General features: G+C 36.1%; 8 protein-coding genes across 17 annotated transcripts; 3 read left to right on the top strand and 5 right to left on the bottom strand.

The window, feature by feature from the left end:
- The first annotated feature begins 6,733 nt into the window (after positions 1–6,733).
- LOC129244450 (uncharacterized) lies at positions 6,734–38,049 on the top strand. Of its 4 annotated transcripts, none has more exons than XR_008582368.1 (14): positions 6,734–7,364; positions 7,854–7,936; positions 8,018–8,164; positions 8,223–8,315; positions 8,385–8,593; positions 8,647–8,812; positions 8,881–9,043; positions 9,345–9,402; positions 9,465–9,548; positions 9,641–9,773; positions 29,083–29,182; positions 33,758–34,502; positions 36,704–37,627; positions 37,748–38,049. XR_008582368.1 is itself a non-coding variant. In XM_054882084.1 (14 exons), the coding sequence occupies exons 2-14, from the start codon at positions 7,173–7,175 to the stop codon at positions 37,498–37,500; spliced, it is 2,970 nt and encodes a 989-aa protein (XP_054738059.1). In that variant the 5' UTR covers positions 6,734–6,964; positions 7,039–7,172; the 3' UTR covers positions 37,501–37,763. The 4 variants fall into 4 exon arrangements, 3 of the variants coding, with proteins under 3 accessions (XP_054738059.1, XP_054738061.1, XP_054738058.1); XM_054882084.1 differs by having other exon boundaries at positions 6,734–6,964; positions 7,039–7,364; positions 36,704–37,763; XM_054882086.1 differs by having other exon boundaries at positions 6,734–6,964; positions 7,016–7,364; positions 36,704–37,763.
- A 60,006-nt stretch (positions 38,050–98,055) lies between these two features.
- Positions 98,056–163,304, bottom strand: LOC129246213 (uncharacterized). 6 transcript variants are annotated; one of them, XM_054884822.1, is made up of 16 exons: positions 163,158–163,304; positions 162,903–162,971; positions 124,987–125,504; positions 112,126–112,329; positions 111,897–112,022; positions 111,601–111,743; positions 111,434–111,529; positions 110,634–110,700; positions 108,948–110,084; positions 105,218–105,268; positions 104,796–105,133; positions 104,523–104,722; positions 103,502–104,458; positions 103,234–103,428; positions 102,708–102,869; positions 98,056–102,637 (listed from the first exon to the last, which is right to left on the bottom strand). In XM_054884822.1, the coding sequence occupies exons 3-16, from the start codon at positions 125,221–125,223 to the stop codon at positions 102,516–102,518; spliced, it is 4,035 nt and encodes a 1,344-aa protein (XP_054740797.1). In that variant the 5' UTR covers positions 125,224–125,504; positions 162,903–162,971; positions 163,158–163,304; the 3' UTR covers positions 98,056–102,515. The 6 variants fall into 6 exon arrangements, with proteins under 6 accessions (XP_054740797.1, XP_054740796.1, XP_054740798.1 ...); XM_054884821.1 differs by having other exon boundaries at positions 162,903–162,953; XM_054884823.1 differs by having other exon boundaries at positions 162,937–163,304.
- A 1,158-nt stretch (positions 163,305–164,462) lies between these two features.
- On the top strand, positions 164,463–164,938 carry LOC129244889 (39S ribosomal protein L34, mitochondrial). The gene is made up of 2 exons (XM_054882785.1): positions 164,463–164,601; positions 164,658–164,938. Exons 1-2 carry the CDS (start codon positions 164,576–164,578, stop codon positions 164,878–164,880), a joined length of 249 nt encoding a protein of 82 aa, XP_054738760.1. The 5' UTR covers positions 164,463–164,575; the 3' UTR covers positions 164,881–164,938.
- Positions 164,934–168,657, bottom strand: LOC129244888 (polynucleotide 5'-hydroxyl-kinase NOL9). Of its 2 annotated transcripts, XM_054882784.1 has the most exons (5): positions 168,225–168,657; positions 167,871–168,173; positions 165,756–167,793; positions 165,547–165,692; positions 164,934–165,247 (listed from the first exon to the last, which is right to left on the bottom strand). In XM_054882784.1, the coding sequence occupies exons 1-5, from the start codon at positions 168,586–168,588 to the stop codon at positions 164,985–164,987; spliced, it is 3,114 nt and encodes a 1,037-aa protein (XP_054738759.1). In that variant the 5' UTR covers positions 168,589–168,657; the 3' UTR covers positions 164,934–164,984. The 2 variants fall into 2 exon arrangements, with proteins under 2 accessions (XP_054738759.1, XP_054738758.1); XM_054882783.1 differs by having other exon boundaries at positions 167,871–168,657.
- Positions 168,658–172,592: 3,935 nt separating this feature from the next.
- Positions 172,593–175,481, bottom strand: LOC129245381 (GTP-binding protein Rit2). The gene is made up of 6 exons (XM_054883499.1): positions 175,232–175,481; positions 174,603–174,786; positions 174,482–174,538; positions 174,152–174,417; positions 173,955–174,083; positions 172,593–173,888 (listed from the first exon to the last, which is right to left on the bottom strand). The coding sequence occupies exons 2-6, from the start codon at positions 174,682–174,684 to the stop codon at positions 173,775–173,777; spliced, it is 648 nt and encodes a 215-aa protein (XP_054739474.1). The 5' UTR covers positions 174,685–174,786; positions 175,232–175,481; the 3' UTR covers positions 172,593–173,774.
- Positions 175,482–177,041: 1,560 nt separating this feature from the next.
- LOC129245092 (ras-like GTP-binding protein Rho1) lies at positions 177,042–180,972 on the top strand. The gene is made up of 5 exons (XM_054883073.1): positions 177,042–177,394; positions 178,075–178,235; positions 179,497–179,646; positions 179,702–179,782; positions 179,840–180,972. The coding sequence occupies exons 2-5, from the start codon at positions 178,080–178,082 to the stop codon at positions 180,029–180,031; spliced, it is 579 nt and encodes a 192-aa protein (XP_054739048.1). The 5' UTR covers positions 177,042–177,394; positions 178,075–178,079; the 3' UTR covers positions 180,032–180,972.
- A 1,630-nt stretch (positions 180,973–182,602) lies between these two features.
- Positions 182,603–183,828, bottom strand: LOC129245973 (aldo-keto reductase family 1 member B1). Its single transcript, XM_054884435.1, has one exon. It carries the CDS (start codon positions 183,626–183,628, stop codon positions 182,693–182,695), a length of 936 nt encoding a protein of 311 aa, XP_054740410.1. The 5' UTR covers positions 183,629–183,828; the 3' UTR covers positions 182,603–182,692.
- A 1,510-nt stretch (positions 183,829–185,338) lies between these two features.
- On the bottom strand, positions 185,339–282,931 carry LOC129244441 (rap guanine nucleotide exchange factor 4). Its single transcript, XM_054882068.1, has 21 exons — positions 282,570–282,931; positions 271,832–273,031; positions 256,145–256,287; positions 254,598–254,689; positions 209,661–209,807; positions 204,909–204,960; positions 203,266–203,357; positions 201,324–201,410; positions 200,961–201,102; positions 200,654–200,840; positions 196,676–196,821; positions 195,255–195,399; positions 193,769–193,945; positions 193,310–193,471; positions 192,528–192,681; positions 192,250–192,457; positions 191,935–192,188; positions 191,691–191,861; positions 188,620–188,753; positions 188,198–188,547; positions 185,339–188,136 (listed from the first exon to the last, which is right to left on the bottom strand). The coding sequence occupies exons 2-21, from the start codon at positions 271,864–271,866 to the stop codon at positions 188,009–188,011; spliced, it is 3,006 nt and encodes a 1,001-aa protein (XP_054738043.1). The 5' UTR covers positions 271,867–273,031; positions 282,570–282,931; the 3' UTR covers positions 185,339–188,008.
- Positions 282,932–288,358: the final 5,427 nt, after the last annotated feature.

Here is a 288,358-nt window from a genome sequence, read left to right as displayed (position 1 = left end):
ATATAAGTTTGAATAAATGGAAAGCGGGAGGGGGTGCCTGGCTCGATCCCCAATATGGACGACATTGCATGAGTTAGCCCAGCACATTTAATTTTCTAATTAAATCATTGCCACCTTTCACTGCATTTTTTTATAAGTACTTGGTAAGCTAATATGAAAATGCGTTTGTAATTCTGTATTTGAAATTAAAATTCTGAGGCAGTGGTCGCAACATAAAGTCATCTTATGCCAAAATTACAAAATTGGAAAATCCAAAATTGGCAGTTTGACCACTAAAAACTCAAAAGCCTTCATAATTGTAAAGGTTTGATTATGCATACTTCGCACAACTTCGCATAACATACAACTTAAAGCTGATTATGCTTCGCATATGTACAATCATATCTAGCACTTTCTGTCAGTATTTCTTAAAAACAAAAATCATACTTACATTTTAATGTATTAATTAGTTCGGCAGGCAATGGCAAACCTCCGAGTGTATTTCTGCCATGAAAAAGCTCCTCATAAAAATATCTGCCGTTCGGAGTCGGCTTGAAACTGTAGGTCCCTCCATTTGTGGAACAACATCAAGACGCACACTACAAATAGGAGGATGAGCTCGGCCAAACACCTAAAAAGGGGCGCGTACACCCTTATATATATACAATTATAGGTATATATAAGGTTGTCAAAAAAGTCTTGCGGTATTTCCGCAAGCTTGTCTTTGCAAGCGCGTAGTTCCAATTATATATAATTAGTTCATTTATTTGAAATGTCACTTAACAAGACTTTGAGCAAAATCTAAATTCAACAGGCTGCTAATTGTATGTAAGTTGTGCAAATGTTCGAGTAATCAGACATTTGCAAAATGCCTTCAACAGATTTGTATCTGCCAATTAAAAACTTGTGCGAAGTAGTATGAGGTATGTTTCATCCGAGCTTAGGTCCGACATATATTCAATGCAAATATTATCTGCTTCCAAACAGAAATAACTATTACGATTGTGATTATTATGCCTCGATACGATCGGTATGTCTATGAACGTATGTATGGACAAGTGTACTAGGATGTAATAAAATACTAGCTTATTGCTTTCTTGTTAACAAGGTTTGATACTATTAAAGCCCCTTTTGATTTCCGACTCCACTTACATTCATGCATAGGTATGCGTGTATGTATGAAAGAGCTCTAGTACATTTTGTCTATATGCTGATTTATTTTTTAATTAGGACACAACTAAAAAGCTTTACTGTCCACATGACTACATAATTGATTTATAAATTATCACAATAAAATTTAACAAAACGCAAACAAAATGTGCAAAACAATCTAGTAGCAAAAAATGCGTATTTATTGATTGTATGTACTATATACACCGAAGTAAGCAATTAAATAAATGCAGAGACATAAATGAATTGATGCCTATATTTAGTTTAAATATAAATTCTAGAAAGTAATTAAATTTACACACATACATTCGCATGAATGTATACACATCCTAATCCATCGGAGAAGAATTCCATGTATGGTAATGCAATTTCAAATACATACATATGTATGTATGAAGAAATATGCATGTGCATAACTACTGTTCTGTTCATGTTCTTTTCTAATAAAAATTAACCAGTAATTCTTATTCTGCGAATTTAGCAGCATTCACTCTAAATATTCAAAAAAGTACAAAAACGCAAAACTTCAAATAAATTTAAATTATAAATTATACTTTCAGCTAACTACTCCCTTAAGAGGTTCACATTTAACTAGATTATTTACTTTTCGAGCTTAATTCCCAATCCGTAATTAAAAAGCGTGATTACCCATACAAAATTTATCTCCCGAAATCCGATATTATAAAATAATCTCAGATTATAATTATAGTTTTTGCGGTACAACTCTGTGTTTTCTGTGCTATCGATAAATAATTATTGAAAATGTCAGGAGAAACGTAAAAGTGAAAACTAAATAAAATGGTTGGTGGCAAAGAAAACAAGTTCAATTGTAATAAAAATTGTGTTAGATATTATTTATTAAGCACATACGCTTTGGCCTGTTATTGCTTTTCATAAAATGTTATATCGAATTTGGCATGCGTATTCCTGTCTATTACTAGCAGCAAATAGTGTAATTAAATTAACTTTTGCTTTTCTTTGCTTTGCCTTTATATCATTAATAATAATTAAACAAACAAAAAACACTAAAATATTCCACCAAACCAATTTCTATGAAGAAAAACCTTTCAATCTGCCATATGCGAACGAGTAGATTAATGTTTGTGCTAATACGTACCTATGTGAACGTACTTTCACACTCTTTTCCTATATACTTCTTAACTACTTAACTTCTATAGATTAAAATTGTTATTTATTTATTTAAAGTATGGGCGTTGTTGTCAGCATTCTTAATAGAAAACTTTTGCAAGCAAACATTGCAACTTCCGTTCGAAATGAAATGCCATTTTGCGCCCTCAATTTCTTCTTCATTGTCTGTTTTTTGGGTGTGAAAAGAGTAAAATGTGAACAGAACTTGAGTTATGTGTTAAAACATGTGTATAAAAATCAATTATTAAGAACGTTACAAATTAAAAGACATTGAAAAATATAAAGGAAACGCAAGCGCATCCACCAAAAGTCCAATTCGACCGAATAAGCTTCGAAACTAACGAATAAGGAGAAATTAGAAGAATTAGCTAATCTGTGCTCTCTGAGTAACTTTAAAATAAAATGAATTCCAACTTTAGAAATAAAGTAAAGAAATATGTAAGGCAGGAGCTGATACAGATCTACTACATACACACACACACGATTATATACAACAAAATGTTTGAAATCAAGATGAATGTATAATTTCATATACTAATTTGCTAAACTGAGAAACGAAGATAAACATTTTTAAATAAAACGCAAAACAAAACTGACCAATGTCTTTTCATATATATTTGTATTGGTAGTTGAATCCATAAAATTAGGAAACCAATAAGTTTATTAAGCCTTCGAGTTCTGTGAAATTTCTAAGCTATTGTACATAATCGAACGTTGGATTCCACAGAAGTTAAATTTTTGGTAAATTAGGCATTGATATGTTGTTCTTGTTTTTGAAGTGGTTGAGTATTTCTATTGGAATAATCCTAATTAGCGGCTAGCGCCGTTCTACTACCACTGTTCTCGTGTGATTCCTTTTTTTTGTTTTGGTGAGTCACATCCATTTCGTGAGATCCAAGTATAGCAGCAAACTTTTTATCTCTATGCGTAAGATCACATTAACTAGGTAGACCTGAGCATTTGCATAAATAGTGGAAAATACTCTTTTCACCCTCTCTCTTCTGCAGTTGCGATTGAAAGGAAGTATAAGTCTGGCTGCATGATCCCCTACCTTCCAGTGACCTGTAGAGAGCATCCTAACCGGTAGTTCGTCCACCGGATGTTGTATGGCGGTCATGTTTTTTTTTGTTGATGTGCATGTAGTTAATTGTTTCCGTCCGTTTTTTAATGTGTTGAATGGGGTAGAAACTGTTATGTCTCGTGCCGAACCTTTTCTTGGTAGTTCATCCGCTATCTCATTACTCTTTATATTCCTATGACCGGTAACTCGTATCAGAGTAATTTGAAGCCAATAACCAAGTAATTCTAGTTCCTTTTTACACTGTAAAACTAGTTTGGATGAAATGAAATTGGAATCTAAGGCCTTGATAGGGGCTTGACTGTGTGAAAAGTTAACTACTCTTGCACCAATTTCTTTGTAGTGTTTTAGTGATTTGCATGCTTCTTTGATTGCTAATAGTTCAGCCCGGAACATGCCGGCATAGTCAGGAAGTCGAACTGATTTGGATAATTTGAGCGGCTCCGAATAGAGGCCAGCTCCCACACCATAGTTCATCTTAGAACTGTCAGTGAACCGTCAGTGTAGATTTCAATGTTTAGTGATATGTTAGTGTCCAATTGCAATTTTTGTACCTTTTAGGTTAGTGTAGCTCGTGTAAGTTTTGTTTGGAATAGAGTTCATAACCCTAGATAATACATAACTCATTACTAATCGTCATGGGCTCTTCTTCTAAGCCCCTGCAACACTGCAGAGGAGCTCATATTTATCCAAGAACCCAAGTTATCCCGGAGCTTGGCGGCTCAACGTTGATGCCTACCAGGTGGTGGAAACATCGGCCGCTGGTAGGACCAGAACTCGTATTCTTATTAAAAAGAACTTTTCTAATTTTCTACTCTATCAATGCAATGATAAGGATAGTACCATATATGGCATATGATAGTGAAGACTTTCCCACCGTTAAACTGCAAGGTATGCTAGAGCAGGCTGATCGCAGGAATATGAAAAGTGGAGCTCGAAAAACAGCAACAATCGAGGTGAGCCACTTCTTGTTTTTATATGAACATTTATTCTAGTTATATGCAACCGTGGTAATAGGCTTCCTTGGGTCCTATCTAACAGAGAGAAAGTCCTGGATATAACGCTGGTATCTAGTGCTCTCCAAGAAAGTATCAACGACTGGGATGTTTCCAGGGAACCCTCCTTGTCTGATAATCTCTATATTTATTTTGAACTCTCTTTAAGAGCTTCCACTTTGCTCCAGAAATAGGAGGAGCACGTATTGGACGAAATACAAAGCATCACTGTCAACCTAGTTCCACAAATATGCATATCTCGCGCGCAGCCTACCGTTAAGAACTGTTGAAGCAAACTCTTCTAAGATAAAGTTTGTCTCTCTCTAAAATTGACGAAGCGATAAACTTTGTTCCCAAAATATGTAAAGCATCATATCTTAAAGTCCGTCCTAAAGGAAAGAGGACACCACCCTTGCGGAATCCGAAGATTACCGCCTTGAGGAGGGAAACCAGGAATATGTTTAATCTAGCAAAAAGAACGGCATCTTGGCAAGTCAATAAGGATATCCTCAAGATCTTCAAAAATTCCTGGAAACTTTTAAAACATATCGAAGGGATGCACCTTGGCAATGCCTCTCATATGAAACCAAAGGAATTTAGACCAATAAGCCTCACTCAAAATCTTGGAGAGATTGTGGGACATTCACATTCGACAAAAAATCTACCCAAATTTCATCTCCCCGTGCCACCACGCATACTCTAAACCCATGTCCGTGGACACAGCTTTACACGAAATTGTAGCCAATTGTCTTCAAGAATTATGCAAGGTATCTTTCTCGACACAGAATGGACTTTCCGCAAAATCTACTCGGCAACTCTTATCGGTTCTGGTGGAACTTTTTCGGCTACTTCTTGAGAAAGCGACGGGTCCCTCTTCCCTACCTGGGAACTCACTGTAAATATTTTACTCTTAAATTTTTAATTACTGGCTGTAATGCCATCGCTTATGCGAAAGATATTGTACTAAGGCCATCAAAAAGCATCTCCATGTTCTGAGTGAGCAGTTACAAATCGTTTCCTACTTTGTTGACTGCTGGGCCAGGGAGAGTGGACTAAATGTAAACTCCACAAACCTAAATGGCAGAAATACACTCGGAGGTTTGCCATTGCCTGCCGAGGGGTGACCGCTATTAGAAATATATTTTTCTTAATTTTGGTGTTTCACCGATACTCGAACCTACGTTCTCTCTGTGAATTCCGAATGATAGTCACGCACCAACCCATTCGGCTACGGCGGCCGCCGGTGTTATTCATAAACAAATGTAAAATACCTGCTTTCGAGAAACCCTCACTAAATGGGATGAGATGGCATTATTCTAGACCGTAAACTAAACTCGATCCGAAACATCGAAGTCAAGGAAAAGCAATCACTGCTCGAAAACCGGCTATAAGTCAATGATGGATAAGGTCGTCTTCTACCCCTTCCAAGGTTCTTGAGGGAGAACTTGAGTCCAAACTAGTGATATAACAATGGGCGTCCGGCTCTAAGTGGACCTCCTCTATGCCATTGTGGAGATTGGTAACCATCGCAACATAACTCAATCTATTGCTCACATTAAATCTCCTAACTGACCAAGAACTGATTGTCATGAACGTTTACCAGCTACGTTTTCACTTGATCGGAAAGCTCTTCGTGGCGATATTGCGTAAATAAATGAAAATTGTTGCCATTAACGGTACTATCGAAGCTGTATGTTTTACTTTCAATTTTTAAAATTCAATAAGGATATCAGACTTTTTCACGCCATTTTACAAATATTTCTTTGAACCACAATATAATAAATTATTTCACCATGGTCAAGATATTTGACGTGTTTCCTTGGGTTATCCAGCTCAGTATCGGATTGTTCTTATTGGCGTTGGCAGTACTGATATAAAATATCTGTTTTGATAGTACAAAGAAGAAGAAACATAATCCATATGTTATACTTTTCCACGAGAATTGAATTCGAAAAAGCATTTGGAATACTTAAACTAGATTCAGACGATTACTTCATTTCAAGGAAAATACAGACTTGGACACAGCCGTTAAAATAATTTTTATCTGGAACCCGATCATTGATCACACATTAGAGCACGGCTAGTGATTGCTAACAGACCAAAATTAATTGTAAATTAACATGAAAAAATCTACCAATTAAAATTCCAGTTAATTGGGGATGAATTCTGTTAAGATTTCTATGTAATTAATCAAATGACTAAAAACGCTGGATGAACATATCCTACACGAAACACTTTTAGAATTTTAGAATTAGTCTAAAAACTGTTGAATGCATTTCTGACTTTAGGTTTATGTAAATTAGTTTGCACAGACTAAAAATTTATTTGGGTTCATCTCCTTATTGTGAATGATTCAAAACGAGAAGAAGCGAATACTAAGTAAAAATTTGTGCTTGATTTATTATTGCCTAACTGCAAAATTTATTAAAAATAGCAAAATCTATAAAGTTTTGCCGGTTTATTGTAAAATGTCACCAATGCTAAAGTGGCGGATATGTATTGACATTTGTTTTAATTGCTTGTTCCAAGTGTAGACTCATCAGCTGTGTGAATACCACATCATCACTGATAGTAGCAGTTTCAGTCGATTATAGTACACTTCAAATCCAAAATCTACCTATTTACCAATATAAATATTATAAAGGTTTTGAACATCACCTTTTATAGGACTATCAGTAGCCGCAAAGGTGTTTCGCCGTCGCAAAAGGTCCTGAGGGGAACGTTTACAAAGTTTCTGATATCAATACCCACAATTTGCCTAATAGGCAGTGCCAGTGCCAGTGGGAGTTGGGCTTATTACGATGGCAGACACTGGAAATAATGAAGGGGAAACACCTGCCCAACCGCCGTCACCACCCCAACAGCAGCAACCACAGCCGGCCGTAAATAATCCCAATGCAAACGTGAATGTGCCGAATATTGCAAATGTTTGGAATGTTGATTTAACTGCGAATCCATTTAATTTTAATAATAATCGAAATCGTGGTGGGCAAGTAAGTGAGATATTGTAAATAATTAATTATTGGGTGAACATGCTTGCCATAAATGTAACATTTCATAGCTATTACCAAAATTTCTTGAAATAATAACAGTACTTTTAATATTTTAATAATAACAAATACTAAAACGCATACATCTACGATATGTGCCTTAATGTTAGCTTACTAATGGGGTTTAGAGCCACCTCTGAATGAAACGGTTTCTATGTGAAATTCTTGGCCGGTCATAGTTTGTTGAGGGCCCATAGTAGACACAGTTGTAATAATATACATAGATAATTTTCAATTATTGCCAAAATGTATTGCGAACATGTATAAAAATCTAAGTTTTTAACAAAATGATGTGTTTTTCTAAAGCAAACAAACTGAATAGGTTGAGAAAGTGTTCTTACTGAATTGAAAGAGTCCTAAAATACAATTTTGGTATTGCTGTTAAATCAGTAGGAAAAATGTGTCTAATTACAACCCTATTGATACTTTCAGAATAATTTAATGAATGTGCGCGACCGGCTCTTTCATGCAATTTACTTCAAGGTTGCTCTTATGTATGCTCAAGTATTTCCCAAGTAAGTGATTATATCATCTGATGTTTAGTTGTTTAACTTTTACTCTAAAATACATAATGATATTATTATTTTCATAATAAGGCCTCTTCAACGAGCTCTGGAGTACTTAATTTTGCTCAAAGCATTGCTGTTCTTTTTTGCTCTGGTGTATATTCACTTAACGTTCATTAAAAACCCAGCTACATGTCTACAGAACGTCAAAGATTGGCCGCGGGAAGGAGTCTTAAGGTAAAGATGTTAATTAAATTTGGCAATACTAGTGGGATTACTTGAATATTTTCATTAGAGTTGAAGTCATTCCAAATTTGGAGAAGCACCGTGATTTGTTGTCAAAAACCAAAGCCAACGAGCAGTTAGTACGTTACCTACAAAATTACTAGTAAGACTAGTTTTTTCTCTTGATTTGCTACTGACAATAACTAAATTTGTTTATTTCTTTTGAAATTAGCCATTATGGTATCGGCCCTCAAACTAAAGTGAATCATTATCGCTTAAAAGAGTATGAACGCAAACTAACTCGCGCTGGCTACCAATTGCGACCTACTTTTACTTATGCAAACGAAACATTAATTTACTATTTTAAAACAGAGGCGATATCTGAACAAGCTTTGGCGAATAGTGCCGAAGAGAAGATAGAAAAACATGAAAATGACGATGGTAAATGATTTTATTGTGAAATATATTAGAAAATTCAATAATTAATTTTACAGATGAGCAGTATATTGTAGAATATTCGTTAGAATATGGGCACTTACGTCTTTCATCATCAACGCGCAAGCGGTTGAAAATCCCGGTACGTGTTGTTCAATTGGACCCGATGACTGACAAGTGTTTTGGTGATAAATTTAGTAAATTTTTGCTTAAACAGCTTTTAGGGTAAGAATAATGGTGAACCTATGAATAATATCTGTACATTTCTTGTAAATAAATTCATGCATTTACAGATATGATGACTTATTGATGGCGTCAGTGCGTGTTATCGCAGAGAAAGAGGATAATAAAGGATATCTACGAAATGTTATAACTGGCGAGCACTACCGGTTTGTTTCCATGTGGTGGGCTGCTTGGAGTTCATATCTGACTGCATTTTTTGTAATGGTGCTTTTTGTAAGTGTTACCGTTAAGTATTCAGATATGTGGCAGCTCTGAATAATCAAAATTAGAACAAAAATGTTTTCAATTTATGAACTTTTACTAGTATAATACGTTTTAAATTCCATATATACCTTTCCACTTATTCATTAGGGTATCGTAAGTTATTATTTTGTATAATATAATGAAAAGTACTGAATTTCGTATGGAAATCTTTCACCTAATCCTTCTTTTAGTATTAAATTACAGTGATTATCAATCGTAAAAAATTCTATTCGTTTGATTTCATGTAATATACGTATGCTTTTATTTCTAGACGTTTTCCATTTCGATGCTTTTGCGATTTTCTCATCACCAAATTTTCGTATTTATTGGTAAGTCCATCATACTCCTAATTATGTTTTGATAATTTAGTAAACGTTTTAATTTTTTGCAGTTGATCTTTTGCAAATGTTGGAATTCAATGTAACTGCGCGTTTTCCTATCGCTCCATTGCTCACTGTCATTTTAGCACTAGTTGGTAAGTAGTTGACCAGCTGAACAGTCTTAATATGAAGATAGTCTATAGGATTGTGTTGTTTTAACAATTCCGCTCGTATACTTTATTTTTAGGCATGGAGTCGATAATGTCTGAATTCTTTAACGACACAACAACAGCGTTTTATATTATATTGATCGTTTGGGTGGCTGATCAGTACGATGCGATTTGTTGTCATACAAGTATTACGAAACGGCATTGGTTAAGGTAAGCTTGAAGTTTGATGTAAAATTTAAAATATTTTTTTTTTTTTTACAACGAACATAAATTATTGCTTTTTTCGAAGAGAGTTGTATAAGTTCGAAGTGTAATAGCGGATGAATAAAGAACCAAAAGGAGGGGGAATTACTTGTTTGTGAAGAAGAAGAGTAGTCGAAAGCATTGGAAACAACTAAACACAAGAAACTACACACACACACACATATTTTTCTGCCATGGCGTTTTCCGCATAAAAACGCAAACAAACTGCATTTGGAGGCTTATATTAATTTGTGCTTTTACAATTTAACACGCGGAGCTTCGTTTTCATTAGTTTGATTAGTTTAAATCTCACAAATCACAAAACTACCAAGCCGTTCATTGAATTTTCACAAACATACAATTTATCTACTTTTATTTGTTTTGTTCGTTTCTTTTGTATTGCGAAATGAGCTGACGTCAGACTTGTCAAAATCGTGAAAAATAAGAGCACTGGTTTTTAATGGCGCAACCATAGTACTCAGTTTGCCTTGGATGGTATCGGTATATCAGCTGATTTCCTTGTTTTTTCTTTCGCCGTGTCCACGTGGCTGTCAGACCAGAACGAAACAAGGCGAATTCATTCTTTGTTTTCTACGTTGTTAATACTTTGCCGTGACAATAAAACGTACAAAACATTGTTGTTGGGCTAGCTTCACCACCTTTAACGGGGACAATGGCCCTCTACTGAGTTTTTGACAAAAATAATTGTCACTTTCAGTAAATTCCATATCAGATTTATTACAATATATTGACACATCGTCCCCATTATGCAAGAGTTATGAGTAAAAAATGGTAATCATGAATTCTTATCACAAAATAATAGCAACTAATATTGCGGAATTTACTATTTTAAAGCCACATAACTAGGTTGTTCAATAGGTTTTGCGGTTCGAAAAGAAAAACACAATTTTATGGTTTGAAATATACTTTATTATTCAGCATAGGCTCCCTGAGCATCAATACACTTGTTCCAACGGGATTCCAATCTATGAATTCTATCCCTGAAGTGAGAATCTGGAAGAGCTGCAAAATTAGCTTTCACAAATGTTATGACCTCATCGTTTGATGCAAAGCGCTTTCCACGCATGCATCTTCTTAGGTCTGGAAAAATATGAAAGTCGCTAGGAGCCAAATCTGGTGAATACGGTGGATGCTCCAACAATTCAAACTTTAATTCTTGGATTTTTGACATTGTCAAAATGCTCTTGTGACACGGTGCATTGACCTGTTGAAAAATATTTGTTTTTTTGCAACTCAACAATATTCAGAATTTATTGTTTTACAGCGGAATAACATCAAGACGCACACCAAAAATTGGAAGAGGAGCTCGGCCAAATACCCAAACAAAGTGTAATCCACAAAGAAAACTCCTTTCACATCTCAAACAACTGATTCTAACACCTTTTTGACCGAATTCTTGATAGAAAATCATTTTTTTACAGCGGAATAACATCAAGACGCACACCAAAAATTGGAAGAGGAGCTCGGCCAAACACCCAAACAAAGTGTAATCCACAAAGAAAACTCCTTTCACATCTCAAAAAACTGATTCTAACACCTTTTTGACCGAATTCTTGATACAAAATCATTTCGAAGCCGAAGAGCGGTTCACCCTACTCTTTCGCCTCCTGTTTTGATTTAGGATCGTGGTGATAGGCTCACAAAATCCATTTTATTCACTCGAAAATGCTCTAAATACTGCTGAGAAAGTCGCATTTGAATCTGTTTCTGTTCCACTGTTAGCGAATGTGGCTCCTATTGAGCACACAGCTTTTCGAAACCCAATACTTCAGTCAAAATCTTGCTTATACTGCCCAATGAGATGCCTAGGGCTTTTACTAAATCTCTTTTAGTCACTCGACGATTTGCCAGGTATTTTTTCTACGATTTCTGGTGTTGTTGCTGTTGTTGTTGTTGTAGCAGCATAAACATTCCCCATACTTACATACGAGGAATGCTGCTGGAGTGACAGTCCTTGGCCGGATATAAATCCGGGTCGTTTCGGTAACGTAGAACCGACGATCGTGGAAACGGTGTTGTTGCTGTCTTGGCCGTCCTTGACGTGGATCGTCTTCAAGGCTTGAACGACCACGTTTAAATTTAGCATCCGATCTTTCTACTGTGCTAATTAATAGCGAAAAGTCTCTAAACACTTTCAACATTAATAAATTTCCGTTGCTTTTAAACCTTCCAAAAATAAAAATTCAATTCGTGCACAATACTTGATTTTTTTCCATTGTCGAAAATACTGTGACACTTCGGTACTAAATGACAAATTGACGGACTAAAATGAAACTTCAAATACGTTCATATGAAGAGTGTCCCAACATAACAAAAACACAAAAAAAAAAAAAAATTAGGCTAGTAGCAACTCTCTTATCGAACCTCAAAACTTATTGAACAGCCTAGTATGCATAAAAAATAAAAGCATACAAAATATGTATGTATATAAAACAGTTTTTTTATTTTGATTGTTTCATTCGTGGGAGCAGAAAACATTAGTATCCTGTGGCTGTGTGTCCTGTACGAAGAGCAAGTGCTTCTCGGCAGTTTTTTTTTCATTCATTTAATTTTGAGTTTAGGAATGCAGCGGGATGATAAAAAATCGCGCAAGTGTCCCGCATTGTCACTACCCTAAGATAACTATCAGTAATCAGTGATTTCTGTTTGAATCTGAATCTGATACTTTATATATTAAAGATTTTGCACGTTTTAAAAATATTTAGCAATATTTTTCACAAATAAATATTTGCGGTGGTAATTGACTGTTATTAGAAATTCGGCATTGGCGGGGTTTGTGTTGAATGTACTTGTATAAATTTATATAAATACATATGTACAGTGTGCTCCCTCCTAACGGACACCTCTCTCACGTGGGCACTTGTTTTCAGTACATACCAGAAATCCTTCAGAATTAAAAAAAAATATTTTTCTGTTGAGCTGACAACCCTCCCATAACATATTATTAACTTTTTTTTATCTTTTTCTCATAATCGGACAAATTTTTCATCCCGTTAGGTGTCCGCTTAAGAGAGAGTACACTGTATATGCTGCATATTATAGAACCCTTTTCATGCAATCGACAGCTGTATGACAATTCAGCCCTTGTGCTGTCATTGCATACCTATTTACCCCCTCTTTCTTTGTCTTATGAAATTTTTCGGCTTTTTTGCAAAATGCGAGAATGTTAAATATTTTTAGGGGGAAACAGTGATTCTGATAAATATTTCGCCCACATTCTATCTTACGGTTTAGTTCTATGCCGTGAACCAAATAATTTTTAAAGAGTGAGAAATTTTTCTAAACCACTAAAATTTGCCTAAAAATAACCATCTTAATAAACCACCCATAGCTCCGAAAGGTAAATTGTTTTGTTGTAAATAACAGGAGTCAATCAAATTTTATTGAATCAATCTTTCTTTTATACATACTTTTTGTTCGGTATCGAACCAGTATTACACAGGTTTTATTTACCATTTGATCTCTACCAAATCTAAAGAAGTTAGTGCCGAAGTGCTAAAATTTATGTAATTTGTATGAAAAAAAAAGAAAATGCTAAGCTTATTCGTATATATTTCCGTAGAAAATTGCCATTTTCTTCAAGATTGAAGTTTTGTGCTGTTAATTTCGATGCATTATTTTGTTTTATTTCGATAAAGAATGTAATACCTACTTTGAAACTTCTCCACCAAGCCGAGTAAAAAAAATTCATTCCACGGTAAGCAATTTTAGGACTCCCACTAGTGTGGAAAATGGAGAAAGTCAAAGTCTTAAGAGGACAATAATTATAAACAAAATATTTTTTATGCTACCCCAGAATAATTAAAACCAAACAGAACTGCTTCCAAACGGTGTCTATGTATATACAAACAGCTAACGATAGACTAAAAAATCATACATTAAAAACTTTGTCATTGAGTACTTAACTTGCTAAAATATCAAAGAGAACATTACACACAGATTCTGCGTACTGTACTTGTTGTTCTTGTAACAGTTCATCAAGCAATACCAGTACGTTGTAGTCACTGGTCGTCATTGTCTATCTCATCTAAAGGTATGCCTAAGAAACGTGGTGTTTCGTCGGGTTGGATTCAAAGGGAAAGAGATGTTAAGTGCGTGGGTTTAAGGGGTATGTGAGTAGATGGTTAGCATCGTGCGGGTACCTTCAAACGGCGAACATATGTTTAGTATGTTAAGATCGATTCTGGATAGGTGGGAGTTTAACTTAATACAATATCCTCACGAAGGAACCTGCATTAACACCGATTACAATATCAGCCTTGAAATCCAACGGAGAATCTCTCTTGCCATGACTGCTACTTTGGATTAAGTAGGCAATTGAGTAGTAAAGTTCTCTGTCGACGAACGAAACTAACACTCTATAAGGCTCACTTCATGGCGGTCCGATAAGGCTTCCCTTGGAGTGTTTGAAACAAATATTTTGCGTAAGATTTTTGGACTTTTGCACGTTGGTGGCGGTGAGTATCGCAGGCGATGGAACAATTACGACGACACAGACATAGCGCAGCGAATAAAAGTTCAACGGCTACATTGGCTGAGTCATGTCGTCCGAATGGAATCAAACGCACCGGCTCTGAAAGTATTCGATGCAGTACCAGCTGGTGGTAGGCGAGGAAGAGGAAGGCGTCCTCTGCGTTGGAAAGATCAAGTGAGGAAGGACTTAGCTTCATTTGGTGTTTCCAACTGGCGCCGGTTAGCACGATAAAGAAACTACTGACGCGCTTTGTTAGACTTGCTAAAAATTGCGTAAGCGGTTATCGTGCTAATCAAGAAGAAGAAGAATTGTGCTAAAGTAAAGATGCAGCTAAAGCTTGTTGTGCAGTGCAGTGTAAATCAGCGGTCGTCTTCGTCTAACTGGTAGGCCGAGGAAACTATCTGTTTCGATAGGCTGGGTCCAGAGGGGTGTTAGATGAGTGGGTTTAGTGGGGCATTTGGAAAGGTGGTTGGTGTCGTGCGGGATGCCTTCACATGCAGGACATATGTTTGGTATGTCGGGGTCAGTTCTGGATAAATAGGAGTTTAACCCGCTACAATATCCAGAACGTAATTGTGCCAAGGTTACGTGGGTTTCACGGGGAAGCGGGAGCTTAAGAAGGTGGTAAGAGTCTCCCGATGAATGCCGTTTATTATCTATCTAAACACTGTCCGGTCCAGTAGTTGTCTATTCGTGGTGTCCTGGATCTCATCGGCGTAATTGAGGAAGTGTTTCCTGGCGGCTCTGGCTCGAGCAGGTGTGTACATGGGTGAATCCTGCAGTAGCACCCAAGCAGAAACTGTTTGCTGAGCAGTTTGTTGTGCTCCTTTGCAGGTAGCATCTATGCCACGTTGTGAAGGTGTTGAAGAGGGGACATCAGGAGGCAACCCATCGCTGTCCGAATTGCTGTGTTTTAGAAAGTGTGGAGCTTTATCCTCACTCAGGTAGTTAGCGGACCACCTCTTCAGCCCTGGCGGCAGTGTCGACTGTGAAATGTCATGCAGTAGTGGAACGGCTGACAGAATCGAAAGCCTTCTTCAATTCCAACGCTACTAGGACAGTCCTCTCGCTGGGGCGGTTTTGGTTAAGTCCGCGGTTTATCTGGGTATTTATGACGGTGAGTGCTGTGGTGGTACTGTGCACTCGTCGGAAGCCATGCTGATGTGGGGCTGGGGCCAGCTGTTTCGTGTAGAGTGGGCTGAGTAGGAGGGCTTAAAGTGTCTTCACTACTGGGGAAAGAAGAGTTATCGGCCGATAAGATTCCCCCAGGTTTCAGTAAGGGGATCACTCTCCCTGCTTCCTCTTGTCTAGAATAATGAGAGTGGCGAAGGACATATTGAAAATCCTTGTGAGATACCTACTCCCAATGGACCCAGGTGTTTCAACATCAGCATGTTTAGTCCGTCAGGACCAATGGCTTTAGATGATTTGGTTTTGTTGATGGCCCTCTGAACCCCATCACAAGAGAAAGTAAGTAGCGCACTAGTGTTAGTTTGTGCAGCCGTCTGGTGGCACGACGTTTGGATCTGTCGGCCGGCAGACGCAGTATGAATTGCCGGCTAAAATAGCTCGCGCATCTCTTCGAGTCCGACGAAATGCAGCCGTTAAAGGTGATGGCCACCTTATCGTTGTACTTCGTCGGGTTCAACAGGGACCTTACGGTGAACCAGAGCTTACTCACACCAGTGGTAAAGTTGCAGGTCTTCAGGTGATTCGCGGAATCAAAGTCGGCAGGTCTCTCAATCGAGACGATAATGGGAAAGTGGTCTGATGCAAGCAATAGCATACGTCGCCAGGTTATGCTATTTATCAGACCAACACTAGCTGTTGTTATGTCAGGCGAGCTGCTGCAATTACCCACTACCCTGGGGGGGGGGCGTCGTTCATCATAGTGTTGAATGTCGAATCGTCTATTTGCTCTGTCAAGTGATGTCTCCTACAATCGTTTGGCAGGCTTGAATGGCAAAGATTGTGATGCGAATTAAAGTCACCTACAACCAATCGGGTTTCACCTCTGATGAGCGCACCAATATCAGGGTGATCTGCAGCCGGGCAGCAGGTGACAGGAGGGATGTATATATTAAACATTTCGAGCTCGGTATCGCCTGACCGGACAGCTATACCTTGACATTCTAAAGTGGTGTCCCTGCGGTCGATGCCTTCGTTGATCAGACGATCCTGCACTGTGGGGTGTACTATGAACACTAAACCACCACCGCTGTCTCGCTCGCGATCTTGTCTGTGCACGTTATAGCCATCCCTGGAAGAGCTAGCGTGCAGCTTGGTTTCTAGGAGCGCAGCTATTGGGATTCCATGTAGGCTCATAAAGTCGACGCATCACGGGTGATGCGCAAGCCTGAGCATCTCCGAAAGTGGCACCAGCCATTGCCAAAATTGCATTCCATTTTTCTGGGCTGACACACAGAAGAGACTGTACGGGGGACCAAAAGCTGCTGGTTTGTCCCCGCACTACTGTTGGAGCAGGAGGGATGGGGATGGGCTATGTTGGAGGAGTTCTGTTGCGCCGATAAGCTCCTTACCGTAGAGGTATGGTTTGTGGTGGCGGTTGGTAGTACCAGCCTCTCAGGGGTGGCCGTTGAGGCATGAGACGCCTTCCGGCGGGAGCAACATGAGGTCGCATACCGTGGGACCACTCCCTATGTGATTTAAAGCCTGAACAGGTCTTAAGGTGGCTCCACCATTTGTTGCACCTAACCGAGGTGGACTTCGAGTAGAGCCGTTTATGGCAATCGCAGCAATAGAATACCTCTGATCCAGGGTTGGATTCAATAGCAGCCCTGAGGAGAAATATTTAGGGCAAGATTGCTGCAGGGAATTGCTCCTGTGACGATAGAGGGGGGATGATATACGGTCCACTAGATAGGGCTAGTTTACTGGGGCGGCAGCCCTTGGACGGGGAAAACCCTAGTCATTCCGGTAACGTAGACCCGGCTGCTATGTAGCTAAAGCTCTTCGTCTGCGATGGGTGGTGGGTAGACTCCGTGGACAACGTTCGAGGGTCGGGGCTCGTGAGTTTACGAAGGTGATAAGAGACTCCCCGTGAATATCTTTTAATGCCTGTCTATTAACCGTGGACCAAATTGAGTGGTATTCGATCCTGGATTTCGTTAGTGTAGTTGAAGAGATGCCACCCGACTCGCCTGGGAGGTGGATCAGCCTACGGGATGGTTCCTACGGTAGCAACCCAGAAGGAATTCCTTGCCAAGCATCTTACTTATTATTTGCTAAGCTGTCCGTAGAACATTTTTATTCATTATATTATTATTCAAAGCTCTGCAATCAGTGAATGATGAGTTAATAAGTTACCTCCTATGCAGACTGTATTCAGCCGAAATAAAGTATTCTACTCAATTTCAAAGAAGGCTGATGTCCCGTAGAGTTAAAAATAGTAATCGGAAAGAAAGGGTATCAATACACTGCCTCTTTATCAACTTTAAGTCGCTTTGCCCATTAAGGTCGTAATGTGTTTTGCATGGTTTGAGTCTAAGGCTTCTCGATACTCAAGAAGGACAGTTAATGTTGTCTTCCGCCAAACAAAAATGGAATTGACCCTGTTCTTGTTCTTCTTAATTGGCGCAATAACCCCTTACGCGATTTTGGCCGAGTTTAACAAAGCGCACCAGTTGTTTCTTTCTCGTGCTAACCGGCGCCAGTTGGGCACACCAAGTGAAGCTAAGTCCTTCTCCACCTGATCTTTGACATAATTTACTCGACCCTCCAAAGAACAGTAGATTTCCAAAGAAACAATAGTATCAGCGCGATGTCGATTAATCAGTTTACTTGCCGCCATGAATGGCTATGAACCGTTCAAGTATTATTTTTTTAACTTTAATTTCTATAAGTGTATTTGATTTCCACGTGAAACATTTATCACTTATTATGTGTTTTATTTTTTATTTTTTCATGAAAAAATTGATTTGGAAATGTAAAACTGGATTTAGGTGATTATTAAAGAAATGTGAGTTCAAGTGAGTGCGGTGGGGCACAAAGATATAGGGAGCTGGACCACCAGAACGTACGTCCGCAGCATAATCCTTCTGCAAGATCCTTCATCACCACACCACCATTTTATTAAATATTTCCCTTTGGTATTAAAAAATTCTGATGCGACGTCGGGAAAGGTTTCTACTCTGAATCCCTACAACTATCTAAGTCAATGCACCTCACAAGCAAAGCCATCTATTAAAGGAAAAGCTAAATTTTCGGTTAATTTTGACTTTTTTCCACCGTGTGCCGTGAGAATGGATGCAAATCCTACCACCTGAAAGTAATTGGCAGCTTTTATTACATTTCAAGTGCACACATTATTTAAGAATATTTTTTGTTTTGAAGTTTATAATGTTGAATATTTTTACATTACATTTTTTATGCAACCTTATCAATTTCCTACTTCTTTGTGAATAATGCTAATTAATCATATCGATACCGTTATTTGTTTCTGAATTTGCCGATGTGCCGCACGCTCAACGATTTTAGGCTTTACTCGACATATTTACCTTTTATTCAAACATAGATTTAATTTTGTATGCAGCCCGCGTAAAAATTTGGCAACTCAACATTTTAACAAGATTTGCCTATTTATTTATTTTTTAATTTAAATTATTTGTTTATAAAAATATAGTTTTAATTCTATAATAAAGCTTATTTCTGCTCAAATATGAACGAGACGTTATCAATAAAACGGTCCGCGGATGACATATGGCAAAAATAATTTTTTTGTTTTTTGGTAGGACTGTTATAAGCTTACATGGCAAATTTCAGCGTGATATGTCACATAGTTTGTTTTCTGTGCTACTGTAAACAAGTCAAGCTCGAGTGTGTTCTTCGAATTCTCTTTTATGACTTCAATTGTCTCAAAATGATTTCCACGGAGCGGCAACTTGAGCTTGGGAAACAGGAAAAAGTGACATGGAGCCATATCAGGCGAATACGGTGCTTGCGGAACGATATTGACATTATTTTTGTTCAAATAATCGCGAACAAGACGTGATGTGTGAGCTGGTGCATTATCATGATGCAAGAACTTGTGACTTGTTGTCCCACAATTCCTTCCTTTTAAGACGAATGTTCTCGCGCAAACGATTTAAAACGTCTAAATAATATTCAGCGTTAACCGATCGGCCTTGCGGAAGGAACTCCGAGTGCACCACACCTTCGTAATCGAAAAAAACATGCAGCATAACCTTAATTTTTGAGCGACTTTGGCGTGGTTTTTTGGGTTGATGTACGGCCCTCTTTGAACGATTTGTACCACTGGAAAACACGTGCACGCGATAGAGCAGAGTCCCCATAGGTTGTCTGCAACATTTTTAAGGCGTCTGAAGCCGAAATTTTGTTGGAATAACAAAATTTCAAACAAATTCTTTGTTCAACTTGAATTTCCATCGTTAAATTCGAAGAACACAGTCGAGCTTGACTTGTTTACAGTATCACAGAAAACAAACTATGTGACATATCACGCTGAAACTTGCCATGTAAGCTTATAACAGTCCTACCAAAAAACAAAAAATTTATTTTTGCCATATGTCATCCGCGGACCGTTTTATTGACAACGTCTCGTTCATATTTGAGTAGAAGCTATATTATATTTAAACTTTAGCTTTTATAAGTAATCTATTTGATTTGTACTTTAATTGATGAAAGAATAAATAAATAAATAAAATACTTTGCCAGTCCATAAAATAACCAAAGTCAAATTTATCTTAATTATTTTTCTGATCACAGTAACAAGCCTAGCAATAATTGAAATGATCCTTTAGAAAAATCTTTACCTAAAATAATTGAAATTATCCTTTACAAAAATCTTTACCTAAAATCTCTTTCATTCACCTAATCAGATTGCATTTAAGTTCAGCATTGCTCCTTTGGGATTTTGTTCTCACTTATTCGTTCTCAACTTTTTCCATTTTTTTGATGACATGATAACACTTTTTAGGGGCCAGGTAAATTGGCATCTTTGAGGCGCAGACTTACTACGTAGATAATTATTTAGCAAAGAGAATTTCATCGTGGCATTAGAGCTCCAATAAAATGCTTTACACTCATTAGAGTACAATAGCAGAAAGTACTTGAAAATAAAAGAATAATAATAAAACTAACATGACTTTCTAAAATGAAAATAAAGTCATTTGGTTTTCCGCGCTGTTCATTGCTGTTACTTATAAGCTGGCGTTGCCATGCTGTGATATTACTAGGAATTCATTAAGCGCACGGAGAACTGTGTACTCCTTGAAGCCAAAGCATTTGTGGCAAAGTTTGCAGGAGGTGGTGGCGAGTGGTGTAGTTGTATCTGTGGTACAATAAAAATCTTACAAACCAGGCCCATCTCTGTAAGCTGAGATTTTGCTACAAATGTGCGACGAGAAACTGCTTCTGACTGCCTACAGCTTCCTGCTTTGTCGAGTGCCATCCGCCAACGAGCATGGTAATGATGGAGATTGTACGAGGAAGGGGCGTTTGCGGCGGCATAGCGATGAATTGAGTATTTGTTGAATTCCCATACACTTGTTATAATTCCAGCTCGTTTATATGAACACACGTTCTTATGCACGTGTTTACGGGTGCGCTTATGGGTAAGTGTGTCTGATTGTATTGCACACACATATGTGTAGACTTGTATATATATGCACATATATACATACATGAATGTGTAGATATGTTTATGAGTACATACGTTCGTTCATAAGCAGCAAAAACCTTCACGCCGGCAGCAACAGATTGTTGGTAGGGATGGTGATGGAAGCGCAGATGCCGTCGATGGGGTACCGTTGTGCGGGTGCCGTTGGTAGTTAAATCTGTAATAAGCGTGGAGTAGACGGCGTTGAGGTCATGATATTCTTCCTGCGTGCTTCCACTTGATTTTGTACGTTAAACCAACTTACTTGCCCACATTATGCAGGTGTGTGTGTATGGATGAGTGTAAGGCTTGTTTTCATATCTCTGGTTCTCGCTTTTATGGCTTTTGTTGATGTTTGTTATTTTTGTTGCTGTTATAACTGTTTCCTTTGGTGTTTTTGTTGATTGAGATCACGTTACGTAAAGCGAAATTGCGTTAAGTTGTGTCGTGTGAACTGCCAAGTGCTTAGAAATGGCCGTAGCTTGGATTGGGGGAAGGTGAGATGAAGAATATGGCTGCGAAGATGGAAGAGGAAGTGTTTTGTGTTTCTAAATGTTGAAACGAGGTTGAGTCCTCTTTATTTTTTATTGTACTTGTTTTTCTTGTAATGTTAGCTGCGTTAACTTTCACTGTTGCTGTTTGCTTTCATTCTAAGGTGCAGCTGATGGGTGTACATAACTGGAAAATCGCTTTATTATCGTCAATGTATACCTGAAGAATTGTTGTTTGCTACCTATTATTCAGTATGTTTTTCTATTTTAGTTTTTTGTATTTGTATGTGCCTATGTGTGCGTGTTTACGAGTATATTTGTTTATTAGATACGTATCTATAGTCCTGAACCCGTGCACTCGTAAGGATCTATTTGAGTGCCACAATGCCAGGGTTTGCTAGTATTTCTATCTGTATTGATGCAATTTTCATGGTTAATATTGCGGAATTTCTAGTTCTCTAAGTGTTATTTTTTTATGACATGTTTTATACTTTTTGCAACTTCTGTACGTATCGACAAGTAAGTTTTTGTGTAAATTAAGTAAGCCGACGGCGATAGGACTACGTCGCCTGGTAAAATAGTATTATATTACACACGGGGATATTATATATTGTTTGGGGGAAAAGAAGTGCATAATTTTCTCGATCAGACATTAAATTTATTTAGTCAGATCCATTTTTCAGTTTAGATCCATTAAAAATGAAAGTTTTCAGTAGTAATTTTTCTCTTATAGTGCTTGTTGCCTGAGGTGAGTAATGGTGAGTCTCCCAGGCCTCGCTCTTTGGAACTCCCTTGTACACAGTCTTTGCCCTCCGTCTACGTTCTCTCACTTAACGTATCGTTTTAAAATAAATTAAAAGGTCTTGCCTAATAACAAGCAGGTTGACCTAGGAAAAAATAACTGGAACGCGTAAGGTATTAAATTTTGTATATTTACATTTTTGAGACACTGTGCATATGAAAGTCGGTAATGAAATTTTATTAATTATCATATTTTTTATATTTTATGTATACATTTTGTTTTGTTAATTTTGTTTTTTTTTTTCTTTATTCTTACGCGCATCCATTTACAGCTCTTTTCTTTGCCAACTGCAATCCAAATAGTTCAGTGCTGTCAAATACATATAAGTCCATATGTATCTAGGGGTACTAGGGAAATATCCTTGAATCAGTTCTACGAAATCAAACTTCTTAAAATTATTAAGTTATGGAAACTATGCATTGAAGACCTTTCAGCAAACAATAATTCAGCAATACTTAGAACATAATGAAATAAAAAAATTAATCGAGATAAATTAATTTTTAGGCTCAGGCAATCAGTATTGGTCAAGAAATTCTGGGATTTAAAAGTAATTGGCTTCATCGCTTTTACAAGAGAGAAATCAGTAAAAAAAAAACGCTTCAAATTCGATGGTTGACTGCATTTTGTGTTGTTCTAGGATCTTATAATTGTCATTCATCTTCTTCGCAAGCCCAATTATACTACCTCTATATGTTATTTTTTTAACGAGAACTGCCTTATTTTGAAGTCTTGCTATATATGTATATTGGAGCATAGAAAATATATTGCCATATAATCCAAATATTACCAAATAAGCGGCCGCTGCTTTGTGGTTGGACGACGTTGCGCTCCTTCATTTTTTATGTGAAAATAATGGAACTATGTTTCGATTCCCCATGTTCGGGATAATGGCCTAACTTTTTATCCAACTTACAGTATGTGTCTTCATGTTTACTTAGAAATGTACGATTGCATCGAAAGATTCACCTAATCAGAGTGGTTGTGTAGGAAAAGAAAAGGCTCCCCAAATGTCTCATGGTTTTTGTAATTTTTACGAAAGAAATCTTATTTTACTCATCTCATCCATTTTAAGTGTACAGTATTGAATTAAAATAATTTTAATTTTATGCATTTTTAGTTTTAATAAATATCCAGACAAAAAATACATTAACATTTTAAAACTTCTCTCAAATATGTGGATAACCAACGATTGCCCTCCAGCGGAGAGAGGCAATAATAACTTTTCGGAACTGTGTATACTTTATTTAATTCCGAAGGCAAGCTTCAAATCGGGTAAAAAAAGGTTTTACTAAAATTTTTTCTAGACTTCTTTAGCTATAATAAGGGCTTTTTACTTACGACATTGTATCAATCAAACTTTACAGTATTCCTTCTTCAGAGGGGATCATATAGTTTTTTTTTGTAATATAATAATATAGTATTTTACTTTGACAATGACAGCTCTTTCCCGCCGGAGATCTTGACAAAAAGTCAGCATCATAATCGCTTTATACTTGAGCAACGTTTGAAAATATTACCAACTTAATGGACAACAATTTTGTTCGAAAAATCATCTTTTGTAACCAAGTGTATTTTCATCCTGGCCACATGAATAAAATCGAGATCCATAAATAATGAGAATTTTTGCTCTTTCGAATACATTAAGGGGTTACGCCACTGTAAAAACTCAAAAAAATAGATTTTTTTTTTCATAAATTGTTAGTATAACTACTCAAGAAAATGTGGGAAAAATTTTAAAGCGAAAATGTGCACTTAAGGGAGCGCCCGTCGGTTCGGCCCCGTAGCGCTTACGATACGATGCTTTATTTCAAACGCGTTTTTCTCGAAACGACTTTTTGATACGGTGGCAACGATTTCTCGAAGACTAATGCACCGATTTTAATTTTCTTTTTTTCAAAATTTTCGTTGTACGTAAATTTTGAAAATAACTATTTTTTTGGGCCTGTTGAAAATCAAAAAAATGGTGAAAAACACAAATCGAATTTCATATCACTATAATTTTGTCAAAAAAAATAAAAAAAAAAAAAAAAAAAAACGGCTACGTACATTGATAGCCACTATTGTGTAGATTAATAAAACTTTTGGTTTTTTGATTTCAGATGATTATTATTTGCTGTATCGCTGCACCAGATGACGTCATTTTTTTTTAACTCGCTACGTTTAGTTACATAGTTTATGGTCGACTATTTTTTGACCGCCCACAGTGGCGTAACCCCTTAATAATATACTGAAAAAATTTATTTTTTATTAATTAAATTAAATAAATTTTTTATGGACCCCCTGTGCAATCAATTTTTAGAAAAATTGATTCATGTATCCAATTCAACTCAGGTAAAGTCATGGGTTCCGTCTTTTTTACTTGCATCTTGAAACTGTGCCAAATGTGAGGACTATACTGGGCCAGTCTATTCTCATTAAACTTATTTTTTAACTTAACCCACAGTTATTCGCATGTGGGGTAAATTTCGCCCCATTACTTAAAAATACTGGGTAAACAAAGATACAATTTTAGCTGGTGCGCTATTAAGATCGGGTTAAGAAGAAAAACAGCTGCTGATTGATGACATTTCACAACGCAGAATCTTCTTGAAGCGTATTTTTCAGTAGATGAACTAAAATTTTCCACAATTAGTCGCCGGGACTTATGTAATATAATATGTATGTATATATATTATATTTTGGCCGAGTTCAAAAAAAAGTGACGCCAATTAGAAACACTTAGACTTTAGAATTATGACTGTCAACTGTGACGAGAGTGCTGATAAGCGAGTATGCGTACTGTTTGTTTGATGACCGGTGCAGCACTGATGAACTGCATATAATATATAGGAAGTAATCTTCCTGACTGTTCGGCTACCAGCGTTCATCAGTTCGTTTCCTTATGTTCTGTATATGTATATACATATATTCTTCTCTCATCAATTTCAGATCTATTTTGGCGTTGTTTGACCCAATGGAGAGGTGTTTGACACTTTTTTGGCCTAGATTCTTCAGCCGATTTGAAGCTAATTTTCAAAATCGGGAATACCAGACAGTGATCCTCCCTCAGCCTAGACTTTCTGTTGTGTCCTTAGGCCAAACCTTTCTATAATATTTTATTTATTTTTCTTTAACATTCAATGGAACTGCGCAACTATTTCTCACAAGGCATATTGCATACATTTATAGATGAAAAGTAGCCTTCCTGATAAATCTTAAACCGTAAAGATTATAAAACCCTTTAAACGAAAGCTTATTACTTGTCTGGACTTTTATGTCCACAGCTGTCTATTTTCATACAATGCACCAACACTTGCCTAAGTTTCAATATGAAATTACAAGGCAAATGAAAAGTATGTCGTCCACGAGCTAAGAAAAATTATTTAACAAATAAAAAGGCAAATACATCGTAGTGGTAATCGTCAAATCCATCAGCTCTGGGCTTTTTCAAATTTGTACCGCGCACATCCCTTTATTCTTGACTTTCCTATAGATACGTCTCTGAAGCCTAGTTGTATTGGATGCAAAGTCTAAAACACAACAGTCTACCTCTGAAAGGGAACCAAGGTGCAAAGCAAAGTAGTTATGCGTGTAGCAAGTAAATGTAAGAGCGATTGATATGCATTTCTTTATGTTTCTATCCATTGAACTTAGTTAATAGGCATTTGTTGGTGTAGTGGAGTTTCCTTATTGAAATTCAAATCAACATTGAACGGCTGACGTCTTTTCGCTACATTAACAAAGCGAATGAATTGGAAAAGAAACTACATGAAAAGTAAGATTGCGAAATACCGTGGAGAACGTGTTCGTAATGACGTTGAGTACTTGTCCTGCAGTCCTTACGTCCTAAGACTACTGCACTCATAAGTGAGAAAACAACATCGTGAAGGTTGGCTGGCAGCCACTAACGTAATCGTACAATTTCCAGTGGCGCAGCTAAAACTAGCGTCAGCAACAAAAAAACTAGCAACGTGTATTGTGTTGTAAAACATGAAGAAGCTATGAAAACAAGTTCATGCTTGGACGGTGAGGTGGGGTGGTCACGATACGGAGGATACTGTGGTCACAAACAACTGAACTTCAATTCAATAACATAATTCACTCGACCACCACTTAGACCTGTCCATTGTGCGTTCCCATCTCATCACTAGCGTCCGAAGCCGATAATGAACGGAAGCCGATGGCTTCAGAATACACGAGCCACAAAACTGCAGCAAATACAAATACAAGTACACCACCCTCTATGGTGTGCTGCGACTAAATTAAAGTAGAATTCGCCATTTGTCGTAATGTCTCCGATGGCTATTATTTATATTATTAAGCCCGAAGTGTTAGCCAAGTGTTTGCTTTGCGAAGGTGGAGCTTTTGTTGTTGTGCCATAGAAATTGTGCAAAACTTATGAAAACTATTGAACACTTAAGTGCATGTGTGTGTGTAAATAAATAAAGTATAATGAATCACTTTTTGTAACATTTGATATGGGGGAGAGATAACTGGCGTTCCAATTGTTTTCTCTATTGATTTCGTTTGCGATATGTAGATTGTGTGTGTACACATTCACACGACACATTTTGCGGCTTCTATAACCTGTTGAATGACCCACTTTTTTCGTTGAATGTTATTGGAAAATAATCATACTTTTTTTGTTCATGGTTTGTAGACCGTGAAGAGGTTTTATGAAATCATTCTAACAATGTGAATCGTGTCCACGCACACCCACGTTCATGCGGGCAAGCTCAAGTACACAATGCACACATTCATACAAAGATAAAACCTAGTTAAAAGAAAATGGTAGACAAACAAGGTGTCCCATATTGACATTTAAGAATGCGTCAAAGGTGATCCTCCATAATTCGTTTAATTTGAGTGCGTTTGGGAGGGGTGGTCGAGATGGGGTGTCGGATGTCCAACCCTTACCCTTGGGGTCTAATTTTGTACAAATCGAATGGGTGTGTACTCGCGTGTAAACTAATCTGCTCGTGTATGTAAAGGAAGTTTCCGCAATTGCGTATACTCCACTCAATCAAATATAATATTCAACAAACATACGGCTAAGGAAAACAACAGCTCCGTAGAATACATTTTAATACATAATTGTGGAATTAGGCCTGACCTAAGTGTTTTATCGTATTCAGAAATGTAAACCATATTTGCTTGCCTATGGAAGATGTTTCATACTCTTTAATTTTTGGTTTGGTAACATTGGCGGCCGCCGTAGCCGAATGGGTTGGTGCGTGACTACCATTCGGAATTCACAGAGAGAACGTAGGTTCAAATCTCGGTGAAACACCAAAATAAAAGAAAATTATTTTTCAAATAGCGGTCGCCCCTCGGCAAGCAATGGCAAACCTCCGAGTGTATTTCTGCCATGAAAAAGCTCCTCATAAAAATATCTGCCGTTCGGAGTCGGCTTAAAACTGTAGGTGCCTCCATTTGTGGAACATCATCAAGACGCACACCACAAATTGTAGGAGGAGCTCGGCCAAACACCCAAGAAGGCTGTACGTGCCAATTATATATAATATAATTAGTTCATTTATTTGAAATGTCACTTAACAAGACTTTGAGCAAAATCTAAATTCAACAGACTGCTAATTGTATGTAAGTTGTGCAAATTTTCGAGTAATCAGACATTTGCAAAATGCCTTCAACAGATTTTTATCTGCCAATTTAAATTCTTTTACCTGCAACAAATAAGGAATAAATCATTGGTTTTTTGATTCGACATTTAAACGGGAGATTTAACAAAAATCATAACTTACTTTGTGAGATCGGTGGCATGGCGCAGAATCATCCTGAAATATAACGTCCGTTCTTAGAGAATACTGCTCCTCAATGACAGGTATTAAATGCCTATTTAAAATGTAAATAAAATGTAAGCATCTCCGTTCACCCGGCCATCAATAAGAGTCAGTGCTTTCGTTCCGTCATAGCTGAAGCAGCCCCATACCATTCTACCAACTAACTGTCTTACAGTAGGCAGTATGCATCCAGTTTTATATCTTTCGCCAGATCTGCGCCTCACATGGTGGATACCATCCATACCGATCCAAAGAGGTTAAACTTGGATTCATCCGAAAAAACTACATTCGTCCAGTGTTCGACAGTCCAGTTTTCATGAGTTTTGGCCCATCGGTATCGTTTTTGACGCATTTTTTCGTTCAAAAACGGCTTTTTTGCGGGATGTCTTCCTACAAAACCGGCATTTATCATTCTCCTACGCACAGTAGATGAATCTATTTCGACGCTAGTTGCATGCAAGAACTCCTTCCTGATGTCTGCCAAAGATTTGAAACGGTCCTGGATACACATCCGCTTAATCATCCGGTCTTCAGCAGGCGACGTCTTTTTTCGTCGTCCAGATCCTTTCTTTCGCTCCGTTGAAGCCGTTTCTGCAAATTTCTTTAAAAAATCGGCAACAGATGATTTGCTGAACCCTACTTTAGCAGCAATTTGACGTACGGACAATTTTTGCTGTGATAGTGCAATAATTTGTCCCTTAACGACAGCTCCCATTTGCTTCGATCTTGGCATATTTTTGATATTAACACTTGCCACGTGTCAACTATTTCACTTATTGGTTAAATTATGATACAAATTAATTCAAAACTGTTCTATTTATACACAAAAAAAGCTACTTACCGCCAAGAAGCTTTGTACTCAAGCTATAGAAATTTAAATAGGGTAAATTAGCTGTCCGGTTTTTTTTGCACAGGACTGTATGTATATATAATATTTTTATTAGCAAAAAGCCACACCGTAGTTTTTGAATAATTTGTTATTGTAATTATACAACTGCCTATGTGTGTACATGTGAAATGCAGTAAGGCGAAGAATTGAAAATTTAAAAATTTATTTTTGATTTTTTACAGATTCTTTTATTTGTACCATTTTGCTTTCTACGCTTATCACTACCGCTTTAGTGGACAAAACCGCAGCTTGGCATTGTTATCCTCTTGGTTATTTATACAGGTAAGTAAGCTATTTATCAAAATTTGATATTGTACTACAATTTTATATGATGTTCTATTTTCACGAAAAAATTATAATACTAACTAAATTTATTTTATTTTTATTATCAGTTTAAGGCTAACAATTTATGTTATTAATATACTTTTAAAATATCCAGAAACTTAATTTAATTATTAAGAAAAGTAAAATTTGTAGAGCGAAAAAATAAGACCAATATTATTATATTTAAAATAAACAAATAGAATTCTTGGGGTTAGTTTATAATTTGGAGTTTAGTAATTTGAGTTGGATCCTCTTTTGATTATAACTTCGAAATTATCATCAAAAAAGAAGTTCTATAACCTGACACTATTCACTTTTGTGGATATTAAACATATAGGCGTGTTGTCTTTGATACTAATGGCTGCCAAAACTATGACAGAACCCCCTTCGAAATTACGAGCCATTTTTTCTTAATTTTTTCCCGTTTATCCCGCCAATAAATTTGGGAGCCATCTGGTGCGTTCAGATTGAATGTTTTTCTTCATTGGAAAAAATTACTCTTTCCCATTTATCTTCGTAAAATTGGTACTTTTCTGTAAATGGCTAGTTTGTTTAGTGATGCTAACTTAGGTTCAGGTACTCGTTTTACATATTCTAGACCAAAAATGAAAAGATAAATCGATCAAAAGCACTCTTATAAGTTTAATAGTTTTAACGTAATAGCTTACATTATACACTTGCACACATTAAAAGCAAACGGTTTTAGTTCTATAATTATTTCATTTTCACAGAACAAACGCGAAATAAAGGGTGTAAACGCCAATTATATAACATATATAAATATAAGCACTTATTGGAGAAATCTCTATAAAATTCAAAAATAAGTCGGTGACCACCTACTGAATTATCGTCTCGAACACTAGCATATGATTATTCGATCAGCCGTTTAATATTTGTTTCCTATACAAAGTGTAAAATGAATTGAATATTGTTAAAAATAACAGTTAACCTTAAAAGAATACTGCTAAATATAGAAACTCGGAGTCATAAACTTAAATAGTACAGGTAGGAGAAAATGCACATGCCTTATTTAATATAAATCGTTATTCAACAAGACGTGCAGTTGCCAGATTTTGTAAAATGCTACCACTTATTGCATGTATTCGATTTACGGTCTTCTCAGAGAGGCCTGAATGTAACACCATCTCACCAAGGAAACACTAAATGAGTAGTCCAATCCCAAGCCCGAAGGCTTGGCAAAATTTAGATTTGTGTAGGAACAAGTGTGCAAATATGCCATATTAAAGGGTCCCGGTAGTCCAGAGCTCGAAAATTTAGGGAATTTTCAAGATTGTTTTTTTACAATAAAAAAAAAATGAAAAACGATATTTAAATTTTTTAGACTTTTTATTTAACTCCTTTTACATACAAAAATTAAAAAACATCTTTTTAATTTTAATAATTTTAAAAATGACTTTGAAGTTGAGCCTCCCGAAAAATTTGACCTGGACGATGTTGTCTATTTTGACTCTTCTATTTATCTGAGACACAAAAACCAAACAATTATTTGGCGCTCTAAAAATCGTTTTTTTTTTCAAATTTTTAATCAAAAAAATACGAAATAATTGAAATAATAATATGATTCTAGTACGGGCGATAGCCATTGATGTTGTGAACAACATATTAAAATTTTTGACGATTCGGTTGTAAATTTCGTGTTTTGGACAACACCAGGCCGAAAAAATCGTTTCGAGATATATGAGTTTAAAGTTTTGAGGTACAGGAGCGCGTGAACTGCTCTCTACCTAGTTAATGGGCTGCAGAAGCTATAATATTGGGAATTTCTGCATGAAAATTTCACAGTACATATATTCTTAAGATACTATACTTTCGAAATATCGAAAAAACAAAAAATCGATTTTTTGAAATTTCTGGACCACCGGGTCTCCTTAAAAAGATTCTATTGTTTGATGGAATATTACCCCTGAATATTCTTGTCTATGGCGGCCGTCTATAGTAAAATTTATCGCAAACAATTAGTGTTTTCTATGTTATGAAACTTAGCGCAAAACTAAAGCTTCCACATTCCGCATCCACCATATTCTCCGGATATTGCACCTTGTGATTATCACCTTTTCCGTGGAGATCAATCCCATATGAGTAACAAGAACTACTTCTCAAAAGAAGCTATAAAAAGGGATATCGAAGCGTATGGGCAGGGCATTAAAAATTTGCCTAAACGTTGGGAAGACCTTGTAAATAATGAAAGAAAATATATTATTGATTAATAAATACTTTAAACATCTTTTTTATTAATTTTAAAACCACCTTTAAAAACGCTCGAACTTATGGACTGACCTGATAGTTGCTTCATAAACCACATCTTGCATTTTTGGATTTCTGACCATATAAGACGTGATTTTATCCCACAGTTGGCATTGCACAGTTATCATTGTCAATGTTATGATAAAGTTAATTTGACATCAGCAGCCAGTAGATGCTACTGCCAATATGTCAATGTAGTTGTGTCTGTATCACGTGCCTTCTACGTATGTGTAGTGCGAGTATGCAAATTGGTTCATTGGTTGAACTCATGCAATTTAGGAAGTCGATGCAGAGCGTTGGCTCACGTGGCGAGTATCGATTTTGTTTGGAGATTTCACGTGGTTGAAGACCCACAGCAATATTATTTGCGGCTGCAAATGTCAACTCTCCTCAAGCCTATTTTATTATGGCCAGAGTTGTTGCATGATTCGAACGTTGAAGGATGACCTGAAAAAGTTGTTTAAAAAAGCCAACCAAAAATTTGTTGAGGGTTCAAATCCGCAAATCACAAAAACGTAAAAAAAAGTTATATTTAAACCCTAAATAATTATGAATGACTAAGGCTAAATCATTAGACCACCTGATATTATTATATTAAATTGTAATTATTAATTAAATTACGCCGTAGTACTGGTAAAAAAAAAAGAAATTGAATATAAGTTTATAAAGCCCAAATCGGAAAAGTGCCGGCGTTTTAAAAAAATCAGTGTGCTTTACTTCTTGTATTAATGCGATCTTTACACAAATTTCCCGATGTGACTGAGATAGTCCGAATTCTTGTGAGCAGTGTTGAATCGACTGCTAAATTTATGAGCACGAGCTTATCCATTATAGCACAGCTTGTTTAGTGTTGTATGGCCGACTCAAAAGCTTAAAGTTTCCAAACGTTGCTCGTTCGTGGACGTTCATGATGATTTAACATTCACAGATAATAATAAAATTTATCGGTGCGCTGGTATTTAAATACAAATTTGTTATGCTACTACTTAAATTAAGAATTAAAAGCTCTTAAGGCTGTCTTAATGTAGAGTATTTTTTCACCTATTGATTCGGATGCCTATAGCCATAGTAAGAGAGGGTGGTGGTGTTGGTGGAGGTGGTGTCTGCGTGGCACAGCCCATACCCAATTAGCACAAAATATGCCACAAATATACCACACCACTTTTAGAACCACTACTCTTTATTAGTCGAACCATCTTGATTCGACTATGAATCTGCCTATGTCGTCTATTTTCTTTTCTGCAATTTCTTTCAAGTTGACCATCGAGAATTTCCCCAGCGTTCTATGCCGTAGAGCACCCAGACTTGGGCACTCACACTGTTTCCTTAGATTCTTCTTGATTGCTGTTTCTATTTACACCTATCGTTGTAAAAGAGGGACTCGCAGACATTCGGCTATTAACTTTTTTATCGATTCGACGTACACTCGTCGCTATGTCGTTGACTATTTTTTCTCCTTACATAAAATATGAAGAGTTTTCCAATAGGGGCGTTCGTCGTCGTCCATATAAAAAATGAACTTCGCTGCTTTTATTCCACTTCAACATCGACGCGCTCTTTTATTCGTTTTTAGTTATTTTACAAAACACGTATTCAAACATAGAAATTGATTAAAATTTGCACATCCTTTTTATGTGGTCATTCCAGTTAATGCATTTTTCTGAAATATTCAATTCTCTTTTACTTTGTAGCTTGTAAAATGTTCGTAAATCAAACTAAATGTTATGATTAAAAATAAATTAAACACTCGAAGCTAGAGAAAGGTACTTTGCTAGCTTTGCCAATAAGGAAAGTTGGATAGAATAGACAAGAAACTTTAGTACTTATGGGGAAAAATTAATATTTAATATCCTAGTCCTAGCCATTTTTTAAGGATTTTTAGATTCAACTTTATCCGATCATTACCAAAATAACTAGAGATTAAAATGAAATGCAAAGTGTATAAATAAAAGCTGATTAACTCGTTTTATTTGAAAAATATCAGACTTTCACAAAAGATGGTAATTGTTGGTTCATTGAAACTAATTCATAAAAATAGTTGTAAGTAATAATAATAGCAAATATAATTCGCCTTTGGATACCCATGAAGTGGAATGCACACTTTTTGTTCACAGAAACAATAACGACGAATTATAAGAAGGCAAACAGTGGAGTTACAGTTGTTGCCATCACGTGGAAACCTAATTTGTTCTTATGTTCTTTCATATTACCACATCCCGCAATCTGATTATTCTTTCTCTCTCTCTCTTGTATTCAAAAAATATGCAGCACTCCATGTTTTATTTTTTCCATCGTTACGAGTTGCCTGTCATTATTCAACAAGCGCAAATACTTATCATAACAAACAATCAGAATGTGGCAGGGAACGGCCCCCAACAGCAGCAACAATTGCAGGGCCAGGGACGACCTGCTGCTATTCTTATGGGTCGACTATTTCGGCGCCCGGCTCAGCAGCAACAGCAGCACCAACAGCTTATTGATGCTCTTCGAAATCAGCGACAGATACCATTTGTTGGTGGCTTGCTACAGCGGCGTGTCGGAGCTGTGGACACCCTGCGCCGCACGCTGCTCCAACGTGGCTGGATTGGAGCGCCACGTGTCCGCGTGCAAATCGCTAATTTGCAACGCATCAATTTGCGTTCTATTCAAATAAATCCCGCAAATCTGGGCGCAGCCACCGCCGCCGCTGATTCAACAGGCGAAGCCGCGACAGGTGGTGCTGGGAATGGCAGCGATGGGACTGATGGTAATGTTACCATAACACAGGTATCAAACACAGATAGTTCAACAAGTGGTGCAACAGAAAGTAGTGCAAATGGTGGCAGCGGTCAAACCATTGGCATAACAATCTCTTTTAATGCACCAACCGCAGGTGACGTAGATGCAGGGTCTACAACTGGAATGAGCAATGACGAGCCTACTCCACTAGCAACTACTTCATTGGACGCGATGTCAGCAGACGCTACGGCAAATGCTGCAACTGAAACACAGTCAGCATCAACAACAATAACAGGTGAATACTTTACGATTTATTTCAACATTCTTTTGACATTATTGCAAATGTTATGTTGCAAATCCCATGAAACATTAAATACTCATGCCTAACATCCCAGAAGACAGCAAATCACTTTCGTAGCAAAAGATGCTATGCACTTTTTAAAAGGCTTAGAGTAGGCCATTAATGTAGTCTGATAAGAATTACTGCATACTTGCTTGCATACCAGCAGGAAGGACGATAGCTTCGCTTCGCATTCGTGGAGTGAGTGTTGGTTTTTCTATGAGAAGCAATTTTATGGTTTGAGGTGCACTTTATTATTCAGTATAGTCTCCCTGAGCATCAATGAGGATGAATTGACAGATTGAAATGAAGCTTCAAATACGTTGATATAAAGAGTCTACCAGCATAAAAAAAAATTAGGCTAGTAGCAATGCCGTTTCTTATCGAACCGCAAAAGCATAAAATAATCGAGATAGATATAGACACACGTATACATACATTTATTCCAAAATGCTTAGAATGATGAGAAAAGTCGATTTAGCCATGACTTTACGTCTGAAACTTGGTACACTAACTACTTCACTACTCTTTGTTCAAGGTAGATTGGTACAGGCGAAATCAGGCAATAACAACGCCCGCCTCCCTCCCATCATCGAAAAATCAGAAAACGTGATATGTATCTCCGTTATAACTAAAGTAAAATTTCTCAAATTTGGTGCAAATCATGGACATAAAAACCAAAGAACGACGGAATTAAAATTTTAGAAAATGGGCTCTGCCATATCTACTTTTGCGTGTTTCTCGATAACGACTAAATAAAACTCTCCCAAACTTGGTACACCTCATTTATATCCCCTATAAATGTTATTGAGATCGAACGAAACCACTGCTCACTTTTTATAAGTTAACCCTGGATCACTAAACATTCGTCTAATAGACTACGCACGCCTGCAGTTTTGCGAATTTGACATATTTCCGTCACACCACCTCACTAGCAGAACTTTCTTGGTTAAGTAGAAATACTTCTCTTAATTTACACCCATTTGGTGACAGTAACGAGTGATTGGTGAAATAGTAACAAGGACTTAAATTTAGTGATCTAGGGTTAATACCAAATTTCCCTCCCTCCATCTGATATTATAAGCTATAATTCTCATTTTCGATGAGTTTGTTTGATTACAAAAGTTAACAATCAGATCAAATTAAATGTACGAGGGTTTATAAGTATAAAGTCGATCCGGACCGAATTTAGCCATCCATATTTGTTATTTCCTCATAATTTGTCTTGCTGGTTACTCAGCTTTTAGTCTTGGTGATTTTGTGTTTTTAATTTATGCAGGGTAGCTCATGTAGCGTTTGAAATTTGATCTATCGATTTTGAACACTTTCAGACTCATGGCTGACGTATTTACTTGTGAAAATTTTACAATTTTTAGCCAATAACATTTTTTGATGAGTCGAAAACATAATTAAGCTCAAATAAACCATAAGAAACGTATAATAAGTAGTAATAATAGTCGCACTGTCTGACCTTACATATACACAAATATATAGGAATTCAAACAACTCGAACAATTAATGCATCGGAGTGTGAAAGGCTTAAAATAACATCCGTGATTGTAAATTAGCTTAGGCATATACAAAATGGTTCTCTTTTCCCATGAATAATCTTGGGATATATTAAAATCAAGTAATCAGCCGAAACGGTTATGCTAATTAGCTAAAGCCACGCTTTGACTCAATTAGACCAAAGAGTGGAAACATGAAACGTCTCTTTATAGCCCAATTAAAAGAAATTCCATACGTTCGACGGACCACCCTGTGCACAGACTATGGGCTTAGCGCATATGTTCTCTCAAAGTATGATATTTCGGCCAAGTTTCTCCTCTAATTTATGTTCCCGATATTGCCGCACTATTGAACATGCATACTATTTTTTACGAGAACCCTTTTCATAGCCTAAATCCACTGGTATATTTGTTTTTGCCTACCGAATGGTGATCGCGGTTGTAAAAAATGTCTACATCCGTTATAGGAATGAAACGCACTATATATATCTGTTTACTGCCGATATGTCGCTCTCAAAAACATTTGGCAATGACGTTGGGACTGCTATTTTAACATTTTTTGGTTTTTGTTTCTATTTTAATTTTTTTAATATTTGTGTCCCTTCCACATGTGCATTTATTTTATTTGTATTCCATATTTGTTTCAAGGTGCGGGATGTGTGGATTCAAATGAGGGTCAAGTGGACCAAAATGATGAAAACTTCAATGCCCCAGTGGCATTACCGGAAAACTACAAAAACATTAGGAAAGAGTCTCTTCCAAGTTCAATAGAAAGCCAATCAAAACTAGACACCAATAAAGAGTCAATACTTAACGAAGAAAACAAAAATACAGACGATTCCCTGTCATCTGGTAGTTTTGCAATTGCTAATGGCTGTGCAACGACAGAAAACTTAGTGGACGAACCATCGCCAGTGCGTGCCACGAGTGTAAGCACGGATACGCAGAATAGTGAAATTTCGAAAGAACTGGTGGCAACGAATGAATTACTTGAAGAGTCACCTCAAACTGTCCAGAGTGCCCAAGAGGTGGTGGCAATATTAAACACGGCAATACCGCAACCTTCGCTTTTGCCAAGAGCAGCTATTAATCAGCAGCCTTCAGAATCGATATCGTCTACGACCATATTGACAACAGCAACATCACCAATCAGCCTTGCCGCCCCCCAAAACACACAGCCAGCATCAATGCACGCAAGTCCAAGTGTGGCGAGTGTTGTTCCAATTTCATCCTCATCACCGATGGCATCTGCACTAAATGACAATTTTGAAGTTAATGATGGTAAGGACAGAAGCGGTTCAGCAAAAATAAAATTAGTTAATCAACTAAATGCGACTAACAATTCGACAACCGAAACGCAAGCGATAGTGGCATCAAGTGATCCCGATGGCGATTATAATCCTCAGGAAGCACCAGCAGCAATGTGCGATGTGTCTTTAAAATAAATGCAATTTACTTACGGCTAATGACTGAAAAGTGAGTGGTGGAGTTGTGCTCACGAGAGTATTAGCCAAGCGACAGATACGAACCGAGAAACCTAAAATTTTAGTTCATTTATGTATGTATATGTAGGTGTGTATGAATTATAAAATACTTGTTGTATTAGGCTTTTTTATTAGCGGTTAATTTGTAAAATATTTTAAACAATTAAGAGAAGAAAAATTTGCTTAAAATAATATTTTTTCAATTCAGCACACTTTTATCACAACGGCCTTTTATTCATTCAAGTTTTACACGACATCATAATCCGATGAAAATACTGGAAAAAGACGGGCGAAAAAAACAACTTAAATGCATAAATGAAACACGATTAACTACAAAGTAAATATACGATATGTGTAAAGTTAAAATAAGTAGAAGCCATATATAGTACTTGTGTGTATATGAGATCATATGGAAAAATATTTCTAAGGAAAATAATTAAAAATTTATTTTAATGAGCTAAACTCTTAAATAGTTATACAAGTATTTTAAAAAAGTAAACTCTTTTCTGAAAAGTGAATAAAATCCATAAGTTATGTCTTATCTAACAAAATGTGTTCCTGTAATTGCACACACAAAATTCACTTCAATCAAAGTCAAGTTAAATCGTTTAGGGCCGAAAAGAGGGACGAAAAGCTGTCACTAAAACTGCTACTAAAGTTCTAAACGTCGAGGGCAATTTTCTCAATGTCTGACTAAGCGCTTAATCAGAACACAATCGGGTAGGTGTCTGAAAAAGTTATTTCTTAATGCCTGATTAGTGAACAGCTGTCACTTAGTCGAGGTTATACGGTTGCCCGAACAAGGGTCCTTTTGGACGAGAAACATAAAACACCGAAAAATGACTACATATGATGTACTATCCGCTTAATAGAAAGGAAAGCGAGAATCAGGTTGTCTGAATCTTACCTCAGTGAGAGCGGGACAACTGGACTCGAAGCTATACCAAGTCGCACCTCGTGAATACCGGAATGTGCGGAAATGAGCCACGGCTTTATTAGACTTAGAAGTTCCCTCGAGCGCCTTCGATCTACACGTGGCCAAAAAGATCGCACGACTTTGCACGTTTGAGTACTTACACAACGCTCGCTGAGTTGAACCAAACCCCCATTTCCAGGTTTTTAATGGTACTCCAACCCTATCATTAGACATGGAAACCACCTCGAGGGCCCCCTGTCTATATAGTACAGTTGCCCGCAAGGATCCTGTAACCTGGAACACAAGTACAGGGTGGCTGATGAATTTTGCTACATTAAGAAACTCAAATAACTTTTTTTTAGTGTATGGAATTCATTTATTTTTTTTTTCAAGTTGAAGGTCATTAAATTTTATTAAATGTAGCTTAACTAGTTTTAAAAATAATTGAATTTAAATGCCCCCCATGCTCGCTGACACAAGTGCGGCATCTTAGTAAAAAGTTGTTCATTGCTGCTTTGAGAGTTGCGACAGGAATAGCCGCAATTGTTGCCCGAATGGATTGTTTTAGTTCATCCAAATTTGTTGGCTTTGTTTTATAAACTTCTTGTTTACATAAACCCCACAAGAAAAAGTCAGGTGCAGTAAGGTCAGGCGACCTGGGGGGCCAACGAAATTCGGAGTTTCTTGAAATCAGTTTATTGGGAAATTTTCGTCGCAACTCTGTCATAACAGTCTGGGCTATGTGAGACGTTGCCCCATCTTGTTGAAACCACACAGAGTTGAAAGGAATTCTCTTTCGGCGTAGTTCTGGATAGAAAAATTCTTTCAGCATTTTCAAATAACGGTCTCCAGGAACCGTAACGGTGTGACCATTTTCTTCAAAAAAATAAGGCCCGACAATACAGCGTGAAGAGACCGCACACCACACTGTCACGCGAAGAGGATGCAATTCCGTCTCGTGGAGTATCTGTGGGTTAGAAGTACTCCATATTCGACAATTTTGTTTGTTCACATTGCCGTTTAAATCGAAATGGGCCTCATCAGACATGAAAAGGCAGTTTAACATGTTTTGGTCTTCTTCCACCATTTGCAGGATCTTCTGGCAAAATTCCAAGCGAATCGGCAAGTCTGATGCATTCAGTTTGTTAACCATTTGAATTTTGTGGGGAAATAAGTCTAAATCTTTGTGCATTATTGTTTGCAAAGACTGTCGGCTGACACCAAGTTGAGCAGATACGCTTCTTGCTGAAACCCTTGCATTGCTTTGTATAGCTGCAGCTACAGCAGCGATCGTTTCCTCCGTCCGAACTGGTGGGTTTCGATGATAAGGCCTTCTTGCGACTGTTCCTTGCTCAGCAAAATTATTCACCAGTCTCATTATGGTAAATCTGCTCGGGGGATCGTCGCCAAACATCCGCCTGTACTCTCTCTGTACCAAAACTACGGACTCCAGTGCGTGATAGCGACGGACTATCCAAATTCTTGTTTGCGTGTCCCAGTTATCCATTTCAATAAATTTTAAAGATCAATCTGCAAATTAAAACAAAAATGGAACAGATAACTTAAAAAGAAAAAAAGTTATTCAATTTTTTTTTGGTAGCGGCTTTCATCAGCCACCCTGTATTAAGACACAGTCGGTACAGTAGTTACACAAGTAAGTAACCAATCAACTGTTTGTTGGATTGTCTCAAGTAACCCTCCCGTCCAACTTCGAGCCATCTGCGGAGATGTTTATCATGCCCTGCCTTCCAGTGCTTTGCCCCGCTCACTTTTCCCTTGAGGGAAATGTATCGAAAAGTCCCGCTCGGACCGAGGGAAGTCCGACCCCGCAGGGAGGGTCTTTTAATCACCATAGAAAAATTGCATAAACTAATAAAATGTCGTCTTATTGCAAGACTTTCTAAAGATTTTAGTCGACTCGCCACTGCTATCAACCACGTTTTAGTCGGCGCTTGTTTTATCTGCTATTACTTTTAAATTGGCACATAAAGCCAAGCAAAACTTCGGCATGAATTCACGGCGCTTAAGCTGTCAATCTGGATGTTTGTTTGGGCTATTTTCATCATGAGTTTTATTTGGTGCATACATCGTAAACAATTTTTGGAAATCATAATGGACCCCATAAACAGAATAAGATAATGGGTTTTAAATCTAAAAGTCCGCACGTTTTCATACATTTGTATGTTTTATTTATTAAGGTTGTTTCTAAATGAGATTCAGTGGCCCAAGGTCTTTTTAAAACACGGTTATCTGAGAAAACGGAGCACGCCATTGAAATTAGAAGGCCGCAATTAAGTGAGATCAACTAGTTGTCAAAATGTTTGCCCAAAAAAGTGTTTAAAATGCGAGTATAGTGTAATTGATGAATAAAAAAAAAATAATAATAACGCACCGAATAAGATTTGCTCATGTTGCATTATTTTTTTTTTTTTTTTTTTCATTTTTCTATTTAGAAAGAATTTATAACTATTTTTCAACTTTGTCTGAGCCTTTAATTCCTAACGTCTAAGCTTGATACAATAATTTTTAGAAAGTACGAGGTGTGTTCAAAAAGTATCGCGAATTTTGAATTTTCGCAGGTTACGTATATTCGAATTTCGATTTTTTTGTGGCGATATGTTGGTACTCATGTCTCTCACTCATGCCGACGAGTTCGGCCATTTTGAATGTTCAGTTAATTGTTGACAGCTATTCAAAAGTATGGATCAAAGAACCTGTATCAAATTTTGTGTGAAAAACGAAATTAAGTGCGCGTCATACAGAGGAGCTACTTTCGACCAAAGCGACGTTTATCGGTGGTACAAAATGTTCTCAGAAGGCCGAAAAGATGTAAACGACGAAAAGCGTGCCGGACGGCGGAGCACTTCAACAACAGACAAAAAAATTGATGAAGTGAAAAAATGGTATTGGCCAATCGTCGAATCACGATAGAGAAGTTGCTGAGGACCTAGACATATCGATTGGCTCGTGCCAGCATCGCATGAACATTGCTAATGAGATGTTGGACTCTGTCCGCGAAAACCCAAATTCGTTCCAGAGGGTCATAACTGGTGACGAATCGTGGGTATATGGTTATGATGTGGATACCCAAGCTTAATCATTTCAATGGAAGCTGCCGCACGAACCAAGACCGAAAAAAGCGCGTCAAGTTCGGTCGAATGTAAAAGTTTTGCTTACAGTTTTCTTCGATTGTAGGGGCGTTGTGCATCTTGAGTTCCTGCCACAGGGTAAAACGGTTATAAGGAATATTATGCGCAATTTACGCGAAGCAATCCGCCAGAACCGCCCGGATTTGTGGAAGAACAAAAATTGGCTCTTGCATCACGATAACGTCCCTGCTCACACATCGTTGCTTGTGCACGACTTTTTGGCCAAAAACAACACACTAATAATGCCACAGCCACCGTATTCCCCAGATCTGACCCCCTGTAACTTTTTCTTGTTCCCGAAACTGAAGAGGCCTATGAAAGGATTACGCTACGCTACGTTTGACGAGACAAAGACGGCATCGAAGGAGGAGCTGAACAAGATAAAAAAATGATTTCTTGAAGTGCTTCGAAGATTGGAAAAAACGTTGACACAAGTGCATAATATCTCATGGGGATTACTTTGAAGGGGACAAAATAGATATTAAGGGGTAACACCACTGTACACGCGTAAAATGAACACGATTTTTAAAGAATTTTTTTGTATAGAAGGAAAGGGGAAACAATCACTCTGATTTGGGAAGTTATTACTTATATACTAAAATACAAAACTACAAAGTTTGATCGAAAAATTTTACAAAATGGCGGCATTGGAGACATTTTTGTTATGTGGTTTCTCTTGAAGGAGCTCCGCGGCACGCAGCACAGAGGGTGCAAATTTTAATCTGGAACAAAGAAACATTTTTTTTTCTTAATCTAGATAAGAATAGCTAGAGAAACACGTAGGGGATTTAAAAAATATTTATTTTTGTGGAATTAGCAAGCATTTGAAGGAAAAAACTCTATTTTGGACTAAAAAAACGGCACTTAAATAATTATAACAATCGTTTAAATTAATCTATCGAAAATCCCCTACGCTCTTCTCTTAAGAAGGTTATTATACAGACGTAGTGAAAAACCTGATTAAAAATATTTAAAATTGTTTGAGTTATGCTGCGTGCCAATTTCAGAAAACGTGTTTTGAGAAAAACACGATTAAAGATTGGAAATTTGGAGAAGTCGTTAGGTAGCAGTCACTAACGCTTGGTTAAAAGCTTAAAATATTTATGAAATAGACTTCGGTAACGTATAAAACTTTTTGTTCTGTATTTTAAAAGGTTCAAAGAATTTTTTAAGCTTATAAAAAAAAATCAATTTTTTGAAATTTCTACAGTGGTGTTACCCCTTAATGAATTAATAAATAATTTTTTGAAAAAAACACAAAATTTGCGATACTTTTTGAACACACTTCGTATATTCACTGTCACATCAATAAAAATCATATCAACGAAATATTGCAATATTTAATATTTCCTGTTTTGTAGAATTTTTCTCTTAATATATTATATAAACATCCACATTATTATGAAAAATAGTCATTCCTGATAATTAAATAATAATTTCTAATAATTTCCAAATGTTGCTCGTTCGTATTTACGTAATTAAAAAATTGTTGTTCCCATTGAAAATTTCTGTACTAAACTTTTATTACTTACATTTAACTGAATTCGGTGACTCAATAGCTGCTTGAATGAGTGGAAACGTAATGCGAACAAGTAAATATCCCCTCCATCATAAAAATTATAATAACGTCACTGAATCTGCCCTTATCCGAACCCTTAGCAATAAACACACCATGACAATTGACGACTCAAAAATAACAATTTGCATCTCATTAATACATTTTTGTGCTGCGACGTTTTTCATAGGTGCAGAAGCAATACCAACATACCACATGCACATTTATACTACATATGTACTTGTGTAAGTACATACATATGCACTTAAGTTTGGTTTGGAATATATTGATACATAAATACTGAATCGACAGGGTGTCTAATTTTTCAGTCTGAATAAAACGGTAAGTAAAAACCAAACCCTTCGGTAGCATTATTAACTCGATAATACCTCTTGGGTATTTAAAAATTCATAAATGGTGGACGCCTATATCATAATTTTGGATATTAAAATACTCATTTAGAGAAACACAAGCACCCTTTCAAAAAATTATATAAAATGAACAAAACTCAATTTCTTTGGTATACACATTATTTATGGAACACGACCTCACTCATGGAGATTCCTTAAGGGGTTTGATCGTTTTTAGATTATCCTCATAATATCGATCTTTAAAGAAAGATAGTATGCTAAATACCGTTTGCTTCATAGTACTTTTTTATATAGTGCGTCATTCTTGAGAAACCAAAGAGCTCTCTTTTAAATTTTAGCCCAAAATCACCATCCCAAAAACTACACCAAACTGTCGCTATCTGCGGCAACCTACTCGTATGCTGAGTTTCCGACTCCCAGGTGATCCAATCTTTCTCGTTAACTTGGCTAACGAGGGGAAAAAGTACCCCATCCACAACATCTTTCCAATAAACGCATATTTTGAGGAACACAGCACTCCCTTTTTAGATTACATAGGCGTCAAGGTTCATAGTTATGGGTCAAGGTTCACCAGAAGCGGACTACTCCGATACAATTGGATTTTTCCGCACGGTTATAGCTTCATTGATATTTGTTTGATAAAGTTAGTTTTTTCTTTAATTTCTCTTGATGCTTTACATGCAAATTATATATTATATATGGCAATCATCTGACATTTCCATTTAGTGCAATAAAGTTGGGGCATCCCCTTCACGGTTCCAAGTGAGCAAAACAGATTCACAAGGACAGTAGAAGTTGAGTCAGAAAATTAGCATAAACTATTTATGTGAATATGCACACATTATACAGTGTAGCCTATCTGGCCTTTGGAATTTTGCGCTTTCGAGTTTTTTTAACATTGACAGCATTAAAAAATGGGTCGATGACATTTGGTTTCAACGTTAAATTCGATGTATTTACGCACTGCCATCGAAATTTAAATAATCCGACAAAAGGTGATGTTACTTGTTCGCCAGAAAGCTGCCTTTTGACTCTATTGAATGTTACGCTAACCATCCATACACCCTTCAACGAAACTTGCGAAAATGTACTGAAAAGTTTGGCTGAGAGAATGGCGAGTGCAAAGCCAGTTGCGGGAGTCATTCGAATGAAATTTTTTCCACGCTTACTGGGAAAGTCTACTTCTCCCAAAATATCATTCTCTTCTTCTTAATTGCGCGATAACCGCTTACGCGATTTTGGCCGAGTTCAACAAAGCGCGCCAGTCGTTTCTTTCTCGTGCTAATCGGTGAGGAGGTCTTCCCTTTCCTCTGCTACAACCAGCTGGTACCGCATCGAATACTTTCAGAGCCGGACCGTTTGTATCCATTCGGACGACATGAGCCAACCAGCGTAGGTGCTGGATCTTTATTCGCTGCGCTATTGTCATCGTTCACCCTTTTACGCCATACGTTAAGACGGACATGATGACAGCCTTGTAGAGTGTTAGTTTTGTTGGTCGAGAGAGGTCTTTACTACTCAATTGCCTACTTAGTCCAAAGTAGCACATATTGGCAAGAGAGATTCTACGTAGGTTTTCAAGGCTGACATTGTTATCGGTGTTAATGCTGGTTCCTAAATATTCGAAGCCTTTTACAACCTAGAATTCATAACTGTCAACAGTGACGAGGGAGCCGATACGCGGGTGGGCCGAATGTTTGTTTCATGAAAGGAAGTACATTGTTTTTCCTCGTTCACCACCAAACCCATTCACTTTGCCTATTTACCCAGTTTGGAAAAGGCAGAACTAACAGCGCGGTTGTTAAGGCCGACGATGTCAATATCATCGATGATGTCAAAATATCATTCATTGAATAATATTCAGACATATTTTATTTTATTTTTTTTCCTTGTTCACTCCTCTCGGGAGCATAGAGCCTCAACAAGAATCTTTCATTGTACACGGTTATGTGCTGTTGTTTTTGCACCGTCCCATGAGATGTCGGCATCTGCTAGTTCGCGCAGCACCGACCTTCTCCAAGGGTTTTTTGGTCGACCGCGACATCTGCTCCCTTGCGGGTTTAAGCAAAGTGCCTCGTGATGCTATCTGGTAGTTTTCTCAGTATGTGACCTATCAATCGCCACTTTCTGCATTTGATTTGCCTAAGAATGGGTTTCTCGTTCGTTAATCTCCACAGTGCGTCGTTACTGATGGTGTTTGGATGCAGATGACGCGGAGGCATTTGTGGATGAAGGATTGTAGCCTCTGTGTGATCGTGTTAGATACCAGCCATGTTTCGCTTCGGTACAACAATACTGCCTTTACACATGAACGAATATTTGTAGTTTAGTGCGTCTGGAGATTTGCGAACTCCCCCATACTGTTGACATCTTCATCTGCTCCATCATCTGCCGTGATGACCAGCCGAGGTAGCAGAAGTTTTCAACGAATTCTACCGGGCATCCGTCAACCAATATCTGCCTGGCGTTATTGTGGTGAACTCTCATGGCCTTAGGCTTAGCGATGTTGACCTCCAGTCCGATAGTGCGTGCCAACGCGTCTAGTTTGTCCGCCTTCGCTTGCATGTCGGAGAGTTTGTGAGAGAAGAGGCAGATGTCATCGGCGAACTACATTCATTGAATAATATTCAGACATATTTTATTTTCACCCGGCTTAAATTTCAGACGCTAAATAGACCACTCTGTAGTTGGAAGGGTAATTTATTTTTAATTGGATCGAAGGTGCGGATTTCGTTATTATATCAAGTGGACTTAATGATTTGTACGAGAATGTATAGGTGTACTGTTTCAGTATAAGGTTTTTATTGTGTTTGTATAAACAGAGGAAGAACTAAACTTAATCTACAGGTAGCAAAAGTACATAGTGCAAAAAAATTGGCAAATTGGTAGTCCCTAAGTTATCATAGTACTATTTTGTCCATAGAAATGGCACCATTTTTACAGTTCTACTTATAAAACAAAAACTATCAGGCGGTTTTTGAAGTTATATTGCTCAAATGAAATGCGTCTACTCAGTTTCCAAATCTATCATAAAAATACTACGAGACCCGAGGGAGAAAAACAATTTTTTTCTTGCATATACGTTCGTACCTATGCTTTGCCCCGTCTCTGCAGGTCAGTTACACTAAGTATCCCAGTTGAAAGTTGAAAGCTTGTAGGTATGTAATAAACCAATTTAAGAAAGGGGAGAAAACGATGAACAAGTCCAGAATTTGATAGATTAACCACTAAACACAACAACTGAGGTAGGTATAAAATTTTAATTAATAATTTAGGATTATAAAAACAGTATTTGCATAGAGAATATTATAATAAAGGGTGATTAATTTAGAGGTATCGGATTTTAAATTGAAACAAAACAGCAAAAACTCAAAGTGATTGTGCAATCTTTATTATTTTTGTGTGGAACCATTCATGACATTTATCTTTTAACCAGTTAACTGTGATTGACGAGTATACTCGTCATGGGGAAGTGGCAAAATTTTATGTATTGACGAGTATACTCGTCATGCGTATAAATTAGTGACCATTGGCTATTTAAATTACAATTTTTGAGAAGAACAACACATATTCTCAAATTTCAAGATGTTTAGAATATTTTGATGCTATGCCGGAATTAAACAAACAAATAGAAAATATAAACAGTTTGAGATGATGTCAAGCTTCCCCGTATGCACTGGTTGAAAAAGTTCACCAGTTCGCATAATGAATTTATTTATGTGCGAAGATAACTTTTTTTAGATGGCAAAGGCAAAAGTCGAAAAGTGGATTTATAAACTAGAAAGCTAACTCGTGTGTATCAGTGCATATCTTACCAAGTGTCTGCGGTTCTTATCAAATAAGTACAGTGCAGCGTAAGAATTTCAAGTGCGTAAATATTATAAAGTGTGGAAGCAATGGTCTGCACAAGACTGTAATGCTAATGATGATGATGATGATGAAATATTATAAAGTTGTCCAGAAGTTCTGTAAATTACTATTTTTTTATTTTTAGTTCATTTGTCCCCAATTTTATAAAATTAACCCATCTTTTTCATCCAATATCTTACCAGCGCAACTTACTCTGTGATTGACGAATATACTCGTCATAGCTCAATTCTGGCGACACAAAACTGTGCGCACTTTTAAATGGGAGCGCCACAGTTAACTGGTTAATACTAATATTGGCCGTAACTGCGTCGTAATTCGGCCATCCGTAAGCACCAATTTTGAATGATTCGCTGAACGACTTCGGTCGGTATCTCGTGAATAACTTTAGTAATTTTGGCCTCCAATGCCAACCGAAGTTGATTTATCCACAAAGCATTTATACTTTACATACCTCCACAAAGTCCAGAGTTGAGATATCAAACGATCTTGGTGGCTAGTCCACTGGTACGAGACGAAAGATAAATTGCTCACCGAAACGTCGACGCAGTAAATCCATTGTTTCACGGGCTGGATGGCAAGTAACGCCGTCTTGCTGGCAGCAAATGTTGTGGAGATCACGGGCTGTGTTTTCCGGAATCAAAAAGTCGTATATCGTGGCGCGATAGGGTTCGCCATTCATTGTTACATGGGCGCCAGCCTCGTCTATGAAGAAATATGAGCCGATGATTTCTCCTGCCGATAAGCCGCACCAAGCCGTCGTTTTTAATGGATGTAATGACTGTTCTTGAATGGCTTCGGGTAGCCCTTCAACCCAAGTACTACAATTTTGCTTATTGACGTAACCATTAAGCGAGAAATGAGCTTCATCGTTGAACACAATTCGGGCCCAAAAATGCGGATCTTAGGAGACTTTTTCAAGAGTGCAATTAAGAGTGCGACTGAAATTATGACACTTTGGAAGATCGGCCGGCTTCAAATCTTGGACTAGCTGTATTTTATAGGCTTTCAAACCAAGGTCTTTGCGTAAAATCGTCCAAGTAATGCCATAAGATGAGATCCGCGTCGAAGCGATTTTTCTGGGTTTTCGGCAAAACTCTCATTTACAGCCTTAATATTCTCTTCACTTCGGGCTGTACGTGGTCTAATTGGTCGAATATCATCCAGTAATACAAAATTATTCTCAATTTCGGCGATGGTTTACGAAAAGAGGGTTCTGTAGGACAATTATGCACACTATAAGTTAGCCTGAGCGCGCGATGAACACTTCCCACAAAGCGTCGATTTTCGTAAAAATTGACCGATTTGTAAACGTAGTTGAGGCGTAATTCTTTCCATGATGAAATATCAATGAATATTGAAAAAAATTATGTATGTAGTTTGACAGTAGTCTTGCGTGGTCTTTTACTACAATACAAAAATCACCTTTAAATCAAAGCAAGATTTTAAAAATCTGTATTATTCATTTACGAACTGAAGTGAGAAAACCATCGTTAACTTGTGCGAAAAATTATTAATACCTCGGAGTTTTCTAAGCCATGCTCAAAAAATGCTACAAAATTTCCGTTGTGTGTTGTTTTTTTTTTGTTTTTTTTTTTTTTTGTTATTCAAACGGCAATCGCTGTCCGCCGTTCGGAATTAGCCATACTATGACTATTTACTTTAATGTCCTTTGCAGGATCCGATCACGGAGTCCAATCTTAATTTCGAAAAATTCTGCATATCCGAATTTACTTTGTGAGTATCCAAAACCAGATTTGATAGATTTAACCACACTTTGGAAATAAATGTTTTTTTTTTACTTGCATAGTACGACTTTTGCTGCAATTAATTTCCGAAATTCTTTTGTTTTCTGCTTATCACGTCTGATGGCGCCATGCTACTGCACTGCAAAGAACAGCAAAACTTTAATATTACGCGGATCTATCTTCTGAATTTTTTAGAACAACACATTTTTATGAAAACGAAGTACTTTGCACTGAGACTCTGTCAAAAGGTGGTGTGGAGGAAGACTTGTTAACTACGTGTATTCTCAAGCAATAACAACATAAATAGCGTGCTAGTAACCCAAGAATACGCGTGGCCGTTCAAGTTTCTTAACTTTTGATGAACAGAGGCTTCCACAATACATTCAGCATTTCAACACTTCTTTCACAAAATCCGTTTAAAGATTTTTCACAGTTATGCTTTTCAACTTCTACCCAACATAATAGGTTAATAAACACTTAAATTACACAATCAGTTACTTTAAACTAATATTAGCTCACTCAATATCCCGTTGTAGCTAGCCCTTCCATTCCTTTTATTTATTTATTTGTATTAAATATATCTGAATAAGGCCTCGTCATCTCTTGACAAATTAAAATAATATTATAAATTGTGGACGACTAACAATCGTTAAGGTTCTGCTTCGAAACTCACTGCAGAGAGGAAAAGGCTTTTTTTCATAGCGTTTGCCCCTCGGCAGGATGTAACAAACCTCCAAGTGTAAGTGTATCTGTCATTCGGAGGAGGCACAAGACTGTAGCTCCTTCCATTTGCGAATCAATCTCAAGATTTACACCACGACTTGGAGGAAGAGCTCGGCCAAACATCTAAAAAACGATGTACGCGCTAATTATATAGATACTCACCAAATGGCACGGTAAGGCTTTTCCAAGATATCTTTCCAACGACGAGGAGGTCTTCCTCTTCCTCTGTTGCTATTGGCAGGTACAATATTGAATATCTTCAAAATTAGAGCGTTTGCATCCGTTCGCATACATATTCACAGCTTATTGTTCCATACTCCGATACGGGGATACTCACCGCCGCCAACATTCAAAGATCCAAAAATTTACCTCAGATTTTTTTCACGAACACTGCAAGCACCGCCCAGAAGGATGTCCTTATATACAATTTCATACACAAATTCGTATGGTTTTAAAAGTGACAAGGAGATGATGTGTGTGTCTTTTCCATGACCAATGGTTGGTTTTCCAAGCCTAAAGTCAAGCTGATAAGGTCCCATCAGTTGGTTGAAGGAAGGCTTCAACCCTGGCAAAACAATACGCTCTATTAGAATCTTGTGTGCAATATTCATAAGACTAATTCCGCGGTAGTTGCCGCATATAGCAGGATTATTCGATCACATTTTGCATAGGAAATGATGCATGCCCTTTAACAGTTCCTCATCGTCATATTTGAATAGCTCAGTCGGCTCCTGCGACTGTAGCTGTTGCTATTGTTTCCTCCATAATTCGAAAATTCTCATGACGTCAGTCATCACGTCGCTGCCTTTGTTTCTATAGAAAATCGTAGGGTCTTGAAAAAACCGGAGTATTTTCGGGTGTTTTTCCTACTGACTAGTAGGTAGGTGAAATGGTTGAAGTGCCAGTCTGCCATTTCTCAAGTAGCACTAGTACGTCTTTCTTCTTTTCCCAACCCGCGGTAATAATCCCACACAGCTCACGTTGCCTCCGATTGCAGCGTGGTTGTATAGGCAGCCACGTGGCAGCATGACTTCCCTCATCGTGCCACTCATTTTTCCCCACTCACCAAAATCCGTGTATTTCTTCGGCTTCGAAGGCAGAGAGTGAGAAATCGAACCATATTGTTCGCGCATACCTTTGCTTCCATTGCAGTTCTTTGATATCGAATTTTCTTTGTGGAATTAGATTCTCATGTTTTGCTGGAAATAAGTGATTGTGGATCTTCCCTGCAACAAGATAATGGTCCAAGTCGCTGTTGGGTGCTCCGATCGAACATACGTTTAAAACACTGAAAGCGTGCCTTGCGTCCATCGCAATATGATGGACTTGGTTCCACTTCATCCGATCAGAAGATGACAATGTAGCCTTATAAATTATTTTTTCTTGGAAACTGGTGCTGCAGACTGCCAGTGATGTCGATCTGCCTCAGTTCATTAGCGGATTTTTTGTGGTTGAATTTTCCGACTATGATACCTTGACCACTCTGGCATTGAAATCGTTCCTAAGTGTGTTCCAAGCACTCATAAAAATGGTATTTGGTCGCATCATCCGTTTTGCATTTGTTGAAGAGACCCACTTTTATGCAGATTTTAAGGAGAAATTCTTCCTCCGGGGGAACGAAAGTATTTGGCAAGAAATTCTCAGCTAAAAGTAGACGTCGCTATGCTCCGCCTATCGCATCTTTCCTAGACTTTACCAAATAACAAATCAACTTCAAAGTTGTTTTACGTCACGGGCCCTAAACTCAGCGCACAGCACCACTCTGTGGGGTTTAAACTTCATGAACAAATGTATCTAATGCGCCGCTTGCTCCAAGACAAACGTTGCCTACTTTAGTCGCCATTAAACCGAATACATCCAAGTGCCACACTAAAGCCGTCCCTCTTTCTGCCGTGACGTATAGCTCCACACGAGTTGGTTACAGCATCTCGCGCATAAGTTGCTAACGATGCCAAGAATGCACGAACGTGGACGCAACATTCGGGGTTGAGGATAGTCGCGCGATGGTAACTGCAAACGACTGCAGCAGCAAAGGTGTCGCTTACGGAGAGGTCGGCTGAAAAAGTAAAATAAAAAGGTCGTAATAAGGATACAAAATTTTAAGTTAAACACAACTATACATAAATATATACATAGAAATACAATATACACATAGATCATATACTCGTCGTCGGCAAAATGTGCATTTTTAATAATTTATTAAAATGCAAATATGCGTACTTGTTAAGGAATTTTTGTAAATTTTCTTATTAAACTCGCAAATCTTATCAAATTTTTATATGCATCTTATTTTAAAGCGCTTTTTACATTTTCTCAACTGTATTTTTATGAGAAAAGTGGCGTCCTTCGTATCTACTTAAGCATTTGTATGTTCACCGAGGAAATGTTTTGTTGCCAAAATAAACACGAGATCAGTCCCTTGTCCCAGCAGAAAAGCATAGAATTTCATATCGTAACAACAAAAGGCGGCCGCCGTAGCCGAATGGGTTGGTGCGTGACTACCATTGGAATTCACAGAGAGAACGTAGGTGAAACACCAAAATTAAGAAAAACATTTTTCTAATAGCGGTCGCCCCTCGGCAGACAATGGCAAACCTCCGAGTGTATTTCTGCCATGAAAAAACTCCTCATAAAAAATATCTGCCGTTTAGAGTCGGCTTGAAACTGTAGGTCCATCCATTTGTGGAACAACATCAAGACGCAATAAACAAAAAAAAAAAAAAAAATAGTACGTAATCGCGCGGTATCGTAAGAGTGCGAGCACGTGTAAGCATGAGGGACCGAATGGTATTCGGCATCATAGACTCGGGTGATTAGTAATCAGCGTAACCAATAACAATAATATATTTAAATTAAATAGGCGTACTTATGATATTTATTACTCGATTTCTAGAATTTTTCACCGTATGACATTCACGCTTGATACACTGTTAGCGGTGATGATACACAGCCAAGAAACTCTGTAACCGCAGGGTAGGCCGAGTCTTGCAAATGTTTAAAAATGCTCCTCTATTCATTTTTTCCGTTGTGGTATCTACTGATGGTTGTCTTCAAAAAATGTTAGATTGTTGAATTTAGGGATGCACGGCGTACATATGTATGTATATGTGCCAAAAGCCGAAAACATTGTGGCAGTCGTGGCATATATGTGTGTGAATGAATGTGCATGTGCTGATGTAGTTCGGTTCGTTAAGTTTACTATTGGGAATTAAGATGTCGGCAAGCAGCAATATCCACGCTATCGTTTGGGTTAATTAATTAATTAATTAGTTGAAGGTAATCGTGTTAAATATTTGTAGGAAGCTTTTGCAATTCAGTTTCTGCTTGTCTATTATATCCTGCTTATTATTACTTTAGTGGATCGCATTGATACGCTTAGGAAGTGACGGAAAGTTATAATGCCATGTGTATAGATATCTGTGCATATAAATCTACATATATGTATGTGCTTGCTTGAATGTCCCTTCTCTTTAAATATCGTTATATTAAATGTTGATAAAAATTTAATATCCAGGCAGTGGGAAATAAGAAAAAAGGGGATTCCATGTGCGCACTATTTTTTTGTATTGTCGATTTAATATTTGCTTACTCAAAATGCGCAGCAATGCATCAAGACGAGCGCTGCTGGTGCGGCAACAGAATGGACAATAAATAGTTGGAATCATTGAAATGGGCACGCGCTGCAAAAAAGTATCGCTGAAAAAACAAAAATGACAAGAAAACAGGGTTAAATTAAAATAAATTAAAATTGAAAGCAAATACGCTAGAAAAATAACAACAGCTAAAATAGAGAACCAAGCGAGAATGATGCTAGGCAATCAAAAGTAAATGATAAAATATATACATACATACATACATACATACATACATACATACATATGTACATAGCAATTGTACAAGGAGAGCCTGTGGAGGGTGTTGACTGACCGCACTAGTCTTTAGAGGTTGTGGCGTCATTGTGGTGTAGGCGAATAGAGGTTGCATTTGTTTTCACAATTAATTCGCGGCAACATGGCGAGCATACAAAAAAGGGAACAAAATTCAATTATGTGCTTACGCATATTATTAATTTCGTCTAAAAATTATTTTCAAGCAGCTTTTGAGGTCCGGGAAATTTTTAATTCGAAAGTAATATTAAATTTTAATAGTGGGCTTGCATGATCATTTTAAACTGCAAATTGTTTTCTTCGCTGGTGGGTCACATGCATACAAACATATGTATTATATGTATTCAGTGATAGGTCTGAGTCAGGAAGCTTTCATTGTTTTACTTCCTTTTTTTGTTAAAAATGGCTCAATGTTAATGACGAGTTTGTTTCTCAATTAGCCGCCTACAAAGTTTCGGTCATACTATGAGATATATACAAATGAAACATTTCAACCCATAATAAAAGAAAATTCTTCTGCATTTGTGTATGTATGTATATAAATAGACACGTAAACACCCAGAAACGTCACAGAAATCGCACATAATTCCGAGTCTCGCAACAACAGCACGAAGTATTTATTCTTCGTGACAAACCGCTTGTGACCATTTGAACGAACATTCACATTTATCATAGATGCATCATCGTATATGAATATGAATGTATGTATGAATGTATGAAAACGAATACCACATTTATATACTTCTGAATATTATTATTATGAAGATGAAGTCGCAATCTCCCAAATACATATGTATATGTACATATGTGTGTGTAATAAAATCATGAAAATTTTGTTTAATTTTCTCCATTATTTATCAATTTGTTTAAATATCGCTCCTTTCTATGATTATTGTTATTATTGTTAAATATAGTAAGCTGTTTTTTATTGCTTCGAATCACTGCAAATTTAAATCGTTTTTAAGAAAACGTAGTCATAATCAGTGGCGTAATGCGTTGGGAAGTGAGTAGAAAATGCAGCTGTTTAGAAGTGAAGCTGTAATAAATGGAACGCATTTGAAACAAAATTACCATTGGCAAAGTAATACTCTCTTTTGCTAAATATTTCTATGTAAACAAAGATTTGTTTATTGGCCTCAATCACTATTATTATACGCAATTGAAAAGATAAGAATCACCATATGTCATAAAAATTTAATAAAATTATTTTCAGAAAACTGCAAGCAACGATAACTGCACCTCCTATGTTCTTGCCTGTATTAGCTAGAACCCGCATGAAATGCCTAGGAGTCCTAAAATATGAGAAGTTAGAATGTTTTTCGGGGATTGAGCTTCAGGGCTTACTTGGACCCGCAAAGGGCGCAGGCTTATCCCAAGAAGTTTACTACAAAGAAACGTAAAGGTCAAGCTCCATCTGGTACCACTAAGGTCTATGTCTATGTGGTGGCCAAACATACTTTAAAAAGCAAGAAAGTATAGCAAGGTGGTAAGTAAATTATCCATTTTTAATAAATCCATGAATTCAAATAAATGTGTTACATTGTAAGCAATTTAAATAAGCAAAATAATTACGAAATTTGAAGTAATAAATTTAAATTAATATTTACATTCGTACACGTAATTATTTCAACTAGATTTTTGTTAATTTTTAAGCTGTTCTATTACGAGACTCCACGCTGATTTAACTACGCCTTTATTTATTTTTGAAAAGTCAAAAACCCCTTCTTAATTAGATGTAATGAGAAAAGTGAATTACATTACTGAATGGGCTAGTATTCCTTTGAAGAATATATAATGAAATCGTGTGTGAAAGGGAAATTCGGCCTACGCTTAAGGCAAACTAAAAATTATTAAAATATAAAATAGCGTACGACGGGGCGTATGAGTGACTTTGCTATTGCCTCAGGTATAAAGGGCAGAGTAGTGCTGTATAATTTTGTTCACATAACGGTTGTATGTAATGGAATAAACCAAATTTATCAGAATGATGAGGGGAGTTGTTTTACCCTTGTCTATCAATAAACTTGGTGCACATATGACATTTTGTCCAAGGCAGGCTGTATTGAAAATGGGCGAAAACGGCCAATAACCACACCCACCTCTCATATAACAGTAATTTTCAAAAAAGAAAAACAAATATTTTTATTATAAGTGATGAACTTAAAAAACTAGATACGAAGCAAGTAAAATTTTGAAAAATGTGCGATTCTATGAGGACGTACACGTATTTTGTGAAATTGTTCCACAAATGGAGGGAGCTTCTATATTATTTGTGATGTTGTTCCACAAATGGAGGGACCTACAGTTTTAAGCCGATTCCGAACGGCAGATATTTTTTATGAGGAGTTTTTTCTTGGCAGAGATACACTCGGAGGTCTGCCATTGCTTGCCGAGGGGCGACCGCTATTAGAAAAAAAACTTTTTCTTCATTTTGGAGTTTTATCGAGATTCGAACCGACGTTCTCACTGCATTCCGAATAGTACACCCATTCGGCTACGGCGGCCGCCTACATTATATTGGACGTACGAATACTCGTATGCATAATAATGTGCATGTATGTATATGCAAGCATATAATTGCGATGCATGCATCTACGTATACGTTCGATGGACGCCCTTCAGAACACACCCAGCTATAACACACCGCCCAATTGGCTCGGTTTTACGTATGAACAACTTTAATTGGAGCCTTTTGCACTTTTGACGCCTCTGTAATGTTGGTGATGTTACTTTTGTTGTTGCTGCCTCTGACACTGTAAATTTAGTTGTGAATACACTTATACGTATGTATGCATATACCTCGTATGTTTGTATGTGCGCACGTATGTATGTATATATCATATAAGTAAAACTGTTGACATTCGTTACTGTAGCTGGAATCGCAATTGCATACGGCAACTCTTTTGTTCTCGTTGTTGCTGTTGCTGTCGCTGTCGCTGTGTTTGTGGCTTCTCCTGTGGCTGCGGTTCCAGCTGAGTACGATGTTTGTTCGCTTGCATTTTAATTATGCATGTGTGCGTTAAATAATTGCCGCAAAATTACGGTTAACCTCTCGACCACCGTATCAACTGAAGTAACATACGAACGTTGATTTATACCCGGGGGTAAAAATTTAGTCAATAATTTTAAATGACTACTTCTGTGTTACTCACTTCCGAGTTGGATTCAATGGGTTGGCTATGCAAGCGTGGGTAATTTAATGTAAACTGGCCGGGAAAGGCACTAGTTTCGCCTTAGTCTCAAATTTATCTGATTTTCTACATACATACATACATATCTATGCTCACGTTCACACACATAAAATCGCTCGGGTAGCCAGATAATAGATGCGGTTATGATTGCGGACAAATGTGGTTGCCAGTCGATTTTAGACATTTTCTATTTCAGGATTGATAATAGTAAAGGTAAAAATGTCGCTTTGACTGCTCGGCTGGAGAAATTCCTCGGTAACCAAATTTGGCGTAATTGTTTTTGCATGCTTCCACATCAATGTGTGTAATTATAATACTGCACTATAAATTTTAAATTTAAGTTGTGAAAATATGTATCATGTCTCTAAACTCCTTTTATGATCAAGTCTCTCGCACAAGCATCTAACCGAAAAGAGCGGCACTTTCTTTTTTGGCGTAAAATTATTATAAAGAGAACTGAGCTGAGATGATTTGTGCGGGCTTAAAGTTTTTGCTCAATAAAAAAGTTAATATTATAAATAAAAACCTTTATTGTCTATACATGTCAAGGGTGGCCAAGCTTCTTTATAGTCCGAGTTATTTTTCAAAAATTTAAATGTGTCGCGAGTCTCAATTAAATACGTGGTTAAAAGGCATGCCGAACAGGTATTAAAAATGTTGTTTACAGAAATTATATTTATTAAAAACGTACCAATAAAAGTATAAATATTGTATTGAATTTCAATATTCAAAATTAAACCCATTTATTTTACTTCTTTTGATAATTCTTTAACTTTGGTGAATAGTTGGTGACAGCACTACTCAGTTATTTGACAAGCAGCCTTTTGTAATTCGGGATACTTCGATTCTGATACATATTTATGAAATTAAGTAATCAACGTTAACTTATATTTTAATTGGAGAACTTGAACTCTTTTCTCATCCCTATTAATTATAGTTCTCCAGATGTTTTTTGGTTCATATTTATATAGAAAAACTCACCTTGAATTATGTTAATTTCAAACGGATTCAGGAAAAAATCAAGATTATTATGAGACATTTTATTAGGATAAAAACGTAACAAATTCGTAGCAATATAATTGCACAAAAATGAAAAGTGAACCCGGGTATATTTACTGTCGAAAATATAAGCTAAAGAATGTTTAACGTATGTTTGTATGTAGGAAAATATTTAATAAACCATTAAATTCTTCAAAAACCAAAAAATAGTCTTCTGCTTGCATTGAGGAATTGGAATGGTTCAATAGTCTATGGTTGAGTGTCTTCATACATACATACATGCACACATAAATACTTTTGTACCCAAACCCAAGTCTTGTAGCGACCAGCAAAGTGCACGTCGATTGATGCCGTAGACTTATTGAAGGGCTATTGTTTCAATATACATATCCTTCGAGTGTATGTGTATTTATTGATAGAAACATGTGTATGTAGATGCCCGTTCGATTGTTTCGCATCCCAACGGCTTCCTTATCAGGGCATTACAGCCAGACACTTTAACTCATCCCGATCCAATTGCATCTTATTATAATGCACAAACTATTAACCGTTTACATATGCTTGTACATATGTGTGTGTATGTGAAAGATTGGTGGGCATGTGTATTAGTGAAAAACCATATCTTTGCCACATGAATAGAGTTTTCCTATTGTTGCTTTCATATGAGCAAAACAAGTAGCAGCAGCAGCAATAATGTCAGACAGACCCCGACGGCAGTAACAAAAGTGTTCGTGCATGTATGTGTTCGTATTTCATGTGTGTGTACAGGATGTGGGGAAAGTAGCTCGGCATGCCATAAAACAATATAATTAACACAACACAATAAATGTTATTATCGCCAGCATATCTAATTAATATCACTAATTAGGATGGCAAAGGACATATGCATCATAAATTGAATAAACAGCAGCCACCAAATGGGCAGAAACAACAAAAAGTTTTTTAAATATACATATACCCTCAAATATTATATTATGTGTGTATATTAGGATACAAATAGAGCCAAAAAGAACAGGGCTGGAATAATGAATAAAGGAATGCATCTACACATAAGAATTTGATGGTCATTGTCTGCCCGTTCTTGACTTTCGACCCCCGATGCACCGCTGACCTCATGTACCTAATACCGAATCAGCCATACATTTGGTAAATGATATACTCGTATGTGGTTTCTCAATCGGAATTATAAAATTTATTATATTTTAAGGCTTCCGCCAAACTAATTCGGAGAAATATGAAGGCTTTAGTGAACTGGATTGATTTGGCATAATTATACAATATAATTTCAGAACTAGATATAAATTCAACATATAATATATGGGTACATAAAGATGTTTTCAATTAAATAAAGGAACTGTAATATTGGTTTCGCACATAAACAAAGCAGGTACAAAAAAGTCTCTGGCAGTGCAATTTTGCTTAAAGCACAGCTGCCGAGTGTAAAGGCAGAAGAAAAAAGTATTATGTTCGTTGTGGTGGTGGTGGAGGTGCTGTCTGAGTGAGACAGCCCAGACCCAAAACATAATTTATTTCAATGAAACTTGGTGTGTTTATTAGTCGTTGTCACAGGTACATTGGTATTGAAAATGGGCGAAATCGATCAATAACCACACCCACTTGCTATGCAATGGTAATTTAAAAAAAAAAAACCTGTTATCTCTGTTATAAACAAAAACAATTCAAATTTGGTGCAAATGAGGAACCTAAAAAACAAACGACGCAAGTAAAATTTGAGAAAATGGGCTGTGCCACATCTATCTTTGAGTAAATGCGTGTTTCTCGTTAATGACTTAATAAAACTTCCCCAAACTTGGTACACCTGCTGATCCCAAAAATTTATTTAGATCCGACATATGGTATATAATATTGAGATCGAATAAAACCACCGCCCACTTTTTATATATTAAGGTAGTAGTCTGGTAACTTATTTTGAAAATTTCGAATTTCGGTTTTTTACATATTTTGAAAGTGCGATATATTGGTAATATACCGTACAAATTTTAGACCGAAATTCGAAATATTGACAAAATTATAGCACATAAATGAGAGCGGCTCGTACTTGCGCGCGCTAAGCCACTAAAACTTGAAACGCGTTTTTCTCAAAACAACTTTTTCCGGATGGCCGTCGTGAAAACAAATTTTCTATCTAACGGATTGAGCTGAAATTTAGACATGTTTTTCTACACATCAATAGTTTTGGCGGGTAGTAGATTTAATTTATTTCGTCCCTAACTTTCCATTTTTTAGTCCGATTTCCACTTTAAAAAAAGGCAATTTTCTTACGAAGTCCGCCATTTTGTTATTTTTTGTCAAAATCATTTGATCTTACTACCTGCCAGAACGACAAGCACACTGATTAATAAACAATTTGTTTTTTCTGTTTCAGATGACTACAAGTGACGAAATCACGCCGGCCAGCCACTGTACCTCTTTTTTTTGCCGCTTGCTGCAGTGTACAAAAATAATATCAAAACATTAAAAAAAAAATTTTTTTGTACACCTTCTGATACCTTTAATAACATATCAGACCGATTGAATTTTATTTTCCCTTCCAAAAAATGTCCCAAACATGGCCTCAAAAAACGTGTAAGTTACCAGACTACTACCTTAAGGGTAACTCCCTTCCGTTCGTCTAATGCTGCTAGCTATAAATCTCATTGCCTATAAATGTTATTAATTCAAAATTTAACAGCCAGCCCAAAATAATTTTTATTAAAATGTGCGCAGGCATTTAAAGTGCGCCCCGGACCGAATTTAGCTCTTCTCACCTTTTTTAAATAAACAACGGATTTTAGGCATGTAACCAAATTTAAGCATATGGCATAGAGCTGCCAAATCGATGTTTTGTGGTACGGGATTTTATGTCATATAAGTGGGATTGTGTACAAAAGTTGCCTTTTGGAATTGAAAATGTTTAAATGTTAAGATTTATTATACGGCAGGATGCTTATACAGAATCATCATTTATATTCTTAAAAGCCGTATGATACTTATCAAATTTATTTCTCATTTCATATATATGAGGGTAGTTCAGAAAGTAAGTTGACTTTTTATATTTATTTCCACGTTCAGGGCACGTGTACCAACAAAGCAAAACATCAAATCTATCATCAAAATACCGAAAGTCGAATGTACGTTAGCCGCGAAATTTGTCAATTTGAAAGTCACTCTACTTGTTGAACATACCTTATATTATATACGACCATATGAAAGTCACCGTAGCCGAATGTGTTGGTAAGTGAAATGATAGAAAAGCTTCTCATGAGAAACCATCTGCTTCTCGGAAGCGGCGGGAAACTATAGATCCCTCCATTTGTGGAAAAACATCAAGACGCACAATACAAATAAAGGCGTAAGCGCCAATTATATACACATATATATATATATATATTTATATATATGGTAACTGAAAACTTACAATTGAACTATATGAACTAAGTATAATGGCTGGACCTTTGAAATATACTTTAAAAAAGTTATTAATTTCGATCAAATCTGACATAATAAATATAGGTGTTTTCGACAAAGAATTTGTGACATGTGACATGTGGCTCCGTCCTCTTGGAACCAAATATCACTGGCATATCACCATCCATGTGCCATAATATACTAAAACTCAATTGCTAATATCTCTCGATAGCGAATTCCATTGACGTTAACCGCATTTCTGGCCGAATTTAAAAAAAAAAATGGCCCAATGACGCCTGCAGGCCATAACGCGTACCAAACAAAGAACGTTAAGCATGAAAAGCCTTCTAAATAACACTGTTTTCGTAGAGGATACTTGTTATTTTAATGTGATTTTCTGGCGCAATTGAGTTCATTGCAACAATTGCCAACGTTTCTCTGTGTACATCTCAAAAACTCAAATGTCAAAAGCCTCAATATTAGACTTGGACTCTGTTGAGAAAAAGTTCTTGCTGAAGACCCCTTTAGTACTTTTGGGTTATTTCTATTGTGTTTCTTTAAGAAAAATGATTTTTTTTAACCTCTACTGTATAAATTTATTGTGTGATGTTTCGTGTGCTAGCAGTTTAGTTTGTTCTGTATTCCACATGCAAGCTTCAAAATTGCGTACGATTTGGTCCGTACCAACTAAGGAATGATCCATATATCTACATACATATGTACTTATATGTATGCATAGTCAATTGACGCACGCGATCGGGGCGTATAAGCAACATTATTTATGGATATAAACAGATAAACCTTTGAAAGCTGATATAAAGCTGAAATAAATATTTTCCCTCAGAAAATATTGGGTTGCATTTGAGGTGCTTGTTTTGTTTAATGATAGGTGGGTTTTTCTGCACCTCTTTACAGGTATCTACAATGAAGGCCAATACAAAATTTCACGACGTTATTCTTTTAACGCCATGCAAATTGAAAATGTATTGCGACCACAAGGGCTTGGCAGCTGCTGCTGCTCTTGTTAAATGCACTATTATTTATCTACAAATATAAATGAATAAATGTCTTGAATGCTATTCACAATGTAAAATGTTTGACTCCATGAACTTTTTTGGTATTGTAACTTAGTTCTAATTCAAAGTTTAACTGAGTATTGCACTACTTTCTAGTAAACATATGTTTGCAGAAGCATTTTTTCTTCCTATCTCATTGATGTTCATGTGAGTATAAATTTGTATGTATGCATGCATTTTCACTGTGCGTATAGATAAACCATCTAAAACATGGAGTGTAAGGATTATTATGAGCAAATGTACATACTTACATACTTCTCATCAGTGGATGTGTGTTCACATCTAGGCATGCATATATGTATGTGTGTGTAAAATGTAAGTACGACCAGCGCTGATAGGTACTGTTCATAGAATTACGTTTAACGATGCTCCAAATGAAATTGCAGCAGCTGCAAAAACCAGTGGGAAAATATATTGAATTTCCTTAAAAAATAACTCTGTAATACGCCACTTTTCTAACAGAGATCGTTGATGTGAACTCTTGTAGGAATCAATACTGAAATCGACGAAAACTTTCTATTTAGAAATGATTACAAAGTATTTCTATTTAAAAATTAACTGCATTTTCTAAAAATTTTACTTAAGTTTTGATAGATGAAAGATAAAAAGATTCAACCTTATTAAGTCAAAATAGGATCTTTTTTACAAATCCACATCCACGATAATGTCTTTTTAATCTAACATATGGAAACATTACACGCACAGTCTAATACACATACACACGGAACTATGCATGGATGGCGTTTCATATTTTTATTGGCAGTCTGCAAAACCCCATCACCATATTTTTCCTGGAAAATGAATGAATTTTCAAATCCAAGTCTCTCTTATTGTAAGCAGAAAACCAAAGCGAATAATTTATTTTCAATGTAAGGTCTTGTGCTGTACAGTACGTACACACCTTTATTGGAACTTATCAAATACTTTTTCCCGATAGCTCGACTTGAACCGAAGTGACTATGAGTACAAGCCCTGCCAATACTTTGTCTGTATGTGCTGATAAAAAAGCATACGAATACAAAACGCACCCACATGCGTCCTAATAATAGCTTGAAAATGAATGTTATGAACTTTGCTAAGGGCAATATTCTTGTAATATATGAAATTGTGTGAAATTGACAGCACTCGGTTATATATAATATGATGTAGGTCTTTTCGTTGTTGTTGTTGTTATCGGGTCTTTCGATCTTTCTTGCAAATGCCAAAACAAACAAACGACATGCACCCTATAGGTGCTGAAAGTGTTAATAGAACGTCGATATAGTTTCATATGGTATACTTAGATGTATGTATTCACAGGTGTGTGGTTGTGCACAGGTGATGTTTACTTTGCTGCATATGTCTGGCAATTGAGAATGTAATTAAGTGTACTTACCATACCATATGGTAGATTCGGGCTATGCTTTTCGCCATCTCTGCAACTCACATATACACACATGCATGCTTATACGAGTGCCTATTCGCATGACCGCCCGAAAGTATGCCTTTAAATGCCGTCCGCCATTTAGCCTTAGCTGTTCAGTGAAACCGTTTAAAGTCACAGACCTAAGCTCAGTTTTTACGTCTTTACATTCTTTCGCAGACCGAATGATAAAAATAAGCACAAAGATATTGTATTTATATAGTCAAATAAAATAGGGTGTATATACAGCCTATTTGTAATCAATTTATTTGTAAATGCTTTTCTGTTCGCCAATATGTCGCTCTTTAATGTCCTATCCTGTTGAGATACTTTATCTGACTGACATACAATTTGATAATTTATCGAATTGAACGTCTCGGAGGCTACGGACACCAACAGTAAAACCAATCCTATACCAATACTAATACACTTGCTTATTGCTAGAGTCAACTGTCATATCACACCGACTTCTTAGATACGCTCCGAGCGCATTCAACTGAAAACGAGATGAGATTGCTCGAACAGCTCATTGCAAATTCAGGTGAAAATTGCACTCAACTCAAAACGTCTCTTTCTATATGCAGCCTTTTTTAATTTGCGTTTGATGAAAAGCTCTGAAATTCAGCAGTTAATCAGTTACAACTTGGGCGCTGAAAGTTAATAATACTTCTAACGTATATTAACTTATTTGTTTACTATCCCCCATCGCCGAATAACTTCCACTCTTATTTATGTAGATAAGGAAGTTGTTTTATGTATAAAGGTATACATATCTGTACACATATATGAGTGTATCTTCATTTGTTTAGAGTAAGTTGATAGTAGTCGCCATGCACACGTCACCATTGTAGAACTTCTCAATTGAATCTGATTGCCCCCACCAATCCTCCGCCGCACCGACTCTTATCTGAGTCTTCAAATATGAACAATCTGTCTCTCTTTCGGTTGGCAAACCTCCCTCATTGAGTGCGCTTCGGTCTACAGGACCTCATATTGTAACGTTGGCAACTTGGGCGCGGTATACCGGAATTGCAGACGTGTACTCATCAAAAAACATATGTATGTACGTATGCATTTATTTACGCACTGGTGCGTGCGCTTGTGCCCGAGTAGATACCAAAAGTAAACCAGAAGGCAGTTGGCAGGGACTGAGTGAACATTCAAATGTATATGTATGTGTATATTTATGTATCAGGCGCATGCACACATTTTTTAAGCATTGGCATGATGTGCTTGTGCTTGTAGCACGCCTTTAATATGTTCTATTCACACGTTCTCGGTTGCGGAGCGACGATAAGCCCTGAAAATAGTTGATAACAACCTCTTCTATTTGTACGTAGATGCAGAGGTATATGCAATAGACACTCACACTCAAACACTAGATCTACTACTTAGTTATGTGTGTAGATACGTACAGACCCAGGATGGCGGTGGTGTGGAAATGTGTGCCTAAGGGTATTTTTGCAAACACTCTTCATAATGAAGTCAAACTAGTCAAGAAGTACCAAAATGCGGGTGCAACTGAATTCGCCGCTTATTTTTGCGAATCTAACCGAATCCAATAAGTTTTCTGATGAAGTTTGTGCTTCTTAGCTTACATTTGGTACCTATTTTATGCAGTTTGCCTTAACAGGTCAATAAAAATAACGTTTTTGAATATTTTGAAGAGAACTGAACAGCAAGAATTATATGTGTGACAAATTTCGTTAAGATATCTCAATTTACATATATTGGAGTTATTCATTTTGGGGAGTTCGATAAAGTGGTTTTATAGATGCCCATATTTACGTAAAGCTGAACAAGTTTTGAATATTACTGAAATATTGTAGTTTTGCTCTTTTTTCTTAGTATTGCCTATTTTCAATGCCAATCGTTACTTTCTGTATGATTGTGATGTGCACCGAATTTCGTTAAGTACGTAAACTTTTTCTGGGGTTATCCGATATGGGCATACGTTCTTCTGTGTCGCAATGATGTGTCTCATGAAGTTTATTTGAAGAAAAGTCTTACTTAACTCCAGATAATGAAGTGTTTATTTCTTTGATCCTTTTAACATTTCACGCTTCCCGTTTTAGCAAATACAACCCAATCCTAAACGGTTATGATAGTTGTTAGCGAAAAAAATCTGTAGACGGTCGTTTAGTTAGAATGATTGCTGCATTTCACTCAAAAATAACTCCAATTAATTTGTCGCGCATGCGTTCATATGAGAGAGAAAGTTTGCTCAATTTTGAGGAATTGGTACAAAGTACTTTGTACAAGTATGTGTGAGCGGCGTCATGCTTTTGTTAGAAGCAAGTGTGTGGTTCTTATTTCACGACTACAATTTACATACACACATGTGTACCCATGAACGTATTTACAAATTTGTGGATGTGCTCAAAAAACTGTATATATTTTTCTATCTTGAATCGAGAGTTGGGGGCGTCTGTGAAAGGAACCACATGTGGGTATATACATGCCCATATGCATATATACATATACAGATATTTACATACATGTGCATGGAGCTTGCATAGCGGCAACAGGCTGCTGCTAGCAACAGGCAAAAGGCAATTCGTGTCGCAACTGAGGCGCACATAGAGAGTAAATTTTACACTTTCCAAGAGTGGTAGAAGCGTGAAATGAGCAAAACACAAGCAAATGGGAAGGAATAGGATAAAAATTTAAATAAAGGAAAATTGCAGAGATATACATACATACTTAATATAAGTAAGGTGAGAGTGTGGAACCCCAAGTGGGTGGATAGCAGAACTACATAGTTGTTAGTGATGTTGCTGATGCTGTTGGAGCTGTATAACGATGCCACAAAGAAGCTCAGAAGTCAAATGTTGCACGAACACACGATCTTAGTGATGAGACCGAAGCCGAGTGAGAGGGTGAGAACTAGCATCACGAAAATGGAGTTGGGGCCGGAAAGAGAGATGGAGACGCATAATATGGTGTCGCCCAAGCAGTAAAAAGGGCATGACAAAAGAGTCTTGGAATTAAGGGGTACAAAATTGTTTTGAAAAATGGAAAGCTTGAATGGCTTGATGACTTGACTTTGGGAGTGTTGTTCGGGTACATTTCACCCGTAAGGCACACATACTTGCATGTAAGGGTGGAACTATGTAGCTCAATGTAGGGATGTTTTGTAGCCTGATAGAATTTACTTTGCTGTACTAGAGCGAACATATGTTACTTGTTGCATTGATTCGATGTGGTGGCAGACAATAGCGCAAGTAGGACAATTTGACTTGACTTTGAACCGAACGAAAGTAGTGAGGGTGAAAACATAGGCAACGACGACATCAAGTGGGAGATGCAGAGCTCTGATAATGGGTGCAGACACAGACATTTGGCCCACTTTTACGACTATGTCTACATTGTGTGGTTTGCATGTATCGCGACTGCAGCAACAAGTTGGCATATCCACCTGAATGATATAAATATACTTATGCGTATGCACACTTATAATGCCGTACTTAATTTCGAGTGAGCGGTTGCATTTAGATGCAGCTATTTGCAGTTGGGTTGTAAAGTGAAAACTTTGTTCGATTTCTGCATATTACAACATTTGCGGGGAAAAGGTATCCATGTATATGTTGTAGTGATTGTATATCCGTACAAATGTGATCAGGGTCGACAACAGTACATAGTGAAAATATCCAAGTACCAAATGATTTTTACAATATGTTCCCATCCCATTTTATACATTTAAATATACATATATACGCATATGCTCAGGAACGACTTCTTTTTCCTTCTTGCTTGGTTCTATAACGCTAAAGTTACTTGAATTCGCCACTTCATTTTCACAGAAATTATGGTTGTGCAGGTCAAAATTTCTGGATGATCATTACAATGGGCTATGAGCCTGAGTGTGTCCCACAGGACAACCGTTTCAACTTAGGTTAGCTATTGGTTCAGAAAAGCTCCCATTGGAATTTATTACTTTGATTGGAGGGCGTACTTCTCCTCGAATAATTACATAATTTTTTAGTTGTTGATGCAACAGTCGCAAAATCTAAGCTCAACCATTAAATTTCCACTAGGAAGACAGAAGTCTGCTCGTAGAAATGTGAATTAGGCCGATATATGTGCCCATAAGTATGAAAGTGGTCTGAGACAAAATTTCAAAAAAATAAGTTTATCACTTATTTCACATCCACATTATCGTAAGCTGTATGTATTAATTGTAATTTTCACGATATCGTCAAAAATGAACCTTAAGAAGGTGGATGTAATTTCAACGTTATACGGAATTCATTTAGTGTTAATTATGAAAGTGGTCTAAGTGAAAAACTTGAAGAAATTAGATATAAACATAACTTGAAAATAGCGCGTGACCCTTTTTAATGAGTTTCTGAACCACATGTTAGACTGGTAAAATAAATGATAACGAAAACGCCAACAGATGAAATTAAGATAAAAAATGTTCTCGTAATTTTTTAAGTTTTCCAGCCGCGAACCAGAGCTCGTCACACTCCTGGTCGATAATATGTGAGTCCTTACCTAGACATTCGTAAAATGTATAGCCTTTATGTAAAGAAATGTGAAGAGAAGAACCAATCCTTTGCTAAGGAATGGATCTACAGAAAAATATAATATTTAATACTGAATTTAACTTAAATGTCCATGCTCCTCGAAAAGCCACATGCAAAAATGCGATTTTCTGAATGGAAAAATCCAAGCATGCAATAAAGAGGAAGAGAAATTACATCTTAGAGAAAATCATGGTGTAAATTTAAAAAATGCCGAAAGAGCTAGAAACTGTCTTGCAGAGGACTATGGATTCTCCTTTGATTTACAAGAAGCATTTCCGTACCCTAAAATGTCTGTTTCGTTAGCCCATTATAAGCGAAATATGTACATTTATAACTTGGGCTTCCATAATTTCCATAATGACAATGTCAAGACGCATATATAGGATGAAACTACAGCATCAAGAGGCGCACAGAATGTAGCATCATGCATTTTAGCGCATATGGAGGATATTATAACTACTCAAAAACACGTAATAGCTTACAGTGATGCGTGTTCAGAACAAAATCGTAACATTAAAGTAGGATTAACACGAATGAAAATGGCGCAGTCAAATAATATTAATATTCAAACGGCAACCACACATTTTTGGTATCAGGTCATTCCTTTCTACCGAATGACCGTGATTTCGGTGTCTAGAAGAATCAATAACAAAAATTGTAAAACATACCGCGGCGAATCTGTTTCTTGGCTGAAAATTAAATGGATGCGTTTCTTGAAAAATTAACCTTATAAAATGTTCTATAAAACTTCTTTAGATGATTCTAAATTCCACGTTTTGCATCTTTCAGCGAAAAGAGGAAGACCTTGACGCGTACACCCTTTTTGGGTCCACCTATTTGTGGTTTGCGTCTTGATTTTGTTACACAAATGGATGGACCTACAGTTTTAAGCCGACTCCGAACGACAGATGTTTTTATGAGGAGCCTTTTCATGGCAGAAATACACTCGGAGGTTTACCATTGTCTGCCGAGGAGCGACCGCTATTAGAAAAATGTTTTTCTTAATTTTGGAGTTTCACCGTGATTCGAACCTTCATACAAAATTTCATATTGATTATAAATTTTCATTAAAGAAGTCAGGTTAAAGAAGCACTGCGACTTCTTTAATCTGATGTTGGAGAGGATCGTACGAGCCGCAGAACTTAAGCGCTCAGGCACAATATTTTAAAAGAGCGTACAATTGTTGGCGTATGCCGATTATATAATATTAACATCATCGGCCTTAACAACCGTGCTGTTAATTCTGCCTTCTCCAAACTGGATAAAGAGACAAAGCGAATGGGTCTGGTGATGAGCGAGGACAAAACGAAGTACCTTCTTTCATCAAACAAACAGTCGACGCACTCGCGTATCGCCACCCACATCACTGTTGACAGTTTGATTTCGAGGTTTTACGAGACCTCGTTTATTTAGGAACCAGCATTAACACCGATAACAATGTCAGCCTTGAAATCCTACGTAGGATCTCCCTTGCCAACAAGTACTACTTTGGACTAAGTAGGCAACTGAGCAGTAAAGACCTCTCTCGACGAACAAAACTAACACTCTACAAGGCTCTCATCGTGCCCGTCCTAACGTATGGCGTAGAAGCGTGGACGATGACAACATCCGATGAAACGACGCTTGGAGTGTTTGAGAGAAAGATTCTGGGGACGATTTTTGAACCTTTGCATGTTGGGAACAGCGAGTATTGTAGGTGATACTCATACTCGTAGACATTGCGCAGCGAATAGCGGCTTGGCTAGGCTATGTTGTCCGAACGGATACAAATACTCCGGTTCTGAAAGTATTCGGTGCGGTACCAGCTGGAGAGGAAGGGGAAGGCCTCCTCTACGTTGGAAAGATCAGGTGGAGCAGAACTTAGCTTCACTTGCTGTGTCCAACAGGCGCCGGTTAACACGAGAAAGAAACGACTGGCGCGCTTTGTTAAACTCGGCCAAAATCGAGTAAGCGATTATCACGCCAATTAAGAAGAAGAATAAATTTCCATTAATCAAGACTAAGAAAATTATTAATTATGATAAAATGTTGCACAATATAAAAATATTTTTTATCTCGTTCAAGCACAATTCATTAAAAATCTCTAACTAAGAAATATATGGCTTAGACCACTTTCATAATTATGGGCACATATCACAAACACGCACAACAAAAATGATCCATTAACCACAAACAGACAAAATCTATACCTAATACTGCCTCAGAATTAAGGTGCACAAAAGTGTTATTATTTTACTATAACAAAACCTGGAACAGAACTTTCCCTCTTTTGGATTCAATTTGATTAAATACGAATACGAGTCCTGATAGGTATTAATTAGTTGGTCAAAACGCATATGCGTAGTATACAAAAATACACAAATAAGCACTCCGTGCTTTGATAAATCGGTCCATTAAATCTATCCTACATACTTGTATGTTCTGAATACGAACAGAAACGGATATGAATAAAATCAGATCATAAATACGATTCCTCTAAATATACCAAACACCTGGTTGGGGGTGATAATAGTCCAATTACCACCAAGCTCGAAACTAGCAAACTATTTACCTAAAACACGAATCGTTATGACGCTCTATGCTCCAACTAGGAGTTAGAGGATATCATATACATTCAAATATATCGGGCGCATCACCATTCTTCTCATGTAGGTTAGATTAGACTTGGTTGATCCTGTAGATCGCAAATATACCAGAAATTGATTCATAGTGGCACCAAGTGTTTGTATGGAGAGAGTAAGAACTTTATATTTTGTCTTTAATATACAGTATAGATATTTAAGTAGGCTGCTAATTTGTTGATCTGCCACACTTTCTAAGGTTGAAAATGATGCAGAACCTTAGCAGTTTATTTGTGTTTTGCCCTTCAGTGTCCCCTTTACAAGTTTACACTCTTTCCTGGGAAGGGATAAAATATAGTTTGTAGACCTGACATTGTGCCTGTGTAGCACGGTTTTCACGCTCCCGCACGTACTGGTTCTTTCCCATCATGAGTTCGCTTCTTGGATAAATTCGGCATCTATATCCAGTTGTTGTTTGCAGAGAGGTGGTTGTATATCGGCCGTGCCAGCTACAGGAAGATTTGCGCTAGCTTCGGCTGGTATATCTAATTTCTCGTTTCTTTCTCCTCCCTTGTGTCCTGCAACCCGGTAGATAGTGGCTTGCTTTCAGTTTCTAGTTCATCCATCCTGTTCCGGCTCTGTCGTACGCAGTGCGAATTTGTCATTACATCTGCTATTCCTTTAATAGCTGCTTGGCTGTCAACGAAATCGGTTCAATCGCTTATGAAGGAAATAATTACAATCGGTGAATATCTTCATATTTGACCTATATTTCGACCATATATTGTCAAAGTACTTCGATTCTATTGCGAAACAATTACCACTTGTAAGATTAGGTGCATCTGTAGTATCAGGTATTAATAATATTTATGTAAATGTTCAGTAATTTTTTATTTTGATTTCATTTTCTAGGAATACTTATCGAAACTAGCAAAATCCTATCGACCTTTTATGCTTGAGCTCAAGTTCGGATTTTATTGTATAGTTTTAATAAAACTTGATTTATGTGCCGGACGGTGTAATGCAAATTATATTTAGTAAATATTATATTCCATCCAAGATCGACACCTCGCGCAGCATTGAAATTTGTATTGATTTCATTCGGATCGAAAATTTACATACATCAACTCTTATATAAGTACATATATACTCACGTATATAGCGAGTCTTTATATACACACCAACAAAAACACTATTGACTAATACACCGATAATAACTATTTCGATGGCCCTCTGCAATAACAACACAACCCAAATTATAACAATTTTCAGTAGAACCAATTGCAGTTTTCGCGTGTCATAATTGAACAATAAAATGGCTTAGAACAATTCCTTCGGATTGGTAAAAAATACTACTATGTGAATATTCCACAAAAATATGGTTATTTATGAACCTAATCGGCTATATAAATTAAAAGCATGCAATTTTAAGCTGTGTCGTTTTTGCAGAGGGCCATCCCTGTGCCGTAAATACATGCAGGGTGCCACATCCCGAGCTATTTATTTAGTTTAATTTAATAGATTATTTGCTTATTTTGGAAACAAAAAATAAGTTTTGCTGGCACACTACGAGTGTTATTCTGACCAGCCAGCTACTTGATTCAGATGATTTAATTATCGTTTAAATTATTAATTAAATATTTTTGTAAATTTGCTCTTTGTATCGGTCGTCGTAGCCGAATGGGTTGGTGCGAAACTACCATTCAAAATTCAGAGAGAACGTAGGTTCGAATCTCGGTGACAGACCAAAAATGAAGAAAAAGATTTTCCTAATAGTGGTCGCTCCGCGGCAGTGTTTTTCCGAGTGTATTCCCCTCTTAGTGTATTTCTGCTATAAAAAAACTCCTCATAAAAAAATATCTGCCGTTCGGAGTCGGCTTGAAACTGTAGGTGCCTTCATTTGTAAAACAACATAAAGACGCACGCCACAAATAGAAGAAGGAGCTCAGCCAAACACCCAAAAAGGGTGTAAGCGCCAATTATATATGTATATATATTTATATGAAGTTAAAAACTTGTATAGGTCTAGCAATTTCTTTTTTTATTCGACGCTACTTGAAGTGAAATTTTCCTTGCTACCGCTTTGTTAGTTCAACGGTGCGTAGGCTGCGATTTAACTGCAAATATAGCAGATGAACCTAAGACAAAGAGGTGAGTGCCATTTGTGGTTGACAGCTTCACAAGTGATATGCAGAATTGGCATACTGGCGAGCTAATGGCTTAGTAATTGTTGAATAATTGCCTTCAACCACTTTGCTGCATTCTGCTGGTCTTAGTTGGTTTACTTTCGGAGCACTTCATTTCCACTTTCGATTTCCTTTTTGAGATGGAAAATGTGGTTACTGACAATCATAATCATTTCAACTTGGATTCACCGCATCAATAAGTACATACATACATATGTACTTGTTATTGTATGCATTCCATGCTCTTGAGCTTTTATTAAGTATATACATATGTCCTTACATATTAGAGAAGCATTTCCTGAGATCTTGGGATTAATAGGAATAGTGCGATAATTTATTATATTTTTGAAGTTAAGGCATAGGAAAGAAAATGAAATTTTGTTGATAGAAAATTGTTTGCCTTGCAAACCCATTTTGACTGTAACAGAATATTATTTATTATTATTTTAGTGTTTTTAGCCCAAAGAAACATATATGTAGCAAAAGGCTTTATGACAAGTAAATTTGTTTTTTTGGTCAAATGTGATTTCTTCTTTTTGTTTTGTAGAGTGAAGTGTATACTCATCTGCCAATCAGAGGCGGCATATGTTATGTTTCCTTGGTATGGCGGACAACCAATAGCCAATATAAAAATAGTGTACTAAAAAGAGTGCAGAGAACGACGAAGTTAGCTGCAATGAGTACTTTCTGATATGTGGATTCTTTGAAACACATATTTTTCTTATTCTTATCCCCATAGAGATGGAAATGAATAGGGGTAGTTGAGCACCTTAAATCTAGAAGTTCAGTTTTATTGAAGAAGAAGAGAGTTTGGGATGAAACTTTCTGGAACCACAGCATTCCTTATTTTATCAACTGTCCGGCCTGGTCTCAACACAGTTATTTAGAGGCAATGCAACCACAACGACACTTATGTGCTTACATATACTCGTATTAACCTAGCCTAAACTGGCTACAGTGCCCATTGTTCCACTATTTCTTTAATAAAAACGTATGAAATTATTTTGAACATAATTTTGCTTTCTACTTAGTTGCAAATATTTATATATAAGTGGAGTTCATTTAAATAAATAAACTGACGAATGACGTAATAAAGTGCGTAAATGTATGTGTGTATGTACATGCAGACTGGTACTTCGATTCCTTGGGCTTTTTCATTCTGCTGCTTTCCGTTTGATGTTGAAACGAACGGAATAGCAACAAACTCGCACACATGAGCCAACCCGCACACATATACATATGCGTATTTCTGAATACATTTACATATTCATTTCCTTTTTTATTCGTTTACTTCAAATAAACTGGTACAACTACAAAAATGGCTATGCTCATACACATCTACTGATGTATGTATACACACACAGGCTTACAACTACCAAAGTGTTAGGAAGTGAATATCTCTGGCAATTTTTACCACTTCCCCACTATCTGTCGCACGCTTGTCATTTACTTTTCGCCTTAGCGCACAGCTCGTCACATCCACGCACAGCTCCAATATAAAATCTATTTGCTTGCCGGCAGGACATGTTGAGTGGTTGCTAGCTCAAAGCCCTCGGCATCATACTCGCCGGCAATAATAATAACATAATAATGTTTATAATCTTTGAACTCCGTCTCTGGCACTCGAGTTAATTTATATTCATAAACCAAATTGGTGTACAATTACCGTCCGATTATAAGTACTTGCGGGGTGCTGCCATCCTCGCCATCCTCGCCATGCTCGTCACTTCTTGCTTCCCTACTTTGTATTTTCAATTCTACACTTCATCATTATCATTTGGGAGTGAAGTTTTTCCTTTGCCTCCTGCAATATGGATGTGAATGGGATAAGTAGGACAGATCCTTCCTGGAGCTGTTGTCACTGTGGTGGTAATAATGTTGGTGTTGTTTTTTATTTGGTTTTTATTGTTGCTTTCATGTTTGTTGCATTCGCTGTTGAGGAAAGTTTTGTTCATTTTTCTGCTTTGCCATTACGTGTCTTAGCTGTTGAAGTTGTTGGTCTTGCTCCTGCTTGTACTGAGGCTTAATTATTGTTGTGTGGCATGGGAGGAGGTTTTTTCGTGTGGTTGGAGACGATGGCTCATTTGAGGCTGAAAAGAGTTGACTTGGCGCCTTAGTCATTTGGCGTCAGCCATGTCACGAAATGTCACCTATTTTCAGAAAATTCCATTCATGGAAATGGGGGTAGTTGTGCTTGTTGCCTACTTGTTGTTGCCGGACTCCTGCTGCCACCGAGCTGGCAGAGCTTTTAGCTGTCACTAAACTCACTCTGCCTGTTTGTGTCGCTCCTGTTGTTTTCACAGTCGACAAATTTCCACACAGTGTCGTATGTATTTGCCCTGCCACAGCCTTTTCACTGAAATATGTTTAGTCAGCCATACTTTGGCGCCAGACGGCTTTCCAACCAGCGGTGCATAGAATGAAAGCAAAGAAAGGGAAGAGGTAGATACACATATGCGTAGTCGGTCCAGTAGTTCACATATGTATGCAGATATATTGTGCATATATACATACATATGTTTAATATGTAAACAAATTATTGGTAAAGGAATCGAAGTATTGAATATTAGCATCAGTTGTCATCAGCAATTTTCATTTAATTCGAAGTTGCATACCCTCATACCTTCGTAAATATAGGGAATACATGCAATAATTAATCATACTATATATACATTTGTGGAACAACATCAAGACGCACACCACAAATAGGAGGAGGAGCTCGGCCAAACACCTAACAGAAGTGTACGCGCCAATTATTTATTTATTTTATATATACATTTGCATATATATATATATATATTTATAGGCTTACCAATACACAAATGCAATACACGCGTAACGGTAGTGGTGCAGAATTTTAAATCAAACACCAAACATATCTGATCGCACTTTTTCAACACTTACTTCGATTCTCAGTTTTTTTCCTATTATCGTAGACTAGATGTGCAAACACCTAACCCAGGCCGCCCACCGATGCTTCGGCGAGCCTCCCACTTTACGAGTTGTGGTACACTACTTTAGTTGCACACAGCCGCAGTACGCTTACCCTTCTCATTAACAATATTTTCATGCAAAATCCTTTGAGAATTTCCGCTGGCTGACTTTCGATTTAAAATGAGGTCATACGAAACTAGAAACATCAAATTCCTTAAGGAGTTCTTCTTACTCCAGATGGGTCTGAATATATGAGTAAACTGAGATTTTCCATATTTGTATAACAACCGTTTGTCTGAATGTGCGTGCGTGTAAGGATAAAATTGATTAAATAATTCATACTTTGTACAATTTCACGACTTTTTATATTAAATGCATATATTTTTTACCTCTTTATACAAAGTATAATGTGGGAAGAGACTCAGCCTTAAAGAGAATTTAATACGCGAAGGAGTCTATCAATCTGTAGATGAATAAAAGCGTAACTTCCGTTTGCCCGAAACTTTCGAGGATGATCATGGGTGTTACAGATGAAATATATGTACGTACTTGAAAGAGAGGAATGCCAATAGATTTAAAACAATTGACTTCGACGCAATGCTGAGGCAATGCCCGTACAGAACCACTCACAAATTAAAATGACTTCCCCACTTTTGGGGATTGAAGCAAAAAATTCAGTGTTGCTTGAACACAACTAGTAGGGGGTGAAAGAGTAAAAGTAATGGCATTAGGTTAAGTACAAGCTGGGCTAGTATTGATGTAGAGTCTACACTTGATTTATCAAAAAGGATGTCTTCTTCACTCAAAAATGCCTTGTATTTTTTGTGTTATTTTGGTGAGGCCATGCATGCATACATACATACATACAAACATACACAATTATCTTAAACGAGTCGACCTCATTGTTATTTCACAACTGTTTTCTACTGATATGACAACTTAGGACTGTGGGAAATGGCTTTATAGACGGAAATACTGAAGGGTTATTAAGTATAAGTACGACCTTTAAACAATTTTGCCAATTTTTTTTTATTCAGCTTTAAATTGGCGAGAAAAAGCGGAATGACGGAAGCGGAAAGTATTTTCATCTGCTCAACTTCAATGATTTCTTCTGTAAAAGTTTCAACAATTTTATAAGCATTAGCAATATTATAAAACATCCTCATTCCGTACATTGAAGATGCCAACTTGATATCAAATCATTGCTACGGACTAATTTTTCGACGCATTTGTTGCTCTTAACTTTAAGATAAACACTTAAGTTTTCATCATCCTTAACGGACCAAAACGATGATACTGAAATATTAAAAAAATATGTACTACCTTTATACTCACGATTAAATATTACCTAGCAAGTAGCAGTAGTCTGGCAGTACGGGAATCTTGAAATCACAAGTTATGAAAGAGTGGGTCAAGTGGGTCGTACGGTTTTCAAAATTTTATGCGTGACCACCCGTGCTAAAACAGGCAGGCTAAAAGAAAACACGCACGGTCATGCATCAGTTTTACGATCTGTTTTATAATTTCATTATGATTGTAAGACGCATCGAAAACAGGCTGTCTGGTTGCCAAGATAGATCTGTACAAAGACTAAAAATACAAATACCCGACAGGAAGGATTGGCAGACCAGAGTCATATCAGGTGATAGTGGTTACCATATTTATACTGACAGCTCAAAAATGGACAATACCACTGTATCGGGAGGGTACCCGGAACATTTATCTTTAAATTGCTCCTTTAGACTGGTGTAGCGTCTTCCACACCACAAAACAACACTTTGTTGGGTCCTCGACCACTCTGTAGTGCAAGGAATTGAAAGAGCGGATGAGTGTGCAAGGAAAGCACTGGCTTGACCTTCAGCGAGTAGTAGAGGTTATAAGCATTCCTCTAAACCAGAGTTCCCCAAACTTTTTTGTGTCGTAGACCCCTTGCCATGTTTTTCCGTGTTGGGTAGACCCCCTACTTACCTGATATTGATTTCCTGTAAATTTCTAACTGTAGTGAAGTTTAGTGCTAAAAACTTAAAGTAAAAACACATGTTAATTTATACATTTATTAATTGAATATTAATTGAATTTAAATTAAAACTACTAAAAAATTTTGTATCTGTTATGTAAAATATACGTAACAGAAAATAAACTATAAATAAAATAACATAAGCAATAAGTCAATATTTTTAGTGAGAAGGGTTAATCTTAGGGTAAGGGTTTCTTTTTTTCGTTAGGAGATTGGTAACAGCGCTGAACCCCCTTTCCAGTAGGTATGACGATGGAAAGGAAATTAAAAATTTCTTCGCTATATTCCATAACACGGGATAAGTAACGGGTGTGTTGTTTTGCAGCCAGAATTGCTGATATCCGTTCTTACACTTGACGTTTCCATTAATTGACGTTGGCAATATTTTAATGGTTAAAATGTCATTTATTGCATTCTATAATATATTATATAATAAATATTTTACTTCATAGGTGCTTTTATAAATAATGGATATATAGATATTTTGATATTATAAGATAGTATGATGTAAGTAAATAGGTACTATCAGTGTATGTGTTGGGATCCACTATCGCGGACCCCCATTTTCATTTCATTGACCCCCAAATTTTTTTTTCGCTGACGCAGACCCCTTGCAGGTTGTCATAGACCCCCAGGGGTCGATATAGACCACTTTGGGAATCACTGCTCTAAACGAACTATACACTGCGATTGACTTAAGCGTATTCGCGAAAACCAATAGAAGGTGGTGTCTGATGGTTTCGTTGCTTGTGTGGCACGTAGCGCCGTCTTGTTGAAAATAAACGTTGTCCAGATCAATATCACTCAATTCCGGCCATAAAAAATCGTTAATCATCTCTCGATAGCGCAATTCATTCACCGTAACTGTTGCTCCAGCTTCATTTTCGAAAAAGTAAGGTCCAATGATTCCGCCGGACCATAAATCGCACCAAACAGTCACAACAATAACCCTTGGATTTTCTGAGCCGCAGATACGACAATTTTGCTTGTTGACGAAGCCACCGAGGTGGAAATGGGCCTCATCACTCAAGATGATTTTTCGATGAGTTCTTATTTTAATTGGACTTTATAAGCCGTAAGACCCAAATCTTTATGCAAAATACAACAACAGCTCGAATTTTTTCATCAATTTCTGTATTGCGGTCCGACAAGGTGCTTCACGTTCGATCAATGTTCGAGTTTCGTCTCTGTCTCTGTTCGTTTCCGCCAAATTTTCACCATTTTTATAGTGAATTTTAATAATTTCAATTCCTTTTTTAAGCGTGTATCGTTCCATTTTTATTAATGGCGCAGTTTCTACTTGTCAAATATCAAAAAATGACAGCTTCAAAAGTGACATTTACCGAAATAGCGAGCTATTCAATATAACACCTGTCATTGGAAAACCCTTTAGAACAACTTTGAGACGTGCAGACAAGTTGAAGGAAAAACTCGACCAAATACATACCTAACAGAACACGTACGCTCGATATAAATATAATGTATGTACGTATCTGCATATGTAAATAAGTACGTTTCTACTGTATGTATGCATATTTACTTTCAAATATGCCATCTACAATGGTCCAGAGGTATTTATTGTATGCAGTTCCTTATATAACTCAAGTTCATTTTACAGGTTTTAAGGTTTCAATATGTACAACATAACTGTAATGAGTACATAATAATTCAAAATGCCGTATAAATGTGTATTCAGTATACATTTACATATTTCAAAGTTTATTTACATAATATATACATTTGTATATCAATTCCAACGATGAAATGAAATGCTTTCATTAAAAGATTTAACGCTACAACAGTTATTTCACATTAAAATCTTGTGTTTATCATTTCAAACCAAAAGAACACAGTTTTAAACTTACACACGCACACGTGAATTAAAGAGGTTGCTAAAATAGCAACAATAAAAAACGAAGCAAGGAATGAAAACAATGCGAATTAATGAAATACGAAAGAAAAATGACGGAAGGCAAATCTGTAGCCACGATACAGTCGAATAGACTAATGGCTCGCTGAGCTGATCTGATAGACGTGTGTGTGTAACGTCGGGGTGTGGGGGATGTCGGAGGCCAAATGCTGCAGCATTCCAGGTGGATTGGCAACAAGCAGCTTTGTCGCATTTACACTTCATGAGTGGCCATGCTGAGCCTTTGCGCTGTCTTGCTGTCACCCCCGTCGTGCCAACAGTCACCATGGACACTCGGTCCATGTCCACGTCTGGTCATACACATCTACAAATTCTTTTTACTTTACACATACATATGTATAATGGTCATGTCTGTAGGTATCACAGAATTTATTTACATACATACATATGTACATACCCTGCAGGAATATTTAATAGCACATAAAATATGAGGTGCTTGTGAATGTGAAAGGTAACAGAGCTGACGGTATTAGGAAGGCCCAAATTTCACTATATCTGGATATTTTCAGTATTCGTACACTTGGGTTTAGTTATGGAAATATTTCAAGTTAAGCTGTTCATGAAGTCCTACGGGGTGCGGCATTCATACGTACACATGCGTGCATACACATTTCAGTGTGCTTGTATGGATTTTTAAATGAAGAAAACAAATATTGCTACGTATGTGTATGTGTGTTCAAATGTGTGTGAACTAGGTGGTAGGAGTTCTCTGTTACGTCGCCCATCGAAATCCATACCTGAATGTGCCACATGAATGCTTGCAAAAACCCGCCATTACGATGATAGCCAAGAGAACGTAAATTAATCTTAATTATTTGCATTTAATTTATTTATATTTGCTCAGGGAAAATCCTAAGCTTAATTTGTACACAACATTTTGCGTCTATTCCAATTTCACTTAAGCGATGTTGTTCGCAAATACTTTGCATGTGGAGATCGAGCATTTTTGAATACACTTGCAAATCGCGTCTAATTAAAATACGTACTTAAGTATGTAGTTTGTGATAGATAGGTAGATGAAGAATAAAAAAATGTATTGGTCGTCAGTCCTACGTATATTTTGTATGTACTAGTACATACTTCTACTAAAACGTGCAGGGAATTGATCAATAAAATGCTAAATATTTGATATTTAACTGAATTTATTTTATCAAAACACTTGTTAAATGCTCTTCCGCAATCGACTTCAGTTCTCGCCCTGAAACGACGCTTGGAGTGATTGAGAGAAAGATACTGCGAAAGACTTTTGACCTTTGCACGTTGACAACGGCGAATATCGCAGGCGATGGAACGATGAACTGTATGAGCTTTACGACGTCATAGACATAGCGCAGCGAATAAAGACTCAGCGGCTACGCTGGCTGTGTCATGTCGTCCGAACGGTCCTGCTTTGAAAGTATTCGATGCGGTACCAGCTGGTGGTAGGAGAGGAAGAGGAAGGTCTCCTCTGCGTTGCAAAGATCAGGTGGAGAAGAACTTAGCTTCACTTGGTGTGTCGAACAGGCGCGGGTTAGCACGAGAAAGAAACGACCGGCGCGGTTTGTTAAATTCGGCCGAAATCGCGTAAGCGGTTATCGCCCCAATTAAGAAGAAGAAGATCGACTGAAAAAGGGGGACTTGTAGTGGTCAGCCGGAGCCATGTTTCAATAGCAATGCATAATAATAATGCACAATACTAGACCAAATAAATTCTCGTTTCATTTGTTTAGTTCAGAACTTTAAACACTGGTCAATTCCAACGATTTATTCGCTATGGTATGGCACCTCTACTTTGAGCTTAAGACACAAGAAGACTACATTACCTGTAGGTGGAGCTATTCAAATACGATGCCGAAGAACAGATAGAGTCGGACCAGAATAAGTCGGAACAATGTATGTATGTGGGATTCCGTGGAAGACCGTCGGGCATAACAGACGTGGCACAGACGTAGAGATCGAGGATTCGCTGTGGATCAGAACATTTATTTTAATTTTAATAAAATCTATGCCTGCAGATTGGAGCTTATTTTTATGGTTGATGTGACAGATTTAGACGAAGTTGTGGCTCCATATAATTTTGTTTGTTCGAAATCAATTAGCAACCTTATTGAATGGCGTACTCGTACTTGTGTACACACACATATACACTCTTATAAAGAACTTGCACAGATTTACGTCTGCACGTTGTTTCCTTATTCATATTAAAACGCTTTTGGCAAGAAGTCTTGTGGCCCACTTGGATGCATATATAAGTTCATACATATGCGCATACTCCGACGTACTTAGCTACATATATGTATACTTAGGTTGTAGGTTTACGGATGCTACAGGCGGCGCAATTTCAAAGTGCACTCGAAATAATTGCACGCACCTACTTAAAATTAAAAAGATAAGCAAAATACTTCAATTAGCGAATAAAAGGCTCTTAATGAAGCTTTGAAACGGGGGCGTGAAGCGAACTTTTTCGCGTAAATATGTATGTAAAATTAAGTCTGAAAATTGACGAGCTTAAGAGTACTTGAAAATTTCTAAGGAGAACTTGGAGGATCACCTCGACGCCAATCTACCTTTGGCAAATAATTATATATGTATGATTATATGTGCATACTCGTACTACGTATTCATAATACACAGTTTGTTGAAGTCTCAAAGCATTGGAAGTGGCGTGAATGCTCGTGAGTGCTTGGAGATAATCCGGCTTATTGTTTCAGCGTTGTTTTTGTTTTATTCCCTGCACAATACTTCATGAAGTGAGCGAAAGAAGTGTTGCACTGCAACGTAATTTTAGTTTGTTACATAATAATCACGCTCATATTTACAAGTAAACATACATACATACAATCGCTCCCACCTCATTTGATACAAATACGATTTTTTGTAAAGTGTTCTATATTTCATAATATTTTGCGAAAATAAAAAAAAACTGAGAATGCAGGCGTCTTATTTATTTTGCTTTATTTCATTTCCCAATATAAAATACGAAAAAGTGTCCACTCATTTCATTGTAATGCAAAAAAAACCTTACAGAGAATGACACAGTTAAAAAAGGACAAATATTTATTTCTACTTTTTAAAATTTTAAGTTATTTCGTTTTTGAAATTCTCCAAAACTAACTCACGCGCTTCTATTGAAGTACACGGTCCCATGGTTACAAAAAAAGAAACAAGCGTACAAAAAATTTAATATTGCTTTTGCCAAACTCACTCTCTCATACTAAAAATACAATTTTGTTTGTTGAAACTTGCGCCGGGAATAGAATCCTCTTTAGGTTTTTTTTGTTTTTTTTTTTTGCATTACAATGAAATGAGTGCACACTTTTTTGTATTTTATGTTGAGAAATGAAAGGAGACAAAATAAATAAGACATCTGCATACTATGTTTTTTTTATATTTTCGCAAAATATTGTGAAATATAAAACACTATACAAAACAATAATATCTGTAACAAATAAGGTGTGAGTGACTGTATGTACATATAGTATAAAGTATAGCATATTTTCCCATAATTTAAAAGTGTGTTTTAATTTTGTCTGCCATTTAGACAGGACTTAAGACTGCAGAGCCTTCCATTTATAGAAACCCACTAAGCACCAAACAAATTGCAGGAGTAGCTACCACCTACCTCCATATACACATAGATACACATACATATATAGTGAACTTTCTTATAAGCGGACGCGCACCGTTGCAATATAATTATGTTTAAATTGATCATAAATTGTCGTTTATTTAATATTCATTTTCTGACTAAAATGACTCTCGACTATCAGTGGATTGTTATCTTCAGCTTCAAGTACATTAATATGTTTTGACAGCTCTGAGAATAAGCCTGCAGGATCAGTTTTCAATAGCAAGGGTTTTAAAAGTAAGCTTCTATAAAAATTTTTAAAATGTTCGGTTATTCCTTGGACAAGGGTTGGCTTACTGCCTGTTCCAATGCGAATACAGAACTGATCATCTTAGTTAAGTTTAATTCCGTTGGATGAGATGCTTCGTTTTCCAATATTCTGAATTCCAATTTCTATGTACATAGATGACATACATATGTATTTGAAAATGTTCATGAAAAATGCAAATCGTAGACAATAAAATTGAACCCAATACGCTAAGCCTTTGAAAGTGTGTGAAAGCTTTCTCCCATTTATATTAGTATTTTGCACACGTCCACATGTCTAACAGTTGCAGATATGCAAGTGGAAAAGTGCAGGAATAAACACATGCATACACATTTGCGTATTTATACTATACATATGTATAAGTACATATCTACATGCATCACTACATATCGCAACCTACACCTTTAAATAGTCGCATAGTTTACGCAAGTTTATTGAATTTATAGGCGTATGTCATATAGCAAAATACATAGAAGACATTATGTAAAATGTTTAACGAGGTTCATAGTCGGGTTCGATAACACAAAAATTTGTAAGAGTTCCTAATTTTTGCAAGTGGGCGTTCGTTAACGCCTCAACACTATCCATCACTCAAAAATTGAGAGAACCAAGTAACAGTTCGAATCAAGAGAAACGTTCATTTTATGCCGGAAAAATTTTAGAGAGCAAAAATTATCCAACACGAAATTATATGTTCTGAAAGCATATGACTGAACTTTTTGGGAGCAAACAAATTTATTTTTTGTGGAATTTGGCCTTGTGTGCACTTATGCCTTCGGCTGGCTTGAAATTTGCGGTTCATATAGTCAGGAATGATAAAATGGAAAATTTAACAACAAAAAAAATACCAGTCTAACGATAGAAGTGAAACCTTCCGTTAAACAAACTGAGAGAGAATGAGACGAAAGCAGCATTAGGAGCGGGAAAATTATAGGTTCATTATAATATGATACGAGTGGCTTATGATAGCTAAAATATGATACAAATGCTTTGGTTTCGATGTTGTCAACATATCTTTGAAATACCACGTCAATTGTTGTTTTTGATCGTGTTGTCGATTCAGTGCGATTGTTACACATTTTTAAATTGAATGTTGTATTGATAAAGTCAATTAAAGAGCCGCTGTGTCCAATGCAAAATTTACGTTAAAATAGCCACTTAAAATCATTGGAATTTTATCGTAATCTTTTTTAAGTATCCGCGATACTTCTGGTGTATATGTACTTTATTAAATTTTCGTGAATGAATTCCGTGATGCTATTTATTGATTGATTCGGTGAAATATAAATTGCCACAATTAAACGGGTTTTTCCATTGCTCAATCTGGTTTTTAGTTTTATTTTCTTTTTGTTTTTTTTCTGTCGATATTCACGACACTTTTCTGCAATATTTTTCGGCATAATTGCGGTAAATATTTAAAAGTGAAAATATTTACGAATATAAAAATACGGACGCAATACAGCACACGCGGTTGCTATTATGAGCGTCGTAACGCGTATATTACACAGACGTACTAACATACACACAAACATTCGTAGGACGCTTGGTAGTGTAGTATAGGTATACATAATGCCTTCTCACTCACCGTGGCTCCGTAATACGCAGGCGCGCACACATACGTACTAGCATACATACAAACATACATACGTATGACGCTTGAACTAAACACCAAAGCAAGTAATAGGCAGTGTAGTATACATACTATAATACTCACTATACTAGCGTGGCTCAGCAGTACGCAGCCAAACACATATACATACGTATATCAACATATAACGCTCGTAGCCAAAAGTGTCGCTTGTTCGTTTCATCGAGTCTCAAATCATTCCCAACGATTCTAAAGAAGTTTTCACTTCAAAAAGTGAGTACAGAGCATGATTGAATTATTAAAGGTTTGCTCACTTGTGACATTAGAATTCTCACACTCCCTTACAAAATGTTGCATTTAAGAAGGGCGAAGAAAGTGGAAAAATAAAATACTTTTTTGGTAAAAATGGTAGCAAGAAATGTTTTGTTTTTTCTTAAATTATAAATGGCACAAATAGAAATTGCCAGGAATGATATTAAAAAATAAGGTTATTAAGTTAAACCCAGGTTGATAGTTTGTGAATTAATTTTTAAATTGAAAACAGCACGCCAATATGACGCTATTATATTACTTAAGTGTTATGGTCCTAATGAAAGCCTTTCAGAGGAGAAGCGAACTCATCATAAATTTAGTTGACTAACAACAAGCTGTGAACATACTCACGCTCTCTTTACTATGCTATGCCCATGTAAGTTAGGAGTTTGACCCCCAAGTCACGATTATTCTTACATTCCTAACTACTTGACAAACTACCCCGGGTATGAAACACAAAATGAGAGAAAATGTTGTTTGTAATAGCGGAGGCTTCTCGACAGGCAATGATACACCTCCAAGTGTATTTCTGCCATGAAAAAAATCCTCATAAAAACTATCTGCCATCAGGAGGCTGTGATTAGTTACATATTGCTAAATGAGCTCTTGTTGGTAACTTATGTATCTTTAAGGTAAACTAGTAAGTACTCCGCCAACCTGTATTTGAAAGCCTTCGGATTCAAATTGTCACAACGTCCATCTTTTACATTCATTGCCCCAAAAATATGTTCTATAATATCCTGATTTAAGCTGTATGTCAGGATGTTTCCCATATCGTTTTGGTTATGGACATACCGAACAAGTCCTATACACCCTTTTGAAAACGAAATGTTTTCCCTAGAGATTTTACTTTTCTTCCACTTTTACTAAAAAATTCTAGAGTCAGAAACCCAGTGTCTTGCTAAGAGAGCCGCTTTGTCAAGAAGGAATGAGAAAGCTGCTTACTGAGCAATCCTTTTATTATTGAATCATGAGTACAGAGGATATAATTCAAATATTTATGATAATTTTTTTGGACAACAAACAAATTTGTAAGGAAGCGCAGCTGATATGGGTTCTTCTATCGTTGAAGGATAATTTTGCAAGTTATTGATAATTTCCCGTTCCTCACCTTTTAAGATTTTTTTCTCTTTGGGAGAATTTTCGCTTGAGACTATTCAAACACAACTAATAATATGGACCAGTAGGCACGACATCTTTGCTGAAGTATGGTATAGGTAAGTAGGTGAAATGGTTGAAGCACCACTCGGGCACTCCCTAAATAACACTAAAGTGCCGTTTTGATACCATTACGAGACCACCATTAGGCAGTAATTTTGGTGGGATTTAGGTTCGCGCACTGGCCCAGACTGTCGAAGAAAATAGCACCCAGTGACCTTACTCGTCTAGCTTCCAAGCCCGGTCATTTATAGCGAAAGTGCTCAATACTCTCCTTCTTTGAAAGGTTCCCATAGCTCCTGCAATCTGGGTTAAATGGTAAACATAGTTGTTGCGCATGTGTGCCGATCGTCCAATGACCTGTAAACACAGCTATGAGTTTGGAAATTGATTGCGTGGAGTCCCCAGGATTTTCAGAGTTCTTCCTCTATTGTACTGGGGCCAAAGAGTTTTCGAAAGATCACATGAAGAAATGGTCCACCTTATCTGCGCTTTCCTGAGAAACAAGTTGTGCAATTGTCCTTTAGCAACAGTAAGGGGAATGCCGATGACCGGACAGGAGGTCTCTGAGACCAATTCAGTTCTCTTCCTGGCAAGCTCATCAGCAATTTCATTTCCCTCTATGTTCTTATGTTCTGGGACCCAGATCAGAGAAATGTTACCTGCATGCCCACGAGATTTGATCTCCTCCCTCCCGCCCAGTGACTTGGATTTTTTTCTATTTTTAATTATCTGTACTATAATTTCACTATCACACAATCTTTGATGAATTCTTCCAAATATGCGATGTGGAGGAATTAGGTCCATACCATTACCTCCTTAAATATTTTAGACCCTGTATAAATAAAATGGAAGTGTTTCCCTGTAATTTTGAATATCTATACTTTTTTTACTTTTGAAAAAATTCGCCCTCCAGGTGGCCCGTTCCGAATAGAAACTTTTGTACTGCCAACATTATACGAAACTGCATGGTTTGGCGAATGTGCTCAAGCCTTAAATAAAAATATGAAACGATTTAACACTATAAGTACTGAAATCAAAAAAATGCGACTGCATTGTTGGTTATTGAGATTCTTCATTTAACAAAGTTTTATTAAGGACTTAAATTGAATACACAAATTATTAAAATAAGAAACTAGTCCCGGTAAGAATGCTTACGGTTGCAATACAAAGGAGGTAAGCAAATTATTAGGCCAGTTAGGGGACGTAAAGGTCACTTTTGGACCCCATAATCTTGTTCAGCGCGCAGAAATACATCCCGTATCCAAAGAAAAATCGTATAGACGTGTGTTATAAGCAGTAATGATTTCAAAACTGAAGTAAAGCATTTAATCTCAACACGTATTTAGATGTAATAAGTTTTTATCTGGAAATTAATTAAATAATATGAACTCAGAATCTTAATCTTTTATTTTTAGCTTTAACCCGCGGCCCCGCTCGCGTAGAAGTAGTTTTGAGGGATTTAGGATATGTATAATATATAAAAGAATTACAAACAATAATTTCATAGAAAATATTTTTTTATTAATAACCGTAATATTACAATACCCGGCATCCGTTGCTATGCCTCGTTAAATAAAATCAAGACAACCAATCAGAAAAATATCAAGCAAAATTATTTTTATTAATTTTCTATCTCAAACCGTTTTTGAACTTTGCATTTGGGTCATAGTTGAACAATTTTTGCGGATTATGAAGTCTAGAGTGTGCTATAAATAGTGGGAAATAGGAAAAACTAAGATTTTTTAGATTAAATTTAAGCAAATATTCGATTATTAGTGACGAATGAGAGTGGTGGTGCGGCCTGGGGGCTGTGGGAAGGGAGTTCCATCATAAAAACATGTCTATAACCTTCATTGGGTGAAAATATAAATGTATAAACATTTTTACGTCACTTGGTGTTGTCGTTTCGTAGTGATGCGCGGACAACGTACAGACATTCACCTTTATGGTATAGATGTTTGCCTTATTTTGATATTATTATTATATTTATATGTTTTATTAATCAACTTCGTACATTCTCTCCTTAAGCTACCGATCCTGGAGCTCTGATGATACCCGGATATCGAGCAATGCGATTCATTTCCAATTTCTCAAATATTTGTTCGAAATTTTCAAGCTCTTGAACAATCTGGACAGAAAAACAGAATTTGTCAATTTTCTTTGCCAGCATTTCTTTAATTTTCAGCCACGTTGGCAGTGTGCATGAAGCAATAATTAAAGGTGATGTAAGTAGCCTAATTTTCACCCTGTGTTAGCCATCTTGAAGCTACTTAATAAATCCGTGTTGTCCTCTTGGAAAAGCTACTTTTTATTTCAGAGCAAATTCTAAAGAAAAAGTACTCAAAAGCGTAGAAATTAAAATTTTTGCTGAAAAAGTTAGCAGGCAATATTGTTTTGCCTATTCCATTTTGCTTAGACTTTCGCATCTTTCAATTCTATTGAAAGTTCTGTGAAAATTACATTGATTAATAGCTGCTACATAGCCACATTTAGGTAAGTCTTTTGTTGCAGATTATCAATCTGATTTTTTGTTAATAACTGCTTAAAATTTATATACACAGGTGTGGAAAAATTTGTACACAACGCAAAATTAATACTTCGTTGCTCCACCTTTTTGCTTTTCAACAGCTTGTAGCCGGCTTGGCATCGATTCGAATAACTTTTTGCAAACATCAGGGCTTATTTTATTCCATTCTTCCTACAGAGCAATTTTCAAGAGTTGAATTGATGTACACTGCCTTTCCTGCATCCGGCGACCTAATTCATCCCACAAATGCTCAATGGCATTTAGGTCGGGACTTTGTGCAGGGGACAGTTATATAACAACCAGCTCTTGACGTCATATAATATGAGGAATGTTTGTGATCGGTGTCCTGGTAGAATTGAAAACTACTTTCGATGCCTAGTTTTCTCACGCTTTCTTTAAAATTTTGTTTCAAAATTGTTAAATAAACGTGTTTATTCATTATTCCATCAATGAAATGCAATTTTCCAACTCCTGACGCCGCCATGCATCCCCAAACCATTACAGATCCACCACCGTGTTTAACCGTTTTTTCTTAAATTCTTGCCTTCCAGCTCCTTGTTCGGTTTGCGCCACACTTTACCCCTTCCATCACATCCAAATAAATAAAATTTACTTTCGTCAGTAAATAATACTTAAAGAATGAATATTAAAATCATGAAATTGTTATTTTTTCCCCCACTTACAGTGCTCCAAAAATCGAAATCCTTAGCCATATATTGGCGAGTAAAAACAAGCCGGTCATTTTGGTTTTTCTTGCTTATTAGGGGCTTCTTCCGCGCAACTCGGCCGTGAAAATCCCGAAACAATAAGAAGTCTTCTTATTGTTTCGGGATTTACCTCCACCCCAGAAGCTTCTTTAACCAGCGCAGTTAATTTTGGAGCAGAAATGAATGGATTTTTCTTCACTTCCCTTAGCACCATGCTCTCATCTTTGGAGGAAAGCTTCTTTGGACGGGTTCCACGATGCTTATTTGCAATGAAACCATTTTCATTGTATCTAGCAATAATATCTTGCACTGTTGACTTGCTTTTTTTTATCAATTTCGATATTGCTCGCTCAGATTTTCCGTCTAAGTGCAGTTGAATTACTATTTTGCGTTCCTCCAATGTAGACTATTTACCATTACGCGGCATTTTGCAAAATACTTTTATAAACTCACCCAATGATTGACAAGGCAACAATGAACAATAACTTTTAATACAAGTATAGAAAATTTAGAAATAACGGTATGCACATTTGCAAAACATGGTTTGCCCGACTTTAAATGTGAGACAGAGAAGTGGCCTTTTTCAGTTTTTTATACATTAACATTTTATAAAGCAACTTGGAATATATTTTTTTTGTTGTTTTTAAATAAAACAATTTTTGTGAAAAAACAGAAAAAGGTAGAACGTGTTTTCTTTCATCAAAACATAGATATTATGTCTAGAAGTTTTTGTATGCATCTGCCTGACTTTGAATGTGAGTGACTGTATATAAATTTATCTTTTTTTAACACAGATTTTATACTTCTAACTTTGCAGGTAATCTCGTTAAAAAATCAAATGTATGATTAGCGGACGTGACGAAATAAAAGTGGTTTTTCCTTGTTAAGAGTTTCCACTATTCTCAAGTTCTTTTATTTATTACTTCAGTGTAGGTTTACGAATGGCACATATAGATTCCAATCCGATGCATGGTCAAAATACATACATATATGACACAAATCCATGGGAATAGTTAAGTTAATAATATAAATAATTAGGTACCACTTATAAAATAACATAAAATTATTCTATGGCTTACAACGACCTTTTTTAACTTTTTACTACATTTTCAGAAAGGGGATAAACTTATGCCCTTTTTTCCCTTGCTTCCAAATTGCATCAATGGATTAAGTAGCATCCGAAATCAGTTGTCAAACTTTACTTAACCTTGTATAATTGAATCATGGGCAGTGTGTATAAATAATTTATAAAACTCAAAAGAAGTGCGGAGAAAAATGTCAAAATAATCTCAATAACCAACAAAAGTTTTGCTCGAACTACTGGAAAAAGCCCGATATACTCGAGCTCATACTCAAAAACCTTCGAGTAATGAGAGAGCTCCACTACCTACATATGTATGTAGTTTTGTGAAACAGGAGGGAATTACCTAAGTCAGGAAATTGGAAAACCATCGGAACGTGAGAAATAAGAGTGAAGGTGTGATGTACTCGTTTCTTATGTTATGTAAGCTGATTATTGTAATTTTGTTGCAAAGAATACGAGAAAAGTCGCAGATCCTAGAGAACGCAACAATACAAACACAATTATAGCACATTGCAAGTGTCTAGATATACAAGTATATGTGCATGTACATGCATTTATAGAATCATCATCATCATCATAGCAAACAGCTCGAGGTGAGCCAGTGCTTCTTCAGAATAGCGCGCCATACGACTCGGTTCATATGACAGCAAGGGCGCATTGGTTTTCCACAATGATAGCAACGTCGTCAGCACAGCCGCATATTTGGGCGCTTTTCGTGAAAATTGTAGCTCCAGTGTTGATATCGCTGATTACAAAACTTAAAACTAGGTTAAATATGACGGTAGAGAGTGAACCTCCTTGTTTCACACCTCTGACAACATCAAATGAGTCTGAAGTTGTTCTTTGCATCACAACCTTTGATCTCGTCCCTGCCAGGGCATTGATACGACAGACCCCAGTCATTTATAGAAGCGTGTATGTAAACTTATCAATAAAGAAAAGTGGCAATACTTGAAATGGCAATTATGATATCTATAAAAAATATGTAGATATTTATACACGAATTTTATACGAAATGATATAAGTATTTATATAATAAGCAAGATCCATCTACTAGTATCCAATTTAATCATCATCATTTCCTTTACCTCCAGTTGGAGCGTAGACCTCAATGAAGCATTTCCACCTGGTCATATTTTTGAATATGAGTTTTAGTGCAATCCACGATTTCGCACATTCATCGACCTCTTTTCTTAGCGGTCTTCTCCATGTAGTCTTAGGTCGGTCCCTCTTTCGGCTTCTTTGATGGTTCCAATCAACAGCTTATAGACAGACTTCCGTTGCATCTCTTCGCAGTGTGTGGCCTATCCATCTCCACATTCGTAATTTTACATGATTGGCCATTGGTTGAAAGTTGCACTTCTTATATAACTCATCGTTGCTGATGACGTTTGACTACCACACCTCGAAAATGCGCCGGAGACATCTGTTTATAAAACTTTGAATTTTACAGGTTTGATGGTCGGTTCCAAGCCAGGTCACGCATCCATAGAGCAGTACTGAGATAGTATTTGATTTAAATGATCCAATTTTTGTTTAGAAGGATATTTGTGATGAGTTCCAGATTGGGCGCAGCTGAGAATATGCCCAGTTGCTTTATTTATTCTGGCCAGGATATCCTTTGTCGCTCAATTTCTTTGCCATTAAGCATAAAATATCGTTTTTGGGCCGCATTTTTATTGATTTCGTTTTGTCGATGTTGACTTTAAGGCCAAATTTACCCGACTAGGCACACAGAGCGTCGAGTTTTGCTTGCATCTCAGAGTGCTTTACTGATAATAAGCAAATGTCATCCGCATAAGCGGTTCGGTGCAGAATTGTGTAGGATGTCATCAATAACAATAAGAAAGAGAATCGCGGAAGTAAACATCCTTGTCAAGCACCAGCGCTGGTTGTGATGATGTCTGAGAGCTCGCCGTTGTGCAGTATTCTGCACTTGAAATTCGCATATCGTGCTCTGATTAACGCTGTCAGCTTCTCAGGAACACCTCTAGATCTGAGCGCCTCCCAAATACTTCCGCGTACTATAATCAGCAAAAACAAGTTGAAGGGTCGACTGCCATGCGTTTATTAGCTTAACTACGATGCGTGGGGTTTTAATCTGATCAATAAACAAACGGTTTGGACGAAAACCAGCTTGCTGCTTTCTCAACGTTTGGTCATGCTTTAGTTTAATCGGCTTAAAAGACTACTTAGTAGACAGTACTTTGGAAGTGATGGATAGAAGCATGATTCCGCCATAGTTTTTGCACTGAGAAAAGTCGCCTTTCTTTGCGATAACAACCAAAATATCCTGCAACCCATCCTCGGGGATCTTCCACCAAATAGAGCTGAATATTGGAAGTAGGAGTTTCACACTTTCAAATTTCAACCAGAGTATATAAACAAAGCAACCTGTTGCATAGAAACGAATATCTCAAACTCCATTTATAGCACATAATTTTGGTTGTACGATACTTGCGCGATAGGCCGGATCGTGAATGCCACCATATTGTAATAAAAACAATATGAATTGACGTCTATTAGAACGTATCATAAAAATGAAAAAAAAAAAAAAATACAACGGTACCATTGACCATTTCTAACAATAGAGGGATTCTCTATGCGTTGCAGAATAACAAGAATAGCAAGAAATGCAAAACTCCTATACTAAAATATGCGTATAAGAACACCCCAATTGCAGAATTGTAAAAATTTGTATGGGTATTACAAATAGTTTCTTGCTTGCAATTTGTTGTTGTACCATTGAAAGAAACGGAAAATTTTGTAATTTATGCAAGGGCTTGCAAAGCATAAGGTGCTTATGTATTTTCTGCTGGTTCATACTCTAATATTTATACAGATGCGGATCTTACTTTCTGCCTCTTTTAATAATATAAAACAATACAGTAATTAAATATAAGAATCCCCCTATCTTTTTACTAACCGATGGGGTTATTTTGTCCTATAAATATAAAATTCGCAACAATTTTATCGACGCGCAAAGAATGAAAAATTCAAGATTATTTAGGTGCAAAACAGGATAGACTTGATCTGTTAGGACAGTGTGAATTTTCTGATTAATTTTTTGATGAAATTCTATATCGAAAGTTCGTTGTCTATAAATATACAAATAAATTTGAGTACAATTTTTAATAATAATTTAATATAAAATAAATGTGAAAATTTCTACATAAACTTATAACAACTTCGGTTTTCTCATGGCAGTTTAGTTTTACTTCGTGCATCCTCCAATTGGTACTAAATATTCTTTCTGAGGGTATGTGAAATCACAGAAAAACGCTTGGCTCTCAAGCAGTTTGGCTTCGCTGCCAGTAACAAAACATACCCCCTTCTTTGGCCCGATTGAAAACCTAGTATTAGCTACCCTTCAGACAAAAATTTTCATATAAGAAAACAAATTACGACATTGTTATTTTTTACTATCGATTCCCTCATCGCGCACTCCCTGCATGCATACATATGCACATGTGTACATGCGTATAAGTATATTTATGTGTAGGCTTTGGGTATTTGACGAGCAGCTGCCATTAGTAACCAACATCAGTAATAATACCAAAAAATAATGACCACAATAAGAGACCCAACAATAACAATACGTTGGCTATAACGACAGCAACAATTGTAATCAGTATATATGGAAATATTTTCGCTAGTAATCATCTACAATTACAAATGTATCCACAGCAAAATATTCTCGTATATATGTATATGTGCATATGTATGTAATAAAATGTAAATCAATTCATACCTTGCAATAAATCGAGCTTCGCAAAATTTAACCCAGGACATTTTGGAACTGCATCATTTCGAGGCTTTGCCGCATATTTACATGGTAATGGCTTCGACTATCTGTGGCTTTTGTTCCTGTATCCGAGATCAGCACTTCACCCACAGCAACTGTTATGCTATCCAAACGTTTTTTTTTTCAGTTGCAAATTAGTTACGAAAAGAGGAAACTGGTACACTTATAAAAGTAGTCCTATGAAGCGACTACCGCGATTTATACTACGGGGTATCTACATGTACGGTATGTATTTGTATGTATAATTATATATGTATGTAAACACAATTGTGAAGCCAAATCAATTCAAAATAATGAACAGAAATTGGGCAATGATTGACGCTGCTTAGAAGACCAAATCTCTGATTCTGAGCTCTAGTGACTCGAATGGCTGTCAAGCGCAAGACAGCACATGGCTTCATTCCCAATGTGACATTAATAAGGTCCACCTGATACGCACACAGCTTGTAATTATGCAAAATGGTTCATACATAAATGTACATGCATAGGCTCAATATGTGCATGTGTACATATATATAAATATATATATATATATATGTAATTGGCGCGTACACCCGTTTTGGGTGTTTGGCCGAGCTCCTCCTCCTATTTGTGGTGTGCGTCTTGATGTTGTTCCACAAATGGAGGGACCTATAGTTTCAAGCCGATTCCGAACGGCAGATATTTTTATGAGGAGCTCTTTCATGCAGAAGGAAGTGTGCCATTACTCGACGGGAGATGACCACTATTAGAAAAAAAAACGAGTTTTATCATTTTGTTGTCTTGTATTCACAACGAGTTTCCAACCCGGCCACTACCGAACGTTATAGCTATACTTAATTACGTCACTTCTGTCGAGATCTTACCTCTGAACGTTACGTTTATGTCTTTGTAACTCTCATCCTACGAGGCTAAGATTAGCGCGAAGCGCACTGCGATTCAAAAAACCAATTGCCTTTATAAAATGAATTGAATTGAAACCCGCCTTTTCTCTAACGTGTGTTTGTCATTATTTGTATTTATCACTTTTTTATACTTCTCATTATTATTATTTATTTTATTACTTTATATACCTATGTACTCGTGTTATACTTATATGCAGATTTTTGCCGAGCTTCTCTTTTATTTTTTTATGTGCGTTTTGAGGTTTCGTACAAACGGAGACACCTGCAATTTTATACTGCCCCTGGAAGGTTTTTAAGATAAGCCTTTCGATGGTAGAAATGCACTCGCTGGCTTTCCATTGCCTTCAAGTTTTAAAAGTATTTTAATATTGTCAATTGTCCACGGTGGGCAATGTAGCGGTACCAACCGAACGGTAATGTATTTGATGGCAGTACATATTATATATTGTATATAAGTATAATAGGTTAGGTTAGGTTAGACTTGGTTCATCCTGTAAATCGCACATATACCAGAAGTTGATCCATAGTGATATCACGTTTAAGAACTTTATATTTTGCCTTTAATATACAGTATAGATAATTTAAGTAGGCTGCTAATTTGTTGATCTGCCACACTTTCTAAGGTTGAAAATGATGCAGAACCTAAGCAGTTTATTTTTGTTTTGCTAAGTGCAGGGCAGTGGCGTAGTTCCAGTAGTTCCACAGTTCTTCTCGCGTTGACATCGTTACATATTGTGCATGTATCGTTCTGCACTAGATTCAGTTTGCCCTTCAGTATTCTCTTTACAAGTTTGCACTCTTTCCTGAGAAGGGATAAAATATAGTTTGTAGACCTGGCATTGTGCCTGTGTAGCACGATTTTCGCGATTCCGCATGAACTGGTTCTTTCCCATCTTGAGTTCGCTTCTTGGATAAATTCGGCATCTATATCCAGTCGTTGTTTGCAGAGAGGTGGTTGTATATCGGCCGTGCCAGCTACAGGAAGATGTGCGTCAGCTTCGGCTAGTATATCTAATTTCTCGTTTCTTTCTCCTCCCTTGTGTCCTGCAACCCGGTAGATAGTGGCTTGCTTCTTAGTCTCTAGTTCATCCATCCTGTTCCGGCATTGTCGTACGCAGTGTGAGTTTGTCATTACAGCTGCTATTTCTTTAATGGATGCTTGGCTGTCAATGTAAAAGCTTATTTGAGAGTTCGAAGGAGGGTTATCTATGGCTAAGTCTGCTGCCTTCGCTGCTGCGGAGATCTCAACTTGGAACACACTACACTATTCATAGCCTAATTCCGAAAGGAATACTGCGACTCCAACACACTCTTTCATTTTGGAACCATCTGTGTATATGTTAAAGGTGTGGCGCGTTGAATGTTGTTCCTTCCGCCATCCGTCCTTTAGTTATACTACCTTTGGTTCCCTGTTGAAATTATCGTGAGTCCGAGTTAGAGTTTAAACCTCTACCTATCCGGCTGTGGCCACATGGTCTTTTAACTAGTTGTACTGTTGTCAAAAGCTTAACTACATACTTCTTTGCAGAACTTTTTGTTAATAAGTCTATTGGGTGAAGCTCAAGTATCTTGTTCTCTGTAGGAGTAGTGCGTACGTCTTCTTATTCAAACTTGTCCACCAAACTAGAATGCCATAGAGCATTATTGGTCGTACTACCTCCGTGTGAATCCAACGTGAATATCGTGGAGATAAGCTCCATGCCTTACCAACCATTTTTCAGCAGGCGTATAAGGCATACAGTACTTTCTTCGTTCGTTCTTCCACATCAAGCTTCCACGTTAGTTTGCTATCCAACACTACTCCTAGGTACTTAGTATACATATGTCTTAACCTGTAGTGTGATGCTATCCAGCCTAGGTAAGGTCAAGTTCGGAACCTTATACTTCCTAGTGAACTGCACTATGTCCGTTTACTTTTGTCCGGATTTACTTTTAGACCCGCTTCAACTGCCCACTTGCTGATTTCCTTAAGTGACCCTTCAAGAACTTGATTCATAGTGTTAGTAATTAAATATACAGCAGTATTATATGTATACAGTGGGTGTAGCGTAGGGCCAATTTGGCAGTATACCGGAGTATAATTTCCATTGAAAAGAAAACCTTTATCAATATTTAAAAAAGATGTTATTTTACGCAATTTTTTATTTGTTTAAATTTATCAAAATATAAATATTTAGTATTGACTTCATTCGAAACTCAAAGCAATTACTTTCCTCACTTTTGAAAATTTTGTAATGCTATAGTTTTGAGTTACCAATCCTTAGCTCTTATTACACTCAGTACAATTTTATTCATAAAAAATTTACTTGTATACAACATACACAAACTTACATAATACATTCATACTCTAAAGTACAATAGTATGATACAATATGATATTATATTCCATTTTTACTTGCATTTACTTCTTTACTATTTTCATAAGTTTCCTGTTGTTTATGGACAATCCCACTATTTCTTATAGTCATTTTGTTGTGTATTTCTCTAATAATATTCATATGGTGTGCATGTATGTATGTATGTATGTAATTATATTGCAATCAGCATATTATACACATCTTCGTATTCGAATTAAAAAAATTTGACATTTCTAGTCAACGATTCCTTCAAAGTTATGTTAGTTATTATTGGCTTACTGATTATTATTATCCAACATGTATGTGTGCACCTATACACGTCCCTTTATGCAATATTCAATTTACATTTTCATTCGGGCTGCATGCTGAGGTGTTTCAATTTGTTCGTCTACTTACGTACTTACATATAATTATTGTATTTGTTTACTTTACTTTTGTTTGTTCAAGTATTCGCGATGAATTCGGATGAGTTGGCTGGGTTGATAACTCCGACGGTGGTACATATAAAGAGCGTGGAAAATGGGTGGACAATGTAGAGAAGATATTTAAAATTCCGAAAAGGTTAAGTAAAGTTAGTTAGTTCTAGTTTTAGGTGTTGGCTGTTGCTTATAATTTCTTTGTCTTTTACCACATACTTTAATTGGGGAGGTGGGTGGAGGCTGATCCAATTTTCTATTTTTTTATTTTACTTGTAAATTATTCTACAAAATCAAAGGTCATGTTTTTTCATCATTTGTGAAAGAGTAATGATATTCCATTGATGTGCATACGGTTTTCTATGTATAGGAGTAGATGTCAATAGATGCATGAGTGGAAATATTTTTAAGTTCAAATTATGTCATAGCTTTTTCTCTTACTTTATGTTTTCAATTCACATCATTTTTTTCACAAAATTGTAAATTTATTATTATATTTCGTTTTTTTTCTTAAATATTTCTACTAGATTAATTTTAACTGATTGGATGGAAGCTTTTGTGGTGTCTACAAATTTTCGCAATACTGTAAAATATTAAATACGCATAGAAATTATAAGAATTTTTTTAATCTTTACCAAAAATACATTTCGGTATTATGGTACTAATTCCTCCGGAATTTAAAAGGCGTAAGCAAAAAAAAATGTTAAAGTAGTCACAAGCATTATAACGCATACTTCCACACACATAAACCTCTCTTTCCTCCCGATACATAGTAAAAATACTTGTAAAAATATACTCGTTCAACAAAATGTGAGTTCAGTGCTGTTATAAAAGTTCTTCTTACACTTGAAATAATACAGCTCCTTTTCCGTGAATACGAAGAATGTCCAATCCGCTAACGCTTAGGAATGTGGGTGGGTTCTAAGCTAACCGCGAAATCTTTCGCTTTTTGAGTATATATATTTTTTCTCCCAAGTGAAATTTGTGTTAAAACTACGAAATTCAAGATTTTTTCATGAGATTAGCATTCATGCGCAGTTCGTGATAAAGTTGAATAAGAACCCGAACGAAAAATTTATCTATGAGAACCGTTTCAAAATAAACAAATAAATAGTTGCCGAGTACACTTATGTTAGGTGTTTGGCCGAGCCTCTCTTTCTATTGGGATGTAATCTTGATGTTGTTCCAAAAATAGAGGGAACTACAGTTTTAAGCCGACTCCGACCGAAGAATGGTTTTTATGAGGAGCTTTTTCATGGCAGAAATGCAATCGGAGATTTGCCCTTGCCTGCCGAGGGGTAACCGAAAAATCGATTTCTATTATTTGATGTTCATGCACACACTCCCGAATGGTAGTCACGCACCAACCCATTCGACCACGTTTCCACGACAGTCGGTTCTACGTTACCGAAACGACCCGGATTTATATCCGGCCAAGGACTGTCACTCCAGCAGCATTCACCGTATGTAAGTATGGGGAATGTTTATGCTGCCACAACAACAACAACCACGGCGGCCGTTTCTACTTCCCCTTTCACTAAACAAAGGAGCAACAGTATTTGTGCTATTTAAAGAAATTTTCAAGCGAGTGATGGCATTACAGCAAAAGCTAAAGGCCGCGTAGAGACATAACTGACATATGTAAGCATAAATTATTTAGATAAGAAAGTTAGATATAAATTCGCCGAATTACCGATTTGGTTGAAAGAGATTTTTGTGTGTGTATTTAAAACATATTTTTTAGTATCAAATGAACAGAGTTAATGTTTTAATTAAATTTTTATTATTTACATTCTTATTTGAAACAGCACCTTACCCTATGAATTGCGGCAACCAGTAGGCCACCCGCATAACTTGTCATTAAGAGGTCCTGTGAATAGTTTTGCGAAATAAAAGTACAACTTCTGTCATCTTTGGTATTTATTATTTATACTTTTACTTCATGCGACCCTTTGACGGACTATTTTCGAGATGTTATTTTAAAACTAGGCATAAACACCAAAAATCAATCGTTTCGTGTTCAACTTAAAGTTATAGACATTTTGATTACTAATAATTTATGTGTACAAATGTAAAAATTATTATTATGTGATAATATAAATAAAATAATTGCGTACATAATAATTAAATTTCAAATTTTAACAGCAGACTACGAACTTAGGTTGTGTGTATAAATCATTTGGGCAGTACATTATTCAAATTTCATGGAGTTTGTACAAATATTCAATTAGATATGCGAAAAATGTGTATGTCTTCTAAAAGAACAAAGTAACACTTGTGACAGCAAATTCTATAAAATAAATATATTTTCAAGTGTGTTTTGAGTAAATGAATGGAAATTGAAACAATATACATATAATACGTCTAGCTACATACAGACATCAATGCCTATGGGGTTGTAAAGTTCGTAATAAAAGTAATACATGTGTATAAAAAACTATATATGTAAACAAATAAAATGACACTACTTTAAGTAGCTGAATATGGTGCATCCATGCTTTTTTCTACGCTTGCAAATAATTGTTTATTGCTTCATTAATTACAAATGTGCAGAATCTATCGATATATAACTCACAAAATGGCATAAGAGTTTTTAAATTTACAAAAATATAGAAAACGAGTTACAAGTTTAGCTTCTGTGTTGTTGAGTCCATCTGATGGGCGTATTTATGTGCAACCGCCCGCGGGACAAACTCTGTTTGCATGAATATATACACGGAAATACCTTCAGCCATATGTATTACATGATTTACATTGCTTTTTAATGTGTAGGATTGATTATCCTACAAGATTTCCTTCCGTTTGTAACATTTCTGTTGTACAATTAAAAGCTTAGGTGATTATGATTGTGACACGTTCTCATTTTGATTACAATACAATATCGTTTCTCAACGATCATTTTCATATTCCGATATCTAAATTTGAACCCTAGGTTGTTGGTTTCAGCTTATCTCACTAAAACGAAAGCGCTTTAAGCAAAAATTCAAACAAAGGAGGAGGAAGATTATTATGGAAAATAAATGGTATTGAGCACAATTTAATGATTTTCTGTCAGTCGAAAGCAATTTTTGCGAGTTTTGTGCATTCGCCTAAGGCCATGCGAATGGTTTACACTTAATGCGATTGTTATTCATTAAGCAAAACAACCTTCGACATCTTAATTTTCTCATTAGCTTATCAATTATATAAAAAGTAATAATAAATAAGCAGAATTTCTAACATTAAGCAACTAAATCTTAGTATTTTCCTCACTCTGTTTTCAGGCAAGCGCAAACGTCGAATAGTTACTTTTTAGTCATTTTAAAGCCAAATTGAAAATATCGAACAGCAGTGAGTTTTTTCATGCTTCAAATATAATTTAAGTTTTTATCTTTTGTTTGTATATTCCGATAAATATTTGAAAATATTTCGCATTTTCTTGGCTCTTTTTTGTTCAAAAATAATCTTTCAAGTTGACAGCAAATAATTACAATGATTTTGTTCATAAGTTTCAACAGCGTGAGATGATTATTCGTTCTGTATGTTCGATATCTTGCACGATGTGCATACAAATTTTCTTTCAGCAATATTTGCTTGCTCCTATTACTTATTTTTCGTCGATTCGCTTTATCTCTTATGCTATTTAAGTATTAAATGTTATTCACGTACGTTTGATCATACGCAACATTATGTAACTTAAAAATGTATAAGTAGTGAATTAAGTAGTAAAGTTTCCAAGTATTCAAGTTTAGCTGCAGCAGTAAAATTAAACTTCTCAGGCATTGACTTATGCTTTTCCTCTCCGTTAAGGTTTGACACTTATTTAACATTTTTATGGCGAAACATATGGTGGCGGTTTCCGGTAGGATGGCGTAGCTGGTGATTTCCCTCGCGCTTCGCGACCTCCGACTACAACAGCTGGCGGTGGCACATATTCATCTACATCGTTATCGCCTGAAATCAATGCAAGGATAAGAAAAACAAGATAATACGCAGGGATGGATACAAAGAAATGCATGCATACCATTCATATTGGAGGTGTTGTAGGATGGTGGCAACAATGGTGGCTTCTCGTCCTTAAGTATGATTGGGCTCTTGTTGCCAATTTCGGGTTTTTCGTCCAATTCATCTTGGAAAATAACAGGAATATTTTTCTTACGGAAGGATCTGCGCTCCTCCTCATCCCCTAGGAACAAAAATATTGCACGTTTATACATTCATTTCATATGTCTCGATATGCTGCAGAATTATATTATATTATGCTCTTGGTGGACCTTTAAATGATTTAGTTTTTGACACATAATTACAATATTAAGAGCCGTATTTTAAATAAAAGTAACGCAACTGAAAAATCTAAATTTTTTATTATTTAATTTTTTCTATTTTATTTGAAAACAGTATCTAGGCGCGACTTTAAAAAAACCCTTTATAATAAAAGAGCACCCGACAGTAAATTTAATAAAAAAAATTCGTAAAAAGTTCTTTAAAATTGCGGAGCAAAACTATTACAGCCTCAAACTACTAAGATTTCAATACAAGAATATACTTACCCAGCTCCATTTTGCCGCTCTTACGACGGCGGCGATGCAGACAACACGCAATAAGCAAAGCGATTATAATCATACTAATTATAATCACAGCCGGAAGTATGATCGTGTACATATACTCTTCACTGAAGCTGGATTTCAGAGTTGGCTGATCGGGCTTCATAGGTACATGGCCGCGATGTATATCGTCAGTTTGAGCTAAAGGTAACAATGTAAAATAATTTTAAAATAATTTCATAAGCATTTATTATTTATTTATTTAAGAACTCACGGTGACACAAGCCTAATGGTAACGCTTGCATATTGGTGAGATTTAATTCGGGTCCAAGAACCTTCTTCACATGATCACGAACCATGTGATCCTTGACCAAATATACACTGCGAACTGCTTCAATTTCCTCCTCAGGGCAACGATTGTGGGATTTGTACAAACTCGTATTGTAGAAGCTAACAATGGTGCTGTCTGAGTCAAGGTGTGGTGTCACCGACCGTATTTGGACATATTGTGTAGTTGAATCACCAAACAACTGAGAAATGCGCTCCACAAATTTCCGCTGAAGATCAGCATTGAACTGCTCATGCCGGATGGCCAGGTACGCTTTGAAGTAGATGCTGAATTCTCTTTTGGGTGCATGGTTTACTACCACGACTAGCGCATCCGTTGCGCTTAGCCCACCAGCATCTTGGGCGACCAACAAGTATTCCTCTGAACCAGCATCACCACTTCTTGGTATGCCATAGAACTCTTGATTCTTCGAATCGAACTGCAACCAATGTCGCGGATTTAGTTCCTTGTGATCCTTTGTTTTCAGTGTCAACGTCAGATGCTCATTATCGTTCGGGTCGTAGAATGTATCGCTCGGAACTTTGAAAACAAGTAAATGACCAACAGTAGCATTTACTCGATCCACTTGATTTCGGGGCAGTGGCGGTACATTTGTCGCTATATGAGTCGTGGGTTTCGGCTTAATAATATGAGACTTTTGGCAAGCACCAATCAGCTGTCCAGTTATGGACTTGACACTCAGTGTGGGATAAACCAAATCACTTAGACGACTAGCATCTAAGCGCTTCACCAGCTTATTGAGTTCTGCTTCTGGGCACTCGCTGGTCGGGAAAGTTTCGTTAAAATACACAAAAGTGGCCGTATTCGGATCCTGCGGCATTGGACGAATCTCCCGCACAACAATCCAGTTAGTGTTTTCGTCGCCCAATGTTGAGGCCACGTCTAAAACCAAATAGTAAATTGAACATATTTTCCCAAATAAATCAAAATTTTCCACATTACTAACCGCGCATTAATTTTAGCTGCCAATCAATGTTGTGCATATTTTTCTCATTCATCTTCACAGTAATGCTTATCTCGTGGTTGACAGTGCGCACACCGCGATGCTGCTGCACAGAGATCTCAAGTGTCTCCGTCACCGAATCGTTGCCAGAATCCGTTGCGGATAGCCTATATTGCCATTTGGATACAGAGTCGTCCAATGGTCTACAAGCCAGTAAGTAATTTTGTTATAATCTAGCGAAAAATCCGTATTTTTACTACACAAATCAACACTTACAGTCCATAAAGCACATGCGTTTCGGGATTAAACTGTAGCCACGACGACGCCTTCAATTCTCGTCCATCCTTGTCCGTCAAATCTAAGCGTAGATTTGTTAAATCCTCTGTATCGTAGAAGGTGTCCTGTGGCACTGAATATGAAAACGCTTTGCCTGATGTCACAGCGAACTTCTGCAAGCGGGTGCGAATCATCGGCGGCGTATTTTCCATTTTGGGTTCTGCATAATCGGTGGAGCTGACTGCGGGAGAAACGGTGTCACTGCTTACTGTTACAGGTGAGATTGTTGGCGAAGTTAGCAAAGTGGTGGGAGAGGAAGCAGCAGGTGTAGTGGACGCCTAAAAATTATTTAGGTAAAGAAATAAAGAAATTATGTAGTTCTATGTTTATATAGTTGAAGAGTTGTGATATAACGGGCTTACCGTCTGACTGGAGTCTTGCCCAGGAGTCATCGTGCTCGTCTCATTATCATCCTGAATTCAATGCGTTGATTGGTTGATGGTTGCAAAACAAATAAATAAAATCAACTCACAAAACTCATTCAAAAACTCATTTTTTCTAAAATTAACATGCTTGATATACATAAGAGAACAAATATTTGCACTACGATATTTCCAATAAACATGCTTATGTAGAGTGTACAGTAATGGGAAAAATAATAGCCGTTTAAGAGAGCCTTTGTTTAACTCAGTTTTGAAGCGCCAAGCTTAGAATAACTAAATCATTTGCTTTAATATTTCATAAATCTTGTTAATAAAACTTTATACCCTATTCCTGTATTGCTCATTAAGGCATCAACCTATTCGATGCTATTATTTTAACCTCAATTCCACTTTCCATACTACCATAACAATAGCAAAAGTAACGGTACTAAAATTAAATGTATTCATGGATAATATGCGAAATTGTTAGTATTCAATATTCCAGTATTTTTAGATGGCTAAAGTACAAAGAAGACAGTTAGACATACATACATCGACAACATAAAATAATGTGCGTTGCCAGCTACACAACAGCAACGCAATTAACGACTATGAGGTGTAAATGTGCAACAGTAATATGTATGTAATTAGTGGTTCAATGTTGTGATACATCTTAAAAAAGCAATCGTCAGGAAAGTTTGTTGTAGCTCATTGGAATTCGCTTGGATGCCAATTAACGCGATTTTAACGCCTCCAGCGCTACTCAAGTTTTCGCTAAATAGTGGGCGCTGTACTGCTATGTTTTTGTATGGACATGCATGAGCAATTAGTGGTTGGGTGTTCGGACTGGGCAGGACTGCAAGGTAGCCGGGATATGAGGTACTAATCACAAACTATGCAAAAAGTATGCGCACATGCATTCAACAATTTCGGATTTGCATTTCCAACATAAAATGTGCATTTATCACGACTTTGGCTTTTAATTTATTGCACTATTTGGTGCCTGGAACCTCTTCAAGGTTTGTAATTTTGTGTACAGTTTTACAGCCTTCATCTAAAGCTTTAGCTGAGTTTTCACCTTTTTAACATCTTTGTTCACTGACGAAGTCATGAAAGTTGATGTTGACGATGGCTCAGAGGGTGTGACATCTTTTTCACTCTGTACGCTATGAGTGGTTGTTGTATCTGAAGTTGGCAGCCTCTGTGTGGTGAACATAGATAAATCATTTGGTGCAGCCTCGGAAACACTTTTAGTGCTACCTTCCGAGTTTTCCACACTTATAGGCGTCAACGAGGGCAACTCGAAATTTTCAAACGATTTCGTCGATTGATAAAGTGTTTGCTGGCGATGTTCTTCTTGTAGCATTTGATCTTGCTGCATTGGCATCCACACAAATGTATAATAGACAACCAATAATATGTTTTTATAGATTATAAATACAATATGTTCACATTTAGAATAAATTATTTAGAAAACACAGAAATAATCGTTTCAGCGTAACATATTTTCCAATTCATAGCTCCTGGAAGCACCGTCATTAATCCGACCGTCGTAGAAGCAAAAGTATATTTGTAATATATGTTCTGTGGTTCCCATTTCTTTTACTCGCTACGAGGGTTGCTAAATATATTTCTGGCCTTGGGTACTTCTAGTATTGTAAGGCGCCATCTGAAGATTCTAACATTCCAATGTTAGACACATTTTACCATAAACACAGAACGATTTGATGTCTAAGCCACGTTCCCACGACAGTCAGTTCTACGTAACCGGAACAACCCGGATTTATATCTGGCCAAGGACTGTCACTTCAGCAGCATTCCTCGTATATGCACAGGAAATAATTATGCGGCTACAACAACAACACATTTTACCATAAAGGCAGAACGATTTGATGTCTAAGCCATGAAAATATTCTGTGCAGTGCCTTTAAAAATTCATTTCGGCAAAAATATGTAATTAAACCGTGAGCATTTTCGTGCGATTTTTGTTTTCACAATTCTCGACAAGGATTAACAAGACAAGAATGCATCAATGAGCTAAAATCATTATACGGCTAGCAAGCACCGTAAAAAACTGGTACAATCAGTTTTCTCATGGTGCAATTCGCTCGCTGACGAATTCCGGGAGGGTCGTCCAAAATCAGTTGTTGTGCCAGAAAACAGCGATGTTCTGCGCCAAATGATTGAGCAAGTTCATCATGTCACCTACCGTGAGATTGAAGCATCCTTGGGTATTAGTATGACTGGTATCAATAGGAATTTACTTGATCTCTCTTCATGGTAAAAAAGGTGTGTTTGCGTTGTATTCCACAATAAAAAAAAGCGTACAGAAAATGCGAGTGGGCAAATTGCTTTGAATATTATCATGAAGAATATTTTGAAAAACAATAAAACCGTTATCAACCACCAATGTTCTTTTTTCCATTGTTTGGCCGGAAATATAAATAACAGCCCTCGTAGTTTGCTCAACAAAATAGAAAAATTATGAGTCCAAAGTTGAAAAACTCATCCAATATAAATTTCAAAACTTGTACCGCTAACATATTTTTTTCCTATTATTATTTAATACCCACTTTATAATAGATCAACTAACTACCAGAGCTGTAAAATATTGCAGTCAATTGAGATAATCATTTTAATTTACTGATTTTGAAAATATTATAGAAAACGTTTTGCTACAGCTTTTATAAAAAAAATAAAAGGCTGCTCAGGATTCTCTTCTTTTCTACAGCAAAACTTAAAATCTAACGAAAATTTTCAGTCCTGTGCAAATTTCAATAACTATTCCCGATTTTTTATTTTAATATGCAAAATATCACTTCTCAAATTATACTGTTACTTACGGGCTGTTCGTTGCTTTTGTTGCCAATGTTCTTTTTTCCATTGTTTGGCCGGAAATATAAATAACAGCCCTCGTAGTTTGCTCAACAAAATAGAAAAATTATGAGTCCAAAGTTGAAAAACTCATCCAATATAAATTTCAAAACTTGTACCGCTAACATATTTTTTTCCTATTATTATTTAATACCCACTTTATAATAGATCAACTAACTACCAGAGCTGTAAAATATTGCAGTCAATTGAGATAATCATTTTAATTTACTGATTTTGAAAATATTATAGAAAACGTTTTGCTACAGCTTTTATAAAAAAAATAAAAGGCTGCTCAGGATTCTCTTCTTTTCTACAGCAAAACTTAAAATCTAACGAAAATTTTCAGTCCTGTGCAAATTTCAATAACTATTCCCGATTTTTTATTTTAATATGCAAAATATCACTTCTCAAATTATACTGTTACTTACGGGCTGTTCGTTGCTTAACTCATTTATTTTCAAAAACTTTTAAAATCGAATTTTTAGACATATTTAAAAGGAAAAACAAATTGTAGACATATTCAAGTGTCTAAATTGGAACCAAAAAATGTTGGTCCTGATTATAACTTCAATGAAATTCATCCCCAATGACATTGAATTTAACAGCTCTGCCGAGAGTATTATTCAGATTAATAATAAAAAATAAACTACACATCTTGGGAAACGAGTTACATACGAGCGTACAATACAGCGATATAGAAAACACACGACGATAGCGGATAGAATATTTTTACATACAAAAACAATTTAGAACTTTTAGTAGTTTTGCGATTTTTGAGAATATATGCATATGTATGAGTACGAGAACGAGAACGAGGTTGTGAAGAAGCCACAAGTAGCAGTTATTGATTATTTACCTTCGTAAACTGTGGTGAGGTGATGGATGGTGTCGTTGTCGTTAATGAAGCTGAGGTTGTTGATGATATGGAGGGAGGCGCGAATGACGAAGAGAACGATGGCGTAGTTGACACGGTAGAGGAGGATACCGAGAATGATGATGAAGGCGAGGAAGGATAAGAAACGGATGATGACGGTAATGCGGATAATGAAGTCGCAACAGCATTGGCTGATTGGACGGGTGCAAGTGTTGTTGAAGCTGTGTTGCCAACATTTATTGAAAGCGTGTGTAAAGCTGGTGGCAGCAAAGAAGTCGTCTCGGCTTTTGCCATTTCAAGAACAATAGGATTCATTATGGTGGTAGTGCTGGGTGCAAACGATTCTAAAGTAATAGCTACCGATGACAAGGTGCCCACATCTACACCAGATGGTGAAATTGATTCAATTACTTCCAGCTCGTTTAGAACCGATGCGTTAGTGGGATCCAGTGCCGATTTATTTGAATTGCCATCATCCAAGCGTATATCCTCAATTTCATTGAAGTTTTTTTTAATGGAGGCACCCAACGGTGAACCTACTTTAGCATCGGCTTCAGCGGCTTCAGCAGAAACGTTAGCAGCGGCTCCAAATGTAAAATTTTCATTGTCAATTTTATTTTCATTGCGAAGATGTAATGGCATTTGTGCTATGCTGCTTGTTACAAATTCATGATTAGCACTTGAGGTTCCTGGCTGTGCCTCTTTTAAATTCATATTAATATCTAAATTATTAGATTGGCCGAGCTCTTCAAGTGCATTCGAAACATCCAATTCCTTTGCAATTTCCACAGCGACAGGAACATCTTCGCCAACTTCCTTCTTTATAACAGGGAGTTCTTTGATATTCTTCGTATTTTCAATGGTTTTAGTTATAACTGATTCCAGCTGTGAGACACTCTCAACTATTTCTTCGTCTATATTACTTCCTTTATTCGGTAGCAAGAAGTTCGAGTCGCTGTTTGAAGTAAAGTGCTTGGCATTGGACGACGCAGCTGCCACAGCAGCAACTCCTTCCTCGCCATCGACTTCGGCATCGATCTCCGGATCGGCGACTTGGCTACTTGATATCGATGATTCTGACACCGATGCCATGTCCAACTTATTATCCTCGAGATTTGACTACCGATACAAATGTGCAAAAGATAGCGTTCGGGCGTGCGAAAAGTGTATGCGTTTGGGTATGTGGGTGTGATGAAGTTTGTTTGTTTGACCAATAATGTGCGTATGTAATGGATGGTGTAATATATGTTAACAGTTAGTTAATATATAAATAGAAAAGTTGCCATGTGATATTGTATTTGTCAGTATATTTGATTCGTTTAATTCATTTACGTTTGAATTCACAGAAAACGATTAGAGGTTAGCACAGAAAAAGACATAAAGAAGAAAAAGAGACCAGAGGAGAAACATCATTTGATTAATATTAAATTCTCAACGTATGTAAAATGAGTTAAATACTGATTACCATGTTTATGCTTATAGGGATAAGTGTGATGATGTCAACGACTGAATTATTAATTACAAAGTGCAATATTGAAATAAGTGAAACCCTGAACAATGACCACAATAAGTACGCCACTTCGCGAGAAACATTTAACTCTAAATTCTTTTTTGATATTTCGTAAAATAATAAATTTGGGTTGCTAAATCTGCTAAGAGGACACTCACCTGTCCCACGCCATGATGGTGACGATGCGCATGTGTGGTGACAGCTGGTACTTCCGTTACGTTTTCCCTGCAAAAGTATAAATACAATTTTTAATTTAGTTGCAATAATACAAAATATGAAAATGAGTAGAGAGTATTTCAAGTTCGAGTTTCATTCTGGCAGTGTCTTCCTTTGATAGCCGTCACAGTTCAATGGCGTTCGTTTTGACAAGTGTTAAGAAAGATATGCTTTTGTGAAATGAATAATGAGTCATCATAAGTTCACCAACTAAGTTTCATTCAAACTATGTGTTTGATATAAATTAAAAAGATCTCGAATCTGAAGATCCGAGATTTGTATAAATATGAACATGTAAGTGCGGGTTTACCTACACATGGGTATGAAAAAATTGTATGAGGGGGTATGGCTGGAAAAAAATTAGTTTATTTTAATAAAGTTCTTGATATTTATTTAGAGAGAAATTGTAATGCCTAAGATGTTTCCAGCTACAAAATCTGTATTTAAATATAAATTTTGGTCAGCATGTTTTAGAGCGAAATATAACAATTTCGGAGGTTGTCTGCCAAGAGGCAATTTCTGTAGCACAAAAACACCCCACAGTGCTAGTGTAACTAGAAATAAGGATGTTACTCAAGGGGTTTAATCCTTTAACCCGGCTGTATATGCGCTTCTGCCTATCCGTCATTGATATCGGAGCACTTTTAAGAGCTTAAGTTCAAGTCAATAAACGGATGTTCTGTTTAGTCGCTTACATTTCACTTTATCATTAACATAAATTACTGTTAGATTTTATACATACACGACGTCCTCGTCGTCATCATCGTAGCCATAGTCATAATCATCATCGACCTCATCTGCACCCGAACCCTCGGTTTGGCGCCGATTGCGTTGCACTCTATGCGATAAAAACATATAAAGTTTGCATGAAATCGAAAATACAATTTATTATATCAATTTAATATTTACCTCGTTTTGTAGTGCTTGCGCCAAATAACCCACCAGCCGAACTTTTCACCAGTTATATTATCAATAGAACCATCTTTCATTTGAGCACCTATTTGTTTGTTTATAGGTTCACTCATTGTGAAATATGTAGACCCACAGCCAAGCTAAATACAAAATTCAAAATATTCGAATACCTATAACATTTGCTGGATGCGGCTCATACTTTAAGGGCATTAACCCTGTATAATTATGTCAATTACTATGATTGTCAAAGTAACTTCTTCTTTTTTAGCGATATTTGAATATGAGCAACTTACCACAAAGCTAACTCTTCCCAAAGGACGATTATAATTATTATGGCACTTATTATGACCCCTTCGTATTGATTCATTCTGCATTTCACTGAGTTCACGTTTTGTTACAGATTCCATAACGATAAATTCCTGTGGGATGGAAAATATCAAATCAGCATATTTTTAATTATTAATTGCATTTTATGTACTTGAAGGTGTATGTGCACAAATATGTGTGTATGTTCATAGATACCTTCGGTATGGCAAAGAACTTGGATAATTTTTCAAGTACTTTATCCTTTTTATTGTCACTCAAATCAGTCCAATCGTAATTTTTCAGCACTAAAGAGAGCACAACTTCGCTGTTTGCCGAGCGGCAGCTCGACACTTCCACCGAATATGGGTCATAGCTGTAATGAGTGTGAGCAGGGTCATCTCGCGGTTCAAGCAGCGGAACCTAAATTAGAATTGTACAAATAATTGAGCATTATTGGTTATAGATTATTGACTACAGATTATTAAAGTTGAATATACTCGTATAGTGCGTACATCTACATACGAAAAAAATTCCAAAAGTACACCACGGTATTAGAGGATTTCGGCACCATACAAAATTTTTTGTCCTTCTACAAACAGCCGAACTGGTTTTTTATTGGTTACTTGTTACATGATTTTCAAAAACAATATGTCATTACTCATTTTTACATATTTGGGCCAGTTACCCAGACTTGTACCCCCCTAAGATGTCATTTTTGTTTCATCAATCTCAAGTACTTTAAAAATCATAAAAAGTTTGCTTGTAAACTGTTTTGCTGAATTCATAAACAAAAAAGTTATAACACTTCAATCATTTACCATCTCATGCGGAACAATTAACCCTTAATTGCGCAATTTTTCTATATTTTATTTAAGGACCCATTTAGTACACTACACTTCGAAATTATCAGTGCATTTTTAAATTACAAGGAGTTTATAATAAAATAAGTATTTGTTGACTACATAGCTTACCGACAAAAAATTTGTTTTATCACCACTTGCGAAAAATTGGGGTTAACACTTACTCACTTTTTATTGTTGATATCATTAACAACAGAAGAAAGAATAGCGCTGTCAACTGTTAAAATATGCGTTACAAACTTACATATATGTAATCTATACTAAACAGAAGCCAACTGTACCAAGTGGTAAGCAAGGACGCGTATTTGTGAGTTAAGCGTGGCGAAATTACTAAACTAAATAGTGACGCAAGTCAGGGTAACTAAAATGTTCGCGGCTTTCCAACTGTGCCAAAAATGAGAAATGGGCACTTCTTATCGACGAAAGCACGTGCAGACTCGCTCACAACTATAAATCGGTTAGTGTTTTGGGAATAGCAAAGAAATTCTTCAAAATTTACGTAACGGCATTATAAGCAAACAATATAATAATAACAAAACCAGAAATACTTATAAATTCGTTTTTGAAAACTGTTACTCCACGAGTTTACTCTCGGCAAACAAGAAGGTCCGTTATTTTAAATTTACTCCAATACGTCAGGCTTTTGAAAATCACATAACAAATAATCAAGTAGAGAGAGTAAGAGAACCCATTTTGGCGGTTTTTACAATAAAAAAATAGTTTAAGGTGCCGAAATCCTCTCAACATATGCTTTTTTGCAACTTTTTTCAACCGTGTCTAATATTCATACATGTGTGTGTGTTATACATATATGCAGGGCCGTAGAGAGCATATCCGGGCCCCGGGGGAAAGATGCAAATGCGGGCCCTTTCCAATAATGTCTAATTCATATAAATACGTATAATCTCGAGTCCGGGCCGCTCTGAGAACTCCGGGCCCGGGGGAAAAAGTACCCGATCCCCCCTCCCTCTAGTCGGGCCTGCATATATGTATACAGTACTGTGCGAAACTCATTCAACTGGATTGCATATTGAAAGAATACACCCTGTCTAACAGAAGCGTGAACGCCAAAATGAGTTCCGCTTATAAAAAATGATCTGCAGCAAAATATTAAGAGAAGTCGAAGATGTTCATAAATAAATGAGTGAAACGGATGCAACTTCCCCGGACGAGGCCCAAAACAATCACTTCGTTGTGTGAAGCTAAAGCAGTTTTAAGGAAAAAGTGATGTTAATGTACCCAAAGACACAATTCGAGGATGTTAATGTGGAGAAGACCTCAAGTTCCGGACCACATCGAAAATACCGCTACTCTCATTATTACACATTGAAAAAAATACTTGCATGGGCTAGAGCGAATTCAGAACGGAATTGGACTACCGTAATATTCACGGATGAATCTTCCTTTTGGATGAATAGTTGCATACGTCGGTCTTGGTGTTCTGCTGATAATCAACGAACTGATAAACATCCAGTCAAGGCTCGTGGTTGGGGCTGCTTCCCCGAAAAAGGGATTTGGCCGTTTATTTAGTGATTACCGCCAATTTGTTGTTGAATAGAAGAAGCATTATTACCGACAGCTGCGAAGATGTTTAGAAGAACTAGCCAACCTTGGATTTTACAGGAGTACACCGATCCCACATATTGAAACCGAAGGTGTATAGAGTGGAAACAAGGAAGTGGGGCCGAAATATTGGATTGGCCTTCACAGTCACCTGATGCCAACCCTATTGTAAAGTACAGTAGTTCTGTGTGATTTTTTTAACAATAAAAATTAAAAGAGAATCATTCTTAGCATTGCAAAAGGAAATAAATTTCTGGGAAATTAAAATACATAACTTTACATTACCCACGTGGCAAACGAAAATACCGATAAGCGATATATAAATCCATTTATTTCTTCACCGGTCTTAGCAAACGATCTAAAGTTACCAATTAATGTAAGTAGCCAGAAGTAAATTTGAAGAATACAGTGTTTCAAAAGTATCTATTTTCTTCGAAATATCGTAAAAATGTGTAAGCGAACTATACTTTGTACACTCCATTTTAAGCCTCCATTCTGGTTTTAAGATTAAAAAGTACAATGCCCGTAAATATGAATATGGGTCTGTTGTTGAGATGAAAAGTAGTGAGGAGCGTATTTGATAATTTTGAGATCGGTTGGAATAACTCATTTCCGCTGCAGGCCTGGCTTTCAGCGGCATAGGCGACGTGTCATGGCCGTTTTAAAGCAGGGTGAGGATTCTATATGTATTTTTATTAAATCAAGAGGATTGTAGAACATTTCAAATACAATAACATTTTGGAGACAATAATGCTGCCATATTCCGAAGAAGGTCCTTCAATAGGAAAATAAACCGAAACACATTTTCAGAGACAGAGTCAATTTTATTCAGTTAGTTCACTTTTCTAAGCTTGGAAACTTTAAAGGGGAAATATTCCAAGGACAATAATTAAAAACTTGATAAGCTCTATGAATAACAAGTGTGGAAAAGTAATTCGTGAGACAAAATATTAAAGCAACATCCGTCTGAGGAATATCTGTTGTTCATTGCTTATGTTTTGCACACATTAATGCAAACATTACTTCAATATAAAGCAATTTTGGTAGAAGTATTTTAAGTACAACAAAATTTTTTGTTATTTTTATGTTCACAAGTAATATATTATTATTTTTTAATACTCTAAGTGTAGCTATTTTTTATAAATATTTCTCTTTAAATAAATTAAATTATTTTGTAATACAAACACATTCATAAAAGGTTGAATAACAGTTCGCTGACAGAATGGAAGGAGAATAAATAACTCTGACGAAGATGGAGTGAAGAATTCCTAAAGTAGACACGCACATACGTATAAGATAATTTATTGTTAAAGTGCCAAAATTGTGCGGAAATACATGTCCAAAGTTAATGTATGAGTAATTTTATATCTAAATCGGATTTTTGAATTGAATACTTGTTCATAACCATAAGTGGACTCCATGTGCTCAAGCCATTGGCAGAGCACCCTCTTTAGATCAATGACGACCAAATCATAGCCGCGATGGAAGCTTTTTAAAACTTAAACATCGATTAATATGCAGACAGCACAGATTCTCTTTTTTACCCAAACTCAGGCTTGATTGTACGCTGCCACTGAGCAGCAAATAAAATTGTTGAAGGCTTCAGGAAGATCTTTCTATAAGTATTAGGTTCACTGCAAACGAGTGTTGATAACGAATTGAAGAACTTTAATAAAACTAAAATATTTGCTTCAACTTCAGAATAATCCGGTCGGCTGCAATATCCTTGAGCAAAGTTCAGTGTAACAAACTGCAGTGTCACAAATTCCATTCCATGCTTGCGCCATGGTACTTCAAAAACTCGATTACCCATGGTCGATGATGAGATAAAAATCAGCAGAGTAAAATATCTAAAAAATTGCAGACCCACCCATTCCTACTGGCAGGCTTAAGATTAGTTACAAGCGATTGAGTAAATAAAAGCATGTTCTTAAAACAAAATATTTTTGCAGTCACAAACTAATTGTTGTGAAGTTTCATTTTCAATGGCGAAGATTATAAAAACGAAGCATCGAAATAAAATGTCAGATCAACGTGTGCCTTATCCTTCATGTACCTTCATGTATGAATCCACATCAAGTTTTTTGGCTGGAAAATAGATTTTATTATTTCTAAAATTTGTATATTTAATATTTATTTCTATTTTGAAAATACTTGATATTTTATTTCTTTCCAAAGTTTACACAAAATATTTTTCCTTTTCACGTATAATGTTTTCCAGTGATGAGATCTTCACTTTTTCAATACAAGCGCAAAATGTCAATGCATTGCTTTCGTCACTGCTTTAGATGCATACTAACAATTTCTCGTTTTTCATTTCTTTCTAAAAACTAACTAGTGAACCGAGTCCCAAATTTTAAGCTACTGACGTATCTAGAAATCTAATATTAATACGGAGAGCAAAATTTTGTCGTATCTTTTTTTAATATTTATAGTCAGAGAAAAAAGTTGACCAATGGATAGTATATGTGGAGACGGTTTGCACAATGTATTAAAATAGATACATAAGTGATAGGTGAAGGTAAAATTAATCACACTATTTTACCTGTATTATGATATATCATGTTATAATATGTACAAGCCGTCCCGTTTTGGGGTTATGTGAAGTCATTGGTCTACAGTAACAAGCCGGCAACGATTTGTGAGCTCAGAGCCAATATTGAATGCGAAATTGCTGGAATTTCGGCCGATTTATGCAAAAGAGTGGTCGAAAATTGGGTTCAACCATTGGACTTCGTAAAACGTGCACGCGGTGGTCATGCAAAAGAAATCGAATTTCATACTTAAATGTATATGTTCAAACTCGATAATAAAAAAAATTAGTTAAAAAAGTCAAACCGTTTGTGTTTTATTCAAAAAAGTTCAAAAGTTGAAGCGCTCTTACTGAAAACCCCTATATTATAAATTTGATTCAGAAATTATGATGGTCATGGATTAATTAATGATTGTTTTTTATTATGGTTTTTCAAAAAAAATAATTTTTTCTTTCCGTAATACATGAAATTAAATGTTTCCAATTCATGAATAAAAAAAAATTATGATATTTGAAATACACAGGATCGCTTAATACAGGTAAAATGGGATATTTTTCACATTTAATTTTACTACAGGGTGGGTAATATAGCGTTTGCTTTTTGAACCACCTATTTTTTTGAGAATGGTAACACAAATGACATGTCAAATGTGTTCATAATTTACTTAAAGGTTTGACATTTACGAAATGAGACGCTATACGCTTGAACAAAATTGGGAAATATTGAAAACCTATTTCCAAAGTGGTGAGTCTTCTTTTTCTTTTCTGATTTTCACATCGGTGGCTACGTCAATAAGCAAAATTGTCGGATTTGGGGCTCAGAAAATCCGCACGTTACTGTAGAGAAGCAAATGCATCCACAACGAGTCGCTATTTGGTGCGGTTTTTGGTCTGGGGGCATCATCGGGCCATTTTTTTTCGAAAATGAGCGAGGAGCCGCGGTTACAGTAAATGGCGAGCGTTACTGTGACATGCTCAACGAGTTGTTTCCAAAAATTGAAGAGGATGACATGGACGACATTTGGTTTCAACAGGACGCTGCAACTTGTCACACTGCCAAAGTTTCACTCGAACTTTTGGCTACCGTTTTTGAAAACCGAATAATCAGCCAAAATTCCGATATCAATTGGCCGCCTCGGAGCTGTGATTTAAGCCCGTTGGACTATTTTTTGTGGGGAGCCGTTAAGGACAAATGCTATGCGAACCATCCAGAGACGATTGATGCTTTAAAACACGAAATCGAAGTTGCCATTCATGAAATTGGAGCCCAAACAATCGAAAATGTGGTTAAAAATTGGGTTGATCGAATGGCCTACTGTAAAGCCAGTCGTGGCAGTCATTTGAACGATATTATTTTTCATTCATATAAATGTTCAATCTTCAAAATAAAAAAGTTTTGAAAAATATTGATTAGTTTTTTTTTATAGCCGATTCAAAAAGCAAATTTTACATGTCCCACCCCTACATCTATTCACATATGTATGTATGTCATGTAAAAAGTTTTAACATAAGCTATCCATTTATATATGTTTCAACTTCTTTCTATGACTATAAATACTAAAAATAAGTATGACTAAATTTTGCTCTCCGTATTTATATAACGTCGAATAACATCCAAAATTTCGAAGTACGGGCGATCCTAGTTTGTATTAATATGGCCGCACCACTATCAAATATAGTAATGGAAACATTAAATGATTCAATTCCAGCGCATGATTTAGGCTATGAGTCCACTTACGTACATAACAACATGCATATATAATATTTGTATGTAAATCAGAATCTGCATAACTCAAAAACATGATTCAAATTGGAAGGTGTACAACGGTGAATGACGGCACTCATCGGCAAATTATGAAAGCAACCACTTTTGTGGTTTTCCCTAAGAACGGATATACGATATGTGGATTTGCGAAATGATCGAAGGTATGTATAATACAATATGTAAATGTATGTATGTGTGTATGAAATATGCAATAGCAGAGGCAAGTCACGTCTACAGTGGTTGAAGTCAAAAAACATAAACCGAATTAAGCAAAGGTAATAATATCGTAGAGCAGGAAATCGCGTGGACCTAAGGCTGACATCTTAAATGAGTCAAGCACTGCTGAACTTAGCAATGTGAAGCACTCGTAATCTGTGTAATTTCAAAACTGGCTCGGTACATACATATGTATGTATGTATACATACACATAGATGCGCATAGATGTGTGTATGCCTAAATTATTTTTTTAATTCAGCTCACATTAGCCATTACTCAGCGTTGTACGGATGCAGCATCTAGAAACATCAAATGTCGGTCTAATTATTTACACTTGCCAGAAGTTTGTTTTTGGCCGCGAGAGGCATTCTAGTAAATTCATGTGAATACATATATATATACGAGCATGTAGATGCGTATGTATGTGGTGTTTATATACTACTGTCTACACTGCGCACCTGCAGGTAAGAGCTCCACCAAAGACTACATCTGTTCACAAGCGCATCACAATTTTGACCTTTACCTTTCCAAAAGCCGCATCCAAGAGTACGGCCAGATAAAAAAATCTTATTGTTTTATGTTTTTTTATATGTATAGATGTAGGTGTTTATATACATACATTAACATTTAAATTTTCGGAATAGATTTTTTATTGAAATTAATTAAGCAAAAGTTTTAAAATATTTTTTCGACAATACTTATTTTACCGGCTCGGTATGCGGGTACAAATTTTCAATGTTCAACACCATGGCAAATATCGAGCCTTAGACGCAAATTTTTGATTTTTGCTTTTTTATGAAAATTGATCATTTATTATCACACGCATTATTTTTCAAAATTACATAGCTGTATGATCTACCGTTATGAGTTTAGAGCAAGAGCAATTTGCAAAGTGACTAAATTACAATTACGTTGGACACCTTTTTAAGACCTTCGGATGGGCAACCGGATCTAGCCTCTTTCCGTCCTATTCGAGGATACTTTTTAAACGGTTATATCCATAAATCGATAGAAAATTTAATTTTAGGAAACTTTGTGGAAGCTCAAGTCGTTAGCTATAATAAAAATATGTTAAATTCACGTCCAAAGTCGAAAAAGTCTGGCCAGACCCGGATGACGGAGGGATATATTAGTTTTTTTATTACTGGTCATTCTGCTGTGGAAATAAGTGATTCACAAACTGTTTTCCTCGGAATGTAGGGAATCCGTGTCTGTAGAAACACCTAAAGAAATTGAGAAGAGACATGTGGTGGAAAAGAGGTAGCAAAAAGACTGGTTGCTATCGTACATAATAAGGAAGAGCGTAAGAAGGCGTAGATGACAGTTTTAAATCTGTTTTATGGTCGATCTTTATCTCCTAGGCGATGCTACGACTACTAACATGCTGGTCAACTTGGATTATTTCTGCGATTTTATCGATATTTTCTTTAACATGAAAAATGCCTGAACGGAATCGACGAAACCAAAATTGCACGTAATTAGCTGTTACATCATCGGCACCATAAACACTATTCACATTTGCATTTGCATTTTCGTCTTTATCAAAGAAAAATGTCACTTTGACAACGAGCATAAACTTTAAATTGTTTGGCCGATACTTTACGAGATATCGATTACTACAGCCATGGGTTTCTTCTTCCCCAAACTAATTTTGGGGTATGTGGTAGATTTGACTTTCAAAAAGTTGTACGAAAAAAGTGTATATTTGTGTGAAAACCAATTAATCTATTCTTAAAACCGTATTTCTGACTCATAAAGTGAGTATATGACTCATGTGAGTGCAGACGTAAGCGTCAAAACTTACCGTTGTCTTGCAGATATAAAATTGGAGTTGTATGGCATAGGTTGGACCAAACAATAGTTAAGTATATGTTAATTTTCATGGCAATACTGAGCGGAAAGCAAAGAAAATTAAAAAACACTTTCCCTGTTAAATTCTGTTTCTGTTTACGTTTTTTTTTTGCGCACAGGGCTCGAAATTCTCTTTCTCAAAGAGTAAAGTAATTGATGAACGGTAAAATGGATGAAAGCACATTCATTGCGTCAAGCAATTCGTGCGTATATTTTTATGTATGTATGATTACGCGTTCCATATGTATTTAACTGCATATGGGTGCATTTGGACATTTGCTTACATAGCAAATATTTGTATGTATGTATGTACGTACATTTATATATGCATAAAGCTAAATACACACCAGGCAACCGTTGAAGCAACGGTTGCAGCAACGTGTTGCCTTTGTTTAAGAAACACGTTGCGACCGTTGCTTCAATCTCAGTATTGTGTATAACTGTGGTGCAGGAAAGGTACAAGCGGAAGATACGTAAAATTAAATTTTTTAAATGATCGACGAAATGCGTAAAATTACTTCTCTTATTATAATTGTACGAAAATGAGGAACAAGAGATGCAACAAAAGAAGAGAAAAAAAATCTGGTCCAAAAATTGGCTTTTAAAAAAATCGAATTTTCGAACGAGAGGCTGCTGAAAGAACTGAAGGAAAATGAGCCAGCGGACTATAAAAATTACATGAGGATGAACGAAGCCCTGTTTAGAAAATTGTTGGAGTTCGTAAAGGCCAAAATAACGAAACAAGATACCATAATGAGAGAGGCAATATCAGCAGAAATTAGACTGGCAATAACTTTGCGGTATCTTGCAACTTGAAATTTTTATCAATTTTATTGTATTCATTTTTTAATTGTTCGTATGCTTTTTTTCTAAAATTTTTATTTTTATATTTTTCACTACTTATTGTATATCCCACAGCTCTCTCAAATTTTTATATTCGTTAATAAAATTAACATAATTTTCATTATTTTCAATTGCCATTTTTTCCTTTTTCACTTTATTTTACTCCGCACGAACCTTCTTCTTTGCTTGTGTTCAACGAACTGAACGAGTAAAAGCAGTAAACAATGATACACACGAAGCAACGGTTGCAGCAACCTATCCCAAAAATCAAATTTATTTGATATTTCAGGCAACGGTTGCAGCAACACGAAAATCATTTGGCAACACAGCTACACACGAGGCAACGGTTGCTTCAACATGGCCGAGTTGCTGCAACGGTTGCCTGGTGTGTATTTAGCTTAACGAACCGATGGAAGAGCAAAAAATGCATCAATGTGATGGAAAAAGCTTTTACTTTAAACAAAACTGTGAAAGGCTGGTTTTATTGTTATTTTTTCTTATTTTCAGCAAGTTCTCGGTCTCCATATTTGATTATGTTGCAATACATCACCATGTATGTATAAGTATGATCCGAAATATAAACAAAACAGAAGTTAACAAAGAGGTAAACATAAAATTGTTTCCCGGCTAGCGAACTCACGAAGACGCTTTGCTTTCAGACTCCATTTTTGCCTGTGCTTGAAATGTCGAAATTTTGTATAGCAACAAAACAAACATCCTGAGCTATACGAAAACTGCGGGGACAAAGGGAAAATGTACTACCTTCCAAAAAAACAATGGATTAAATTTGGATTAGGAATACATTGTTAAACATTCTACTTTGAGTTTGAGTGAGTATAAATAAATGCAGAAATGTCTCTGTGCTCCAATCGTTTTCTAAAAATTATTGGATGTAGATAATACATGCAAACCTGAAAAACAATAAATTTACTCATTAGGTATAGTTTCAATAAAACGAAAATTGACATTAGGGGGATATAATTTAGTAAAATTCGCCCGAGAACCATAAATGTAACTATTACGAAATTATGGTGGATTTGGATATTTTCGGCTATTATAACATAACAGTCACCAGTTATTTCCTTATTTTTCTTTTGCGGTTCTAGCTTACGACTAGCATACATTTGAGAGCCTTATTGTGAATCTTTTCAGAGATTTCAATTTAATATACTTCCGTATTAATTAATACTTCAACTCAGACCCTGCACAGCAAGGGTTTGCGTTTGGGTTGTCCTGGTTCAGCTTGTACTTCAGTTTATTGGCGTTTTGGAGGTGAACAAATCCAAATTTCATCGTGTTCCTTGACAATTCGTTTTTAGGAATGTCCAAGCAGTACTTCTTGGCCATCACGTCATTGAAAAAGCGCAGATGGTATTATATTTATCTGTTGGAAAGATGTGTTGCAATCGTCGTAACCAAATTGGTTGGTGCGTGACTACCATTCGGAAGTTCGAGTCTCGGTGCATGAAACATCAAATGATAGAATCACGCCACAAATAGGAGGAGCTCGGCCCAACTCCCAAAACGGGTGTAAGCGCCAATTACATATACATATATATATAAAGCTGGATTGGGCTTTCTCCAGCCTTTCTGCGTTCATCTTGATAACAAAGCATCGTTCGTGTATCGTCGGGAAAAAAACGTTATCCCAATACTCCGCAGAAAAGTTAAGCCGTTTTTTAATATTACCTGCAGACTGCAATGGCTTCTTTATAGTTATTTGGGAACAATATTTATGCATTTTTAAAACTCTACGGACTACCTTGGAAAATCAGTAACTCCGCAATCATTTTTAATATTCGATGTCAACTGCCTCGGGTTCGTTTGTAGATCATCGCTGATCTGTTTCAAAATTGTTTAATGGTCGCGTTTAGTGACCTTTGTTGGTCTGCCTCCGGAGTGCTTAAATTCGAGCTTATTTCCTTTTTCTGTGTGTAATAATATTATAAATAGTTCTAAGCTTCATTAAAAAAATGCCCGCTATTTCTTTAGCCGCTTTCTTTCTGTAGTAAGGGAATGAAACTAACTAAGGCAGAACGGAAAGCGAAAACATATAAGATGTGCATTTTACATATTGAATATATCCAACAAGGCATGGCAGTGATGCACGTGCTGATTTGCCTTCGAAATTGAAGTATCGTTAGTTAGCTTCGGTTGTACTCCGAGTTGAGTTTAACATTACACAAAGAATCAATTGACAACCGCAATATTTACCGACTGCTGTTTTTTTTTTACTATTGTATTTCGACTTTTGTAGTTTGTGTGCGAAGTTTTAGTTCATAAAGTATAAGTCTAGAAATGAATTTGTGTAAACAATTAATTGATAAACTATATTTACACTTTTATTGCTTTAAATTTTTTTCAGAAGTTAGTAAAAATTATGTATATAAAATATCAGAAAAGTAGCTGGGGTTTGGAATAATTCTGTATGTACACACAATTCCACACAGGCAAATGTTTATTCATTCGGAGGTATACCTACTAACGCTATGATTAATGGCGCATCGTCCGTCTCAGTGGTCTTCTGAGAATCGTGGAGGTAATGATATACATATAACACGTCTACTGTTCTACTTGTTTTTATACCTGTCTGAAGAAAAGCTGCCCTGCAAGAAAAATTTGGAAAGTCTCCAAACAAGAACAACCAAATGGATGCAAAGTATGCCCATTAAAAACTAATAGCACTAAAAGCAAGCTGATATCATCCCGCGGTTAGCAAATCTTGAAGCAGTCTAATATTCTGCAGGGCAGAGGAAGTATGCAAACACACGCATGCCTTTTTATCACCAACTCTAAAAGCCACAAAAGAAGTCAAGTATGATAAGATTACATAGTAGTGGAGATAAGAAATGAAAGAAGTCCAACTATGCTCATAAAATTCTAAACAAAAGCTATATAAAAAAAATTTATAAAAAACGAAAAAACCAAAAGGTTTTCAGGTACATGAGAAATTCCTAGGCGTAGTGATTACATACGTTCGTGGTATACCTGTATGAAGGTTCGTTAACAGCTGCAATCTTTCCTTGTGCCGCAAACACGGAAGCAGATTCTTAGAATTGGAGTGTAATGCACTTTTATTTGTTTTATATTTTGATTACTGCATCAAACAATTTCCCATTAAACAAACAAACAAACAAAAAACAATTATAACGCTATTAGCCACCATCTACTCGTCTCCGTCCTTGCCACTCAAGCAATTGCCCTAATCGGAATAAAAACGTACATTCGTCTACACGTGTAAATACTCGTATATAAAAAGAATGGTACATAGCTGCATCACATTTGTATGTAGATGTGCTTGCATGTACACACAGTTAAAAGAACAAATGATTTGATTCATACCCGCTCTCATGCAAATGCGCGTATGTGTGTATGTGCATGGATGTGTACGTATGCACTATATTTAGGAGTATGAAAATGAAAAAAATTTGGTCTCGATTCATACCTGCGAGTCGTTAAAGTTGAAATCACGCTCGGCCTGTATATATCCCAAGCAGCCGATACCGAACAGCACCAACAGAAACGTCGTCGATTTTCTTGATAACGCCAAGTCAAATTTTGGCAGCAGACTCATATTCAGACTTTTACTATTGCTGCTTACTGAGTGGTATTGTCGATGCTGGTGTTGGTGTTGGTGCTGGTGCTGCTCTTTAGAAACTGAGAACTTAGCTACGTCTGGCATTTGCTGGACGCTCCCGTATGCGCCAGTGTGTGCAAAACTTATATGATGCTGTTGCACTATTGCATGTGTGCGTTTCGAAAGGTCTACCGGAGTCGTTTAGGTCGCTCAACTCATGCAATATGTAAGCCAATATTAATTATGCCAAAAATACCTAATAGTAAAAAATTTAATTTTTTTCTGCCCTTTAAATTTCCTCCAGAATTAGACGTAGGCATCGAAATTCATTTAAAATAACTCGTTATTGCTATAGCTGTGCTCATGTGCTGGTTTACTCATTTTATCTGAAAATACATAGAAAAATAACAATAATGTAATACTAAGTATATTCAGCTCTATGTACTACTAAGGTGAAATATGGAACTCCAAATAAATATATGGCCAAATCTAAAAGCATGTAAATATCTGCATAACTGTGCTTACTCTAACGCATGATATTACATACATACATACATATGTGCATACTATACAAATATACCCACCCATACGCATACAAATCCGAAATTATAAAACAAAATATCTGGGTGATGGTTAAAACTGCCTTAGAGCAATTCAGTTCAGCTGTGATTTTGCCAAGATAAAACCATTTTTATTCTGCTAATTACGCTATTAGTTATTAACTGTATTGTGTCCTAAACAAGTGTCGCATAAGAGCGAATAAGTCAAACATATTATTCGGATGTCTACCGTAGTCGGGCGTGCTGCTACGTGGCGTGGAGGCCTCCGCAGAGATGGCAAACGTCCGAAGACACTTGTGCCATAAAAAAACTCTTTATATACAACCTCAAGGTGCATAAGACCTGTCAAGGCTGCTCATGGGATAGCCTATTAGTCATTATTGAATTGAGCGCGCAACTTCAAAATTTCATTATTTTCAAATGTATAAATTAGATTGGCACAAATTGAAGTTCGGCCTCAGCCATGTTGGGTCACAAACGGTAAGTTCGGTTTCTGCAAAACAAAACCTAACTTTTTTTTAAATTTTGTTTGCTTAGAAATTGTATAAACTTAAGGTTTTGTAACATTATTCGAATACTGGTATCAAAAGCTCACTTTAGTAACATAAATATATACAGTCTGTCTAATGCAAGCATGACCGGCAAAACTTAAGAGTTCCGTTATATCTAGAATAATTTAAATGCTACTAAATGCTTATAAAAAATGTACAACGGTATACCAAAGTTAAACACGTTGACGGATTTCCCGGGCGAGGCCCAAAACAAACAAATACAACTCTCTGAAGCTGAAGCAGTTTTGAGAAAAAGTCACCTTAATGTATCCACAGACGCAATTCGAGGATATTTACGTGTTTACCGCTACTCTCGTTATTGCAAATGGAAAAAAGACTTGCATTGGCTAAGGTAAATTCAGAACGAAATTGGACTACCGTAATATTACCAGATGAATTTTTTTGGGCGAATAGTTGCATACGTAGGTCCTGTTGTTCTGCTGATAATCGACAAATTCAACAAAGGTTTTGACTGTTTATTTGTGGTTACCACCAATTTGAATGCAGTTTTGATGAATAAAATTCGGCTGATTTCAAGCCGATTACCTCCACAACTTGTGCAGAAATGAACACAAAGTATGAGTCAAAGATGTGCAGCCATTATAGCTAAACTTGATTTATTGATTATATTGCGTATAATAAATATTATAGGCCCATACAAATAGTTTCTAAGTTATGGCAGATTGTAATAAAAATATTTAAAGTCATTGTTTGTTTATTCCTTGACCCCTTGAAAGTGTTCCGTTCTGTCCAGTTCGGTTCGGTCTTAAGAATGGATGTTTCCTCGTTCTCTAATATTCTCATGTCTTAGTACAGTTATTATTTCTTATCACCTTTAGCTGATACTGTTTGGATGAATTGCAAGCATACATATTTTTGCGAGTCTTGGAAATATTAGCAACATGGAAAAATTGTCCATAGAAATCCAACATTAAAAGCTATTCCTCATTGAATTCCTCATGAAGATTTCCTCACATGCATTTATTTGCCTATTTAGACTACTTACAGCAGACAGTCAACATGTTAAACGCTCTACCACTCGCTCCGCTGTGCGCCCCGCTGGACGCTGTGCACTTCGGCCTTAGCCAAACATATGGACGACAGTTATAGCTCTACAACACTTTGCATAAAAATGCTTATGTTTAGTTTCAAAGTTAGGAAATACAAGTTTTTAAGTTAAAAATTATGCCAAGAACCTGTACTGACGATAAACTAACACACAGATTGCTAAACAGTTTTGCAATTAATTAACGATTTTCTGCCAACCAAATTTGAGGTGTGACTTCCGATCTCCATTAAAACAATCGAAGCTAATGCGAAAATACAACGAAAATATATTGAGTACTCTAAAAAGTTCGATAACACAATATATTTAAAAAAATGTTGTATCGTATTATTTGGTGAATTAATTTGTATTTGAGTGCAAATGAAAATTTTGGGCATTTTCGTCACATTCTGAGTTTTTTCTGTAGAAAAAAAAGAGACGGCGCAAGCTGTTAATAAAGGTCTAGTCTCCCTATGATCTAGCAGAGTGAAAAAGTTACTGGGATAAAGGAGACAACTGAGGGAGATTGGCACAAGCCAATGTGAGTAGTTCCGACCTTGAGGCCAGAATTTATCAACAGCAAGGCAGTTGTTACTGTTGTAGCAGTACATCAAGACCTGCCAGTACTGCATAGGCATCGATCGTCATCGTTTGTATCATCTAACGGTAGGGCCATCGACAAGTTGGGTCCAGGGGAAGAGTAGAGGGGGGTGTTAGGTGAGTGGATTTAAGATAGGATAGGGTGGGCTTTTGAATAGGTGGCTAGTGTCACGCGGGGTATCTTCATATGGCGGGGTCAATTCTGGATAGGTAGGAGTAGAACCTTATAAACTATCCAGAACGTAATTGAGCAAGGCGGCCGTGTTTCACCCTGACAACGCCAACTTTCATATCCATTTGCGGCAAAAGCTGAAAGAGCATTCACCATGCACTCCAGACCTTCCAGTCTCTAATGGACCCGTACGAGTTCAATACATTTCTTAAGAAAAAATATCAAATGTTTTAACTCTTCTTGAATTTGTTACTGCGCTAGAGACTTTACAGTACTTGTTAAAACGAAAACAAATGCACATATCACTCTCACAAATAATTATGCATGCCAAACTGACAACCTCTCGTATATTATTTAAATGGAGAGAATATATGTCACCAAATGGATAGAAAGACACCAAAAAATATCACCTTGTGTATGATTCATAGAAACATACTCTATCAACACACATACATATGTACATAATTAATTCGTCGTCATCACATTTTTTTACCCAAAGCCAACAGATGGTTTACATGGCCACATTTTGGAGTAGTATTCAGTTTTGCTTATTAAATTCGTTTATAGTCTAGCAAACATTTTAATTTATTTGCACTACCAGTTGTCTTTGAATTTCAACATTTCATGGTTTCGTTACAAGTGAGTAAAAAATGGAAAAACACACCCGAATGGTTGAAGCAACCGGCGATTAGAAATAATAAAATAGGCACTTCAATTATTGTATTGGAATAAGGCGAAAAAAATTCTTGGTACCACTGTCATTTAACCAGGCCGGTAGCTGACATCACAGCGTAGCTTACCAATGACAAACGGCTTCACTCCTCTGCTCTCCTCTGCCCTCTCCCACCACTGCGCTATTTGCCAACGGAAATGATTTTCTGCATACATTTGAGAATCCGGTGATTAACACTTTACTCAACACAAATAAACCACCCAAATATATGCACTCATTTACAACAATAAAAGCCGATATGCTGCCATATACTAGGTTAGAACTGACTTAAATTAATCACTTTGTTATATCAATTGAATAAACATGTGGAAATAGGTACAGTGAATGTATGTATTTCCGCAATAGCCAGCACGCAGTGACGCAACTGCAAAAACACCACTCAAACATTGGTCACCCCACATTTTTGCCACATTTCCCTATAAAAGCCGATATGCTGCCATATACTAGGTTAGAACTGACTTAAATTAATCACTTTGCATAAAATAATTGTAAGCACCATTCATTAAAATTGTTAAATATTAAAAAAAACTTAATTGATGTAGAAAATTATGTTCGAATAAAATGATGAACTTATACATCTTACAAAATATATGAAGGGCGTACATACGTACACTCATAAAAAAGTACGTACATATTAGTTTGTTTGCTTTGCTCTTTCCAACTGATTAAGCTTAGAACTAAGCCCAGAGGCGTCGAGAACTCATACATTAATGACTTTGACACAATTTCAATTAGCATTTGATTAACATCGGCTATCGGCTTGCGATGTGGTGTTCTCAAATCAAAACTTGCGCTTTGATTTCGCAGCATTTCAATGAGCCAATGAAGTTTAGTTTACTCCCTCGATTACATAATGAGGCCGATTCATGTACATTTTAAAATTTATGGGAGATGCCCTTTCACTTATGAAATTATATACTTGTTTTATGTAAGTAAATTCTGTACACATCTATGTGCATAACCCATTCGAGGCTCAATGTAATAAATCGATTTCTTTATAATCATTTTACATATGATGTATTATGTACATATGTATGTATGTATGTATAAATGTTTTAGACTATCATACTCTCTTATAGCGGAAGCTCATCTTCTGCGGTCCAACCGCTATCGTTATTGGACATATCTGTTTTCCCAACCCCCGCTTTAAGGAAACAATTTTGTATTGTCTGTGGACTCACTTGCCCCGACGTTTTATGTATGAAATAAACAACATCTAATTTCTAATATAATTTGATTGATTTTGACAACCCCATAGCAGAATTTGTCTCTTCCATCCGAAGCAAAATGTGTTTTAAAAATAACGATTTATTCATGAGCATGAAATCAAACGTCATCCAAGTCTTTTTATTTGATCGCCACGTAACGGGTAAATTGTTCAAATTTATGTTGCGAAATGGCCGAGGCCTTACAGAATTTCTACAATAATAACAAAAAGGTGTTCTCTGTCTCTACCCATATTGACGCAGTGTAAAATCGTGAGCCTATCCTTGGCCATTTTTCCACCTATGTAATTTTCACCTTTTAACGCAAATTTTTTCCCGGGTAATGCTTGGAAAAACAAGCCTGTCTCTTCTGCAATATAAATGTTTCGCGAATCATATCCATCAATCAAATATGGTACCTTTTCGGTAAAACTTTTCACACCATCTTGATAGATGATGCACTAAAATCGTCGCAATTGAGTCTCACTAAACTTTCTTCACCTTATAAGTGTGCCTGACAAAGGAATGCCTTTATTTCGTGCCTTCACAAACCATTCGTAGCTCAATTTTTCAATATTAAGACCTTTGGGCTTTAGCAGACTCCTTTTTCTCTCCGGATTGACATCAGTGTTCCACAAACGTTAAATTTGGTCTTTGTTTTTGATGATGCATGCAAATTTAGTATTGAATTTTGCTGATCTTACATTTCTTTGCCAACTCGCGTACACTAAAGAGGGAAACATTTTCAAAAACCCTCAAGAATTTTTTAATACTGAAAAAATTGTCCGCTTATGGGAGATGTCCGTTTAAGACAGGGGTCCGTTAATCGCATCGCTAGAGAAACAGAAATTGTTGGGCAGGCCAGTATTGTCTCAACGTGCTAGTTTTGGGGCAATCTAATTTACACTAAATTATATAGCGGCCTCCGTAGCCGAATGGGATGATGCGTAACTACCATTCCGAATTCAGAGAGAACGTAGGTTCGAATATCGGTGAAAGACCAAAATGAAGAAAAAGTTTTTTCTAATAGCGGTCGCCCCTCGGCAGGAAGTGGCTAGCCTCCGAGTGTATTTCTGCCATGAAAAAGCTCCTCATAAAAATATCTGCCGTTCGGAGCCGGCTTGAAACTGTAGGTCCCTCCATTTGTGGAACAACATCTAGACGCACGCCACCAATAGGAGGAGGAGCTCGGCCAAACACCCAAAACGGGTGTACGCGCCAATTATATATACATAGATACTATATATAGAAAGCGAATTCGGATTTTTGTTGGGTATGCGAACAACCACTACTAAGTTTTTGTTATGTCGGTAGTTGTAGATTGTGTTGGGAGCTGCGGGAGAAAGACTGCGTCCGCGTTAACAGATTCATTGATACGCGATTGGATGGGGGAAGGGAAAGAAGGAAAAGGTGATGGCGTGCAGTAGGGTGGGAGTATATTATATAAGTTGGGAGAGTCGGATAAATAAACTTTATGATTAGTTGCTGTTAATGGAGTTTGCGATATAAATATTTGTGTTCGAAAGTTAAAAAAAGGGGATGCGTTATAAGAGGTAGAAGGATTGCAAGTTGTAGGTTTTTGGAGGAAATCTTGATTGCAGGTGAATTGTCGATATTCATGTGGGGTTGTGGATCAGAATAATTGGAAAGTGACAATGTTTTGCTAAATTTTGGGTGCAGATTTTTTGCTGTTGGAAAGTGTTGAAGATTTGAGAACATTAGCAAACGAAGAGGGGTTTGGAGCAGCGGGTATTTGGTTTTTGTACTTTTTGATTGTCTCATGCATACTGCATTTCTCCAATGTTTTGATTTTGATTATCTCTTTAGTTTGTAGAAGTTTAGGGCAGGTATTCGATGAGGCGGCGTGTTCACCAGATCAGTTAACGCACATTACTCTGTGCATTTGGAAGGGGAGGGTGGAGGAAAGTTGCAAGTGGGGCACATTGGAAAGTTTTTGCAGTATTTATCTGTATGACCTAGTTTTTGGCAAGATTTACATCTCATGGGATTTGGGATGTATGGTCGGACAGAAAGCATTCTCCAGGCTACTTCGATTTTAACAGGTGGTCTATATTTGTCAAAAGTTAATAGACTTGAGCCAGTAAGTTTCGATACCCCATCAATGGATCTGCTGAATTTATAATCTGCTGTGACTCCATGCGGTTTTAGGCCTTCATTGATGTCGTTTTCTGGAACATGGAACAATGAATGGTGCGAAGATGGTACCTTTTACACTATTGAGGTTGTCATGATGTCATAAACGCCGGGCAGCGATTGAAAAACAAAAACTTCTCGGCCACTTTTTTGCTTTTGACAAGAAGTAATAAACTCCCGTCGCGAAGTTCGGAGATGGACCTCACATCATTACTGATAGCGAGTATTCCTTTGTGCACGGCGAAGCATTATAAACTCGTAAGTGGTTTATTTTCGTTAGTGGGTTTTATTGCAATGAATTTTGGATCAACTTTTTTCTTTATTGGTAGTTCGGGGTACAGGTCTAAAGGCGTTGAGTCCGTTAGAAACAATAGCACGTTTTTTTCATGTTTCTTTTTTTAATGTATAATAAGGTCAAACGGGTCACATAACCATGATCCCACTACCAACAACACACACTTTCTTACTTATTCTCTCCTTACCTCTCCTTCTTCTTTAATGATATTATCTAAACCAATCTATTTCTCTTTATTACACAACAACAACAATTTACATTTTGACTCTCACGCAGATCATTCACATTTTCGAGCTTAACTCCCAAATCCGTAAGAAGGAGATCAACCCTTTCTCTCTGGCAAGGTGATATTTGAAAATATTGAATAAAACTATAGCAGTGGCACAAAAATTGACTGCAGTTGCACAAGGAAGAAATCGCAAGGAAAATGGCAGCCTTTTCATTTTGTAATAAGTAGCAATTGTGGCAGAAAGCCCAGGAACTATGTGATGCTACTCTATTGGAACCATTTCAAAAACCAATACAATCCATGCCCAATAGAATGGACTAACTTATACAAATACCGGTTATTAAAGACCCATTTACTAAACAGAAGATAGTCTGAATTTTTTGCTTTTATTTAAAAAAATACTTAACACCTATTATTTTAACCAATGTTATTTTTAGTTATGAATTTTAACTGAATTTTCATTTTAAAATATGAAAAGGGAAGAATTTCAACATTTTTCGGTTTAATAAAGGAAAATGCTCATGTAATTCAAGAAAAAAATCTTGGCTATTGCACAGACCCAAAGATATTGGAAACGCCGCGAATACTCTGCACACATATTATAAGATAGATGCATACATACATACATACATACATATGCATGTTTCCAAATAAAAATATCGCTGGGATTTTTACATAAAAATGTAGACATAAATTTAACGCTTACTGATTATTGGGAGCACGTGAGCGAAATGTCAACGTTTTATGAATAAAAATACTATTAATGAACTTACGCATACACGTGTAATACTAAAGACAATTAAATTTATTAGGATCGTGAAGTGCATTTTACACACTTTTCTGGAGAAAGCAGTGACACACCTCAGTCAAACAAAAGTAAAGACCAATAAAGTTGTGAAAATATTTCTAAAGCGAAACACCGGGTGTTGGTCAGATCAGTTACAATAATGAAATACTACCAAGTAGAACAATGTAAAATACCCATCGAAATGGTGAAAGAATGTTGAAATAAATATAAATATTAATTAAGGGCAAATGAGGATACTTAAATTGTGGGTGCTGAAACGCAAAATAGTCGCGTCACAGCAAATAGCAAGCAAACTATTGGAAATCGAGCAGTCAGCATTTTTATTGGACTAAATTAGCAGGCCCTTCCCTCCTGCCCTCAGAGCAAATGGCTCGATTACATAGCTGCCAATGAAAATTTCATATGCTTTCGAATAAACGTAGTCAGAAGGCATACGTATGTATGTTCGTATGTCGAAAGTTGTAATATTAGAAGACCCGAAGTATGTGTGTATATGCGACAAAAGTAAAAAATATATACATATATGTACATATAAACGTATGTATACGACAGTTAAATATTGGTTTATTTTCATTCAAAACAATCTTTGTAAGTGCTATTAATTCATATTCGAAAAGCAAGAAATGCAACTTTCTGCAACGTGCTAGTGCCGAAGATATAAGTTTTCAGTTTATAACTCATTATGAGTAATAATAAACACTAGAGTTGTAATGTATCGCAACCGCAGCTGTTACCACCACCACTACTGCCACTGGTTCGCGCATACGTGCGTACATACATATGTAGAGGATCTTTCAAGCTAATTGTTTTCATTCATTCATTAGATATTTATTCATGGGCTCATATTACGTTTACATATGCTAGATTATCTCCATTTTTGAGCTTAGTTCCTTTATCCGTAATTAAAAAAGAGGATTAACCATAGAAGATTCAACTCGCGGTAATTCTGAATATAATAAAAATTACTGGATTACTACGACAATTTTTAATGTGAACTCAAACATTAAACGATTAGTTTTGTGAAGCAGAGAAGAAACGGCAAACAAAAAGTCGAAGAAAAAAGGTCAGAAGAAATACTTTTAATCAAATAACCCACAATCACTTTGGCCTGTTAATTTTTGATATAAAATATACCAACGAACTTTGCATACGTGTTGATACAAAAATCCTTTTCAACCCTTGTAGTCACCTCTTTCTGATTTCTGTAAATTGCTTCCTATTGGCGGTAATTATGTCACTAACTAAATTGCTGCATTTGTTCCTTTCTTCCATATTATTTATCCAAACTTAATATGAACTAACCAACATGAATCTGCGAGCACAAAAGTGTACACACACAGCTAATTTAAATAATCTTAAGTCTCTCTTTGTAAATATATAATTATATAATAGGACTATGAATAAGTTCGTGCGGTTTTTTTTCGAAATTTGAAACTTTATTGACGTAAAATGGTTACAAATTTAATATTCAAAGTATTGTCCATCGCTTGCTACTACTTTTTCCCATCTTTCTGGCAATTCACGGATTCCCTTTGTGAAAAATTCGGTCGGTTTTGCCGCAATCCACGAATCGATCCATTTTTTGACTTCATCGTAATTACGGAAGTGCTGGTAAGCCAGGCCATGTTGCATCGATCGGAAGAGATAGTAATCGGATGGCGCAAGGTCTGGACTATACGGCGGGTGGGGTAGGACATCCCATTTGAGCGTTTCTAAGTATGTTTTGACCACTTGTGCAACATGTGGCCGCGCATTGTCATGTTGCAAAATAACTTTGTCGTGTCTATCGGCGTATTGCGGCCGTTTTTCTCGCAGTGCTCGGCTCAAACGCATCAATTGTCGTCGGTAGACATCCCCCGTAATCGTTTCATTCGGTTTCAGTAGCTCATAATACACAACACCCAGCTGGTCCCACCAGATACACAGCATAACCTTCAGGCCATGAATATTCTGCGCCGACGTCGATGTTGAAGCATGGCCAGGGTATCCATACGTTGCCCGACGTTTTGGATTGTCGTAATGGACCCACTTTTCATCGCCAGTCACAATTCGATGCAAAAAACCCTTTCTTTTGTGCCGTTGAAGCGGTTGTTCGCATGCCATAAAACGGCGTTCAACGTCTCTTGGCTTCAATTCATACGGCACCCAATGGCCTACCTTTCGGATCATTCCCATGGCTTTTAAACGTTTGGAAATGGTTGATTGATCAACTCCCAAAGTTTTTGCAACCTCTTCTTGCGTTTGAGCCGGATCTTGATCGAGCAATTCCTCCAATTCGGTATCCATGAACTTTGGCGGCGCACCCTCGCGTTCTTCGTCTTCCAAGCCAAAATCACCACTTTTAAAGCGTGCAAACCACTTCTGGCACGTTCGCTCAGCTAGAGCATGCTCACCATAAACTTCCACCAAGATACGATGACTTTCGGCTGCTTTTTTCTTCATATTAAAGAATTCCCCGCAAAAACACATTATTTGGCACGAAATTCGACATTTTCAAGTGTGGTAAAAATATTGTTGTTTACGCTTCAAATAAAAAACGTATACTGACGTTTGTGCCTTACGACAGTAGCTCTCCAATGAATGTTTGGAAATGTGGATCGATGGAATAATAATCAAGTTACGCCATCTGTTGTAAAACCGCACGAACTTATTCATAGTCCTATTATAATAGAGCTGCGATAATTGTCAAAACAAACCACTGCTAAAAAATCGAACTTTGAAGACCCTGTACTAGCAAGCATTTGTACGTCGACAAGATACGCCCTACTGCAAGGAACAAAAATAGCGAATCATTTGTTAGTACATGTCCGTACATTTACACGAGTACAAACTTACAGCACATAGAGTTAGAACAAGTTCGTTCCAACAACATTAGCACAATCGGCGGCAGCATTAACAACAAAATGAACTTAAAATGCAGCGAAGCATGCCATCATCACTCAGACGGAAGGGCAAACAGGCAGGCGCTCCTCACATCTAACATCGGCACAGCACCAACAGCAAAGGCCAGCACACGCCATACCGGCCGCACCCGCCGACAGACGCATCGAGGCCTCAAACGAACGGCCGATGGGGGTGTTTGGAATGTGGGCGGCAGCAGCAAACCGGCGAGTAGGCTAGCCGACAACGACGAAGAAACGGACAGCGCCAGTATTTACAAACTTCCTATCTCTCAAGAAACGAAGTAGGTGAAAACGCACGTTGAATGCGTTGACATAGGAATCAAAGAGTAACCAAATAATATAAAGGTGAAAGGTATGAGCTACGTAGTAAACCAGTTTGTGCTTCAAAAATAATCTCCAAGTGAAATATGGGAAAATACATGAACAAGAGAAATAATGATCTTAGTAGAGTATAAGCCAAGGCGAATTTATACAAGGTGGTATCAGTAGAACAAACACATACATATGTATGTATGTATGTTTTATTTTTGCAATTCGAAATCAAAATCAGCCGATTATTTTTCACGAATTCCACAAATATCAATCATAATATAAATAAAACCGACTACTTCAACAAACCACCAAAATAAAAGAAATACCACCTTGCTTACATAAATTCACCTTGATACAGGCATGTGAGGGCAAAATAAAGAGAACAAGCATGTGCTGGCACTCGAAATTTATTCGATGTAGATTCGAAAGAGATTTCCAAGATATTGAAGAGGTAAAGATGTGCAAATATGCATTTGTATGTATGCATGAGTTTGGTTTCCACCTTTGGTTTCATACCCCAGCTGGCTAGTATATCCTAATTTTCTTCACGTAACGGTCGACGCAAACCGACAGATGGGCTGAATATAGTAACTGGCATATCTACTGATAATCGCACTTTTAATCCAGTACACAAAAAACGTGCATATGTAGTAGCTATGAAACTTATTTTTATTCCTATTTATTTCAATCCCTTAGAGATCCCCCAAAATATTTTCTGATAAGAATCATTTTTGTGCTAGTAATATCAATTCTTTTCCAGGTACTTTGAAACGAATTAAGAATGTAATCAATTTTTTTCATTGAAAAAAAAGAGAAATTACTTCTAAAGAATTAAAAAATTAATTAATTCCTTTGCTGTAATATTAAGGAATGTAATTGTAATTGGCATTTACCCAGATCTGTATGCATTTATGAATTGAATTCTAACTTTGCAAAAGCTTTATTTTTTTTTGTAATAAAAAAGAATTGTTTTTGTTTTATCAGTATGTATCATGGATGAGTTTAGTACTTTTTTTGCACAGATTATTGGAAAAACATTTGATGATATTCCATCATACACAATTTTTGTTTAAAAGTTAAGGAACATATACTTAATTTACCTGTTCATAAGTCGCATGTATTTTTACCAATATTTTTTGGCACGACTTTCCAAGGAACGTATATACCTACAGTGTAAAAATTAGTTGAGTGTAGATATACATTCTGTCAAAAAAGTACGGGGAATTGTTCAATAAAACGCAAAATATTTGTTTAATATCAAAATTGATTTAATCGCCTTCAAAATAGGCTCAATTCGAACCAATACACATATCCCAACGATTAGTCCAGTCATCAAAGCAAATGCGTTTGAAGAGATCTTCCTCAGCTCCTTTAGCGAATTCTCCTTAATGGTCCCTATAGACTCAAAGCGGAGTCCGGGGAGTAGCAATAAGAAAAGCAAAGAGTCGATGATATTTGTCCGGTTTTGGTGAGTGAGTTGTTCCAAGTGAGTTCCGAGTGCACAACATCGTGATAATCAAAGAAAACGAGTAGCATGCCTTTCACTTTTGACCGACTTTGACGTGGTTTTTTGGGTTTCAGCTCATGTGGACAGCGCCATTCAGCCGCCTGTTGACAGGTTTGCCTGGATAAACGTTGGGCCCGAACTCACTTGCTCAAGCATGTCTTCAGCCACCTTCTTCCGATGAATTTTTTGAACAAAATTCAACTCTCTTAGAACGAGTCGAGCAGCCAAGTGCCTCATGCCTAATTGATGGTGTAAAATGTTGCAAATTGATTCGTGAGACACGCTAAGGACACGAGCTACCTTCCTCAAACTTAAATGATGGTTTTCCAGCAAGATTTCCTTGACTTTGTCCACGTTTTCATCCATTGAAGACGTTGATGGGCGACCAGATCGTGGCAAATCTTCCACGACTTCTCGGCGCTCTGCAAAAGCCTTATACCACTCTTAGACCCGTAGTTTTGATAAAGCACACTCGCCATAGGCTTTCTACAACACGAAATCCCGTTCAAAACATAGTAAAAATCGCAGAGCCCACCTGTGGCTGACTGATATAATTAAATGCCAAAAACAAGCTAACTGACAGATCACGCTCAAACTCTGCGACCGTAACCGAATGAGTTGGTGCGTAACTACTATTCGGAATTTGGAGTAAGTTGGTCCAAATCTCCGTGAAACACCAAAACGAAGAAAAAGTTCTTTCTCGATCGCCTCTCAGTAGGCAATGGCAAACCGCCGAGTGTATTTCTGCCATAAAAAACTTCCCATAAAAAATATCTGCCGTTCGGAGTCAGCTTAAAACTGTAGGCCCGTCCATTTGTAGAACAACATCAAAACGCACACCACAAATAGTAGAAGGAGCGCGGTCAAACGCCTAAAACGGGTGTAAGCGCCAATTATATATGTATATATATACATATATATTTAATGTATCTTGAAATGGACCAAGGTTGGTAAATCTATCAGTTTTTGAAGTGAAAACTTCTTTAGAATCGTTGGGAGTGATTTGGGAAAAAGTGAAACGAAAAAAGCGACCAACTTGGCTACGAAGCGTTATATTATATGTTGATATAAACGTAGCGACGAACTAAATAAAAATAACTTTTACTTTTTCTTGTGATTCGAACCAAGGATTTTGGATCGGAAGATCACATTGCTAGTCGCTCGGCTACCGCGTAATGCTGTAGGTGCTGGCCTAAAAGTTATTTAGTTACGAAGCGTTATATTATATGTTGATATAAACGTAGCGACGAACTAAATAACTTTTAGGCCAGCGCCGACAGCATGGCGCGGTAGCCAAGCGACTAGCATTATGAGCTTCCGATCCAAAATCCTTGGTTCGAATCACAAGAAAAAAATTTTTTTTAAACAGATATTTTATTTTATTTTATGATATGTTTATGAGGAGCTTTTTTTCATGGCAGAAATACACTCGCTGTTTTGCCATTGCCTGCTGAGGGGTGAGCGCTATTAGAAAAATAGTTTTCCTTAATTTTGGTGTTTTCACCGAGATTCGAACTGACGTTCTCTCTGTGAATTCTGAATAGTAGTCACGCACCAACCCATTCTACTACGGCGTTTGTTTAATTTTACTGATGCAAAAATGAGGGAAAATATTGGAATAAAGTTTGCTTACTGTTTACACATTTTCCAAAGGTGACGGAGAACCAAAAAAAAGTCGATTTTCAAACATACGAGTGCATATGTGTAATTGTGTTAGAGTTTCGGTCACGCCCCAGCAAAACCTGCGTGCATATGTGTTTGTAACATTCAAAAAAATGTAATTGTGTTAGAGTTTCGGTCACGCAGGTTTTGCTGGGGACGCTCATAATAGCAACCGCGTGTGTATTTTTATATTCGTAAATATTTTCATTTTTAAATATTTACCGCAATTATGCCGAAAAACAATGCAGAAAAGTGTCGTGAATATCGACAGAAAAAAAAATCAATAAATAGCATCACGGAATTCATTCACGAAAATTTAATAAAGTATACACCAGAAGTATCGCGGATACTTAGAAAAGATTAGGATAAAGTTCCAATGATTTTAAGTGGCGATTTTAACGTAAATTTTGCATTAGACACAGCGGTTCCTTCAATTGACTTTCTCAATACAACATTCAATTTAAAAATGTGTAACAATCGCACTGAACCGACAACACGATCAAAAACAACAATTGACGCGGTATTTCAAAGATATGTTGACAACATCGAAACCAAAGCATTTGTATCTTATTTTAGCTATCATAAGCCACTCGTATCATTTGTTGAAATTGAAAACATTGAGGATGAATAATAATAAAATGAAGAAAATAAAATATGAACTTTATAGCAATATTATAATGAACCTATAATTATCCCGCCCCTAATGCTGCTTTCGTCTCATTCTCTCTCAGTTTGTCTTACGGAAGGTTTCACTTCTATCCCGTCTAACCGTTAGACTGGTATTTTTTTTTTTCTTCTTTTAGGCTTTTTAAAGATAGCAGGTCTGAAATTTGGGTTGAAAATGTTAACGGCATACGGGGCTCAATGTCGAAAACACAAGCATACGATCGGCACAAAAAGTTGCTTTTTTTAAATATAATACATACATACATACATACGTACGTATATAGATTTCACCATTTGACAAGTAGAAAAATAGGCATGAAAGCACTGTTTATATTTTCTCTATGTCGCCTTACGAAGAAATGCTAAACTTTAAACATGCATCATTGTTCGCTACCTTATGTAATATATTCATACATACATATGTAAATCCATAATGTATATCACTTTATGTATGTATGTGTATGTATTTGCATAAACACGAAGATCAAGCGAATTGTTGGCAACATCGAGAATGGCAGCACTAACAGCACAATACATGTAGCCTAAGCGAGAAAAAGTGTCAAAGCAAATTAAATTTAAATGCGTAAAGTACTACGCCAGTTGCATTTTTAGTAGTTGGAATGCGTATTTCTTTGTCAGTTTATCTGGGTGTGTATACGTACGTTGCTGTTGCTGTTGCAGTTGCAGTTGCTCAGAGCCAGTATTGTAGCTGCGTTGCGGCGCAGTGTGTTAATTGTGGGCTTGAACAACGAAGAGAGGAAAATTCGGGGAGTTCATAAATAAAATAAACGATCCCACAAACACACAAATTCATTCCTACACATACATATATTTAATGAAGCAATAATGTATGGGTGCCGAAGAGAAATGAGCATGTTTTGTGCACTCGCACGCAAAAGAATTCACTGGCTAAGAAGTGTGCAACATGCTCATGGACATGTTTACATTCTTGAGCAAGTGTAAGTTAAAATGCAACCAACAGTTGGCACCATACCAGTTCTCTCTATTCTGGTCAAATATGTATGTATGTGCATACATACGTACATATATCCTACAACAAACCGAAAATACATATTTGCCTCAGCTTCGATTAGGAGAGGAATCTCTATATTTCAAAAAGGTACCAAAAATGTACTTCATGCATACATATGTATGGAAATACATACATATGTATGGATGTATGCGTATTCGAGCATTTATATTTGCTTACAAATATTTCTGCTATTAGGTGGGTGCAGAATTTTAAGCCGCGCCGCGCCTTTGCAATTCGTTGTGTTTCCCGCAATGCATAGAAACATACTATATACATACATATGTATATATGCATATACTTACGCAATATGAATATATGTATGTACATTTGTAGGTACTAAATCATACGTTTTGTTTAGAAAACGAGCCTGATTGGGAAAATTTTTGATTTATTTACCAAATTCGAGAAACGAACATGAGAGAGAACGAAAACATAAAATAGTTCATTTGGTGGAACCATAAAAAGCCACTAAATATTTAGAAAGTCTAAACCTCAAGGAACGCTAAAATGTGCGCAGGTCTGTAGCTCTACCTCCAAAACTGTTTTAATATAAACTTTGTTATTCCAAGTTTCTGTGGACAATTATTACCAATGTAAGAAAACTTCTTTTCAAAAAATTTTGTTTTAACAGATTATGAACAAATCTCCGGATACTATGCCTTGGTTGCTTCTTTAATTCTATAACAATAATTGCAGTAGTAAGAATTGGAAGAATGAATACGAATTCAAGAGGAAAGGGTGAATGTGAATGTGGTACGATTAAAATAAATTTCAAAACTTGTGGAAATGTTCGTAGTTATAATCGTCAAACAGAGACCGGAACAAAAAATCTTAAGGAGGAATTTTGGTCAAATGTCAATTTAAGATGTCACTGCTTTAGTGGAAAACATTCAAATCAAAAGATCAAAATATGCGCTTGCCTTTAAAGGCTTATGTTAACATTTTTGGACTCTTTTTGTTAGTATGAACATTGATGATAATGGTTTCGCCACGGCGGGGCGATATTCAATTGATTGCAAAAGGAACTTTTCGGTTAGATTACATTTTCTACGAGGTTTGCACTCCGACCTCATAGTGTTTTGTACCCAATTTTTCGGTAAGGATAATATCAAAATAATTTCCAGCTTTTGTACCCCAAAGATCGCATGATTTACCGCCTTTAAATTATTTCCTGTCTCCAATATAGAATTTTTCTGAATTGACCAGAAACAATTGAAGCTTTCAAAGAATATACTATTTCGACGCTAAATTGACCAGCTCCAAAAGAGCTCAATTATGCCCAAATAACATAAACGTTTCCATTACTTTCAATCAATTACAGCTGATTTTACATTCAAGATATGTTTTTGAAATAAAAAAAGGCTCGAACTTGCAATACCCCGTATAAATTTTATACTAATAAACACATGAACACACTCAAATGTTTTCATTGTAATATATGTATGTACTTATGTATATTTGTACATGTGCATGGGCCAATGAATAACTGCTTAACTCGAATAGGAATGTACTCAGACAAACATAACTAGTAAAAAATGTGAGTTGACATGTGTTCCTGTTAAGTTTCTTTTATTGAATAGTGCTGGATTCTGCATTTTAATAACTTCTTTAGAAATGCATTCAGGTATATTCAGGCAGGCATATGCTAGTATGTCACAACTTATGGTTAAACGTGCGACACGATTCACAATGAAATAATTATTCAATGAACACGGAAAGTACTTCACCAATATTCAAACCTTAATATACATACATATGTACACGACGGTTTATATTACAACTGGAGTTATTGTCGACGAAAATCCCGGAGTGGGTCGACTTTGTCAATAAATTCGAAATTGAATCCAATCTCTAAAGTGCGATCATACAGATAATATTTACTGTAGTTTTACGCTGAGTTTAGTAATTTTTTGCTACGTGAAAATTAAATGTCATGTGAGATAAAATGTGGTTCTTACTAACGGTCGCCCTTCGGCAATGGCAAAAATTTGAGTGCATTTCTGCCAGGAAAAAACTTCTCTTCTACCGTTCGGAGGCGGCATAAAACTATTAGATCATCCCATTTTTCGGAGAAGCAGCCCCAAATATAAATCATAAATAGATAATAATTTAGTTTCTGTAGAGAGACCAATGGCCGGCACTTCGACCTAAAAGATTTTTTCAGTTTTACTACACGTTTTAGAAGAAGTTAATACTAGTCCTGACTAGCTCTACTACCATGAAAAGAATCACATCAAGTTCTATTTAACCTAGATGTTCCCTGTCTCAGGCTGAGATGTGCGTTCTTGTCTTTGCCAAGGCACAAAATATGCTCTGTGGTTTCATCATCTTCCAGACAGAGTCGACACTCTGTATGATTTCCAATCTAAATTTTTGAGAGATAGTAATTTAAGTAACAGTGACCTGTTAGAAAACCTATTATTTCCCTGATGACTACGCATGTTGTGCAATTCCTTATTGTAGGTAAAAAGTCTTATAAGCCTTTGGCTTGACGAAGTCCTTGTTTGACTTGATACCACAGCAAAGTACAATTTTATTTGTTCGAACCGTCTGTGAATCGCTCGAGAATTCTGGGATCAACCCAAGGTTTTTCCACTTCTCCTTTATGGCGATCTGAGATTATATTTTCAAACCTATGGTTAAAAACACATTTTGGGATCCTATAGCATGTTAATGAACATTTTTTATATTAAGATCCGGTATTTTTGTTATGACCAAAGTCAGAAAAAATTTACCCAAGTAAGATTTGCAGCTCCAATGCCTTTCTGGCTGCATTTTTTGAGGAAAGTATGCAGTGGGGATAGTTCTACTACCGCTTCTATAACAAAAAAGGGACAGTTGTTCTTGACACCAGTTATTCTTTTTAAAAACTGCCAAGTAGTTGTTTAGTGGTTACTTGGTTGGCTTTCGGAACCAAACCAGGGAGGCATCGGTTTAATCATCATGGTGTACAACCAATGGATCATTGTGGAGTCTAAATGCCATGTTCTGCCATAAAGACTTCGACAGGCCCACATGGCTCTACTGGCTTTTTGTATCACCATTTCGAGGAGAGAGCTCCAATTCAGACGTTTATCTAAGATAACACCTACATAGATATTTCACTTCGTTGCAAAAGAGTCGTTCCTTCTACAATTATTGTACCAAAGTCAAACTTTAATTTGCTTATGAAAGGAACAATGATTACCTTCCTAGGATTAATATTATATATAATCCTTCTGCACGACACCAGCGCTGGGTTCATGATGTTGGAAATTGAACCTCCGAATTTGCCTGCTACAGGATACAGGCTTCGTCAGTATATCCAATAGCATCAAACCTTGTATTATGCGGTTTTATTAGGAGATCATTAATGAGTAAAGACTACAAAAGTGGTGACAAAACACCTTCATGTGGATATGTATACACATATCTCCAGTTTACTTCAACTCGTATGTATCATATTAGTTCCCGCTGTTTGTCAATAGATGCCGCCAGCAGTGTGTGCTAGTCGATTCTAAAATAACCTAAACGTCATAAACCATGCTTAGTAATTTGGTAAAAAAACTGCTTCGACTCATATACTTTTGGTTTTGTGAAAATGTCTGATTTTGTGCCGAATAATCGCCATTTGCGGGAAGTGTTGATTTTCCTCTTTCATTCGAAAAAAAAAACGGCGGCTGAAGCGCATCGAGAGCTACAAAAAGTTTATGGAGATGCTGCTTTAAGTGACGGTGATTTTAATGTTGACGCTTCAAAGACGGTGATTTTAATGTTGACGACCGTACGTGTGAAGGAAGGCCAAAAACCTTCGAAGTCGCTGAATTGGAGGAATTGCTCAATGAGGATCCGTGTCAAACAAAAGAAGAGCTTGCTTCAGTATTAGGAGTTACCCGCCAATCCATTTCCAAGCGATTGCATGCTTTGGGAATGATTCAGAAAGAGGGGACTTGCGTTCCTTATGAGTTAAAACCAAGGGATGTTGAACGTCGTTTTTTCGCCTGTAAACAACTGCTCCAGCGGCAAAAAAGGAAGGGTTTTCTTCATTGCATCGTGACGGGTGATGAAAAATGGATTCCTTACAGCAATCCAAAGAAAGGAAAGTCATGGGGACTGCCCGGTCATGCTTCTACGTCGTCGCCTCGGCCGAATATTCATGCTGCGAAGGTCATGCTATGTATTTGGTGGGATCAAGTTGGTGTTATTAACTGTGAACTGTTAAAACCAAGCGAAACTATCATTGGGGATCGCTATCGGCTTTAATTGATGCGATTGAGCCGAGCACGGCGCGAGAAGCGGCCGCAATACGCGGAGAGGTATGAAAAAGTGATTCTACAGCATGACAACGCTCGGCCTTACGTTGCCAAACCCGTTAAAACCTACCTGGAAACACTGAAATGGGATATTCATATTCTTTAGATATTGCGCCGTCCGATTATCACCTGTTCCGATCGATGGCACATGGTCTAGCTAACCAGCAGTTCCATTCATATAAAGACATCAAAAAATGGCTTGATCCGTGGATAGCCTCAAAAGATGAACAGTTTTACCGCGACTGTATACGAGATCTACCACAAAGATGGGAAAAAGTAGTAGCCAGCGATGGCAAATATTTTCAATGATTCACTTGTAACCATTTTTTCAGAATAAAGTTGTATTTTCATCAAAAAAAACAGCGAGAACTTAGTTGCGCACCTAATATATGAAAAATTAATGCATTTGCACATGGAAACGATTTTTTTGTTTGCCTAAGTGTCAAATTTCGTATTTCATAAGTTAGTATAGTACTGGGGACTATTTGCTGCAAAGTTAGATGGATGTTGGATAATCTGTGTTGGTATTGCGATTTAAGGACAACGGATTCAAATATTTAGATATCAGCTTTAACATGTCAACAATGTCAGAGAGATTCCGGTGCTTGAGTTACGAAAGAATTGTAATTTGGCTAAGAAAGGTTACAATCGGTCAAATTCGTTTAACGGTTGCTGAAACAGTTTCGGCTTCAAAATTACACAACTCATAAGTTGACTCGTTCAATACTTCAAACTAACTTTTATCAAATAACATCAATGTACCTGTAACCCATCATACTGTAACCGAAACATAAAAAAGCGTAATAAAATTATCCGAAACCACAAGAAGAGTAATCATAGAAAATCGTAAAATCATGTTTGCACAGCGTTTATTAGCTATTTTCATTCTTTAAATTAAATTTTACTTAACGAAATATGCTACAATCTTTTTTAAAATAACTTGCAGAGCGCTGGTGAGGATTCAAAGGTAAAGTTGTCTAACACTCAGTTCAGTTTCAATCAATTTCCATAGATATTCAAATTAATAAGGGCCTTGTAAAATTCTTATTTCATGAATAAATATCCGATTTTTGACCATTTTGTTTGCCGTCACATTTTTCGGTATCTTATCTCTGAGCGAGTTAACTACCTTTGAAAACGTTTAAAATGTGGGTCAATTTATAACCAGATAAATGAAAGTGGTGTTTATTATTATACAGGGTGGTCCACGAAGTGGTTGTTTTTTATCAAATGTTATTTTAAAAGCGACAGCGCTTCCCGCTGGAAATCTTGGCCGAAATTCAGTGTCATATCTCCCCGGAACGAAATTAATCGATTTGCGATTGAACAACGTTGCCAAATATTCTAAAGTCAAAATGGTGAAGCCCAAACAGTGCGTTTATTGAAAATAAGTCTATATTAACGGCTATATTAACAGACAAAACCCACATTATTGTCGTGGAGTCAATGCAAACTCAAAGAGTGACAGGTTGGTGCAGATTTAATAGCCCATTTTTCTCTGAAAATGCTGATAGAAACGCCATTTCCGTCGACGGTGAGCGCTACAAATGCAATGGTAAACGAATTTTTCGCGATGAAAAAAAGCAAAAAAAACAAGGAAAAGCATGGATGAAAATTCAAGATTCCATAGGATGTTCTACACAGATGGTAGCAAATGCTTTAAATTATAAAAATAAGCATGAGACTCACGGACAAAAGCACAAAATATCCGAACAAAATATTAGACCATTGTGATCAGTTGAACTGCAGCCGTGAGCATCGTAAAGCGACATGGCAAAAGGTCAAAACATGCGATTACCGGAAAGTTACACAAACGTATTCACACTCTTGTTGTAGATGTATGCGTCACTTACATAAACAAAATTCCGATGATGCAGTAATTAATACCAAAAAGAAATAAATACTCGCATGCTAGCGTTCGGAGCGAAAAAACAACACATGGTGCCCCAAAAAGTGATCCAATATGGCGAACGCGCGAATCCCCATAAAATGAGGCAAAATAAAGAGATGGGGAAAGAATAATAAAAAAAACACAAATGAAAAACGAGCTGAATAAGAAAATTTTAAAACAATCAAATGGCCTTTGGTGACGGTCAACATTGTTTGACAAGAACTTTATATGTGTGCGTGTCGGCTGATTGACGCTAATATCAAAAATTTTTGATTTTCATCATTCAAAAGCCGACAACAAGTATGTGTGACACGACGACACCCGACTGCACTAACACACACAAAGCTCAGTCAAGCATGCTGGAACGTCTCCCGAGGCCAAAATACGAGAAAAGTCAAACACTGAATACAGCCAAACCCACTTAACTGCAACTAAAAATACCGAATGGTTCGGATTTCGGCTCAAGCAAACTTTCGAAAAATTGGCAAAATGCTTCAAATAACCCAGAAATGCAGTACAAATAGTTGCAGTTAAAAGGGTTCGACTGTAAACAGACAACAAAATGTATAACAAACGAAATATGTATGCATGTATGTATGTATGTACATATATAAGTTTACATGAGTGTAAAAGCTAAAATGAGCGCCGAAATGCAACGTTCCGTTTTTGAAGCGAGATGACGAAATTCCCAACCAGATAGACACTAAAAGCGAACAGAAAGTTCCAAACACAAATCTAAAAAAAGACCGAAAATGCTTTATTAAAGCTGGAGCAGATAACCGAAATATTTCGAACGAATACCGTCGCCGTGGTTCACTCAATATGAGTATATACACATGCATATGTATGCATATACGCGTGTTTTGTTTGTTTATACGCCTGTGTATATTTTGAATGGATTGTTTTACCAATGGCGCTTTTTCCCGACTCTATCTTTTTTCTTTGCTTTTGCTAGAAGTACGCGTAAAGCCTAAATGGTTGTCATCATCAATGAACTGGAACGGCGATAGCTACAGCTCCCGCGACGGCAGCAGTAGCGTCAATGGCGACTGCAGAGGCAATGGCAATAAAACTTAAAAAAATAAATACATATAGGCATATTCCACCAAAATGCCGCAGAACATGAATAGGAGTAAATTTCCAGTACACAAAGCACTTTATAGAGGCCAGGAAAGAACTGCCGTAATTGGAATGGTATGAAGAACAAACTCACAGAGAGTAATTTTTGGGGAGAAAGGGCTGAAAAAGCGAAAGGCGAAGAGAAGTAAAACGAGAAATGGCAAATAAAGCAAAATAAAGAGGTTCGGCCAAACAGGCATTATGCATACACGCTGGAACGTACGCAAATGCCTGCATGCACTACCACTGCCATAGTCTATTTGCATGTTCGTTAACGTCCGATTAGACCGTCGGATACCCGCTGCAACGGCCGACAAGTCAAATAGTCCCACTCCACTATCGAGCAATCCCAACAAATCAAAATTCTGTAAACACAGACATATGTATTTGCATATCTCACGAAAAGAAAAGTGAATTACCGTTTCGTATTTGCCGTGCGATTGTGAATCAAATTTGTTCTATGCAAAATTGTAAAGTCAAGGCGAATTCATGGAAGATAACTTCGCTGGAGCAACCACATTTGCATGCACATATCTCGTTTTTGCAATTTGGTAGCTGGATTGTCAAAATTTTTTAAGAAAATCTAAATAAGCGAATAAAGAAGCAGGCATTCAAACCAGCAAATAGCAAGAAAACAAATAAGCAGCAATGAACTCACCTTGTGTGGATTCGCTTTGGGTAAAATAATCGAAGCATAAGCACTCGCATGGCGCAAGGAAGATGGCGCGATGTCGAATATGAGTATGTAGATATGTATGCAAGAATGATAGAATCCCATTTGCCGTAAGTCAGTGCACCGAATAAACAACCAATAAGAAGAGAAAAAGTAAGCACAAGAAAGTGGAAATTGCTAAACACAAGAAATTATACGCACAAACACACAAGAAAATCGAAAAAAAATGCATTTGGAGGTATTGTTATGATTCGCGCTTTCACAATTTTACAAGTGGCGCTTCATTTGTATTATTTTGTTTAAAAATTTTTGAAAATCACAAATCTTATTTTCACAATTTTCAACAAGCCATTCACCGAATATTTGCAAATAAGTAAAAATAACTTGTAAACAAAGGTTTCTTTATTTGCTATACTGACTTAATCAGTTGTCAAATTAGCGAAGTTAAGCAGCTGTTTTGGGAAGGCGCCACCTTCACAGACGAAACTTTTGCAAACAGAAAAAAATCAAACGGAAACAAGATAAATGAAGAATTCAATTATCAGCCAAATTCCTAAATGCCAGCTGTAATAGATTAAGAATGCTAAGCTATTCGAAAGATAAACATTTGCTTGGAATTCTAGGAACTTAAGTTTAGTTAGAAACGAAAATTTACAGTATGTATATATAGACATACATACTTACGTTTAAAAAAATATTGTATTAATACTAGATTTTTTTTTTAACTGAAAAAATGAGGCACTGGCACAGAATCGACCGATTGATTAATAAATGGCAATTTAGCACGAAAAAAGTATAATTTTCCAACTATGAGTATTGGTGGCCCTATGTTCCAACGTGGAACTCTATGATTTGATGAATGATGAGTATTACACTAGGAATTGGTAGCTAAATTGTTTAGCACGCCCAAACCACTCGAACGAATTGACTTTATTAGCCGAGTTTCAGCATATTTAGTCAGATATTCTGAAAATGTATATTCTTAGTCGCAGGTATGCTGCAACATTTTACAAAGTAAGCAGAGAAAAAAATCATGGCGATATCTACTAACAGTTACCGCTTTCGATTCACCACTTCTCTGTCCGCTAGAGAGTCCCGTTACTCGCCCAACGAAAATTTCTTATGTGAAAGCAACAATAATTTAGCGACGATAGCAGCCTTATCGTCATTACTCAAAGTATAAGTAAGGACACTTTGCATATTTTAGCCGCAATGTATAACGGAGAATATCCAACGGAGAATTGCTCTCATCACGCCCGTCCTAACGTATGGCGCAGAAGTTTGGACGATGGCAATATCCGATTAAGCGTCACTTGGAGTGTTGGAGAGAAAGATTCTGCGGTAGTTTTTCGAACCTTTGCACGTTGGCGACATAGACAAGGCGTAGCGCATAAATATCCAGCGGATATGTTGGCTGAGTCATGTCTTCCGAATGGGTACAAACGCTCCGGGCCTGAAAGTATTCGATGCGGTACCAGCTGGTGGTAGCAGAGGAAGAGGAATGCCTCCTCTGCGTTGGAAAGATCAGGTGGAGAAGAACTTGGCTTCACTTGGTGTGTCCAACTGGCGCCGGTTAGCACGAGAAAGAAACAACTGGAGCGCTTCAAGCGAATTTTTTGTTTTATTCAGTACTCGCTAGATGTTGGTGAATCCGAAGCAGATGAAAGTGTGTCTTTACTTTTATTTGATTACAGCGAAACTATATTCGTAAATTCGAAGATGTTAAGTCTAACCCAAAGGCTTTTTGGAGTCGAGTCCAAGAACTCCTACGCTACAATTCCCTCCCAAGTATTTTATTTTAGGAGTTTTGCTTTTTCTACTCGAGATCTCTTCGCGGACTTTTAAGTTCTACTTTTGACCCATCGTCGAAACCTCTTAGCGGAATTGTTCGCTGTATTGAAAGCTCTTCACTTGCGGATAATGGCGGTTATTCATATTATTTCTTCAAGAAATGTCCTACGCTACACTCTCTTATTAATTTTAATAAGTCGTCAGAATTCGGAGCTTCTATAGATGAGTGGGAGGTCACATCCTTTACACCTACTTATACGAGTATATTCCAAAAATTCTGTTATCAATTGCAGGTATATTTCCAAACAAGAGTTGTATTTCGCCGCAATGCGTTACACATCCAATAACCAGCATGGTCTCATGACTGTCAGGTCAAACGCCACTAATCTTACTGTATTCACAGAATTTTGTAGGTCGATACAGTTTATACAGACTTTTCTAAGGCTTTTGACAAAGTCAACAACTCAATTTTAAACTCCAAATTGCCTAGTTTTGGAATTCTGGTAATATTTTTTATACTTCTTTCGGTGCCCCTCAGGGCAGCATTCTAGGTCCATTGTTCTTTATAATCTTTATTAATGATATATCTAAATTATTGAATTCGAAATTTCCTTTATAAGCAGACGATTTAATTTTTTTTTAAATTAATTTCAATCTTTCCAACTAGTGTAAGCTTCAGACAGACTTCAATAACGTTGCGTGTGATGAAAGTAGCCTTCACATAAATTTCAGGAAATATTTTCGGATATCGTTTTCTAAATCAAGGCATTCTGCTACTTCACCATTATGAATAAAGTTTCGGGTCTGGCTGTAATTTTTGATGCAAATTTTCTTTTATGAGTCATTTAAGTTATATAATGGTTCAGATTGATTCATATACGCTGAATTTACTATTTTGAGGTATTCTTTCACTCTGCTTTACCCTCATTAGTGACGTAACTGACTGTCTATTAACTATTATCGTTAACTATTATTGTTGTAGTCTGTTAGAAATCATATATTTGTAGTTTCAATAAGAATGAAAAAATAAATAAGTAAACATAAATATTATAATTATTTATGTATAATTATACATACGAGCTCTAATGTACTTGATACCATATTGGCGGGAAATACAAACAGGCACACGGCGATTTTAACGAAATCACTTGGATTTTAATGGTGCTAAGAATGATGCGAGTCCTCATGATAATTTTTATTCGTTTTCTATAGGGTTAAGGTAAAACATTGTTCGTACAAATGTTATTAAGGAAGGGTACGTCTTTCTCCGTTTTATCTGAACTGTTTTGTTATGTGTGGGCTGCTAGTTTAGCCACGCATAAATTTTCCGCTTAAGTGGTTATATTTGTCTATTGCATGAGATCTAAAAGCGCAAGCTACTTCATATGAAGGGAATCGAATCGAACTCAATCAAAGTCGTAATTACAAAAGAAAAGGCGATGACTCACACAAAAGAGAGTGGAGCACACGATTACTGACTTCAATTACAAGCGATCGAAAGAAACAACCAAGCCAAATTGTGGTGGTCACACAATATGATAAAAAAAAGCAAACCCACCTCTTACCCTGAAGTGGATTTCTATGGTATATAAGTATATATGTGCATAAATACATATCACGTATGGAAGTGCAAGCATGCAGACATCAATTACAATACATACTTCCAACCACATATATGAGATCCATACGTATGTATGTATGCATGTGTGTGTATGAATGCCTTTTTATTGTACTTTGCCATTACCACGCGGTCTTATGTGGCACTAGCAGGCAACAGGGAACTCTCTCTTTATATCTTGTGCACTCTTTTTTAGATTTTTTTAATTGTGACGATCTAAATACAGAAACAGAGTGTCGGGGTAAACCAAATAACATGCAGATATCGCGGACAGAAAGGCTTAGGAAACGCTTCAATAATGCATTCATATGTATGTGCATCTATACAAGTACAGGCTAGATTGTCCGAAAACATTCTTGATTTGAGTGACAATAACTCGGAGCTGCGTGCAGAATGGCCAACTACTAGAAATTAATGAACAAATGAATAAACGTATCATCAGCTCACTGAGCGAGTCGCGTTATTAATATGTGTATATATGTATGTAGATAGAAAAATTGAACACCAGTCGTTCGACTAACCAGGCGACCCAATCGCACTTAACATCGCTGGCAATTGGCGCTATTCGAACTGGAAGCGATCGAATAATTCAGCCCGCTGCGCCCGTATCAAAAATTGTATGCAGTTTAATTGATAGTAATTATGGCAACAAAGAATTACAGTAACAAATGCACATGTACATATGTACATACGTGTGTAAATTTTCGTACAGCAATATCGGATCACTATTAGCCTATCACTTTAAGTCGAGCATAATGTGTGTGTGCCTGAGAATGGGTGTGATGCTACGCTCTTATTCCAAGAAATGGAATTTTAATATTTACTGATGCTATATTCTCTTAACCCTTCGAAGCCTTTAATATTTTCAAATGGAATAAAATATACTTTAAATTAAGCTGTCGGTTTGAAATTCTAGGTTGCTTACTAAAATTTTATAAGCCACCGATCTATGAAAAAATCCGTCTAGATACATACATATATTATATATTAGTTATATAGAGATAGAGTTATAGAGATATGTTAATATTCACATCGCAATCGATTAACGTTGAATTTTGAATGCAAATAAAATTGATATAAATATTACGCGTTATTTTGTGTGTGCTACTTTAATCAAAAGGAAATAATGAATGATGAAATTGATTTAATTTATAATACTCGAGCACATGCGCGAAATTTTGGTAGTATTTGAGTGCGAGAGGGCTGCCGAAGAACTTCGAGAAAACAGTCAACGGATTAACGCCTATCGCTTATATTCTTGACAATGATGCATCAGACATCAAGAAAGACGCCATAATCGAACCACATGAATTTTCGAATGGTGTTCATTAAATTATAGAACGCATGTTGAAATCCTTGGACAAACTGTTGTCAACGAATGTTTTTGTGGTGCAGATGGCACAAAACGAAGCAACAATAAACCTAGTGCAGTTCGTATTCAAGCACACAGCATTATAGGATTTCGTACAGGACGGACGAAAGCCACAAAATTTGGGTCCAGGCGACATACCTTTTACAAGGAAAGTGGTATATAGGACGAAATGAAAGCGAAAAAGAGAATTAAACTAAGGCGAAAATGTTTACAGCTTGCAAAATCGCTAGTTATAGGGGAGACCGGGGATGGTTGACTAACTTTTGACTTAAGCTCGTATATCTCTGATGTTTAATTTGATATAACAAAAACAACAATTGCTACCGATAAAAGAACTATTCAGGTACCTAAAATACTATAATATGACCTATATATTCACTATTATAATACTTATTTTGCTGATTTTATAAACCCCTGACGCTTTGTCAACCTACCCCATGTCCGGGGCAGGTTGACTATATGCATGGGGTAGGTTGACTTAGGCAGTAATTAGTATAAATTAAGAGGATTGGTATACACAAAAATTTACTTTTTAATTAAAATGAACAAACTAAAATTCAAGATCCTTTTTCAGGTCACAAAGAACTTTGATAAATCTAACAAACAATTTTTAATTCTCTCACTTTAAATCTTAAAAAAGAACTTAAAAATAACCATAAGTAAGATTAATTCTTGAAGTGAACCCTTGGAAACACAAAAAAAGGAGGAACCATGTTGCCGAGAGCTGATATAGCTACTGCAATCGTTACTAAAGTGCCCTTTTTCAGTTGTGGTGTGAGTCCCGTCTCATCAACATCCCATATATGACCTGATTTCAAATTATCAAAAAAATTATTTACGTTTTTCTGGTTGAACGACGTAGCTCTAGGCAGGCTCGTAGCTTGAGGTGATCTTATTGATAATGAGGGATGACGTTTTAAAAAATTACCAAACCAATCTTCACCAGCCAAGATTCAGGCATAGTTTTATTATTCTTTTTTGCGTATTCAAATGCAAACTTGCGTGTCTCATACGGTGTCAATCCATAATAAATATCAGCAGCCGTCTTCAAATAAACTGCCAGTCTATTTTCTTCGTCATCGCTAAATATCTGCCTATTTCTTATGTACCCGGCCGTGTCCAGGGTCAAATCAGCTCTCGTGAGGTTAGGATTACTTTCTAACTTATTTTTTAGTTTAGTTACATAACGATGCAACGTTTTGTACGGGATTTGTTATTGTTTTGACGTGGCGTTTATGCTTTCATTATCGAAGATAATCGCGAGGCAAGCTCTTTCTATGATATCTTTTGGAGAATTACCCCTTTCAGATTTTCTTTTGTAAGTCCTCATTGTCTGTAAAAGTACAACAGTAAATTAGAATGTGACAAAAGACTATAGAGCGATTCCATGAGAGATGATCATGAAAGTAGGAGCGACTGGGGTTGGTTGACTAATTAGTCAACCTGCCCCGAACACAATTTGTCAACCAGCCCCTGACGCCATTTTGCATTATAATTGCTCATAATATGCAAACTCTGGCACTAACATAGGAGCAATACTGCGTTATATATAGTAGAACTATTATGTTTTTATTTGGCATAAGAACAAAATTGTTTCTAACGGATACATAGGCACAATAACAAAAAAAGTACAAGCTAAAAAAATTACTTTTCGAGAACAAAAACACAACATGTGATCTCACTCACGAACGCTTTGCGACTGCCGCGGCTCACTTTGCACAAGTTCGCGGGTCGTGGGGAGGCATCGATATTCATGATTGGTTGATGAAAATCACGTGATGATGACGAGTTATTGTTACTTAGTCTACCTGCCCCTATAGTCAACCATCCCCGGTCTCCCCTAACTAGCGCACAATCGTTACGAATAATTTCGTTACAACGCTGGAAATTAGGCCAATAAAAGAGAAAGAAACGAGAAAAAACTAAAACATTTTAAAGTTTTATGAGAAATGTTTAGTCAGTAATTTTTCTACATTCCGCCGTAGCCGAATGGGTTGGTGCGTGACTACCATTCGGAGTTCAGAGAGAACGTAGGTTCGAATCTCGGTGAAAGACCAAAATGAATAAAACGTTTTTTCTAATATCGGTCGCCCCTCGGCAGGCATTGGCAAACCTCCGAGTGTATTTCTGCCATGAAAATTTTTGCAATTTGTGATTTGTGTTACACAGCAACCAGAGCTTAACATTTTATGCCGAATGCTTGGGATCATTATCATGCTGAAGCCAGAAACCATCACCAAGCTCCAACTGTTGAGCGTTTTGCATCATGATAGTCTTTAAAATATTTCGTTGACTCTATAAAAACAAATTTGCCATCTCCTTGCGCCGCCATACACCCCCAAACCATCACACCTCCCCCGCCATGCTGCACAGTTGGTACAAGATTTTCTTTTTCGAGCTCAATACCGCTCTTACGCCACACTAGCTTTCTTCCTTTAATGCCAAATATGCAATATTTGCTTTCGTCCGAAAATAGAACACGTTCCCAAAACTCTGGAGGCTTTCTTCCTGTTTCTTTCTGTTGATTTGGGATATGTGCGGTTTTCTACGTGCTATACGTCCGCGATACCCATCCTCTTTAAGGATTTTACGTACAATATCGTCGTACACATGCTTGCCAAAGGAATTTGAAATCATTTAACATATTTGAGAAGCCGTAATTCGAGGATTATTTTTCACTGATTGCAATATGGCTCATTCTTCCCGCACGGTCAGCTTGCTAGGCCGACCAGAACATGGCTTTGACACAATTGAGCCAGTTGTATTGTATGTTTGCACGACATACTGCACAAACGAGTGACTTCTTCCTATGGTTTGCATAATTCGGCGGAAATATTTGCCTTCATTTCTAAATTTCAGGATAATTTTTCTCTCGCCAACACTAACTTCCTTAGTTGTTTTTCTTGTATACAAAAAATTTAAAATAACTCCAAAGTAATGTTGTCACAGCAAAATCAATTACAAACTAAAATAAAACCGTTATTGGGTAAGAATATGCCACTGCATACTGAGGGGAATCTCTGTTTTCATGTGAACTAAAACTTTTTCTGGTTCGTTGAAGTGAAGATTTTTGTTTTTCTTTTGTAAAATTATATTTAAAAAAAAGTACTTCGGAAATTATTGACTAAACATTTCTCATAAAAGTTTAAAACGTTTTAGTTTTTTTACTTTAATTTCTTTGAGCACGGAAACTTTTTCTGGCTACAACAACAACTCAATTTTTTTGTTCCTGTATATCAACAACATTCAAAAATTTAATACGTTTACTTCAGTTGTAAAGGGTATTTCTAAACACGCGCCTAGATGTTGTTTTAAAATAAAATATGTAGTTAAATTTTAGATTCTTTTGGGTTTCATTATTTTCCTCAAAACACCAAATACTTAACAATTATGAGGTATATGAAAAATGACAAACAGTCGATTCATGAATGCCTAATTGTTGAGAACGTCGAGATATCGATGTTGAAGTTAGTTCAGCAACATTTTGCCCTACAGCAGCAATATTCTCCACAGAACGTCCAGTTTTTGGTTCGCCAATTCTTTTTCTATCCTCGAAAAAACAAGTTTCTTGAAATTTTCTCACAAACTTTTGAATTGTCGACTCATAAGGACGATTACTTAAACCAAAAGAATCACGAATTTCGCAATATGCTGTTCTTAAAGATCGACCATTTTCATATTGAGTTTGAACAAGGTACCGTCTAGAAATTATTCAATACTGACATCTTGGCGCCATTTTTAAAAGACCCTTTATTTTCGAATTTATTGCGTTCTTTATACCGTTTTACTACGGTTTCTATCGTTTGGCGACCGCCGCCGTTTGCCGAAGCCGTAGCCGAATGAGTTGGTGCGTGAGAACTATTTGAAAGTGCACATGTTCAAATCTCAGCTGTTTCTTCTTCTGAGTTTTTTGTTATAATTACTTAACGGTGCACTATTTGGACTTGCTTGGAAATGCGCAGCAATAAGAATACGCATAAAAGTAAGTTCGGCTACTTAAAACATACATACATAAGAAATTTGTACATAGAAGGGATTATGCAAATACTTCTGTGAACTACTGTATGCATGCATACATACAAATGTGAAATTTGTTAAAGAAATTACACCCAAATGTTTAAAACAAAAAAAAAACAGCACACAAATACTTGCATACGCACGTACATTCATTTGAAAATCGCGCAGGCGACTGCCACTCTGCCACTTTGCAGCGGAACGTACTCGAGTAACCCGGGCGCGAGTTCAAGTGAAAACAATTATGAATCGTAATTTCTGTGAAGATGCTAGGCAACACAAAAAACTAAAGTAAACTACGAGCAGTTTAAGATTATGAGGGACTTCTTAGGGGTAACACCAAAATGAAAACGAAAAGCTAAACCTGTAAACATAGAGATAAATGTATTCAAACTATAAAAAAGCTTCTTTACGGGTACACTAAAGTCTAGCTCTTTCTGTTTATTTTTTTATCAGATGCAAAGTTTAAGGGTGACAAGCCCTGTTTAACGCAGTATATGTATTTCACCCTTCGTCTTTCGCTGGAGATAGGTGCCCCAAACATTTCTGATCAGGGCTGGTATCGAGTCCAACCCTAAGAATATATATGTTAGATGCAACGAATGCAACGTATGATGGCACCTTAAGATCTATGCAAGCCTTTAAACAAGCAAGGAGTGGACCACAGTGTGGCCCCTGGTTCCCTCGCCATCAAACGCCCTCAGCTTTTTCGAAACTACTGGCAATACAGAGAGAGTACTAAAGTACTAAAACAAAAATATTAATACCAAATGACTCGACAGAATGGCATCGAGTCCAACCCTAAGAATATATATGTTAGATGCAACGAATGCAACGTATGATGGCACCTTAAGATCTATGCAAGCCTTTAAACATGCAAGGAGTGGACCACAGTGTGGCCCCTGGTTCCCTCGCCATCAAACGCCCTCAGCTTTTTCGAAACTACTGGCAATACAGAGAGAGTACTAAAGTACTAAAACAAAAATATTAATACCAAATGACTCGACAGAAGTTGCCACATCTAGAGATTAATAGTTTTTAAGCACATGTATAGCGTGCCCGCCATAACTTGGAAACTATTTGACCAATTCGATTCTAACAAACTGCATTGTATGGGCCTATAATACAATATTTATTTTACGCAATATATTCAATAAAATGTCTAGTCACCACCATTAGCTACAATGGCTGCACATCTTTGACTCATACTTTGTGTTCATTTCTGCGTACGTTGTGGAAGTAATCGGCTCCAAATCAGCCGAATTTGCGTTGATAACTGTGTGAGCGTCCATATTTATTTTTCTTTGAGTTTTTGCCCTATACAGTTGGCATTTCAATTTTTTATAAAAATAGAAAAAGTTTCAATGGGTGGCACTATTCCTAGAAAGCAGAACGGGGAAATTTGTGCAACGCGTAAGCCTCTATCACTTCTATCTATGCAAAGGAATTGAAAAAGCAGAAACACATTGGCTCACAGCCAAAATGACACAGACAAATTTTTAAACCCAATAGTGAGATTAAAGTAGTAAATTATGAATTATTTATTTATTTATAGGTGTATCCCCTTTTGTCAACAACAGAGCCAATTCTGTACAATGGCCGATTTATGCTTCGGGTCGTTATTCTAATAGAAACGAAGCCGCGAATGTTTAATGTCGTGGCACTTTGTAACAAAATATTTTCTAAGATATCCCAATATTTACGCCCATCCATATTATGATACTTTCAATAAAAAATAAATTTCCGGTGCCTTCAGTTGACCTGCCTTCCCATACCCTACCACCGTGTTTTACTGCGCTGTAAAGATTTTGTAGTTGTAGCTCTGCCTTTGGTTTTTCCCAAACAAAGCTTTTGTCGTCTAATCTGAAAAAGTTAAGCTTTCTTTCGTAACCAAAAATTATGGAAATCAGCTTCTCTTAGAGGTCTGCGGACAATTTCAGGATCTCACTTTACCCCAAAATATTTTTCAACTTCATTTCTAATTGTTGAACCACTCTCATGTTGAATGTTGTATGTTGGTTAGAAACTTTCGCTCCCGATATGGAAGAGCGCGAATTTGTCACGGATGACGTTTTGAAACACTCGTTGGTCTCAGAGGCATTAAGGAAAATTAAATAAAACATGGCCAAATGAAAATATAGAAATTTAAATAATGCATGTGCATATATACATATACACGTGTATGTATGTTCGGCCGACGTAGCCGAATGGGTAGGTGCGTGACTACCATTCGGAAAAACGGAGAACGTAGGTTCGAACCTCCGTGAAACAGCAAAATTAATAAAAAGGTTTTTCTAATAGCGGTCGCCCCTTAGCAGGCAATGGACACCCTTCGAGTGTATTTCTCCCATGAAAAAGCTCCTCATAAAAAATATCTGGCGTTCGGCGGCTTATATATATTAGTATGTATATAATTGGCGCTTACACCCGTGTTGGGTATTTGGCTGAGCTCCTCCTTCTATTTGTGGCGTGCGTTTTGTTGTTGTTTTACAAATGGAGGGACCTACAGTTTTAAGCCGACTCCGAACGGCAGATATTTTTTATGAGGAGCTTTTTCATTAATAAAAATAAATTTAATAAAAATAAAGTTAATAAAAATAAATTTAAAATAATATTTGGGATTAAATTGTTTCAATGATACTGAACTGCTGGTTTTTTTTATTTTTTGTTTCATGGCCGAGCAGACAAAATTGCCCGACTTATGCCATCAACGAGCCCATTGTTTCCAGTTTAGACACATAAAAAAACATTTTGACTCTATTAAACTGGCAGAATGGAATACGTTTAAGCATAAATATGCTGCATTCAACGCCATGCGCAAACCAGCTCTCTACCCAAGTAATACACCTTGATACGCCCGTCTCAGAATAGGACATACGAAACTCACACACCCACACCTCCTTACAGCAGGTACCCAACAACAACACCCGTTTTGCGGTAATAACCCATCAGCTGACCATCTTTATCTTAATCTTAAGTATCAGGAAACCTTCTATTCCATTAACTACTGTTTCTGTCACCAATATACATAACTGCTATAACTAATTTTTAAAAGACTGTAACTTAACTACTATGACTTATTATTATTTGCTAATAATAATGCATACTTTTTTATCCAACTATCGGGTGCTAGGCTCTGGCAACTAGTACTCGTTCTTGTATTCGTTTAAATATTGTAAATAAATAAATATTTTTTGTTTACTTTATAATCCGGACAATTCGGTATTTCGGATATCATCTGATTTTTAATTATCTGGATTATCGAGATTTCGCTGTACTTCAAAATAGTGAATAAACACCAATAAATGAATAACAGAAACTTCACTATAAAATAATCTCGTGTATGTATATGTATGCATGTATTCGCAGTATGTAGGTATGTAGTTAGCTCAATTAAAAAATGTAAAATCCGGAAAAGACCAATCTTTCGTCTCCTTTGCAACGAACATACAAACAGCTATTAATATATTATATTAATGTATAAACACACACCCTCATAAATAATCGACTCTATTCCATAAACCACTGGGCCGGCAATATGTATGAACGCACATCAGCTGCCCTCAGCAGTGTTTCGCAGCAGAGTATTTAAGATGAGGGTGTTGGTTCTTTTTGTCCGGCCTTAACAACAACAAATACGAGAACTTAAGTTAGCATCAATACATATAAAAATGTCCGCTTACGTTCCACCCTCGCGTGCCTTACGCGGGGTCCCTCTCCTTACCCATCTAGCAGCATCTGTCAATGGTAAATGTGCAAATTGTTAGCTAGCTAACAAAGACCACAATTCAATGTTACACATGGACACGAAAACAAAATGCCCATGAGCTAATGCTAAATTTGCACACATACGAAGGGAAAACAGACTAAGGCTCCACTAACTCTGCTCGAGGAAGAATGTTGCTGTTGTAATCGGTACTATGCTACCACATGTCCAACTTTGCAGAATATGCCATACCACCTTTTTTAACATAAAGGCAATAATTGCTTCACTTTCCTAGTGGAAATGGTGTTGCTTGCCACTTCCACGTTTCCAAATTGAGTTAAAATATTTTCGCAGATAGAACTGCGCAAAAATCGATTTCCTTCCCACTACTCCTTACGTTCGTTGTTTTTTGGGATTTAAGCCTCAAAAAGATTGATATCCCCTATTGAGTTTAAGCGTCAATAAGGCCGAAGTACGACTGGGTGTAACAAAACATGGTTGCTTTAAGACTGGTTTTGCGGACGTTAGCAGTTTGGCACATTATGTAGACATAATCGATTAAATATTTTATGTACATTTACCTAGTACAGACACACATATTTGTAGTACGCACGTATATACGTTTAAACAAGGCATATTAAACAGATAGTAGCAGTAGCGCAAGAACAACAAGAGCAATGTTTTTTGCTTTTCTGTATCTATAAACAAACATTGACAGTTTAGAGTAATTTTAACCGAATTTTACGATTTGAAGACAAAAAAACTAGAAAAAAATCAAAGCTGCAACCCTGCTGCTATTATGCTACCTGTTCAAAGCGCCTTGCCTTAAATATGTATCAAAGGTAGTATTTAGGAATATTAACTTGTGCTTACCTTTAGTTCAGTTAAAATGGAAAAGCTTTTTCACCTTTTTCGCTGCGATTCCTAATAAATGATGAATTCCTGATTATGTATTATTACCAACAGTATATCTCAGAAAGCGGTGTTAAGTAAAATATTCGGTTATAAATAAATTTTTCACTAATATTTATTATTTTCCAGGGCCTTCTTCGGCAATACAAAAATATTAATTCGATTAACTTGAAACCTCTTTATTAAGTTTCACTGATCATTACAATTATTATTCACCTTTTTCTATATTTTACATTTGTTGTTTTCGATTTTTCAGTACACACGATTCACAAAACCATATAAAATACGATAACTTTATTGTTGGAGCACAGCTCGCACTTGAATGAACGCAAAAAACGACGGAGCTAATAAAAGCGAATACCAAAGTGAATGAAAAAGAAGAGTCCACAAAACAGCCGCACAAGGAACAGCGCCACCTGTCACAGCTGCTGTCATCGGTACATTTGCTCTTAACAGTGTTGCCAACCTTCAGTTTCAAGATGCATAAAAAATCCAGAAATGGATTTTAGGACGGTATACATAATTAGAGAAAGAGGCGCCCTTAGAAAACCTCTACTTTATTTAGCACGATTTCGATATCCGATGACGTCATCTCTTTAAATAAAAATAAAAAACGAGAAAAAATGTATTTGTAAATACTCAGTAAATGGCTTCTTAATATTGTGATTTTAAGATTTGTGTATTTTAAATAAAAATAAAACGCCAAACATTAAATTGTAAAATCACGAGTCATAAAAAATCTCCAAATACAGTTTTTGGTTTTTATTCGCTAATGGCGCCTTGGCAAATAAACGTATTTATGTGCAAGGCGAATTCAATGGAGGTGGCGTCTTCCCAAGCCAGTTACCTACTTTTTTTGTGATTTTGACAATTGTGGAGTCAGGTCTCTTGCGAATGGAAAAAAAACAAAAAAAAAGGAGCAGAAATGTTTCTAAAAATTCAGTGAATGGCTTGGTAAATTAATATTTGTTTGCAGTAACACAATAATAGAAAGTGACGTCGTTGTGACGTCAAATCCACCATTTCAATTGAGAATTTAATCGAGAATCGTTACAACTACTTTTGCTTTTGTTTTAATATTTACAAGAGCCCTTTTGCTTCATTGTAGTTTTATAAAACTACTTCTGATTATTATTACTTGCTGATCTTATACAAGAAGAACATTTAAATACATTGGAAATTTGTATGTACATATAATTTTTAAGCACCGTCTTCTAAATAAGCCTTTCTCAATATCTCCACCTTCCATAGATTATTCAAAAACACCTGTATTAAAAGAGAAATGCCTGGTGGAGACCGTGAATTCCCTGTTAAGCCATATCTGCTTACTGAATTTCATGACATTACTGTCTTAACATCAACTGTCATTTCGTAGTTTAATAACTCAATTTTCATGCAATTGCTTGATGCTATTTTAAAAGATAGATGTTAATGTTATGACAGCAAGGTGGCCACATTAGAAACCGGGCAAAGTCAAAACAGAAAATCCACAGAGAAGTCATGTTTAGTGGAAGGTGTAGATGTGGGGCTAAGCTGCAGCACTATTCGGCACTGAACGTACCAATTTATTAACAGCTGTTTTTCTCATATCTAGGCTAATCGGTTTTATCCCTTTCAGTAATTTTCTGCTGGAAATGTCCTTATTGAGTGTGTTTAATAGGTGAGAAGATATTTTCTAAAACTCATTAGCTTTTATACAATTTTTTGATCATACAGAGGGTTCCTCGGAACAATTGACGTATTGCATGGAATAATAAGTCGTGAGGCACATGTGTTCAACAGGGCAATCCTCAAAAGCAAAGTTCGATGCCACTTCCCAAAGCCTCGGGAAGTAAAACGTATTAATGTTCACGGATGGGAAACGCGTATGTCAACTCCGGAAGGGCGACGTGTGCTAATGCGCCGGATACTTAAGGGAAGACATGTACTATCGCATTAATAACTCGATTTATTGGAATTTTAAGTTTAGTACCATGGAATAAAAAATAAAAATAGAATTTTGCAGTTTATTTTCATTTACATTAAAAATTATTAAAGTCCATGCTAATCATTAAGCACATTTTTATGTTTCCCTGAGAGAAAATGTGATGGACGTCGATAGATTTGTTTAATAGACTTTGAAGTCCTGGCATCAACAGTGTTGTAAAGAAAAGCAGACATCCCACGCACTTTTGGCCCTTGATTTAAGAACAAAGACGAAGGCAGTGGCATTTCGCTCAAAGCCAAACAATTGACTTCTTTTAAGTAATCATAAGCCATTGCGGGCAGCAAATATACTCTCACAAGATCAATAGCTCGTACGATTCCTATAAATAAATATATGTGGGTATTCATTCGTATCATGTAGTTTTTATACCGTCCCCCTTATGCCAGGACCATGAATGTGCAAATTCTTCAATTTTGAGTTAATGGGTTTGTGTAATTAACCTTTGGATGCTGTACGTTATCCCCAAACCCGTAATACCTTGCGGACAAGAAAACCACAAATCCCTTTTTATACCAGAAACAAAACCTTCTAAGCTTTTAAATTGTATTTCCCCCACATTTCCAGTTTTACACATTCATATTACTGGCATAAGGGGAACGATATTACAATTGCACTCACCAATGCCAACGCATTCAACTGGACCACTATTTTCGCCTTCTTTTCGACACAAATAAACTATATTAGCTTCAAGTGCGTGAATTGACTCTTCGCGCGTAGATTCATTGCAAACCATATTGACTATGTGAAGATTTTCAATTAGCGCACTGCAAAAAGGAAAGTGGAGGTAAATACAAAAATTGATCTTATTGTTTGAATGCTGTTCATACCTATATGGCACGCAGTCCGTCAGCCACTCAGCATTGCCCTGGAGTACGTCACTTAGGCGTGATAAAAACGTTACATAACGTAAATCTTTGGCACTCATTTCCCAATCTCGCTGATACCTACTTTCCTGTAATATGGCTGAACATAAAACGTGCAGTCGATAATCAATCTCAAAAGGTTTATCAGTATATTGAAACTCATGATTTGTATATATGTTTCGTGGTATCCTAGCCAGCACATGTGGGTACAACAATTCATCAAAATTATTAATGTCTCTATTGCTTTGCAGTTGTACTATATCAGTGGGCCTGATTAACTGACTTATAACACTCATTAACTCCATACCAAATCCTTTATTGTAGCCCATTGTGTTGACCAACCAAGGTATTTCTGCGAATTCTTCCTTCGAATAGCAGAAATCAATCAGTTTTTTTATTGCGCGTACATACGCCTGAGCGCAAAGTACTATATTGCTGTGACCCACAACGTACGCACGAGTGGGTTGGTGATTATGAAAAAATCCAGGTCCTAGTAACGGTTGAGATAAAACAGTACAAGAAACAGTTTGCGGTATAAAGAGTTCCGCCTGTCCAATATCCAAATCAATAACAAGCACGCGTTCACAATGCTCTAACTGGCAGTTTAGAAGGTAACGCAAAAGAGTAGATTTCCCCACAGACTTTCCACCAGCTAGTAATACCTTAGATTTTGGAGTAAAGTATAAATTTCGCCACTCCTGCGGCACGCGTAATTCCCTTTCAGTTTCAGTATTTATAACGCAATCCAGTAGGTATTCACTCGCATAAAACGGTCGGTCTGGCTGTATAGAATTCATGTTAGGAAATACATTTTCGTTCATATATTTTTTGAAAATATTTTTCAATTTCTTCCGGCGAGTGTTACGATTTAAAAGTAGTACCGCATCTCGAGAACTTTCAAACTCCTTTTCAATACTTTCCAAATCACTGGAACTAAAAGATGACTGGAGGGGTTTTAAGTTAATACGAATTTCCTCATCCTTGTCAACTGGAACACATGGAAGGGTAGTTATTTGCACACTACAGCAACCACGCGGTGAGAATATCTCACACTCCTCATTAAGACGTGGAGAATAGCCATATATTTCGACCTTCCCGGCTAGAAGAGTCATACAAAGTGTTCCATATAAATAGAAAGGATCCTTCGCCAGTACGAGTACAAGATTAGAGTTGACTGCATTAAAAAATTTTGTTCTAAAATTTGTATATTCTTGGGTAACACGTATTGATTTTTGCAAATGTTTTATACTTTGTGATAATGTTTCTGGTCCAGAAATCGCGCTTATATCTGAGGTTGCTGGCTGTTGTGGAAGATAATTGATACTCGCATCAACGTTCTTTTCTTCACTAACACATTGTGTTTCATGAATTGCATTAAGGTCTCGAGTTCCCTCTTCGAAAATAGTTTGGTCAGCATCACAGATTCTTACAGTAATCAATACGCTATCTTCAATATTTGATGGAACTTTAGCAGTTTTAATTTCAGTTCCATCTTCGTTTTCAACCATATTCATATCCCTAATGTTACTTGTTGGCAGAGGAATACAGTTTTTAACATTAATGATATCCATATTAAAAACTGATTTTAGCTTTTTCATCCCTTTAATTCTTTCGCTAACAAAGTCTCTGCCAAGGTTCTGTCCGAAATTAATGTACTTTTGGTTTATATCCTCTTCAGGAATGGAACTATCGCTGCTAATCTCTTCATAACCGCTGTAATCAGATTCGGAACTATATAGTTGGAACGCATCTTTATTCGTTATTGGTACTAATTCTGGGCATTCATTTTCACTGTTTTCCAAAGAATTTTGTTTTACGCAGGGCTCCCTCATGTAAACGCGATTTTCGTTCAACTTTAACAATGCGTTTTTTTCATAAACCTCTGGTTGTTTTATTACTTTAACTGTACTTTCCGCTCTCAATTCATAAATTTGTGGATTATCATTGTCACTATCGAAATTTAGGGCTTCATTATTGTCGAGGTCGTATTTCTGTGCTGTACCTAATGAGAAATAAATAAATGATATATATTTGATACATTTGTAGAAATTATAGGACTGTAAAATACTCATAACTCACCTTTGTGTATGATTAGATCTTCTGGAATATGTTGAGGAAGTTCATAATCAGGGTCAGTTTCTGAAAAAGTTTCGGATCCAAATGGGTTATCATAGTCGGAATCAGAATAATCAAATTCCTCATCGTCGCAGCTATCGGTTTCTTGAAAATGATCTTCACTATCTGATGAATAATCATCACTATAGCTGTCAAATTCGTCATCATATTCAGAATCATCAAAACTGTAATCCTCTTCGTCTTCTACGAAAACATTGCTCTCCTCCTTCTCAGGATATCTGCCATTTTTACTTCCTAAACACTGCACTACTGGCAAATGAACTTCATTATTTTGCAAGCACTTATTCTCTTTCTTACCTGCAGTGCCATTTGCGCATTTTAGGCCCTGCTGATTTGATTTGGCTTTTTCGTTACCACGGTCCTGAATAGTAACTGGTTTGGTTTTTATTTTCAGTTTTTTCGATTCAGAATTAGAATCCGCCTTCTTTTTTAATTCGCTTTGCACGAGTTTGCGTTTTTTCTTGGGGGGAATATCTTCATTAGGAGTCTTAAAATTCTTCTTTCCTTTCAAGGACTCCGGCTGAAGATGTTTGGTATTCAAACCAATCTTTTTGTCCGGAGTATTACATTGACCATTCAACTTTACATTTTCTTTCTTAAAAAGTGTCTTAAGTCTTTGCCGCAATTTATTATCTTGAGTATTGCTCTTTTGAGTTTTCATTATAAAATATTCAATATTTATAGCGCTGATCTACAAATCATAGATAAATTGAAAACGTGCACAATGAAAATCAAAACAAAGTTTACACGCAGCGAGAAACTCAGTGTTGCCGTATCTATCCAAATTTTAGAGCTAATTTAACTGACGGTTTTCACCTGTTTGAAGCACGGGGGAATATTCAGTATCATGTCGTTTCCACGACAGTCGGTTCTACGTTACCGAAACGACCCGGATTTATATCCGGCCAAGGACTGTCACTCCAGCAGCATTCCCCGTATGTAAATATGGGGAATGTTTATGCTAATACAACAACAACAACAACATTCAGTATCATGCCGCCCGTTTAGAAAAATGGGTGAAGGATGGTATAGAGAGGTGTATCCCATTTTGTACAAATCCATGAGAAAAAACACTCTTAGCCGGCAAAAATACCAAACACTCACACCAGCATACACCTAGGGGTCCAAACTCACAGTTAGGTGCCTGACAGAAAAAATAGGAAGAAGAAACGTGCTTTACTTTTAATTTTGTGCAGTAATCCATCCTAAATTGAAAATCGCCCCTCTGTTACTAAAGTTTTGGAATTTAGCGAAAAATTTGTACTGCCAGACACCTCACAAAAGAGCGAAGTTCGTATGCAGATATAATTTTACGGAAAGGTCGACTAGAAGAGTGTAGAATTTTTGCGTGGAGCTCCTTACAGCGTAGGCAGCTTAGTAAGGTGTATGAATCAGCTCCTATGCAATATACCTATGGTCGGATGAAAGCATGCCTGCCGGTTGGAATTTAAGTATGCTCTGCCCAATCTATAAGAAGGCTGGTCCTGCGATACATATTTGTTTTATTATAAATTCATTTTTAACGCTTTAAGGTTTTTTTTTTCTTGATAATCTTATTTTTTATTATAATTAATTATCGTACTAATTATTTTGTAAATATTTCTTATTTTTTAGAATTTGATGTTAATTCTTATGGGTTAATTTTGTTAAGTTTTTGATTTGTACTCTTATAATTACTTCTAGTGAATCTATTAATAAAAATAATATAATAATTTAAAAATGTATCTTTTATTATCCGGTCGGCAATCGGCCTTAACAACCGCGCTTTTAGATCCGCCTGTTCCAAACTGGATAAAGCGGCCAAGCGAATGGGTCTGGTGGTGAACAATGACAACGCACTCGCGTATCGGCACAGGCGTCACTGTTGACAGCTATGATTTCGAGGTTGTAAAAGACTTCGAATATTTAGGAACCAGCATTAACACCGATATTCTTATCAGCAGCCTTGAAATCCAACGTAGAATCTCTCTTTTTAACAAGTGCTAGTTTGGATTAAATATGCAAACGTGTAGTAAAGTCCCTTCTCGACAAACAAAACTAACACTTTATAAAACCCTCACGTGCCTCATTTTCTGACGTCCCTTGGAGTGGTTAAGAGAAAGACTGCGGAAGATTCTTGGACCTTTGCACGTTGGCGACGGTAGGTATCCTAGGCGATGGAACAATGCGCTGTATGAGCTTTACGGCGTCATAGATATTTGGTGTGTCCAACAGTGGCCGGTTTGCATGAGTACTTGCTTTATTGAACTTGGCCAAAGTCGCGAAAGCGGTTATCGCGACAATCAAGAAGAAGAACAAAGTCGTATGTGTGCGGCTGGGAGAATAGAATAGAATAAGTTGAAATTTAATTTTTATTTTTTTATAAGTTTATACTTATATAATGTTGATAACGATTATATAAACTGAATGTGTCATGCAGCGCTAGGTTCAGAGGATATCAGGTGTCCGACTAGTATCAACGGTTCTAAATCCTTCTGATTAAGTCGGTGTATTTTAGGAATTCAGATATCATTCTTATGTTTTTTTTTCAAATGGGTTCATTAGGAGTGAGACGGGATTGGTTTCAACGAAATTCTGTTGTCTTTTGGCATCATACCGTGAGGCGGGACTCGACGGAAGAAGGGAAGTGCCTAAGAATGGGGTGGGATATTTTATCTATAATAGGGAGTATTACCTTTTTTAATATATTGATGAGCAATTACGTTTAAATTATTGCCATGATTGTTGTGTATTTAGCCTTACTGCCGAGAAAATAATTAAGGAATATACATAAGTAAATTGGTTGGCTGTGGATCGATTATTTTTTTGCATTCTTGTTGATATTAAATGAAAAGGGGAAGGTTTAAAAGTAGAGGAGACAGCAATTTTGAAATTTGGTGCAGGCAGCTAAGTCTGTTTTGAAGAATATTCTGGGCTTAAGGAGAAGATTGGGGATAGGAGATTTTAATTTGGTTAGGAAAGTGATCGCTAGCATGTAGGCCATACGATGCCAATCGGGATGCAGAACATAAGGAAAGCTCAGTATTTGAAAAGAACATTAGGAACAACGCAGTTGAATCTAGATATAGCATCTTCAATTATTCGCTCTCTAGGATTAGCTAAGGAATGTATCCAGGCGCTAAAGTCACCTGCAAATAAGAAACAAGTAGGGCCAGGGGAAAGGAATTACAGATGTCAGTTGAAGTAGAAGTTTGATTAGGAGGAGTATAGGTACAATTGACTCTGATTTTATTATGGGAAGGAATTTCTGTGGAACGGGAGGAGATATTTAAAGGTACTTCCTCCGGGGAGGGTATTATGCAGTACGTTTCTTTTAACTAGAATAGCGATTATATTTTTTGGTAAAAGTGTTTCATTTCATAATATTACTAAGGGACAAGTGTTTGAATTAGAAATTCAATTCGATAAAATTATTATTTACCTATTTATATACCATTGAAGAAAGGGTAACATACTGATTTATTAAAAGAAAAGAATATGTGAGAATAAGTGTAAACCCGTAAAAAACGGTACAATGCATTTTCCCGTGGTGGTCCATAATCAGTTGTGCCTATAAAATATTGACGCCGTGAGATTTAGGCATCCTTGGACATTAGTGTGACGAGCGTTTCCACGACAGTCGGTTCTACGTTACCGAAACGACCCGGATTTATATCCGGCCAAGGACTGTCACTCCAGCAGCATTCCCCGTATGTAAGTATGGGGAATGTTTATGCTGCTACAACAACAACATTAGTGTGACGAGTATCAAAAAAATTTTGCAGATCACCTTATGATAGGAAAGGTGAGTTTACGTCGGATCCCACACAGTTTAAAAAACGCCCTGGAAACGCTACTGGTCAAAGCGCTTCAAAAATTGGTTCAAACGAATGCAAAAGTCTATTGACTATCACGGAGAATATCTGAAAAAACCATGAAACTGTTTTCAAACATCAATGCTCGTTTTTCTATTATTAAATGCCTGGCGTATCATTCAAAACCCAAAATATATTGTTCTTAATGGAAATTCTTTTATTAGAACGAAGGTTGTTGAAGTTTTAAAGTGTTGAGATGTATTAAAATGTTTTATCCACACTTCACTGTTCTCGTCTCTGTTACGTAATTTTCGAAGTTCTATAATATTACTATAACGTACTTGTATTTGACTTGAGAAAAAACTCTATACATATATATTTTATGATTAACACTTCTCAATTATCTCACAATGGATTAATATGCGGTTTATTCGAAAGCCAGTTTCATTCGATTTACACATGTATATAACGAGTTACGCATAATATTTAATTATAAATAAATAAATTTATACAAAAAGGTTCAGGAAATTAATAAATACAGTATTTCTTTAGTTGGTATATTATTTTTGAAAATGATCAAATGAAATCTTTCAATAATAAAGGAACTTACAGTTGCTACGTTTTGCTTACTTGGCATCTGCCCATCTAAAATTCTGCTGTACTCTTGCAATTTTTTTTTTAGTAACAATTTTTATTGGAACACCATACCTAAGTGTTATAATGTACGTAATTTATAATATGTGCATACATATATTTACATAGTTATTCAATAACAATTACAATAAAACAACAAATAAATTACATAAATAATTACATACTTAAGTAGATTAAATTTAAACAAAAGTGAACTCAATAACACACTAAAATAGAATAACAGTTTTTAATTGAAATTAAACTATTTGCTTAATTGAGTATGTTTTGCATTATAGAGTAAATAACAAATCTGTAACAATTACATCAGTTTGTTTAGTAGAAATTTAGGAGATTGATAGCGTGATGTTTGGAAGTATTCGAAACATTCCCCAACAATAATAGTAATATGGCTTATATGTGTGTTAGATTGAGATCGCAATAGTTGGCGCATTAGAAAATGTATCACTCACTCAAATATGTCCTGTGAGTATAACACAGCTAGTTATTTTGCTCAAAATTAACAAGTTTTATGTAACTTTATATATATATATATATTTATTTTTTTTTTTTTTTTATTAAATTTAGCAATTTAACTTTGAAGGTTGAATCAATTCATTTGGAAGAATTGTGTATACGTTTTATCAACACCTCATTTAGAGATTTAGTATACTTAAAAAAACAGTTTACTGAAGACTTTGGGTTCTCTATTTCTTTTACCTGTATAATATCTGTTTATTCGTCACCACGTTTCATGTTCTTCCATTTCTAATAAATTTTATTTTCATACATACATATTTATATTCATATGTATTTACAGGACACGACTAAAGAGCTAATTACTTGGTTTATTAACAGATATACATATATTTTTTTAGTTTCACATACGTACAAAGATGTTTTTATATGACATGCATATTTGGTATCGATGAATCTCAATGTGTTTAGAACTCACATTTTAAAATAAAGTATCCATTTGATTCGATATATTTAATTTCATTCAAAACATGTAACATGTGTTTCAATCCTCGGTCGTTCGACTTTACACAGTTAGAGTAACTATATCCATAATTCCATAAGAATCAATAAACTAATTGCCGTAGCTTGGTCATTTCAAACAAATTGTGCATATAACGTATTTGTATGTGCAGCATGTGCTGCAAACCAGATAGTGAAATAATTTGTCCAATCATATATATGAAGTCAGCATAAAGAACTTATAAGCCTACACAATTTTGAGGCCGGTGTAGGAGGGACTGGCATTTTTAATGTATTTGGTTTAAATAAATATTAATAAGATAAGAGTGGGTCGAAATACAACCTTCACAAGTCTGCCCATGCTTTTCCAATTTATAGTGTGTATCTTTATAGTTGCCCATGAATTACTACTATTGGCATGACATATCAATGTATTTCCGTGCACTTAATTGAGATTTCTGCGGCGTCGAAAAACCAAAGCAAAAATCGAACGTATCCGCCACCAACGACTTCTGCGGCGGGAATGTAACTTTTCCGAGCTTGTACCGCTACCTTGTGCCTGCCGAAATAAAAGAGCATATAAATGTGAAATTTTAAAAATCAAATGTTTGGTGTTCCGTTAAACCTCTTTTCGACGTATTTCTCGTACAAGTGTGTAGAAAGGTTCATCAATGCAAAGCCTCTCACAAGCAGACGTCTCGAAAAAAGGGCAGCCAAACTGATTAGCCAAATTTTTTCCTTCCTCAGTTGTTACCTTGCCAAAATAAATACACATATATTTGTTAGCATCCGATTTTTCAATTTAATAAAGTTTATTTTTACTTTTCTTGCTAACACCAAATCAATCTTGTTTGCTATTAACACTAATGGTATGTCCTCAGATAGTCTTACGCGTTGAATTAGTTTGCGATACTCTGACGCCTCTTGAAAACTGTGTCTGTCTGTTACTGAATAACATATTATGAAACCTTCGCCACAACGCATATATTGGTCACGCATAGCTGTGAACTCAACCTGGCCAGCAGTATCGAGTATATCCAGCAGTGCTGCTTCACCATCAATAACTGCTTGTTGCTGATAGGAGTCTTCTACAATAAATTGATTCCTTTATTCGAATATACATATTTTCTAGTGAAGGCTATTATAGCTCACCGATCGTTGGGTCATGGTAATCCGTAAAACTATGACTTACGAATTGCAAAGTGACAGCTAAAATTTTCAGAGTAACGATTACTTATAATTTTGTTGTAACTGAGAAGAGGCAATGATTTACCCGACTTTCCAACGCCTCCATCACCTAGTATCACAATTTTGTAGACACGCAATTCATGCGGTGTATTCCGTTTTTCTGGCATAGCTCGTTAAATTTATTTTTCTGAGTACACAGATAGCCTTAAAAAATAAACATTGCTTTCATCTTTATCAATAATTATGATGTTGTCAGTTTTGTATGTTGCCTATAAAAAGGAAAGAAGAGGCGGGTCTTGTAAAAGTACATATTGACAACATTATTAAATTAGGAAAAATTATAATAGTAATTCTGTGCCAAGGGAAATGCCGTGCAAAATCCACTCTTGAACGTATTTTTCCTGATTCGTAATGAAAAGAAAGAGTAATGTTTTATCATATTTATGGGAGGAAGTTTATAAAACAACAAGTTACAACTTTCAAAATACTAATTCTAATCAAGTTAACGAATATATTTTATTAAGTATACCTAGCGACGGGCGAGAAGTATTAAAAAATGATAAGGTGTCCTAAACTGAGATTCACAAATATCGTTGCCATATACATACATACGTAAGTATACCAGATTCAAAGAACCAGAGCAAATATTACATTTGTTAAGATTTTTTGCCACCTCTCCCTTAATTTGTTTTTTTTTTTTTTGCATATGTATACCTGTGTTTCTAATTCTGAAGTTCCAGACACTGGCGATGACCAAACAAAACAGATATAAGTTAGTTTTCAATCATCATCCTGGGATTTGTTCGGTTGTTGTTCTTAATCACTTTAGTTTATTAAAACTTAATTTTGCGTGCCAACTTTGGACTTAAAATAGAAACAACGAAATTTAATTTAAGTGCACCATTCTTCTCGCAATTCGATTTTTCGACTTTTTATGTGTATTTAGTGGCATTGTTATGCTGTCAATATTGACATTTGGAACTGCTAAATAACAACAACAAACATTTAAGATTTGAAAGCGATGTAAACAAATTCAAACTTGTCAGACAACCTTAAAACCCAGTTAGCTTTGACTTAACTTAATTTAACTTTACTTAAGAAATTGAAACGATTACTCAACATGTTAATGTTTTGTTTTTCTTCTTCCATTACATCTGCTTCATAGCAAGAATGGGAATATATTATCTACATCGTTGTTTAACGATTCACTTCTTATAAAGCTTCCTCAAACAAATTTTTCAAACATAAATTTTGCCTAGATTGATTTCCCAGAATTATAAAGTCGAAAATACCTATGGCAGTTCCGATACTCTCACCGCTCAAGCACTCAACGATGTTATTATGGTCCCTTTCTGTTGCCCGTAGGATACACAAATTTGAGCAACACCTTTGGTTACATATTTACACAATACATCTGTTGGCGTATGCGACACAATGACACTTTTACACACTTCCGCGTTATCAGTTACAATTTTTCATTGAATAATCTTCCATAGTCAAAAACAATCAAATGCAAATAGTTCATTTATCTATAATTAACATTACTCAACATTGTTTTTAAGTTATTTTAATAAAAATTTAAATTTTTCTAAGTTTATTTTGTAAATGATTTCGAAATATATTGTTTCGCAACTCTATGTAGTGAGAAACCAATCAGCGGACTCGTTTGTACGGAACATTCCATCTTTCATTTAGCCACGTACACGATCTACGATGCTACGGAACAGCGCTGATTTTTCATTTACATGGGGCTCTCATTAGTTTATTCCTGTCAGCTGACACGCAACGTACGTTTACGTTGGTGAGTGTGAGCACCATTAGGCGCCTAAAATCTACAGGTTCAGGTTCTTATAGTCAAGGTACCAGCTAGTAGCAGTAGAGCAAAGAGAAGCTCAATTTATAGAAAAGTACTTTGGATACATTTTTGACAGCTATGAGGGGAATAGTACTGATAAACTGACCCTTAAATAACTATTGCATGCAAAATTAATGATAATAGGGTCTTCACCTTGCTTCGCTATTTAATAATTTTACATACATCTTGTTTTTCTATACCCAACGAAAACGCTATATTATGAAGTGCTACGGCGTCATTATAAACAACGCATTATTATTTATTTTTATTTTTAAAAGCTTAAATAACAATAGAATTGCTAAATAAACAAAAAGATAACGCAGCGCTAGCAACGGAGGCTTTCGGCTGGAACGCATTATTAACTGAACATGTTTCAGAAGAAATCAACCTTGTTTTTCACTTCAGCGCCATTTTCTTTGTCGCATGTTCTATTTTTCTCGTTCTTTCTCATTGCTCATTCCGTACAATAAACTCATCTACAACAGTTCTATCTCCTTTTATTGAAATTGATGCACTTCGTGTTATTCAATGTCGCCAACTCCCTAGTTTTCCCTTTGAGTTTGAAGTACTTTCCGTATTACAAAAATTCAGATTTACTTCTGAAGATGTAATCTGCCCGGATTAAACAGTTATTGAAACTATTTATGTGAACGAAGAAATTCTAATATTGATTGGAATGCTATTTACTTTGTGCTTAAAATGAGGTTATTTTGAACTGACCCCGTTTACAATTTTACGATCTGCATGGGTAATTTGTTATCGAGTTTGGCATTACTGAATGAACATCGGCTGAAATCGTCACTTGCGTTTTAAAGGCGTTGTTCTTCGTCATTTTCGGGCGATTTGCGAGAAAAGATAATTTGGTCAAAAAAACAGTGGAAAAATATAAAAATCTGCGGAAGTTTTGCACGAAAAAAGAAAGGGTATTGGTTGGAAGGCAATTAAGTGGTGCCACTAAATATAATTTTATTGTCCAAGGGTCGATTTTGACGATTGTGCGGCAGTTAAAATCATCAAATTCTGTAAGTGAAAAGTGTGAATATCAAACAGTAGTAGCAGTAGCAGCAGCGTTGGCTTCGACAATGGAGAGGAAAAAAGTTTGATCAAATATTCCGGTGGGGGGGGCGGCTATACTCGGTGAAAAAATTCCACACATGAGACTACGAATGGGTGATGACTGACTGCTGTACTATGGTGATAATGAAGATAATAATTGTGATGTTCGATATGCTGGTGATTGCGATGACGTTCGCAGCGCTTCCGTTTTGCGAATGGTGCTAGCAGCGCAGTTTGCGGCGTCGAATGGTTAGACTGTCAAATAAATGGATAAATTCTATGACGGAAATCGGGGGAGGGTAACCGTGAAATGTTCGGGCGGATCTGAAACGTAGTCTATAGGGATGGAACTCTGAAGATATTAAAATTAGCTCGCTGGATAGCAAAATAGCACTCTTTAATTTGTAAAAAATATTCCATACCAAAAAGAAAAAATAATATCACTGGAGCAACATCAAGTAATACGCCACAAAATTGTGCTACCCAATATTTATCGTTTGAAGAATGCATTTGCTTTGTTTCAATCCATTAAAATTGTTGAACTTTTTTCCCCCCAACTGTTGCGAACCAATACATGTTTACATAAATATACCTGTGTATAATACTTGTAATAAAGTAAATAATTTTGTGATGTCACTCTTTACAGAACCAATGACGACGATTCGGAAGAAATTGGTGATTGTAGGCGATGGTGCCTGTGGTAAGACATGTCTTCTGATTGTTTTCAGTAAAGATCAGTTTCCCGAGGTGTACGTTCCAACTGTTTTTGAAAACTATGTTGCAGACATCGAAGTCGATAGCAAACAAGTAAGTTTCAGAGAATTATAATAAAGGTCAGAAGGTGAAGTTATATTTAATATTCAAAAAGGGCTTGCGCTGGTTAAATCATTAGGATTTTATTAAGACCAAAATAATTATTAGGGGATAACAAAAAATAAATAAAAAATAGAAGTAGATGTCTTGTTATGAAATTGCATACTTGCAGTTTTTAAGTAATTTTTTGTACATTTCAGAATTTACTCTATTTAAACCATATTTATTATGCAAAACATGCTCTATTTATTTATTTTATCTTTATTTTTAAATAAGGGCGATATATATATTTGGGGTCTCTTTTGGTAGCGAGAAGGCAAAGATTTGTTTAATAATTAATTACCATTGTTATCGCATCCAACTCGGGTTACGCCATCTCCATTTTGCGAGGAAATTTTGTCTTTAAAAAGATAACCCTTCTTCAATCAACTCTAGCTAAGCAATACGCACTCGGTAGCTCCTACTTCGTAGTCGACGAAATATTTCTAGTATATTTAATTATAAAATATATTATTTATAATAAAATCCTTTTTTCCAAAATTACTGGGTATTGGGGAATTAATTGAAGAAGTTATGTGACAGTGTAATATAAAAAATAACATATTTGATTACTCACTAGTGTTCGAAATTAGGAAAAATTAGTGTTTAAGAATTTTAGTACTGCGCCCAGTACCCAATTACCCAAATACCCTTTTTAATAATATACAGCATTTTTAGCCCTTAAAAAATTTCAAAACCCATTTTGCACTTAACTTCTCTGTGTGCTCAGGGCTATTGACGACTTAAGTCAAAAGAAGAAATGCCCTTCCCTGGTGATCTGATTACCATTAAAAAGATTAACCTCTGTACACTAAGAATATATCACTAGAATATAGTCGTCTTGGTTTGCTCATTTCTTAGTTGTAATATATTTTTAATTTTCTCTCAAAGTTGCTAAGTTTATTGATGCCATCCCTTAAAAATTTCCCACTCCCCTTTGAGAAAACCTGCTGGAGTTGCAAGCTTTATGCTGATCACATCTAAATACGTTATTATGTTGTAGACAACTGGTCATGTTTTTATTTTATTTTATTTTATGTTTTAGTTATAATATAACTTATGTGCAGTTCTTGGCTCAGTCCAGGGCTTCTTAAGAAAATATGATTTTGACTTGTTTTCAATAAACGAACTAAGCGACCTTATGTTACAATATTTGATTTTATTTTACTTCGGTCGTTCATCTGTTTATTTATTCGCTTTTTATTATCTGCTTTAGGTGGAGCTAGCCTTATGGGATACGGCAGGTCAAGAAGATTATGACAGACTTAGACCACTCAGTTACCCGGATACGGATGTTATTCTTATGTGTTTTTCGGTGGATTCGCCCGATTCATTAGAGAATATTCCTGAAAAATGGACTCCTGAGGTTCTTACGTGTAAATCTCTAAATAGAGCATTCACTTATGTTTATTCAATTCTAGGTGAAACATTTTTGTCCAAACGTTCCTATCATTTTGGTAGGTAATAAAAAGGATTTGCGAAATGATCCCAACACAATTCGAGTAAGTTATAAACAGCCCAATTGTTGTATCAAGACAAACTAATGAAGGGTTTTACAGGATCTGGCAAAAATGAAACAGGAACCAGTTAAGCCTCAAGAGGGTCGCGCAATGGCTGAGAAAATTAATGCCTTCGCCTATTTGGAATGTTCGGCCAAATCTAAAGAGGGTGTACGAGATGTCTTCGAGACAGCTACTAGAGCAGCATTACAAGTCAAGAAGAGGAAGAAGACCAAATGCCTTTTGCTCTAAAAGAGCAAATCTATACAATACACGCTAAATGCAAAAAAAAAAAACAAAGCAAAACACACTCCCAATTTTTTATTTCCTCGTTTTATAACAGGCATCATTTCAAATATGGATTTGATTGATTGATTACTTCTTGATCATGATAGATTGATTATTAAATAATAATCTTATTTCATTCGTATTTTATTTAAAGAAAAAAATTATATTATAAATATGTATGTAAAAGTAAAAAAAAATATTGAAAAAAAAAATCTAATTACTCAGAATGCATTCATAAAAAACTTTGAGGGCCCTTGGCGAATAAGAATCAACATAAACATCTGAAAAGGGAGCGATATTTTTAGTAAAAAAAAAGTTGGAACTACAACAAAGTCATTATATCAATCTGCATGCATATACGCACACATGCACAAATACGAGAGTGCAAACTGCAATGCGACCACTTGCAAAAAAAAACATCAAATTGTATTTGAGTGTATTAGTGTAGATTTTGTTGAATTTTTCCATTTTTTCTTTTTGAAATATGTTAAGTAAAGAAAAACAAAACACAAGAAACAATAAACGACCACCATTAACATAAAAAAAATATGTATTTGTGAATTTTGCTACTTTTTACTACCGATAATAATGATAACTAAGATGATGGTCATAATTTTATAATGTTTAATGCAAATCTTATAAGAATAAAAACTAAACGTCTACTATTCATTGAAAATATTATATGCATACGAGAGTGATAGACAAAACATGTCGCTTGTAAAGGGAAAATAATAACGGATGAACCAGCAATAACATTTTCAAAGCTAAAGAGACATTCACCACAGTTTCAATGCATTCAATCTTGAAATCAACCCAATGTTTATAGCAATGGTACCATTTAAATCAAATCATAAGTATTTTATTAATAAAATAAACCAATAAAGAATATAAGAGACTAAAAACCAGCTTTATCGTGTCTTTCTTGGAAAAAACTTAGGTTATAATATTCTCAACTTTGATTTTATTACTTATCAATTTGATACATTTCATTTCAAATGTAAAATTTATAAAAAAAATGTAAAACTGGAATGCCAAATTAATATGTATTTGCGTAATTTAGACGATTACTGAATTTAAAACGCTTTCGTGCTTTTAGATAATGGAAATTTTATTGTTTGGATAGTTTTTACCAAACAAAAGAATAAAAAATCGTACAGTTAAATTGCTTTATAAACAGAAAAATATATGGAAATATCTTTTCATAAATGTTTTGGAGAAGAACCTTAAGACAAACTGCCCACAATGTATTTATATATTGAAGAAGTTGATATTTGAGGCTTTCAGCTAATTGATTGATCAGCAATTGCAGTACTCAAGTCCTTGCCCGGCGTAGTCACCGTTCGTCGTCGTCTATCTCAGGAAACGGGCTGTTCGAGTGGAAATAAAGAGAGGTGTGCTAGATGAGTGGGTTTAAGTGGCCATGTGAAGAGATCTGGTCAATCCTGGATAAGTAGGAGGTTATCCTGTACAGTATCCAGAGACAGTCGGTTCTATTTACCGGTATGCCTCGGGTTTATATCCGACAAAAGGCTTGTCACTTCAGCACCATCCCCCGTATATGTATGGGGAATGTTTATGCTGCTACAGCAACAACACGATGCATCGAAAATATAGTTATAAAGTAGTGATTTAATTTCTATATCTTACCTGAGACGACTAAAGAATTTGCGACTTTATATATACGTATATGTAATTGGCGCTTATACTCTTGTTGGGTGTTTGGACCAGCTCCTCCTATTTATGGCCTGCGTCCTGATGTTGTTTCACAAATGGAGGATCCTACAGTTAGATATTTTTATGAGGAGCTTTTTCATGGCAGAAATATACTCGGCGATTTGCCATTGCCCCTGAGGGGCGACCGCTATTAGAAAAACAGTATCTTCATTTTGCTGATTCCAACCTACGTTTCTCCGAATTCCGAGTGTTAGTCACGCACCAACCTATTCGGCTACGACGGTCACCGTAGCTTGTGGGTACGAGAAAAAGCGATTTGTGCGCTAAATCATGGGCCTGAGTCACATTACAATTCTAGAAGATAATTGAGCTCTTATCTAGAGTTTCTAACATTTTATCGTTTAAGAGATATTACCTATCGTTCGTATCTGGTAGGATGTACGGGAGTTAATTTCAATTTTTTTAGAATCAAATATGCAATTTATTTACCTGGATCGTTGGAAATATTAAGACGTAAAAATTTACTTTTAGATACATTGCACTGAATTATAGCTCGATATTGCTATTGTTGTAATAACATAAGATTTTCCACTCAGATCTTTAAGAAATTCTTCTGAATTGGCAGTTCTTGGCCGAATTTAAATCCGGGTCGTTCAGGTAACGTAGAAGCGACTGTCGAGGATCATCGATTTCGCTTTCCTTTTACAATGGATTTAAGTTTTCTATCGAAATCGAACCAGGCACAGGTTCATCTACAATTATTGCTAAAACTGCCACAACCCTGAAAGGCATCTTTAAATTTTTACTAATTGTAGGCATGTATTTAAATATATACATAAGTATACAAATGCACACCAACTCTTTCATTTAAATATGTATCTATATTTTTATTTGTATTTGTTGTAAAAATATAATATATAATATAAATACATATATGCACATATAACACAGTTAGAACTCTACATTGAATGGAAAGTACTTATGGTGACTCATAGCCGAGAAGGGTACTAACCGTTGCCCTGTATGGTATCCGTCCATGATTTTCATATCTTCTTCGCTCAGTTCAAAGTCAAATATGTCAAAGTTTTCCGCAATTCGACTTTTGGAAACAGATTTCGGAATAGGAATAGTGCCTAGCTGTAATAGATAACGCAAACAGAGCTGCGCAGTTGTTTTCCCGTATTTTTGTGCCAAATTCTTTGCTGTGTCATCGTACAGAAAGGGAGGCCATTGTTGATCTGGTTTGGGTCGAGCCAACGGACAATAGGCAGTAATAACAATGCCATGCTGTCGTGAATAATCTATCAACTTTTTTTGATTAAATCCAGGATGACATTCCACTTGATTGACCAGCGGGCGAATGCGACATTGCTGCAGAACACGTTCTGTTTGGTGCGAATTGAAATTTGACAGGCCAATACCACGGACCAACCCCAAGTCAACAAGGTTCTCCATAGCACGCCAAGTGTCTAGGTAGTCCACATCAGAAAGCTCCAAAGTGCCGTGGACATTGTCATCCCCTTTATGTATTTGGCCAACCGGAAAATGCATAAGATACAAATCGATGTAGTCAAGTCCGAGGCTCGACAAACTCTTGCGGCACGCGTGTTCTACTAAACGAGGTTCATGATGGATGCCACCCAACTTGGTGACCACGAATATGTCTTCACGTTTAATAATGCCCTCCGATATTTTCGCATTGATAGCACGACCCACTTCGTCTTCATTTTCATACACAAAAGCAGTGTCGACGTGTCTATAACCCAGGTCAATCGCATCTTTCACGGCAAGTTCCGCATCTGATTCGCGGGAGCGCCATGTGCCTAAACCAATAGAAGGCATCTCCTGGCAGTTGCTAAGTTTGATTTTTGGTGCAAACGTAGTCATCTTTCTATAATTTCAAGTACTTTTTACAGGTACTAACTTAATCTCTGATATTATATATAGCTGCTGTTATCGCTTTTACGTAACAAACACAGATATTCTCGCCGCCTCTTCCTTAAAAATATTTGTGATGTTTTTAAAATACTATCAATGATTGAGTGCTAGGCACTCGGCTGACTTTCTATATTAATGTTATACTATTTCAGATGTTTGTACTCCGTCCACACCAAGGCGAATCTATTCAAGGTGGTTGCATTTGAGCAACACCAACAATTTTTAAATTAGAACTGTCAAGGCAAGGCGAATTGAGTATCTACGGTGGCGCTATTAAAAAACAGTTACTTTATTTTTCGCGATTTTGACAAGTCTGACGTCAGCTCAGTTCGCAATACAAAACAAACAAAAGTAGAAAAAATTCAGTGAATGGCTACGTAATTTTGTTCTTTGCGAGATTTAAACTAATCAAACTAATGAAAACGAAGTGCCGTGTGTCAAATTGTGAAAGCACAAATTAATATAAAACCTCCAAATTCAGTTTGTTTGCGTTTTTATGCGGAAGACGCCGTGGCAAGAAAGCATGTGTGTGTGTGTGTAATTTCTTGTGTTTGGTTGTTTCTAAAGCTTTCGCCTACCTTCTTCTTCACAAAAAAGTAATTCCCTTTCCTTTTGCTTGTTTATTCAACAGCAATCAAGACGAATCTATTGAAGGTGGTGTTGGTAAATCAGCTGATTTGTTTTTTTTTCTTTCGCCGTGTCCATGTGGCTGTCTGCTCAGAATGAAACAGGGCGAATGCATTATTTGTTTTCCAGTTGACGAATACTTTGATTTGACAATCAAACGTACAGAACATTGTTGTTGGTCTGGTGCCACTACCTTTAATGAATGCACCTTGGAATAGATGAATGGAATCAATGACAAATAGATAAAATGAGTTTGTCGCGCAAGGCGAATTGATTGCTGAAGGTGGCGTCTTCCCAAAACAGTTACTTTATTTTTCGCGATTTTAACAAGTCTGACGTCAGGTCCCTTACCAATACCTAACAAACAAACAAAAGAGAAAAATGTACATGTTTGTGGAAATTCCGTGAGTGGCTTGGTAGTTTTGTGATTTGTGGGATATATACTAATGAAAACGAACTGCTCCGTGTTAAAATGCGAATGAACATATTAATATTGCGCTCGCGAGCATGCTTGCACATGCCCGCTGTCATTTCTCACAGACTGAGAGTTTTGCGTATGGCATATATAATGGAGGACCTTTTTCAGATTTCATTGTTCCGTTGAAAAAATTCCCAAAATGTGGTTATTTCATTGCCGCTGTAGTGATCTCTCCCCTTAAGTGCTCATCAGTTCTTCTTAGATTAACTTTGGCAGTGTGACAATTAATACTTACATGGACACACATAAATCACATCCCTTCGAACTGAAAGCTTAGTTGGACACAGTGCACTAAATTTTCACTGCACTGTGCATTTTACTTTCACTATTCATTTAGTGGTCGTGAAAATCTGTATTTAGTGCTCTATGCCCAGCCTTGACTGAAAGATACCTCTAAGTTGAGATTAGAGAAAGTATGCAAATTGAACAAATCTATTGCTTACTTAGTAGTTTTTCTGCAGCCTTCAATTTCCTATTCTAAAAACAAAAATTACTGAATTCATTGTCTGTATGCATTTATTTTTATTTGAATTTTTATTCTAACACTGTTTCTGACTAATAAATATGACTTTTCAAGAAATAAATAATTCTTACAACTTTATTATACTTGTAAAAGTACGTACATAAATGTATATTGAATCTGTGTAAATCGAACAAACAGTTACTATAAAAAATTGTTGAACTACAATATTGCTCGGTTGAATTTTACTGTAAAGATTTTCTTTATGCTTTTGGATTCTGCTTATTCTTGTTTATTGAATTTTCTTGAGTTCTATAAGGTTTAGTTGCTTATAGTTAATTGGAGTTATTCTTCTTACAGTGAACTTTACTGAGACTTGCTTTTGTTTGCACATACACACATACACATATATAGTATGTATTGCACTCATGAGAAATGCACATTTTTCAAATTGGGTGCTATATATTTATTTTGTTGGAATAATGATTTGTATTTTTTCATACATATGTATATATGCATGTGCGCTAAATTTATTTGAGGGGCTATGTAAGTTCTGAACGCAATTCTTTTCAATTTATATAAATTTTGAATTGGGGTGATTGCTTTGTGAAGTTTTAAGACATTCAATTCAATTGGTGTCGATTTATATATCATTTTTTTTTTACATTTATGGAAAATGTGTACTCTTAATGTATATATTTAATGTTGAATCTCCTTGATTATAGTATGTATGCATGTACATATATATATTATTGGTGTTTAGTAAAATGTAGAATTGTAATTTCAGAGCGTAACTTTAAGATTGTCAAATCTAATCACATTTAAAATCTATTTCTAAACATTTACGATTTTATACTGATTTTATTTTTACAGTGAAAATAGAGCTTCACTATCCTCAACCATAACAGTGGGATGCATGTGTACATATCTACGTTTAAATCTCAGTAGGTATACAAGTTTTGGGAAATTTCCATATTCGTCAACAAATACATTTAGCAAAATCGGCTGAGCTAAGTCCAATATATAGTATGCATATGTACATACCAAACTTCATCTTTGAGTTCTGAAATTTTCGAGTTGATTTTCTTTTTGCAAATATTTACATTTTTAAAATAAATGCTCCTAATGCATAACTATGTACATACATATTGTCCGATTTTACTAAAGGTTTCTGCAATCGCATTCCTGCCACTCGCCATCATTACTAGAATTAATCAACCATTCTTAACTTGGTAGTGAAAATATATACTACTTATATAAATTTCTGTATATGTGTTCATATATTTCTGTATAATTTTTCAAAACAAATAGTTAGTAGTACGAGTATGCATACTGTTATAAATGGACGAATTTCGAAATTTGCTGTAGATAAAGTAATGAAAGGCTTTTATTTTCTATTATAGTATTTTGTGTCCCCTTCTACGTAACTGTGGATTCTGGTGCTTCACGTCTAGGCAAGTCAGTGCAAAAAAAAAATCTAAACATGTGGAAATTTGCTTATAAAATTCGTTTGTTCATTTTAAAGAAACCGTTATTTTGAAGTGCGCCTTTCTGATTTTAGATTTTGAGCTCTTGGAATGTGGGCTACTTGGGAGATTATAGATAAAAAGGCATTGAAACTTTGTATACTTTGGTCATTTGGTGGTTTCCATCAAAGCTTCGAAATATTCATATATGTATTTATGTATATCTACATGTATATTGTAAAAGTAATAATATTACGTTTATTTTGAAAGAGAGATCGGATACGTCAGTTCCTTTATAATATAATAATATTTATTAACTGCTTGACTACATTACACAAACATTTAAAATTCTAATCCAAGTCTTTGTTGCCGTCGAAAGCATAAATATTTGAGATTCCCTAAAGATTTCCATATTCTTGGAGTGCATGGAGTTCATTTTATGCGTCAAACTAATTTAATGACGTCTGTGACAGGTTAATTCTGCTATTAAATTGAAAAGGCTAGTTGCTAAATTAGAACTATTAAATATTCTGAGCATTACAATTTTTGTTTAGCCCTCTTAACTTTAATAGTAAGTATTTGAATTAAAAATTTAAAGTTTCATTGGTGTTGGTATTCCTTCTATGTTAAAGGTAAACAATGCAATTTTATGTACATTTATATCTATAAGTAGTTTACTTTGCTTTGTTGGAAGTTTGCTGGTGAAACAAAAATCAATAATGTGCCCAAAATTTCCGAGATTATATACATAATTACAATGGATACATATACGAACGCACGCCCCATTTTTGCGAATTCGTATTTACATACAAATAATATAGTTTAATAACAGAAAATGGTAAAAAAGCAGTAAAATTGGCTATGGCAAATACCAAACCTATGTACATTTAACGAGTTATGCTAATAATAACAGCGGGAAGTTTAACAAATAAGCTAACATAATATTAACTAATATTAAATTTTGCGAAATTACCATACTTACAATAAACATTAAAGCAAAGTTTAACTTAATTAATTTTTATGTAAGCCCGAAAAAGAGTGCAAACAAGTAGGCAATAATATGATGGATGATCGAGAGAATTTTCATAGTATTATTTCATTACTAATAATTAAGGTATACATATTTATACAATACAAATGCCTACGTTTAATCTAAAACTGTGAGTAGATGATTATAAAAATTTGGCAAAAAGTTCATTGCATCGAAGGTGCTTTTGCCTGAATATTTCATTGATTCTCTGTAATATTTTGTGCAGGCTATTAGTTTTTGGCTTTTTTGCGTTCTACTGTTTTGCATTTTAGGCTTTACGAGTTGGTTCAATTTTTTGTGACATAGCCGTTAAAATACGCTGATTGTCTATAACTCTCAGGCAACTAATATAGGAGCGCACTTCTCCTTCACTTTTTGGTGACGGTGGCTCCAGACCTAAAAGTAAAAGAAATGTCGGATGGAAAGTCGAATTGGGGTACTTGATTAAAAAACTTACCTAAACTGCGCGAACGGCAGAAGCGAATTGTGCGCATTGTCTGTGCCATCATGTGCATCTTCTCGAAATTCACCAGACCATCCAAACTGGTTTTATTCCCTTCGTGAGCGAATGTCATGTCCTTGAGCAAAAGCGGCATAAACGGAATTACAGGAGGTTGCAGCTTTCCCACAAAGACACGGTATGCGCGATGATTGCGGCTGGGATCAATGAGAGCCTCGAACTCCTGAAAGAGTTTTCGGAATTTTGAAGGAATCTTGTCCCAGGTTTGGGATAGACGCGATACTGCCATGTTTGAAAGACCCATAACGACAGCGAAGAAAGCATTCAGGTTCTGGTATTCCTTGCAGCTAAATATGTCAGAGGTGCATTTACTATGAATATGTCAATGTTTAAGTATGTAATTAGACGCATTCACTTACTAGGCTGCTAACTTTATGAATTTCCTCAGGAGACCGACACGTTTACTCATGCTGCTGGTAGAAACGATTTCTGTCACAATCCAATATTGCAATTCGTTAAAACGACGCAAAAACACATCCAGATTGGCGGTTATCTAAAATACAAATATTTATAGGTTGTTGTTGTTGTTGCAGCATACACATTTTCCATACAAGTACGGGGAATGAAGCTGGAGTAACAGTCCTTGCCCGGATATAAATCCGCGTCGTTCCGGTAACGTAGTACCGACTGTCGTGGGAACGAATATATAATAAAATTTGGAGGTATTTTATGATAATTTAATATAGTCAAAAAGCAAATGCTTTACTACACGAAAATCAAATTTTTTATCGGAAACTACGTGGAGCGTTTCTTAAATAAAACTATTCCTGAAAGTATTTAAACTTTATACGCGAACTATAAATGGAACAGATGAATACATTTAGTTGCATGCAAATAATAATGATTCGATTTCGACTTGTCGCTTGCTTTCAGCTAACTTTTCTAAAATTCTTTCCACCCCAATCAAACGCTCATTTGAGATCCGAATGGGTTGGTGAGTGACTACCATTCGGCAGTGCACAGCTTCGGGCATGAACCACCAAATTACAGAAAAAGTTATTTCTAATAGCGGTCGCCCCTTGGCATGCAATGGTAAACCTCCGAGTGTATTTCGGACATGAAAAAGCTCCTAAAAAACCAACTGTCGCTCGGAGGTGGCGTAAAACGGATGATAGGGATACTTGTAACATGCGCCACATATGCGGGTATGAACTTTTGAAGAAGATAGCGCTGTAGAGCGCATAGGATATACGATTCGATATAATATCCAAGTTGGGTTTGTTTTTTGTTATATTCACGAGGAAAATTATTATCATCAAAAAGTTTAAATAAAAAACTGGCGAAGATGGCTGAGTTATCTTTGGGGTTGGAGAGCAGCGTATTGTTTGATTGGTTAGCTGTTATGGGGACACGAGGGATACCAATGAATCACCTAACGTCAGACCAGATCATTTTAGGCATGAGCAGCGGTCAAATTTTTAAGGTAAAAACTCAGTAGGACATGACACATTATCTGATTTTTCTTTAGAAAATTCGTATTATTATTTTTTTGTTTGCTTTGGAAAATCGACTTGCATATGTATTTGTTGCAGAGCATATTAGTTTGGTAGTATTTTACGCTTCTTGGTTAGTATTTTGCACGGGTAAGTCAATAAAGTTATTTGCAATATCTGAAATTTATCCCAATTAACGAAATTCGGTTTTATAAGAGTCGTTTGTAAGGTGCGTGAAAAGTCAGAGAGATAGCAGTACTGGCGCGTATCGAGGTTATGTTTAGTTAGTAGCATCTCTTGGCAAAATACATACCAAGTTCCAAACAGATCGATGTATTTCTTAGTGCTTGGCATTCGTTTGAATTGAAGAAGTCGAGTGATTTTCCTTTTCCATCACGACAACGCCTCTGGCGTTGTGTGCCCCCGCATGAGGAGAGGAATATATTGCTGAGCTAACACTTTTGCACTCAGACTATGCCAATTTTACTAGACAAATTATAAAGATTGAAAGTTAACGATAGAACTCCGGAGGGGTGAAAATCTTCATGTACGGAAATTGGCTGCTACAACTTCTTGAGGGTTCAGTTCACTAACAATTTCATCTTCAAAGACATAATTTTGTAATGGCGCGAATATTGTGTCTTCCACATGGTTAAGTGATTGTTGTAGAGTGACTATTATGATGCATATGATTCAGTCGAAATTCAGGAAAATGTATAAAAATAGATACAAAATCGTTTTCGTATTAAACTGTTATTATCTTTATTTTATTTAGTATTGTGTATGATCATCATTCTTTTTCAAAATTCGATTTGGAATGTGGTCATAAATTGAGTTAAGGTAGTTTAAAGAAATCGTGGACCAATGCGCTTAAATCGCATGAATTAAATTTTATCGTTTTCTTTCATTCTCGCAAGTGTTTTGGGAAGAGTTGCTAGAATATATTCTCGGTATTCTCTGTGTATCTTCGGCACAGTTATGTAAATGGCTTTGAAAACTGTTTTGCCTATTTTTCGTACTTCATATTGCCAATTGTTTCATGCCATAGATTTCATTCCATCTGAACTTTCTCGAAAACTTCCTTTAAGTCATCCTCAGTGCAACCCAAACTTATTTTAAGCGCATAAAATATGCCATTAAATTCTGAATATATGCTTCAAAAATGCCTTTCAAGTCCTTATAAGCCTTAAGATATGCTTTTAAATTTCATATACAGTGCGATTAATAAATATTTATATAGAGACTTCTTGGCAAGTTTTTAATATAAATCCAAGTTTCAAGCTTCGTACAAATTTTTAAATTAAATTTTCATCAAAATTTCAAAATTTTTAATCAGAGCAAGGGTTGTAGTCGAATGAAAGTGTAAGTAGCTTAAAACTCGGGTTGAGTTTGAAAATCTTTTTTTCTGGCGGTTGAAAATTGCATCCGCTTTCTCGCGCAGAATAAGCTTTAAAAAAATACGCTGTGAATGTGCACTTTGATATTTATGACATTTTCGACGCCGTGTTACATAGAAATTGCTATTATTTGTTATATGTAAGTGTAACAAAGTGAGCTGAAACTTGCTCTAAGAAATATAGGTAAAATTTTATATTTTTTGTAAAACTTCGACAAATTTCATGAGCAAAAATAAGCTGAAGCAAATGTATTTTGGGTTGCCCTGGTCATCAATAAAAATATTAGTTGTTTTTTTTAATTTAGTATAGCATTACCTTAAGGTCTCGAGGTATTATCGGGAAAAAGTGTTTGAAAGCTAAAGAGCATAACTTCATGCTTTAAAAATCTATATTAAAGATTGTGAATAAATGAATCTAAGAGTGGTATATACGACTATGTTTCAGAAATCCTAAGCCTGTTTTTTTTTTTTAAATCAAGCCTTTAGTTTCAGCGCGCTTCCCAATAATAAGCAATTACGTGAAATGTTTTTCTTAACAAATTCATACTTTTTGCATTTGAAAACTTTATTCTACAGTCTGCTTTCACCATATGATTCTCACCTTGCCAAAGTGGTGCCTCCCGAATGTGTGGTAGAGAAGTTCGTACTCATGCACTGCCCAGAAAAGATCCCAGTCAAAAAGTGTTACTTGGTAAGCTATTTCTTTGGTGCTCAATATTTCCAAATCGATATCTATCCCTTCTGTGGGACCTTCTTGTTCGGGAAGTGGCGTCTAATAATGATGTTATGTTTCTATTAAAGTCTGCTATTTAATTTATAAAAGGTATACAACTTTTGTTAATTACCAAAGCGTCTAGGTGATCTTTTACCGATACAAAAAGCCGACCATTTAGGCTGAGGCCAGTGGGAATGCTGACATCGTTGTCTTTAAAGACGGAACGTTCTCCATTCGATTTGACCTCTACCAATACTAGATCTTCAGGTCCCCGATTCAATTGCAGTTTATCGGCAGCGCAGGCTTTAATTAGCTCGGCGGTGGTATGTAACGGAAACCGCAAGGTGCAATAGGTGTGGTCGGCACAATACACTCGGAAGATAACTGTAAAACACTACATATTGCAGGCATACGTCGCTATGGGAATTTAAGGCGAATCACTCACTGTCATCATCGGGACGTATAACGGTTTTCGATGGTGTAGCATTACCGCTAAATAAGCAAATAGGTTGTCCATTTGGCGGTAGCTTCCACTTCTGTCCGGCATTTTGGTTACGGTCGTCCTGGTAGCGAGCCATTTGTGTTAGCACATTGTGTATGATGCTCGTTTCCTCACTCAGTTCTGTATCGGCCTCTATCTCAGCGGCCAAATCCTTGTTAGAAGAGAATAACACAACTTTTTTTATTTAAAAAATAGTGGAAAATTTATAACATTTTCCAAACCTCAATAAAATCACAGACACTTGGTTCATCAAAGGCGGCGTGCCGCACGGCCATCACCCATTTTTGCATGAACTGCACAACGCGTTTCTTGAAATTAATTATATATTCCCGATCCTCGGGAGTGTGCGATCCGTCATTAGCATCACAATGAAAAGTGCAATGGAGCTAAGGAACCCGTCACACCATATTTATACATACATAAATAAGAACCCCTACCGCGATAGTATATATGTACATACATATAACAACAAATATCTTTTTGTAAGTAAGAGCTGCATGAAAATGTCCACAACTGGATAAAAAAAATAGATTTTTTTGCCAAAGTGCCGCAACGAACTTAACTCAAAGGAGACTTTCTCTTCGGCCTAAAATAAAATTTGTCAGTGATGTCCTAATTAAATCAATCCAATTTACTTGTTGTCCCTGGAATTTGTATGTATGTGTGTATATTTTATCGCCCACTCCCAGCGGACTATCAGAGGCATTACAATTTTAAGTGCCACCCAATTTAAGTTGCGTGAGAGCTGTTTGCTTACGAATATGACTTACTGCTATGTGCGTATCTGTGTGCATATGATTACAAGCAATCATAAACATAAACGACCTAATAGTGATTTGTCTGCTCATATGTATGGATATACATATGAAGTTATAAACAAAGTTGGAAATTCTTGCTAGTTCTATGTATACCGATATTCGTTGTTATATGCAATGTAACCCATACGATTTATATGTCGCAGTGCGGGCTGTGTAGGTACGAGTTTTTGTTTACAAAAGGATATTAATTGGCCAGTTCATCTACCAGTTGCACAACCGGCATGAATACAATGTGGGTGAGCAAAAAATCGTCCAAAAAGGGATCCAAGCCGCTCACTTGGTTGCCAAGTCGCGTCTCGAGCAAATGTTCCAGCATCTTAGATGGCGTTCCTGACATGACCGTATATCTGGTTGAAGTAATAAAAGAGAAATTGAGAAATGAGTATGTAATGCATCAGTGTGTCAGGTTGTGTACTTGGATGAAAGTTGAAGGCACTAACATTTTACTTGTATAGATATACTTTATTTAATTGGAGGATTAAAGTTTATTAAATTAGAATTAAAATGGTTACGTTAGTCAGTTTCAATTCATTGAAATAGGGATACAGGGGTGAGGTGAATGATATCTCCTAATGATTCATTAAAAAGGAAACCATGTTTTTTTCTATGCACATATCCCCAATTTCTTATTAATCAGAACGTACTTAAATGCCGAATGTTGTCCGCGCTGCTTAGCCACTCGCTCCAGCACTAACACATCCTTGCCATGCTCCTGTAGTCTCAACGTGTTCGCCTCCACATCGCGCAAAATACGATTGAAATGCTCTTTATCAACACGAAGCAGATGACAATTGTTTTCCTTTAAGACGATTGTAGCAGCTCTACGGAAATAGACAAATAGTATTAAAAAACGTGCTTTGTTAAAAATTTCAAACGCGGAAAAAATGTATGAGTACAGTTTGTACGAGAGGAAATAAAACTCAATAAAATAAGACAAATACTAAAATGTATTGAGGAAGTTTGGCTCAGAGAAATACTCTGAATTCGTGAAGGGGCAGAACAGAACTTTCAGGTTGCAGTGCGAAATCGGCTCATAATAGTAATAGTAATGCCTAAACAGATTTAAAGATCTAGCGAGCAGAACCGGATAAGTCAATTCAAACACAAATCCGCTGAACTCTTTGCTAATATTTTAAGACAAAACCAGCCCGGAGGGAAGAACTATTGCTCTTAGAAGGAATTTTCTCCGTTCGGTAAGACTTTATTTTGTACGGCGCACACTGGGGATTTAGCGGAAAAAAGTCAAATTTGCAACATACCACCTACGCAATGTTTAATGGTATTTCTAAATTCCAGAATAGAACCAACAATAAAATCAAAAAGAATTACTAAACTCCGACTTACAGTTTTTTTTTTTATAGATATGTCAAAAGTATAATGTTTTTATGGTATTGAACTGACTAAGAAAAAACTTCAAAGCCCAAGGTGGTTTTTTTTCCTTTTGCTTGAGCCGACTTCCAATTTTTTATTTTTCATAAAATATCGTACTATTTTTATAAATTTAAGCCGGAAGAACAAAGGCTGTGAAGCATTTGATTATCTATTTATAATTAATTTTACGAAAAAAAAAAAAAATCATATTCCTTCATATTCTTGGATCGGCAAGTTGAGCTACATTTACCTACGGTTAGAAACTAGTATCAACGTGTTTCTTAATAGCGTCTCTTTCAGTTTTAATCAATTGCAGGTGCCACCAGGCGCCACTGATTATTTTTTGGCAATGATAATAACTAAACGCTTTCTAGTGTGTGCATAATGATAACGAAACACTTTTAATTTTGTTTTGACATTTTGAGGGTAATTCAGAATTATTAACTTGCATGTATCCTGTGCGTAAATATTTGCTGGCTTTTATTAATAAACAAAAAAAAAAAAAAAATTATGAATTTTAAAAAACAATTTTTTTTTATTATAATTTTTTTAAAAAATTGTTTTTAAACATGTTCTTTTCATACTCAAATAAGTACAACTTCGTTAGTAGTAAAAATGTAAATATTTTTTGGGATGTATACTTTTTTCCTCATCTCTGTACAAAAATCCCCAGTGTGCGGCGTAGCTGTGAAAGTACTCAAGGATAACAATAAGCGGATAGTGTTTACGTTACCTTAAAAACATCTCCCTTCAACTTACCTGGGTGCGTCGTTTATCAAGGCGAGTTTACCAAAATCATCACCAGTCTTGAGGGTGGCCACAGTGCCTTTGCCATGTATCACAACATCCACCGAGCCTTTGAGCAAAATATACCAGGATCGGCCTTCGTCGCCCTGATTAAATACTACAAAATCCAAGTGCATGTGCAAATTTGCGTCAAGCGGTGAAATCGTTATCGTGATAGTGGGTCGAATTTTGAACCGGAAATATAAAAAAATAAATGTTTATTTCCCTCGGAAAACAAGAAGTATTTTAAATATTCACTTTAAATAATTCCGAAATATTATAAGTTCTTCCGCAAATTCAATGAACTGGAAGAACGTCATAACTCAATAAATTAGAAATTCGAGAAAAATGGCTTCCATACAATTTTACTTTCCTAAGTAGAAATAAAAACATATTTTCATGTAATGAGGTACCGTTATTACATAACTAGCGCCATGATTATAAAAGTAGAGATGTCTCAACAAAACTCAGCACGTGTGTTACTTTTGGTGCGAGCATGTTTTTTTTTTTAATTTGAAAAAGTCGAGCCACGAAGCACCGACAGATTTGGCAACTTCTAAAACACTCAGGCTAAAAAGTCCATTGCATTTAAATCTCTGGAAAGTGAAAGGGTAGATAGTCAAGGAGGAAAGGAGAGAAGTAACAGAAAGAAAGAGATAGGATAATATAGATATAGAGAGACCTGTGATAATTTTTCAGATTCTTTGGCAAATCTAAAAATATTCTCCAGCTTGAGAGAACGAATATTACACATTCTCATGACATTTGAACCCTAAATTCGTAGCCTTGCCCTCGCAAATGCAAGACACTCACAGAGAAAATGTTCAGTGCTATCCGCCTCCTCTAAGCAAGATAGGTCAATAGGGTCCTCAATGATTCCAATGATAGTCACATGTTGGCATAATGGATTGTGTCCTATAATAATACCGACCATCAACACAACGTATTTTCTTCCAAGTTTATATTAATTAGGTTTTCATTAAAATAATCTTTGTACAATATTTGGTATATTTCATGTGCATAATTGCATAATCCGCCGTGGATTGGTGAGTGATAATAATCGGAAAGGTGTTTTCTTATAGGCGATGGCAAACCTCCAAGTTCGAGTGTATTTCCTTATAAAAAACCATCTGCCGTTCGGAGCCGGCATAAAACTGTAGGCCCCTCCATTTGTAGAAAGACATCATGACGCACACCACAAGCAGGAGGAGGCGCCGCTCGGCCAAACACCCAAAAAAGGGTGCAAGAGACCATTACAATTATAGTGCATTGGCACGAAATATTATTAACTAAAATGACCGCTTATCATCATTTTGTAATAACAGGCCTTTAAATAAGTATTTTGTTCAGTTACATGTGGCATTTAAAGGGTGCTAAAATGTACTAAGACTTACGAATAGTTCCGGCCTGTGCATGCGATTCGAAGACAATAATTGAGGACAGCTCGCGTTTTATGCTTGTTGACAAATGCGAAAGAGCAGTAATGTGCAGAAGCTCCTCAAATATCAATTCGAGTTCCTCGGGGGTGCGTTCATGCGAGCTGAAATAAATGTATAACAATTATAATCAGTTACATATATACATATTTTAGAATGGGTTGCTTCAGATTTTTCATTGGATGGATTATGTCAGTAAACTGTGAGTTCAACCCTCAATATCATTAACGATAAATATTTACATTTGTATAAGAACTGCTTCAACAATTATCAAATGTTTTACTTTAACTTAATTTTACAGCCTTGATATTTAATTTTTCGAATTCCTGTTAGAAAATCTTCAGTTCGCATTCTAATCACTGTAGTTTGACTATGATTCCGTGTCTATCCCACTTTGCTTACATTCGATGATTCCCCAAGGTGTGAGGATGCAGCATTTTTCTTTACAATTAATAAAATAATAGTTTTAGGTAAATTCCCATGAAGAGCATTTATGTAGCTCAATCGATTGCATACAGGTGGCAATTCTCGCACCACCATTTAATGATCCGGTACAACCTCTGGATATGCTCGTACATCGTATATATATATATTATATATATGTATACAGCAATCTCTGTAAGAAACACCGGCGGTCCAGAAAAAATTACAAAAAATTTCAGTTGCTCATGTACTGTGCAGTCGCTTTTTTATTTTTTCCAAAGAATTAAAAAAATAACAAAATTTTTAAAATCATAGAGATTTTTATTTTGCCACTGTTGGTACATAATGCGCAGAGAACTTCAGCGTGATAAAATTATTGATAAAATTTCTTGACGAATTTATAAATCTTTCCCTTCCCAAAACGATCTACATATTGAATATCTGTAAAAGGTATACCTATACCTACGTATGTATGTACTTGTGTATGCACATATGTAGGTGTGCACTTGTTTGAATGCCACGCAACGTTTTTGCGTAGGCTCAGTATATTGGCACACAGGCCTAAATATGTGAATACAATTTTTTCATACAGTTTGGTGCATTCACTACGCTGGTGCGTTAATGTACATACAAGCACATGTAAGTAAGTATGTATATGTATAATACATGTGCATATTTACGGAGCACCAGCCCAATGCCTTGGAGATATTTAATTGCAATATTCGAATTTAATAAATAAAACATATTTAAATGTTGCCAAACAAGGTTGAATAATAAAACTGAAGCAGAATGTAAGCAACAATGAATTTTTTCTGTTCTTTACAACGGCGTTTTTATGGCAAAGTAAGGCTGCCAAGTAAGTCCTCGATAATTGTAAAGCAGCATCCTGCGCTTTGGTTTTGTCTGTCTTTAGACGAATGGGCATCGCTCTGGTCTGATAGCCTGGCAATTCTGGCAATAGAGTCTGTGGGTAAAATCACTAATCTGCATATTTGCTAAAGCTGATATAAACTCCAACTTAGTTCAATTTAATGAGAAGACAGCACAGGGAGCACATTGGGACTTCAGGAAAATAGGTGGAGGCCGGTATATTTATATTTGTTTCCCTAGATTACATTGTCACTAAAGGACTTAGAGAGGAATACCTCACCCGAAAGAGGTGAAACTTGTAATGGAAGGGGTGTCAATAGGGCAATAGTAGCATAAATTAAAGAAGGGAGTGGCTTTATAATTACTTGTTGGAAAAAAACTTTCCATATATAAGAAAGAAAATCCATCTACTTTTTCCCTTAATGGTAACATCTTCAGGATCAAAGGCACTTGAAGCATCAAACCTTTTCGGACTATATGCTCATAAAAATCCGTTCACTAGATCCACCTTCGTTTCTAATGAGGTACAAACCATTAAAAGGGCCAACTGGAGATGCTGCAGAACAACTCATCCCTCTAATCATCCCGTATATTAAACGTTCGGGAAGCACTTAACTTTCTGTTTTCACTTAACCTTCTCTTTTATACTCCAAACACACTTCGCAAAGAGTATAAAAGGGCTTTTAATTACGCAAAAGACGATACTAAGGCATCAAGAAGTCCATTCGGAAATTAACACACACCTTATGTGCCCGTAGCGGCATAAGAAAAGCACGTAATCAACATCGGCTAGCTGTGTTCAAAAAGAGGATCCAATCGTACTTCGGTAGTTGGAGCATAACGCAATTATTAATAGTAAAAGATGCTTTAAACTTTATAAAAATTAGGGAAAAGTCTCATGCATGAAAAATATTAATTTTTAATGAGGCGGCATATTTTAAACACATTTCAGACCTTTTATTTGAAAATTTTACCATACCCTTGAAATAACGTTTTGAAATATACCATATAGGGGATTCCTATTAAAAAATATGAAATAATATTTATTAAAAATAAACGAAATAAACGTCAATGCTGTAGATAACAAAGACCTTTTCAGATTCAGTTATATTGTGTGCGACTGAAGGATGATACATTTACCGAGTTGCTCTTTAACTATGGTGAAAAAAAGTGGGGAAACCAGGCCCTTTGGGAGAATAAGCCGAATTCTGCACGATCATTTCACATGTACTCACACGCTCGTCTAACCAGTCGTTGTTCTATTTTTATTTATTTTTTTTCTTATATCACTAATAGAATCTTATCGCCACTCGAAATTCGCACAATCATTTCACACATATGTATGTATTTACATACTCGACCTACCAGTCGTTGTTCAGACGGTGTCATTGGTTGATTTTTTTTTTTTGTATATCACTAACACGTCTCAAGTGACGTCAGTCCATCAGCTGATTCTTTAAATTCGCTCAGAGACGAATAACGGTTTGCCAAATAGCATACCTAATAGCGGTCGCTCCTCGGTGGGCAATGACAAATCTCCGAATCTATTTCTGCCATGAAAAAGCTCTGCATAAAAAACCATTTGCCGTTCGGAGCCGGCTTGAAACTGTAGGTCCCTCCATTCGTGGAACGACATCAAGACGCACGCCACAAATAGGAGGAGGAGCTCGACCAAACACCCAAAACGGGTGTAAGCGCCAATTATATATTAGGTCTATGAATAAGTTCGTGCGGTTTTTTTCGAAATTTGAATTTCGGATCATTCCCATGGCTTTTAAACGTTTGGAAATGGTTGATTGATCAACTCCCAAAGTTTTTGCAACCTCTTCTTGCGTTTGAGCCGGATCTTGATCGAGCAATTCCTCCAATTCGGTATCCATGAACTTTGGCGGCGCGGCCAAAATCACCACTTTTAAAGCGTGCAAACCACTTCTGGCACGTTCGCTCAGCTAGAGCATGCTCACCATAAACTTCCACCAAGATACGATGACTTTCGGCTGCTTTTTTCTTCATATTAAAATAATGAAGAAGAATTCCCCGCAAAAACACATTATTTGGCACGAAATTCGACATTTTCAAGTGTGGTAAAAATATTGTTGTTTACGCTTCAAATAAAAAACTTATACTGACGTTTGTGCCTTACGACAGTAGCTCTCCAATGAATGTTTGGAAATGTGGATCGATGGAATAATAATCAAGTTACGCCATCTGTAGTAAATATAAAAATCATATCTCTCAAAAATCATATCTAAAAAGTCATTGGGAAGTGGACGTGACGTGGGCGAAGTTTGGGTGGCGCCGCGGCCACTTTCAGACAGACAGGCGAACATGACTAAATCTATTGCTCTCGTCATTGCGAACATTTGTCGGTTCCTTAGCCTGTTAAAACACAACCGCTATTTATACTAAGTCATAATACCCTAGTGTACTAGGGGGAGCTGTACACCCTTACTGTGGTTTGCATATACATACTTATATTATATGTAAATAATTTAAAAAAAAATTCATGTTTTCATCCGCCTGCAATACTAGTATCATGTTTGCTGTATTTCTGGTTTTGGTATGTACAATATATTGTTGGTATATCACATTTATATATGGTTATTTCTATGTTTAAAAAGAAACGACTTGGTGTATACTTACGGCTTGCGCAAAATCATTCGTAGTGTAGCATCAGGACCACGTTGGAAAAGTGTACTCAGAGATTCACGAATATGCTCATTAGCCGCATTAATATCCTCGGTGGTCGGGTAACCACCAGCCGTGCCGTCCTCGTCAACACGGAATCGATACAAGAAACATTTATCTTTGAAGGGTTGCTCTTTATTCACTGCAATCATAAAGAATGCCACAAAAATTATGTATTGTATCATATTGAAAATTAAAATTGAAGTGATTCATTGTCGGGGTCACATATAAGAATCTTTGTTAGTAGCATTCGTCCACTCACCATGCGATAACACTCCTTCTTCGAGCAGTACTTGCCACATACCAGCTGCCTGGGCGCGGGTATGAACGATAGACGTAAAACCTACCAACCAGTCCACTAATTCAGTGCCGGGTGCGCACTTGCGTATTAATTTGCCAGCAACCTATAAAATTAAACAAATACATACATAAGAGCAACAAAAAATACCGTTCTAGTACATTACATTGGTATACTGAAATTTTTATTAATTGTTTATCCAAAAATTGTTTTTAGTCTTGTATTTTAATGTATTGCAGTAGATACTAAAGCTATGTAGTGTTTTCAAGTACATGGCACTGTTGCATGGATCTACAAGCCTGTGTGCCTAAAAGCGCACTCACTTACTTTTCTATCCTTGAGACAACTTGAACTATCAGCGACGAGTAGCGTACGCAAAGCCCATCCCATGCGGTTCATAGTAGCACTCGGTGACTGGTGGCGATGAATAAATATTTTGAATTGCGTTGTTTTGCAGCATTTGTTAAGATTGTAAAATAAATAGAAATAATCATTAAAGCTGAATTAAAGCAGGAAACTCTTAACTTCCCCACTTACGATATAAAATAATAAATATATACAGGTTTTACCATTTACATGGGTATACTGCGCATTTACTTATTTCCATACATAACTATTTGTATTGTATTGAATATTTAATTATAATTTAACACTTTATTGGGTCAATAACATAGATTGAAAGGTGGTGGTTGAAGTTGCAGAAATGTCTCCTGTATATTTTCTTATCAAAATTTTCTTATACTACGTTGTTCAATAAGTTTTGCGACGCGATAACAAAAACACAATTTTATGGTTTGAAATACACTTTATTATTCAGTATAGTCTCCCTGAACTCCAATACACTTGTTCCGAAATTCCAATTTATGAATTCCATCCATGAAGTGAGAATCTGGAAGGGCTGCAAAATACGCTTCCACAGCTGTTATGACCTCATCATTTGATGATAAACGCTTTCCACGCATGTATTTTTTTATGTAGATCTGGAAACAGATGGAAGTCGCTAGGGGCCAAATCTGGTGAATGCTCCAACAATTGGAACTTTAATTTTTGGATTTTAGACGTTATCAAAATGCTCTTGTGATACGGTGCATTGGCCTGATTAAAAATAATTTTTTTCCTTTGCAAACTAGGTTTTTTTCCACAATTTTTTTTCAGCTGGTCTAAAAGGTTACATTAATAAAATATAAATAAAATAATTGTTCTACCAGTTTGCTAAAATCCACAAGCAAAATTCCCAAAAACTGATGCTAACACCTTCTTGGCCGATTTCTCGTTTCGGAGCCAAAGAACCATGTTCGCGCCACTCTTTAGCCTCTTATTTTGATTTGGGATTATGGTGATAGACCCAGGTCTCATCAATTGTGATGAATCGATACACACAACCCTCTTTATCCTTTCGAAAATGATCTAAAAGTTGCTGAGAAAGTCGCATTCGAATGTGTTTTGCTCCATTGTTAACGAACACGGCACCCATTGTGCACACAACTTTCTGAAATCCAATATTTCAACAATATATTGCTTACTCTTCCCAATGAGATGCCTAGGGCTTCTATTAAATCTCTTTTAGTCCCTCGACGATTTTTCAATACGACAACCTGTATTTTTTGGGGTGTTGTTGCTGTTTTTGGACAAGCTTGACGTGGATCGTCATCAAGGCTTCTAGTGTACTAATTGATGACGCAAAGTCCGTATACACTTTTAACACTCGTTCATAAATTTCGTTTGTTTTTAAACCTTCCAAAAATAAAAATTCAATCTCTGCACTATACTTGATTTTTTCAATTGTAGGAAATACTGTGACACGTCGATACTTAATGACGTGTAAGCTAAGAATGAATTGACAGATTGAAATAACACTTCACATTCGTTCATATAAATAACAACAAAATAAAAAAATAAAAAAATTAGGCTAGTAGCAAAACTTATTGAACCACCTAGTAATCTGCTGTTAAATACATATCTAAAGCGATAAATAAATTAATATGTAAAGCGAGTTTTTGAATTTTTTTTCATTTTAATGAAATAAAGTATTAAATAAATATATGTCCGATATGTTCTTACACTCCCTTTAGGGATACTTAAATTTATCAAAAATATTTATACATATAAGCGGATGCAGGTATATAAATTTCTATTAAAGCAATCCATAAATTATTGGTATTTAAATGAACTGTTGCAGAATGAGTAAATAGTTTCTTAGGGATTAAATATATCAATATCTGTTTGCGTTTATCTTTTAAAATATGTATGTATGTTATGGTTGCTTTACCTCTGTAATTGGTAATGCAGGATTCGGATGGTCGGGACTTAAAGGGCGTTTAGTTGGTGATGAAGCGACTGGTGAAACACCGGAACCAAACCCTTAAAAAACATAGAATATTTGTAATGTTCAGATATTTGCAAGTCAAGAGAGAATATATGTATGTATATAAAGAGTGCTAGATTTCAGTTTATGAATTCAGTGAAATCGCGATAGAAAAATCAAAAAATAAAAGTTATTGAAAGTATTTATTTTTATAATTTCTAATATACCTATTTACTTCATTCGGGAAAAATAATCAGTTATACATTTTTGTTTCGCTTTGTAACTGCTTATGGTATATATGTAAATGCTTTCAACTTATCGAGTTTGATTGTTATCGCGATTCCGCTGTACATATTTTTAGAAAAAAAAAATCTGAAAACTTGTCAACAACATGTTGAAAACGGTAGTACCATATCGGATTGACTAAGCACGTCAAAGAAATCTGCTGCTATTTGGCATTATTGAAAATTAATTGTTTGAAGGTTTAAGGTAAAATTAATTTATGTTTACCAAATTGTAAAAGTAAGCATATCATGATTTCTAGATTTTTATTTGTTTTTAAATTGGTAAATCTCTGAGGGTATTTCTTCCACGAAAAAGCTTCTCATAAAAAGCTAGCTGTCGTTCGGAGGTGTCATAAAACTGAAGATCCCTCCATTTGTAGAAAACATCAAGATGCACTCCTCAAATTGGAGGAGGAGTTCGGCCAAATATTCAACAATGTAAGCGCCAATTATATATGTATTAGTTTTATAAATGTAGTTATAGGCACTAGGTATAAAAGTAATGACGATGGCGGCGGTACACACTTACAGTAAATGCTTTATGAGAACACCTGAGGAGATTTCGTTTGGTAAGAACTCGATTTAGTATTATCGGTATGAAACTGCTTCCTAGAGCTCAAATGTGACTTAAGGCAAGTGCAATTAAGCTTATAAATCTCTCTTTAAGACTCATATATATATCTAAATCTGAATTTGCATTACAGTAGGTTCTGTTTTTATGCGGCTTTTTTTTATGCGGTTTTGAAATAGTGCGGTTTTTTTTTAAATTACAAAATGCATGTCGACCTATCGGGAATTGTACATATAAACAAGATTCTAAACCAACTAAGCAAAAACTCATCACAGATTACATCAGAAATGCTAACCCTACAAGTATGGAACCGCCTGCATAACTATCTAGATCAGACGTGTACATTTCCTAAAGTGACGAAAGTGATTTTACGCCAAATCCTAAACGAACGCGCAACATATGGGTATTGTCTGATTCTATTTCTGACTTAAATTTATTTTTCGATTCTGACGTTTCTTAAATAAAGATATAATTTTCAAAAATACAATATTTTGTTTATGCGATTTTATTTAATTATTTCAGATTCATGCGGTCTATGGAACGTATCTATAGTTATATGTAATATGGGACTAGTGCCCTTTTTTATGCGATTTTATTACATTATTTCAGATTTATGCGGTTTTAGCATTTGAAACGTATCTATAGTTTTACTATAGAACTAGTAGCTTTTTTTATGCTGTTTTTTTTTTATGCTCTTTCTTGCGGAACGTATCTACCGCATAAAAACAGAACCTACTGTATTTTAAACTTACCATTCTTTAATTTGCAGCTGGTAATTATGTCATTCATCAATTCTTTATTCTTCTGTAAGAAAAAATAAATAAATGTTATACGAGAGAATTAGACACCGTGGGAATCAATGAGAATTAAAGGCGAAAATATTCTAGCAGTAAAGCCAGAAGTGAAGGGCATGAATGAAATTTATCGAGCTTTACAGGGAAGTCAATGTGCGGAAATAGCGAATAAAGTAAACAAAACAGGTTTGTGGAAAGAATAGTGTAAGGAGAATTTTGTGCGGTGGAAATTCAATCACTTTGTTGGACCTGTACTCGATATCAGACATTGGACAGAAACATGGCAGTGGTTGTAGGGAACAGTAGGACCTTTGCTGCCAAACTAGACTGTGAGGGGAGGAGGATGTAATCACAGTGTTGATGTTGGCTGCCGAGAGCAGCATCTCATACTGACCCACAAATTGGCCGATTGACAATTGCTGTTGAGGTAGCCAAACGGAAGCTCCGGCGGAGAGCTGCGCGTATAACGGAGTAGCACACACGAATTCACATCATCGCTAGCAACGTATTCGGACCATCGTTTCCTTATTTTGCTTTTGCCACATTTTGCACTTTCAACACGTTTATCAACACCATTGAAGCTGAAACCATGGCTCTCATGGTTACCACCGGAACTACCTTCACCTAATTTACCACTGACTTCATCAATGGCAAGCCAACTGTCGTCCATTCCCGTTCAATTTTGGGGTTCTCCTCTCGTGCTTCCACGGTTGTTAGACACATAAATATGTATGTATGTAAGTGTACACATAATAATTGAACACAAAGATCGCAAAAAGAGAAAAAGTCAATCGAATGAAAGTAGGTGAATAGCTCGCCACTGTTCTCAGTCAAACTTGTTTGAGAATGAAAAACCACTGCGATGCGAAAGTAAACCTCGCAGAAATCGTTAACTGAGCAAAGGTAGAGACAGGAAACGAGTAGCACAAATCTAAATGTATACCTGCATACATACAACGGCAAATACGTACGCTAGTGTACACGTACGTATGTATGTACGTTTATTCATTACAACTGCACGACACGAAGGCAAAATCAACAAATCAGTAGGTTGGTATGATTAAAGAAAAAGCGGTGCACGGTGTAACTTTTATGTCTAAACTTGCACTAAAAACAACTTTAAAATTGACAAGCCTTTAATTCTAAATAAATCTATATACATACATATATATAAGAAGATGTACACATGCTTGTATGCTTCTGTATTTTTACAGATATTCCAGGTATGCAGAGGGTTTTTTATAAATGTATTTGGGCCCGCTATGTGGCGCTGGAGTCTAGATATTTGTAAAAATCGTATTTTCGGTCCGATTCGGCTCATATCCAGAATGTATAAAATATAAAATTAACATTTTTGCAGAAAGAGATTTGGTAGGTGGCGCAGAAGTTGTGCTATTTCCAAAAATCGTTGGTGCAATTTATTGCGGAATTTGAGTTGGGTACCTAAAAATTAACTCACTAAGTAGCACTTGCGCCAAGATATTTAAATAAATATTTGCGTCGTTAAATTGTGACACTACCGTTGCGATCGGAGGCACTACTTGTACCAAGATATATACGGCTATTAAAAAACTCTTTGTTTACTTTTCGCCCGAAAAAATTATCTTTTATGGCATACATTGCATGCACTTTATTTAATGGGAACAAAGTTCAGCTAAGCTTTTTTGCGTTTTTATAAATACGGAATATGGAAAAGCATTAGAACATAATATTTTGCAGAGCAGAGCTTGCCGGCTGTTTGTTTGCTATAAAAATTTATTTATAAGAATTTTTGTGGCACTAATGCTTCACCGTTATTATCGCTTTACGATGTACTCGCACATATGTAAGTATGGGCTTTTAGGTGCCTTATGAGCGGTGGTGCTCGTTGCTGCTCTCTCCAACGTTTTGAAGGTAAAGCTATTCCGTTTGTATTGCTGCAAAATGTGTCGTAGTCTAATTTGCTCGACTTATCAGACCAGCGAAGGTATGCTCGCAGTTTTTACACTCGCAGTTATCAGTTATTAATGAAATAAGGTATGTTGTGTGGCTTTGTAGTTTGTCTTGTGGGCGCTATTATCAGTAAACTTGTTCCATATCATAGTGCTGACTGGCGCGAATAATTGCGTACTTGCTATGCAAATTTATATGACAGAGTTTCCAGCACTAATTTACTACTTTATTTTAGTGGTTGTACGCATAACTCTTATTCGTTTGTAGTATCTGCATTTTTTTGTAGATTTCTTACAAACTGGTAAAAATCGTCGGTACATTGTTTTGGTGCCAAAGAGTCACCCATCGTAGAACTTAATTTAGTATCAAAAATGTGTGCCACGTCTCTTAAATGGATAATGGATAGAAGAAAGCAGTTGAATAAAGATTTTTTATAAGGCTTTTAATTGAATTTGCGATTTCAGCACCGCATGCATACAATTACATAAATACTTGCTACGGAGCTTGATGTACTTTGTTTACACATTCATACATACAATAACAAATACATGTGTATGCAACTGTGTACATTTTTAACACCCATGAACAGGATATGATATTGATTTCTGTATAGGCACGACTGAAAATCAATTTTTTTAGCAAACTTCGCAAGTCCGGGCTGAATTAACTCGCCGATGGCGAATCAGGTGCTATGAGCAACGGGCAAACACTTGGAAAATCGGTTGATTGAAATATTTATTGTCGCGAAAAGGTATTTTCGCTAACGGCATCAAAGTGATTTTAATTTAAGTTGCATTGGTGGAATATAAAGAATGTTGTTGTAGCGCAGAGCTGATATTTCCGGTAGAGGGTGTATTTGAGGGGTGGTTTATAGGAGTTGTGCAACCGCTGTAAAAGGAAATTAAAAAGTATAAAATTGCATTGCACACAAATTGAAAAAAGAGGTTAGTCGCAATGTTGTTTGTAGAATGTTGGAGGTGCAATTGAACTGTTGATTAAAAATGTAGATTGAAATCTAGGCAATGTAATCTAAAGAAATATATAAATATATAATTGGCGCTTGCATCCTCCTTTGTTGGTTGTTTGAGCTCCTCCTCCGATTTGTGGTGTGCGTATTTTGATGCTGCTTCACAAATGGAGCCGTCTCCGAACGGCAGATGACTTTTTATGACAAGCTTTTTTATAGCAGAAATCTGCTCGGAGGTGTGTCATTGTATTAAAAAAAGTATTTCATATCATATTTTAGTGTTTCGTGCCTACAGCAGTGTTCGACCCCGGACACTCCCGAATGGTAATCGCCCACCAATCCATTCTGCTATGGCGGCCGCCAATACATATTGGCTTTTATCCAATTATTTTGATAACGGTCATATTATTTCCCCCACATGGTTTATGGTCACATGTTGCTCGCACTCAGTCTCCATGGCCTCTACTTCATGTAACTCGCCGAACAGAACTTCTGCGGCTCCGCGGACCTCATCTGACGAGGTAACCAATTTTACGCAGTACCTCGCTGATTACCAGACAGTGGTCTTGCATTAGACCATTTTCTCATTATCGTCTCGGTCGAAAAACCTGCGAAATTACCGTTCCTATACCGTGCCATATATATATATAGGTATATATATACCATGCCATTGCTTGTAGGACTACTGTAAGGGCAGCATCGAAATCCATATCGACTTAAATGTACCTTGTGTTAAAGACGAAATCGGCAAAGCATCTCGGTGAAACCCAGATCGTCTGTCTAACCATGAAAACTTTCTGACAATAAATTTACTAGGCAATAGTATGGATCTTACATTTTGCATAAAATGTTAAGCAAAAATAATATTTCTTTAAATTTCTACAGATGTGCAACCCCTTAAATATAAATTGGATAATGCTGGATAAAGTGTCTTCGATACAAAGGAATTCGATTAAAGTTAAAAATGCAGTTGATGTTTTGGACAAGGATAATTACGGATATTTTGTAGCGTAATAAAAATAGAGTAATCATATTGATGATTTTAGTACTGATACAGATTTAAATTTTGCAAACCAAAACTTTCAGTCTTTTACAAGCTTTTTCGCAGGTCAGTTCATAACCTCAGTATTAAATTATTAGTTACAAGAAAAGCATCTCGACGTTATATAAATACGGAGAGCAAAATTTATTCATACCGTTTTTTAGTATTTATAGTCATAGAAAAAAATTGAAACATATAAATGGATAGTTTATATTGAAACTTTTTGCATGTTATATGTGAATAGATGTAGTAAAATTAAATGTGAAAAATATCCCATTTTACCTGTATTAAGCGATCCTATATTTGTGTATTTCAAATATCATAATTTTTTTTATTCATGAATTGGAAACATTTAATTTCATGTATTACGGAAAGAAGAAATTAATTATTTTTTTTGAAAAACCATAATAAAAAACAATCATTAATTAATCCATGACCATAATAATTTCTGAATCAAATTTATAATAGTATTGATTCACAATATATAAGTTTCCAGTTGTTTCATCAACTTTTATATCATGATACATATATATAATATCATGATACATACTATAACATGATATATCATAATACAGGTAAAATAGTGTGATTAATTTTACCTGCACCTATTCACTTATGTATCTATTTTAATACATTGTGCAAACCGTCTCCACATATGCTATCCATTGGTATATGTTTCAACTTTTTTCTCTGACTATAAATACTAAAAAACGGTACGACAAAATTTTGCTCTCCGTATTAATATGAGTATATAGATTAGTTTACTTACCTCCCAAATAAGGCGAAAATCCTGTTGCTCTACTCGAAGCAGTTCGCAAGTGGTTTTCGTAACAACAGTGCTGTCACGGGGCAGATCATGCAATATAGATTCCCCAAATGTGGCGCCAACACCGAGATTGCACAGAGTTACTGGCGCCTGTAAAACAGAGAAAATACACTAACTTCAATTTAAAAAGTAAGAAGACGAAGAGCACGAATACGATAATACAAATTTTGAAATAGTTTAAAAAATTCTTCAGCGAATAACAAAACTATTGGCTTATGATTATCTCAACTGGCAGACATGTGCATGAATGTATGTACAGTTTGTGAAATCTGCTTTCGAATTAACAAATCTACTTTCGAATTTTGCCCCTCGATACCTCATAAAGGCGCATGTGCGAGTATACATAAGACCAGCATTAAAAAACAAACTAATTCGCATGCCAATGAGTTGGGCTTCTGCTTCCGCATAATGACTTTATTCCAACTATTAACTATTAGGAGCTTGACTAGACTGCGTGGCCTAACATGTTTTAATTTTTCTCTTATTTTTACTACTTTTTATATCTTTTTTATTAAAAGGTAAAAAACAATCCTAAAAGTTTAAAGCGTTGCGATATCTGCTTGTGTTTCAAGGCGTGCTTCTATGTGCTTATACATACGTAAGCACTTGTATAGAGATGTAGATATACATGTGAAGGTATGCATTAAGATATGTGTGCTGAGATATGCTTCTGGACCTACTTTAAGCGTCGTTATTGATTAAATTTCAGCGAAACTGTTAAATCTTCATTTCTTTCTCGCTTAATGAGCGTTTGCCTCTTACAAATGCACGTAAATACATGCACAAACATACATACATATTAAAAAATAAAATGTAATTAAACTACTTTTGTTGAACTTCCCCTTCTGTTTTGTATTCCTAAGCAAGTGAACGCACCGGTACATCAAGGCCTAACACTGCCTCCATTGAAAGGGAATACTTCGTTGCAACTAGTTGAGAATGACACCAAATACTAAGCGTTGATGCAAAAAGCCTGCAAATATGCATACTTGTAAAGGCTATAATATAGTATGTAAATTCGTCGAGAGAATTGGCATTTAATAGGCAATCGGTTCTGGAAGAATGGATGATGATGCCAGCTGAGTTCACTAAACCGTTTTTTGGGCAATGTTTTATTCTACTTATTAAGCAGCAGCAAAATTAATTTCAAATTAAATAAAGTTCAAATTACTTTCGTCTGAAGTGAAATAAATAATTTTATAAATCTTCTTTGTTTTTAATTTTTTCCTTCAAATATCATTCTCAACTATGCGACATAGCCTGTGCTACAAATATCAAGAATAATATATAGATTACGAGGTTTGGCTATCCGAAGCAAAATTGTGAGAGTAAATTAGGCTGCTACATCATCGGCGACTCGACAGCAGCTCATTTCGCACCACATGGTGAAAAGATTTATAGAGGCATGGCCAACATGATGTTGATTTTTTTCGTATATTACCAATTGAATCTTAGTTCTTTCGTACGTCGTGACAAATATTGATTTAACACAGAAATTTTAACGTAATATACTGAACATGCCTGCAACCAAGGGAGGTTTTGGGGTTCAAACCGAGGTTCAATATGACGGCCGAGAAAAGGGAAAAACAGTTTTTATTAAACTGGACTGAAAGATCCACTGTATAGTTTATTAATTATTCCAGTAACTCTTCCCATAACAAATTGCAAGAACGAAAGAAAATTGTATGAGAACGGAAAGCAATTTGAAGATAAAATATTATTAAATCATGTGATCAAAGCAGCTTGGTTCTTTATACTGCCCTAAATCACTTTATGACGATATTTCAAATCGAATCGAAGTTATTGTAAAAAATGATGGTCTCACACATTATTAAATAAAAGGATTGCAGTTGACCACCAAAACGCCGTTTTATCTTAACATATTCGAGGTAAAATAGGGAAATGGGCCAAAGGAAAATATTTGGGACTAGTCAAGTGAGAAAGAGTGTATTTAAGAAGTGCGATGCCACACGAACGGCTAAATCGAGCAGCATATCTTTATATTTAACTGCCACGGCGTAGAGTTTTACAAAAATTTGCAGAAAACAAGTGACGAGTCGAAATCAAATTACTTAATATAACATAATTTAACCTATTATAAAATATTTGTTGTCGATCGTGTGCTTACTGCAGTATCGCATATACGACACATACCAAGATATGGTAAAACTCTCGCCATTTTGCCGTACCTCAAAATTCAAACGAAGATTTTGTTCCACTTTGTAACAAGCGCGGCGTGGTAACATTTTTAATGATAAATATTATTAAAGGTTATTATAAATATTAAAATATATTTATTTGAATTTAAACTTCGCACAATTTATGTTCTGATCATTCATAAACCACCCGAACTTCATAAAGAAATTAAATAGTTTCAATATATTATTTAATATTTTTACAGGCACCACTTTTCAGTCTTATTTTAAAATTAACTTCCAGCTGTGGGTATAACTTTTCAATGAATTCCGCCAAACTCTTAGTTTGGCAACGTATCGCACAGCTGCCGCGTGCAAACTGAAAAACCGCAATTGGCCCCGAAGCCAATGGCAATGTTCTGCAGTGAAGCTTAGCGACCCAGTTGACAGAAACGCGTTTGACAATGGCGGCTAAAACATAGCTGAAGTTTCATGTGAATTGGCCGATTTTACGGAGGTTCACAAACGTATGAAAAACACAGAATATGTGATTAAGTAGAGGTGCCATGCCATAAGCGCCAAGTGTATGAGAAACTACAAATTTTGAATGCATTTGAAATGAGTGTCACACATGCACATATACACCTCATGCACCCATCGTGAACATCGTCGCACTAACCACGCTCCCCTTTTTGAATGCGTTTGCTTAATTTGACATCTGATGTGCCACAGTTGAGCTGCCACTTGGTTGAGGACTAAGGTGTAGCGGCAGTGTTTGCATGCTTTCGTATTTTCGTATTTACAGTTTACACTCCCGAATAGGTATATATCTACACGTGTATGTATTTACATATATTGCCTATGCTCTGGAGTATGCACTCAAATGCGTTTCAATATTTCAATAATCCAACGTTGGTTGTTGCCTTCGATTCCCTCGATGATGATAACTTGCCAGGTGGCATACATCAATGGCGTTGGCGTGGCAATAATCGGGATCACCAAAGTGCAGCAAAGCATGCACAAACACACACGAGTTATCACAGAGTTGTTGGCATGCCACTGGCCCAGCCATTCATGCAACAACTGTTGACTGTGTGTGAGCAGTCAACCGTCACTCGTTGGCTACAGCCGTCGGCATTCAAATGCGCAATGCTACCCGCTGCACTCACAAACTAACGCCAGTTTTGTTGCAGTGGTTACACATTCGTGTCTGTGAAACCACCCGAAGCTGCGGCCTTGTGCAGAGTTCATTTCATTAAGTTTTCATAGCACATACTCGTACCTCTTTCCAGCGGTTAATTTCAATATGCATTTTGTATCAAGACAGTGGCATTTTTTTCAATTTCACAGACTACGAAATGCGGGCACCCTTTGAACGTTAACGTTAAATTTCATCTTTCAAAGCGCATAGTAAAGTAACGCCATCATCGCCAGACGTTCCGTCAACCATTCCATTCATTCAATACGCCAATGATGGCGATGACATCAGCATCATAAACATCATCATTGCCATTACATTCATTATGAGCGCTGTTGGCTATCGTTTCTCCGACTAACTAGCCATGCAAACCAAGCGATAGAATTTCAAATGCTGTTACGAAAGCAGCAATGGATTGTCATGGATCTGACGTCTCTGTAGCCTTGCGGAGTGGAAGTGTGCCAAGGAGGAAAGCTGTGCCGTAACAATGGCGCAGCAGGGTGTTGCATTGTCAATGGATGTACTGGTTACGGGTGCAATGACTGCCGCTGCAGCCAGCTTGTATTTGCTTTTAGTGCACCAACACAACTACATTTTGTCTTGCTTAGTTATTTTGGATAATACCTCTTGGTGGTTTGTGTTTATATATTTGTGGAATGTCTCTTTTATACTTACTCACTTCAAAAGGCGACGCGTTTGAATTTTACCTACGCGTGGAGTATTGCCAATCATAATTCACGAAATTCACTTCTATTTGAAGTCAAATGTAGTGGAAAAATTGGAAAGAGAATCTGAAAGTGATGATTTTTGGGCAATATTGAACTTGAATACTAAAATATTATACGCTATTAGTTTTATAAAAAAAGTTTAGCTTCTAAAGAAAATGTTCGGTTCTAAAAATTGTAAACTCATTAATAAGAATTAACTCACTGTAAAATTTGATTAGCTAAATAAATTGGGATTTTATATTTGCTTGTCGTTCGAAGAATTATTATATATATATACATATATAATTGGCGCGTACACCCTTTTTGGGTGTTTGGTCGAGCTCCTCCTCCTATTTGTGGTGTGCGTCTTGATGTTGTTCCACAAATGGAGAGACCTACAGTTTCAAGCCGACTCCGAACGGCAGATATTTTTATGGGAGCTTTTTCATGGCAGAAATACACTCGGAGGTTTGCCATTGCCTGCCGAGGGGCGACCGCTATTAGAAAAATATTTTTTTTGTTTTATTAATTTTGGTTTCACCGAGATTCGAACCTATGTTCTCTCTGTGAATTCCGAATGGTAATCACGCACCAACCCATTCGGCTACGGCGGCCGCCGAAGAATTATTAGTTTGGGGAAATGAATTGTCGTTATTTTTTTTCATTTCATTTCATTACCATTCAACAAATTTAAAGTTTATGTTCTTTGTTGAGGTGACATTTCACTAAAAGAATTCTATGCTGTTTTTTGTTTGTTCCATTCAGTTGAGGGTTACAGGGTATTAACAATGGAAGTCAACAAAGAGAAAATTCGGTGCATTTTACAGTTTTCCTGAATGAATGCAAATTATGGTTTTATGTTTTTTTATTTCCCGACACATATGATTTTCTACAACGTCTTCAATTTTCGAAGCCATGCCCGCGCAATGGGGTGGGTGGTTTTTTGAATCCCGTGAGGGTATGAACGGGCACGTTGTCTTCCTGAAATAAAACTCCGCACGCCAACTTACTCAACTCTTCTGCACGACTGCACCACGTGTCTGACAAAGTAAATTAGCATTTATTATTATAATTAACCGTTGACTGTAATGATCACATTCATATTTGTATCAAAGTATTGTTGTTTTTTTTTTCGGCAAGTAAGCGGTTAATAAGGTATTCCCCCTATCCCAGAAAATAGTAGCCATAAACTTCGACGCCTTTTCCACTTTGAATTTATTTGGTTGGATCGATTGTTGCTTGGACTTCGGATTACATTGACGAATCCATATTTTATCAACGGTCACAATACGGTTTCAAATTCTGGCGGTGAGAGGATATGCAGTATCCAATCTTTTACATGTCCATACCTACATAGATAGGTATACCCGTGTAAAACTTTTTTTCTAATCTAGGTATGTATGTATGTATATCTGCCACAATTAAATTTTTTGACATTTTGGACATTTTCTTCAGTCATTGTCGTCACTGCTTGAGATCGAAATATCGACAAATAAATAAAAGCACTAATTTAGTTTGTTGTATTATTGTTAACCCGACTGTTAGCTCACAAAATAAGAATACTAAATACATTAGGTTAGGTTATGGTGGCAGTCAGTCTGCACGACCAACTCACTTAGACCTTACAGGTCCGTTGTGATACCAGTAATTTATCAAATTTAATTTTACATTTATAATATATAAGTATTTTTTATTCTACTTTGAATTACACATTTCTGAATATACTCACATAATTTATATTCTGAGATGATGAACACTCAATTATAATTTACTCAGCCTAACTAAAATTAAAATTTACTAACCCTAACTGAAATCATTAGTTCGTATTTTGGAAAGTTTAAAATCAGCCACATTTACCAGTTAACAGTCAACACTTTACACGTTGATTGAAACTGTGATGCATACTATGCGGTGGACGAAATTGACCAAACGTAATGGAGAGTGTTTGGGGTAACCACTTTTTTCCCCATTTACAGTTGTATTTATACATGCCACCTATAATTTTAGAACGAAAGTTTTGGCCTCGATCCCAACTTCTCTGCCAAACAGTAATGTTGCGAAAAATGGGATTTCATTATCAGTTTCCGTTTGTGGTCATAATATTGCCCTATTGTGGAAATTATGTAATGAACCTACTTCAAGCAAAAAGAAATATTTTTGTCTATGTTTATCGTATAAAATATAGTGTATTGTGCATAATTTGCAAAGCCGTTTAAAGGCCAGCACGAAATGAAGCCATGAGCACAACAGGGGACCCGAAGGTACTAATTTGCCATGACGGTTAAGGTTACTTCAATTTATTTGTATGTATGCGTGTATGTATAAGTGAATTTATACGGTACAGACAAAACCAATATGAAAGTACCTGGTTTGCTAAAGCTTTTAAAAGTCGGCAAGAAAACGTTTAATTATTGTTGCCCACGATGATTAATTTCTATTTAATTATAAACTGGCATGCGGTTATAGATGCACACACATACACACATGCATACATGCACTCATTGTTCGGCAGTTGCGGGAGTTTATGTTGTGGTAGTAAATAATGCATTTTCGTCGCTGAAATTATGACGTCATGAATTCAGACATCAATGCTGAGTCAACGCGGAGGTGATCGGCGAATGCGAAATAATAAAATAGAAGACGAGAGCAGAGAGGTCTCTTTATTTATCTTGACTCGTAAAGATAACATAAAACATCATAAAAAATGCAGAGCAACATATACCAAAAAATTCCTAAGTAAAAAAATAGAAAAAATAAAACACATATTATACACACAAAAAAAATATGTACACATCAGGCTCAGTAACTTTTTTCTATTGCCCGCTTTTTTCAATTTAGCTTTGTGCTTCCACTGTGTGGTTTAGCAACGAAAATTGATATGTGTGGGGGAAAACTGTTTCAAGTTATTTAAGAGCTTCTACAATGAATTCATAAATATTGTATTTAAATCTGAAAATATGTATTGGACTTGTATATTTCTTGTTATAGAATAAATATCAGAAACGAAGGCACCCAGTCCGGATTCAATGCAGCACTGCACAGGCATGCTGATAAAAAATAATATTTACATTTAATAATTAAAACAATTGTTTAAAATACAATAAATCAAATAATAAAAAGCAAAATTTTATATTTAATTGTATTAGAGAAGAAGAATAAAAAAGTCAACCCTGTTTGACAAAATATTAGCACTCACATTTCAAAATTATTTCGCATATGAATTTACATCAGACTGTTAAAAATCATTCCCGACATGTCCACTACATGTCTGTGGTAAAGCAACAAAGTACTGGCACTGAACAAGGAACCAATAATTCATCTGTCATTCAGTGCTGATGTGTACTGAAGGGTATCTCAGCACCTTGCAAGAAGTCCCTAATACTATACATTCAGCAATACATAACAGAATTTGAACCAAATTTTAGTAGTTGTAATGAATGCTAAAAAAGCTATATTGTACTCATTCTCCCGTTTGATAATCAGCCATTGATTGGGGTTAAATTATCGTTGGCTAATTATTTGTATAGTTAATTCATTTTAGTAAAGTTAATATAAAAGTTTATTCCTATACTCGTATATGTTTTCATACGCATATTTGAGCTCATTAACTAAGTAATTAATTTATCTCATTATTTATTAATTAGCAGGTTGACGAAGTAATATAAATAATAAATAACTGTTAAAATTTGTACTACTAAAGCAAAAGGTTTGTTTTACCGTGTGTGCTCCAGTATGATTTTGTTAATAGGGTAGAACTGAATTCCTCGAGATTTTCTTAAAATATAAAATGCTAAAATTGCATAAGCAAATAAAATGTAAAAACTAGTCAAAAATAACATACATACAGCTGAGATCTTATTACTACTAGTGAGATGTTGAATCACAGATATGTTATATATGCAGATAAATATAAATACAAGGTGGCGCAAAAGTATTCATCCAATTTTGTTTTTGATTAACTTGCTTACTAAGTAAAAAAAAAATGACTTAGAGTGAAGGAGATCTTTATTTTGACCTTTACGCGCTCCATTGTGCGTATATTTGTATATTGAAGCTGTCTTGTTGACAGGTGTCAAATATGATTGACGTACGAAGCAATTTGCAAGAATTATAAATCTTCCAATAGGGTGATTAATTTTGCGCCATTATTTATATGAGCTGGTCATATGCTTACAAAGGAACCTGCACCCTGTAGTGAAAACTCGAAGAAGTACATAACTAACAAAAGATGTACGAACCAAGTATACATATACAGGGTGGGCCATATAGCGTTTGCTTTTTTAACCACCTATTTTTTTGAGAATGGTAACACAAAGGACATGTCAAATGAGTTCATAATATACTTAAAGGTTTGACATTTACGAAATGTCGCTTGAACAAAATTGGGAAATATTGAAAACTTATTTCCAAAGTGGTGAGTATTTTTCTTCTTCCGCGGTTACAGTAAATGCCGAGCGTTACCGTGACATGTTCAACGAGTTTTTGTTTCTAAAAGTTGAAGAGGATGACATGGACGACATTTGGTTTCAACAGGACGGTGCAACTTGTCACACTGCCAAAGTTACACTCGAACTTTTGGTTACCGTTTTTGAATTCCGATACCAATTGACCGCCTCGGAGCTGTGATTTAAGCCCGTTGGACTATTTTTTGTGGGGAGCCGTTGAGGAAAAATGCTATGCGAACCATCCAGGGACGATTGATGCTTTAAAACACGAAATCGAAGTTGCCATTCATGAAATTGGAGCCCAAACAATCGAAAATGTGCTTAAAAATTGGGTTGATCGAATGGCCTACTGTAAAGCCAGTCGTGGCAGTCATTTGAACGATATTATTTTTCATTCATATAAATGTTCAATCTTCAAAATAAAAGAAAAAAATTGAAAAAATATTGATTCGTTTTTTTTTATAGCCGATTCAAAAAGCAAATTTTACATGGCCCACCCTATATAAAAATTTTATAAAAATAAAAAAATTATTGTAATAATTTTTTTTTCGGTATATTATTGGTTTAAGGAGCAAACACCCAACAAAGGGTGTAAGCGCCTATTACATTCATTTTGTTTACGGAGCACGACTTTATTCATATGGCTGCTTTGGCTGTCTTCGTAGAAGCGCATTCTGTTATCCCAGTTTTTCAAGTTTTCAAGTTTTGGCGCCGTTTTACGATTTACTTGCTCAATATTTGCGTAAAAGCCCTGAATCGCCAATGAGATGTTCACATAACACTTGTCCCTCGCGCCCAAAGTTTAACGGCGCTAAATCGAAGCTCTAATCTGGCCAGTTGACATAGTCTAAGCGGGTGATAACCTGGGTTGACATGGTATACTAAGTAATTAATGCACAAGTGTTTCACTATCACTACCTCTTTATTGATTAACAAGTTGCACTATCATTAAACCTTAAACCGAAATTTAGATGCGGAAGTTTTGCTTCTTAACATAGCCGCTGAGGTAAAAATGTGCTTCGTCAGAAAAGATGATTTTGATTTCTTTTCAATAATCTTTTAGTATACTTGTTTGGGCACGCACATAAGCTTATTTCAAAAGTATGCAAATTACTAATCTTCTATGTATCTATAGTTCCGGCAAATCGAACCATCTGTTGATTTTGTCGGTCAGCAAATCATAACAATCGTCTCATGCAAAAAATAATTAAATGAGAACTCATTTTGGTTTAATATTGGTTTGAAAAATAGAATTATCTGAAGCTTCTGAGCTACAAAAATAAAATTCGATATTTACTGTCTTAGCCTTGCAAAATTAATATTACTCTCCTCTAATTTGAACGCTTTTAAACAAATTTTTAATTATTTGGTGTCGTATGTTCAAGGGGGATTTCGAATGGTAGTCAAGCAAAAAATCTGCTCGGCTTCGGTAGCCGCCTTATATGAATTTATCTCTTTTTATAAAAACCTGTGTGGGTAGTGTTGGAAATGGCACACAAAGCATACCCTATAATATACACATACACAGCTACACTACTACCATTAAATATAATATACGGTTTTCCAAACAGAGGTGTTATTTTGATATTCAAAGCAAAATGCTATTTTTTAATATAAACGATCGGATGTTTATTTCATTATAAAGAGGAAGGTATGCCATAAACACGACCACGCCTACAGGACAATATCCTTTTCACGAAATTTTCCATGACCGAATTGCAAAGTGGTTGCCCTATGTCCTCGATATCCTCACGAATTCCATCTTTGAGGTCTTGAATCGTTCCTGGGCTGTTGACGTAGACCTTCTCTTTCACGAGGCCCCAAAGAAAAAAATCACAAGGTGTTAAATCACAAGATCTCAGTGGTCAATTGTGATCACCTCCTCGAGAGATAACACGGTCCGGAAACTTTTCCCGTAAAAGATCAATGGTTTCGTTGCTTGTGTGGCACGTAGCGCCGTCTTGTTGAAAATAAACGTTGTCCAGATCAATACCATCCAATTCCGGCCGTAAAAAATCGTTAATCATCTCTCGATAGCGCAATCCATTCACCAATAACACCTTCTATTGGAAAACCCTTTACAATCGTTTTTTAGAGAAAAATGTGTTTGGGAAAGCAGCAACAAATTAAACGAGCAGAAGCGACCTTACATGAGTTTAACAGCTAAGTAACTTGCTTAAATCAGTGCTTCCAAGTATAAGCACAAGGGGACTTTTCATTGATTTTGCCCATTCTGAATAGTCTATAGGCACAGTTTCAGATCAAAATGTACTCGTAATTACTTAACAAATTAATAGAGCGCAGTCGATTTGAATAATTTCTGTGTATGTATCTATGTATATATGTTTTTTTTTTTGGTTTATTTTACCCTTGCTAACTGTCAACAAAACAATTCAGCGCTGTCAAATACATACATATGCACCAAGTGACTTCTTCGAAGCAGATATTATTACACAAAACTAAGTTATTTGTTTGCCTATATATAGGCGCATTACCATTGTGCTATTAATTAAAAGTAATTAGGTTAATTTCTGCTATCACGACATTTTAGACCAACACATGCCAATCTTCATTACATTGCACTTATATCGGCATATCAACGTATGCTATGATGTACTTATACGTATAAAAATTCTAATTACATGCATATGAATGTTTAATGCCCATTTGATATATTTCGATGATAAATGTGCATGTGTGCATATGTGTGTTGCTTTATACTGTTTTTGCGCATTTCATAATGAATTTGCTGCAATAACCCGCAATTCTTACTCGCACGTATATATGTACATTGTAAATATGTATACACACACATCACAAGAACAAATTTGTATTCATGAGCTGTACGCGAGGTGCAGTTGTGTACGTAGATGCAGGAGCATTTGTTGGAAGTTTGGCCTTTTGCTCGCACTTGAGTTGTATTACGTCTCTTCGTGTTGAGGCGTCGCGATGATATTGGATTCGTTGTTGTCATGCTGCGCACATTCAGCTTCAACAAGACCACTCTGCTAAATAATATTCCGGAGTGGTTCTCAAAATCATTAAAAGTGTTCGCGAATAAATTATAGTAGTTGGCGGCGCAGAGGACGAGACATCGTAGGAAAAGAATTTAATTGTAATCAGTCGCTCACTTACACAGTTTTGTTAGAGCACTATGCAATTTTTCTATGATAGGATACTTAAATAAAGGTTGGTAGTTAGTTTGTTCAGAAGAATTAAATAAATTTCAGTGTCCTTGTTAGCTACAATGAAACAGATTACTTGCCCATAAGCGATTGTCAATTCAATAACGGTTGACTAAGTGATCGAAAATAAGAAAAAAGTAGAAATAAACCATGTATTTTCCAGATTAGTACTTGTGGAGGATTTCAATAACATTTATTTTAACCTTTCAAAAACAACCGAACGAAAGCATACCATTGAATCTTTATAAAGGGCCACCAGAAAGGAAGAGATGCAATTAAGCTAAGCGTTTTCTTCTGGAAATATGTGTATTGTTTCGAAAGTACTTGTGCTAATCATTGAAAAGGCGTATTATTTAGATTTTTGTGTCATACACACATAGGTACATAAACACATACAATTTTTGGATAAGAAAGACACTGCTGGCAATTCGGCTTTGAGCAAGTTGAAAAGCATGATTACGCGCCTCAGCGAGCTTTATGAAAACTTTAGACATTGAAAAGGAAATGTGTTGGGGCTCCTGTGAGCCACATCGAAAATTTAACCAAATTAAATTTACGGAACTTTTTTTGTTAGTTTTTTTATATAAGTGGGTAAAGTCTATAATTTCAAAAATATTGAAAATTATATTATATGATGTTTTTCATTCGCTGGTCGCATAGTTTTGACATCCATTTCATTTGGTGTTTCTTTCGTTTATTTCGTTGGCTTTCGTTATTTCTGCACTTGCATTAGTGTTATGGTTATTTTCCAACAATTATGCTTAGAGATTACAAATATATCTCCTCTTACATATGTAAGTATGTATGTTTGTGTTCAGCCATTAGAGAAAGCTGCCAGTTGACAATTTACAGTATATTTTGCTATTCATGCTCATTCGCCTTTTAAGCGCATCAGTTATGCTTGAGTTAGCTACAATTCCGATAGATATTTACAATGCATCTATAGAGCTATACCCATACATACATACATGCCTTAGCGAAATTAAAATACCAATATCGATTGGCATAAACACAATTAAAACAGAAATTGTTGTAGTTCTTCTGAGCTTGATTGAGCTATCAACTGACTTAAATGAACTGTGAAAGTTGCTGCTGCTAGGATATAAAGAAATTCTGAAGGTAAGAGAATCCATACAACATAAGAACAAATGTATGTATGTAAGTAAAGGGTCTTTCAAAAGATGTTGTTTCAATATAAAACATGTCAAAGTTTAGATTCTTTCAGCTCTCCCTATTTTTTTTTTTCAAAATCGAATCACATAATTTAAAAGTCCATCATCTACAGATAAAATCCACCAATAGTCCATTCATGAATGCCTAAGTTTTGAGAACATCGAGATATCGATGTTGAAGGTTGTTCAGCAACATTTGGCGCTACAGCAGCAATATTCTCAACAAAACGTCAAGTTTTTAGCCTACCAGCCCTTTTCCTATCCTCTTCAGAACCAGCTTCATGAAATTTTTTCACTAACTTTTGAATTTTTGACTCATTTGGACGATTATTTTCATCAAAGCAATTGCGATATGTTGTTTCTAAAGGTCGGCCATTTTATAATAAGTTTCAATAATTTTAACGCGTTGTTCTATAGTTCAAAATTGTACATCACTACTGACATCTAGGCGTCACTTCTGAAACACCCTTCATAATATGCTCATATATGTATATATGTATATAAGTGTATTTGTGGATTGTTTGTCCTTTTGTTTGGCATTACTTCCTTTTCAAATTTGTTCCGTCCGCCAACAAATGGCACGCGCCATATTTTATGCCTCCTACGAAAATCTGATGGTTTTCATGAGAAGGGAGGAATAAATGCAGTAATTTAATTAAAAGTATAATGCCTGCATAATTGGACAACTTGACAAGCTTATAATGCGAATGCTCGAATTGATCAAATTTATTGCAAGCACTTTATTGTGTAAATGATACGGAGCTTTTCAATAGGTTTGTTCGAATTTTGTCAATGTATAACGGCCGCTGTGGCCGAATGGGTTGGTGCGTGATTACCATTCGGAATTCACAGAGAGGTCGTTGGTTCGAATCTCGGCGAAAGCAAAATTAATAAAAACATTTTTCTAATAGCGGTCGCCCCTCGGCAGGCAATGGCAAACCTCCGAGTGTATTTCTGCCATGAAAAAGCTCCTCATAAAAATATCTGGCGTTCGGAGTCGGCTTGAAACTGTAGGTCCCTCCATTTGTGGAACAACATCAAGACGCACACCACAAATAGGAGGAGGAGCTCGGCCAAACACCTAACAGAAGTGTACGCGCCAATTATTTATTTATTTTTTATTTTATAATGGTCATCTTTGTTAAACTTTATTATTACAATCCGCTATGTCCGCCAAATATTCTATGCGTCGCGACCAACAAGCAAAATTTCCGGATTTGGTGCGACGAAAATATACGGAGACTTATCACGGGAGACTTAAGCTCCGAAAACTTACCCTTTGGTATGGATTTCTGTCCATTAACCATTGATTTCTTCGAGGATGCGTTCCCCACCCCTGTGCAAACTGTACATGACAACCGATATCGGACCATGATAAGAAACTCTAAGACAGATAATACAGATCTCACAAATTCGTGACTTCAACAGAACGCCACACTGCAAGGAAATTATTGAATTTATTGGATTGGAATATGAGGGCTTCGTCATTTCTACGTGAAAACTTTGGTCCATGCAGACAAACAACAGACAATTGCCGTTAAGAAGGCCAACAAAACTCACTTTCTTAATGAAATTGCTCACCATTTGCCCGAAATTATGATCCGCACAAAGCCATCGAGTGCGAATGAGAATAAGGAAAACCATTGGGGCAATATCGGTTAAACTTTTTGATTTATTTAATTTCAAAGTTCGAGCACTCTTAATGAAATACCCTATAGTAAATATAGTACAAAAGTATCCTCTTATCTGTTTGTACACACTTCTGCATACAGTTGAGTGCCAAAGAGCTTACTAAAATGGCAAATATTCAAAGTGTCGCAAAATATTCCTTGAATGCGCCAAGAAGCAAAAACAAAAATAACAAGGAATTAAGTGAAGATAAGCATTGGAGGTTAACGATATGATATAATTACAAAAATGTCGATTGCTTTTGTTAATATCGCCAAGGGATGGACAGGATAGTAAAGCATTAAGCAGGGTACTAAAGTCGCGCCCACAACAAAACTCAGTGGCGAGCAGATTATCGCATTAACAGCATATCAAGCGATTGAAACGAGATAATTCCATTGGGAGAGGAATATAATGAACAAAATGGAACGTAAAACAAACCAGAAAGTAATGAGCCCATAGACAAAGTGGTTTATTGCCAGACAGTACTGAAGGCTGCGGAGGAGCTAAAGGAAGGTATTAAAATCTCTCTATATATTGTACATGAGCAATTCTTTCAAATGATGATTCTTCCATCTGTTCAGATCCAGATCATACTTACGGTATACACATAAACATATTTTTTTTAAGTTATTTCGAACTTCAATGTTCAAGGTGAAAAACAAAAAAAATACCACCTGCTGCTGTTATTTCGACAGCTTTAAATTTTCCCTATAAGGCTTTCGGGAAATACTGCTTAATTTGCTAACAGACCTTGCTCGGAGATAAATCCGGGACATCTCGGTAATTCAGAACCGACTGTTGCGGGAAACCGTTCAAAGCGCTTTTTGGATACATACATATTTGAGAATGATTTGAAATCAAAGCACAATTTCATATGCCAAGAGTTTGAAAACGTTTTGATATCGAGTTGGAAATTACAGATTTCACAATAAAAAAGGGAACCTATTTTTCCGTTTTATAAAACTGTTCTCAAAATAACAGCAACGGTTTTACGTGAACTTGTTGCGTGGGATTTACTATACAGGTTATTTTGAACTCCAATTGCCTGTTATTCAAACTCAAGCTAACACAATTGGAACATAGCGATCGATAGGAGGGAACATTTGTGAATTTCTGTTTTTGGTGAACTTGTTGCCGGTCATAAATGTTACTGTAGCTAGTTTTTGTGATTCTATTTAAAATTTATAATATTTTGCAATAAAGAGTAGAAAAAATATTGATTAAACAAATACATATTTGTCGTTGCCATTAAATGGTTATAGTTTGTAAATATATTTAAACAATTCTGCCTATGTTAGTTCACATTTCCTATACTTTTTGCAAATACCGGTTTGTGAGTTTTAAATTGTACACGAAAAAAGGAGATAGTTAGTTATTTTCACCGAAAATTGGAGTTAGAAGCTTTTACCGCATATTTTTTTCCAAATGAATTGTTCCTTTAAGTTAGTTAAATTAATATGAATTTACTTATATCATTTCATATATTTTGTAGAAAATTAAATATAAATATGAATATCGAAATCACAGATTTAAAAGGTCGTTATTCTTATCTAATAACACATAAATTTGAATTTACGATTAATCGAGCATTGGACCTGTGGTAGTGTAAAATGTGCCGATCGCCGCGAAATAGTTGAGAGGGTTCTTGGTTGGACATTGAATACACAGCTGACGAGGAAAAAAGGAAACACAGATAATTGTTTTTCGTTTGTACGGCTACTGTGTAGAAAGCCAGTGCGAATTAATCGATCTGAATAAAATTTCCTTTGGAATGCATAAAACCAAATTCCTAATTTTATGTGGAAAGAAGTATTTGATTTCTGCATGTTTAAGGTTTGAAATATCACCCATGAGAATACAGCTTTCTAGTACTACCTTTAGTGATAGAAATTGCTGTTTTATAAAGAGTGATCAGATTGCATGTAATTTTTTCAACCGGGTTTTTTTGATAGATCTCGCGCGGGATTATCTTTAAAAACTAAATGTCATGAATGGTTCTACACAAAAACTAAAAAGATTACCCAATCTATTTGAAATTTCGCTGACTTATTTCTCTAAATGCCTTTAAATTGATAACCCTTTAGATATTAGAAGAATAATTATTCTCCAAACCTGTTAGTTGAATTTTTTGCTCTAGGTAATACGCATGTAACTACGAACGCATCTGCATACAAATAGAAATCGCATCGAGTGCGTCTGTAGTAGAGAAATACCTACATCCACGATGGGATCAAATGTATTATTTGATGCTTTTACATATTTTTGTCAAAGAAATTCTGAGTGCACATAAGAGAAAATTGAAACGTGCCAAAGCAACAGGAACTTTCTTCAAAAAACCTTCAAATTTTGAATTCATAAGCTAAAACGATTGTAAAAACAATGGCGTCCTTTCAGCTACTGTCACTTTGCTCTGAAAGGAATATCTGAGCGTTGGTAGAATACTAACGTTTTTTGTGCCGTATGCATACATATGAATGCACATATAATGCCCGAATTGTGTGAATTTGAAGCAAAAATAAAAAAATGCCAAACTTGCACACGAAAAACTTCTTATTCACAAGAAAACAATGAATAACAGAAAAACTCTGAGGGGTATGTGTGCTTGTATGGATGTGCGTCTGTATGCTCAGTATCAGTCTAATGCTGAGTGAACGGATTTATGCACGAATCTGATATAATGAGACGCCGCATTGCAGTATGATTCGCTACAATAATGATACTCAGGGCATGCAAGACCCTCATTAATAATACGTTGTTGCACTGTTGCAATAGTTAATGTTTTTTTGGTTTCATTTATAAGGATTTGAATGCTTTGTATTGTAGGTGAATTATGCAAAGCTGTTGCTGGTAGCTCAATACGAGGTGTGGATATTACGTTGCGGAAATGTATCAATAAAATGCATGCAAATTAAGTTGCGAGTCAAAACTTTATTATCAGTCTCTGCAATAGTCTCTCTTTAATTCTTCACAATGGCTGCATTGTTGCTCCCACTGGTGGAAACACCTTTTCTAAACCTTCGAAATTAACCCATTCAGAACGATGGTTACCTCCTGTATCTTCATGATGAGAAAGAGAGAAATATCGCTTGGCACGATATCGAAGACACAGGGTGGGTGTGTTGTTGGATTGCCTTTTTCGTCAAAAGCTTTGCTTCATGAATGAAGGTGGGCCGGCATGTTGTCGTCTTGTGAGGCCAAGCCTTATCGGTGAGTTTAGAGCGCACAAGCAAAATTCGTTCCCATAGTCGCTCCAGTGTGCCGCCATAGAACTTTCCAGTCATTGTTTTTCAAACAGGAACATATTCGCGATGAAAAAATTACCAACTTTGCCTTCAGTTCCGTCTAAGATGTCCTCACTTTCACGCTCTTTGCAACCACTGTTGCCTTTATTTATGTTTTGTTTATGTATCTCCGTCGCTGTCGGGGTAAAATATCCAAGTCGCCTCTCCAGTGACAACCCGACTCATCCAATCTCTGTCGTTGCTCTGAATGCGGGACGACAAATCCTCGCAGATCGGCTTCCTCATGTTTTTCAGTTAAAGATTCTATTAAAATGCCAACCAGTTGTGAAGATTGATATACTCTCATCTTGGTGCCTCAAGAGAGTTTGCGATGTTTAACTTTAATGCAACAACCAACTTTCATACATACAAACACAGTATGGCCTACGTGTGAACATATGCACGTGGAGATTATGTAAATGACTATTCAGTCCCTCTTTGAATTTACATTTTACTCTTAAGCGCATTGCTGCCGTTCCTTCCAAACCAACACGGAATTGCACAACAATAATAAAAGATGAAAACTTTTCTATGCGAAAATTCAAAATAAGCTGCTATTGTCCCCAACAGCCAATCAAAATAAATTCAAAATCTGCAGAATGTTTTGAACTCTTACATTTAACGCAAATTTTGAGAAAATAAGATGGAGTGAGGAACAGCCCACTTACATACAAGAATATGGTGGACGCATGTAAGAAAGGCAATGAAATTTAAAAGGAAAATTAAAATGTAATTCTAATATAATTCCAAAAATTTGTCAATTGCGCCCTCTTCATGACAAATTAAGAAATGATGAAGTAACTGTAGAGGCAACCACAAAGAAGGTGCCGCTACTCCACGTTACACTGCCACATAATCAATGTGGGCCGTGAACTCAAAAGGGCATCACACAATAGCTGCTCTGCGACCAACAGCATCTTGACGACAATAATGTCAACATTGATTAACTGTCGGTTTGTTGTGTTTCTTTGAAGGCTTTGGAAACACAATATTTTATGGTAGTATATACATACATACATACAATGCTTACATATTTATTGTTCCTATTATATAATATTAATAAGAGGCGTATGCAGAACAAAATTTTTAAAGGGGCGTAATTAAACGATGTAGCCTCAAATAAACAAATAAAATGTAGAAATCTATCAAACTTTAATAAAATCGTCTAGTTTCTCGCATATGCAAATTTCAAAATTTTATTAACATTTAATTACATTTAAATGGCGGGTTTAATTTTGAACGTCGGCGAGTCCAGCTAAGTCTTGTTCATTTTTTATAGAGAGACTAATGTGGGCATTTTTATTACCTATGTCATAAGGAATATAAATTGATACATCTGCATTTTCTTCAAATCTTTTCTTAGTTGTTCAAATATATGTAAATTGTTTTGCATAGCATTAGGACTTGACACTTATATAGGTATTTTGTGATCATATATTTGGTTAAGTGCGTTACTATATACCATTCGGCTGGTCCTGGGTCCCCGGCTCATTATGGACATGCAGCATCAAAAGTTTCGGGTCTAAAAGCTTCTAATAAATCTGCCAAAATGTACATATGCACATATACTCATAAACATAAAAATTATATAATATATTGTGAGAAGCGCGCCATTGGATTTTTGACTGTACATATCGTATGTACGTTCGTTTATACATTCATACGTACTGTACCCACCACCACTTGTTGCCTTTATTGCTTGTAGCGGCATTTCCTTGGGACTCATATTCTCAAAGGAATTTAGCATCTCAAGAGTTGGTTTTCAATTTCAACAGCATTAATAATGCTATTAATTTGCCATTTGAAGTGCTCTCGCAGTGCGTCACGAATCCGGGGCGCAATGGTTCATTTTCCATCTTTCCGTTTTCACTGACGAGCATTTTGTACTAATCATGAGCTATATTTATGTACATACATATGTCAATATCAGAAGGGACATAATCAAATGTATGTCAATATTTGGCCTCTTCGATTCGCCAAGCGTTAGCAGGAGGCGAATAGCTGAAGCGATTGGTACAAATAAACATATCTTGGTAGCACTGGAAAAGAGCTGCCTAAAATTACATTTTTTTTGATTTTGATGGGATTTGAAAATTAATGTGTAAAGTTAGAGAAAAGCTCGTAAACGATCATGATTCAATAATAAAAGGTTTGCTCAGTATGCAGCTTTCTCATCCCCTCTTGACAAATCGGCTCCCTTAGCAAGACCCTGGGTTGCTAGCTCTAGAAATTTTGACTAAAAGTGGAGGAAAAGTAAAATTTGTAGAAAAAACATTTCATTTTAAAAATGGACTGCTTACGAGCAACAACTCGCTCAAAAGTTTTCATCGGTATGTTCAGGACTATGGTAGTATGACATGGAATACATACCGTTTAAGTCAGGACATCATAGAGTATTTGACGCAATCCGAGATCGAGCTGGAGAATTTACAAAGCTTTATTTCTTATGATGTGGTGATTTAAACGGAACTCATGTTTTGCAAAGAGCTAGCGTTTGCTAAAGAGTTACAGCAGGGAGAATTATTGAATAGTCCCGACGTAATCGATTACATTGCAGACCTCATTATAAAAAAGTTGGCAGAACTTGTTTCCAATGAGCCCACCTTCCTATGGATGGATAAAAAGTCCAGTACCAGTATGAAAGAGCTTCTCATAAAAAACCATCTACCGGAATCGACTTAAAACTGTAGGACCTTCCAGTTGTGGAACGCGCGCTACAAATAGGAGGAGGATCTCGGCGAAACACCTAACAGAATTGTACGTGCCAATTATTTATTTATTTTTAACAAAATAGTTTTATATTGGCAAAACTTCGCGATTGATTTTAAATTTAGAAATTAATTCACAAAATAAAATCTTGGATTATGTGAAATAATTTCTTGTTTTAATATTAGACTTGGCAATTTCCGCTAATCACTTCTATCTATACCATTATTTACATTCAAATATTAATTAAAATTTATTTTTTAAACCGTTCGCAGTTTGTTTTCATTTAAGTAACAAAATACTATTTTGCTACCATTTGTCCCAAAAATGATTTAATTTTTTCCTTTTTATGCACCTTCTTAAATACAACCTTTTGTAAGGGAGTGTCAAAAATCGAATGTCACTAGTGAGCAAACCTTTAATAATTGAATCATGGTAAACGAAAATACAAGAAAATATGACAAGAGGTTTGTTGTAATTTGTCAGCACAATAAAATATTTTCATATCGCTAGAAATTTGTGTAACAACACAACTTCTTGTTAGAACGTAAGTCAAAAACACTCCCTATATTTTTTAGCGAAATGGCATCTAACGCATTCTAATTTCAACACCACTTAGAATTAATGTTTTCAAATTTTTCGATTGGTTAAGGGTTCTTAACTAAGCTTCAAACTTCGTGCATAGTCAAAAACAAAATTAAATAAATGTTCATGAAATTTCTAACTTTTTGATCAGCATTTTGGTAAATACTATGTTTAAAGTGGCTGAAAAATCGCGTTACAATTTTTTTAATTTTTTTGGCGGTCGAAACATATACCTCCTATCTCACGCAGAATAGACTTTCTATAAATACGCTGAGGATGTACACTTTGATAACAAAAATAAAAGAAAGAAATCCATTATTTTCTCGGCAGATGGCTGTAGTGATCGATGTCTCGTAAAGTTTCGATCAAACAATTTAAAGTTTTTTTTTGATAAAGGCGAAAATGCAAGCCAAAAGACCGCTGAAATTGTGAATGGTGTTTATGGTGCCAATATGTAACAGCTAATTACTTGCAATTTTGGTTTCGTCGATTCCGTTCAGGCATTTTTTATGTTCAAGAAAATGTCGATAAAATCACAGAAATAATCGAAGTTGAACGGCATATTAGTAGTTGTAGCATCGTCTAGGAGCTAAAGACGGAGTATAAAAAAGTTGTAAACCATTTGAAAATTTTACGCAAAAATAATCAATATTTTTCGCCAAACTAATATATAAAATTAGGAAATGTTTTAGATATCAACCCTAAGTTTGGGTTGTAGCATTGATGTCTTTACTTAGTTCTAAACCCTGTCTCTCTCGTTTTTCTCTTCTGCCCACAAGCGTGATTCGTTGTGAACCCAAAAGGCTCAAGTTGAAATATCATGGAATTATGTTTATTTTCAGAACTATCCTTTGTTATGGACAATATAGCAATTCTTGTCTTGATCTTGCTCTGAACGAATAGTTGAACGAGGTATTTTTGAGGTTAAATACAGGGTGGCTGATGAAAGCCGCTACCAAAAAAAAATTGAGTAACTTTTTTTCTTTTTAAGTTATCTGTTCCATTTTTGTTTTAATTTGCAGATTGATCTTTAAAATTTATTAAAATGTATAACTGGGACACGCAAACAAGAATTTGGATAGTCCGCCGCTATCACGCACTGGAGTCCGTAGTTTTGGTACAGAGAGAGTACAGGCGGATGTTTGGCGGCGATCCCCCGAGCAGATGGACCCTAATGAGACTGGTGAATAATTTTGCTGAGCAAGGAACAGTCGCAAGAAGGCCTTATCATCGAAACCCACCAGTTCGGACGGAGGAAACGATCGCTGCTGTAGCTGCAGCTATACAAAGAAATCCAAGGGTTTCAACAAGAAGCTTATCTGCTCAACTTGGTGTCAGCCGACAGTCTTTGCAAACAATAATGCACAAAGATTTAGACTTATTTCCCTACAAAATTCAAATGGTTAACAAACTGAATGCAGCAGACTTGCCGATTCGCTTGGAATTTTGCCAGAAGATCCTGCAAATGGTGGAAGAAGACCAAAACATGTTAAACTGCCTTTTCATGTCTGATGAGGCCCATTTCGATTTAAACGACAATGTGAACAAACAAAATTGTCGAATATGGAGTACTTCTAACCCACAGATACGCTACGAGACGGAATTGCATCCTCTTCGCGTGACAGTGTGGTGTGCGGTTTCTTCACGCTGTATTGTCGGGCCTTATTTTTTTGAAGAAAATGGTCACACCGTTACGGTTACTGGGGACCGTTATTTGAAAATGCTGAAAGAATTTTTCTATCCAGAGCTACGCCGAAAGAGAATTCCTTTCAACTCTGTGGTTTCAACAAGATGGGGCAACGTCTCACATAGCCCAGACTGTTATGACAGAGTTGCGACGAAAATTTCCCAATAAACTGATTTCAAGAAACTCCGAATTTCATTGGCCCCCCAGGTCGCCTGACCTTACTGCACCTGACTTTTTCTTGTGGGGTTTATGTAAACAAGAAGTTTATAAAACAAAGCCAACAAATTTGGATGAACTAAAACAATCCATTCGGGCAACAATTGCGGCTATTCCTGTCGCAACTCTCAAAGCAGCAATGAACAACTTTTTACTAAGATGCCGCACTTGTGTCAACGAGCATGGGGGGCATTTAAATTCAATTATTTTTAAAACTAGTTAAGCTACATTTAATAAAATTTAATGACCTTCAACTTGAAAAAAAAAAATAAGTGAATTCCATACACTAAAAAAAAAGTTATTTGAGTTTCTTAATGTAGCAAAATTCATCAGCCACCCTGTATAACTTACTACATAACTGTTTTTCAAGAAAGGCCTTAAATGGCAACAACCGTCATGTAAATAACGACGTAATATCTTAGTACACTGGACTCAAGAAGTGTTCAGCAAACATTAAATTATTTGAACTACATATACCTATGTATATGTACGTGAAGAAATTTTAAATAAGAAAGTTGCAAAGTACATACATACATATGTACACATACACTTATAGTTTATACTTATAGTTGATCAACATACTTATAAAACAAAATAAAGAATTCCTTAAGTGAATCTTCTTTGGCCTTCCTCAACAATACAGTCATGTGGATTAACAATTTACATAAATGTCAGCGGATTGGATTTACTACTCCAGATTTTCCCTGCAGGGATGGATGCGACAATGATTGATTTCACCGAGGATGGGGGGATATGCACACGGTTATTGCCACTATGACTGCTGCTGTTGCACAAGTGTTGACTTATGTATGGCAACAGTAATTTATGATTTGTTGGAAAATGCCAAGAGAAACTTCACAGCGGAGCGATTCAATTTATGTATACGAATCCATGCCTTCCCCCTTAACACTGAGTTTTCTGCTTGTTGGTATTGCTACTGTGCATAGTTCACATTTTTTGTTTCTGATATGTCAACCGCAATAAGCGTCTGATTGCATGTCGGCTGGCGCATTTGCACATTCGCATTTGTATTCACTCTCACACTCACTGTCATGCTTGGGAGTAAGAATTTTCGGTGAGCCAATTTAACACGGTTTAGGTTTTGAAGGTTTTTACCTCCTAAATTTAGATCTCATGCATTTTTATGCTGCTGCAAATATAATTATTAAAAAAATATGAATTATCAGTTTAAAATTTATATTTTATTCTTCGAGTGAAATTACAGAAACAAATATTTCAGAAATGTTCATGTTATTGAATAACTAGTCTTAAAAGTTGCAACCGTGTGACAATGAACAGTTTGATTAACGAAAGCTTTATTATTACATATTTTTAACCATTAAAAGTGACAAAATATGTTGAATAATATTCACTTTAATACATAAATAGATTTATGGACATTACCATTAATAATAAAAACAATAATAATAACAATAATACATCAAAAATTAGTTGAAGCAAAGGGCCACCACACGTCCTGCTTCAGAACCATGGTTTTCCCGCATTCATATATTTTCATTTTGACTGGTACTGGTATAATGTGCTGCTACTGTAATGTAAATAAATATTAACTTTTTTCTCCTTATTATTTCATTCTTATTACCGGTTTCACTGCTAACAATTGTGCATAGAATACGACAAGAGTGTAAAAGTTTACAAAGTTTTCTTCTCCAGTGTAGTTAGGCAAATTGCATCTAATATTAGATGATATTTCCCCAGATTCAATTGCGAAGTCTAATTGTAAGAATTTGTGCAATCAAATATAAGTATACAAAACTGCCTTAAAATTATGTCGGTGTAAACACTATTTTTTTTTTTTATCTGATTAAACGTAAAGGAAAGTTCAGTGAGGGAAAGTGTAGAACTCGTCCAAATTTGTTAGGAAAACATCCTTAATAAACATAATTGGGGTGTGGGATCTTATGTACATATTTCACCCATAAGAAGTACAGTGGCTTAAAAATAAGTTGCAAGACTCCAGTGGGTGTTTCTGCATGGAATAACCGAATTAAATGTACTAAAAGTGCATAAAAATAGATACATTTTTGTTCGTATTCTGACCCGGTAAAGCATCCTGGTTTGTTTGACATACGTTTTTAAAACATATGTAGTACATGCGTATAAAATTATCTATGAATATGTGTTGCCTGATCTCCTCCTCCGACTTGTAATGCGTGTCTTGACCTTACTTTTTCATAGCAGAAATAACCTTCGAATTTTACTGCAGAGAGCGACCGCTATTAGAAACCAAATTTCCTATAATTTATTGCTTCACGCCCATAGATTCAATGCTCACTCCGGAACCAACTGAGTCCCATTCGCGATCAAACCTTTCAGCTATGGTGAATCTATGAAAGTATGATAGCTAAAAATTTCGAAGTTTTCTTGTTATTACCTACGTTTTCTCTTTTTGCGTAATCTGCCTAGTACTCTTTGTTGAGGGATAATATTCTCTACTTTAACGATGATTTATTTATTTATCTTCTCTTTAAGCGCTCACTTGTGGCTTCAAGTACTAAAAAAGTGTACAAAAAGCACAAAGTAGCAAACTCAGACTTCAATTTGCATACATAAATATGAATGAATTTATCTGCCTTCGCCTTGCAAGTTTCTTCTCTCAGTGGGGAGGCCAGTCAGTTATGTGAATATTTAGTTCACTGCTGTCAGCTTTTTACGACGCTACTTTCTTTAGCTGTTATTTTAGTTGTTGCTTTATCACCCTTTACACTCACCGTAAATTCCATTCATTTCCATTCAATTCGCTACTCTGGCCGTTAGGTTTGATGGTGCATATAAGAGTTTCTTGTTTGTGTCGTTCTATCTGTGTATGGCTTATATATATATTTCAGTTGCTGACATGCAGAGTTAGAGTACATATTACGAAACCTCGTTTCTAACTCAACCCAACAAAAACAATTTGCTGAGTAAGATTACGAGAATACCCTACCAACGTCATCCTGTTATTCCCTACAACGGCATCCTATCAAGTCCTCTCCTTGTCCCTTATTACTTTACCTGACAGTACGTATAAAATGCACTTTCTAGTTTCTCACATGTGGCTGCTAAATAAGGATTTATCTACACGAGGTAACGCACCTTTGGAAAATCGTCCCGTCGAGCAATCGGCGGCTCAGGCATCGGATGTGCAGGCCCGACCCCCACATCCCCTTATGACCGCAGACACCCAGGGTTTCGGAGGAAGCACATTACTAGCGGTGAAAAATGGTCTAGGCCCGTCCCTAGTCTACTCCATTCTTAATTAATGAAAATACTTTTTTCACGACTTCTAAAACAAATGAAAAAAAATTGTTCTTTTCGAATGCATAAAAAATAAATTTAAAAAATTAAATAAATATATAAAAAAACCACTAGTCGGTCTTTATGTTCAATGAGAAAATAAATATAATTATTCGTGTACTACATACATTTAGTTGTATAACATAGGCATTCTTCAGGGGTTTTTAAATACAATTTTCATAAATAACTGTTCCTTCCGGTCTCAGAGGAAAGTACATACACCAACTCTAAAGTACTTATATTACTCTTCTTCTTCTTAATTGGCGCGATAACCGCTTACGCGATTTTGGCCGAGCTTAACAAAGCGCGCCAGTCGTTTCTTTCTCGTGCTAACCGGCGCCAGTTGGACACACCAAGTGAAGCCAAGTCCTTCTCCACCTGATCTTTCCAACGCAGAGGAGGCCTTCCTCTTCCTCTGCTACCACCAGCTGGTACCGCATCGAATACTTTCAAAGCCGGAGCGTTTGTATCCATTCGGACGACATGACCCAGCCAACGAAGCTGCTGGATCTTTATTCGCTGCGCTATGTCTATGTCGCCGTAAAGCTCATACAGCTCATCGTTCCATCGCCTGCGATATTCGCCGTTGCCAACGTGCAAAGGTCCAAAAATCTTCCGCAGAATCTTTCTCTCGAACACTACAAGTGTCGCTTCATCGGATGTTGTCATCGTCCAAGCTTCTGCGCCATACGTTAGGACGGGCATGATGAGAGTCTTGTAGAGTGTTAGTTTTGTTCGTCGAGAGAGGACTTTACTACTCAGTTGCCTACTTAGTCCAAAGTAGCACTTGTTGGCAAGAGAGTTTTTACGTTGGATTTCAAGGCTGACATTGTTATCGGTGTTAATGCTGGTTCCTAAATAGACGAAGTCTTTTACAACCTCGAAATTATAACTGTCTACAGTGACGTGGGTGCCGATACGCGAGTGCGCCGACTGTTTGTTTGAAGACAGCAGGTACTTCGTTTTGCCCTCGTTCACCACCAAACCCATTCGCTTTGCCTCTTTATCCAGTTTGGAGAAGGCAGAACTAACAGCGCGGTTGTTAAGGCCAATGATATCAATATCATCGGCATACGCCAACAATTGTACGCTCTTATAAAATATTGTGCCTTATATTACTAAATATGGTCAAATAAATTCATTTATACTTGCGTATATATTTAATTTAAAATTCACTGCCAATTTTATGAATCAATTGACGTGTGAATGACCTTGTTTTTCTATTTTTACTTATACCTATGCACAGAAAATTTAAATACTGCCTCGTCTTTCCTTTTTCGTCGTTCACTAAAAAGCTGCATATTTAACGGTGGCAAATCAGCCGTTTCGAGCCAAATACAAATGCCATACTCTGCTTCCTACCCTTGTGGAATGTTACAAATTCTTTTTATTCTCATTCGCAATGCGATGCGTTTAACAAGGGAATACTAAACAAAGGCACAGCAAGCAAACTGCCACAAAATTTGAAAGATTTTGATAAGGATTTTATGGGATGAAAAAAACTAAATCAAAGCGGGCACAGCACCAAATAAAACGATTTGTTTTAGGAAGTTACAAATCCTTCGAAGGGATAAGACAAAAGCAGCGGATCAATCGCGATACGCGGGAACTATGAAGGAAAATTGGAAAGGAAATAGTTCGGAATATCTAAAAAGAGCAGCGTTTGCGCATGCAACATAGAGAATTTTTGACTTGACTTATGGAGCTTATCAACGAATTGAAATAAATGGAAATAATATGTAAATTCAAAGTTTGTTTGAAAGAGCGATAAAAAAAATTCATTATGGAATGCAGCAAAATAAGCAAAATTAAAAATAAATAATTGGTGTGTACACTTCTGTTGGTGTTTGGCCGAGCTCCTCCTCATATTTGTGGCGTGAGTCTTGATGTTGTTCCACAAAGCGAGGTTTTAAGCCGACTTCGAACGGCAAATGGGATTTTATGAGGAAAAGGAAAGGAAATAAAGAAAATTATGGTGTACTATATTAGATATAGCCTGTTTAATAGAAGTGTGACTGGCAAAATTCAAACATAGAGTTTCGTTGTAAGAAAAATGTAGATTATGTTAAATAGGCGAATCCTCTTCGCAATACGCATTGAGCAAATTGTTAGTTTTGTGAGAAATTCAGAAAGCTACGTTGTTTTACAAAATGAATTCCGCGTATGAAGCAGTGTTCTTATGTGCACACCTTTAACCCTGGATGGTTACTCTTCGTCGAATCGACGAGACTCGTTTACTCTTCACTGCATAACTTTATTATGTGTGTTCTAATTACGCTCTTTTTGTCAACAACGTCAGTTGGTAACTAAAGCTTGCAGTGAGCGGACGCATGCTGTATATTTATTTTGTTCAAGCTGAAATTTACAGGTGTGTACTCGTCACAATGACGAAGAGTAACTTTACTGTGACTTTTTGCTCTCACAGTGTAATAAATTTGTTGTTATATTTTGATGTTTTGTTTAATAGTTTTGTATTAGTGTTATTAAAAATTATTTATTTTCAAGCAGTTTATTATTTTTTATGTTAAATATTTTAAACTTTTTATTTAATTAGAGCAAAAAATGAGTTCTAAGAAAGTACTAACTGAAGCTGATATCGAGAGGTTTTTGCAAAATTGTGACGACGATTTCAATTTCTTGGGTAGTTCAGAGGAAGATGACGATAGCAATCAAGGTGGCGAAAACAATGAAGAAGAGCAGGCACCAGTTGCTGGAGATGACGTTTCACTATCGTCTGAGTTTTCTGAAGAAGAACTTTCCGATGAAGATGATATTCCGCTAAATATGCTTCGCTCAAGAACGAATGTAATTGACTTTTCAAAAACAATTCTGCGCGGGAAAAATTTTCATAAATGGTCCACTAAAAAAGGAAAATCACATCATCGGGCTATGAACTACGTGCACAAAGCTAGAGGCTCGTCTCGTGAATGCAAAGGAGTAGTAGATCCTCTTGAATGTTTTAAATTATTCATCACTTCTGAAATTGTTGATGAGATTGTGCAGTGGACAAATGTCGAAATACAGAATCGTCAGAAATCTAATTCGCAAATGGGTCCTACTGATTTATCTGAGATATATGCGCTACTAGGACTCCTAGTTCTTACGGCTATTAAGAAGGATAATCACCTTACAACAGACGAACTTTTTGATCCTACTTATTGTGGTTCGCGCTACTTGGCTACTATGGGTAAATTTCGCTTTAAATTTTTGATGTCGTGTCTTCGCTTTGATGACAAAAGTGTCAGATTGAGACTGATAAATGACAAATTTGCTCCTATAAGAAAGGTTTGGGATCTTTTCATCCAAAAATGCCGCCAAAACTACGTCTCCGGTTTGTACTTGACAATTGATGAACAGCTACTGGCTTTCAGAGGACATTGCCCCTTTCGCATGTATATCCCAAATAAGCCAGCTAAGTTTGGGTTAAAATTAGTAATGTTATGCGATAGTGGTACAAAATATATGGTAGATGCTAGCCCATATCTGGGGAAAGGCTCTAATCCAACAGCAATTTCTCTTGGAGAGTACTATGTAAAAGAACTGACGAAAACTGTCCATGGAACGAATCGCAACATAACAATGGATACCTGGTTCACATCAGTTCCCCTTGCCAAATCTCTGCTTTCCGAACCCTATAAATTGACAATTATTGGCACTTTACGGTCGAATAAAAGAGAAATACCGAAGGAAATGGGCAACGTTAAAGGACGGAAAGCCGGAACATCCATGTTTTGTTACGACAATGAACTGACTTTATTATCGTACAAGCCAAAACCAAATAAATTTGTATATCTTTTATCCAGCTGCAATGAAGAAGGAACAATAAATATGAAAACCGGAAAGCCACACATGGTAGAATTTTATAATCAGACTAAAGGCGCTGTCGATACTCTAGACCAAATGTGCAGTGTTGTCTCGTGTTCTCGAAAAACCAACAGGTGGCCAATGTGCCTATTTTTTGGAATTTTAAATATCACTTTTGTGAACAGCTACGTCATATATACACACAATATGCTGCATAGAAATCAAAAACCCAAAAACCGACGACAGTACCTGAAAGATCTTCATGAATCTCTAGTGGTTCCCTTTTTAAGAGACAGACATGAGAAACCTACCTTGCAGACCTCAATTAAGGAGAGTATTGAAAATATAATACCTAATCCGCAGGAAGGCATTGACAACGCTGATAAAGGACCAAAAAAACGTAGAATTTGTCACTTCTGTCCGAGTAGCAAACGAAGAATGACAAAAGCCACGTGCAATATATGCAAAAAAAGTATTTGTGGTGAACACAAAGTTGAACTTTGTGTCTCATGTAGAGAAAAGGCTATTTACTAAAAAAACTTTTTTATATTATATTATTTGATTTATTTTCTTTAAATGTTGTATATGAAAAAAGCAACTTTTATTTTTATTTGTTAGTTTTTGTTTTTATAAAAAGTTAATTATTTTTAAAAGACCAAAAAAAAGAGTACAAACTCATATTGAATTTAAGAGAGAAAAAGACTATTTATTTTTGTATTTAATTTTTTTTTCATTGTTTTAAACAAAAAATGCAACTAAAAAAAGAGTTTTCTTATTTTTATTTTTAAAAAGTATTTTTCTAGAATCTTCATAAAAAATAGGTCGCCGATCCGACGAAGAGTATCCTTAATGTACTAAAATGAAGAGTAACCATCCAGGGTTAAGGCCCAAAATGTCACGTGCATCTGCAGCAAAACATTTGAAGAAGTTGAAGGGGTTCATAAATAATGACATCTTACCCAACAAAGCCCAAAAATATACCTCTCCAAAGCAAGATCAGAAGATCAATGATTTGTTTGTAACAAAGTTGAACTTACGGTTGGGTGAAGCTAAAGCTGTTTTAAGGAAAGGTGGTGTTAATGCATCCAAGGACACGATTCGAGGATGTTTACGTGCAGAAGACCTCAGACTTCTCTCATTATCTCACATTAAAGAAAAACTTGCATGGGCCAAGGCATATTCGGAACGGAATTGGACAAACCTAATATTCACAGATGAATCTTCATGTTTGCGGCTGTTTCTCCGAAAAAGTATTTGTCCCTTTATTTATGTTTACCGCCCATTTGAATGCACTTTTTATGAATAAAATTTACCAAAACAGTTTATTACCCTCAGCTACGAAGATGTTTGGAAGAACTAGCCAATCTTGGATTTTACCATCCAGCCATTTTGGAAGAGACCGATCCCAAGCATCGAAGCTAACGGTATGTAGAGTGGAAACAGTAAAATGGTGACAACCCTATTGAAAATTTTTGGCCAATAGTTAAGCAAAAACTAAAAGGAAAACAATTATGAACGCTTACACAATTATCAAGTGGAATTTGGCTGATTTGGAGCCGATTACCTCTGTTGAATTTTTCTTCATTCTTATGTCATTACAGCCAGAGTGTCAAACTGTTATCCTTTTTTTTTTACTTTTTTATGGATATGACTAACCCTATTATGAGAAACACTTGTAAGTCTGCACAATGCATTAAAATATTTTGCACACTTACCGATTCCCATGGTACAAATTAACGAAATTAAAATCAAACAAATATTAATGTATTACATTTCCATAATTTTCGTTATTCGATGGTCATTTTGATTAAAATATGTTTTTATTTTTTTCTTATAATTCTAAATTCTTCTCAGTCAGCAGTCGAGTCAGCTGATTACTCTCCTTTAGACAACTTTCAGTTAACAGTGATTAAATAAAATAAAATTAAATAAAACAAGTTAAGAAAATGTTCTTATTTCTCTCAAGTTATATAATTAAAACCACATAGAATTTTGCTACCAATAAGAAAGTGCTTCTCATTTCTTCGCTTATGAGCTGAAATTTGAATGCATTTAAGAAGCAAGTGGAAGGTTGTCTTTGGCTATGGGACGAGTGTTGTTGGTGGCTAGGAGCATCAAAAGTGGCAAGCAGTCATAAGTTTCATTTCAAACTTATAATTGCGCTTATGCCAGTTGGCGCCAACTGTAAAATATCTCAAACTAAATAAACTCACATTGAACAAAAACAAAGCAGAGCAAAGCGTTCTCAAAAGCGCAAAACGAAACGCTAATAGTAGGAAACAATAAGCGAAGTGCTGAAGGGTGTTGAAGTTCATTGGCACATGCAATACGCTGGGAATGCCAAATTGTGTGGGATTGCTTTTCTCGTAGATTTTTAACTGCGTACTAAATGATTCAGAATTTTTTGTTTTTATCTGTATGTAAATACATATATGTATATTGAAGTTTTACAATTCGTTCGCGGATGCTGATATACACAAATTAAATCAATCGCCCCTCGGCTAGAAATTGCAAACCTTCGGGGGCATTTTGGAAATGAACTTTTTTTATAAAACTCCGTCTGCTCTTTGAAGACGGCATAAAATTGTAGGTAACCTCATTTTCAAAGCAATATCGAGAGGCGTACCAAAAATTGGAGTAGAAGCTCAGCCAAACGATTAGCGGCATTAGATATACGGTTCGAAAACTAATAATTTGTTTCAAAATATGTCGCCATGGACACGCGATAACTTTTGTCTATCCTCCAGTTCGACTGCCTTACCTCAGAATGCAATCCCGGAATTAAGCCAATTTTCAGTTTCTTAAAAAGAATGGAAGTGGTAACCAACCAAATTCATGTGCTAACAACCAGTAATTGGAAGGTGCAATGGATGATGATTGTGCCGGTTGGGGTAGAACCGGTTATTTGACGACTCGAAGCCTCTCAAATTCCGTTTGATTTAAATTAACATAACACACTCAGCATTATCGGGCCGAAAAATGAAGCGCTCGTGCCTTGTCTTGATTTTCCAATGTGGTGTAAAAAACATCTGTACAGTCCAATAATGGTTTCATTGAATAATATCACAAGTTTTTGATCAGCACATTTAATGCTTAGTTTAGTCCACGTTCAACGTTTACTCCATTTAAAGTGCATTTACCACAAAGCTTGGCTGGCATACGAGGACTTCCCTCAGAACCATTCACAAAATATGATAGTTGGGTAAAAATTCTTTAATGTGTTTTTACGTTGGTACGTCGTTGTATATTTTCAAGACTTGCTAAAGTATTTATGCTTAGATTTCCTGAAATTTATAGAAAATTCGAAACAAACGCAAAAAAAATCTAGTACTCATTTACGCTCCCAATACATAAAAAATGAAGTATAGAAGAGAAGTGGAGAGTATCAAATGAAAAGCATTTTTATACAAAAAAGGTATTTAATACAGTGTTCCATTTCATATGTACACACATATGTAGTAGTACATGCGCTATAAGGCAGACCCCATTTCCAATCAGACAGAACTTGCCCTCAGTGGTCAGTACTTTACTGGCCGTTAATCCAACTAGCAAACTATCTTTAAAAGGAAGCACTTTTAACTGATTTCACTGACATTATGTATGTATATACACGTACGCGTGTGTGCATCGGCGTAATTGAATTTTTACTACCATTTTGATAAGCTCACTCACCAGAAAAACATTCAATTACCTCCAGCATACAAAAGCACTCCAAGTGCAATACTCGTGTATAGCCGATCAATAAACACGGATGCGCGTTCGTGCATGCGTCGCACACAAATTCACAAAACGGTGCATCTCGGTATTATAATATTCTGTAGATTTTGTGCTAAAAGTGCGCTCTGAGGCGGTTTTATTTTAAATTCCTTCTATTCTATTCTAAAATATGTGCCTAAGTAAAAATTAGAGCCGGAGCGATAAACGAATTGTCGTATATACGCAAGTATTTTTTTTTCATGATTTCAAAAAAAGCATATCTAAGAATCGGCTGGCCTCCGCAGCCCTTGGACCTCAACCCCATAGCGCACATACATATGAGATAAACAAAACAGATCATTGGCAGCAAGAGAGATTTTTTTTCATACCTTCTGAACTATAGCAACTTAGGTAAATGATATAAAATTACATCGGACACTTGCCAAAATTTGATGGATGAAAGATAGCTACACGAAGTATTGCTGTTCAGGCTCAAAACTACATTTTAATCATATTTTGCAATTAATTGGAAACTTTTTAAATATGAATTTATTTTATATATCTAAACATGTGGATTCCTACGGCGGCCACCGTAGCCGAATGGGTTGGTTCGAATCTCCGTGCATGAAGCAGCAAATGGCTTAAAACTGAAGGTCCCCCCATTTGTGAACCACACCACAAATAGACCAAACCCCTAACACAAGTGTATGCGCCAACTATGTTTTTTTTAACATGTGAATAATTATATTTGAGAATAAAATGTATTTAAATAGAACTTGCCAATTATTTATCTATCAATTATTGTGTTTCGCGGAAAAAATCTTAAAAAAATAAATTCATTTTTAATTGGTGTCTTAACCGTTAAAAAAACGGGAGCCAACCCCTTATTATCTTTGGCAACTAAGTTAAATGTGCTCGCCGTGTCGGCGTGGTCATGCTCATACGGAAACAAAAACAGCTAATCTGGAGGCGCAAAAGACTTACCAACATTGGTCACCATTTCAGAACTAATTTCAAATTCGTTCAATTATATTTAGTTACCTAATGTTGTCAGTGATATATATACATGCGATGTATACACAAAAAAGGTAACTTTATTTTTCCCGGAAAATATTTATCTATTCATTATAATATATTTTTTCGCCTTCAAAGTTATCCTCCATCCAGATATTTGAGGATTTTTGATATGCACTTTTCTAGGGATGCCGAATTTATCTTGCAAGTGTGTCAAATTTCCGTAATTTCATGGATCATGGTCAAGTCCGATAAGTCCAGATTTACACACAGAGACATCTGGAAGGGAAATACTGGAAATTCTCTTTTGATGTTTCATTCGCGGTCACAAGGCGAAATTGTTTTCCGCAACATTCATTGCTTTTTGACGTTTAATTCTTTAAATTTGACAATACGAATAAGAAGCACGAAGCGTGTCGCCAGTACGGCAAACAAAAATCCCTCTCACTTCCCCGTGCGTTCGTCACCCACGAACTAAATGTTTCCCTGTGTAAAGTAGCACTAATTACGGTGGTATGGTATGATACTCGTAATGATGTTGTTTTTGGCAGAGAAATACAGACTCTTTTCAATAAAAAAATTGCCAAGCACACAAAAAAAAATGTGTAAAAAAGTGTAATGCAAGTATTTGTCCCGGGATATAACTTCCTTAAATTGAATAAAGATAAATTAAACGAAAATCACAACTTTGCAAGGAAGTGTTGAACATAATAATGTTTTCTGAAAGTAGTTGCAAACTTTTTAATTGCTAGTTCCTAGAAGAAGGCTACGAGTTATCTAGGGGAGGGGGGCCCAGCTGTGACGCAAGCCCAGTTGTGACGCAGCTAAATATTTTTGACATGCGGTATGAGAATGAGAGTTTGAGCCCTGCCAATCATGTTCGTTTGACGTTCTGCAGTTTTTGGACAGACACCAACGTTAATAGTCGCATTGTGTACCTACATATTTCTTTTTATTCTGCTTCACTTGAAGTTAGAAATATTTGCGATATCTTTTTTAAAATAAATATATGTATCTGCTTTACTATAATACTATTTCCATGATGAACAAACATGCCCTTAATTTTTCGTTGTAAGGTACAAAAATGCATTTTTTGTAAATATTGAACTCTGCAAATAGAATACCACTGAAATTTCTTATTTAAAAGATTTTTTTAATACACCCGAACGTGTCACCTTTTCCATCCGTTGCAAATAAACTATGGGTTAAGTAAACAAAGTCGGATTTACAATTATGCAAAGTTAAAAAAAATCATTGGTAAATACATTGAATTATTTGCCACAGCACTTTGCTGACTGCCTTTTTACCAAATTAATACATTTAAATATAAAATACTTTTCAAAGAAACGGCACTAATTATACGCGCACTCGTACATACGTACATATTTAAATAACTGCGTCAGAATATGTGGCGAGATGTAAAAAAGGATTGCGCTCGAATTTGGTTCGCCACTCTTCCATTTTAAGCCTAGCTTTTCTTTATAGCACAAACTTTAATTTACTCGGATCGAGCTTAGGCACGGCATACGTTTAGATGTTTAGTCGAAAGAGTGTGTCGTAGCGAGAGCTCCGCGATAATAACGAACAGTGACGTGCCGAGTTGCAACGTTCAACGCGTATTAATTTAGCATGACACGGCTAAGACTTCGAGTTCCAAAAGATTCATTTCGCTCACGACTACTCGCTCACGGGAGCTCTTTTCACGCTTGCCGATACCGTCTAGCCAAACAAGTATTTGTTCATAATTCGAGTGGATGAGAAGATTGTTAGCAACTACAGCAGCAAAAGCAACAGGGGTATAAACAATGAAGTACAAGTGACGCCAACACACCGTTACACCACTACACGGAATGGTAACAATATTTTTGTTTATCAACTGAGGTATAAATAAACGCCTACAAATAAAGAATATGTATGCATGTGGGTATGTATAATATATGGGGAGAAAATTCCATGTAGCAGACGGCGTTGGCGTTAAGGAAATGCCAAGTGCAGTGCAACTTAGAAGATACAAAGTCACGCGAGCCAAAGCAGCACCAACCAACAGCTGTTCCGTATAAAGCTTCAAGAGCTGGAAATAAATGGTGCACACACAAACACATCTTATAATGCTAATTTGGAGAAACACATAGATATGTACAGGGTGGGCCATATAGCGTTTGCTTTTTGAACCACCTATTTTTTTGAGAATGGTAACACAAATGACATGTCAAATGTGTTCATAATTTACTTAAAGGTTTGACATATACGAAATGGGACGCTATACGCTTGAACAAAATTGGAAAATATTGAAAACCTATTTCCAAAGTGGTGAGCCTTCTTCTTCTTTTCTGATGTTCACATCAGTGGCTACGTCAATAAGCAAAATTGTCAGATTTGGGGCTCAGAAATCCACACGTTACTGTAGAGAAGCAAATGCATCCACAACGAGTCACTGTTTGGTGCGGTTTTTGGTCTGGCGGCATCATCGGGCCATTTTTTTTCGAAAATGAGTGAGGAGCTGCGGTTACAGAAAATGGCCAGCGTTACCGTGACATGCTCAACAAGTTGTTTCCAAAAATTGAAGAGGATGACATGGACGACATTTGGTTTCAACAGGACGGTGCAACTTGTCACACTGCTAAAGTTACACTCGAACTTTAGGCTACCGTTTTTGAAAACCGAATAACCAGCCGAAATTCCGATATCAATTGGCCGCCCCGGAGCTGTGATTTAAGGACAAATGCTATGCGAACCATCCAGAGACGATTGATGCTTTAAAACACGAAATCGAAGTTGCCATTCATGAAATTGGAGCCCAAACAATCGAAAATGTGTTTAAAAATTGGGTTGATCGAATGGCCTACTGTAAAGCCAGTCGTGGCAGTGAACGATATTATTTTTCATCCATAAATGACAATGTTCAATCTTCAAAATAAAAGAAAAAGTTTGAAAAAATATTGATTAGTTTTTTTTTTATAGCCGATTCAAAAAGCAAATTTTTCATGGCTCACCCTGTATATGCATATTATACCCACTGACAAAAGAATTCAATGTTGAAAGAAGTAATCGAGTTGGTAATTGGTCGCGGGTCAAGAAGCAAGAAAACTTCGTTTTAAAACCGGTACATAATTTATTCTTATTATTGTTAGTATTGCCAAAAAATATGGAGATGAAACAACCGTTAACCCCCATTACTGTCGTTTTTGCCTTTTCATTTCTCGGAGTTACGTATCAATTGAAAGCGGTCGCGAGTGAGGTGATCCAAATAATTTCTGCGCATGTTGTGAAGGGAATCCGCTTCAACTCAACCGATTTTATCCTGATAACTGTTTGAACGTTCATTATTTGTTTCCCTTTCAGGTTTTTCTTAACATTTTCTATAGGGTTGGCTTGTGGCGACTGTGGAGGGCAATCGAACATTTCAATCCAATTTTGCTGTTTCCGCCCTGCACACTTTCTGATTCGATGCTTGGGATCGGTGTCTTCCTAAATGGCTGGATGGTAAAATTCAAGATTGGCTGGTTCTTCCAAACATCTTCGTAGATGACGGTAATAATGTTTTTTGGTAAATTTTATTCATAAAAAGTGTATTCAAATTATCGGTAACATAAATAAACGGACAAATACTTTTTCGGAGAAGCAGCCCCTAACATGAAGATTCATCTGTGAATATTAGGTTTATCCAATTGCGTTCCGACTATGCCTTGGCCTATGCAAGTCTTTCTTTAATGTGAGATAATGAGAGAAGTTTGAGGTCTTCTGAACGTAAACATCCTCAAATCGTGTCTTAGAACAGATTCAGCTTCACCCAATGATAAGTTCAGCTTTGTCACAAACAAATCAATGATCTTCTGATTTTGCTTTTTAGAGGTATATTTTTTGGACCTCGTTTGATGAAGTCGTTTACGTTTTTAACTTATGTATGAACATTTTCGACTTCTTCAAATATTGTGCTGTAGATTCACGTCACTTTTTGCATCTTTAGGGTATACCCAAGGGAACACTGCTTCACATCGTTTCTCATAAGCGGAACACATCTTTTAAAAATCAACGTACGTTTTCTACGTTTTCCACAAAAGAATTCATTAGGGGTGAAAAGGATATGCCTATATAACAGCATTTCAATTTTATAACGAAACTTCCGTTAACGGGTTTCTATTAGTCAGACTGTAAAATAAATCTAAAATAATAAAAATTCGAAATAAAACTCATTCGGCGTATATTCTTTGTCGAGTTTTTAGTAAAAAGTTATTCGATTTGCAAATACATACATACAAGCATTTCTCCAAATAAGATCGTCACACAAAAAAACAAACCCAAACTAGTACATAATTTGGGGTTCCCTTAAAAATTTGATTTAGAGAAATATTTACCAAAATCTTTATTCGACTTATGTGGAGATTCATGTTATGGGACAAAAATTTAGCGCCTAGTGCTCTCTAAATGCTATTGCCACTCGATTTCGTTCAAGTTATAGAAAATTCTGGTAATGAAAGTCTGTCTTTATACTACTTTTATAATCACGTAAAGTGGGCATACATTTTTTGGGACGCTCTGTATTAGTTCTACGTGTACAAATATGTATATGTACATGTACCACGCATACATATGCAAATTACATAGGAATAGAAGCACATGGAAATTAGATGTGACGACGGAAAATAAGGGGAACGGATTTGTTTAGGTGTAGAAGAATCGAAGGATGACGAGGGGATGCAGAACAGATGTATAAATACATTTGCTTGCAGACACAATCCAGTGAGTGAGCATATTTTATAAAGGGTATTTCAATAGTCGCGCTGAGATGTTGTTATAAAACGAAACATTAAAAAATTAGGACCTTTCAGGTTTCACTATGTTTATTCAAAAACAGATCTTAACAATTATATAAGAAAAACTCTTCTTCTTCTTAATTGGCGCGATAACCGGTTACGCGATTTTGGCCGAGTTTAACAAAGCGCGCCAGTCGTTTCTTTCTCGTGCTAACCGGCGCCAATTGGACACACCAAATGAAGACAAGTCCTTCTCCATCTGATCTTTCCAACGCAGAGGAGGCCTTCCTCTTCCTCTACTACCACCAGCTGGTACCGCATCGAATACTTTCAGAGTCGGAGCGTTTGTCGGACGACATGAGCCAGCCAAGTTGAAGTGGTTATTCACCAAGAATCCAATTAGTGCTTCCGCACCACCACAAGTTTTACGGTTCTTCCTTCACGACTATATGCAGTCGGTGCGATTGAGAAACCTTATAAAGTTGCTTACGTCTATGCCGGCCAGCTCTTCGAGGTTTTCAAAAAGCGGTTGCCAAGGGTTGGCATCCTCGCCTTCCATTGGACAGGGCACAGAGGAAGCGTATGATTGTTTCATTTTTCTGCACTTGATTCCAACTATGGCATTATACATATATTGTAAGGGATACCCATTTTGGTTGTCTGCTCTCCTGGAGACCAGAAGCCAGTTATCACTTCCGTAAATCTGCAAGCATCCCTTCGCTTCATATTTGTCAATGTTGACGTTTGTTTGTGGTTGTAGGTAGGCCATAACGGTCTGCTAACTTAGCATGTTGTCCGACCTCTCCATCTACAATTCGCGATTCGTAGATATTTTGAGGAAATTGCATTCTTGGGTGTAAAAAAGTCGCAACTCTCCAACTTGATAGGTATCCTTACTGGAGGACGAGTTGGAATCATCTCCGCAGCTGCCCTGCTCTCGTCCGGCAGGTTTAGACATCCGGGCTCTTGTTTTTTCGCTATACCTGCGGATATTTCGAGTTTAAATATTACACATCTGGTGAAATTCCTCAGTAGCTTGAAGCGGTTAATACGAACGTAAATTCTACTTGTGGGTTGTCGTCCGCTAGTCCAGAGCCCCTTCTTCTTTCTTTTTTTTCACCTGCCTGGTTCCTTCCCTTCTCCTCCGCCCACCCCTGTATGGTATCACAATAGACAAATTTTGAGTAATATATTTGCCCAAGTGGCCACTCGCAAGGGCAGCCATATATTCTAGCCTATTTATAGCTGATCCCTCTCTTATCAGTTGGTCCGCTTTTTCGATACCTTCAATGTTGTGATGTCCCGGGACCCAGATTAAGGTAACGTTATAGCTTACGCTCAAGGTGGTAAGGCTATTTCTGCTTTGTTTTGCACACGTTGCTGTTGACACATACATACATACATACATACATACATACATAAAATTCAGCAGAGCGTCACTTTGCATTAATGCGCCATGAAGACCTCTCGAAGAAAAGTTCACACAGCGTTGGATGTGAAATTTAATTTTTATTCGCCAAATTGGTGTTCTTTTTGGATATTCACATTTCATGATGGCAAAAGATATGCAATCATGTTTTCGATAGTATTTAACCATAAACGCATTCACACGGTGTACATAAGTATGTGCATAGGTGAATTGTATAGATACCTTAATAAGTATCAGGTGTTGTTTTAGCTGCATGAGAACTACCGATATCAATAACTATGGTTTGACAACTGTACCGACATTTATGCTCAGTAAGTTTTGGCAAGTCATCATAAATCGTTTAACGCCAGAACAACGCTTCCAAGTTGTGGAAATTTACTTTGAAAAAAAAAAATATCTGCTCGCGAAATACATATAATGTATTATCATCAATAAGGTTTTTCTAATAGGAAGAGGAGCTCAGCCAAACACCTAACAGAAGTGTACGCGCCAATTATTTATTTGTTTTTTATAATCATTTTAATTTCTCAAGCTCCTAAAAAACACCCTATACTTCGTTTTTACGTCATTATTCCTCTTGTTTGCAAACTATTTTTACTTATCTTCGGCGGTCGTGCGGGATAAACAACTTTGCCAACTTTAAAACAAGCAAAACTATAACGTGAAAGTCAACAATGGCAACCAACAATCAACCATCAACTACCAAACAAACAAATTGTCAACAAAACACATTATCATTATACTCATTATAGTTATTGTTGTTGACTTTGCGGATTTGAGCCTCTGCACTTTCATTTAAGATTCTTTGCGAAGAGGTTTGTTTGCTTATTGCTTTTGTTGCAATTGAGTGGCCATTAATATAGTCTTTATTTTTTCGAGTTTGTGTCGCTGTGTACGATGTGTACACCTATATATGTATATGTGTATTTGCAAGGAAAGTCATATACGAAAAACTTACTTAAGCAAATCTGATAAACGGTAGCTAATTAGGAGCCATGTAATGCGTTGTAATCGGATATTGTCGACATATTATGAATGACTACCCGAAAGCGGTTAAGTGATTGATGTGTACGCTTGAACTTAGAATGTGTGTGTACATTAGCTCTTGTATGTGCATGAATATTTAAAACAACTACGACCAACATATATACTTACTAGCATTCTGTGCCGAAAATATGAATTTATATTCATACATACAGATGTACTCATACAGACTTGAACAAATCCTAAAGAACAGTACCCAAATCTCACTGTAAAATTTTATGAATTTTCAGGGTCCGGCGCACGAAGTGTAACCAACTTTATACCGCTCGCGCACCAGATCAGCTGTCAGCGTGAGCTCGAGCACTTTAAAGTAAATCAAATTTTTGTTTATCGCACCATTACTCGTTACAATGATCCGGCACCATCGCGAAACGTCTTGGAGATGGTCAGCAAAAGACTGCAACGTTACGTGAAATAGTCCAAAAGGTGAAGAAGCGATTTGAGCGAAATCCCCGACGAAGTGCCAATCAAATAGGGGAAGAACTGAAAATATCTGACCGTAGCATTCGCAGAACACTGAAAAATGATTTCAAAGTCAAGCTTTACAAGATCCAAAAGGCGCATGATCTCACACCAAAGCATCAACAAGCCACCCTTGAGAGAACGAAAGAGTTGTTTCGCTTGGCCGAAAGCGGTCAATTTCCGAACATTGTGTTTTCTGACGAGAAAATTTTTCAAAACGAAAGTCCTGCTGTACAAGCAAATTTACACAGTTTTCCTTCAACGAATTGCATCCATCATATTGTAAAATCACGCGAACTATTTTCAAGTAATTAGGTAAGCATGCTACAGGGTGATTAGAGAACATCGCAAATGTGGAATTTACTATGTTCTTTTGCACCAAAGGACGCGGCACGCTAGCGGCCCTTACAGAGAAAATAAACGGCCGATTCAATTTTCGCCCCCGAAAACCTTAAAAAAGACCTTTTGATAATAAACATATTTGCATTTAAGTTTATTTTATTTTATTTTGTAAATACCTACTCGGCGACCAGCAACTTTAAATTGCAAAACCAAAAACTGAGTCATTGAGTCAGAAGAAAAAGAAACAATAGACAAGATGTTAGGTACATATAGCATATTACGAAGCTAAGAGTGCAAAAAAGCTCTGTATAATTTTGACAACATAATTGGCATATAAGCACTAGCCGCGTACGAGTATACATGTTTCAAAGAAAATAATTCGTCTTTGATGACATCCACGAATTCACGGTAGAGTTTTTAAAAGACCTTGAAATGACGGCAAGGTCCAGACACCGGATGTATACGGTTCACTAGACAGGGATAGTTTGCTGGGACGACAGCCCTTTGTTGGGAAAAACTCGAGTCATTTCAGTAACGTAGAACCGGCTGCCAAAACCGCGGGCTTAACCAAAACCGCCCCTACGAGAGGACTGTCCTGTGTCGATCAACTCGTCAGTGATTTTTCGAGACCAAATCTCTAAACAGAGGAAGTTAAAGCAAGGTGTTCCGCAGAGTAGTGTCCTCGCACCCTTGCTCTTCAACTTCTATGTATATATCGAAGCTTCCCCAGTCATTAAACGGAGTCTCTCTAGTCTCCTACATTGACGATCGCACGATAATGGCGTCGGGAAATGCATTGATGGGTTGCGCGCCAAAGTGAACGATTACATCACCAATTTTTCTCGCTTTTTCACTGCGGTGAGTCCAGACTTGCCAAAACACTGCAATTCCAGCTCCAGCTTCCCCGTGAGACCCACGTAACCTTGACACATTATGTTTTGACCCCGACATACCAAACATTTGTCCTGCACTTTCTCTGTAAATGTCCGGGTTTGGCAGCTAGGAGATTAAACACACTGTGTGCTCCTTTCTTCGACAGCTTGGGGCAGTGATCCACCCTAAATCCCATCCATTTTATCCATTACATCAACAGCTCCGACTGGCTGCAGATATCTGTCTAATGGTGGTCTCATAATGGTTTCAAAAAGGCACTTTAGTGCTACTTGGGCAGTGGCAGTCTGGCACCTCAACCTACTACTACTATCTTAATGAATACCCTAGAGATCAACCGTATAAACAAAATTGTACATGAAAACATGTAAAAGATCAGCATTTCAGTACCCGGGTACCACGTGTGTACACATGCAGGTTAAATAACATTTTTTTTTTTGAAATATTAAATTCCTCAAGAAATGTGTGGGCCACAAATAATAAATAATCAATACAAAGTGCTAACAAAAACCAATAGTTGAAATGTGTTTCTGTGCCCTGCGACTCATTGTTGCTTTCCTCGGCGTCACCGTGCCACAGTTTTCATTGTACAATAGAGAATTTTTATTGTAGAAATTTCTAATTAAACGGGCTATTGGTACTATTTTATGCGATTGGTTGCATTGATTTGAATTTTTGAAATGCCAAAAAGCAGCTCATCCGAAACGTGAATTTTTATATGCATGTATATATATGTACATAAGTGTATAAGTGCATATGCTCCTTTTTCGTTTCTGTTTTACGAGGCTGCGTTACGAACTAATTTGCCAACGTGAAATTCAGCACTAGCAACTTGATCTTAATATATAGAATAAAGTATTTATTAAGATTCCAGTGCTGAGATTTAACTCAAATTAATGTGTGCCGCCGTAGCCGAATCGGTGGGTGCGTGACTACCATTCGAAATTGAGAGAACGTTGGTTCGAATCTCCGTGTAGCTTTAAAATGAACAAAAAGATTTTGTTCTAATAGGGGCCAAACACCCAAAAAGGGTGTTCCGTTAAAAATTGCAAGGTATTATCGTGGAAAATATGAAATTTTGTATCTAAATTTTTTGAACATTTTTTTCGCTCATAAATAATTACTGATCTACCGTCTGAGGTTTAGTGCATTTACTTACCTTGCCATCGGTATCTGAAGCGTGATAACGAACTTCGAGCGAACCACCGAGAACAGCATACCAAAAGCGACCCTGTTCGCCAGCACGGAATACTGTAAATACAAGCAAAAAATATAATGAAGATGCGGAAAAATATGGCAATAATATTTTAACTTGGCGATAAGCAATAAACTCAATTGGAGCAAAGCATACTTTTAGGCGCGGGGCCAAAATAAAGATTTAAATGCATATATCCATAGCTGCAATAAGGTAGCGCATATTTCCATATTGGGAAAAAATATAAAGAAAATGAAATGTTGGCATTCATATTTCGAGTTAAGGGACAACGCAACTGTGAAAATTCAAAAAAATCGAATTGAATGAATTCTTAGTATAACTACTCAAGAAAATGTGGTAAAAATTTCAAAGCGAAATTCGCTTTATTCCCGATTCTATGTGCACTTAAGTGAGCGCTCGTCGGTTCGGCCCCGTAGCGCTTACGATACGATGCTTTATTTCAAACGCGTTTTTCTCGTAATGACCTTTTTTGATATGGTGGCAACGATTTTTCGAAGACTAATGCACCGATTTTAAATTTCTTTTTTTCAAAATTTTTGTTATCGCATTGGCTATCGTTGTACGTAGCCGATTTTCAAAATTTTGAAAATAACTATTTTTTTGGGCCTGTTGAAAATCAAAAAAATGGTGAAAAACACACATCGAATTTCAAATCACCACCATTTTGTCGAAAAAAAAAACGAAACAAACGGCTACGTACATTGATAGCCACTATTGTGTAGATTAATAAAATTTTTGGTTTTTTGATTTCAGATGATTATTCATTGCTGTATCGCTGCCACCAAATGACGCCATTTTTTTAACTCGTTACGTTTATTTACATAAATTTGTAAATTTTCAATATTTTTTAATAAAAATTTACATCAACATAGTTTAATACATATACATATAATAAATTGCCTCGAATAATCATTCCTACTTACAAAAAAACATCCCAAAAATCGACTATTTTTTTACCCCCCACAGTGGCGTTCCCCCTTAATTTAATTACGAGTAGAAAGGGCACGGATGAAGTTCTTAAAAATCAACAGTGATTTCTGTACATTTACGTGTCGCTTCGCCATATAAGTTACCTCAGCATGGAATTTCAATTCAAGGTTTGTATATTTGTATTCATCACAACATCTGCAGTCCCGTTTTACAAACACAGTTTTCCCTTGATGGCAGATTTCATTTCGGATATCTGAATTTATCTAACGAAATCCAAGTAATATCTTTTGAAACATGAACGGCTTTCCGCGCTTTTCTCACTGCTGCATCAGTTTATTGCTAAGTGTCAGTCCCACTTAATATTCAACTAATGTCAAAATTACTGCATTAAGTAAGTATTATATTTGAGGCACTGCGCTGCCTTGCTGATGCTCATGGAAATTGGAGAAATCTTCGACATTGTTAACACTATTTTTGCATTCGAGGATTTCTAGGTTTACTAGGTATAAGCACAAACTTTGTGTCTATACTTAAAACTGTTTGTTATCGTCTAAACTTACGTGTCACCCCTTTCTCCAAGTCCTCATAAAAGCCGCACATGGCCAGTTGCTGCAACGCTGACCCGGGCAGACGACACAATGGCTCCACTCGCCGCAGACGACAGGATATCAATTCAGCATCGCGTAAATTTCGATCACAAGGACTGGAAATAGATAAAATTGTTTAAAGAAATGGAAATTAGTTCTTTACCTTCGTCACTACACAAGGTCATGGAGCGTATTTCGATATAATAATTTAATATTACATTAGGAGGGATGAAAGACATACCAAAATTATGGAATAGCACACAACTTTTTCCGCCCCTCCCATCGATTTTTCGTAAAATTTATAATTTAGTAACTTTAATTTCCATTCACAAACGTCCAAAAAATTATAAATTATTCTAATTATACTCTAATTTATTTCAAAAAAATTGTATATTTTTATAGGGACCCTGAAAATCCCACAAGTTAGTTAACAATGGAAGAATCAAAAATATTAATTTCGTTTTTCTTATTTTTGGACATTTGTGAAGAGAAATTGAAAGAGAGATTAAAGGGTGTCGATCTGTAAGCACTTTATTTGGGCCATCCCAAGGTATATATAAATTGGGCAGTAGCACAATTATCAATTAAACAACCCGCTACATGCCAACTTAAAAATAACTCAATTATATTCAGTTGAAAACAAGCCTACTTTTTCGGCGCCACCGCCATACCAAAGTAGTCAGCTAAAACATTGAGTAAGTAATAGTATAAAGTAGAGTCACAATCTCTCAATTTTTGGCACAGGAGCATGTATCGCACGGTCGAGTGAAAAAAGAAGAAAGGCGACAAGTTTTAGAGGCGAATAACGACGTCTCTGCTCGCAACGATAATAAATTACTAGGTCTCATGATGAAGAAAAATTCAAAAAGTATAGGTATATCAGACCGATAACCAGCTCGCAGCGAATTTGAGCGCATATGTTTGTACGAGGTACGCTATAAGATACTTAATAAATGAAAAGTATGGTTTTATATATTTTTTTTTCTGTTTAATCCACTTTAAGCAAAAAACCGACTTTTCGAAAATATTTTTTGGTTACTATCATCGCTGGGCGTAGGCCGTCTTCACAGGTCTCTCTTCCTTTTTGAAATAGTCGATCTCAAAGACTGATAACATTTTCTAAACATTTTATTTCGAGGTATTTGCTTTTTAACAGGGTATTCAATCACAGCGCTGTTCTCTAAATAGCTATAATTTCTAGCTTCCGTCACGTCGTTAGTGTTATCAGTCATTGCTGAGTGTCTTAAGGTGTAGTACTCGTATTACTCGTATCAGCCGCCCCTTATGCATATGTATGTACGGAGATGCATACATCCGAGCATCCTACGCTAGGTTGTAAGTAAAGTTTGCGCCAGTACAAATGCATATAATATATATTAAAAAACATTCTTCATTTATTTGTTTATTTATTTCTGCTATTAAATTTCCCCATCCAATACCTCCCAATTCAGGAAACACAGCCATTCACGCAACAACAACAACTATGTATATAAAAGTTAGGATGTATTATTTGACTCATTTGACGAAAGGTTTGTGTTGACAGTGCTTTTTATGCGAACGTTCATAATTTAATCTAATATCTACGGCCGCCTCAGCCGAATCGGTTAGTGCGTAACTACCATTCCATAGTGCGTAGATTCGAATCTTCGTGCATGAAACACCAAAAGGATAGAAAAGGTTTTTCTAATAGCGGTCACCCTTTGGCAGGCAATAGCAATCCTGCGATAAAGAGGCTCCTCAAAGAAAATATCTACCGTTCGGAGTCGGCTTAAAACTGTTGGTCCCTCCATTTGTGGAGATCGGCCAAACACCTAAAAATTATTTATTTGTTGTTTTTTAATATCTACGTAAGTTTATTTAACATCTTTCTTTTGCTTTCAGATAATGTTCCCTACTTTTTTAACCTGTAATAGGTGCATCAGTTATTTTACTTTGATTCAAATTTAAATCCTCAGGAGTTGTTAAATGTTCCAAATTATTTCTAATAAATTTATATTATGATATTTTTATCAAAAACAAATGTACGTATTTGTATATTATTTAGTGGATAACCAGTTTTTCAGCACTAAGCCAATATTTCACTTGATTTTATCAAAATTTCCCAAAAAATGTTAAACTTGCAAAGTCTGCTGAGAACAACTCTACAATGATAGTATATAGAAGTAAAAAATACTTCTGATTCAATCAAGCCTAAGCTTTCGAACTTTACCCAATTGATGATTTGACATTATGGAATTAATTTTTTGTCTGCGGAAGCATTACATTTAATTTGTCAACTTTATTGCCACGCAATAAAAACCTTGTTTGCTGCTGATAAAATTCTTGCATGAAATCCTCGGCCCTTCTTAGGGGGGAACTTAATGGCGAATAGCAACAACATTGCAAAAAGGTTGACTACTGGTTTCACTGAGTTACGCACATACCCGCAAATACGTTCCAAGTTCAGTTTTGTGTTTTGCATACGAAATTTCTCCACGAACTAAGCAATGCAAACTGAACTGTATGTATATATAAGCAGATATATGTATGTACAATACTCATTTCAGTTGCATAAATTAAATTTTGAATGCTTAAAATCTACAAAAAAGCGGGTTGAAATAAACACAGAATACAAAATTCTCAAACAGAAACGTTGTCATGGTAGGATTAAGTTCCCAATAATAAAGCAAATCCATTGAGATTTCGACCACGCATATTACATTTTAGATATTTCAGAAAATAATCAGCGTGCATTCCAATTAGTTGTTGCAATTTTACAGAAGTGTACATATATAAATACACAGGACGCGCTGCTCCAGGCTTCCCAGGGATATGCAAAGCAGATGTCTGTATGATACCACAAATCTTTGCAATTAAAATGCTGGATTCTATTAGTTATCTGCTTTGAAATCTCATTTGGTATAGGTTTCTATCCTTCTTTGTGTCTTGTTTTAAGCGTATGAAATTTAACAAGTGCGCTTACGAACCCAGATAATTATTTCAGATCTCAAACTTAAACATTTCTTGTACTTTTTATCATCGCCTTTAGTTTCATTAATCCCAAAAGCGATGTGGATCTTTCTAGGTCTTATTTAAGTAAAATCTAGCCTGTCCGTTCGGAAACATCTTTTATGATCTAAATCTTTTAAAATAAGTTACAAAAACCCGTATGATGAATGCTCGAAAAACCAAACCTTTAAGCTGGAGGTTAAAATATTGTTGCACCACAGTTTGGGGGTCTCTAAAGCCAAGTGAACAAACAGAGGTTCAATCAGTGAGGCAAGGAATATTAAGTATCAAAAGTGATTTCGTTCCCGCGGTGAATACGTTGCTGAATGGAAATATTATAAGTCCCTTTCCCAAAGAGCCTAAAAAGGATTAAAATCTTAACAGTAAGTAATTAGTGACAGCGAACTACAAATGAATATTAAAAAGGAAATATTGTATTTAATTGCCATTGTTTTTATTTTTTTAGCTTATCACAAAAAATCATATTGGCGAAGCTGAGTTGGCAACACTATTGAATTTAGTAGAGGGGTATTCAGACAAACTCGAATAAATACGCAGCTTACCTGTGTATTTATCAAATTTACACAAATGTAATTAAGTACAAGCAAATCGCGAAATTTTTTGCCCACAAAATTACGTTAGGAATAATTTAAGTATTATTGATTAAAAATGAAAATTAAACTTTCACTCATATGTGCGAATGTGTACCTATACATAAATGTGCACACACATGCATGCAGATATAGACACACAACAGAAACGGCTAATGAATTGATAAACAAAAACGCAATTTGCTGCATACTTACAGGCTGGAATGAATTTAAGTGAAGGTTGCTTAACACATATCATTATGTGAGATTTTAGAGAGGGAAAGAGAGAGGTTAATGAAAGATAAAATTAAGAATGAGCGAATGAAGGGCCATTTCCTATCTTACCCTGTCATGTATAAACGGATACATGACTTTCACAGAGCATCGCTGTGAGTACAATGTATATCCTGGAGTGTCTAGAGCTTATGGTCAATATATTCCTGGGTACATGACGATACATGCCCATCTCCAACTGAGTAGGTATGCAAATATTTTGCAATAACGCTGAAATATTCAATATTGGGCGCGTGATTGTTGATAGTGTCTGCAAACGACATCCACACAACTACAACCACAATACATATCAACACATTGCACATTAGAAATTGCGTGATCCAAACAGCAGCAAATTTCGATGGCAAATGATTACGTTGTCATCGTCACGCTTTTTTTTGGATTTACATAAGCGATTACTAGTTCGCACTTGCGTTTCCAGTCATAAATTCGACAAATTATTCACAGCAGAGTGGGGCATTTGCGTATCATTCGAGATTTACAAGGCTCGATTCCTGCCACGCCAATGCTCTACCAGACCACATCTGTCGAAAGTTATAGTACTTCTGGACATAGGATGCCGCGGGCGGGCATCGCCGTGCAAAACTCACCAGTTATCTATGTAGACATATGGAAAAGAGAAACAATGCGAACGAATGGATTTATCGGCAGTTTAATGAAGATTTTAATTTCCTGAGTGTGAGTTCTCTTTTTCAGTGTTTGGGCATCGACTTTGTCATTGTATTAACTAGCATTACAAGCGAATCGCAATAAGTTTTATAGTACACTTTTAATATATTTATTTTGAGTTTTGAATGCAGTGAAAATTAATTCTCTCACTTAGAATATCTACATATATATATAAAAATAAGTTACATTTCCTTGGTAATCTTATAACTCAAGAACCGCCGAACCGATTAACACAAACATTTCAGAGTTATTTTCTATCTTTGAGGAGGTAGTTTGTGTGAAGCTTGATTGAAATCGGTGCAGCCGTTCCTGACATTTTATGTGAGTAATGGTTTCCTCTCATACGAAATGCCTGTATGGGAAAAACAACAACAAATACACAGCCGCCTATGAGCGTTTCTGTTGTACTGTTGTGGTTGTAAGTGTATTATGTTAATATTAATTTTGGACGAAAATATAATAAAAACTGGAGCATTCAAGGAACTGGAAAAACATTTTTAACTTTATTTATTTTAGCATAATTTATTTAGCGTAAAAAAATGAAATGGAAATTAAAGAATCAAAGTTTAATTACAAGTTTTTATCGGCTCTTTCACCTTACCTGTATATAGGTGACCACCACAATCAAATTTTAAAAAAGTACAGAAAAGGCTATTGTGACATCTTTAGAAAGTATGTTGAATGAAAAAAAACCAACTAATTCAACTGTTTAAACATTTTACGAGTTCTATAAAGAAAACTTAATATGAAAAATTTCTTGCGGTATAAAAAAACATTTTATGTATGGTGGTGCCAAGCCCACTGGGAAATGCTAGTCTCGATATAAAAAATCTTAAAATATTCGAAAATTTTCAACAAAAAAATTAAAAATTATTTGGCGCTTACACCCTTTTTCGGAGTTTGGTCAATCTCCTCCTCCTTTTTCTATCATTTTCTTGTTTCATGCACGGAGATTCTAACCTATGGCGGACGCACTGCATACTACCGTTATTTTTGTTGGTTCACAAAACAATAAAAATAGTTCATAAAAATAATATTTAATAGTTTTCAACTGAGTAAAGTTTTGTTTTTGTTTCCTGTTTTAAGACCAATTAGTGTATATGGTATACGTATATTATTATAGAACCCAAAAACTCGGAAGTTAGTAGGTAAATTCACCTTGTTTCATGGGAGAAGGTGGAAAAATTGTAAATTTTTAATCACATTTCACTTCCGTAGTAAGTCGAATTTTAAGTCACTAAACTTCTTAAGAGAATGGTTAGAGCTGTCATCTACATATATTCATTTATTAGGAATGTATAAATACAGAAAAATCTGTCCACGTTGCGTGCTCAAGTTATAATACAATAAAAATTTTGAGTAGTTCGAGTATCATTTTTAATACACTCGTCTTCACTTTCACATTAAGAAGACTCCCGGGATGGGGCTTTACATGGCTTTTCTGCATTTTTTTGAAATAATTGAATAAGATCTATTCACTATTTCTATGACCGTCGTCAGCACGAGCTGTATTTTATAAGCACATAAGGCAAGAGCCCTACGTAAAATTGTTCAGTTGAGAACGACGACGAATGGAATTTTCGGCGTCTTCTTCAACCCTTCGCTCTGTAAACTTTGTGAACAGATTTATTTTTTCCAAGTAAATTTCCACAGTTTGGAAGCGATGTTCTGTTCGTTTCATGATGGCTTGCCAAACCTTACTGAACAGAAATGCCATCACAGTTTGCCATTCAACTGTCAAACCATAGTTATGGATGCGGATAGTTCTCATGCAGCTAAAAAAACGCCCTGTACGTCTATGTTGGCCTTGAATATACTGAATCGAATACGAGTAATCGAGAAGTGCAAACTCATAAAATTTTATGTCTACATAATTTCGCTGTAACCACTGTATCGCAATAAATCAAAATTCTATTAACCACAAAAGACAATTGCACAGCGATCAAACTCCGTGATAGACTGTGTCAAGTTAAGCATGAACGTTTGAACATTTTGCTAAATTTTTGTGAGCGTCCAAATGATACGGGTCCCCACGTTAAGAGGTTTACTGTATTTGAGAATAATTTTTCAAGCGCCTCCCCCAGCCAGAAGTCAACTGTGTAAACATCTGGTTGACGACGCAAATAGGATGTGTGCACTTGCTTTGTTGAAATTCAATATGGCCTTTTAGTCCGCACTTTCAGAGCACTTGTAGTGAACTTGGGGAGTATTTTATACAGAGATGTTTTTATGCAGCAAATGCGTGCGTTTGTGTGTATGTGAACGTGCCAAGTCAGTAAGTTTGTATATGTGTTGCTAGTGCATGGATATACTCGTATGTGTAGGAAAATACGGTTGATTGATTACTAATGGGTGATTGCCTACTGATTCCTTATATATTCCATATACATACTTACATGCATACCTAGCGATTTTAAGCCTACAGAGTTATTTATACGTACATACCTCACACTCCTACTTATTATATATTGACTTAAGACTTTGTCCATCAAATGTCATGTAAACTATGTTTAAATGTTAAAACTTCTGAAATTCGTTAATGTCAGTGCACATATTCCTGTGTTTAAAGGAATTATTAGCAGCAGCGAGACTTCATTTTAGCCTTTAGAAAAATTTGATTTTGATCCTAACTTAATGCAGACCTGATTTACGAGTTTCTTATTTCCTGTCACCACACTTTTTCAAAGGATTCTTAAAAAGGCTTCTTCCAATTGATCAAAATAATATCAGGTGAAAGTACAGGCGGACAGTCAGACACAGTTGTATCAGTCCAAGATATTGAAATAAACATAGGCAAATATATCCTAGATTGTTCCAAATTAAGAATTAAAAATTATAATACTTCGAAAACTTCTGTCTGAGTTAAATTTGAAGTTTTTACTACTGTTTTTTACGATTTACTTTCCCAATTAAGCAAATTTCAAACCTCACTTATACTCACTATGTATAATATTTTGTAATTTGCGTACCTGATTAAAGTAGTTCCTAATCAGAAAAGCACAGCAGCAACGATGTCTAAACCGAGGAATGCCCTATGGTGTCCCAAATGGGACATCATAAAGCTTTATGAAATGACAGCAACATAGAGTAGAAGTCAGAAGCAAAATGAATTATGCATGTAAATTGCAAGCTGCGGCGTTGATCCTTGCGTCATTTCAAAGATTTAACAAAGCGCGTAATTTGTTAATTCATCAAAAAGTCAAGCAGAAGCTATGAGTCAATATACATCCGAGTAATACACAGGACTGAACTAGAAATAAATTCGGGGATGACGTTCGTGTCTTTCTGGCAACACCTGTTTTTTATCCAAGTTAAATGGTAAAATGAACAAAACGCCACACTGCTGCCATTGAATACGCTTGAGTGTTCATACATATTCGTTCACACAGAGTCCCCACAATGCGCCAGCAAGCACAAACATATAATGGTTGAAAAGATACACACAAATTACATGCTTTATGAAGGTCCAGGGGCTGCTCTTCGGACAGATGGCCCATTGTGATGGCACATGGACGAGCTAATTTAGACAAAGCTCTGTTTTAGACAAAACGGGATAACTGCAGACACCATGTTTAACACTTTCGCCCTCCTCCTCATCCCTTCAGTTCCGACGAAAGTAGATCATAGGCAAGCCCATTCGCTTATGGTGCTCACACTCACCAACGTATCGTAGTCCGTTTCCGTTGCCCGTAGGATACACAAAATTGAGCAAATCTTTAACACGTAGAAAACAACTGCGTTCTTTTAGTAAACATATTTACACAATACATCGGTTTGTGTGTGTTTGTGTTTGTTTGTATCGACACAATGTTGCATTGATGGTTTTGCATACACAGTTTTACACACATCCGCGTTATCAGTTACAACTTTTCATTGTTCCAAAGTCAAAAACCACCAAATGCAAATAGTTCATTTATCTATAAGTAATATTATTCAACATTGTTTTTAAGTTATATTATTTTAATAAAAATTAAATTGTTTCTAAGTTTATTTTGTAAATAATTTTGAAATGTACTGTACGATCTACGATACTACGGAAAGGTGGTGAGAATTCATTTACATGGGGCTCTCATTAGTTTCATCGTGTCAGCTGGCACGTGCGTACGTTTACGTTGGTAAGTGTGAGCACAAGTACCGTGACACACTATAAGGGAGTGTCCTGTAATAAAATCTACTGAGCCATGTTATGTGCAGAAGTCCCATTCTTTGCCCAGCTCATCTGGGACGGATTATCTTTTTCAACAGTTTGAATGTGGTACTAAGAAATTTCGCTATTTCATATTCAATATTCCATTTGAGAAACCACATCAAAGCGCACACCACAAATCGGAGCAAGAGTTCAGCTAAACACCTAACAGAGGATGTACCTACACGCCAATTATATATCTGTGGTCATAAGCAATAATCGCCTAAGTCGTTAACTTTGCTTCCGAGATAAATAGCTTTTTATATTCAGAAGCGTTTCTGAGAAATGTAGAAAGAAGCTTTAAAAAACTGTAAATACATAATTATTGATCATTTCAAGCACAATGCTCAGTTAAACAATTATAATGAAACTTGCCTTTGTTTAGGAGATATTTAATAAAAAGAAATAAAAGTGTTTATTGCAAACATAACATATGATATAAGAATGACTATGTTGACTAAGGCTTTTATTGTAAAAGAATTGGTTGCTGTTTGTGTGGCACATATTGAGTTAAGGAACTATTGCATATATAAATTTATCAAGATAAAGAGTTAGTCCATTTCACTAATACGAGTTTATTTAAAAAAAAAGGAATTTTACAAATTCATTATTTTAAACTAAATGACATTTTCCGAAAACTTATTTTTGTAATATTTATATGTAATATTTATTTATTTGAAAGTATAAGTATAATATGTATATCAGTCGAAGTTATTCGGTTTCTGATTCACCTTCTACTAAATCTGGATGTACATCAGTTGAGTTATCTGTTAACAAACTTTTATAAAAAGGATGAAAGCATGGATTTACAAATGGTAGTAAATCAAGGAGATCCTTTTTCTTTTTTGAGCTGATCTTAATGTCTTGTGTTAGCATTGATATGTCGCTTATTGCTATTTACACCACGTTGTAACAAGTTCAATGTTTTAAAAGGAGCATATTCGTCTAAAGTGGTTTTATAAAGAATTTTTGCAAAATTTCTCTTTGTAAATCTTAGCCATCTAATATCTTTCCAAACGAATTTTCCCCCATCTAGATTATTGGTTCTTCACATTAGCTTTGTTTTTAAGAAAAGCTGGAAATCAAAAAAAATCTTGTAAGTTCATTTCAATTACGTTGAACGGATTTCTGCAACGTACACTTCTTATAAAATTGTACCAGTCACGTGGATGATGTATTTGTGTCTATCACAGCGTGATCCCCATCGCATTCCATATGCGTGTGCCAAGGTTCTAAAAATTTGTGATCATTAATTTCTAAAGTGGGGTTAATTTCAAGAGCCAATGTGAACATTGCACACACGAATGAATTCTTATTTTGTCCCATACAGGAATCACTGTAAAAGATTGCATGATTAACTTGTGGAAGATTGTTTATATGTTTGAATAAGCATGATGCGATTTGATTGCCGCCACGGGCAGAAAGTGCCTCATGCCACATAAAGCAATGTGGGGTGCCAGTTGTACGGTTAAATTATAGGTCCAAAGCTGCCTTTTGTAGAAACTTATTGAGTTTCTTAAGTATGGGGTAGGCAAGCACTGCTGCAAATCAAAAGTATACACTTTAACTTTGGGATCATCGGAAGAGCAAGTTTTGTCATTTCTTTTTGACTCATATGCAAAATCTGCTTTACTCTGATGGGCTAAGAGTTCCTTTTCTAAATCACGTAGTAGAATATCATCGGATTCCTGTTTAGCAATAGCAATTTTAGCTTTAAATTTTTCGCACGTAGAACAGGCTGTAAAACATTTTTTTATTAAATAATTATAAGAAGCGTAAAAGGCTTCTTACACTATATGTTTTGTCATTTGTATATGTATGTCTACTTAGAAAAATGCAGATACAAAATAGAAACGATTCTATTTTCGCTTGACACATAACTACATTAACATATTCCTTAATTTGTTGGCAACATTTTTTGGAGTTATTTATTTATTGTAAGAAAAAAGCAAATAAATTGAACTACTTAAAGCATTGGAAGTCATACGACAATACGTGAGTGTAGAAAGAATGACAAGTCATATGTAGAAACCATATCGTGTAAAAAGGCCTTAAAGATGTAACTTACTTTTAAAAATACCACTGTATGAGGAAACACTAACTACGTTGGCTTTGTATTTATCGCAAAACAAAGTATACATTTGGGCCAGGGATACTACTGCATGTAAGTATTGGCAACTTGTATCTCTCCTGGTATAGTGACTTTCGTATTTTGGAAAGCTGTTTATGTAGTCTTTTACAAGTTGAACTTTATCATCCGTAAGTATATTTTTTCCTCCACCTGATCCGCGCTTATCAACAAGGTCACTGTTAGGATAGTGTAATTTCTTCTTCAAAACAGTTTTGACGAAACTGGCACTCTCATCAAAACACTGTAGGAAGCATTTTTGGCATACCTGCACTCTTTGGCCTTCAAACTCAACATAATAAGCAGCCTAAAATTTTCGCTCACGTGGCCTTTCAGGGTGTTTTTGCATATATTGAGTTTTTTTGTCGGTGATTTCAATTAAGGAACCAATGAACAAAATTCTCTGATTGTACGTACCCAACGACTAATATTTATTAAAAATGCTTTTCTGAAATGCAAGCGGAACCTTTGATTTGCACTTCATGCGACAATCAATAATAAGAGGTCTCAATTTTCTTTCCGACACAACAACATCCTTTACATTAACGTATGCCTTTCCCAAGTTCCGTCTTGTGCACGATTGTTTCCTCGAATAAGCTCTTTGGGATGTAGTCGGGGGCTCGTTGAGCAGTTCATCATCATCTAAATTGCTACTATTTCCATTATTAGTAGAAGTTGAGTCCTCATAGTCGGAATCTAGGACTGAGTCATCACTGTCAAAACGGAGATTTTCCTGTAAATTTGATTTATCTGCCTCATTCTCACTGCATAGTGGAGTATTAGAAACATTTGTTAATAAATCAGCCCCACTGCCCTCTAAAAACGACATACTTCGTTTTCCATTTCATTAATTTTAAATATTTTTATTAATTGCTTTATTATATTTTTTTAGTTCAGAAAATATTCAATTTTACCGAAACTTTTTTTTTCTGACCTCTTATAACCTCTGCATTAATCACAGGAAATTGCTTAACTCAAATGATTTTAAAATGGCGCTTTAGGCATACCAATCTAACTGCACTTTGCAAAAAGAATAAGAGCATATGTCATTCGCATTTGTCGCGTATGAAGATATAGCTCTCTTAAAAACTCACAACAAAAATGCATTAACAACTTTTGAAGAGATAGTGCATGCTTATATATATTTTCAACTTGTAATAAACACTCACCTTCACTTTGGCTCTTATGTCAGCTCTCTTGTGTATGACAAACTTAAAAAAAATTTAGGTGCAAAAAAAACTTAAGTTATTATAGGCCATTTAAATATAACATTATTGTAATTGACCATCTTCTTAAGTATACTTAGACTCATATAGTAAATGCAATAGCGCTTCGTTGCGAGTTAGTCTAATATGTTTTTATTAATATTTACACTAAAAAAATAGTTAGAGTGATAGGAACTTCGCGTAAATATACAGTTTTATTAGTTGAATATGCTAGTATACATAATTCATTTCTTTCTTAAGTCGACTTAGGCGATTATTGCTTATGACCACAGATATATCATATATATAAAAATGGAGACGTTTTTTTGTGTTCGTTAGTCGCCGATTCACGCCTAAACGCATTCACCGATTTCAATCAAACTTTCACAGATCATTGGTATTGGTCCATAGATGGTTTATGTGAAGTTTTAAAGAAATCGGTAAAAGTATGCGTGCGTTGTGTAAGTGTGAAAAATACAATATTTGCGTGTTTCACTTATACGGACATTACGTATACGGAATGAGAATACACGCAAATGAATAGAATATACACAGACATGAATAACATTGTTTCGATGTCGAGTGACGTATGCGACTGTATTATTCGTAACGCAATAGTTGTCCTCTCTTTTCTTTCCTTTTTATGCATGCGTGACACGGCATCAAAGCACATTGCTTTTTTTTAAACTGGAAAAATATTTTGAGCTTCATTTGAACGTTTTATGATTTAGATAAAATAAAAATTCGTTAAATACAATATATTTGATTCCATTAATAGCCATAAGCCTGTATTTTTCGAAGTTCAAAGTTTTTGGACAAATATTGAAACGTTTACTTAAATTAAATATTAAATACATATACAATATATAAATGCACAAATGTAAAAGATTAGATGGATTTAAAATATACGAAATTATTCAGCGGTTGAATCCATACATTTTTTGAAATCCATCAATATGGATCGACAGTCGCCATAAATGTTCTTTTAAAAAACTTTTTTTTTGTGGTGAAAGTCTAAAACCAAGAAAAGAAAACGCGAAAGCCGACGAGCAAAATGTAAAAAATAAATCCTCCCGTATGTATATATACTCGAAAGAGTTATGCTAACACTTTTTTCATGCATTTAGGTAGACAATTTTAGATGGGCAAACGTACGTTTACGAGATAAATGCCTAAAAGCAGGTGTAACTAAAATAGCGCTCTCAGGGATTTCTGTTACAATACTTCTGTCAATTTCATGCTCCAAGTGTTCGAGCATTGGTATAGCGCTGAAGACAAATGCTCAGGATATAATACAAAAATGCATATTTACTTGATTTCACATAGTAATATTATCATTGTTAAAAGAGAACAAGTTTGTATTAGGTAATAATTAAATAATGCAACCTTATGTTCTGCTTTGACGAGTGGAAAAACCAAAATAAATAATTATATTTGTACGAGTATGTGTGTTTAAAAGAGTTGGATTATTTTTTGAGTGTAAGCAGTTTCAAAACCAAAGAGTAGTTGCTACATTAAAAAGTACCTGAAACACATTTTCATTTAACAACTAAAATAGCAAATATGAGCAAAATATGTACTTTCTTCAATTTTCTTCTGTTGGCAACTTTCTGAAAAACGTGAATTCACCGCGATGCGATACAGAAACAAAAAGACAGCGAGAGCGCGCAGAGGGTTTTGAGCAATAATATAAATTCGTATCAAACAACGCATTAAATAGCCATTTTAGTATACTTTTGGTGTTTACTTATTCAAGTAAATGCATGTATTAGTTTTTCTTTAAGAAATTTCTCTAAAATTTGCAACTTTTTTTTTATGATTTCTAAAGATTACTTTATTTTTGCCAAAGAGCAACCTTGCGTACAGAAAATTGTGTTGTACTTAAAACTTCACCACTATAAACTTGGTTCTTATAAAGGACTTTCACCACAGTTTGTTTAGATAGGAAATGGACAATTTCTATTGATGCTGCTACTGGCTTAATCGCTTTGCCAGATAATTTTTGTAATTTCGCGCACACAAAACAAGAATTAGTTTCAAGTGTTTGTCCAAATATTGCGCAAAATTATCAAAATCACAATTGGTTAGCTGAAAGAGCAATACTGGCTGCGAAAAATAAGGATGTTGGTCAATTGAATGCGAGTATTTTAAATGATGTGCCTGGTGAGATTGTAACATTTAAATCAATTGATACAGTTATAAATCAAGATGACGCTGTAAATTATCCAACAGAATTTGTAAATTCCTTGGATTTACCTGGACTGCCAACCAATTATTTTACTTAGAAATTTAAATCAGCCACGATTGTATAACGGAACAAGATTAGCAGTCAAAAAGGTCATTAATAATCTTATTGAAGCAACAATTTTAAAAGGAAAATTCAAAGGTGAAGACGTATTGATTCCGCGTATTCCGCTGATTCCACCAGATTTAGCTTTTGACTTCAAAAGATTGCAATTTCCAATACGTCTTGCATTTGCAATGACAATAAACAAAGCACAAGGACAATCGCTGTAATTATGAGGAATTGACTTAGAATATCCATGCTTCTCCCACGGACAATTATATGTATCATATTCACGTGTAGGAAAGCCATCAGTTCTGTTTATTTATACCACAACTCAGGGCAAAACAAAAAATGTAGTTTACGAAAACGCTTTGCGTTAGTTTAAGTTTAAAATTAACATTAATTTTATATTGTAAAAAAAGAATAAATACACATAGAGTGAATTTAAATCGAGTGTTCATTATTCATTTCTAATTTTGATATGCCTAGCGAAGCAGGCAGAGGGTCCGCTAGTAAGTATATAAACGTTCAGAGATATGCATGCCCGCAATTGAATACAAAATCTCACATGTAATATATGTACAAGGGGAGGGGAATGGGAATAAGGGAATGTTCATATACGCGTAGACAGAGCAGTTAATATGCATACTTGCGATGTCGACTATCGCCTACTGAGCCACAAGCCTGAAAAAAAATCATATATGGTACTCGTATCAAGCTATCAAATCAGTTGTTTTACTTGCCGGCACACTTCTCGTTGTAAACATGGTTTGTTTTTTTTACAAATGCAAATAGTTAATTATTTAAGCCTCAGCTAGCAATTCGTTACCTAACCTAAAACAAATACTAAAGTTGTACAAGGTGAAACATATTCTAAATTTCATGCGATAACAAATTATTCAACTTGCAAAATGTAAAAGAATGGACCAAATATTTTTAATTGTCAAAAGCTGTTTACTATCTAATTTCAGATAATTCCTGCTTTTTACTTTTTTTTATTTCGGTTCTAATGAGAACAATTCTCTCAAATATCCTATTATTCTATCTCAAAGTATCAGTCAGAAATGTAAAGAAATGAGCCTATTCATATTTAGGGCGAATTCACCGATCTTGTCCGAAACTTTTTTAGATCATCAGTTTTTGGTCGAAGAGAGTGCTTAGAAAAAAGGTGTTTAAATGACATTTTGCATTAAATTAAATAACTTTCATATTCTTTCAAGCCGAAATCCAAGACTGATATGATAATCATTTTAAGGAAACTACGTAAAAACCACAGATTTAGGGCAAGTAAGTAGCTCAAAACTCAAACTCACCGCTTGTCCATCGCTGTTATCCATTCCATTGCCATTTTGTATCTGCCTATCGACTGCTGTCAGCAAGTGATTAAATTCTTTGATATTGCTTTGGGCGTCCGCCAACAACAACTATAAGCACGCAACTCAATATAAATTCGATTAAATGTGATCCGATTCGTTTTGAAACCTGCCGATAGATAAAGTCTAAAACAAAACACCGCCGGCACTTTTTCTCTAACCGTTTGCTTTTCTTCTGGTATTGCTAGTTGCTGTCGTTTTTTTATTTTTATTTCATGCCACCCAGTCGCCTGATTGCATGGCCAATGTAGGCGGTTTCTGCTCAGTGGCGTTTCACTATTCCCTTGAGTAAATCGTTATTTTACCACTTTTTATTTTCCGTTTGTTTTTCTACTTGGCGCTCATGACAACCATGCAGCTTTTGATAACTGTTTCAAGTTGCTTTAGTGGTTGATTTTTTTTTTGTTTTGTATTTCGAATACTTATACATACATGAGATACGCAACACTTGTGATACCAGCTTCCTTCCTTACCGCTAAGCGCTGAAGGAAAGGTGTTTGGCTTGCCCTGAACAGTAATTTTAACAGACGTGTACACTCATTTACAGACACAACACATATTAAACCTCGCCGTCGCTCAGAGGCTGTCTTTTTAGTTCCAGTCTTTTATTTATCCTCATGCCTACATATGCAGGTGTCTGTTTTGGTTTCGTTTACCTTCTTCCGCCTGCTCTGTTCCGCTATGATTCTTATTATTGTCGTGAGTCCTTGTTTTACTGGTGTGTGTTTGTGGGATTCGTTGTTTGCTTAATATAAACTTTTGTGGCAACCGTAGTAATAATTTAGTATGTGCAAGGACAAGCGTATCCGACACACAACCACACTCGAGCCTCTTGTGTTGTGCCTCAGTCCTAATGTTTCGCTTCGACCGTGCGACAAATGTTTTATTGGTCCCGCTCTTGGATGCGGCAGGACAGCTGACTACGTATTTGTGCAATTGGTTTCCCTTTTGTCATGTGTGACCAATGCTTCGCTTATTGTATTTGCTGCAGTAGTTTTTCGTTTTGCTTAACACAATTTGTATGTGGGCGCATGATTTTTTTGCTGTCCACTCACCACAGAGATACAATTACCCACAAAGGAAGAGTGTTAATCATTTCCTTTTGTTATAAGTGATTTTGTCGCGATAGAGAACCTCGAACTGTAAAGAAGCATAAATGCAAAATATTAAAATGTGGCTATTGAATGACCAGTACTATATTATGAACACTGTATCTGCAAAGTACCGCTAGAAAGATTTTTATTATAGGTTTTTAACTTCAAATTAAAGTTTTTTAATTTCAAATTAAATTTTTTTAAAAGCACATTAAAGATGTTTAATTTCAAATTAAAGTTTATTAATGTAATTTTGAATATTTACAATATACAATAAAAAATGAGTACTAACAAGAATAAGAATAAAAAAAAAGTTAAATAAAGCGATTTGGACAAAGCATTTAATGCAACGGTTGTTCTGCTACAGCCAGCGGTAGTTTCCTAGACTTGTCAACGTAAGATGATAGTTGAAACTGGATTCATCAATAAAATTTACTTTCTCATGCATTTGTGGAGAATTTTGTGAAAAATTTAGTGCATAATTTTCACGTTGTTCAATTGTTGATTTGGAGTTTAGGTCCAGGTTTATAGTGGCGGTTTTTTAAGTTATTTTTAAAGCATTACATTTTTTTTATTTTTTAAAGTAATTGGTGGATTTTCCTCAATTAATTTCTGTTGAAAATCTCATCACTTAGTTTAACATTTCTTCTCCCACCATTTTGTCTAATAATCTCACACCCATCCTTCTTATACCTTCTAATTATAATTCCAGCTAATTCTGCTAACTCTGCAATAGCTTTCCCTTCTCCATAGCATTTTATCAAAATCTCCTTTTTGTCAATACTCGTTAGTTTCCCCTGCGGTTTCTGCAACGAGGATTAGGTAAGTTCTCTTCATTTTATAAATTGCTATCATCAGAATCTTCTGTGACCTGTATTATTCGCCGATAATGACGTTTATTTATTGGACTTCCTGTATTATATTCAGCAGTTACTTCTTCAAGTGATGTATTGGTGTTCATTATCACAAACTTATTTAATTGTTTTAAGGATTTTGAATTTCAAATATTTATTTTAGAATAAATAATAATTACACAACAATCATATCATATTTCATAAACTTTAATTTGAATTTTAAAAAATTTAATTTGAAATTAAAAGAAATTAATTTGAAGTTAAAAGCCTATATATATTAAAATATTTTATATTTAAATTAATTGCCCTGGATTTCTTGTTAAACACAAAAAGTTTAATTTTTTACATAAATTAAGATATTTATTTCATATTGTTGCGGCAATTGCGTGATATTTTTATACACACACAATTTATGAAAAAAAATTCCTTAAAGTAAATTGCGTAGTTTCCATTAGCAAATAAATAATTTTCATACGGAGAGAATAATTTTTTAGGATACTAAGCCAAAAGGAACGCAGCTATCCACGGAGAAGTCTCACTTCGCCAAATAGCGCTAAAAGTAAATCGAAATAAAAATACCGTTTACGCCTTCTTGAAAAATCCCGATGGATATGGAAAAGTTAAAGGAACTGGTTCAAAACCTAAGTTTGACGACAGTTGTAGAGAGAGAAAGACGGTTGGCTGTCAATAAAAACATCAGCCGCAACCAAATTAGATGTGGACTTTCTCTCAATGTTACAAAGAGAAGAATACAGCAAAATACGTGTGTGAAATATGTGTGAAACTTCTCTGATATGGCAGGATACGCACATCAAATTTTCTATTATGTTTTGGCATAATTCAGGTCGTATATCATTTATAACCTGCATAATTTCGTTCTTCTGCTCCGGAATCTTTTCGGACTTATTTTCAAAATCATACTTTTCACGTAGCCCAAGAAAAAGAAGCCCAATTGTGTCAAACCGCAAGATCTCGACGGTCATGTGACCTAGTTGTTCCGTGAGATAATGCAGACAAATTCGTTCGCAATAGAGCCGTTGTATCAAGCGCTGTGTGGCAAATACACCGTCTTATTAAAACCACATTTTGTGCAAGTGATGCCATCTAATTCAGGTTACACAAAGGCTGTTATCATGTCACGATAACGTTCACCACGTTACCAGCTCCTTTTCCAAAGAAGTGCGGCCATTTTCATAAATCATTTGGATCACTTTTACACGTTGTTTAACTGAGTATCGCTCCATGACTAAGTTGGCCAAGGCCTGTAGCACAAATTGTCTGAAAAAACTGGCATATCACAAATAATTGCAGATCTGCATTTCGCTTTAAAACCAGAATATTCCTTGTTCTTTTTATTTTCTTGAAATGTAAAGATTAAATTTGTATATGTCGCTAATCCAACAACAGTTACTTTTGGAAATTTTACTTATGATTGAAGTGGTCGCTGGTGAGATGATACCAAACGATTTAAGTATGGCTCTCAGGACACGTTTGTAAGCATCGGAAAAAAGTATCACTAAAATTTTTACAATCAGTTAAAACCAATATCACAAAGTGGGTTCTTTAAAAAACAAAGAAATATAAGTTGAGATTTAACAAATTAGTATAAAACTACAGCGTCTTTCAAGCTGAATTAATAACTGTAAAAGAGGGCTCGTCTGTCGCAGCGCAACCGATTTTCCCAGGGGACTTTACCCGAATCGAATGCAAATTAGCTGCTAACTGGTGCAACATAAATATTGTCTGGGTCCCCGAACACAGAGCTATTATTGTAAATTGCAAAATATGGAGAATAATATGTGTGTATGTATGTACACAGTCAAGAAATATTCAAGGAAGATTAATTAACTATTTTTTTTTTTACATTTTAAGGAATGAATGCTTGAAGAAGTACATTGAAAGTTGTTTCAACGTCGTTTATGCCTTCGGTTACCATAAAATTTGCGGCTCAATAAAAAAATTGTCAGCTGTTGCTTTCATTGCAAGCCTTGCATAATTTTGGAAATTTACCTGCACTGGTGTCCATTTATTCGCCTAAATAACGCAAAGGGTGGAATAAAAAACATATGTACGTAGATATTTAGACATTTTTCCGCACGCATTCAGCTAGATTCCGCTTTCCCACCTTCATTCTTAATTTATCCCTTATTCTAAACGTCTTAATTGGGAGAATTTCCTGACATAGTTAACGACCTGTCACCAAGGCATATTTGTTGTGGAGGCGAGCACATGGCGTGCAGTTGGCGACAGTCGCAAGCAGACGCTCCTCTACAACCATAAATATTTCAGAGCGAAACGCGCAAATCTTTGTTATTGCTATTTAAATACGTAATAAATCGCCAATTTTTTATTCTGTTGGCAGTTATGGTTATGAACATATCGAAGATACTGGAGGGGAGATGGGAAACGTAAACGCTGTCGATGATATTTCTAACGACAGCTGTTGATGTTCGTCATTAATTAGTGATAGAGGGCCTACGTCTATGCAATTTTCTGCGAATGTGTGTTTGTAATCATATGGCATCTGGTGTGTAGGAGTAATAAATCCAGTTTGATGATTGCTGTGCTAGGGTGGTAGTGGCATAAATTCAGCTCACAGTGGCCGAAGTAGTGAATAGTGCAATTATAATTAACTCATCCTTCCATTGACTATCTTTTGCCTGATCATAACGCAAGAGAATACAAATACGAGTATATAGAAAATAAACAGTAAAAGTTCACTTCAAGTCAAACATGGCATTCCCTTGATTCCGTTGTGCCATCTCCATATTTCAAATATCATCTGCTCTTCGATCTTATGTGGCCATTGCTAGCAACTATTCAGTATTGCAGGTCCGCTCTATACCAAGAGACGGTGCCGCTATCAAAATGAAAATGGTGATAATCTATTGTTTTCACATTACAATACAAAATTATTGAACTATGACTGTTATTTTTACAAACACTTCCAACGAATCTTGCAGGAATGTGTGAAATTTGAATATCTTTGGAATCGGAGCAGATACGATTTCGTTAAGATATTTTACCTCGAGACATTAATCCCGTTTACAGTTTTTATCGACATTTTTAAGCAACTTATCGTCGCTTCCTTCCCTTCCTGCCCTTCCTGTCCTCTTGTACTCCTTTACTTTAATTTACTTTTGCTACTTGCTTTCTGTTAGTCTGGTTCTAGTTCTGAAATTAGTCTGGTAATTCGCGCACGTTTTCAAATATCGCACGTTTTCAAATATAAAAGTATATCATTGATTCGTTAGTTGCCGGAACACGTTCAACGAACCGTTCTGGAACTCTATTTTTGGTATAGCCATCAGAACCGTCTTCGATATTTCCATTACTTTCTTTTCGCTGTTAAAACGTGTTCCCCATACTGGTTTGTTGACTTGATCAAAGAGAAGAAAATCACAAGGGATCGCATCGGCCGAATTCGATGGCTGTAGGATGGTATTCGTTTCGTTCATGGGCAAAAACTCACGGATAGTGATAGCACTGTGCGACGGTGCGCTACCGTGATGCAAAATACTCATTGATTTTTTTGTTTTCCCACAAATCCTTTCTGTTTTGGCGAATTGCTTTCATCACTTTCTTTTTTTACTGAAAACGACGTGGTTTTCGCAAACCCATGTCTCGCCTCCAGCAGTGATGCGTTTGATGAATGCTGGGTCGGATTGAGCCTTGGAAATCCTGTCTTTGGCGACATAAATGCGGTCCTTTTTTTGCATGAAATTCAGGTCCTTTGGAACCAACTTTGCAGTAACACGGTGAAAACCCAAATCATTAATTACAATATTTTGAATGGATACATAAGCAATATTCAAGTCCTCTGTCAGCTCACTGGTGATTAATTTGTGGTTATTGATCAACTTTTCTTTCACTTTATTGATGTGTTCATCAGCTTTCGATGTCGACGGCAGTGACGAAGTAGCACTCTTCTGAAGCATTCGTGACAATCGTAAACAGCTGCTTTTTCAGAGTATCATTGCCGAAACAGTTTCCCAACATTTTTAAGTTTTTCGCACCATTAAATTCCTTTTTAACGCAAAATGTAATGCAAACTCATTGTTGAAAATTCAAATCCATTTTTAAAACTGTAAAAAATCGAAAACACGTGCAAATGTAGATTTACTCAAGACAGCGACACTTTTACAAATGCCAAGTAATAGCGATAAAATGAATCACAGATGTGGCAACCTAATAAAAAAACACACCTCAATTCAGTTGACTTAAAGCGGTTGTTCCGGGAACTTTTAGAGCAAGGTATCTTTATTGTCTTCATTTCGTATCGGATTCGGAGTGCATTGGAGTTTGTAAAACTTGTTAAAATTGTGTTGCACATCTGTAAAGAGTCGGATTATCTACAATTAAGCGCAAATTGTATACAAGCTATGTGGCTTGATCGTTCCGCTACCCGACCATGACGAGATGAGAATAGCGATAATGCGGCTAAAGAACAACAAAGCCGCGGCAGCCGACGGTCTTCCGGCTGAGCTATTCAAACATGGCGGCGAGGAGCTGGTAAGGTGCATGCATCAGCTCCTATGCAAAATATGGCCGGATGAAAGCATGCCTGCCGATTGGAATTTAAGTGTGCTCTGCTCAATCCATAAAAAGGGTGATCCTGCAATCTGTGCCAATTATCGCGGCATTAGTCTATAAGGTTCTGGCGAGCATATTGAGTGAAAGACTGAAACCCACCGTCAACCAACTGATTGGACCTTATTAGTGTGGCATTAGACCTGGAAACTCCACCATCGACCAGATATTCACAATACGCTAAATCTTGGAAAAGACCCATGAAAGGATAATCGACACACCCCATCTTTTCGTCAGCTTCAAAGCTGCAATCGACACTACGAAAAGGAGTTACCTATATGCCGCGATGTCTGAATTTGGTATCCTCGCAAAACAAATACGACTATGCAAGATGACTTTGCTCAATACCAGCGGCGCCGTCAGAAATGGGAAGAACCTGTCTGAGCCGTTTGATACCAAACGAGATTTCAGACAGGGTGACTCGCTATCGTCGTAGAACATAATCGCTCAGGCAACATTTTTTATAAGAGCGTACAATTGTTGGCGTATGCGGATGATGTTGATATCGTCGGCCTTAAGAACAGCGCTGTTAGTTCTGCCTTCTCCAAACTGGATAAAGAGGCAAATCGAATGGGTCTGGTGGTGAACGACGACAAAACGAAGTATCTCCTGTCTTAAAACAAACAGTCGACGCACTCGCGTATCGGCACCCACGTTACTGCTGAAAGTTATGATTTCAAGGTTGTAAAAGACTTCGCTTATTTAGGAACCAGCAATAACACCTATAACAACGTCAACCTGGAAATCTAACGTAGAAACTCTCTGGCCAACAAGTGCTACTTTGGACTAAGCGGAAATTGATTATTAAAGTCATCTCTCGATGAACAAAACTAACACTCTACAAGGCTCTCATCATGCCCGTCCTAACGTATGGCGCAGAAGCTTGGACGATGACAACATCCGATGAAGCGACTCTTGGAGTGTTCGAGAGAAAGATTCTGCGTAAGATTTTTGGACCTTTGCACGTTGGCAACGGCGAATATCGCAGGCGATGGAACGATGAGCTGTATGAGCTACGTTGGCTGGGTCATGTCGTCTGAATGGATACAAACGCTCCGGCTCTGAAAGTATTCGATGCGGTACCAGCTGGTGGTAGCAGAGGAAGAGGAAGGCCTCCTCTGCATTGGAAATATCAGGTGGAGTGACTTGGCTTCACTTAGTGTGTCCAACAGGCGCTGGTCAGCGCGAGAAAGAAACGACTGCCGCGCTTTATTAAACTCGGCCAAAATCGCGTAAGCGGTTATCGCGCCAATTAAGAAGAAGAAAATGTGGCTTGAAGTGTTCTCTCTTTACTTGCAGTAATGTAGTTCACAAAGAGAAAAATTCTGACAAGAAAGTGTCGATTTTCGAACGACGTGAGTCGTGACTTAAATCATTCTTCAGAATAAGTTCAGTACAATTAGTTCGTTCGAAATTAACACTTTGAGTAATTCATTACTCAGTACTCAGTGGTAACACTATGCTGCATTATCAATTTTTTAACAACGCGTGAACGGAGTGAATCGAAACAAATCTCTAGTCAAACATATTTTTAAAATTTTGAAAAATACCGTTCAAGTGTTTCTTTGTAAGCTAATACCATAATTTTTGTTGACTGAAGCTCCTGCTTAATTACAGTACCTTATTTCTTAAAAAATTTGCAAATTATAAAGGGTTTTCCAATAAAAGGTGTTATTTTGACAAAAGATCAATGGTTTCGTTGCTTGTGTGGCACATAGCGCCGTCTTGTTGAAAATAAACGTTGTCCAGATCAATACCATCCAATTCCGGCCATAAAAAGTCGTTAATCAACTCTCGATAGCGCAATTCATTCACCGTAACGGTCGCTCCAACGTCATTTTCGAAAAAGTAAGGTCCAATGACTCCGCCGGATCATAAACCGCACCAAACAGTCACACGTTGAGGATAGAGAGGCTTTTCAACAATAACTCTCAGATTTTCTGAGGCCCAGATCCGACAATTTTGCTTGTTGACGAAGCCACCGATGTAGAAATGGGCCTCATCACTCAAGATGATTTTTCGATGGAGTTCCGGATCATTTCCATGTATTTCAACAACCCAATCAGCAAAGACACGACCTTGTTAATGATCGACCGGCTTCCGTTCTTGTGTTAACTGGACTTTATAAGCCTAAAGCCCAAGTCTTTATGCAAAATACTGTGCAATGACGTTTGTGGAATGCCTAACTCCAAAGAACGACGAGGAATGGACCAACCTGGGGTTTCTTCAACACTTTGTTCTTGAGCGACGTGCACAGGTTTTATTCTTCATATCACTAACTTGTAACAACAGCTCGAATTTTTTCACCAATTTCTGTATTGCGGTCCGACAAGGTGCTTCACGATGACCCAAAAATGTTCGAGTTGTACGAACCGTCTCTGCCAAATTTTCACTATTTTTATAGTGAATTTTAGTAATTTCAATTCGTTTTTTAAGCGTGTATCGTTCCATTTTTATTAATGGTGTAGTTTCTACTTGTCAAATATCAAAAAATTACAGCTTCAAAAGTGACATCTACCAAAATAGCGGGCTATTCAAAATAACACCTGTTATTGGAAAACCCTTTTTTTTTGGGTGTTCCTATTTTTCTGGCTATTTTTCGGGTACTAACTCCCTTCTCATCAAATAACTTTATTTTAGTTTTTTCCAGGGGAATGCGTGCCTTTCCTCCACTTATTTCTTCGCTAAATTTATTCGATAACCAGATTTAGTAAGAAAACGTATTAAATTATGCTGGATTTTGCATTGCTTCTTAAAAAATTGTGTGAAATACCAATAATAAAAATAGCATAGTTTCGTCCTTGCGTCGTTTATTAGCGAATTTAACTGGCCTCGAAACTGCATTTCATTATTCATTGTACTTTTTTTGTTATACCTGTATATTTTTCCCATTTTTTTATATTTAAGGCCTTGCGAAATATGAAGGTATGGCATAACAAATGTTTCAGAATTAATATACTTTCACGGTTTGCTGTAAAATCTAAAGGTTTTGTTGCATTCTGCGGTAGCACTTTAAACCGTCCTCTTGATTATTAGAATATTTCATTAAAAGCGTTATAAACGAATCAAACGTGTTTTGATATTTTTTTTATTATTAAACTTGAATTGCGTCTGAATAAATCATCTTGTCGTTCTGTAGTGTAGCATAAACCTTAATTCTATATACATATTTATGTACATTTAAAACCATAAAAACTCTGAATCGATTTCATGTTTGAATGTTGCTACCAAGTTCCCTTTTGTGTCTAATTGTATTTATAACAGTTGCTAGATGAAACTAATTTTCTACCTGTATTATGTAAAAAACAAAAGAACGAGTAGAGGGCGAATGAGCTTGTCACTTACAATTTAATTGCTCGAATCTTGAACGCTAACCTGTGGTGCTCGCTACAACATTTGCGCGCGCGTAACCAAATTAACCGAGGCGAGTCTTGTCTGGGCTGATAACAGTAATTCAAAAATAAGACTTGCATACATTTTGCTTTTGTAATTTGGTGGAATATCAAAATTTCAATCAGTATATAAAAAACAAAACAACAACAAAAAAATCACTTTTGACATTTAAACTTATACAAGTCTATAATTATTTTAAAAGTGTTTGATTGCATTAAAGTAGCGCATTAAATTTCTCTCTACATTCTCTAATTACTCGTACTACTTCCAGTTTTTTATAATATTGTTGAAGTACTATTAAAAGACCTTAGTCTTACTATGTACTATTTATATAAACAAATAAATAAATATGATTTCGACTTTAACTGTGAATTTCGCACTTTCTCATAGCCATATATTTCCATGTATTTTTATAAACTGCTGCTATTGGAAAGGGATATACTTGTTGAAAAGTCGGCGTAACATCGATGCAATTTCCCAACTTTCTCTACTTTTGTATTTTGAATGGCATCTTAATCCTCGTTACTCTAAATTTGTTTAAAAAATATTTTTTTCTGTATGTATGTACGTATGCATATGCATATACGTATATATGTAACTTTTTCACTTTTCATCATATAACTGTTTATATTTTGAGTTGCAACATCCGCATTGCCAGAAAGTTCAGCACTAACTGAATTCAAAATAATGTGGTGCTTTCGTTCCACTACAATGTGACTCAGTCGGTAATTCGGAATTTCAACACACCTCTACAGAATGCAAGATTCGTCTAAGTGAAGTCATTCCAAGGAGAATCATACTCCTCTTAAAACATTTTATCCTTAATCATTTTACACCCAAACCGTCCAAGCCATCCGTCAGGCATTGTTTGCTGTTACCGACAATAGACAAATATTCACGAATAACTATGCCTCTTTTAACTGAGTAGAAAACGCGCGAGTGCCGAAATTTATTAATTTAGCGATCGGGGAGCATTAGGTCGATTTCAGAATACCATATAACTAAGTAGTTTAGACCGCGACTGGCTTGGCATTTGGCACCTTTTATTTCAATCACTGCACTGAGTTTTTTGGCCACTTGCGATTTTCCGCTTTACGCGTCCAACTTGATTGTCTGTTAGAGCACAACTGTTGGCATGGATTGTCGGAGCTGCCGCTCTTCACCACGCAAACAACGAAGCTTTTGCTACCCCTAAAGTGTGAGTTGCTGTTTGCATAGTCACGCGCACAGCCAAATGAGAAGGAATGCTTTCATTTACCTACATAAATTTAATTGGGCCTTTCCTCACAGGCCACTTGCTTGTTCGACTTTTCGCTTTATCCCTGCGTGATTTTGAGGAGTAAAAAATTCAATATTTGTGTTTATTCGTTTATCAGCACTTAAAATTATAGGTGAAAGCACAGTGAGCCAATTTTGTTCAAAATACGTTCTAGTTCTACTAGAATTTATAGAACTCAAAGGGAGCATCGAGTTACTTTCTATCAGAGGCAGTCGGTAGTGAGGGTATGCATTCACTTTCTCGCAAGATCATTTATTCATTATTCTCTGGCCGTGACTACCATTCGATAAAGAAACATCAAATGAGAGAAACCGTTTTTTCCAATATCGGTCACCTCTCGACAGACAATAGCGAATTACAATTCTAGTCGTGAAAAAATCCGTGTTATACTACTTAATAGAAAATCTCTATTATACTCGGTTAATATAATAGCGAAGCAATTATTAAAATACTTTATATATAGTAGGTGGCCGATTACTTTTACGCGTACTTCCCCACATGTAACGTTTTTTAAACTAAAGAAAAGTCGTTTCTTATTATATTCTTATTCTATACTGTTATAAGTATATTCTTTAATGTATGCTTTCGCTTTTAATGCGGCAAATTTGCACATACACATCGTTACACAAATGTAGGTATAAAACTGCTCTGACTCAATGCAGTCAACTCCAGTGCCATATTCTTAAGACCCCGAAGCAGTCTCAGACACTTACCTCAAGCAACAGCGCAGTCATAAACAAACCATCACCAATCACAAACTTCAGACGCAATGGTTTCATCAGAGCAGCGGAGAGAGCGTGTATTTACTATACTTCCCATATACTTGCACTTGCCTCCGAAATCAGATGCCTTCCGCCATTGTGGGGAGCATGCGCTTTGCGGTTGATTCAGTTGTTTTGGCGCAACGTTGGTAAAAACTTTGAATTTACATCCAAAAATTCGGCAAAAACGAAAATTGCAAATAAAAGCATTTTGCAATTCGTAAATTCATTGAAGATACGTGTATACACCCATACATATGCATTTACGTGCTAATATAAATATGGATGAGTCTGAGTCGATGCGCTCAGGTACAAGTATGTGGGAAGTACTCACAGGCTGAAGTGGGGAAAAGCTTACACTGTATGCAGCTGAGGTACCTGCATAGGGATGGCTGGTTTGTTGCTAGCACTAAAAGATTTATAATGAAGCTTGCTAAGGAACTCCCAACGTACGACTACCCACAACAACGAGTCTTAGCGGATATTCTTATTTATTACAAAGCTGGAGAAGATGACGACATTCTGCAACATGTATAAACAGCAAATTACATACTTGCGATTGCTTGCTTTAAGAGGCAGTTGCAGGAGGAAGAAAATCGTTAGATTACTTGCAAAGTTTCATACCGATTTTGGAATATACGTATAAGTATGCATGAGGTCATGTTTATATTTAAGTTAAATACCCACTCTGCTCTGTGGAAGCCACTTTTGCCACTCTTAAATGTTTATTGAAATCGTCGTTGCTCTTCTCCAAGTGTGTATCCTCTACCATAGCTTGTACATAAGTATGAGTTTGTGAATTTATGTGCGGAGTCGCACAATGAAATTCCCCAAATTTTTTACTTTGCCTCGCTTGAAGTGGCATTCAATTTCCACCAGATGTCATTATAAGACTTCACATTTATGGGATGAAATTTATGGGCATACCAGTTTGAGATAAAATACTATTTATCCAAGACTTTGAAAGCGCTCATACTTGTCTGGAGATTATCACGATATACTTAACCTTAATAAACTTGTACCAAATCAGTTGCAGACTAAGGAGTGTTCAATAGAAGTAAATGAAAACTGAAGGACACATCACATGAATGCACGAGCGCTATTAATGGTTTATGTGATTAAAGTTGTGACAGATGAAATGATGTATTACAAGTTTATTTATATGTTAAAAACGTAATTGCCTTTTATGATTATGTATTTAACACTCATTTGCTGCATTTTGACGCCCTACGCTCCACTAGGAGTTAAAGAAAAACATATACATATATTTATTATTCGCTGTAAGGAGGTCCTACTCCAACAAAAAAATATTTTTTTAGATACTAAGTATGCAGAAATGACCACAAGGTTGTTGTTATGATGTATAAATGATTGAAAACATTGAAGCCGGCATTATGGTTTTGGATTATGACACTCTTGAGGCAAATGAGCAGTATGTATAACAGAATATGTTCGTCATACGCACTGTCAAACCAGCGATAAAGCGATAAGACGTTAATATTTTCACCAGTTTTGCCTATTTTTCTTCCTTTTTTGAATTTTCATTATATTTTTATAAAAATATAGCACATTGTCTAACAAAAACCATATAGATCCAATTTTTTTAAATTTATACAAGAATTAGAAAAATGCCAACAACTTTTCATCCCAATTCCACAGTTTTTAATTAGAATATCTAGAAAGATTTTTGCTAAGCATTTTTATAGCTTATCAATTTTAGTACGACAGTTTTTTATACGGGAAACATGCGCAACACCGCCAAAGGAAAACATTATAATAAATCAATGTTTTATTGTATTTTATTATACAAAAATTTAAAAAGCTATAAAACCGCATACCAAAAATTCTCCTAGAAATTATGAACAGAAACCGTGGAAGTGGGACGAATTGTTATTATGTTTCTATACTGAAGCCAATGACGTTTTCTAAGCAACTCAAATTTCAGTTGCTAGAATTTTCCTCATAAAAACCATGGAAAACAACAAGAGACTCGGTTCTACAAATGGGCGGAACATTTCACATTTGTTATATGCAGCCTCCGAACGGCAGATAGTTTTTCATAACAGGAACACTCTCATGGGTTTGCTATTGCCTACTGAGCGGGGAGCGCTATCACAGAAAACCTTTTACGCGTGGGATATCAAAATTTTAGACAGGCAAATTAAATATAATATAAGTACTTATGTATACTAGTATGTTGGTAAGCAAACATTAAACTCTTATCGATAAATCAATAATGTCAAATCGGATAAAAACGTTATTACATACAGACAATATTACAAATCAATTTCCGATTAAATATACACGTACTCATATATTTATATTAGATAATATTCAGTGCATACATGCATTAAAGTTGGTTAGGCAAGCCTGGAAGATTTTGTTTCCCTAAAGTAAAATTATGAAAAATAACACGAAATACTAGGTTGTTTAATAAATTTGCGGTTCTATAACAAAACACAATTTTATGGTTTGAAAAGCACTTTAATATTCAGTATAGTGTCCCTGAGCATCAATACACTTGTTCCAACGAGATTCGAATTTATGAATTCCATCCCTGAAGCGAGAATCTGAATCATCATTTGATGAAAAACGTTTCCGCGCATGAGCATTTTTTTAGATCTAGAAACAGATGGAAGCCGATAGCGGCCAAATCTGGTGAAAACGGTGAATGCTCCAACAATTTGAACTTTAATTCTTGGATTTTAGACATTGTCAAAATGCTCTTCTGACACGGTGCATTGGTCTGATTAAAAATAATTTTTTCGTTTTGCAAACTGGGTCTTTTTTCACGAACTTAATATTCAGAATTTATTGTTTTACCAGTTTGCAAGTAATCCACAACTAAAATTTCTTTCGCATCCCAAAAATCTGATGGCCGATTTCTGGGCACGAACTCGTTTCGGAGCCGAAGAGCCAGGTTCACACCACTCTTTAGCCTCTTGTTTTGATTTAGGATCATGGTAATAGACCCAAGTCTCATACTGATGAATCGACGCACAAAATCCACTTTATCCTTTCAAAAACGCTCGAAATGTTGCTGAGAAAGACGCATTCGAATGTCTTTTTGTTCCACTGTTAGCAAATGTACACAGCTTTCTGAAACCCAATACTTCAGTCAATTTTGATGAATGATTTTTTCCATTGTAGAAAATACTGTGACATGTCGGCAGGGCGTGGAGGGAGTATTCAGGCCCCGGGGGAAACTTGAGATGCGGGCCCCTTCAAATTTTTTGTATTTACCAAAATGCGTATTATGTTATAGTGATATAACATTTAAACATTGAAAAACTCATTGAATAATTTTTGATAGAATTAATTATGAAATATTGATTAAAATGAATTTTAGAAAACTCTTCAGCAGATCTGAAATAAAAAACGCAGCTAAAAAAAGTTAAAATTTTTTATTCATTTTGTGAGCCCTACAAATATTTGAAAATGACTGCCACGTTTCAAAATTGGTCTTCATTTAAAATACAACTATCTAAATTTAATTTAATCATCACTATAGTTATTAATTACCTTATAAATCAGTAGCATAAAATGTTCCATTTTAATAGGAGCTCAATAATATACACTTTTGTATCACCATATTATATTTATTCTTCGTAACGTGATCATAACATTCGATATGGTGACACCAAAAAAAGTCTGTGACGGAACTCTGGTAGAAGTATTATTTACTATATTTTTTCAAGCAGGAAATTTCTTGGAATTACCCTCGAGTCCGGGCCCCTCTGAAAACTCCGGGCCCGGGGGAAAAAGCACCCGATACCCCGTTTTTATAGCTAAAGGAAACTTTGTAAGGCGTAAAAAATGTGTCTATTTTACTTTTGCTGTGGTCCAAATACACATATAGGACAAATACGCCTCCTGGTCTCAAACCTTCACATATTTTAGCTCTTTTTTTATTATATTCTAAGCACAAAAGAGTTTCTAAAAGGATAAATATCAAAAATAGTACGACCTTGAAATAGGTTAAAATTCAATGTTGTAAGGTTTATAATGGTTTTCGGAGTCGCAGAATAAAAACATGTCTTTCGAAACTGAAAATTCAAAATAGCAGGTTCAATATAGTTTATGAGATATGAAAGTTGTGCTCAAGGCTGTTCCTCTGGCAAGTTCCTTAAATTTGAATGGATTTTATTGAAATAAGCTCGGAAGTGAATTACGGAACCTATCGGGCTTGTTTATTCAAAATGGTGCTTGCGATATGACGAATAACTTTTTAACAGTAAAGTGACAAACAACAATAATGTTATTGCATTCACTTCTTTAGATATACATTGTACTTATACATAGGCCCAATTTTTTAATATTATATTTGATGCCTCCAGGTAAAAAGTCCTAACGAAATCCTATCTGCTCCTATTCCAAAGATATTCACATTTCACACATTCCTGCTGAATGAAATGTTTGTAAAAATAACAAGCATAGTTCAATAATTTTGTATTGTAATGTGAAAACAATAGATTATCACCATTTTCATTTTGATA

The sequence above is a fragment of the Anastrepha obliqua genome, chromosome 4, assembly GCF_027943255.1.
Source record: "Anastrepha obliqua isolate idAnaObli1 chromosome 4, idAnaObli1_1.0, whole genome shotgun sequence".
Lineage (NCBI taxonomy): Eukaryota > Metazoa > Arthropoda > Insecta > Diptera > Tephritidae > Anastrepha > Anastrepha obliqua.
The sequence above is the reverse complement of the archived record's forward strand: the minus strand, read 5'-3'. Positions and strand labels throughout refer to the sequence as shown.

Coding starts and splice junctions, on each gene's coding strand:
- LOC129246213 (XM_054884823.1), bottom strand. CDS start 125,223: ATGCCAGACGTAGCTAAGTTCTCAGTTTCTAAAGAGCAGCACCAGCAC. Junction 112,023..112,125: donor AGTTCTTTGCCATACCGAAG/GTATCTATGAAC, acceptor TCCATCCCACAG/GAATTTATCGTTATGGAATC. Junction 104,723..104,795: donor ACGCATGTGCTTTATGGACT/GTAAGTGTTGAT, acceptor ACTGGCTTGTAG/ACCATTGGACGACTCTGTAT.
- LOC129245092 (XM_054883073.1), top strand. CDS start 178,080: ATGACGACGATTCGGAAGAAATTGGTGATTGTAGGCGATGGTGCCTGT. Junction 178,236..179,496: donor TCGAAGTCGATAGCAAACAA/GTAAGTTTCAGA, acceptor TATCTGCTTTAG/GTGGAGCTAGCCTTATGGGA. Junction 179,647..179,701: donor CTGAAAAATGGACTCCTGAG/GTTCTTACGTGT, acceptor ATTCAATTCTAG/GTGAAACATTTTTGTCCAAA.
- LOC129245381 (XM_054883499.1), bottom strand. CDS start 174,684: ATGCCAGAAAAACGGAATACACCGCATGAATTGCGTGTCTACAAAATT. Junction 174,418..174,481: donor TTACCATGACCCAACGATCG/GTGAGCTATAAT, acceptor AATTTATTGTAG/AAGACTCCTATCAGCAACAA. Junction 174,084..174,151: donor ATTTGGTGTTAGCAAGAAAA/GTAAAAATAAAC, acceptor TATTTTGGCAAG/GTAACAACTGAGGAAGGAAA.
- LOC129244888 (XM_054882783.1), bottom strand. CDS start 168,588: ATGAAAACTCAAAAGAGCAATACTCAAGATAATAAATTGCGGCAAAGA. Junction 167,794..167,870: donor AGATCTAATCATACACAAAG/GTGAGTTATGAG, acceptor ATTTCTCATTAG/GTACAGCACAGAAATACGAC. Junction 165,248..165,546: donor AGTTGAATGCGTTGGCATTG/GTGAGTGCAATT, acceptor ATTTATTTATAG/GAATCGTACGAGCTATTGAT.
- LOC129244441 (XM_054882068.1), bottom strand. CDS start 271,866: ATGGCAATGGAATGGATAACAGCGATGGACAAGCG. Junction 204,961..209,660: donor ATTTTCGCCTTATTTGGGAG/GTAAGTAAACTA, acceptor TTTTTCTTACAG/AAGAATAAAGAATTGATGAA. Junction 193,472..193,768: donor GGACAACATTCGGCATTTAA/GTACGTTCTGAT, acceptor TACTTCAACCAG/ATATACGGTCATGTCAGGAA.
- LOC129244450 (XM_054882084.1), top strand. CDS start 7,173: ATGGCAGACACTGGAAATAATGAAGGGGAAACACCTGCCCAACCGCCG. Junction 8,813..8,880: donor TTGCTTAAACAGCTTTTAGG/GTAAGAATAATG, acceptor ATGCATTTACAG/ATATGATGACTTATTGATGG. Junction 29,183..33,757: donor CCTCTTGGTTATTTATACAG/GTAAGTAAGCTA, acceptor AAAAATATGCAG/CACTCCATGTTTTATTTTTT.
- LOC129244889 (XM_054882785.1), top strand. CDS start 164,576: ATGTCCTTATTGAGTGTGTTTAATAG. Junction 164,602..164,657: donor TTATTGAGTGTGTTTAATAG/GTGAGAAGATAT, acceptor TTGATCATACAG/AGGGTTCCTCGGAACAATTG.
- LOC129245973 (XM_054884435.1), bottom strand. CDS start 183,628: ATGACTACGTTTGCACCAAAAATCAAACTTAGCAACTGCCAGGAGATG.